Source organism: Hypanus sabinus, chromosome 31, assembly GCF_030144855.1.
Source record: "Hypanus sabinus isolate sHypSab1 chromosome 31, sHypSab1.hap1, whole genome shotgun sequence".
NCBI lineage: Eukaryota > Metazoa > Chordata > Chondrichthyes > Myliobatiformes > Dasyatidae > Hypanus > Hypanus sabinus.
In genome coordinates, this window is record NC_082736.1 from 39,474,095 (window position 1) to 39,758,012 (window position 283,918).

The 283,918-nt window shown below is 43.8% G+C and overlaps 3 protein-coding genes across 8 annotated transcripts in view; 2 read left to right on the forward strand and 1 right to left on the reverse strand.

Moving 5' to 3' along the window:
* LOC132384107 (neurexin-1-like) overlaps positions 1-19,223 on the forward strand; it is a 1,241,271-nt gene extending 1,222,048 nt beyond the window's left edge. For all 4 annotated transcript variants that reach the window (XM_059955449.1, XM_059955450.1, XM_059955451.1 and 1 more), the window contains one exon: positions 16,843-19,223. In XM_059955449.1, coding sequence (XP_059811432.1) covers positions 16,843-17,729 — 887 coding nt within the window. In that variant the 3' untranslated portion in view covers positions 17,730-19,223. The remainder of the gene's footprint in view (positions 1-16,842) is intronic.
* A 91,541-nt stretch (positions 19,224-110,764) lies between these two features.
* LOC132384108 (RAS guanyl-releasing protein 2) lies at positions 110,765-243,562 on the forward strand. Of its 3 annotated transcripts, XM_059955454.1 has the most exons (18): positions 110,765-110,927; positions 120,974-121,052; positions 188,118-188,313; positions 190,507-190,609; positions 198,833-198,895; positions 202,471-202,602; positions 203,346-203,496; positions 213,469-213,642; positions 217,424-217,540; positions 217,644-217,919; positions 219,072-219,152; positions 221,832-221,942; positions 223,275-223,390; positions 229,429-229,570; positions 229,973-230,009; positions 231,887-232,036; positions 234,314-234,386; positions 243,086-243,562. In XM_059955454.1, the coding sequence occupies exons 3-17, from the start codon at positions 188,220-188,222 to the stop codon at positions 234,367-234,369; spliced, it is 1,803 nt and encodes a 600-aa protein (XP_059811437.1). In that variant the 5' UTR covers positions 110,765-110,927; positions 120,974-121,052; positions 188,118-188,219; the 3' UTR covers positions 234,370-234,386; positions 243,086-243,562. The 3 variants fall into 3 exon arrangements, with proteins under 3 accessions (XP_059811437.1, XP_059811436.1, XP_059811438.1); XM_059955453.1 differs by lacking the exon at positions 120,974-121,052; XM_059955455.1 differs by lacking the exons at positions 110,765-110,927; positions 120,974-121,052 and adding an exon at positions 178,167-178,242.
* Positions 243,563-268,483: 24,921 nt separating this feature from the next.
* On the reverse strand, positions 268,484-276,679 carry LOC132384110 (gastrula zinc finger protein XlCGF26.1-like). Its single transcript, XM_059955456.1, has 2 exons — positions 276,417-276,679; positions 268,484-275,362 (listed from the first exon to the last, which is right to left on the reverse strand). Exon 2 carries the CDS (start codon positions 274,630-274,632, stop codon positions 272,920-272,922), a length of 1,713 nt encoding a protein of 570 aa, XP_059811439.1. The 5' UTR covers positions 274,633-275,362; positions 276,417-276,679; the 3' UTR covers positions 268,484-272,919.
* Positions 276,680-283,918: the final 7,239 nt, after the last annotated feature.

Consider the following 283,918-nt stretch of genomic DNA (forward strand, 5'->3'; position numbering starts at 1 on the left):
ACACAAGGACACGAAGCAATGCTATTTAAAAACTGTTCATTCTAAACATGGTGCACTGTCTAACAGCAACACAAGTGCACATGACTGACACTAGTTACAAACTGTTCATTGACAGTCTCCTGCCCCAATTAAGCAGCATAGAGTCCCAGATAAACAAAGGAAATTCTCATCATTTTCTTGATTTTTTTTTTGTTCTTTAAGAGTTGTACCAAATAAGCAGCTGCCCCGTTTAACCAAAAAGTATACTGCAGATGCTGTGGTCAAATCAACACATACAAACTAGCTGGATGAATTCAGCAGGTCGGGCAGCATATGTTGCCCGACCTACTGAATTCATCCAGCTTGTTTGTATGTGCCCCATTTAACCAATGGTCCAATTATAAAATCCACTATATTTATAACACATTTGATTATATAAAACACAGTATCTATTTCATTATTTAATACCCACCACATTGAGTCCCCTTGGCACAGTCTCAGATCAATCAAACCAGATAACACCTTTTCCTAGTGACCGTAACCATGTGGGATTCTCATGGGTTCTGTCATTACCTCCCACATGTCAGTTGGTTGGCTTATTTGCCGCTGTGAACATGCAGGTGACTTGTCAGATCATGAGAGAAAGGTTAGTAATGTGACAAGGAAGAAATGACATTATTGTAGGATTGGTATAAATTGGACATTTGGTGGTGAACACAGTGACAAACTTTAGGCCGTTTCCATTGTGTGAGATGATATAACCTCCATGTAACTGTGAAATCCATATTCCCTGTGATACAGAATACACAAAGGGCATTTTATTCATAATCAATCCATTACACTATAATATCCATTGGAAAATATTTCCTTTTGAATATCTGGGCGGTATGGTAGCATAGAGATTAGCACAGTGTTTTACAGTACAGGCAACTTGGGTTTAATTGTCACCATTGCCTTTAAGGAGTTTGTACGTTCTCCCTGTGACCAGTCACAAACAAGAGAAAAATTGCAGATGTTGGAAATCCAAGCAACGCACATAAATTCTTTGGAGGAATTCAGCAGGCCAGGTATCATCTAAGGAAAAGAGTACAGTCAACGTATCAGGCCGAGACCCTTCATCATGATTCGTAAATTACGATAAGAAATGTATATAAAATTTAAAATTCAGCAAGTTTTGCAAAAAGAGAGAAAAATAAAATATTGAGGTAGTGTGCATGGGTGCATTGTCCATTCAGAAATCTGACAGCAGAGGGGAAAAGCCTATTCCTAAAATATTGAATGTGGGTCTTCAGGTTCCTGTACCTCCTCCCTCATTAAGAAGAGGACATAGTTACCAATTGGCATGTATGTACTGTACACAGTGCCAGCTGAATGTAACCTGCAAAACTGCATGTATACATGTGCAAAGTACACTAGATAGTAAACACAATGTCACCTAATGACTTGTAAATTGTAAAATATGTACTGATCAACTTCTAATATTCATTCAGCAATCCTCAGCAAGGAAGTAACCCAACACCCCAAGGCCTTTCCACGATCTACAAGGTACTTAAGAAGAGTGAGCAAGCACTCTCCACTTACCTGTCTGAGTGCAACTTCGCAAGGTGTTATACTTGACAGACCCCCATTTGCCAATCTAAAGCCCCACTAGAAAGCTCTTTACTCGGGCAATTCCAAGTGCAGCCCCTACCACAGGACCCCACTAGGAGATATATCGCTGGTCTTGCATCGTTGCCAGGTTTGAATCTGGGACTCCCCCCGTCAAGGCGGCATGGTAGCGTACTGGTTAGCACAATGCTTTACGGTACCAGCAACCCAGATACATTTCCCGCCATTGTTTGTACGTTGTCATTGTGACTGTGTGGGTTTCCTCCAGGTGCTCAGGTTTCCTCCCACAGTCCAAAAATATACAGATTGGTAGGTTAATTGTAAATTGTCCCATGATTAGTCTAGGATTACATTGGGGGACTGCTGGGTGAGACGGCTCAAAGGATTGGAAGATCCTATTCTGCGCTGTATCTCAATAAATCAATAAACAAATATAGGAGGAAGAAGAGTTCTTTAAATTAACTTTTGGGTAGAAAGAGCCTCCCAACCTGAGAGGAAAAATATGGGAGCTGATTGAGAGATTCTGAAAGATTCTTTTCCCTTAGTTCTAAGCCACAGTCTCAGGGTGGGAAGTTGACCATTTGGGACAGACAGGAAAAGTCATCTCTTCATTCACAGAGCACAGGCCTCTGGAACTTTCTACTCTGCTCACTGAATGTGCATAAAGACAGGCATTGATCATTTTCTGAGAGATACACAGATGAGTTGCAAAGGAGGGAGCCAAGAAAAAGAGCTAGTTTAGGGGTCTGACGACACTTATGTGACCTCAGTATGCACTGCTCCCCAAATCCCTCAGTCTTTCCATATGCTTTCAGCCCACTGCTGCCAGATTGAAAACCACCAAAGCCACTGTTCCAGATCTGTTGCACCATTTATCATCAGCTATTATATCCAATGATCATATTCAACTATGTAACAAAGATTTCTAAGCCAATTTAATAAAGTTCTCAATCACAAAAGTAATAAAGCCCTAGTGTAGTGTATTCCCAGCCACAAATCTAATAAAGCTGTCTGTGTAATGTAATAATTCTGAGCTCCCAGCATGTAATTCAATGGTTTCCATTTAATATCAGCTGCTGTCTTAAGTAGTTTAATAACAGCACCATGAATATTGATCTTTTCAAAAGATTTCTCAATTGGACAGCATGGGAAATCTACGTGGAGGCCTTACCCATGTGGTGCACCCTTTGATATGAACTTGTATTGTGGAAGATGTACCGCTGGAATGTTTTCCAAACCCTACTTGATATCTGCAGCCAATGAAATAATTGGTCTGAAGATTTAAGATTATCTTTGTCACATGAGAATTGAAACATACAGTGAAATGCATCGTTTGCTTATGACGTTTGTGCTTGGAAGTGTCTCCATGTTTCCAGCATCAACATTGCATGCTCGCAACTTCCTAACCCTGACCCATATGTCTTTGAATTTGGGAGGTAATAGGAGAACCCAGGAAACCCATGTGGTCATGGGGAGAATGTACAAAGACTCTACAGACAGCAGTGGGAGTTGAACCCCAATCACCGGCGCTGTAAAGCGAAATACTGACCTTTATGCTTCTGGGCTGTGATCCTAAATGCTAATAACATGCAGATGCTGAAAACCTGAAATAAAATAGGAAGTGCTGTCAGCATTGAGCATCTGAGAAGAGAAGAGAAAACACCCTAACCCCTAATATTGCTCATATGATGCTAGAGTTGGTTTGGAGAGCCCGTTTTCAGTATCAGAATCAGGTTTATTATCACTAGCATGTGACGTGAAATGTGTTAACTTAGCAGCAGTTCAATACAATACATAATCCAGCAGAGAGAAAAAAAACAAGTAAATCAATTACGTATATTGAATAGATTTTAAAAAACGTGCAAAAACAGAAATACTGTAATTTTTTTTTTAAGTGATGTAGCGTTCAAAGATTCAATGTCCATTTAGGAATCAGATGGCAGAGGGGAAGAAGCTATTTCTGAATTGCTGAGTGTGTGCCTTCAGGCTTATGTATCTCCTGCCTGATGGTAACAGTGAGAAAAGGGCATGCCCTGGGTGCTGGAGGTCCTTAATAATGGACACTGTCTTTCTGAGACATTGCTCCCTAAAGGTGTCCTGGGTACTTTGTAGGCTAGTGCACAAGATGGAATTGACTAGATTTACAACCTTTTGTAGCTTCTTTTGGTCCTGTGCAGTAGCCCGTCTGTTGTGTATGTGGCTGTTTACACAACAATACCATTAATAAAAACGCCGAAGACAGGAGCTACATTAACAGATTTCTTTACTAATTGAAACCGAACTGAACACATATATACAGATCAATATGCGCCCAATAGTGCATGCACAATAACGTGTTACTATGACATAAAATAGTCCCATAGTATACAGTAGGCTATATGGTACACTCTCCATACCAGACAGTGATGTAGCCTGTCAGATTGCTCTCCACGGTACAACTATAGAAGTTTTTGAGAGTATTTGTTGACATGCAAAATCTCTTCAAACTCCTAATAAAGTATAGCCATTTTCTTGCCTTCTTTATAACTACTTCGATATGTTGGGACCAGGTTAGGTCCTCAGAAATCTGGACAACCAGGAAGTTGAAGCTGCTCACTCTCTCCACTTCTGATCCCTCTATGAGGATTGGTATGTGTTCCTTTTCGTCTTACCCTTCCTGAAGTCCACAGTCAGCTCTTTCGCCTTACTGACGCTGAGTGCCAGGTTGTTGCTGTGGCACCATTCCACTAATTGGCATATCTCACTCCTGTACGCCCTCTCATCACCACCTGAGATTCTACCAACAACGGTTGTATCATTAGCAAATTTATAGATGGCATTTGAGCTATGCCTAGCCACACAGTCATGTGTATACAGAGAGTAAAACAGTGGGCTAAGCACACATACCTGAGGTGCACCGGTGTTGATTGTCAGCGAAGAGGATATGTTATTACCAATCCGCATAGATTGTGGTCTTCCAGTTAGGAAGTCGAGGTAGTGGGAGAGTCCAGGACCAGATGGCACTGCCTGATTGCAAAAGGATGTCACTTTAGAAGAGAGATGAGGAGGAATTTCTCTAGCCAGAGGGTGGTGAACCTGTGGAATTCATTGCCACCGATGGCTGATGGCTTCTTGATTAGTAATGGTGTCAAAAGTTATTGGGGTGAAGACAGAAGAATGAATGGATTGAGAGGGAAAATCAGTCAGTGAGGGTAGTAGGGTGTGGGGTGTGTCGGTGTTAGAGTGAGGGGCGTGTGGTGTGTCGGAGTCATAGTGAGAGGTTGTGGGATGTATTGGTGTCACAATCAGGGTTGTGGGGTGTGTCAGTATTACAGTGTGGGGTGCGGGGTGTGTTGGTGTTACAGTGAGGGATGTGGGGTGTGTCAATGTTACAGTGACAGGTGTGGAGTGTGTCAGTGTTACCGCGAGGGGTGTGGTGTGTGTCAGTGTCACAGTGAGGAGTGTGGGGTGTGTTGGTGTTAAAGTGATGGTGTGGGGTGTGGCAGTGTCACAGTGAGGGGTGTTGGTTTTGTCGGTGTCACAGTGAGGGGTGTGGGATATATCAGTGCCACAGTGAGGGGTGTAGTGTGTGTAATTAAAATGAGTGTAATTAATTCAACTAGTAATTTTTTTTATTTTTGAGCGAGGTTATTTTGTCTTCCATCCAAATAGATCGATTTATTCATTTAAGACACTTTAGGTAAAACATTAGGATATCATGAAATATAGAGTGTAACAGTTAAGGAGAGAGTGCAGAGCAAGCTGATAGTCACAACAGATAGATTGTGAGATCCAAGAGTCCACCTTATTGTATCAGGAAAACATTCTATCATCTTGTAACAGCAGGGTAGAAGCTGCTGTATCACATTCATGTAAATTCTGTTCAAAGGGAGGGTTGAGATGAGGGAATGTCCAGGCTACGTAGTGATTGCTTTACCAAGACAGGGAGAAGTGTAGACAGACTCCATGGAAGGGAAGCTGGTTTCCATGATGTGCTTAGCTCTGTCTACCGCTGTCTGCAGTTTCTTGTAGTCATGGTAAGAGCAGTTGCTGTTACAAGCTGAGAGGTATCAGGCACATCAATAAAAACTGGTGGGAGTCAAAGGGGACACCGAATTTCTTTAATCCTCTGAAGTGTGGTAACCTTTCTTGGCCGTGACATCAGTAGGGTTGGACCAGGACGGGCTGTTTGTGATGTTTACTCCTTTGAAGTTGAACCTCTCAGAAGAGAATACATGTGAGTGAATATTTTGTTGTTGGTGTGAAGTTGTTATGGTGTAGATTTGGGGATATTTCTGTGTTGTAATGGTATATATTGGAGAGTTTGCAGAGCGCATGGTACATGTTACATTGAGAGTTAAAGTTCCCAGATCACAGTGTTTTGACAAGGGGTCTGGACAGTGATAACTTCAATCTCTCAGAAGAGTTGAATATCTCTCAGGGGTAAGTTCTTTTACACAGAGTGGTGGGTGTATAGAATCCACTGCTGACGATGGTGGTAGAGGCAGATACAATAGGGTCTTTTAAGAGACTCTTAGACAGGCACATGGAGTTTAGAAAAATAGAGGGCTATGTGGTAGGGAAATTCCAGGCAGTTTCCAGAGTAGGTTACATGGCCGGCTGAATGGCCTGTAATGTGCTGTGGATTTCAATGTTCTATATGTGTACAAAAGTGTGGACAGTATCAGAGAGTTATACTGATGGAGTGATGTATCTGTCGGAGAAAGTTACTCTGGGAGATTAGGGTACATGAGGGAATGTGGTCTATGTATGGGGAAATGTCAAAATGTCTTTAGTGTGTTATCAGAAGAATGGGAATATGTATTTCAGACTAGTGTTGTAACAGACATTTTTTCTGAGCCTAAGGGGTATATCAAACAATGCAGTGCATTAGAAAATGTGGCTCTGAGAATCATGATTATATCAGAATTATAATGGCAGTGATCCTGTGAGTTTCAGGGGAGTGACAGGTGTGGAGCTTACCAGACAGACATAGTCATTGCAATGTGGCAGGTATGGTTGTGGGGTATATCTGTGTGTGACAGTAAAGACTGCAGCACAGAGCAGAGATGAGAGTATGATGTAGTGAGGGGTGCAGTGTATATGAGAGTAAGTTGTTTGAATCAGAAACTGTATTATGTAAGAAAATGTTTCACTATTAGCTAGTCAGTAACACTGGTGTATCAGTTGTGATATGCCTCACACAGGAGTATATTCAAGTGATATAGTGAGCTCAGGATGTGTTAGAGAAAAATATAAGTAAATCAGAAGATATAGTTAGCAGTGTACCAGACATATTTACAAGCAACAGATTGGCCTATGTTAGAGAGCATTGCAAGAGCAACTCAGCATTATGTGAGGATTATATAAAGTCCATGTGCTTGGGTAAGTTCTGCCATAAACTTTGCCCCAAAGGATGAACATCCTGTTTGATTGGAGAAAGAGTGAAAGACTGAGGGAGTGGAGATAAGCAGACAGAATGAGGAACTGGAAAAAGAAGAGGACTAAGGGAAACACAGACTGAAGGATTTGGGTTGAATGGACTGAGAGGTCAATGGACCAGAGATGAAGATGTGAATGGAGAGACCGAGTATCATAAAACACAGTGCTGACACTGGGATTGAAGATTTTAGCAGAAGGTGGGAAACTTACCACTGACCAGCTTCCTGAGCCATTTACATTTTAAGAAGTTTGGTGTAGTTGTAATCATGAACTCAAAAGTGCATTAAGTTCAGGAAATGTTGTGGTGTGAGGAAGTTCTCCAGTTTAGTGGACAGGTGAAATTACCCAGTTAAACTGATTAGAGCTTTTAAACGAATTAATTATGAATCTCCAGGAGAGAAAAACAAGCAACTGGGCTTTAAAACATTATGCAGCGTGCTGCTTTGTCATGGGTGATCACTGGTGCATAACCAATATTCAAATTTCCAGTTAATCCCTATTCTTTAATAAAATATTTTATTGTCATATAGATCTGCAATGTGCTATAAACCTCATCAACAAACAAAGATGGCTGATAATTCAAATATGGTGTGAAAATTTTGGAATAATCCACAGGTCCTGTGTTCATTCCCATTCTAAAATGTTTAAGTCCTCGAGTTTCTGGTAAGTGTCCCCACAAAGGCAGGATTCACAAACATGAACAATAGTTACTCAGTGGTTAAGCTGTCACCACATATTCCCAGCAAAGCTGGAACCCCATTCAGGGGAGAACATTCTTCTTCTCCCTAATTTGTCCATTGAAACATTCCTTTCATTTTCTAATCCATTCATTGAAGCCAAGACTCAAGTCGCACATCCACACTCATAAACTGGATATTAAAGTGGTGTAATAGAGAAAACTTAGGTCAGGCCAGAAGATCATTTATAGAGGAGGTGGCCAGAGAGACAGATGGCCTCCTAGACTTCATTATACTTTCTTATCAAAGCCTTTCCATTGAGGATCAGTCCAGCTGACACTCTCATCTCTCCAACTGATGTCAATTGTTCACCTTTTTACTCCCTCTCAGATGACAAAAACTTTGGATCCCATACAACCCATTAAAACCCAATTGTTTGATCCCAATTACTATACAAAGTTGACCTCTCTAATCCACACTCCATCCAGTTGACTGAGTCAAATTTGAAAGTCCATTCCTTGAGTTCCTCATATCTCTTACAAAAGCCTATTATTTCATTCCATAATCTCTCACAGTGCATTCACTCCAGTATTCCCACTCAATAACATGCCCATTCCTACCGAATCCACATTGTTCTATTATCATCCTAACTGAATCCACTTTAAATTCCATGAACATCCCTACTGAAACTAATTTAATTCTATAGTTATCACTACTGAATCCAAATTAAATTCCATGGCCATCCCTCGTGACGTCACTCTAAGTTCCATGATCATCATCAATGAATCCACATTAAATTCCATGGCCATTCCTCTGAATTCACATTAAAGCCATCCATACTGAATTACCACTATATTCCATGGCCATTCCTACCAAATCCACATTAAATTCCATGGCCATTCCTCTGAATTCACATTAAAGCCATCCATACTGAATTACCACTATATTCCATGGCCATTCCTACCAAATCCACATTAAATTCCATGGCCATTCCTCTGAATTCACATTAAAGCCATCCATACTGAATTACCACTATATTCCATGGCCATTCCTACCAAATCCACATTAAGTTCCATGGCCGTTCCTACTGAATCCTCTTAGAATAGCATAGCCATCTTTATTGCATCCACATTAAATATCATGTCTATTCTGACTGAATCGACATTAAATTCTATAGCCATTCTTACTGAATTGACACTATATCCCATGGTCATCCTAGTTAAATCCACATTAAGCTCTATGGTCATTCCCTATTGAATACACATTACATTCCATGGTTATCACTACTGAATCCCAATTTAAATTCCATGGCTATACCTAGTGAATGCACATTAAATTGCATGGTCAACCCTATTAAATTCTCATTAAATTCCATGGACATTCCTATTGAATCCACATTAAATTCCAAGACCATCACTTTTCAATCTACATTAAATTCCATGGTGTATCAAACTTAATCCACAACAAATTCCTTGGTTATTCACACTGAATACATTTTAAATTCCATGGTCGTCCCTACTGAATCCACATTAAACTCAATGGCCATCCAACTGAATCCAAAACAAATTCCATGGTCATCCCAACTAAATCCACATTAACAACTGTGGTCATCTAACTGAATCCAAATTAAATTCCATGACCAGTCATTTGAATCCACATTAAATTCTACGGTCCTCCCTACTGAATCCTCATTAAATTCCATGTCTATTCTGACAGAATCCATATTAAACTCCATGGTCATCCCTCCTGTATCCACAGGAAATTCCATGATTATAGCTACTAAATCCACATTAAATTCCATGGACATCCCTACTAAATCCATATTAAATTCCATGGTTATCGCTATCGAATCCAAATTAAATTCCATGGTTTTCTGTACTAAATCGATTTTAAATTTCATGAACATCCCTACCAAATCCACATTAAATACCTTGACCTTGCCTACTTAATTCATGGTTATCTTTACTGAATTGACATTAAATTCCATGGCTATTCCGACTGAATCCACATTAAATTCTATGCTCATTAGTACTGATACCTCATTAAATTCCATCAACATCCCTACTGAATCCACAACATTCCGTGGACATCGAACATGAATCTACATTAAATGTCATACCAAATCCACATGAAATACCTTGACCTTGCCCACTGAATTCATGGTTATCTTTACTGAATTGACATTAAATTCCATGGCTATTCCGACTGAATCCACATTAAATTCTATGCTCATTAGTACTGATACCTCATTAAATTCCATCAACATCCCTACTGAATCCACAACATTCCGTGGACATCGAACATGAATCTACATTAAATGTCATACCAAATCCACATGAAATACCTTGACCTTGCCCACTGAATTCATGGTTATCTTTACTGAATTGACATTAAATTCCATGACCATTTGTACTGAATCAACATTAACATAGAAACTCAGAAAACCTACAGCAAAATACGGGCCCTTTGGTCCACAATGCTGTGCTGAACATGTACTTACTTTAGAAATTACCTAGGATTATCCATAGCCCCCCCTCCCCCATCTTTCTAAGCTCCATATACTGATCCAGGAGTCTCTTAAAAAAACCCTATTGTATCCATCTCCACCACAGTCGCTGGGAGCCCATTCCATGCACTCAGCACTGTAAGCATAAAAAACACCCCTGACATCCCCTCTGTACCTGCTTCTAAGCACCTTAAAACTGTGGCCTCTCATGTTTGCCATTTCAGCCCTGGGAAAAAGCCTCTGACTATCCGCATGATTGATGTCTCTCATCATCTTATACACCACTATCCTCCGTCACTCCAAGGAGAAGAGGCCAAGTTCACTCAACCTTTTCTCGTAATGCATTCTCCCCAATTCAGGCAACATCCTTGTAAATCTCCTCTGCACCTTTTCTATAGTTTCCACATCCTTCCTGTAGTGAGATGTCTAGAGCTAAGCACAGTACTCCTATACAGCTGTAACATTACCTCTTGGCTCTTGAACTCAAACCCATGGTTGAAGAAGGCCAATGCACTGTATGCCTTCTTAATCACACAGTCAACCTACACAGCAGTTTTGAGTGTCCTATGGAAACAGACCTCAAGATCCCGCTGATCCTCCACACTGCCAAGAGTCTTACCATTAATACTATATTCTGTCATCATATTTGACCTATCAAAATGAACCACCTCACACTTATCTGGGTTGAATTCCATCTGCCACTTCTCAGCCCAGTTTTGTATCCTATCAATGTCCCGCTGTAACCTCTGACAGCCCTCCACACTACCCACAACACCCCCAACCTTTGTGTCATCAGCATATCTACTAACCCATCCCTCCACTTCCTCATCCAGGTCATTTATAAAAATCTTGAAGAGAAGGGGTCCCAGAACAGATCCCTGAGGCACACCACTGATGACCGACCTCCATGCAGAATATGACCCATCTACAGCCACTCTTTGCCTTTTGTGGGCAAGCCAATTGTGGATCCACAGAGCAATTTTCCCTTGGATCCCATGCCTCCTTACTTTCCCAATAAGCCTTGCATGGGGTACCTTATCAAATGCCTTGCTGAAATCCATATACACTACATCTACTGCTCTACCTTTTTCAATATGTTTAGTCACATCCTCAAAAAATTCACTCAAACTTTTAAGGCACGACCTGCCTTTCACAAAGCCATGCTGACTAATCCTAAACATATTATGCCTCTCCAAATGTTCATAAATCCTGCCTCTCAGGATCTTTTCCATCAACGTACCATCCACTGAAGTAAACTCACTGGTCTAGAATTTCCTGGGCTATCTCTACTCCCTTTCTTGAATAAAGGAACAAGATCTGCAACCCTTCAATCCTCTGGAACCTCTCCTGTCTCTATTGATTATGCAAAGATCATTGCCAGAGGTTTAGCTATCTCCTCCCTCGCCTCCCACAGTAGCCTGGAGTATATCTCATCCATTCCTGGTGACTTATCCAACTTGATGCTTTCCAAAAACTCCAGCACATCCTCTTTCTTAATGTCTATATGCTTAAGCTTTTCAGTCCACTAAGTCATCCCTACTATCACCAAGGTTCTTTTCCGCAGTGAATACTGAAGCAAAGTATTAATTAAGCACATTAAGTTCCATGGCCATTTGTAATTAATCAAAAACAAAATTTCATGGCCATCCAACTAAATCGAAATTAATTTCCATGGGCTTCTGCATGGACTGCTGTGTAGGGAGTTTCTTCACAGTTTCTAGAGTAGGTTATATGGTTGCTACAACACTGTGCTGCAGAATATCTATGTTCTATATTCCCTATTGAATCCACATTAAATTCCATGGCCATTCCAATAGAATCAACATTAAAATCCATGGAAATCCCTATAGAATCCATAATAAATTCCATAGTCATTCCTACTGAATCAGCATTAAATTCCACAGTCATTGCAACTGAACTATACAAAATTCATTGGCCATCCCAACTGAATCCACATGAAATTCCATGGTCATTCCAAATGAATCCACATGAAATATCTGAGGCCATTCCAACTCAACCCTCGTGGAATTCCATTGCCACCTCTACTGCAACCACATTAAATTCCATGCTCTTTCATTCTCATGGAATTCCATGGCCATATGTTCTGCATCCATATTAGCTGCCATGGCTATTCCGACTGAATCAACATAAAATTCCATGGTCATCCTTAATGAATCAATGTTCATCTTTCCTTAATTCCATGCTCCTCCCTACTGAATCCTTATTAAATTCCATGTCCATTCTGACTGAATCCACATTAAATACCACGGTCATTACAACAAAATCCACTTTAAATTCCATGGTCGTCCCTCCTGTAAGCACATGAAATTCCATGGTTATCGCTACTATATCCACAGCAAATTCCATGGATGCCCCTACTGAATCCACATTAAATTCCATGGCCACCTCTACTGAATCCTCATTAAATTCCATAACTATTCCCTCTGAATCCATGTTCATCTTTACAAAATCAACATTAAATTCCATGAAAATTGACATTAAATCCCTTTGTCCTCCTTTCACATTAAATTCCTTGGCATTTCTGCTGAATTCACATTAACTTTCATGGTTATCCCTATTGAACCAATAGGGATCAACACCCATGAATCCATATTAGATTCCATGGTTATCCCAACTGAATCTCATTGTATTCCATGGCCATTCCTACTGAATCCACATTAAATGTCATGGCTATTCCTACAGAATCGACATTAAGTTCCATGGTAATCGGACTGAATCCTCATGAAACTCCATAGTCTCCCCTGCTTAATCCGCATAAATTCCATGGTTATCCATACTGAATCCATATTTAATTCCAGAGCCATTACTTCCGTAGGCACATTAAATGCCTTGTTCATTATCGTTCATATCCTTTGACAGAGAAATTGACAAAGACTGCTGAACCTCTGTAAACCAAATGCAATGTACCCTAATCTGTGGCAACTAACAGTGAAACTGGAACTGCAATAGGCATGCAATACCAAGCAAATGTAGGTACCAGACTAGATGGCAGACACTCTGTTATTGACACAATATGAACACAGTGATTGACAAAAACCAGTGGATATTGTTGTCACTTCCTGCAGTCTGTGTAGAAAGTTACTTGAGTGGATTTCAAGCAACACGCTGTGTCCCTGTCCCTCTGAGCACTCTGTCAGGGATTAAATTGCTCCCGTCCAGCTCTCTCTAGAAGGTACCACTACTCCATTAATCCTTATCCATCCTGCATTGCTACTATCACAACTCTGCACTCCCCATTGTCCCCATTCCCCAGCCCTATTGTCCTAACAGCTTCTCTGCTACCACTAACCTTCAGGTTGTTTCAGTTCAACCTGTATGTGTCAGCATTTACATGACCCCTATCCTCCTCTCGGGCCCCTCATCTTTCACCCAGCTGGTCAAGTATGTAATGCAAGTAACTGGCCACTTTGAAAGGCCAGACTAGCTCAGTGGAGCTCGCTGCCAGCAGGTGGACAGTGGGAGGGTGTTGGACAGGTCAGAGGTGATGCTGGAAACAAAGTGTGAACCACCCATAATGTTGCATCATTCAGCCCTCTTCTCCATTCTACCATTCTGAACAGTCTCAGAGCCTTCCTGGGGAGTGAGTTTCCCTTCTCCCCAACCATCTCCAGAGTTTTCTACATTGCCACCAACACATTCTCCAAATAAACCAACGTTAATATTACTTGGCAAAAAAAAAGCCTTATAAAGCCACAGCATGACAGATCACACTGCCGGCAGCTCAAACCTCCTCAGTTCTTACATTGGATGTGAGGGGTTCAGTAATATTGCCAATTCTGTGCTTTTTTTGATAACTGATGGGGAATGGGGACAGGTCATGTGGATTGGATTTTGGAATCCAACGTACTGACATTGACAGTGGTGCCTAATCTTACACCGCTCATCGATATTGACTGTAAATATGTGTGCTCTGAAAATGAATTTTCGTCCTTTTTTTTGTGGGGAGGATGTTTTTTTTTAAATTCCAAGCTCAACCTTAGCCGGGGGTTAAGAGATTTGGGGTATTAGCACTGGTACAAGTTGGGGCTTCTTGCATATTATTGTTGCAGTTTTTATTTTCTTTGATGAAAGGTGTAGGTAGCTGTGTGTGTGTGTGTGTGTGTGTGTGTGTGTGTGTGTGTATATACAGTGCAGAAACAGATCCTTTGGCCCATCTAGTTAATGCTGAACCATTTAAGCTGCCTACTCCTGTCAACCTGCACCAGGAACATTGCCCTCTGTACCTATCCAAACCTCTCTTAAACGTTGAAATCAAGCTCACATGTACCACTTGTGCTGGCAGCTTGTTCCTCACTCTCATAGCCCTCTGAGTGAAGAAGTTTCCCCTCATGTTCCCCTTAAACTTTTCAACTTTCATCCTTAACCCATCACCTCTAGTTGTAGTCCTCAGTGGAAAAAGCCTGCTTGCATTTACCCTATCTATACCCCTCATATTTTTGTACACCTCTATCAAATCTCCTTTCAATCTTCTACATTCCAAAGGTAGAAAGTCCTAACCTATTCAATCTTTCCATACAACTCAGGTCTTCCAGACCCAACAACATCCTTGTAAATTTTTTCTGTACATTTCAACCTTATTTACATCTTTCCTTTAGGTAGCTACCAAAACTGTGCACAATACTCCAAATTCAGCCTCAATGTCTTATACACCTTCAACATAACATCACTTCTCCTGTACTCACCACATTGATTTATGAAGGCCAATATGCTAAAAGCTTTCTTTACAACCCTATTTACCTGTGACGCCATTACAATGAATTATGGACCTTTCTTCCTCAAATCCCTTTGTTCCACCACACTCCTCAGCGCCCTACCGTCCACTGTGCAAGATCTACCCTGGTTGATCCTACCAAAGTGCAATGCCTCACACTTGTTTGCAGTAAATTCCATCTGCTATTTTTCCAGCAGAAGCAGATCCCACTGCAAGCCGCCATCGTCTTCCTCACTGTTCACTACACCCCAATCCTGGTGTCATCCTCAAATTTTCTCATCAAATTAACCACATTATCATCCAGATCATTGATATAGAAGACAAACAATGAACCCAGCATCTATCTCTGCAGCACTCCACTAGTCATAGGCCTCAAGTCAGAGAGGCAATCATCTATGACCACTCTCTGGCCTCTCCCACAAAGCCAATGTCTAATGCAGTTTACCTCATTCTGACAGCTGAGCGTCTGAACCTTCTTGACCAACCTCCCATGCAGGAATGTGTGTGTGTGCGGGGTTTCACATTTATACCAGAACTGTGCAATTGGAGTGCAGTGTATGTGTGAATGGTTTTCCATTTTTTCAATACGGCACAGGAGGCCAGTCGGCACACAGAATAATCTCATTCTGCCACAAATTGTCCCTGTAATCCAGTCTCCTCATATTAGATATAACTTCTCCCAGATTAAACACACAGATTTACAGTTTACAATGGGCACTTAATTGGGATGTGGGAGAAAACCGGAGCAGCAGGGGAAATCCCAGTCAAAGGGATAACTACAAACTGCACACGGTCATTACTGAAGGCCATAGGTGTATGGAACTGGGGAACAGATGCGACGCTCCCCACAATATTATCTGCCTGGGGTGAGGGAGCAGTGATTAATTTGCTGGTGTAGCCAACCTGGCATCTTCACCAAAGCAGGAAGTAGTGAGGCCCTTGGTACACATACCCCCCCCCCCAGAGAGTTAGGGCAATTGCTTTAGGAATACTTCCCATCCCCCATTTATAATCCAACCGAGTGAGCAGCCATGACGTTCCCTGGCACCCTGGCCTCTGAAGGCGCAATCCCAGCAACTCAAACCAAACCCGAGGTCAATCACCTTCAATCCAAACCGGCGCAAATTCAAACCAATGTTTTGCCCCATATAGAGGCACACCACCCGGAAAACGGCCCCCCTCCAACACACACAGGACCAGCCTAGGACCCCGTATGCTACTGAACACCATTGATCTCCTGCAGTGCGGGAAAGTTGGGGTTAACGTCGCTGTGGGCGGAGGGGTGAGCGAACGGCGCAGGCGGGGGGGGGGGGGGGGGGGAGCGAAATAGACCCCCCGGCTAAAGTGTGTATGGTGTTCCGACCTGCGGTGGTGGGGAGGGGCAAGGGGTTTAAAAAAAAGGATGAAAATTGAACTGTGAAACTTTCATTTCAACATCAAGCATTGTTTTTTCTTTAAAAAGAAAACGAGAGAATTAGTTTCAGAATCTGTAGCTAAAAAGAGTTGATCTTGTCCCAGGAAATTCTTATGCAACTTTCTTTTTGTAATTTTGTTTTCCTTCATGCAATAATCATGCGGCCAATTTGTTGATGTAAGTTGCCTGTATTCCGTGATCTGTTATTTTCTTTCTAAAAGACATATTTAGGCGTCTATTTGTAAGAGAGAGCGAAAAAAAATCAAAAAAAAAACATCTTTTAAATCCTATTTTTTTAAAAAGTTGATAAGATTTTTTCTGTAATCGTGGAAACTTGATGTGTATGTTAAAAGTAAAACAACGAGACAGATATTGTAGTGTAACATCGCTGCAGCGAGTAGTGTTAAAATGAAGAGTAATTTGTTCTTGCAGTTGGTAAATGTTCTGTTGCTCCCTCCCCACTTCGCGTCGCTGACTTGCTCTCCGCTTTTCTTTTCTGTTGTAGGAGGCGAGCTTATTTTGCCCATAATCACGGAGGATGCGCTGGAAATGCCGGCGATTGTCACCCGCTCTCCCTTCGTGCCCCCGCCCCCGACCTACCGGCCCTTGCTCACGGCCGTGGAGGCCACCAGAGAGTCACTGACCCTGACCTCCAAGCTTGGCTCTCCCTGCCTCTTGGAGCAGGACGATGACTGCGACGAGGTGATGGTGGTGTCCGGCTACGGCTCCGGCGAGGTTTTTGACTCCAGCTTCCCTCCGACCGACGACGAGGACTTTTACGCCACCTTCCCCCTGGTCACCGACCGCACCCTCCTAGCCGGCGCCGACCCCTCTGGACCCAAATCCAAAGGCTTCCGTCCCAGCAAAGGGCCGAAGGGCCCCGACGGCGCCAGCGCGTCCCCCGACGGCCCGCTGTCCACCTCCTCTTCCTCCCCTGACATGATCCGAAAGCTGCCCGCCGGCAAGCTGAACCCCAAACCAAACCCGGACCTGGCGCACCCGCCTCTACCCACTGAGCACCTCAGCAAGAAGCAAGCCTGGCGGCCACCAGTAACCTCCGGCCACGGTTTTCACCATCTGCCCACAGCCAACCCCAGCGGGCCGGGCGCGGCGGGACCCCCGGGCGCCGTGGAGGTGATCCGCGAGTCCAGCAGCACCACCGGCATGGTAGTGGGCATCGTGGCGGCAGCCGCACTCTGCATCCTAATCCTGCTCTACGCCATGTACAAGTACCGCAACCGCGACGAGGGCTCCTACCAGGTGGACCAGAGCCGCAACTACATCAGTAACTCGGCGCAGAGCAACGGCGCCCTAGTCAAGGAGAAGCCGCCGCCTGCCGCCAAGGCCGCGGGCAAGAGCAAGCGGAACAAGGACAAGGAATACTACGTGTGAAGCGGCGCCGGGGCGGGGTGACGGCTGGACTTTGGCCGTGAGGAGCCCCGTCCCCGGAGCTCAGGTTGGGGCAGGGTGTGGGGGGTGTTGGTTGCCCGCTCCCCACCCCAGCCCCAGGTCTGTGGAGGGGGAAGCCAGCTCACCCCCAATCACCTCCAGTCGCAGGGACGTCCTACTGAGGAGAGCAACCGGAGTCCGACCCCCAGAGAGGACGGGGCCGCTGTGAACTACTGGCCATGGCACTGCTCTGTCCCCAATAACCTCTCCAGTCCCTGCTATCCTCTCTCCCTCGGTGGCCCGGGACCAGACCCTGTGGCTTCTTCACACTTTCTCCTCCCCCCCCCCCCCCCCTCCACCCCGGTTCCTCTCCTCCTGGACACGGGCCCTTCTGGATTCTCTTTCCCGTGTACAAGTGTGTGCCGATTCTATGTTTGTTCAATTCCTGGGATCTCCGAGACGGACCTTGATGCGGGCGGTGCGAGCGGGGAGCGGCGGATTCCGGCTCTCCCGGAGAAAAGCCCACCCGAGAGCGGTTCACAGCTGGCGGCAACGCGGGGCGTCAGAACTTTGCTAAGGTCGTCCCTTCAGAGAACGCTCCTGCCTCAGGCGCTCGTCCCGTGGGACTCCGCGACAGACTGCCTGTGGGTGGGGATGTGACCCTTCACAGCGTGATCTGTCCGTCAGGAACTTCGTCAACTTGGAGACGCGCCCTCTCCTCGGAATCACACGAAAATGCTGGCTCTGGGCACTAGTGGTTTCTGAACTGTGAAGGAATTCTAATGTTTACCGAGTGATGAACGTTTCAGCGTTACTTCCTTTCCACCGGTGTGCTCAGTCTGGGCGGGTGGAGGGAACACTGTGGAAGACCCAGTGTATGTAACATTGTCTGACTGTATAGTATTGTCACTTGAACCATTTTCAGTTCTTTGTTGAGATAACAGAATCGTTCAGCCCCACCACAACCTCTCCCGTCCCTCACCCAGCTCCCCTACCCACCGACTTTATATACAGTATGTGTATTGCATTTAGCCGCGGCTGTTCGACCGGAACCTTCGCGCGGACCGAAACCATTTCAGGAGGTAATGACGAGCCACCGAGTACACTAAATTTGCATCCACGAGGAGGCCCTCCTGCCCCATTTTCAAAGCACCAACAATCTGACAACCGAGTAGCCAAACAAAAAAAAAGACGAATAAAGTTTGTGTGTCATTCTCCTCCCACACCTTGTGCTTTGTACACTTTGATCATTGATATTAAGGCTCGTTTAATGACGACTAGGTATTTGTCTTTTGCCCAGACGGGCCACAGGATTGGAAGGATATCGTTTTCTATCATACTCTGCCCTCGGTTATGAAATGATTGGTTCAGCTGTTGATAATGTGTGATATCATATATCTTCATGTACTCAATGTTATTGTAAAGTGTTACTAGTGACTGCCTCCCATGAGTGTAAATCTACCAGAGGGAAATACAATTGATTATATACTTCTTACAGCCTGGGACTTATTATTTGCTGTTATTTACCATCTACTGGGCTGATTGTCAGTGTCAGGACAAAGTGATGGGTGTCCGAGATGACCCCGCAGTGTCCGTGTTTCCCTCTGCAATGTCTCTGATTTCCCCCCACAGTATCTGTGATGTCCTTTAGGGTGTCTGTGATTGCCCACTCCCCCCCCCATGCAATGTCTGTGATTCCCCCTCCCCTCCAGTGTCTGCGATTCTCCCCATGCAGTGTCTGTGTTGACCCTCGCAGTGTCTGTGGTTTCCCCCTCATCCTCGCAGTGCCTGTGCTGTCCTTTAGGGAGTCTGTGATTCCCCCCCCCCCCCCCCCGCAGTGTTGGAACGATCAAATGTTAAGACTAGCTGTTGTTAAATCCCAATATTGAATATGGCAGTCTAACTGAAATGGATGATCTCTGGTAAAGGCAAGTCGACAAGGATCTGAAAACTGCTACTGTAAAGCTGCTAATCTGTGCACAGTAAGCTCCCACAAAGAGCAGATGATGTTGGTCATAGGATATTTAATTGTCTCGGGGAGACAAATGGGACTGAGCAAGGCCTGCTGTGCTGCACCAGATAATGGCCAGGTGGTGTTGCTTGTGGGATCTTTAATTACCACTTTGGGATACATGGGACTGAACAAGGCCTGCTGTACTGCAGATTAAGTTCACTTGTTGAGGCGAGAAGAGGGGCCATTCAATTGGGGTGAACAGGATCCCTAAGGGAGTAAAAACTAAACGGTAGTGGGAAGAGGACAAGGCATGAAACCAACCGCATTGCTCTTGCAGAGAGTCTGAATGGGCTCAATGGGCCAAGGGGCCTTCCATACAGTAACTCCTGTATGATATTAGAGACCCTCAGTCCACAGAGCCTGGCACTTAATGACTTTTATAGAGTTATAAATTACATAGAACAGTACAGCACAGAAACATGCCTTTCAGCCCACCTTGTCCATGCCAAATGGTTATCCTCCTTAGTCACATAAACCTGTATCTGAACCATAGTCCTCCGTACCCCACCCATCCATGTATCTCACCAAGTTTCTCTTAAATGTTACAATCAAACCCGCATCCTCCACTTCCAAAGGCAGTTCATTCCACTCTCACCATTCTCTGAGTGAAGAAATTCCCCCTCATGTTGCCTTTAAACATTTCACCTTTCTCCGTTAACCATTACCTCTAGTTCTAGTCTCACCCAACATAAGGGGAAAAGCCTGTTATACCTTTCATAATTCACTTTTTGAACAATGTGTGAAGGGAATGTTTAATATCTAAATGAGGAGTCTGAGCCTCAGCTCATAGTCCCACCTAATTCCCCCACTCATTCACTGGGAGCATTGTCCACAACACCACAATGAATCTCAAAGCAACAACCTTCTCTCTCAGATGGAAAGGTCATGCAGAATTCCACTAACATTGCTCATTGAGAGAGAGGAACACATTCACCCCTTCAATCGCTTTATTATGAGTGATTCTCATGTGTGTCCACTTCCCCAATAGTTCCCTTAATTTCTAATTCCTTTGTGTCTGAAATTTCTAGTCTCAGTCATGGTTATCCTTGGCTGAGTTTGGACACTGTACATGGATACTAAGGAATTAGTTACCATAGGTACATTAGGGACTGTTAAGAAATTCTTCAGTAGGTATTTGGATGATAGCAAAATGGAGGATTATGCAGGCAGAAACAACACACACAAAATACTGAGGAACTCAGCAGACCAGGCAGCATCTGTGGCAAAGAGTAAACAGTTGACGGTTTGAGCCAAGACCCTTCATCAGGACTAGAAAGGAAAGGGGAAGAAATCAGAGTAAGAAGGTGAGAGGATGGGAGGAAGAAGAACAAGATGGTAGGTGATAGATGAAACTGGGGAGGGGAGGAGTAAGTAAAGAGTTGGAAGAAATAAAGGGCTGGTGGAAGGTAGAAGACCATGGAAGAAAGGGAAGGGGGAGGAGCACCAGAGGAAAGTTATCTCCTTACCTGCCCATCACCTTACTCTGCTCCCCTTTCTTCATGGTCTTCTACCCTCTCCTATCAGATTTCCCCCTTCTCCAGCTCTTTATCACTTTCACCAATCAGCTTCCCAGCTCTTTACTTCATCTCCCCTCCTGGTTTCTCCTATCACCTTGTCCTTCTTCCTCCCCTCATCACCACTTTCTTGCTGTAACTTTTCATCTTTTTGTTTCCAGTCCTAATTAAGGGTCCGGGCCAAAACATTGACTGTACTCTTTTCCATTGATGCTGCCTGGTCTGCTGAGTTCCTTCACCATTTTGTGTTGCTTGGATTTCCAGCATCTGGAGATTTTCTCATCTTTATGCAGGATGAAGAGTTAGATTGATTTTAGAGTAGGTTAAAAGGTTGGCAAAATATTGTTGGCTGACTGGCCTGTACTGTTCAATGTTTTGTGTTTCTTTGGTGACTGAGCGACAACAGTCGAAGAGAGAATTCCAACTATCTGAAGAAATTATGGTGCACTGCTCACTATGGTAAAGGCAGTGTTGTTCGAGGTTACAGAACCACTCTGGTTTTTTCTCTTTGCATGCTGGGACCACCTCGAGCTCAGTTTGGAATCAGTGGATGGAGATCTGGGACAATCTGGATAGAGCCATCTGGGTATCTGTGCTGTGGATAATAAGGACCAAAAACTTGGTGTCATTATTGTGGGGGGACTGGGGTCACAGTTGGTATGGAAAGCCACATTACTGATCCCTTTGTCAGGGATCATTATTACCCACTTTATGGTGGTCCTGTTAGTAACTAGCCTTCTCATGTGCATGCATTGTTAAGGGTGTTAACTCCCATCAGCGGGTTTCTGCTCTGGGTATTTGATTCACTGATTCAGAAGTTCTGGATTCAAGTCCTGCTTGAGAGGTTTGAACAGGAAGTCCCAGCCAGTACGGTATTGAGGAAAAATTCAAGTGTCAGCTGCATCATTTTGCAGGTAAGATTCTAAACTCCACATGCCCTCACATAACTGTGAAGGATCCTGTGGGTGAGGGATGGTAGGACAGGACATGTGTCTTCATCCAGTCAACATTTTTAAAACTAAGATCAAGTAGAGGTGATCACATTGCAGTTCATTAAATTAATTATTTGGATGAAAATGCAGGAGACATGATTAGTAAGTTTACCCTCACAGCAAAATTGGCGGTATAGCGGACAGTGAAGGTGGTTACAAAAATACCGAGATGAAATGTGAAACGGGCCAAGGAATAGCAGGTGGAATCTAACCTGGACAGTGACATTTTTTGGGAAGTTAAACCAGAGCTGGGCTTGGATAGTGAATGGCAGATCCTGGCAAGTATTGAAGAAAAGAGAAACCTAGGGGCACAGGTGCACTGTTTCCTGAAAGTGCTGACACAAGTAGCTAGGGTGGGGAAGAAGGAGTTTGGCACTCTCCCCTTAATTAGTCAGGACACTGAATACAGGACCTGGGAACTCATGCAAACACAATTGGAGTTTTGTGTGTAGTTCCAGCTAGAGAAAGGATGTTGTAAAGCTGGGGAGAGGGCTGAACAAATCATGAGTATATTACTAGGGCAGGAGGGCTTGAGTTATAATGAGAGGCTGGATAGGCTAGCGGTTTTTACCACAGTCGTGTAGGAGGCTCAGGGAGGTTTATAAAATCATGAGGCATTCAGTAAGGTCCCAGGGCAGGGGTGTCTAAAACAACGAGAATGTTTTTAAAGCATCTGAGGGGCAACTTCTTCATCAAGAACACTAGGTACTGTATATGGAATGACTTGCCAGAGGCAGATACAATTAAAATGGTTTACGTCCATGGATAACAATGGTTTATAAGGATTGTGTTAAACTTGGCTAAAGGGACTAGTTCAGGTAACTTGGTCAACATAGATAAGCTGGGCCAAAGGGTCTGCCTTTAAGCTGTTTTCTATACTGTACTCTGAAACGTTCCCTTTTATTAGACATGTGCATCTCTGTAGCCACAACTCAAATCCTTAGCCAGAATCATGATCACACCCTTTGCCTTCTGCATTCTGAACCCATTATTGGAATATATGGAGAACCAAAGTACTCAAGACAGCAGGGATAGAAAATGTTGGAATCAAGAGGTAAAAAAATCAATCTGCTGGAAGAACTCAGCAGGTCTCTGGGGGAGATGGCTAGTGTTTTGGGACAAGACCTTCATTCAGGACTGAGAGTGAGGGGGAAGACAGCCATTACAAACAGGTGAGGGAGAGGGAGGGAAGAGCTGGGAAGTGAGAGGTGGATCCAGGTGAAGGGGCAGATGGAGTTGGGTGTAGGAGGGAGGGGTAGATATAGCAACAAAGGCTGAGCGATGACAGGAGGGGACTGAAGATGTCAGTAGTGCTGGGGAAGATATACGGAAGCTGAGCAGTCATCAGTTGTTCTACCAGAGGACTACAAATGTCATTAGAGCTGGAGATAACAGTAGCACCAGTGATGATGTAGAGACGTTGAGGTGTGACACGTGTTGGTACCAGAGGACTGCACTAGCGCTTGGGGTGTCACTAGTGTGGGGGATGATACAGAGGGGCTGAAGAGTGACAGGTGCTGGTACTGGAGGACTGTACTAGAGCAGAGAATGTCACTAGTGCTGGAGGTGTCACTAGCACTAGGGGTGTCACTAGTTTGGGGGATGTCACAAGCGTGGAGGTTGTCACTAGTGCGGGGGATGATACAGAGGGGCTGAAGGGTGACGGGTGCTGGTACTAAAGGGCTGTACTAGAGCAGAGAATGTCATTAGTGCTGGAGATGTCACTAGCACTAGGGGTGTCACTAGTTTGGGGGTTGTCACTAGTGGGGGAGATGCCACTAGTGCGGAGGATGATACAGAGGGGCTGAAGGGTGACAGGTGCTGGTACTAGAGGACTGTACTAGTGCAGAGAATGTCACTGGCACTGGGAATGATATAGAGAGGCTGAAGGTGAGTGATGTTACCAGAGGATTGCAGAGATCCCTCTAGTCTCTGCAAAAACCATTTAAACTGCCTACTCCCATCAACCCGCACTGGGACCATAGCTTTCCACACCTCTGCCATGCATGTGCCGATGCAAACTTCTCTTAAACATTGAAATCAATCCCACAGCACCACTTATGATGGCAGCTTGTTCCATGCTCTCACGACCCTCTGAGTGAAGACACTTCCCTCATATTCCCCTTAAACTTTTCACCTTTCATCCTTAACACATGTAATCCCACCCAACCTCAGTGGGAAAAGCCTGCATGCATTAACCCAATCAATACCTCTCATAATTTTGTATACCTCCATTAAATCTCATCTCAATCGTCTATGTTCTAAGGAATAAAGTCTAACCCAACAGACATGGGCAAAACCCTTGTAAATTGTCTCTATACTCTTTCACTCTTGTTTACGTATAAACTGTAGGTAGGTGATGAAAACCGCACACAGTACTCCAAATTAAGCCTCACCAACATCTTATACGACTTCAACATAACATCCCATCTCCTGTACTCAATACATTGAGCTATGAAGGGCAATGTGCCAAAAGCTTTCTTTATGACCCTATCTAACTGTGACATCAATTTCAATGATATATGAACCTGTATTCCTGGATATCTTTGTTCTACCACATTCTTCAGTGTCCTATCATTCAGTGTAAGACCTACCCTAGTTGGTCCTGCCAAAGTGCAAAACCTCGCACTTGTCTACATTAAATTCCATCTGCTCCCCCCCCCACCTCCCCTCCTTCACCATTTTCCATACCCTCTTCCCTCTCTCGCCTTATCTCCTTGCCTACCCATCGCCTCCCTCTGGTGCTCCTTTCCACACCCACCCCCCCCTCACTTTTTCTTTCTTCCATGGCCTTCTGTCTCTTTTAATCAACTTCCCTGCTGTTTACCCCTCCCCTCCAGGTTTCACCTATCACCTGATGTTTCTCTCTCCTCTCCCCCCACCTTTTAAATCTACTCCTCAGCTTTGTTTCTCCAGTCCTGTTGAAGGGTTTCAGCCCGAAACATCGACTGTACTTTTTTCCATGGATGCTGCCTGGTCTGCTGATTTCCTCCAGCATCTTGTGTGTGTTGCTCGGATTTCCAGCTTCTGCAAATTTTCTCTTCTGTGTGACTTATATATCTGGTCTCTTAGAATACATTCCACTAGCTTTCCCACAACTGGTGGGAGACTCACTGGCCTATAATTTCCTGATTTATGTTTAGAGCCTTTCTTAAACAGTGGAACAACATTGGCCATCCTCCAATCCTCTGGCACCTCTCCTGTCATGAATGATGATTTAAATACCTCTGCTCGGGTCTCAGCAAATTCTGCAGTTGCCTCCCGTAGGGTCCAAAGGAATGCCTTGTCAGGCCCTGGGGATTTATCCACCTTGATTTGCCTCCGGGTAACAAATACTCCCTCCTCTGTAACCTGTATTGTGTCCATGAAGTTGATGCCACCTTGCCTCACTTCTATAGACTCTGCGTCCATCTCCTGAGTAAATACAGATGATAATAATTCATTTAGGATCTCCCCCATCGGTTTTTGCTCCACCATTCTGGTGTTCCAGAGGACCAGTTTTGTCCCTTGCAATCCTTTTGCTCTAAAATATCTGTAGAATCTCTTAGGATTCTCCTTGACCTTATCTGCTAGAGCAACTTCAGCCCTTTTTTCATCTCTCCTGATTTCTTTTTTTAAGTGTTCTCTTGCAATTTAAGCACCTCCTTTGCTCCTACCTGTTAAACTCGATACCTGTACCAGCTGGAAGCCTGAGAATAGTTTATTCAAGGAATGTACAAGCATTGTACTCCCAAAATTTCACTTTTAAAGGCCTCCCTTTACCAGGTAAGAGCAAAGGAGACAGGAAACAGCATGTCCCAATCCACACTTACCAGGTCATTTCTGATACCATCAAAATTGTCCTTACTCCAAATTAGAATCTCAACCTGCACACGAGACCTATCTTTTTGCATTTTTACTTTGAAACTCATGGCATTATGGTTATGAGATGCAAAGTGTTTCCCTACACAAACTTCTGTCACCTGCCCTGTCTCATTTCCTGGTAGCAGATCAAGTATTGCTCACTCTCTCAGTATGACTTCTACATACTGATGAAGGAAACTTTCCTGAACACACTTGACACGCTCTGTCCCATCTAGTCCTTTTATGGTATGGGATTCCAGTCAATATGTGGAAAGTTAAAATCACCTACTATAACAACCTTGCATTTCTTACAACAGTCTGCGATCTCTTTACAAATTTGTTCCTCTAAATCCCTAGGACGGTTGAGTGGTCTGTAATATAGCCCCATTTTCATGGTCATTCCTTTCTTATTTTTACAGTTCGACCCATAACGCCTCACTAGATGAGTTCTCCAGTCTGTCCTGACTGAGCACTGCCATAACATTTTCCCTGACTGGTAACACCACCCCTCCTCCTTCAATCCCTCCCGCTCTGTCTCATCTAAAACAACAGAACCTTGGAATATTGAGCTGCCAGTTCTGCCTCTCCTGCAACCAGCTCTCACTAATGGCTACAATATCATAACTCCAGGTGTTCAACCAGGCCCTGGGCTCACCAGCCTTTACTAGGATATTTCCTGCACTGAAGCTGAGGGTGACAGGTGGTTCTTAGATTGCTGAGGTTACCAAGGCCAAGGATGTCACTAGCATTTAGTATTTCATTAGCACCCTGGATCTCACTAGTGCTGGGGATATCACTGGAGCTGGGGTTGATATAGAGAGGCTGAGGGGTGACAGGTGGAGGTAGCAGAGGACTGGGATGTCATGAGGATTGGGGATGATTATAGAGAGGCTGAGGGGTGACAAGTGGAGGTAGCAGAGGACTGGGATGTCAGTAGCGGTGGGGGTGATATTGAGAGGGTGGGGGATGACAGGTGATGATACCAGAGGACTGAGATGTCACTATTGCCTAGGGATGCCATTCATTCAGCATGGACCAAGTAACAATTTCAATACATTGAAATCAGCTCTAAAACGTTTAAACAGGATGATGAGAAAGATTGCATTCTCTTGCCCAGAGAGGACTTTAGCAAGAGGGGAATTAATGTAAACAGAACTTTGAAAAACTGCATATGTTGGAAATCTGAAATAAAGGTAATGAAGAGCATTAAGGTCCTTGGTAGAAAAGGGGATGTGAGGATAATCTTTAGCTGAGCAGTGGGGATTTGGAGAAAAAATGTTCATCACATTAGGAAGATATCTGCATCTTCATGAACTTAGACTCCATAATCAACACAAAACTGCCCAAGAGGAGGGATAGAGGAGGCTTTAGAATATTGAACAGTGAAGCAATGGACAGGCCCTTTGGCCCATTGAGAACAAACAGTACAGCATAGCCTTTGGTCCATAATATTGTACCGAATAAATTAAATTAGTAATCGAATGGACAGCTGAACTAATCATCTCTGCCAACACATTGTCCGTGCCTTTCAATTTTCCTCACATCTAAACTTTTCTCAAACTTTCTCTTTTATAATCGTGGATACAATGGTGTGAATGGCCTCAGCTGTAAATTCCAGCTGAGATTGTCCAAGTTCATCATAAGCTTTTGAGTACTGTACTCTGCTAAATCCCATTTTTAACCTCAGCTATCACTCACAGACAGTCTCTTCTTGGAAGGTGCACGAAGAGGGAACTGCCTGAATCTTTCTGTTGGTAAATATAACCACCTGGAGGGGCAAGCTTTACCTTGGCGTCAGGCTACCTTACCAACCAAAACGTCTGGGGAGATTTACAATGGACTAATAACTGACCATCCTACATGTCTGGTTGATTTATAGTGGGCAAATACCTCACCAACACACGTCTGGGAGATCTACAGCGGACAAATACCTCACCAACTCACTCAAAAGACCATAAGACATAGGAGCATAATTGGACCATTTGACCCATTGAGTCTGCTCTGTCATTCAATCATGGCTGATCTTTTTTCTCCCTCCTCAGCCCCATTCCCCGGCATTCACCCCATATCCTTTATGCTGTCCAATCTACAACATACCAAGCTCTGCCTTAAATACAGCCAACAACCTGGCCTCCACACCAGCCTAAGGTAACAAATTCCACAAATTTGCCCTCTTCTGGCTAAAGAATTTTTTCTGCAACTCTATTTTAAATGTACACCGCTCTATCCTGAGGCTGTGCCCTCTTGTCCTAGGGTTCACCAACATGGGAACATCCTTTTTACATCCACTCAATCCACTCCTTTCAATATTCGAAAGGTTTCAATTAGATCCCCCTCATCCTTCTAAATTCCAACAAGACCCAGAGCTATCAAATATTCCTCATATGATAACCCTTTTATTCCCGGAATCATCCTTGTGAACCTCCTCTGAACCTTCTCCAGTGCCAGAAATCTTTCCTCAGATGAGGATCTTAAAACTGTCATAATACTCAAGGTGAGGCCTCAACAGTACCTTTAAAGCCTCAAAATCACATCCCTCCTCTTGTATTTAAGACCTCTTGAAATGAATGCTAACATTGTATTTGCCTTCTTCACCACCAAATCTACCTGCAAGTTAATGTTTAAGGTGATCTACACAAGGACTCCTAAGTCCCTTTGCATCTCAGATTTTTGGATTTTTTTCCCCATTGAGAGAATAGTCTGTAAACTGCCAAAGTACATGATCATGCATTTTCCAACATTGTATTTCATTTGCCACTCTCTTGCCCATTCTCGTAATCTAAGTCCTTCTGTAGCCTACCTGCTTCCTCAACACTACCTGCCCCTCCACCAATCTTCATATCATCTGCAAACTTGGCAACAAAGCTATCTGTTTCATCATCTACAGCATAAAAAGAAATGGTCCCAATACCAACCCCTGCAGAAATCCTCTAGTCACTGGCAGGCAACCAGAAAAGGATTCTTTTATTCCCACTCGCTGCCTCCTATCAATCAGCCAATGCTTGAACCATGCCAGCAACTTTCCTTAACTTGTTAAGCAGCACCTTGTCAAAGGCCTTCTGAAAGTCCAAATATACAACATCCACTGCATCCCCTTTATCTAACCTATGTGTAATCTCCTCAAAGAATTTCAACAAGTTTGCCAGGCAAGGCCTTTAAGGAAACCATGCTGACTTTGTCCTATCTTGTCCTGTGTCACCAAGTACTCCATAACCTCATCCTTAACAACGGACTCCAATACCTTTCCTGCCACTGAGGTCAGGCTAACTGATCTACCATTCCCTTTTTGCTGCCTTCCTCTTTTCCAGTTCTCTGGCAACATGCCAGAATCCAATAATTTTTGAAAGATCATTACTAATGCCTCCACAATCTCTACCGCTACCTCTTTCAGAACCCTAGGTTGCAGTTCATCTGGTCCGGGTGACTTATGTTCCGTTAAGTCTTTCAGCTTTTTGAGCACATTCTCCCTTGTAATAGTAACTGCATTCACTTCTCTTCCCTCACACCCTTCAACATCTGGCAGACTGCTAGTGTCTTCCACAGTGAAGGCTAATGCAAAGTACTCATTTAGTTCATCTGCCATTTCCTTGTCCTCTGTTATTATTTCTCCGGCTCATTTTCTAGTGGTCCTATATCCACTCTCATCTCTCTTTTATTTTGCATACTTGAAAAAGCTTGTACTATCCACTTTGATATTGTTTGCACGATTGCTTTCATATTTCATCTTTTCCCTTTCTGTAGGTTTTTAAAAGTTTCCCAATCCTCTATCTTCCTGTTAACTTTTTCTTTGTTCTATGTCCCCTCTATTGTTTTTACATTAGCTTTGACTTCCCTTGTCAGCCACAAATGTACTATTTTGCCATTTGAGTATTTCTTCGTTTTTGGAACACATCTATCCTGCACCTTCCTCATTTTCCCATAAATATGCCATTACTGCTCTGCTGTCATCCCTGCTAGCATCTCCTTCAAATTTACTTTGGTCAACTCCTCTCTCATACCGTTGTAATTTCCTTTACTCCACTGAAATACTGCTACATCAGACTTTAATTTCTCCCAGCCAAATTTCAAGTTGAATTCAATCATATTGTGATCACTTCCTCCTAAGGGTTCTTTTATCTTAAGATCCCTAATCGTATCTGGTTCATTACAACACACAATCCAGTATAGCTGATCCCCTAGTAGGCTCAATGACAAACTGTTCTGAAAAACCATCTTGAAGACATCCAACAAATTTACTCGCTTGATTTTTCCAAACAATCTGCATGCTAAAATCTCCCGTGACTACCATAACATTGCCCTTTTGACATGCCTTATCCTATTCCTGTTGTAATCTGTGGTCCACATCCCAACTACTGTTAGGAGGCCTGTATATAACTGCCATAAGGGTTCTTTTACCATATTAGTTTCTCAACTCAACACACATTCAACATCTTCTGATCCTATGTCACCTCTTCCTACTGATTTAATGACATTCTTTACCAGCAGAGCCACACCACCCCCTCTGCCTACCTTCCTATATCTCCAATATATTGTGTAATCTTGGACATACAGCTCCCAACCAACCATCCTTCAGCCACAATTCAGTGATGGCCACACCATTATGCTGATAATTTGTAATAGTGCAATAAGATCATTCACTATATTTCTTATACTCTGCATATTGAGATATAACACTTTGAGTACAGTATTTGCTACCCTTTTTGATTCTGCATCCCTAATGCACTGATACCCCACTGGCTGCAATTCTGTTCTATCATCTGCCTGTCCTTTCTAACAGTCTGTATGCTATCTTTGCTTTTTGACAATCTAAGCTAATCTAATCACTTATCCTGAATTCCTTCACTCCACCCTCCCCACCCACCCATAAAATTAGTCTAAACACTCCCCTAAACCCTCTGACAAACTTGCCCATATTGGTTCCCCTTGAGTTCTTGTGCAACCCATCACTTATGAGCAGGTCATACCTCCCCCAGAAGAGATCCCAGTGATCCAAGAACCTGAAGCTTTTTCCCTTCACCAGCTTCTCAGACACACATTAATCTTCCAAATCATCCTGTTTCTACCCTCACTGACACGTAGTACAAGCAACAATCCAGAAATTACTACCCCAGATGTCCTGCTTCTCAGATTTCTGCTCAGCTCTCTAAATTCTCTCTTCAGGACCTTTTAACTTTACCTTCCTATATCACTGGTAACAATCTATACCAAGACATCTGGCTGCTCTCCCACCTCTCCAAAATGTTGTGGATGTGATCCAAGTGTCCCTGACCCTGGCACCTGGGAGGCAAAATACCATCCGGGTGTTCCATTCACATCCACAGAATCTCCTATCTATTCCCTTAACTACTGAGCCTGCTATCACTGCCACTCTCCTCTTCTCCCTTTTTCCCTTCTGCAACACCACAGACCTATGCCCGGTGCCAGTAACCCAGTTTCCGTGGTGTGATTAACAACAGACAAATACCTGACCAATCCACTCATCTGGGTGATGAACAACAGGCAAATACCTTACTGACCCACACATCTGGGGTGATTTACAGCAGACAAATACTTGACCGACCCACACATCTGGGTGATTTATAACAGACAAATACCTGACCGACCCACAGTTCTGGGTGATTTATAACAGACAAACTGTAAATCACTCACTAACCCACACACCTAGGAAGATTTACAGCAGACAAATATCTGACTAACCCACACATCTGGGAGATTTAAAACAGACAAATACCTCACTAATCCACACATCTGGGGTGATTTACAACAGGCAAATGAGTAAAAAACTTATCCCTGACATCACCTCTGTACCTACTCTATAGTCAGGGGATAAATAGGTGATTCTGTAAACACGGATAGTAGTTTACGGAAGCACAGATAGTAGTTTACCTCCCAGGTGCCAAGGTACGCGATGTTTCTGAATGTGTCCACAATATCCTAAAAGGGAGGGTGAACAGCCAGAAGTCATGGTACATATTGGTACCAACAACATAGGTAGAAAAAGGGACAAGATCCTGACAGAAGAATATAGGGAGTTAGGAAGGACGCTGAGAAGCAGGACCTCAAGGGATTGCTGCCTGTGCCACACGACAGTGAGGATAGAACGAGAATGAGGTTGCAGATAAACGCATGGCTGAAGAATTGGAGCAGAGGGCAGGTATTCAGATTGCTTGATAACTGGGAACTCTCTGGGGCAGACAGAATAAAAAATTGTACCACAATTAAAATCCAAAATCCAAAGGACGAAGAATGCGACTGAAGGTGCTATATTTAGATGTTTGTTGCATTTGGAAAAAGGTGGACAAACTTGAGGCACAATAGAGATTGGTCAATATGACGTTGTGGGAATCGTTGAGTTGTGGCTGAAACAAAGCCATAGTTAGGAGCTCAACATCAAAGGATATGCTTTGTATCAAAAAGACAAGCAGGAAGGCATAGGTGGTGGTGTGGCTCTGTTGGTAAGAGATGGAATTACTTCTTTAGAAAGAGGTTACATGGGGTCAGAGAATGTTGAACCTTTGTGGATGGAGTTAAGAAACTGCAAGGGTGAAAAAGCCATTATGGGGTCATATGTCGGCTTCCAAATAGTAGCCGAGGTGTAGGGTTGAGATTGCAAAGGGAGCTGGAAGAGGCATGTAATAAGGGTAATGACACAATTATAATGGGGGACTTCAACATGCAAGGGAATTGGGAAAATCAGGTTGGTATCAGATCGCAAGATGGGGAATTAGTTGAATGTATATGAGATGGCTTTTTAGGGCAGCTTGTGGTGTGTAATAACCCAGATCTCATTAGGGAGCTTAATGAAAAGGAACCCTTAGGAGGCAATGATCAAAGGGAATTACAGAGGGATGAGAGAGGTGCTTGTCCATGTGGATTGGAGGAGGATACTGTCTGGCAGGATGGCAGTGCTGAGCTGGCTGAAGTTTCTGGGATAGTTCATAAGACATGGGATAGGTATGTCTCACAGAAGACGTAGTTCTCAAAAGGCAAGGGTGACAAAAACCATGGCTGACAATGGAAATTAAGGACTGCATATAAGCCACAGAAAGGGCATATAAGGTAGCAAAAATGAGTGGAGAGTTGGATAATTAAAAACCAACAAAAGGCAATGAAAAAGGCTATAAGGCAAAAAATGAAATATGCGGGCAATATAAAGCAGGATACAAAAAGATTTTTCAGTTATATAAAGAGTAAAAGGGTGGTAAGAGTTGATATGGGACCACAGGAAAATGATGCTGGTGAAGTAGCAATGGCAGACAAAGAAATAGTAAATGAACCTAATGGGTACTTTGCATCTGCCTTCACGGTGGAAGACACTAGCAGTGTGCCTGAGGTCCGTGGTGTCAGGGAGCAGGAGTGAGTGCCATTGCTATTCCAAAGGAAAAAGTGCTCAGCAAACTCAAAGGTCTTACGGTGGATAAGTCACCTGGACCAGACGGACTATATCCCAGAGTCCCGAGAGAGGTTGCTGAAGAGATAACAGAAGCATTGGTCATGCTTTTTCAACAATCACTTAATTCTGGCATGGTCTTGGAGGACTGGAAAATTGCAAATGTTGCCCAAGAAGAGAAGAAGGCAAAAGAAAGGAAATTATGGGCCAGTTAGCCTAACCTCAGTGGTTGGGAAATTATAAGTCTATTATTAAGGATGAGTTTTCAGGGTACTTGGATACTAATGATATAATAAGTCAAAGCCAGCGTAGTTTCTGTCAGGGGAATTCTTGCCTGACAAATCTGTAAGAGTTCTTCAAGGAAGTAATAAGCAGAGTAGACAAAAGAGAGTCAGTGGATGTCATTTACTTGGATTTTCAGAAGGCATTTGATAAGGTGCCACACACAAGGCTGCTTAATAAGATAAAATCCTATGGCATTGCAGTAAAGATACTGTACTGGCATAGGTAGCGGAATGGATGACAGGCAGCAGGCAGTGAATGGGAATAAAAGGGGCCTTTTCTGGTTGGCTGCCAGTGACCAGTGGTGTTCCTCAGGGGTCAGTATTGGGACCGCTACTTTTCACAATGTTTGTCAATGATTGGATAATGTAATTGATGGCTTTCTGGCAAAATTTTTCAGATGATGTGAAGATAGGTGGAGGGGTAGGCAGTGCTGAGGAAGCAATGTGATTGCAGCAATTAGACAATTTGGAAGAATGGGCAAAAAGTGGCAGATCGAGGACAGAGTTGGGAAATATATGATAATACATTTTGGTAAAAGGAACAATATTATCTAAATGGGGAGGTTAAAAAAAAGGAGGTACAGAGGGACTTAGGAGACCTCATGCAAGACTCCCAGAAGGTTCATTTACAGGTTGAGTCTACGGTAAAGAAGGCACATGCAATGTTGGCATTTATTTCAAGGGGAATAGAATATAAAAGCAAGGAGTTAATGCTGAGCCACTAGTCAGGCCACACTTGGAGTAGTGTTAACAGATTTGATCCCATATGTCAGAAAGGATGTGTTGTCATTGAAGAGTGGCCAGAGGAGGTTCACAAGGATGATTTCAGGATGAATGGGGTTAACATATGAGGTGTGTTTGGCAGCTTTGCTCCTGGACTTACTGAGGGAATGCAGGGGAATCTCATTGAAACCTACTGAATGTTGAAAGGACTAGATAGGGTGAATGTGGAGAGGATGTTTCCTATGGTGGGGGCATCCAGGACTAAAGGGCACAGCCTCAAAATTGAGGGGTGACCCTTTAGAACAGAAATAAGGAGGAATATTTTCAGCCAGAGAGTAGTAAATTTGTGGAATGCTCTGCCACTGACTGTGGTGGAGGCCAAGTATATTTAAGGCGTAAGTTAATCATTTCCTGATCGGTCAAAGGTTATGGTGAGAAAGCAGGAGTGTGGGGTTGAGCCAGGATGGATGGGCTGAATGGCCTAATTCTGCTCCTATGTCTTATGGGATTATGGACAAATACTTTACCAACCCACATGTCTGGGTGATTTACAACAGACAACTGTCTCACCAACCCACACATCTGGGGAGATTTACAGTGGGAAGCACCTGACCAACCCAATCTCTGCCGTGATTTACAGTGGACAAATACCTCACAAACTGACACATCTGAAGTGATTTAAAGCAGACATATAGCTTACCAACAAACACGCCTACAGTAGTTTACAGTGGACAAATAAGTCAAGTCAAGACACTTTTTATTGTCATTTTGACCATTACTGCTGGTACAGCACACAGTAAAAAATGAGACAACGTTTTTCAGGACCATGGTGCTACATGAAACAGTACAAAAACTACACTGAACTACGTAAAAACAACACGAGACTACAGACCTACCCAGGACTACATAAAGTGCACAAAACAGTGCAGGCATTACAATAAATAAGAAGCAAGACAATAGGCCCAGTAGAGGGCAGTAAGTTGGTGTCAGTCCAGGCTCTGGGTATTGAAGAGTCTGACAGCTTGGGGCAAGAAACTGTTACATAGTCTGGTCGTGAGAGCCTGAATACTTTGGTGCCTTTTCCCAGATGGCAGGAGGGAGAAGAGTTTGCATGAGGGGTGCGTGGGGTCCTTTATAATGCTGTTTGCCTTGTGGATGCAGCGTGTAATGTAAATGTCCGTGATGGCAGGAGGAGAGACTCCGATGGTCTTCTCAACTGACCTCTCTATCTGCTGCAGGGTCTTGTGATCCGATCTGATGAAATTTCCGAACCAGGCAGTGATGCAGCTGCTCAGGATGCTCTCAATACAACCCCTGTAGAATGTGATGAGGACGGGGGGGTGGGAGATGGACTTACCTCAGCCTTCGCAGTAAGTAGAGATGCTGCTGGGCTTTCTTTGCTATGGAGCTGGTGCTGAGGGACCAAGTGAGATTCTCCACCAGGTGAACACCAAGAAAGTTGGTGCTCTTAACAATCTCTACCGAGGAACCGTCGATGTTCAGCGGGGAGTGGTCGCTCTGTGCCCTCCTGAAGTCAACAACCATCTCTTTTGTTTTGTTCACATTCAGAGACAGGTTGTTGGCTCTGCACCAGCCCATTAGCCACTGCACCTCCTCTCTGTAAGCTGACTCGTCATTCTTGCTGATGAGACCCACCACTGTCATGTCATCGGCGAACTTGATGATGTGGTTCGAGCTGTGTGTTGCAGCACAGTCATGAGTCAGCTGAATGAACAGCAGTGGACTCAGCACACAGCCCTGGGGGGCCCCTGTGCTCAGTGTGACGGTGTTGGAGATGCTGCTCCCGATCCGGACTGACTGAGGTCTCCCAGTCAGGAACTCTTGGATCCAGTTGCAATGAGAGGTGTTCAGGCCCAGTAGGCTCAGCTTTCCATTCAGTTTCTGAGGGATGATTGTGTTGAATGCTGAACTGAAGTCTATGAACAGCATTCGAACGTACGTGTCTTTTTTGCCCAGGTGGGTTAGGGCCAGGTGGTGGGTGATGGCAATGGCATCATCTGTTGAATGGTTAAGATGGCACGTGAACTGCGGGGGGTCCAATGAGGGGGGCAGCAGGGTCTTGATGTGCCTCATGACGAGTCTCTCGAAACACTTCATTATGATGGATGTGAGTGCAACGGGACAGTAGTCATTGAGGCAGGACACTGAAGATTTCTTCGGCATGGGGAAGATGGTGGCGGCCTTGAAGCACGTTGGAACAGTGGTGCTGCTCAGGGAGATGTTGAAGATGTCAGTGAGAACATCTGCTAGCTGGTCTGCACATCCTCTGAGCACTCTACCAGGGATGTTGTCTGGTCCAGCATCCTTCCGTGGGTTGACCCTGCACAGGTAAGACCACAGTGAGACACAGCACCTGGTCATTTAGAGGAGGGGTGGACTTCCCCACTGCCACATCATTTTCCGCCTCAAAACAAGCGTAGAAGTTATTCAGCGTATCTGGGAGGAAGGCATCTCCCGCACAGTCAGGTGATGTTGTCCTGTAGCAGGTGAAGTCCTAAATGCCCATCCACATACGCCACGTGTCGCCGCTGTCCTGGAAGTGGCTGTGGATTCACTGGGCGTGTGCACGCTTTGCCTCTCTGATGGCCCGGCACAGTTTGGCCCTCGCTGTTGTTAGAGCTGCCTTGTCTCCTGCTCTGAAGGCAGAGTCACAGGTCCTCAGCAGCGCACGCACCTCCGCGGTCATCCATGGCTTCTGGTTAGCGCATGTTGGCGCATCTTGGACCATCACCTCACCAACCCACGTGTCTGGGGAGATTTACAGTGAACAAATACCTCACTGTAGTGTTCTTGCACAGGTGTAAAAGAACTCTGAACTAAACACCAAGCTTAAACCAGTCAATGAGGCAGTCCCAGTAAGATTAACCATTTACTGTTCACTCTTCCACATTAACGTATGGTGAAAACTGTTGATAAAACAATACAAAATATATACAGTATTTGTTTCCTTCTTGACATCACATTTACATCATAAATACTTGCAAAAGTAAAACTACAATAACTATATTACATTAAAGTGCAACATGCAGTCAGAATCTACCTACGCCATCGACTGGCTTTAAATACACTTCAACACAAACTATCCGCAACTCTTTAAATAACAAAAAACATAAACTTTATCAACCATCATTACTTTTAACAGAATCAATGTTAACATTTTTAATTCAACATATCGATTATCTTATGAACTTACGGCATTGCTTCTCTGATGTTTCTAGTGCGTAGAAAGAAAACTTTTCTCACGTTGATCCTGCACACACAAGCCCGCCCCTTCCCATTTCTCCAAACCGGTATTTTCCCACAGGACGCGGTGAAACCGGGTGTGACGTCATCGCATGCCGCGATATATCACAGACAACGAATTTACTTTAAACAACCTTAACTTTAACTAGAAAAGAATAACAAACAAATTACTAAAGCGAAAATATAATAAACTAAACAAATGCCTTAAAGGCAACACACTCCCTGCCTGACCTTCGTAAGGTCACTATGAACATAATACAAAACTTCAGTCTCTAAATCAGTCCTTAGCTAGAAGTAGAATGACTTCTGCAACTGGCTTTTGGTAAATTTTCACATCACCTTGGTCAGAAGTTTTCAACTCAACCTTCCTGACATGTCCATCCCTACTAGGGAATGTGGCAGTGATTCTGGCCATTGGCCAACAGTTGCGGGCAATTTGCTTGTCCCTGAGCAGGACTAAATCTCCAACTTGAAGATTCCTGCAGGGTTCTGTCCACTTTTGTCTGTGTTGTAACAAAGGTAGATATTCATGTCTCCAACAAGACCAGAACTGATTTGCAAAAGCTTGAACCTGTCTCCATTGCTTTGTGTACAAATCCTTATCAGAGAAGTCCCCAGGTGGAGGTGGAGCTCCTGCCTTCTGCATAAGGAGCATTGATGGCGAGAGTATGAAGGGGTTTTCCAGGTCAGAAGGCACAGGTAGGTGTGGTCGTGCATTTATAATGGCTGTGACCTCTCCCATTAGCGTACACAGTACCTCGTTGGTCAGTTGGGTGCGTTGCTGCAGAAACATTGAATCAAGAATTCTTCTGGCGATACCAATCATCCGCTCCCATGTGAGAGGCATGTGGTGTGTTAAACTCCCAGTTGCATCCCTGCTGACTGAGGTACCTTTGCACTGTTTTGTCCATCCCCAGCTCCTTGGACGCTCCAACAAAGTTTGTGCCGCAATCAGACCTTAACTGTTTTGTAGGGCCTCTTAGCGCAAAGAAGCGCCTGACAGTGTTAGTGCAGCTGGATGTATCCAAAGATTCGATGACCTCAATGTGTACCGCTCTTCAACTCATGCAGCTAAACGTGATGGCCCACCACTTGCTCTCTGCTTGTTCTCCTCTGGTGCGTCTTGTAGTGATAGTCCAGGGACCAAATACATCGAGCCCCACAAATGTAAACAGGAGAGCAGGCTTCGAGGCATTCTGGTGGGAGGTCCGCCATACGTTGAGCTTCCAACTTGCCTCACAGTTTCCTGCAGGTTACACATCTGTGGAGTACTGAATTAATCAGTGTTTTACCTCCCAAGATCCACAGACCCACTGCCCTTATTGCTCCTTCCGTCAGGTGACGGCCCTGATGCTTTACCTGTTCATGGTGATGGCGTGTGAGCAGTAAGGACACATGGCTATCTTTGGGCAGGATTACTGGGCTCTTTTCTGCAGCTGGAAGATGGGAGTGTATTAACCAGCCTCCAATGCAAATGATATCGTTCTTCAGGATCAGGTTGAACTTCCTCAAGAGGCTGTCCTTTGGTATTGGTTTATTAGCTTGGAGAGCGGAAAACTCCCTTGCAAAAGCTGCTCTGAGTTGCTTTAAAGATGATGTTCTTTGCCTGGGCCAATTCGTCCGCAGTGCGAGGTAAGTTACATTTGTGCCATAAGAAACGGAGGAAATTGCGATGGTCCTCCTATACTAAGAAGCAATGGAACATCTGCTGGATGTCCGCTAAGATTGCGACCTTCTCCTTCCGGAAGCGCATCAGGACCCCGAGAAGGGTATTGTTAAGGTCGGGGCCTGTAAGGAGCACGTCTTTAAGGGAGATACCAGCGTACTGAGCACTGGAGTCAAAGACCACCCTGATCTGATTGGGCTTTTGTGGGTGGTAAACCCCAAAAGTTGGGAGGTACCAGCACTCCTCGCCTTCTCTCCGTGGCGGTGCTACTTCAGCATGTCCATTAGCGAAGATCTTCTCCATAAATGCTACGTATTGTTGCTTCATCTCAGGTTTCCTTTTCAGGGTTTTTTGCAAGGACGTGAACCACTTGACTGCCTGCTCTTTGGTGTTTGGCAAGCGCTGGCATGGTTCTCTGAAAGGTAGTGGGGCGACCCAATTATTTGCTTCGTCTCTGAAGACTTTGGTGTCCATTATTTTTAAGAAAATGGCGTCTTGTGCTGAGGAGCAAGTTTATTATCATGCTCAGTTTGCGTGAAGACTGACTGTCCCAGCATCTTGTCAGTTACTTTACATTTGTTAAAGCCTTGTCGTGCTTCCTTGATACACATGAAACTCGTGCAAGGTTGAAAAATTGAATGGCAGCCACTCTCTAGCACATTAGTCTTGAGTGTGTTAACTGTCGGTTTGTGTACATTGCCAGGGCACACCTCTCCTATTACCACCCTGCCCAGATCCAAGTGTTGGACAAAGGGGGCGTCGTGTGGTCCATTGACCTTGTGCAATGCAATTGCCTAACCTTGTGTACCTGGAAAACATCTCTTCTTAATAGCAGGAGTATTTTTGCTTTTGGATCCAGTTCTGGGATGTGCTTGGCAATGTGGTGGAGATGTGGCTGGTGCAGCACTGCACTTGGTGTCGGGATCTCAGTGCGGTTATTCAAAATTTCATTGCACTCTAAGAGTGGAGGGAGACAGATGACAACTTTACCATCCAGGGACTCGAGCTGGAAGCCTTCTACCTTCCTTCCATAAGTTTCCACGCTGCCTGTGCAAGTTCTAAGGTAGTATGGGAACTGATTACTCTCAATGTTGAACAAGTCAAAGAACTCTGGTCTGACTAGTGAGCGATTGTTTTGATTGTCCAAGATTACATAGGCTTTGATGGCCTTGTCTTTGGCTCCCTTGGGGTACACCTTAGTGAGGCAGATCTTTGAACAAGAACGGCTTGACTGAGATTGACCACAAACTTCTGTGCAGCTTGAGCTGACAACAGTTGTCCTGGAGTGAGCCTCTCCCTCCCCACCGTCCTGTTGTGGGGGTGAAGGAGCATTGTTGGTTTGCGGTAACGGGCCGGGGTGCATGGCCCCATCGTGATTAGTGCTATTACATTCCGGGCACTTCACGGAGATCGTACACTCTCTGGCGAGGTGAGAGGTCGAGGAACAGCATTTAAAACGTATTTTCTCCTTGAGAAGGGCCATCCTCTCTTCAAGGGGTTTTTCCTAAACGTTCTGCATTTTTGAGGGGGTGGGGTTTGTTGTGCAATGGACAATTCTTGCTAGGGTCATTGTTAGTTGTAAAGACTTCAGTTTTACACATTGAGACAGGTTTATTAATGTTAAAATTACTCGAAGTGGATTTAACTGGCTTGGTGTAAATTGTACAGCTACCTGGACTCATGAAGCTAGGATCGTTTCGCTTCTTCGCCTCCTTGCACACAAACCTAGTGAAATACTCAAAGGGAGGAAATCGACCATCGTTCTCTTCCTTGCCAACAGACACCCACCTTTCCTGTAGCCCAAATGGAAGTTTGACCATGATTGGTCTAATCCCGTATGAAGTATCTAGGTATGGCAGACCAGTTAAATAGCCATCTTCTTTGGCGCCTTGAATCTCCATGAATAAATCTCCGAGCTCTTTTAACTTAGTGTGGTCCTTGGTTGACACCTTAGGAAAATTTTCCAGATGTCGAAATAGTGCCGTCTCAATAATTTCAGGGGATGCATAGCCTTTGCGAAGTCTCTCCCATGCTTTGCATAAGGGTAGTTTGGGATTGTTGATGTACACTGAACATATGTGTCTCACCTGTTCGCATGATTCTTTCCCAGCCATTTTGTCATAAGATCCAACTCTTGGGTTGCTCCAAGCTGGACTCCGTGGATAGCGTTGGCGAATGAGGAGTACCATGCACTGTAATTTTCAGGTTTATCATCAAACTGGTATAGTCCTGAAGTGACGAGATCTCGTCGTGCTAAATACTGTGCAATGGGTTCAACTGCAAGTGGCATGCTGGCTGGGGGAATATGTCGGCGGGTATATGACTGAGGGTGTACATTTGTTATGGAATTTGCTGTTCTGAATTCAGCCTTTGCCTCTCCTCTCGCCAAATCTGGTAAGTTTGATGTCGAGAAGTATTTGTCATCAGCCCTTTCATTCTTGAATTCGACGTGGAGTTGCAAGGGTAAATTGTCTTCCTCAGATGGATGTGATGCAATTGGACCTCTCTGAGACTCCTCATGAGGTGGGATGTTAGCATATAAGTATGGAGAGGAAGAACGAATCTTCAAGTCCATTTGAGATTGGATATAGTCGCTTGTGCGTTCCAATCTGGTCCTTCCTGAAGTAGATCTTACTTCATGAATTTCTTCAGCACTTTCTATTATCTCTGCTTCCACCCTGGCAGCTTCTGCTTCTCGGTGTAGCGTCAGCACTTCTAACTCTGACTCTATCCTTACCCTTTCCAACTGGTTTTCGGCTTCTCTGGCAGCCGCTTCCTTTTCTCTGGCAGCCTTTTCCATTTTCAATTTTGCTTCTTGTTCGGCGTACAACGCTCGCACCTTGGCAGCTTCTACCTTAGCTCTTGCATGGGCAGCCTTACTTGTTGATGCCCTACTGGTCCTGGCGCTGGATGGCAACGACTTGATGCTGGATCGTGATGCCATTGAGGCACTTGAAACACCTGTTAATGCTGCCTTTTCACTGTAGTGTAAAATAACTCTGAACTAAACACCAAGCTTAAACCAGTCAATGAGGCAGTCCCAATAAGATTAACCGTTTACTGTTCACTCTTCCACATTAATGTATGGTGAAAACTGTTGATAAAACAATATAAAATATATACAGTATTTGTTTCCTTCTTGACATCACATTTACATCATAAATACTTGCAAAAGTAAAACTACAACAACTATATTACATTAATGTGCAACATACAGTCAGAATCTACCTACCATCGACTGGCTTTAAATACACTTCAACACAAACTATCCGCAACTCTTTAAATAACAAAAAACATAAACTTTATCAACCATCATTACTTTTAACAGAATCAGCATTAACATTTTTAATTCAACATATCGATTACCTTACAGCGTTGCTTCTCTGATGTTTCTAGTGCGTAGAAAGAAAACTTTTCTCGCGCTGATCCTGCACACACAAGCTCCCCCCCCCCCCCTTCCCGTTTCTCCAAACTGGTATTTTTCCACAGGACACGGCGAAACCGGGTGTGATGTCATCGCATGCCGCGATATATCACAGACAACGAATCTACTTTAAACAACCTTAACTTTAACTAGAAAATGATAACAAACAAATTACTCAAGCAAAAATATAATAAACTAAACAAATGCCTTAAAGGCAACACACTCATGAACCCATGTGTCTGGGAAGATTTACAGTGAACAAATACCTCACCAACCCATGCATCTGAGGGATGTACCATGGGCAAATTCGTCAGCAACCCACAAATTTGGGGAGACTTACAGTGGACAAGTACCTTACCAACCCAACATCTGGCGAGATTTACAGTGAACAAATACCTCACCAACCCGCGTGTCTGGGGAGATTTATAATGGGCAAAAATCTCACCAATCTGCACATCTGGGGTGACTTACAGCAGACAAATACCTCACCAACCCACGTGTCTGGAGAGATTTACAGTGGGCAAATACCTCACCAACCCACACAGCTGGAGAGATTTACAGAGTCAAATACCTCAGCACTACATACATCTGTGGAGGTTTACAAGGACAAATACCTTACCAACCCACACATCTTTGGGATGTTGAATTATGCTGGAGTACCTTGGGAAATCCTGCACAGTCACCGTGGGGAACATGAAAATTCCACATGGGCAGCAGAAGGTGTCTTGATGGAGCCCTGATATTGTGAGGAGATGGTTCCAGAGCTGCCATTCTCTTTTGTTTTAGATGATGTATAAGATGATGAGAGGCATTGATCTTGTGGATAGTCAGAGGCCTTTTCCCAGTGCTGAAATGGCTAACATGAGAGGGCACAGTTTTAAGGTGCTTCAAAGTAGGTACAGAGATGTCAGCTGTAAGTTTTTCACAGAGAGTGGTAGTGTGTGGAATGGGCTGCCATCAACAGTGGTGGAGGTAGATACAATACGATCTTTTAAGAGACTCCTGGATAGGTACACGGAGCTTAGAAAAATAGAGGACTATGGGTAACTAGGGAATTTCTAAGGTAAAGGCATGTTCGGCACAACTTTGTGGGCCGAAGGGCCTATATTGTGCTGTAGGTTTTCTATGTTTCTATATTTTCATCTTTAGACTATCTTTATTCTCAGTATATCCCGACTAGAATACTTTTCGAGCAATCTCATATGTGTCTTGTTACAGAACCAGACTGCAAACATTATTTGATACATGAACTGTTTATCAGAAATTAATTCTTATGAACAATCCAACACATAGATTTTCCAATTAATTTGCATCTCAAGGCAGTAAAATGAACAAAGACTCTCAACCAAACTTGGGACCTTAGTTTGCCTAATGTACACAATAATGTAACTTGCTGTTGAGTCCTTTTGCTGGAAAGTCACCAAGCATGACATTATATGTGCCAACTACTTCACCAATTATTTTGCATAATGTTGGCTACAATTAGACAACAAATGCTTTCATCCAGCCTCATCCATGTAAAAACATATATGTTGTCTTTTTATCACTAACGCTGACATGATTCAAATAATAAAGGCACTCTACCCTACTTCTCTAACGTCTTTCCTGAGACTCTTGCTGTGTGGCATGAAATCTATGTCCATTATTTGTGCACGTTTATAAAGGTGGAAACCTTCGTAAAGGTTTATAAAGGTGGAAAACAGCAATAAGATGTGGGGTTTCAGAGGGTGATTTTTGGATCAATTAAAATTTGAAGATCAATTTGAAGTCTCTCCTTTAGCAACAGTAAAATATTCACTTTATCACTCACTGAGGGTGTTGAAGATCAGCTTGAGGAACTGTTAGGACAGGAAATCAGAGTGCAAAATATTCTTCAGATGCCGTGAGATTATTGAATGCTGGTGTACAGGGAGATCTAAGCATTGTTACTCAATGGTTCCACTGCATACACACATGTAACCAACCCAGTAATTAAACTTTTTGATGTCGACTGCAGGTAGGACAGAGTAAGACTTGCTGTAGCTGTGACTTCATCCCTTTTTCTCACCAACCCAGAAGATCCAGTGCCGTAAAAGACTATATGACCATAAGACATAGGAGCAGAATTAGGCCATTTGGCCCATTGAGTCTGCTCCACCATTCAATCATGGCTGATCATTTTATCCCCTCCTCAACCCCATTATCTGAACTTCTCCCCGTAACCTTCGATGCCATGTCCAAACAAGAACCTATTAAGCTCTGCCTTAAATACACACAACGACCGGGCCTCCACAGCTGCCTATGGTAACAAATTCACCTCCCTCTGGCTAAAGAAACTTCTCCACATCTCTGTTTTAAATGAACACCCCTTTATCCTGAGGATGTGCCATCTTTCCCACATCTACTCTGACTAGGTCTTTCAACATTTAGAAGGTTTGGCGAGTCCAGACCCAGAGCCATCAAACATTCCTCATATAATAACCCTTTCATTCCTGGAAACATCCTTGTGAACCGCCTCTGGACTCTCTCCCCCAATGTCAGTATATTTTTTTTAAGATGAGGGGCCAAAAACTGTTCTAGGTGAGGTCTCACCAGTGCTTTATAAAGCCTCAGCATCACATCCCTGCTTTTGCATTCAAGACTTCTTGAAATGCATGCAAACATTGCATTTGCCTTCCTCAACACTAACTCATCCTGCAAGTTAACCTTTAGGGTGTTCTGCACAAGGATTCCCAAGACCCCTTGCATCTCAGATTTTCGGATTTTCTCCCTGTTTAGAAACATAGAAAATAGGGGCAGGAGTAGGCCATTCGGCCTTTTGAGCCTGCACCACCATTCAGTATGATCATGGCTGATCATCCAACTCAGAACCCTGTACCTGCTTTCTCTCCATACCCCCGATCCCTTTAGCCACAAGGGCCATATTTAACTTAGATATAACTTAAAATAGTCTACACATTTATTTCTTCTACCAAAGTGCATGACCATGCATTTTCCAACATTGTGTTTCACTTGACACTTTCTTGCCTATTCTCCTATTCTCCTGATCTGTCTAAGTCCTTCTGCAGCCTACCCATTTCCTCAACACTACCTGCCCCTCCTCTAATCTTCGTATCATCTCCAAACTTGGTAACAAAGCCATCATCTAAATCATTAATATACAGAATAAAGTGGTCACAATACCGACCCCTGAAGAACACCACTTGTCACCCGATTCGGATATAGCCCAAGTGTGGAGTGAGAGACACTGAAGTGGGTCGATAGTTCACAGACTTTAATGAGAACAATGTTAAAGGGAAAAGAAAACAATGAACTCTAGGCCAAACAGGGCCGTTAACTAAAACTCTCAAATAGAAAATGAAGCCTACACTGCAGCTGCAGAGAACAACTCAATATAAAACGAATGCCGCTAGTCTTCAGAGTCAGTTGACCGATAGTCCAATTTCTCAGGCAAGACCAAGTGCAAACAGGCAGCGAAGTGTTGTTGTGTTGTATCCAAGTCTTGACAAGCACTACGACAGAATGAATGGAGTTAAATACTGTCACAATGAAATAATAATTAGCTGACATGTGCATATTCATGAATGTAATTGCCATATCTGCTGCGCTGCTGAATCCACTAGTCACTGGCAGCCAACCAGAAAAGGATCCTTTTATTCCCATTCACTGCCTCCTACCAATCAACCAATGCTCTAACTATGCCAGTAACTTTCCTGTAAGTAGGTACAGAGGAGATGGCAGGGGTAAGTTTTTTACGCTGAGAGTGGTGAGTGCATAGAATGGGCTGCCAGTGACAGTGGTGGAGGCGGACACAATAGGGTCTTTTAAGAGACTCCTGGATTGGTACATGAAGCTTAGAAAAATAGAGGGCTATGGGTAACCCTAGGTAATTTCTGAGGTAGGGACACATTTGGCACAGCTTTGTGTGCTGAAGGGCCTGTATTGTGCTGTAGGTTTTCTAATATCATGGGCTCTTAACTTGCTAAGCAGCCTCATGTGTGGCACCTTGTCAAAGGCCTTCTGAAAATCTAAATAAACCATGTCCACTGACTCTCCTTTGTCTGCTTGTTAATTCCTCAAAAATTCTAACTGATTTGTCAGGCAAGATTTTCCCTTAAGGAAACTATGCTGACTTTGCCTTAACCTCAGCCTTAATAATTGACTCCAATATTTTCCCAACCACTGAGGTCAGGCTAACTAGTCTATAACTTCCTGCCCTCCTTATAGAGTGGAGTGACATATTCAATTTTCCATTCCTCTGGAACAATGCCCAAATCCATTGACTCTTGGAAGATCATTATTAATACATCCACATTCACTTCAGCCGCATCTTTCAGAATCTTAGGGTGTACACCATCCGGACAAGGTGACTTATTTACCTTAACTCCTTTCAGTTTCCCAAGAACCATTGTAATGGCAGCTTCACACACTTCTGACCCCTGGCACTCTTGAACTTCCACCATACTGCTAGTGTCTTCCACAGTGAAGAATGATGCAAAATACTTGTTCTGTTCATCCTCCATTTCTTTTTCCATTACTACTTCTTCAGCATCATTTACCAGTGTTCAATATCCACTCTAATCTCTCTTTTACTCTTTATATATCTGAAAAAACACTTTTTATATACTCTTTTGGCTAGCCTAACTTCATATTTTATCTTTTCTCTCTTTATGGCTTATTAGATGCCTTTTGTTGGTTTTTAGAACCTTTTTCCAATCCTCTAACTTCCCACTGATTTTTTTCTCTGTTGTATGCCCTGTCTTTTCCTTTAATGCTGTCCTTGACATCCATGGCTATGTTGTTCTGCCTTTAGAATACTTCATCTTTAGGATGTATCTTTTCTGTGCCTTCTGAATTTTCCCTAGAAACACCAATCACTGCTATACTCCATCATCCCTGCTAGAAATTACCTAGGGTTACCCATAGCCCTTGATTTTTCTAAGCTTCATGTACTTATCCAGAAGTCTCTTAAGAGACCCTATCGCATCTGCCTCTATCACCATCGCCAACAGTACATTTCACACACTCACCACCCTCTGTGTAAATAAACTTGCTCCTGGCATCTCCTCTGTATCTATTTAAAACTGTGCACTTTTATGTTAGCCATTTTAGCCCTGGGAAAAAGCCTCTGACTATCCACGTGGAATGGGCTGCCAGTGACAGTGGTGGAGACAGACACAATAGGGTCTCTTAAGAGACTCCTGGACAGGTACATGGAGCTCAGAAAAATAGAGGGCTATGGGTAACCCTAGGTAATTTCTCAGGTAAGTACATGTTCAGCACAGCTTTGAGGGCTGAAGGGCCTGTATTGTGCTGTAGGTTTTCTATGTTTCTATACCCACACGATCAATGCCTCTTATCATCTTATACACCTCTGTCAGGTCACCTCTCATCCTCTGTTGCTCCAAGAAGAAAAGACCAAGTTCACTCAACCTATTCTCATAAGGCATGCTCCCCAATCCAGGCAACATCCTTGTAAATCTCCTCTGCAACCTTTCTATGATTTCCACTTCCTTCCTGTAGTGAGGTGACCAGAACTGAGCACAGTGCTCTAACTGGGGTCTGACCAGGATCCAATAAAGCTGAAATACTACCTCTCTGCATTTAAACTTAATCCCATGGTTGATGAAGGCCAATGCACCCATATGCCTTCTTAGCCACAGAGTCAACCTGCATAGCTTTGACTCGGATCCCAAAATCCCTCTGATTCTCCACACTGCCAAGAGTCTTATTTGACCTACCAAACTGAACCACCTCACACTTATCTGGGTTGAACACCATCTGCCACTTCTCAGCCCAGTTTTGCATCCTTTCGAGGTCCCGTTGTAACCTTTGACAGCCCTCCACACAATCCACAACACCCCCAACCTTTGTGTCATTCAACCTTGTGTTGAGTCATTGTGGGTAGAGCAAAGGAACTGTAAGAGTAAAAAGACCCTGATGGGAATTATATACAGACCTCCAAAGAGTAGTAAGGATGTGGTTTACAAATTAAAGTGGGAGATAGAAATTATATGCAAAAATGGCAATGTTACAATAGTCATGGGAGATTTCAATACACAGGTAGATTGGGAAGATCATGTTGGTGCTGGATCACAAGAAGAGGAGTTTCTAGAATGCCCATGAGATGCCATTTTCGAGCAGTTCATGGCTGAGCCATGTAGGAATCAGGTACCCTGGACTGGGCGTTTGGAGTTGATTAGAGATCTTAAGGTAAAAGAATGCTTAGGGGAGAGTGAGCATAATATGAGAGAATTCAGCCTGCAATTTTGAGCAAGATGTAACAGTATTAGAGTGGAGCACTGGGAAATATAGAGACATGAGAGAAGATTGGCCAAAATTGATCGGAAAAGAACACTGGCAGGGATGGCGACAAAGCAGCAAAGGCTGGAATTTTTAGAAGAAATTCGGAAGATACAGGATATATACATCCCCAAAACAAGGAAGTATTCTAAAGGCAAGATGACACACTGTGGCTAACAAGAAAAGTCAAAGGACTTCATAGAATGCATCTGTGATGGCTTTCTTGAACAGCATGTTAGTGAACCTACAAGGGAAAATACTATCTTAGATCTAGTCTTGTGCAATGAGACAGGTAAGATTAACGATCTTGTAGTCAGGGGATCCTCTTGGAAAGAGTGATCATAGTATGATTGTATTTCGCATACAGATGGAGGGTGAAATTGTTAGATCTAAAACTAGTTATTATGCTTGAACAAGGGAGACTACAACAGGATGAGGGAGGAGATGGCTAATGTGGTTTGGGAGACCAGACTATTTGGTAGGACAGCTGGTATCCCAGTGGAATACTTTCAAAGAGATTTTTCACAGTGCCCAACGATAGTATATTCCAGTCAAAAGTAAGGACAGTAAGTGTGGGGAGAGCCAGCCTTGAAAACAAAAGACAGTATCGAATTAAAAGCTCATGTGTACAAAGTTGCAAAGAATAGTGAGAGACTGGAGGATTGGTAAAACTTTAAAAAGCAACAAAGAACAACTAAACAAGAAATAAGGGAAGATAGAGTATGAAAGTAAATTAGCACAAAATATAAAAACAGATAGCAAACGTTTTTATAAATATGTAACCCCCTGAGTCGCCTCAGGCTCGCTCAGCTCGTTCTCGTCTAGGGGAAGCAGCCTTCAGCCCCGCCAAACTGGGGAATCAGCTGGTGTGGATGCTGTGTGATGTCCCCGCCTCGCCAAATAACAGACAGTACACCATATGCGATTAAATGAGTACAATTTATAAAGATTACTACAACTAAGTAATTAATAATGATACAGTATACATGAAGGAAAAGAAAATAAAGAAAAGACACCAAACTTATCAAAGTCCAAACCACTTCGTGCACAACCGATGGAGCTAAATTACTGAAGTCTTCTGGCCACCATTCGATCCCCTCGGAACTCCTCGACTAGCAGCTCAGGACCATCCGAAGTGGTCAACCAAGCACATCTATCTTCGTCTCCTCTCCTCGGGGTACCTCCTGGCCTTGGACCCCTGCTTGGGGTCCGTTCCTCGCCCAGTTTACAGCAACGCATCCTCTCTCTCTCACCCCCTCACGCCGATCTCCCCAAAAGCCCGCCAACAATAGTTTACAGACTCAGAAGAAAGAACAACATTAATCCCAATTAGTTAACAAAGGAATACAATTCTCGTTATCAGTAAATTTTAACCCAAACAAGCTTCCAGCACTCTCTCGCAACAAAGAAGCATTCCTACTTTTAACAAAACAAAGAAGCCATTTTGATTAACATAGGCAGTAACAAAGAAAAAGAAGAAATCCCCCCTTTACAAATATATAAAGCAGAAGAGGGTGGCTCAAGTCACCCTCTGACTTTAGTGTGAAGGGCAGATCATGTCTAACAACCCTGTTAGAGTTCCTTGAGGAGGTTACCAGGCATATGCATGAGGGTAGTGCAGTGTATGTGATCTACATGGATTTTAGTAAGGCATTTGATAAGGTTCCACACGGTAGGCTTATTCAGAAAGTCAGAATGCATGGGATCCAGGGAAGTTTGGCCAGGTGGATTTAGAATTGGCTTGCTTGCAGAAGGCAGAGGGTCGTGGTGGAGGGAGTACATTCATATTGGAGGGTTGTGACTAGTGGTGTCCCACAAGGATCAGTTCTGGGACCTCTACTTTTCATGATCTTTTATTAACGACCTGAATGTGGGGGTAGAAGGGTGGGTTGGCAAGTTTGCAGACAACACAAAGGTTGGTGGTGTTGTAGATAGTGTAGAGGATTGTCGAAGATTGCAGAGAGACATTGATAGGATGCAGAAGTGGGCTGAGAGTTCAACCCAGAGAAGTGTGAGGTGGTACACCTTGGAAGGACAAACTCCACCGCAGGATACTTGATAGTGTGGAGGAGCAGAAGGATCTGGGGGTACATGCCCATAGATCCCTGAAAGTTTCCTCACAGGTAGATAGGGTAGTTAGGAAAGCTAATGGGGTGTTAGCTTTCATAAGTCGAAGGATAGAGTTTAAGAGTCGCTAGGTAATGATGCAGCTCTATAAAACTCTGGTTAGGCCACACTTGGAGCACTGTGTGCGGTTCTGGTCGCCTCACTATAGGAAGGATGTGGAAGCATTGGAAAGGGTACAGAGGAGATTTACCAGGATGCTGCCTGGTTTAGAGAGTAAGGATTATGATCAGAGATTAAGGGAGCTAGGGTTTTACTCTCTGGAGAGAAAGAGGATGAAAGGAGACATGATAGAGGTGTACAAGATATTAAGAGTGGACAGCCAGCGCCTCTTTCCCAGGGCACCACTGCACAATACAAGAGGACGTGGCTTTAAGGTAAGGGGTGGGAAGTTCAAGAGGGATATTAGAGGAAGGTTATTTACTCAGAGAGTGGTTGGTGCATGGAATGCACTGCCTGGGTCTGTGGTGGAGGCAGATACATTAGTGAAATTTAAGAGACTACTAGACAGGTATATGGAGGAATTTAAGGTGGGAGGATATATGGGAGGCAGAGTTTTAGTGTCGGCACAACATTGTGGGCCAAAGGGCTTTGTACTGTGCTGTACTATTCTATGTTCTATGTTCTGTGTTCTAAGATGAGAAGGGGAAATTGATATTGGTGCTAAGGAAATGGCTGAGGCATTGAATGACTATTTTGTGTCAGTCCACGGTGGGGGACACGTCTAATATGCCAAAGAATGATGTTATGGACGAAATTGGAGGTAAGGACCTTCATATAATCAGTGTCACTAAAGAGATAGCGATGAGCAAACCAGAGGGCCTGAAGGTAGATAAGTGCCCTGGTCCTGATGGGATGCATCCCAGGGTGCTGAGGGAATTGGCAGGGGTTATAGTAGACACGTTGGTAATCATTTACCAAAATTCTCTAGACTCTGAGCAGGTCCTAGGGGACTGGAAGACAGCAAATATCATGCCACTTTTAAAAAAAAAGATGTAGGCAAAAGATGGGCAACTATAGGCCAGTTAGCTTAACATCTGAGTCGGGAAAATGATTGAAGCTGTCATTAAGGAAAAAATTGCAAAACATTTAGAAAGGAGTGGTTCCATTAGACAGATGCAGCATGGATTCAGAAAGGGAAGGTCCTGTATGACAAACTTATTGAACTTTTTGAAGACATAATGAGTTCAGTGGATAGAGGGGAACAGGTGGATGTCATATACTTGGATTTCCAGAAGACGTTTGATATTGTGCCGCACAAGAGACTGATAAATAAGATACGGATGCATGGAGTCAGAGGAAGTGTATTGGCATGGATAGTGGATTGGTTAACCAATAGAAGGCAGAGAGTTGGTTTAAAAGGGTGTTTCTCCGGTTGGCAGTCAGTGGTGAGTGGGGTGCCGCAGGGGTCGGTGCTGTTTACCACTTACATTGATGATTTGGAAGAGGGAACTGAGTGTAGTGTCGCAAACTTTGCTGATGACATTAAACTGAGTGGAAAAGCAAATTCTACAGAGGATGTGGAGAGTCTGCTGAGGGATATAGATAGGTTAAGTGAGTGGGCCAAGGTCTGGCAGATGGAATACAACATTGGTAAATGTGAGATCATCCACTTTGGAAGGAACAATAGAAAAGCAGATTATTATTGTTATTTAAACATTTAAATGGTTAAATGTTGTGCAGAGGGACTTGGGAGTGCTTGTTCATGAATCTCAAAAAGTTGGCTTGCAGGTACAATAGACTATTAAGAAAGCAAATGGAACATTGGCCTTCATTGTTAGAGGGATTGAATTCAAGAGCAGGGAGGTCATGCTGAAACTATACAGGGTGATGGTGAGACCGCACCTGGAGTACTGTGTGCAGTTCTAGTCTCCATAATTGAGGAAGGATATACTGGCTTTGGAGGCAGTGCAGAGGAGGTTCACCAGATTGATTCCAGAGATGAAGGGGTTAACCTAAGAGGAGAGATTGAGTCGCCTGGGACTATACTCTATGGAGTTCAGAAGAATGAGAGAGGATTTTATAGAAACATACAAATTTCTGAAAGGGATAAATAGAAGTAGGAAAGTTGTTTCCATTGGTAGGTGAGACTAGAACTAGAGGACATTGCGTCAAGATTCAGGGGAGAAGATTTAGGGCAGAGATGAGGAGAAACTGTTTTTCCCAGTGAGTAGTGAATCTGTGGAATTCTCTGCCCAGGGAAGCAGTTGAGGCTTCTTCACTCAGTATATTTAAGATACAGTTAGATAGGTTTTTACGTAGTAAGGGAATTAGGGGTTGTGGGGAAAAGACAGGTAGATGGAGCTGAGTTTATGGACAGATCAGCCATGTTCTTTTTGAATGGCAGAGCAGGTTTGATGAGCTGAATGGCCTACTCCTGCTCCTATTTCTCATGTTCTTCTGTTCAAAGACAACACAAAAGCCAAAGAGAGGGTATATAATAGAGCAAAAATTAGTGGTAAGTTTGAGGATGGGGAAGCTTTTAAAAACCAACAGAAGGCAATTAAAAATGTCATTAAGAAGGAAAGGATGGAATACAAAGATAAGCTAGATAATAATTTTAAAGAGGCTATCAAAAGATCCTTCGGATGCATAAAGTGTAAAAGAGGAGCAAGAGTGGATATCCAACCGAAAGTGATGCTGGACAGGTAATAATGGGTGATAAAGAAATGACAGATGAATTGAATAAGTATTTTGCATCAGTCTTCACTGTGGAAGACACTAGCAGTATGTCAGAAATTCGAGACTGTCTGGTGCAGAAGTATGTGAAGTTGGCATTACTAGGGCGAAGGTTCTTGGGAAACTGAAAGGTCCAAAGGTAGATAAGTCACCTGGACCAGATGGTATACACTCCAGGGTTCTGAAAGAGGTGCTGAAGAGATTGTGAAGTCATTAGTAATGATCATTCTGGAATCACTAGATTCTGGCATTGTTCTCAGTAGACTGGAAGATTGCAAATGTCACTCCAATCTTCAAGAAGGCAGAGAGGCAGAAGAAGGAAAATTATAGGCCAGTTGGTCTGACCTCAGAGGTTAGGAAGATTTTGGAGTCGCTTGTTAAGGATGAAGTCTCAGGGTACTTGGACGCACATGATAAAATATGCCATTGTTTCCTCAAGAGAAGATCTTACCTAACTCTGTTGGAATTATTTGAAGAAATATCAAGCAGGATAGACAAAGAAGAATCATTGTATACTTGGATTTTCAGAAGGCCTAGAAGGTGCCACTATGCAAGCAAAAAGCCCATGGTAGTACTGGAAAGATACTAGCATGGTAAAGCAGCAGCTGATTAGCAGGAAGCAAAGAGTGAGAAAACAGGGAGCCTTTCCTGGTTAGCTGGCAGTGACTAGTGGTGTTTTACATGCGTCTGTGTTGGAACTGATTCTTTTATGCTATTCATCGGTGACTTGGATGATGGAATTGATAGCTTTATGGTGAAGTTTGTGGATGTTATGAAGACAAGTGGGAGAGCAGGTAGTTTTGAGGAATTAGAGAGGCTACAAAAGGACAGACAGATTAGAATAGGCAAAGAAAATGCAGCTGGAATACTGTGTCATGAAGTGTATGGTCTTTGTTAGAAGAAATAAAAGGGTAGACTATTTTTAAATGGGAAGAAAATTCAAAAATTTGAGGCTCAAAGAGACTGAGGAGTCTTTGTGCAGGATTTCCTAAAGGTTGATTTGTAGGTTGTGTTGGTGGTGATGAAGGCAAATACGATGTTAGCATTCATTTCGATAAAATTAGAACATAAAAGCAAGGATGTAAGATTGAGACTTTATAAAGCACTGGTGAGGCCTCTGTTGGAGTATTGTGAGCAGTTTTGGGTCCTTATCATGGAAAGGATGTACTGAAACTGGAGAGGGTTCAAAGGAGGTCCAGAATTAAACAACTTATCATATAGTATAAAGAACGATTGATGGCTCTGGGCCAGTATTCACCTGAACTCAGAAGAATGAGGGGTGACCTCATTGAAGATAGAACATAGAACATAGAATAGTGCAGCACATTACAGGCCTTTCGGCCCACAATGTTGTGCTGACACTCAAACCCTGCTCCCATATAACCCCTGTCTAGTAGTCTCTTAAACTTCACTAGTGTATCTGCCTTCACCACTGATGCAGGCAGTGCATTCCACGCACCAACCACTCTCTGAGTGAAAAACCTTCCTCCAATATCCCCCTTAAAGCCATGTCCTCTTGTACTGAGCAGTGGTGCCCTGGGGAAGAGGCGCTGGCTGTCCACTCTATTCCTCTTAATATCTTGTACACCTCTATCATGTCTCCTCTCAACCTCCTTCTCTCCAAAGAGTAAAGCCCTAGCTCCCTTAATCTCTGATCATAATGCATACTCTCTAAACCAGGCAACCTGGTAAATCTCCTCTGTACCCTTTCCAATGCTTCTACATCCTTCCTATAGTGAGGCAACCAGAACTGGACACAGTACTCCAAGTGTGGCCTAACTAGAGTTTTATAGAGATGTGTCATTACATTGCATCTCTTAAACTCTGGCCCTTGACTTCTGAAAGCTAACACCCCATAAGCTTTCTTAACTACCCTATCTACCTGTAAGGCAACTTTCAGGGATCTGTGGACATGTACCCCCAGATCCTTCTGCTCCTCCACACTACCTGCATATATAACATATAACCATATAACAATTACAGCACGGAAACAGGCCATCTCAGCCCTTCTAGTCCATGCCAAACGCTTACACTCACCTAGTCCCACTGGCCCGCACTCAGCCCATAACCCTCCAATCCTTTCCAGTCCATATACCTATCCAATTTTACTTTAAACGACAAATACTTTGCCTTGGAGTTTGTCCTTCCAAAGTGTACCACCTCACACTTCTCTGAGTCGAACTCCATTTGCCACTTCTCAGCCCACTTCTGCATCCTATCAATGTCTCTCTGCAATCTTTGACAATCCTCTACACTATCTACAACACCATCAACCTTTGTGTCATCTGCAAACTTGCCAACCCACCCTTCTACCCCCATATCCAGGTTGTTAATAAAAAATCACGAAAAGTAGGGGTCCCAGAACTGATCCTTGTGGGACACCATTAGTCACAACCCTCCAATCTGAACGTACTCCCTCCACCATGACCTTCTGCCTTCTGCAGGCAAGCTAATTCTGAATCCACCTGGCCAAACTTCCCTGGATCCCATGCCTTCTGACTTTCTGAATAAGCCTACCATGTGGAACCTTGTCAAATACTTTACTAAAATCCATGTAGATCACATCCACTGCACTACCCTCATCTATATGCCTGGTCACCTCCTCAAAGAACTCTATCAAGCTTGTTAGACACGATCTGCCCTTCACAAAGCCATGCTGACTGTCCCTGATCAGACCATGATTCTCTAAATGCTCATAGATTCTATCTCTGAATCTTTTCCAACAGCTTTCCCACCACAGACGTAAGGTTCACTGGTCTGTAATTAGCCAGATTATCCCTACTACCTTTTTTGAACAAGGGGACAACATTTGCCTCCCTCCAATCCTCCGGTACCATTCCCGTGGACAACGAGGACATAAAGATCCTAGCCAGAGGCTCAGCAATCTCTTCCCTCGCCTAGCGGAGCAGCCTGGGGAATATTCTGTCAGGCCCTGGGGATTTATCCGTCCTAATGTATTTTAACAAATCCAGCAACTCATCTTCCTTAATATCAACATGCTCCAGAACATCGACCCACTCATATTTCTCACTCTTTGGAGCGTAGAAGGTTGAGGGGGGACTTGATAGAGGCATTTAAAATTATGAGGGGGATAGATAGAGTTGACGTGGATAGGCTTTTTCCATTGAGAGTAGGGGAGATTCAAACAAAAGGACTTGAGTTGAGAGTTAGGGGACAAAAGTTTAAGGGTAACACGAGGGGGAATTTCTTTACTCAGAGAGTGGTAACTGTGTGGAACGAGCTTCCAGTAGAAGTGGTAGAGGCAGGTTCAGTATTGTCATTTAAAGTAAAATTGGATAGGTATATGGACAGGAAAGGAATGGAGGGTTATGGGCTGAGTGTGGATCAGTGGGACTAGGTGAGAATAAGCGTTCGGCACAAACTAGAAGGGCTGAGATGGCCTGTTTCCGTGCTGTAATTGTTATATGGTTATATTGTCCTCACCATCATCAAGTTCCCTCTCATTGGTGAACACTGAAGAGAAGTATTCATTGAGGACCTCACTCATTTCCACAGCCTCCAGGCACATCTTCCCACCTTTATCTCTAATCAGTCCTACCTTCACACCTGTCATCCTTTTGTTCTTCACATAATTGAAGAATGCCTTGGGGGTTTCCCTTACCCTACTCGCCAAGGCCTTCTCATGCCCCCTTCTTGCTCTTCTCAGCCCCTTCTTAAGCTCCTTTCTTGCTACCCTATATTCCTCAATAGACCCATCTGATCCTTGCTTCCTAAACCTCATGTATGCTGCCTTCTTCCACCTGACTAGATTTTTAACCTCACGTCACCCATGGTTCCTTCACCCTACCATTCTTTATCTTCCTCACTGGGACAAATTTATCCCTAACATCCTGCAAGAGATCCTTAAATATCGACCACATGTCCATAGTACATTTCAACAATGCAAAAACATCATCCCAATTCACATCCACAAGTTCTAGACTTATAGCCTCATAATTTGCCCTTCCCCAATTAAAAATTTTCCTGTCCTCTCTGATTCTATCCTTTTCAATGATAATGCTAAAGGTCAGGGAGTGGTGATCACTGTCCCCCAAATGCTCACCCACTGACAGATCTGTGACCTGACTCGGTTTGTTACCTAGTATGGCATTTCCCCTAGTCGGCTTGTCAGGACACAGGAATCCATCCTGGACACACTTAACAAACTCTGCCCCATATAAACCCTTGGAACTAATCAGGTGCTAATCAACATTAGGGAAGTTAAAGTCACCCATGATAACAACCTTGTTATTTGAAACCCATTGAACGTTCAAAGGCCTCGATAAAGTTCATGCGGAGAGGATGTTCCTATGGTAAGACCAGAGCACAGAGCCTCAGAATTGAGAGACATTCTTTTAGAACGGAGATGAGGAGGAATTTACTTAGCCAGAGAGTACAGAATCTGTGGAATTCATTGCCACAGGCGGATGTGGAGGCCAAGTCATTGGGCATATTTAAGGCAGAGGTTTATAGATTCCTGGTTAGCCAGGGCATGAAGGGATATGGGGAGAAGACAGGAGATTGGAGCTGAGAGGAGAATGAATCAGTCACAATGAAATGGTGAGGCAGACTCTATGGGTCAAATGGCTTAGTTCTGCTCTTATATGTTATGGTCTTATTGACTTATTTAGGCTTGAGATGAAGTGAAACTTCTTTCAAATCAAGTCAAGCTTATTGTCATTTAACTATATACGTACATGTATATGACCATATAATGAGACAATGTTTCTTCGAACCAGGGTGTAAAACACTTACAATAATTTATGAAGGTAAGGATAAAATCTAAAGATGAATCACACATAAACCACAAACTAAAGTGCATTAACATTAAATATTGTAAGGTACAGAACAAATTAACCAATGCCTCTTTGAATACGATGTGGCAGAGAGTTCAAAAGCCTAATATTCTGCGGGAAGAAACTGTTTCTCATCCTGGCCATTCCTGCTTTTATGTTTTTGTGTGTGTTGTTTGAATTTCCAGCATCTGCAAATTTCCTCATGTTTGCTTGTTGTTAGGCATTGGACTCTCCTGCCTGATGGTAGGAAGTTAAAGAGGATGCTGGATGGATGGGTGGGATCCTTAATACTACTAAGGGCCCTGCATACACAGAATTACTGATAAATGTCCCTCATAGATGGTAGAGAGACCCTTATGATCTTTTCAGCTATTCTCACAGTCTTTTGTAGGGATTTTGGGTCCGATGCTTGACTGGTCCCATATCAGATGGAGATGCAACTTGTAAGACGCACTCCATGATGCACCTGTAAAACACGGTTAAGATGGGGGTTTGGATCTTTGCTTGCCTCAATCTTCTCAGGAAATGGAGGCATTGCTGTGCCTTCTTGTTCAGGGAGGTGATACTATCCATGTCGTGAACTCCCAGGAACTTGGTGCACTTAACTCTCTCTATGTATTTGCAAGGGGAATGGTACATCTGCACTTCCTGATGTCCACAATGATTTCATTTGTCTTCTCCATGTTCAGGTTTAGGGTGTTCTTCTCGTACCAATCCACCAGCCATTCCACGTCCTCTCTATACTCCGTATTGTCATTGCATCTTACACTCTTGTTTCTTATCTATCTCCTTATCCTTCTCATATCTTCACTATCTCTTCAACCTTCTTTTCTCTCTTAACTAAGTCTAATCATTTCTCCTCTCCACCTTTGTTCTCTCCCCGAAAAATTTATCAGTCTCAATTCCTCCCTCTCTTCTTGCTTTCTGTTTCTTTCACTCTCCCCCTATATCCTTGCTCTCTATAGCCTTTCACAACCATTTTTTTTTTCATTTCCAGTTTTCTCCTGCCAGTAGACCTTCCCAATTTCCCATCACTTTGTTCTTTACCTTTGATGACTCTGCAATCCCTGCAGAACAGGTAAGGTCCAGCAGATGGCGATACTGTGCCACCTACTGAGTTACGGCCACCAGGTGGCGGCATTGTCCACCCATTCGATAGGTGAGCTCGCACAACCTTGGGCATCTGGACTGAGGAACTTTCCAATGTTTGCAGAGACCAGCACTGATCACATGGACAAATTTATTGAGACTTTTCTTTTTCCAGATATGCTCACACTGATTTGAATAGGTTAGGTCTTGGTACGTTCTACACTATCTAAAATGATTCTCTGCTGCAGCTTTTACCTCCAGCACCTCTCCCGCCCTGTCAGTGTGACCGAACCTAATGTGATCTATGATTGGCAACTTCACAGGACCAATCAAAACATTCCCCTAGGGCACAAGAGAAGAAGAGCATAGATTAGGAGAATGCATGCAGCGTCTGGCGAGACTTGAATTATAAATCAGAGGATAAGGGTGAAAGGTAAAATCTTTAAGGGATCCAAAGGAGGGAGGGGAACTTCTTCACTCAGAGGATGGTGAGAGTGTGGGACAAATTACGTGTGGATTGGAACATTTATCAGGTTTGGGTAAGCACATGGCTGGGAGTTGTCTGGAAGACAACATGTGCAGGTTGATGGGATTAGCAGTTTGGCATGGACTACACTGTGGTGCTGTAAGACTAATGGACCAATGAGCCTAACTCAGTGCTGTAGTGTTATATGTCTAAAGGACTAGGTCGAACAAAGAGCCAGTCTCTGTCTGTTATATTCTATCACTGCGACTCTAGATGGGCCAAAGGGCCTGTGTCTGTCTGTTCTATCACAATGACTCTAGATGTGCAGGGGGGCCTGTGTCTGTCTGTTCTGTTCTATCACTGTGACTCTAGATGGGCCAAAGGGCCTGTGTTTGTCTGTTATGTTCTATGCTCTCACATTAAACTCTCAGATCATTATCTGTGATGTTAATTCCAACATACAAACCAGTGATCAAACAGGTCAAACCAGTTCTAAAGGTGGAGAAAGCCTGCTTTTGTAATATGATCTGGAGAATGTTTAGGAAGGCTGCTGCCGATGGGAAAATCAAGAGCCATGGATTATCGCTGTGGTATGGGTATGGGTGAGAGATTGTAATGAAGCCATAAACAGATTAGCATAATTAGGCTAGTTGGCCCATCAAGCCTGCTCCTATCCCCAGCCTCACACCCCGACCTTCTCTCTGTAACCTTTGATACTGTGACCAATCAGGAACACAACAAGCTCTACCTTAAATGCACCCAATGTTCTTGGCTCTAGAGCTGCCTCTGGTATCAACTTCAACAAATTCACCACCCTCTGCTAACATTGTATTTGCCTTCCTCCCACCAACTCTACCTGCAAGTTTACCTTAAGGGTGTTCTGCACAAGATTTCTGCATTTCAGATTTTTGGAATTTCTCCCTGTTTAGAAAATAAACTCCACATTTATTTCTACTACCAAAGTGCATGACCATGCATTTTCCAACATTGCATTTCATTTGCCACTTTCTTGCCCATTCTCCTAATCTGTCTAAGTCCTTCTGCATTGATGAAGGAAGAGATGTAGTGTATATGGATTTCAGCAAGGCATTTGATAAGGTACCCCATGCAAGGCTTATTGAGAAAGTAAGGGGGCATGGGATCCAAGGGGACATTGCTTTGTGGATCCAGAACTGGCTTGTTCACAGAAGGCAAAGAGTGGTTGTAGATGGGTCATATTCTGCATGCAGGTCAGTCCCCAGTGGAGTGCCTCAGGGATCTGTTCTGGGACCCTTACTCTTCGGGATTTTTATAAATGACCCAGATGAGGAAGTGAAGAGATGGTTTAGTAAATTTGCTGATGATACAAAGGTTGGAGGTGTTGTGGATAGTGTGGAGGGCTGTCAGAGGTTACAGCGGGAAAGTGATAGGATGCAGAACTGGGCTGAGAAGTGGCAGATGGAGTTTAACCCAGATAAGTGTGAAGTGTTTCATTTTGGTAGATCAAATATGATGGCGGAATATAGTATTAATGGTAAGTCTCTTGGCGGTGTAAAGGATCAGAGGGGTCCTGGGATCTGAGTCCATAGGACACTCAAAGCAGCCATGCAGGTTGACTCTCTGGTTAAGGCATATGGTGTATTGGCTTTCATTAATCGTGCAATTGAATTTAGGAGCTGAAAGGTAATGTTGCAGCTATATAGGACTCTGGTCAGACTCCACTTGGAGTACTGTGCTCAGTTCTGGTTGCCTCACTACAGGAAGGATGTGGAAGCCATAGAAAGGGTGCGGAGGAGATTTACAAGGATGTTGCCTGGATTGGAGAGCATGCCTTATGAGAATAGGTTGAGTGAACTCGGCCTTTTCTCCTTGGAACGACGGAAGATGAGAGGTGACCTGACAGAGATATATAAGATGATGAGGGGCATTGACTCTGTGGATAGTCAGAGGCTTTTTCCCAGGGCTGAAATGGTTGCCACAAGAGGACACAGGTTTAAGGAGCTGGGGGGTAGGTACAGAGGAGATGTCAGGGGTAGGTTTTTTACGCAGAGAGTGGTGAATGCGTGGAATGGGCTGCCGGCAACGGTGGTGGAGGCGGATACGATAGGGTCTTTTAAGAGACTTTTGGATAGGTACGTGGAGTTTAGAAAAATAGAGAGCTTATAGGGCAGGCTAGTAATTTCTAAGGTAGAGACGTATTCACACAACTTTGTGGGCCGAAGGGCCTGTATTGTGCTGTAGGTTTTCTGTGTTTTCTATCCTACCTGTTTCCTCAACACTACCTGTCCCTCCACCAATTTTCGTATCATCTGCAAACCTGGCAACAAAGTCATCTATTCCATCATCTAATTCATTTAAATACAGCATAAGAAGAAGTGGTCACAACACCAACCCCTATGGAACACTACTAGTCACTGGCAGCCAACCAGAAAAGGGTCCTTTCATTCCCACTCGCTGCCTCCTACCAATCAGCCGATGTTCTAACCATGTTAGTAACTTTCCTGTAATACCATTGGCTCTTAACTTGGTAAGTAGCCTCATGTGTGGCACCTTGTCAAAGGCCTTCTGAAAGTCCAAATATACAAAAACTACTGCATCCCCTTTATCTATCCTACTTGTAATTTCTTCAAAGAATTCCAACAGGTTCCTCAGGCAAGATTTTCCCTAAAGGAAACCATGCTGATTTTCTACTATCTTCATCACCTCATCCTTAATAATTGACTCCAACACCTTCCCAACCACTGAAGTCAGGCTAATTGGTCTATAATTTCCTTCCTTCCTTTCTTAAAGAGTGAAGTAAGATTTGCAATTTTCCAGTCCTCTGGCACCATGCCAGAATCCAATGATTTTTGAAAGATCATCACTAATGCCTCCACAATCTCTACTGTTACCACTTTCAGAACCCTAGAGTTCAGTTCTGGTCCAGGTGACTTATGTACCCTTCAGCCTTTCAGCTTTTTGAGCACTTTCTCCATTGTAATATTAACTACATTCACTTCTCTTCCCTCATACCCTTCAACATCTGGCAGACTGCTATTGTCTTCCATAGTGAAGACTGATGCAAAATACTCATTTAGTTCATCTGCCATCTCCTTGTCCCCTGTTATTATTTCTCTGTCCTCATTTTCTAGCTGTCCTATATCCACTCTCAACTTACTTTTAATTTTTACTTTCTTGATAAAGCTTTTACTATCCACTTTGATATTGTTTGCTGGCTCACTTTCATATTTCAGCTTTTCCCTCTGAATGACTCTTTTAGTTGCTCTCTGTAGGGTTTTAAAAGCTTCCCAGTCCTCTGTCTTCCCACTAACTTTTGCTTTGTTGCCTCTCGTTTGCTTTTACATTGGCTTTGACTTCCCTTGTCGGCCACGGTTGTACTATTTTACTACTTGAGTATCTGCACCTTCGTCATTTTTCCCAGATACTCAATCTTTGCTGCTCTGCTGTCATCCCTGACAGTATCTTCCAGTTGACTTTGGCCAATTCCTCTCTCATACCACTGTAATTTCCTTTACTCCACTGAAATACTGCTACGTTAGACTTTACTTTCTCCCTATCAAACTTAAAGTTGTAGTCAATCATACTGTGATCACTGCCTCTGAAGGGTTCTTTTACCTACAGTTCATTACGGAGGATTACTTGCTACAAGTCTACCCAGCACATCAGTGACCAGGATGCTTCACTCCTGCTTGTGAAGAAGGCAACCCTCCTCTCAGGAGCAGACATTCTGTCTGGCTGAAGCTGAGGGAAGGAAGACTATGACCAGAGTCAACCAAAGCTTAGGGGCCCAATAATATACCAAGCTGGGTTCTGAAAGACTGCACAGCCCAGCTGACGGAGACGCTGGTTGATATATTCAACGTGGCTCTGGATTTTCCAGCACCAAAGGAGGCACAGTAACCTGCCTAAATGACTATCGTCTGGTGGCATTAATGGCAACCATTATGAAATGTTTTGAGCGTCTGGCCATAGAGCACATGAATGCCTTTCTCCCGACTACTGGACCCTCTCCAGTTCACTAATCACTCAGATCAATCCTCTGATGATACAATTGCCTCTACCCTCCACTCTGTCCTGTTCCACATGGAAAATGGAAAATGCGAGACCTCTGTTTATAGACTTCGGATTGGCGTTCAGGACCATCATACCCCAGAAACTGGAGGGGAAACTGTCCTAGCTGGGTCTCAACACCTCTCTCTGAAATTGGATACGGGACTTCTTAACAGTAAGACCATAGTCAGTCTATATGGGCAGCAAAGTGTCTTGTCCCATTACACTGGCACTCCCCAAGGTTGTGTGCTCAGCCTGCTGCCAATCACACTGCTGATGTATGACTGTATCACAGGATCCAGCTCAAACCATATCATCAGTGGCTGGTCTCATCAAGAACGATGATAAGACTGAGTACAGAGAGGACGTGGAGCAGCTGGGGGATTGGTGTGAGAAGAACACCCTGAGCCTGAATATGGAGAAGACAAAGGTGCAGACAAACCATCCCCCTCCGCAAATGCATGCTACCTCCATAGAGAGAGTTAAGTGCACAATGTTCCTGGAAGTTCACATCACGGATGACCTCACCTGCTCCATTGATTTCACCTCCCTGAACAAGCAGTGCCTCCATTTACTAAGAAGATTGAAGCAAGCAAGTCTCCCATCCCTCGTCTTAACCACATTTCACAGGAGCAGCATTTAGAGCGTCTTCTTAAGTTGCATCTCTGTGTGCTAAAAGGGAGATAAAATCCTATGGGGTTACAGGAAAGATAGTGGTATGGGTAGAGGAATGACTGACAGGTAGGAGACAACAAGTAGGAATAAAAGGGGCCTTTTCTGGTTTGCTGCCGGTGACTAGTGGTGTTACTTTTCACATTGTTTATCAATGAATTAGATAATGGAATTAATGGCTTTGTGGCAAAGTTTGCATATGATATGAAGATAGGAGGAGGGGTGGGTAGTGCTGAGGAAGGAATGCGATTGCAGCAGGACTTTGACTAATTGGACACATGGGGAAGAAGTGGCAGATGGAATACAGTGTTGGTAAATGTATGATAATGCATGTTGGTAAAATGCAATTTGGTATAATGCAATTTCCAAACCAGGCAGTGATACAGTGATAGAATATAAAAGCAAACAGATCATGCTGAGCCTTTATAAGACACTAGTCAGGGCACACTTGGAGTATTGGAGTATTCCTAGCAGGTAGGAGTTTAAGAATGAAATCAGGAAAGTCAGAAGGGGCCATGAGAAGGCCTTGGTGAGCAGGATTAAGGAAAACTCCAAGGCATTCTACAAGTATGTGAAGAACAAAATGATAAGACATGGGAGAATAGGACCAATCAAGTGTGACAGTGGAAAAGTGTGTATGGAACTGGAGGAGATAGCAAAGATACTTAATGAATACTTTGCTTCAGTATTCACTATAGAAAAGGACATTGGCAATTGTAGGGCTGACTTACAGTGGACTGAAAAGCTTGAGCATGTACTGTAGACATTAAGAAAGAGGATATGCTGGAACTTTTGGATAGCATTAAGTTGGATAAGTCACGGGGACCGGATGAGATGTACCCCAGGCTACTGTGGGAGGTGAGGGAGGAGATTGCTGAGCCTCTGGCGATGATCTTTGCATCACCAATGGGGACGGGAGAGGTTCCGGAAGATTGGAGGGTTGCAGGTGTTGTTCCCTTATTTAAGAAAGGGAGTAGAGATAGCCCAGGAAATTATAGACTAGCGAATCTTACTTCAGTAGTTGGTAAGTTGATGGAGAATATCCTGAGAGGCAGGATTTATGAACATTTGGAGAGGCATAATATGATTAGGAATAGTCAGCATGGCTTTGTCAAAAGCAGGTTGTGCCTTACAAGCCTGAATGAATTTTTTGAGGATGTGACTAAACACATTGATGAGTTTGAGCTGAGAGGTATTGTTACAGCTTTATAGGACCCTGGTCAGACCACACATGCAGTATTGTGCTCATTTCTGGTCACCTCACTACAGGAAGAATGTGGAAACTATAGAAAGGGTGCAGAGGAAATCTACAAGGATGTTTAAAAAGCAAACAATAGGAAATCTGCAGATGCTGGAAATTCAAGCAACACACACAAAATGCTGGTGGAACGCAGCAGGCCAGGCAGCATCTATAGGAAGAAGCACTGTCGACGTTTCAGGCCGAGACCCTTTGTCAGGACACCAAAACGTCTCGGTCCGAAACGTCGACAGTGCTTCTTCCTATAGATGCTGCCTGGCCTGCTGTGTTCCACCAGCATTTTGTGTGTGTTGGTACAAAGATGTTGCCTGGATTGGGGAGCATGCCCTTTGAGAATAGGTTAATTAAACTTGGCCTTTTCTCCTTGGAGCAACAGAGGATAAGGGGTGGCCTGATAGTGGTGTATAAGATAATGAGAGGCATTGATCATGTGAATAGTCAGAGACTTTTTTCCAGAGCTGAAATGGCAAACACAAGAGGGCACAGTTTTAAGGTGCTTTGAAGTCGGTGCAGAGGAGATGCCAGGGTAGGTTTTTACACGGAGGACGGTGGGTGCGTGAAATGGGCTGCCGGTGACGGTGACGGTGGTGGAGGCAGATACGATAGGGTCTTTTAAGAGATTCCTGGATCGGTACACGGAGCTTAGAAAAATAAAGGGCTGTGGGTAACCCTAGGTAATTTCTAAGGTAAGGACATGTTCGGCACAGCTTTGTGGGCTGAAGGGCTTTCTCTGTGTTTCTAAGAATGGGGAAAAATTGCAGTGTCCAGATGTGCAAAGCTGAGTCTATCCACACAGACTCAAGGCTGTAATTACTGTCAAAGATGTATCTACTAAATACTGACTTGCAAGGGGTGTGTACTTATGCAATCAATTGTTTTGTGTTTCATGTTTGTAATTAATTTAGACCAATTTGTAGAAATTTGATTTCACTTTGTTATGAAAGTCTTTTTCTGTTCATCAGTGTCAAAAAAGCCAAATTAAATCCACCATAATTCAATGTTATAAAACAATAAAACATGAAAATTTCCAAGGTGGGGTTACTACTTTTTATGGCACTGTATGTTAATTTATTATATGGTTACAGACATTATATACATCTATGTAGTTAAATGACTCTAAACTTCACTTGACAACTTGTCTAGACAGGCCAACGAGCCAGTTTTTGTGCTGTCATGCTCTATGACTCTAGATGGGCTGAAAGGCCTGTTTCTGTGCTGTACATTTCTGAGTCTAGATGGCCTGTTTCTGTGTTGTAATGCTCTGTGACTCTAGATGGGCTGAATGGCCTGTATCTGCTCAGTACATCTCTTTGACTGGTACCCTATGAAGAAGTCTCCTTCAATGGCTCAGTTTAACACAAGTGGACCATTTATTTTGTGAATCTTAAGCTGGATCAGGGCTGCCAAGAAGATATCCTCACATGCCCTCTGTTTAACCAATTTTTATAAATGGCCTATTATTATTTGCAGTTTTGCTCCTGAAACCAGGGTTGTGATGGAGAGAAGATATCTGCAATAAAAGGGAGCAAAAGTGGAACCAAGAAGTGATGAACAGAGTCTGTTTGACAGTTTCCGAACAATTCCTAATGCAATTCCTTGCCTTGCTTTTTCCATGGAGAGTGGTTAATCTTTGGGATTGTCTGCCCAAGAGGCTGAAGAACCTCAGTTAGGGAGTCCATTTTAAACAGACATTGAAAGAACGTTAGATAGCAAGGGAAATTAGATTTGTGCAGAAGAGCAAAATGCCATCTGTGATCTTGGTGAGTGGGATAGCAGGCATGAGGGATTGAAAGGACTCCCCTGCTCCAATATCTGATGCCCCTATCTTTGCTAACAGGAAAAATCTATTGTGAGGATAAATATATGACAAATCTGGGGATTGTTTGGCACATCAGGTCACTAGTGTTCTCCTCCCTGACTGGTTCTTCAGAAGTTATTGAAATCTACATGGTGTCTCCCTCTGTCCCACCCTTTCAGGATGTGAGTCTCTCTCATTGAATGAAATACATTTTCAATGATATTTTATGCACTTCACCTAATGTCCTCAGATCCAAAGAAAATGATTTCAACCTGTCTGGTCATTGTTCAAAGTTAAAAGTATTCCAGCCTGGTAAGATCCACACCAGTCCCCACCAGTGCTCCTGTATCAGCAGACAGCTCTCCTGTAATGTGCTAACTGGAACTCTCTGCAGTGGCTTAAGTGTGGTTTAACTTGTGTTACAGTCCCAACACAATCTCTCTGCTCCCATCAAGTGAAGGAAATTACCCCATCTGCATTGTGAAGCACCTTATCAATGTCTTCAGATACTTTGAAATCTCTCCACACCGCTTTCTGGTCTCATTCTCTCAAGTGAGCAAAACTTCCATCAATGTAGAAGATATTGTCTGTTCACTGTTAGATAGAGATGCTGTCTCAGGGAATGAAGTGAGGCAGATGATTGGAGAATCAGTGACCATAAAGTTTCACAGTAGATCATAACACCATAGACTTCAGAGCAGAATTAGGCCATTCAACCCAATTCTGCAAGTCTACTCTGCCATTTCATTGTGGCTGATTTATTATCAATTGATGGAGCGGGGAGGGGTGGGGGGGGGGAGGATTGGTGGGGTGGTTGAGTTAAACAGACAAAATGTAATCGGCAACTGATTGTATTGAATGTAATTTGTTGGTGTTGTAATAAAATAGTGATTTTAAAAAAAGATTAGTCAGACGTGATCACCAAAACCACACTGACTATTCCTGAACAGGCCTAGATGATCCAAGTGATGGCAGATCTTGTCTCTCAGAATTCCCTACAGAGTCACTGGCCTGTAGCTCCATGGCCTGTTCTTGCTACCCTTCTTGAACAAAGGAATAAGATCAGCCTTCTGGAACTTCTCCAATGGCTAGAAATGATGCAAGAGATGGTTGTTGACTTCAGGAGGGCACGGAGCGACCACTCCCTGCTGAACATCGACCGTTCCTCGGTAGAGATCGTAAAGAGCACCAAATTTCTCACCTGGTCCCTCATCACCAGCTCCATAGCAAAGAAAGCCCAGCAGCGTCTCTACTTTTTGCGAAGGCTGAGTAAAGTCCATCTCCCACCACCCCATCCTCATCACATTCTACAGTGGTTGCATCCTGAACAGCTGCATCACTGCCTGGTTCGAAAATTGCACCATCTCGGATCGCAAGACCCTGCAGCGGATAGTGAGGTCAGCTGAGAAGATCATCGGGGTCTCTCTTCCTGCCATCACAGACATTTACACTACACGCTGCATCCGCAAAGGAAACAGCATTATGAAGGACCCCATGCACCCCTCATACAGTCTCTTCTCCCTCCTGCTGTCTGGGAAAAGGCATTCGGGCTCTCACGACCAGACTATATAACAGTTTCTTCCCCCAAGCTATCAGACTCCTTAATACCGGAAACCTGGACTGACACCTTGCCCTACTGTCCTGTTTATTATTTATTGTAATGCCTGCACTGTTTTTGTGCGCTTTTTGCAGTCCAGTCCAGATCTGTAGTCTAGTGTAGCTTTCTCTGTGTTGTTTTTTTTTTACTATGTAGTTCAGTCTAGTTTTTTGTACTGTATCATGTAAAGCATGGTCCTGAAAAACGTTGTCTCATTTTTATTATGCACTGTACCAGCAGTTATGATCAAAATGACAATAAAAGTTGACTTGACTTGACTTGAATTATCTCTACAAGGGCATCTGCGATTTTCTTTCCTGGCCTCCCATAACGTCTGGAGGTGCACTAGGTCAGGCCATGGGGATTTTCCAACCTCCTTCCTTGTATTACGTATCCAAGACCTCACTATTTATTCCCTCATTTCTTTGGCATTAATGATATTCTCCTTAGCAAACATTAAGAAACAGCGATTAAAAGTCTTAGCCATCTCCTGAGGTTCCCTGACAGTCTTTTAAAGAACCTAGTATCTCCCAGGTTACTGTTAATGTATATGAAGAGCCTTTTTATTAGGATTATCTTTAACTCTGCCTGCCAAACCCATCTCATACTCCCATTTTGCCCTCCTGATTTCCCTCTTAAGTCTGCCTTTTAATGTTTTATTTTCATTAAGGGACTCTTTCATAGCCAGCTGCCTAAAGGTGGTATACCTGTACACTTCCATAGAACCATACACCATAGAACAACTCAGCACAGAAAACAGGCCATTTGGCCCTTCTAGTCTGTGCCAAAACTTTATTCCACTAGTCCTATTGACCTGCACCCAGTCCATAACCCTCCAGATCTGTCCCTTCCACGTATCTATCCAATTTATTCTTAAAACTTAAGCGTGAGCCGGCATTTACCACGTCAGATGGCAGCTCATTCCTCACTTCCACCACTCTCTGAGTGAAACAGTTCCCCCTAAACCTTTCCCCTTTCACCCTAAAGCCATGTCCTCTCGTATTTATCTCTCCTAGTCTGTGAAAAGAGCCTACTCACATTTACTCTGTCTATACCCCTCATAATTTTGTAAACCTCTAGCAAATTCCCCCTCATTCTTCTACGCTCCAAGGAATAAAGTCCTAACCTGTTCAATCTTTCCCTGTAACTCCTGAAGACCCGGCAACATTCTAGTTAATCTTCTCTGCACTCTTTCAATCTTACTGATATCCTTCCTATAGTTAGGTGACCAGAACTGCACACAATACTCCACATTTTGCCTCACTAATGCCTTATACAACCTCATCATAACATCCCAACTCCTATACTCAATGAATGCCAGGGCACCTTCTTTACAACCCTATCTACCTGTGATGCCACTTTCAGGGAATTATGTATCTGAACTCCCAGATACCTTTGTTCCTCCACACTCCTCAGTGCCCTACCATTTACTATGTATGCCCTACCTTGATCTGTCCTTCCAAAATGCAACACGTCACACTTGCTTGCGTTAAATTCCATCTGCCATTTTCTGGCCCATTTTTCCAGTTAGTCCAGATCCCTCTGCATGCTTTGAAAGCCTTCCTTGCTGTCCACAATGTCTCCAATCTTAGTGTCATCAGCAAACTTGCTGATCCAATTTATCACATTATCATCTAGATCATTGATATAGACAACAAACAGCAATGGTCCCAGCACAGATCCCTGAGGCACACCACCAGTCACAGGCCTCCAGTCTGGGAAGCAACTATCCACTACCACTCTCTGTCTTCTCCCGCACAGTCAATTTCAAATCCAGTTTACAACCACTCCATGGAAACCTAGTGTCTGAACCTTCTGAACTAATCTCCCATGTGTGACCTTGTCAAAGGCCTTATTAAAGTCCATGTAGACAACATCCACAGCCTTTCCTTCATCTATTTTCTTGGTAACCTCCTCAAAAAACTCTACAAGATTTGTTAAACATGATCTACTATGCACAAACTACCCTTAATCCAAATTGGCTGTCCAAATACTTGTACATCCGATCTCTCAGAACACCTTCCAATAACGTACCTACTACTGACGTCAGGCTTACCGGCCTGTAATTACCTGGTTTACTTTTGGAGCCTTTTTTAAACAATGGAACAGCATGAGCTACCCTCCAATCCTCTGGCACCACACCTGTGGCTAAGGACATTTTAAACATTTCTGCCAGGGCCCCTGCAATGTCTACACTAGTCTCGCTCAAGGTCCGAGGAATTACCATGTCAGGCCTGGGGGATTTATCTACCTTTATTCTCTGTAAGGCAGCAAGCACCTCCTCCTCTTTAATCTCTATATGTTCCATGACAGTTTCTTGAGTAAATACTGATGCAAAAAAACTGTTTAAGATCTCCCCTATCTCATGAGGTTCCACACATAGACAACCACTCTGATCTTCCAATTGACCAATTTTGTTCCCTACTAACCTTTTACTCTTAATACACCGTAGAAGCCCTTCGGGTTTACCTTCACTTTATCTGCCAAAGCAACCTCATGTCTTCTTTTTGCCTTCCTGATTTCCTTCTTTAGTATTTTCTTACATTTTCTAAACTCTTCAAGTACCTAATTTGTTCCTCATTTGACCAGAGTTTCTCCGTCTCTCATCAGCCAGGGTTCCCTGAATTGGTATGTCTACCCTTCACCCTGCTGCTGGATTCTCGACCTGCCACTTTTCAAACCCTCCCGCTTTTAACTGTTCCTTTGCTTTTACGTATAGTCATACAGTGGACCTTGGCTAGATCCTGTCTCAAATACTCAGTGATCTTCTTCCATAACTATTTTAAAACTAGTAAAAATTGGGGCCACTGGAGCCAAAGTGCTCCCCAGCTGCCACTTCAGTTACTTTGCCTACCTTGATCCCCAAGAGGAGATCAGAATTGCTCTTTCCTGACCAGATTCCTCTACATAAATACATCACAAGCTGTTTTGGATGTACGGCACAAATTCTACCTCATCCATACCCTTTGCTCTCCGGGTACCCCAGTCGATTAAAATCTCCCCAGAACCATCCCACTATTCCCACAACTACCTACAATCACTTGACACATCTGCTGCTCAAGTTCCCACTGACTATTGGGGGGAGGTCTATTACACAACTTTATTAAGGTGGCAGGGTGCAGCTATGTCTCGACCAAAGACCCTCCTTCCCTCCACTAACCATCATCCCACCCCTGGGCAAGGTGCAGCATCTGCTTAGCCCCCCTGATCAGAGTTACGTGAAGCTATGGAAGCAGGTGATGGATAGTCGTATGAGCAGCCGGTGCATATCACAATTCCTGGTTATGTGACCACTGTCTTCAGGCAGACAATCTCTGATGAGTTTTGGTAATGACTGGAGTCCCCCGTCATGCAAAGACCCTGCCCAGAAGAAGGCAGTGGCAAACCACTTCTGTAGAAAAATTTGCTAAGAACAATCATGGTCATGAGACCATGATCGCCCACGTCATACAACGACACATAATAATGATGCCATACAATGACACATAATGATGTCATACAATGACTCATAATAATAATGACCAAAGTGGCCATTCCCACCTCATTTCTAAGTTCTACCAAATAGATGATTCCTCTTAGATGATTCCTCAAGAACATGGTTTCTAAGCACTGCTGTTATTTACTTTTGTATTTAATAGGGCAGCAACCCCACCACTCCATAGATTTGTGTTAAGGGGAGATTTATGTTAAGAGTATAAAGGAAATATATTAGATGAGTTTTTACAGAGAGGATTCCTGCAACATCCTGCCAGGGGTTGTGGTAGACATAGATGCAAAAACAATGTTTAAGAGATATTTAGTCAAATGCATGGAATGGATGGATATGGATGATGAACAGGAAGATGAGATTAGTTAGATTATCACCATGGAAGGATTGGACCTTGACCTGAAATGCTACATTTCCTTTCCCTCACAGATGTTCAGATTGCTGTGTTCCTCCAGCAAGATTGCTTGGTGCTTGGATAATGGAGAACTTGGTGACCTGGCTGTAATATCCTGCTTTTATGCACATTGATATCAATGTCTTTTCTGCATGTCCTGAAATGATTTCCTGGTTGATTGTACTGGGAAACATAGTTAGGGCATTGGAAGATGCTAGTGCTGTTACTCAGTATGCAGTAAACACCCCCATTCCCCAGTGTGAGCAGATGGTTTGTGGTTTAATGAGCAAAGTCTTGCCAAACCCTCCGTCAATTGTAACAATGAGATCTACAATCAAAAAGCTGTTACCACAGCTTGGTGGATCTTCAGCTTAGTCGTCCCATGGCTGCAAGTGTTACTCTCAAGTCACAGAGAAATTTAGAACAGTACAGCACAGGCCCTTTGGCCACAATGTTGTGCTGACCTTATAAACTACTCTAAGATCAATCGAACCCTTCCCTCCCACATAGCCCACCAATTTTCTATCATCTATTAAAGTCTAATAGTCTATTAAATGTCCCTACTTTACTGCCTCAATCTTTATCACTAACCCTAGGCAGGGTATTCTACGCACCCTCTAATCTGTGCTTATATATAAAAAAAAACTACCTGTGACATAACCCCACCCATATTTTCCTACATTCATCTTAAAGTTATACCCCTCATATTAGACCTTAAGACATTGAATCAGAATTAGGCCATTCAGTCCATCGAGTCAGCTCTGTCATTCCATCATGGGTAATCCCAGATCCCACTCAATCCCATACACCTCCCTTTTGCCATATCCATTGATGCCCTGACTGATCAGGAAACGATCAACTTCTACCTTAAATATATGCACAGGCTTGGCCTCCACTGCAGTCTGTGGCAGAGCGTTCTACAGATTTACTACCCTCTGGCTAAAAAAAAACCTCCTTACCTCTGTTCTAAAAGGTCGTCTCTCTATTTTGAGGCTGAGTCCTCTATTTCTGTATACTCCCACCATAGGAAACATCCTCTCCACATCCACCCTATCTAGTCCTTTCAAACATTTGGTAAGTTTGAATGAGATCACCACGAATTCTTCTAAATTCCAGTGAGTACAGGCTCAAAGCTGCCAAACACTCCTCACATGTTAACCCCTTCATTCCTGGAAGCATCCTCATGACCCTACTCCGACTCTCTCCAAAGACATGTTGTTTCTGAGATATGGGTCGCAAACATTTTGACAATACTCCAAGTGTGGCCTGACTCATGTCTTATAAAGGCTCAGAACGATCTCCTTGCTTTTATATTCTAGTCCCCTTAAAATAAATGCCAACATTGCATTTTTTCTCTTTACCACAGACTCAACCTGTAAATTAACCTTCTGGGAGTCTGCCTCTCCTCATTTAGATAATAGTCCACACTATTGATCCTTTTACCAAAATGCATTATCATACATTTCCCAACACTGTATTCCATCTGCCACTTTTTTGCCTATTCTTCAAATCTGTCTAATTTCATTGCTTCCTCAGCAATATCTATCCCTCCACCTATCTTTGTATCATCCTCAAACTTCGCCACAAAACCATCAATTCCATTATCTAAATCATTGGTAAACAATGTGAAAATCGGCGGTCCCAATATTGATTCCTGAGGAACAAGACGAGTCTCTGGCAGCAACCAGAAAAAACCTCCTTTTTATTTCCACTCACTGCCTCCTGCCAGTCAGCCATTCTTATATCTATGCCAGTATCTTTCCTGGAATGCCATAGGATTTTATCTTGTTAAGCAGCCTCTTGTGTGGCACCTTATCAAATGCCTTCTGAAAATCCAATCCAAATGACATCCACTGCCACCTCCTTTGTCCACCCTAGTTGTTATTTCCTTGAAGAACTCGAACAGATTTGTCTAGAAACCATGCTGACTTTGACTTATTTTATCATTAGTCTCCAAGTACCTCAAAACTTCATCCTTAATAATAGACTCCAACACTTTCTCACCCTCTGAGTTTAGGCTAACTGGCCATGATAGAATCAAGTAATTCTTGAAAGATCATAACCAATGCATCTGCTATCTCTTCAGCAACCTCTCTCGGGACTCTGGGATGTAGTCCGTCTGGCCCTGGTGACTTATCCACCGTAAGACCTTTCAGTTTGCTGAGCACTTTTTCCTTTGGAATAGCAATGGCACTCACTCCTGCTCCCTGAAACTCAGGGGACACTGGCACACTGCTAGTGTCTTCCACAGTGAAGACTGATGCAAAGTACTCATTAAGTTCATCTGCCATTAATTTGCCCCCAATTACTACCTCACCAGCATCATTTTCCAGTGGTTGAATATCAACTCTCACTTCCCTTTTACTCTCTATAGAACTGAAAAACTTTTCATATCCTTCATATATTGTTAGTTACTTGGCCCTCATATTTTATCATTTCCCTTCTTATAGCTTTTTTAGTTGGCTTTTGTTGGATTTTAAAAGCTTCCCAATCATTCAAATTCCCTCTCACTTTTGCAATCTTATGTGAGCTTTCCATGGGCTTTAGACCATAAGACATAGGAGTAGAATTATGCCATTTGGCCCATTGAGTCAGCTCGATTGATCATAGCTGATCCTTTTTTTTTCTATCCTCAGTCCCAATCCCCGGCCTTCTCCCCATAACCTTTGATGCCATGTCCAATCAGGAACCTGTCAATCTCTGCCTTAAATACACCCATCAACCTGGCCACCACAGCTGCCTATGGTAATAAATTGCACAAGTTCACCACCCTCTAGTGAAAGAAATTTCTCTGCATCACTGTTTCAAAAGGACGCCCCGCTTTCCTGAGACTGTGCCTTCTTGTCCTAAACTCTCCCACCATGGGAAACATTCTTTCCACATCTACCATGTCTAGGCCTTTCAACATTTGAAAGGTTTCAATGAGATCCCCCTCATTCTTCTAAATTCAAGTGAGTACAGACACAGAACTATCAAACATTCCTCGTGTAACTCTTTCATTCCTGGAATCATCCTTATAAACCTCCTCTGAACTCTCTCCAAAGCTAGTTCATCTTTTCTTTGATGAGGAGCCCAAAATTGTTCACAATACTCAAGGTGAGGCCTCACCAGTGCCTTATAAAGCCTCAGCATCACACTCCTGCTCTTGTATTCTAGATCTCTTGAAATGAATGCTAACACTGAATCTGTCTTCCTCACCACTGATTCTACCTGCAAGTTAGGCTTCAGAGTTTTCTGCACAAGGGCTCCCAAGTCCCTCTGCATCAGATTTTTGGATTTTTCTCTCTATTTAAAAAATAGTTTACAAAATTATTTCTGCTACCAAAGTGTTTGGCCATGCATTTACCAACATTGTATTTCATTTGCCACTCCTTTGTCCATTCTCCTAATCTATCTAAGTCCTTCTGCAGCCTACCTAGTTCCTCAACACTACCTGCCCCTCGACCAATGCTTGGATCATCTGCAAACTTGGCACCAAAGCCATCTAACAACACAACAAAATGCTGGTGGAACATAGCAGGCCAGGCAGCATCTATAGGAAAAACACTGTTGTCGTTTTGGGCCGAGACCCTTTGTCAGGACTAACTGTAAGGAAAGATAGTAAGAGATTTGAAGGGGGGAGAGGGAAATGTGAAATGATAGAAGACCAGAGGGGGTGGGATGAAGCTAAGAGCTGGAAAGGTGATTGGCGAAAGTGATACAGAGCTGGAGAAGGGAAAGGATCATGGGACGGGAGGCCTCAGGAGAAAGAAGTGGGGGGGGGGGGCACCAGAGGGAGATGGAGAACAGGCAAACAACTAAATATGTCAGGGATGGGGTAAGAAGGGGAGGTGGGGCATTAACAGAAGTTAAAGTCAATGTTCATGCCATCAGGTTGGAGGCTACCCAGCCAGTATATAAGGTGTTGCTCCTCCAAGCTGAGTTTGGATTCATTGACAGTAGAGGAGGCATATTGGAATGGGAATGGGACGTGGCATTAAAATGTGTGGCCACTGGGAGATCCTGCTTTCATTTTGACAGTAGAGGATAGACATATCGGAATGGGAATGGGATGTGGAATTAAAATGTGTGGCCACTGGGAGATCCTGCTTTCTCTGACAGACCGAGCATAGATGTTCAGTGAAACAGTCTCCCAGTCTGCGTCGGGTCCCACCAATATATAAAAGACCACACCGGGAGCACCGGACGTAGTATACCACACCAGCCGACTCACAGGTGAAGTGTTGCCTCACCTGGAAGGACTGTCTGGGGCCCTGAATGGTGGTGAGGGAGGAAATGTAAGGACAGGTGTAGCACTTGTTCCGCTTACAAGGATAAGTGCCAGGAGGGAGATCGGTGGGAAGGGATGGGGGGGGGGGAATGAGTGGACAAGGGAGTCGTGTAGGGAGCGATCCCTGCGGAAAGCAGAAAGAGGGGGAGGGAAAGATGTGCTTGGTAGTAGGATCCCGTTGGAGGTGGCGGAAGTTACAGAGAATTATACATTGGACCTGGAGGCTGGTGGGGTGGTAGATGAGCAGAAGGGGAATCCTATCCCGAGTGGGATGGCCAGCGGATGGGGTGAGGGCAGATGTGCGGGCATGGGAGAGTTGCGTTTGAGAGTAGAGTTGATGGTGGAAGAAGGGAAGCCCCTTTGTTTAAAAAAGGAAAACATCTCCTTCGTCCTGGAATGAAAAGCCTCATCCTGAGAGCAGATGCGGTGGAGACGGAGGAATTGTGAGAAGTGGATAGCATTTTTGGAAGAGACAGGGTGGGAAGAGGAATAATCCAGGTAGCTCTGAGAGTCTGTAGGCTTATAGTAGATATCAGTAGATAAGCTGTCTCCAGAGATGGAGACAGAAAGATCAAGAAAGAGGAGGGAGGTGTCGGAAATGGACCAGGTAAATTTGAGGGCAGGGTGAAAGTTGGAGGCAAAGTTAATGAAGTCAACGAGCTCAGCATGCGTGCAGGAGGCAGCGCCAATGCAGTCGTCGATGTAGCGAAGGAAAAGAGGGGGACGGATACCAGTATAGACTTGGTACATGGACTGTTCCACAAAGCCAACAAAAAGGCAGGCCTAACTGGGACCCATGTAGGTGCCCATGGCTACATCCTTGGTTTGGAGGAAGTGGGAGCAGCCAAAGGAGAAATTATTGAGAGTAAGAACTAATTCCGCTAGACAGAGGAGAGTGGTGGTAGAGGGGAATTGGTTAGGTCTGGAATCCAAAAAGAAGCGAAGAGCTTCGAGACCGTCCGGGTGGGGGATGGAGGTATATAGGGACTGGACGTCCATGGTGAAAATAAGGCAGTGGGGGCCTGGGAACTTAAAATCATTGAAAAAATTCAAAGCATGAGAAGTGTCACGAACATAGGTGGGAAGAGATTGAACAAGGGGGGATAAGACAGTCAAGGTATGCAGAAATGAGTTCGGTGGGGCAGGAGCAAGCTGAGACAGTAGGTCTACCTGGACAGGCAGGTTTGTGGATCTTGGGTAGGAGGTAGAAACAGGAAGTGCATAGTGTGGGAACTATGAGCTTGGTAGCAGTGGATGGGAGATCCCCAGAGCTGATATGGTTGGTGATGGTATAGGAGACAGTGGCCTGGTGCTCCTTAGTGGGGTCATGATCAAGGGGTAAATAAGAGGAGGTATCAGAGAGTTGTCATTGTGCCTTGGCCAGGTAGAGGTCGGTACACCAGACAACAACAGCTCCTCCCTTATCAGCGGGTTTTATAGCGAGGTTGGGACTAGTGCGGAGGGAGCGGAGAGCAGAGTGTTCAGAAGGAGTGAGGTTGGAATTGGAACAGGGTGTGGTGAAGTCAAGACGGTTGATGTCCCATCAGCAACTAGCAATAAAGAGATCCAGAGCAGGCAGAAGACCAGAGTGGGGTGAAGAGGAGGAGGGTTGAAGACGGGAGAAGGGGTCATCGGTGGGTTTAGGAGAGTCCTTGTCAAAGAAGTAAGCTCGGAGACGGAGCCGGTGGAAGAAGAGTTCAGCGTCATGGTGTACGCGGAACTCGCTGAGGTGTGGGCGAAGGGGGACAAAGCTGAGGCCCTTACTGAGGACAGAGTGCTCTGCCTCAGAGAGTTGAAGGTGAGAGGGAATGGTAAAGACCCGGCACGGATGAGAGATGGGATCGGTGGGGGGGTGGGGAGGCTGGTAGTGTCAATGGAGAGGGAAGGGTTGGGGTGAGAGGAAGATGGAGCCTCTGAGGGCCCAGGAGCTGACAATGGGATCTGAGGGAGAGGGGACTGCAGAGTGGTGGTGGGGGAAGGGGAGACGTGAGTCACAATCGCAGCACATGAAGACCCGGCCTGGAGTTCAAGGCTGGAGTCGCAGTCGGTGGTTGCGCAATCACTCTGAAGCTGTCCCTGGTCGTTGGAACCCGCGTTGATGGTGCTGGAGTCCGGGTTTTCAATATGCCGTTGGTTGCCATTGATGGTGCTGGAGTCCGGGTTTTCAATATGCCCTGGGTTGTTGGGGAAGGCGAGATCGACGGCCGAGGCCAATCCATGGTCGTTGGAACACGCGGTGATGGTGCTGGAGTCCGGGTTTTCAATATGCCCTGGGTTGCCATTGATGGTGCTGGAGTCCGGGTTTTCAATATGCCCTGGGTTGCTGGGGCAGCCGAGATCGACAGCCGAGGCCAATCCATGGCCACTGGAACACGCAGTGATGGTGCTGGAATCCGGGTTTTCAATATGCCCTGGGTAGCTGGGGCAGCCGAGATCGACGGCCGGGCCGGGGGACGCGATACGAAGTCCATGCTCTGGGGTCTGCAGATGGAAGATCTTGCGATCCTTGCAGGACGTGATGAAGTCAAAGAAGTGGTGATTGCACGCATGGATCCGACAGAGGATGAAATAACGGACAGGTCCATTGCAAACGGAGAAAAAGGTGTCCCGGAGGCGTGGAAGGGATTGTGATAGGGACGCCAGGTACCTTCTCATGGCAGAGAGTCATCTATTCCATCATCTAAATCATTGATATACAACATAAAAAGAAAAGGTCCCAACACCGACCCCTGCAGAACACTACTAGTCACTGGTAGCCAACCAGAAATGTATCTTTTTTTACTCAATCGCTGCCTCCTAACAATCAACCAATGCTCTAACCATGCTAGTAACTTTCCTGTAATATTTGGCAAGCAGCCTCATGTGTGGCACCTTGTCAAAGGCCTATTGAAAGTCCAAATATACAAGATCTGCTGCATCCATTTTATCTGTCCTACTTGCAATCCTCAAAGAATTCCAACAGTTTCTTCAGGGATGATTTTGTCCTGTGTCACCAAGTATTCCATCACCTCATTCTTAACAATTGACTCCAACATCTTCCCAACCACTGAGGCCAGGCTAACCAGTCTATAATTTCCTTTCTGCAGTGGAATGACATTTCCAATTTTCCAGTCCTCTGGCACCATGCCAGGATCCAATGATTTTTGAAAGATCATTACTCATGCCTCCACAATCTCTACTGCTACCTCTTTCAGAAACCTAGGGTGCAATTCATGTGGCCTGGGTGACTTGTATACCCTTCAGTCTTTCAGCTTTTTGAGCACCTTCTCACTTGTAATAGTAACTGTACTCACTTTTCTTCCCTTACACCATTCAACATGTGGCATACTTCTTGTGTCTTCCACAGTGAAAATTGATGCAAAATACTCACTTTGTTCATCTGCCATCTCCTTATCCCCCATTATTATTTCTCCAGCCTCATTTTCTCACAGTCCTATATCCATTCTTTTCTCTCTGTTATTTTTTGCATTCTTGGAAAAAGCTTTTACTATCCACTTTGATATTGTTTGCTAGCTTGCTTTCATATTTCACTTTTTCCCTCCTAATGATTGTTTTAGTTGTTCTTTGTAGGTTGTTGAAAGCTTCCCAATCCCACTGTGTCTTCCCACTAACTTTTGCTTTGTTGTATGTCCTCTCGTTTGCTTTTACATTGGCTTTGACTTCCTTTGTCAGCCATGGTTGTACTATTTTGCTATTTGAGTATTTCTTTGTTTTTGGAATACATCTATGCTGCACCTTCCTCATTTTTCCCAGAAATTTGCGCTTTTGCTGATCTGCTGTCATCCCTGCCAGCGTCTACTTCCAATTTACTCTGGCCAACTCCTCTCTCATACTGCTGTAATTTCCTTTACTGCACTGAAATACTGCTATGTCAGACTTTACTTTCTCTCTATCTAAAATTTCAGGTTAAACTAAATCGTATTGTGATCACTGGTTCCTAAGGCTTCTTTTACCATAAGCTCCCTAATCATCTCCAGTTCATTACATAACACCCAATCTGGTATAGCTGATCTCCTAGTAGGTTTAACAACAAACTGTTCTAAAAAGCCATCTCATAGGCATTCAACAAACTCACTCTCTTGAGGTGTATTACCAACCTGTTTTTCCCAATCGATGTGCATGTTGAAATCTCACATGACTATCATAACATTGCCCTTTTGACGCGCCTTTTCTGCTTCCTGTTGTAATCTGTGGTCCACATCCAGCTACTGTTGGGAGGCCTATACTGTACTGTATATAACAGTCATTAGGGTTCTTTTCCCATTGCAGTTTCTTAACTCAACCAACAATGATTCAACATCTTCTGATCTAATGTCACATCTTTCTACTGATATGATGCAGAGCCTGCAGAGCCACGCCACCCACTCTGCCTGGCTTCCTATACATCTGATACAGCGTGTAACCTTGGACATTCAGCTGCTAACTACAACCATCTTTCAGTCATGATTCAGTGATGGCCACAACATCATACCCGACAATCTGTAAAAGTGCAACAAGACCATCTACCTTATCTCTTGTACTCCGTGCATTCAGATATGACACTTTATTTGCTACCCTTTTTGATTCTGCATCCCTAATGCACTGAAACTCACCCTGCAGGCTGCAATTTTGTCCTATCTTTTACCTGCCTTTCCTGATAATCTGATTGCACATTATCTTTGCTTTTTTACCATCTGTCCTATCCTGAGTCCCTTCGCTCAGTTCCCACACCCCTGCCAAATTAGTTTAAGCCCTCCCCAACAGCTCTAACAAACCTGCCCACAAAAATATCTTTTGAATAGGTCATACCTCCCCAAGAAGAGATCTCAATGATCCAAGAACCTGAAGCCCTGCCTCCTGCACTCGGTCACTCATTAATCTGCCAAAATCATCCTGTTTCTACCCTCACTGACACGTGGCACTAGAAAGTATTACCCTGGAGGTCCTGCTTCTTAGCTTTCTACCTGGCTCTCTAAATTCTCTTTTCAGGACCTTTTTGCTTTTCCTTCCTATATCCGTCCAATTTCCTTCTAAGGTCAGTACAGTCAACGAAGATGCATTATGCATTTAAATGAACCATCACTGCCTAGAACCATGAAAAAAACACCGATTGTGGTCAGAAGTGCCCATAGAGGACACTGCGAGGAAGCACGGGTGTAGATCAGAGTTACAAGTGCATTGAAGGAAATGGGGTTTTAAATCCCCTATACCAACTATCTTGCTGGCGCACGTGCATTCTCTGGTGAATAAAATCGATGATCTCAGAGCCAGGGTGCTGAATCAGATGGACATTAGGACCACGTGTGTCCTTTGTTTCATGGAATCCTGGTTAACTCTTTCCATACCAAGTGCAGCGATCCAGATTGATGGGTTTACTATACACTGTCAGGATAGATCTATAGAGTATCTCAGAACCAGAGGTAGAGGAGTATGCCTCATGATCTTGGTACACAAATATATCAATGCTATCCCAATTCTGCTCACCAGACCTGGAATATCTAGCAGTAAAATACCGTCCTTTTTACCTTCCATGGGAGTTCTCTGGGATCATTTTGGTAGCAGTTTACATTCCACCTCAGGCCAATGTCAAGCAGGCTTTAGATAATCTGAGTAATGGGATCCACATGCACAAAACAGCACACCCTAACACCTTCACCATTGTTTTGGGAGATTTTAACCAGGCCAGTCTGAAAAAAATCACTAAGCAAATACCATCAATAGATCACTTGCAATACCATAGCCTGCTGTGCTATTCCACACCCTCACCTCGGGAAGACTAATCACGTGGCTGTACTTCTACTCCCTGAGTATAGGCAGAAACTGAAGACTGCAGCACCAGTAGCGAGGACCAAGAAGGTATGGACAAGGAAAGCACAGGAGCACCTACAGGAGTGCTTTGAATTGGTGGACTGGACTGTATTCAGGATTCATCTTCAAATCTGGATGAGTATGCTGCAGTTGTTACGGACTGCATTGAAACCTGTGTCGATGAGTGTGTGCCTACAAAGATTTGCTGTACAGTCCCAAAACAAAAGCCATGGATGAACCAGGAGGTATGTCATCTGCTGAAAGCTAGATCTGTGTCATTCAAGTATGGCAATCCAAACCAGATATGATTTGTGGAGGGCTATTTCAAGGGTGAAGAGACAATCTCGAATGAGATTGGAGGTGACATCAGATGCATAGCAACTCTGGCAGGGTCTGCAAGACATTACTTCCTGCAAAGCAAAACCCAATAGCATGAATGGCAGCAATGCTTCACTACCAGATGAACTCAATGCCTTCTATGCACACTTTGAAAGGGAGACCACAACTACAGCTGTGAAGATCCCTGCTGCACCTGGTGACCCTGTGATCTCCGTCTCAGAAGCTGATGTTACACCGTCTTTAAAGAGAGTGAACCCTCGCAAGGCAGAAGGTCCAATGAAGTACCTGGTAAGGCTCTGAAAACCTGTGCCAACCAATTAGTGGGAGTATTCAAGAACATTTTCAACCTCTCACTGCTACAGTCGGAAGTTCTCACTTGCTTCAAAAAGGCAACAATTATACCAGTGCCTAAGAAGAATAATGTGGGCTGCCTTGATGACTATCACCTAGTAGCATTCACATCGACAGTGATAAAATGCTTTGAGAGGTTTGTCATGACTCGACTGAACTCCTACCTCAGCAAAGACCTGGACCCATTGCAATTTGTCTATCATCACAATAGGTCAATGGTAGGTGCAATCTTAATGGCTCTCCACACGGCTTTAGACATTCTGGACAACATAAGCATCTACATCAGGATGCTGTTCATCAACTAAAGCTCACCATTTAATACCATCATTCCCACAATCCTGATTGAGGAATTGCAGAACCTGGGCTTCTGTACCTCCCTCTGCAATTGGATCCTCAACTTCCTAGCCAGAATTGGTGATAGCATGTCCTACTCAACCCAATCAACACTGGCGCACCTCAGGGGTGTGTGCTTAGCCCACTGCTCTACTCAAGTCAAGTCAAATCACTTTTATTGTCATTTTGACCATAACTGCTTGTACAGTACATTGTAAAAATGAGACAACATTTTTCAGGACCATGGTGTTACATGACACAGTACAAAAACTAGACTATATACACATGGTTGTGTGGCTACACATAGCTCAAATACCATCTATAAATCTGCTGACGATACAACCATTGTTGGTAGATTCTCAGGTGGTGACGAGAGGGCGTACAGGAGTGAGATATGCCAACTAGTGAAGTGGTGCCGCAGCAACAACGTGGTACTCAACATCAGTAAGACTGATTGTGGACTTCAGGAAGGGTAAGATGAAGGAACACATACCATTCCTCACAGAGGGATCAAAAGTGGAGAGAGCAAGCAGCTTCAAGTTCCTGGGTGTCAAGATCTCTGAGGATCTAACCTGGTCCCAACATATTGATGCAGTTATAAAGAAGGCAAGACAGTGACTATAATTTATTAGAAATTTGTAAATCTAGTCAGCTCCATCTTGGGTACTAGTCTGCAAAGTACCCAGGACATCTTTAGGGAGCAGTGTCTCAGAAAGGCAGTGTCCATTATTAAGGACCTGCAGCACCCAGGTAGGAGGTACAGAAGCCTGAAGGCACACACTCAGTGATTCAGGAACAGTTTCTTCTCCTCTGCCATCTGATTCCATTGAATCCTTGGACAATACCCCACTTTTTTTTAATATACAATATTTCTGTTTTTGCACATTTTTAAAATCTATTCAATATAGGTAATTGATTTATTTGTTTATTTATTATTATTATTATTTTTTCTCTGCTAGACTATGTATTGCATTGAGCTGTTGCTGCTAAGTTAACAAATATCATGTCACATGCCGGAGATAATAAACCTGATTCTGATTCACTGGTACCAATATGTACCAAAACATCTGGTTGCTCTCCCTCCCTCTCCAAAATGCTGTGGATGCGATCTGAGACATCCCTGACCCTGGTACCAGGGAGGGAAAATACCATTTGGGTGTCCCATTCATGTCCACAGAATCTCATGTCTGTTCCCCTGACTGTTGAGTCCCCTATCACTGCCACACCCCTCTTCATCTTCTTCCTTTTCTGCACCACAGACCTACGTAGGTGGGGATGACAGCAAAGCAGAGATGGCTGAAGTTTCAGGGAATAATTATCAAGGCACAGGATAGATACTTACCACAGAACTTGCTCTCAACTGGCAAGGGTGAGCAACCGTGACTGACAAAGGAAGTTAAGGACAGTATAAAAGCAAAAGAAAGAGCATATGGTATATATAACAAAAGTGAGCGTGAAGTTGGATGAATGGGAAGCTTTTAAAATCCAACAAAAGGCAACAAAAAAAAGCTATACAATGAAAAATGAGGGCAGACTAGCCAATGGTATAAACTAGGATACCAAAAGTTTTTTTCAGTTATATAAAGAGTAAATGAGAGGTGAGAGTTAAACTTGGTCCACTGAAAAATGATGCTGGTGAGGTAGTAATGGGGGACAAAGAAATCGCAGATGAACTTAATGGGTACTTTGCATCTGTCTTTACTGTGGAAGATAAAAGCAGTGTGCCAGAGGTCCGTGAGTGTTAGAAACATAGAAACATAGAAAGTAGGTACAGGAGTAGGCCATTCGGCCCTACAAGCTTGCACCAACATTCAGTATGATCATGGCTGATCATCCAACTCAGAACCCTGTACCTGCTTTCTCTCCATACCCCCCGATCCCTTTAGCCACAAGGGCCATATCTAACTTCCTCTTAAATATAGCCAATGAACCGGCCTCAACTGTTTCCTGTGGCAGAGAATTCCACAGATTCACCACTCTCTGTGTGAAGAAGTTTTTCCTCATCTCAGTCCTAAAAGGCTTCCCCTTTATCCTTAAACTGTGACCCCTTCTTCTGGACTTCCCCAACATCGGAAACAATCTTCCTGCATCTAGCCTGTCCAATCCCTTTAGAGTCAAAGTAGTTATTCAATTGGTCTGCCATGTCTTTGTTCCCTATGATCAATTCACCTGTTTCTGACTGTAAGGGACCTATATTTGTCTTGACCAGTCTTTTTCTTTTCACATATCTATAAAAGCTTTTTCAATCAGTTTTTATGTTCCCTGCTAGCCTTCTCTCATAATCTTTTTTCCCTTTCCTATCCCACCTCCTTTTCTTTCCTGTCTATCCCTCCTGAATATTGAATATCCCTGGATGTTGAGCTCTCATCCTTGGTCACCCTGGAGCCATATCTCTGTGATCCCAACTATATCATATTCATTAATAACTATCTGCACATTCAATTCATCCACCTTGTTACGAATGCTCCTCGCATTGACACACAAAGCCTTCAGGCTTGTTTTTACAATTATTTTGAAAAGTGGCCCTTTTTGATTTTTGCCCTGGATTTGCCTGCCTGCCACTTTTACTTTTCACCTTACTACTTTTTGCTTCTACCCTCATTTTACACCCCTCTGTCTCTGCACTTGTTCCCATCCCCCTGCCACATTAGTTTAAATCCTCCTGAACAGCAGTAGCAAACGCACCCCCTAGGACATTGGTTCCAGTCCATCCCAGGTGCAGACCGTCCTTTTTATACCGGTTCCACCTCCCCCAGAACTGGTTCCAATGCCCCAGAAATTTGAATCCCTCCCCCTTGCACTATTTTTCAAGCCACGTATTCATCTGAAATATCCTCCTATTTCTACTCTGACTAGCAAGTGGCACTGGTAGTAATCCAGAGATTATTACCTTTGTGGTCCTACTTTTTAGTTATACCCTAACTTCCTAAATTCACCTTGTAAGACCTCATCCCATTTTGTACCTATATTGTTGGTACCTATGTGCACCACAACCACTGGCTGTTCACCCTCCCATTCCAGAATGTCCTGCAGCCACTCAGAGACATCCTTGACTCTTGCACCAGGGAGGCAACATACCATCCTGGAGTATCGTTTGCGGCCGCAGAAACGTCTACCTATTCCTCTTACAATCGAATCCCCTATCACTATAGTTCTGCCACTCTTTTTCCTTCCCTCCTGTGCCGCAGAGCCACCCATGGTGCAATGAACTCAGCTGCTGCTGCCTTCCCCTGATGAGATATCTCCCCCAACAGTACCCAAAACAGTATATCTGTTTAGGAGGGAGATGACCTCAGGGGACTCCTGCACTACCTGCCTGCTGCTACGCTGTCTAGTGGCCACCCATTCCCTTTCTGCCTGTGTAGCCTTTACCTGTGGTGTGGCCTACTCAGTGAACGTGCTATTCACGACTTTCTCAGCATCGCAGATGCTCCAGTATGAATCCACTCGCAGCTCCAGATGCTCAATGCGGTCTGCCAGAAGCTGCAGTTGGACACACTTCCTGCACACATAGTCGTCAGGGACACTGGAAGCATCCCTGATTTCCCACATGCTGCAGGATGAACAAACCATGGGGCCGATCTCAGCTGCCATGACCTACCCAATACTTGCCTCAACCTTTGAAACTTTCTCCTTTGAAAGGAACTTCCCCGGCCTTACCTCACTTTGAGTGAAGCTCGTCCTCAGCCTCTGCTCGCCGAAGCCTTTCGAGATAAAGCCTTCCTACTCTGTCCCCCTCTACTCCATTGCCCGCTACAATGTCGCCCGCTCCGTCTACTCCAACCTCCATCTTTAAATACTCCCTCTGCCTCACAGTCCAACTTACACACACTTGCACAGTTGTGAGTGCAGTTAGGGAGCAGGAGTGAGTGCCATTACTATTACAAAGGGAAAAGTGCTAAGCAAACTCAAAGGTTTTAAGGTGGAAAGGTCACCTGGACCAGATGGACTACATTCCTATAGGTAATGATAGAGATCTAGAAGATTATAAGGCTGGCAGAAAGGAGCTTAAGAATGAAATTAGGAGAGCTAGAAGGGGCCATGAGAAGGCCTTGGCAAGCAGTATTAAAGGAAACTCCAAGACGTTCTAAGAGCATGTGAAGAGCAAGAGGATAAGATGTGAGAGAATAGGACCAATCAAGTGTGACAGTGGAAAAGTGTGTATGGAACCGGAGGAGATAACAGAGGTACTTAATGAATACTTTGCTTCAGTATTCAGGATCTTGGTGATTGTAGGGATGATTTACAGCCGATTGAAAAGCTTAGACATTAAGAAACAGGATGTGTTGAAACTTTTGGAAACCATCAAGTTGGATAAGACACCGGAACTGGATGAGATGTACCTTAGTTCACTGTGGGGAGGAGATTGCTGAGCCTCTGGTGATGATCTTTGCATCGTCAACCAAGATGGGAGAAGTTCTGAAGGATTGGAGGGTTGCAGGTGTTGTTCCCTTATTCAAGAAAGGGAGTAGAAATAGCCCAGGAAGTTATAGACCATTGAGTCTTACTTCAGTGTTTGGTAAGTTAGACCATTAGACCATAAGATATAAGAGCAGGTAGGCCATTCAGCCCATCAATTCTGCTCTGCCATTCAATCATGGGCTGATCCAATTCTTCCAGTCATCCCCACTCCCCTGCTTTCACCTCCATACCCTTTGATGCTCTGGCTAATCAAGAACCTGTCTATCTCTGCCTTAGATACACCTAATGACTTGGCCTCCACAGCCGCTCATGGCAACAATTCCACAGATTTACCACCTTCCGACTAAAGTAATTTCTCTACATCTCAGTTCTAAAAGGACATCCTTTAATCCTGAAGTCATGCCCTCTTGTCCTAGAATCCCTTACCATGGGAAATAACTTTGCCGTATCTAATCTGTTCAGACCTTTTAACATTCGGAATGCTTCCATGAAATACCCTTTCAGTGTCCTGAACTCCAGGGAATACAGCCCAAGAGTTGCCAGACGTTCCTCATGCGGTAACCCTTTCATTCCTGGAATTATTCTCCTGAAACTTCTCTGAAACCTCCCCAATGTCAGTATATCCTTTCTAAAATAAGGAGCCCAAAACTGCACACAGTACTCCGTGTGGTCTCACGAGTGCCTTATAGAGCCTCAACATCACATCCCTGCTCTTATATTTTATACCTCTAAAAATGAATGCCAACTTTGCATTCTCATTCTTCACAACAAGGACTCCCAAGTCCCTTTGCAAATCTGCATTTTGAATTCTCTCCCTATCTAAATAATAGTCTGCCTGTTTATTTCTTCCACCAAAGTGCATGACCATACACTTTCCAACATTGTAAGTTGAAGGAAAAGATCCTGAAAGGTAGAATTTATGAACTTTTGGAGAAGCATAATATGATTAGGAATAGTCAGCATGGCTTTATCAAAGGCAGGTCGTGCCTTACAAGCCTGATTGGATTTTTTTTTAAGGTTGTGACTAAACAAGTTGATGAAGACAGAGTAGTATGTTGTGTGTGTGGATTTCAGCAAGACATTTGATAAGGTATCCCATGCAAGTCTTATTGAGAAAGTAAGGAGGCATGGGATCCAAGGGGAAATTGCTTTGTGGATCTACAATTGGCTTGCATATAGAAGGCAAAGAGTGGATCTAGAGGGGTCATATTCTTCATGGAGGTTGATTACCAGTGGTGTAATCAAGGATTACTCAGGGATCTGTTCTGGGACCCCTCCTCTTCATGATTTTTATAAATGACCTGGATGAGGAAGTGGAGGGATGGGTTAATAAATTTGCTGATCACACAAAGGTTGGGGGCATTGTGGATAGTGTAGAGGGCTATCAGAGGTTACAGCTGGATGCCAATATGATGGAAAACTGGGCTGGCTGAGAAGTAGCAAATAGAGTTCAACCAAGATAAATGTGAGATGGTTCATTTTGGCAGGTCAAATATGATGACAGAATATAGTGTTAATGGTAAGACTCTTGGCAGTGTGGAGGATCAGTGGGATCTTGGGGTCCAAGTACATAGGACACTCAAAGCTGCTGTGTAGGTTGACTGTGTGGTTAAGAAGGCATACAGTTCATTGGCCTTCTTCAACCATGGGACTGAGTTCAAGAGCCAAGAGGTAATGTTACAGCTGGTCAGACCCCACGGAGTACTGTACTCAACTCTGGTCACCTCACTACAGGAAGGATGTGGAAACTATAGAAAGGGTGCAGAGGAAATTTACAAGTATGTTGCCTGGATTGGGAAGCATGCCCTATGAGAACAGGTTGAGTGAACACAACCTTTTTACCTTGGAGCGGCAGAGGATGAGAGGTGACCTGATAGAGATGTATAAGATGATGAGAGGCATTGATCATGTGGATAGTTAGAGACTTTTGCCCAGAACTGAAATGGCTAACTTGAGATGGTACAGTTTTAAGGTGCTTGGAAGTAGGTACAGAGGAAATGTCAGGGGTAAATTTTTTACACAGAGAGTGATGGAATGGAATGGAATGGAATGGGCTGCCAGCAATGGTGGTGAAGGTGGATGTGATTGCGTCTTTTAGGAGACTCCTGGATAGGTACATGGAGCTTAGAAAAATAGAGGGCTATGTGTAACCCTAGGTAAATTCTAAAGTAAGTACATATTTGACACAGCATTGTGGGCTGAAGGGTCTGTATTGAGCAATAGAGTTTCTATGTTTCTATGATGAGGTTTCAACGTACTTGCAGACTAATGTTAAAATAAGTCAAATTTAGCTTGGTTTTTGTCAGGGGAAATCTTGCCTGACAGGTCTGTTAGCATTCTTTTAGGAAATAACCAGCAGGATAGAGAGGTAGTGAATATAATCTAGTTGGATTATCAGAAGGCATTTGATAAGGTGCCGCACATGAAGTTGCTTATCAAGATAAAGTCTAATGGTGTTACAGGAAAGATAATGGCATAGATTACAAAATGACTGACGAGCAGGAGGCAGCGAGTGGGAATAAAAGGAGCCTTTTCTGGTTGGCTGCCAGCAACTAATGGTGTTCCTCAGGGGTCAGTATTGGGACCACTACCTTTCATACTTTGTCAATGATTTAGATAACGGAATCAATGTCATTGTGGCAAAGTTTTCAGATGATATGAAGCTAGGTGGAGAAGTAGGTAGTGCTGAGGAAGGAACGTGATTGCAGCCTTTGAAGAAAGCCACCATTACAACCGGAAAACCTGGTCATCTCTGAGGCTGAGGAACGCAGATGTTTCCAACAAGTGGACAGTCGCAAGGCTGTGGGACTGGATGACACCCCAGGGGTGAGTGCAGACATGTTAATCTCTCCCTCTCCCAGTGTAGAGTGCCCTCCTACTTCAAATTATCCACCATTTCCCCAATTTCCCTCGGCATCAATAAAGTATGTCTGTCTGTCTGTCATTGTCCCTGTACCAAAAAGTCCAAGGTAACATGCTGAACGACTGGTGTCCTGTTGCACTCACCTCAATAATCAGCAAAGGCTTTGAGAGGCTGGTCAAGGATTACATCTGCAGCTTGTTACCACCCAGACTGGACCCCCTACAATTCACCTACTTAACACAATTGATCGACAGATGACACAATAGCCACTACTCTACACACCATCCTTACACATCTGGAGAAGAATAATGCTTATGTGAGAATGCTGTTCTTAGACTACAGTTCAGCATTCAACACCACAGTTCCATCCAGGCTCGACAGGAGCTCAGAAAATTCAGCCTTTGCCCTGCCTTGTGCAGCTGAATCCTGGGACTTCCTGTCAGATTGTCAGCGGGTTGTAAGAGTGGGCTTCCTCACCTCCAACACAGGAGCCCCTCAGGGCTGTGTACTGAGTCCCTTCCTTGACTCCCTGTATATCCATGACTGTATTGCCACCCACAGCTCCAATCTGCTGATTAATAGATTGGCCTTATCTCAGACAATAACGAGGTGGCCTACAGGGAAGAAGTCATCTCTCTGACACATTGGTGTCAAGCAATCAACCTCTTCCTCAATGTTGCAAAAACAAAGGAGCTGGTTGTGGATTACAGGAGGAATGGAGTCAGGCTAACCCCTATTGACATCAATGGATCTGGGGTTGAGAGGGTAAACATCTTCAAGTTCCTTGGCATCCACATCACCGAGGACCTCATGTGGTCTGTACACACCAGCTGCATGGTGAAAAAGGCACAACAGTGCCTCTTTCACCTCAAACAGTTGAGGAGGATTGGTATGGGCCCCCAAATCCTAAGAACATTCTACAGGGGCAGTTTAGTATGGGAACTGTACCTCCCTTAATTGTAGGACTCTGCAGAGAGTGGTGCGGACAGCCCAGCGCATCTGTAGTTGTGAACTTCCCATGATTCAGGATTTTTACAAGGACCAGTGTGTAAAAAGGGCCTGTAGGATCATTGGGGACCCAAGCCATCCCATCCACAATCTATTCCAGCTGCTACCATTCCAGAAGCAGTACCACAGCATAAAAACCAGGACCAACAGGCTCCAGGACAGCTTCTTCCACTAGGCCATCAGACTGATGAACTCACGCTGACTCTATATTACAGTGACTGTTCTATTTATTATAACTATTATAAATTACTATGATTGCACATTTCGATGGAGACATAACGTAAAGATTTTTACTCCTCATGTATGTGAAGGATGTAAGAAATAAAGTCAATTAATTACAGACAAATTGGTCGGATAGGCAAAAAAGTGGCAAATGGAATAGTGTTGGGAAATGTATGATAATACATTTTGGTAAAAGCGACAATTGTGTGAACTATTATCAAAATGGGGAGTAGGTCCAAACATCAGAGATGCAGAGGGTCTTGGGATTCCTCATGCAAGACTCCCAAAAGGTTAATTTACAGGTTGAGTCTGTGGTAAAGAAGGTAAATGCAATGTTGGCTTTTATTTCAAGGAGAATAAAATATAAAAGCAAGGAGATAATGCTTTTAGATTTTATAAGACACTAGACAGTCTGCACATGGAGTATTGTCAACAACTTTGAACTCCATATGTCAGAAAGGATGTGTTGACATTGGAGAGAGTTCAGAAGAGTTCACAAGGATGATTCCAGGAATAAGGGGCTAACATATGAGAAGCACATGGTAGCTTTGGGCCGGGACTCACTGGAATTCAGATCTCATGGGGATCTAAATAGGGATCTCATTGAAACCTACCAGAAGTTGAAAAGACAGAGGTAAGGAGGAATTTTTTTAGCCAGAGAGTAGTAAATCTGTGGGTTGCTCTACCACAGGTGGTGGTGGAGGCCAAGTCCATGCATATATTTAATCAGAAGTTAATCGTTTCCTGATTAGTCAGGGCATCTCAGGATATGGGATATGGGGTTGAGTGGGATTCGGCATCAGCTCTGATGGAATGGCAGAGCAGACTCAATGGGCTGAATGATCTAATACCTCTCCTATGTCTTGTGGTCTTATGCGATTCAAATCAGTGACAATCTGGTTAAGATGATGAGTTGTTATGTACCTACAAGTGAATAGAGGGAGAGATGAGTGAAGAACTGATTGTCTGGTATTTAGCTTGTCACTGAACTCTGTAACAATCTCCTACAGATGTACTGTTGAAAGTATCCTGACTGGTTGCATCTCCTTTCAGTATATATTCAAATGAACAGGAACGTAAGAAGCTGTGGAGAGTAGTGAACTCAGTTCAGTACTTCACAGACACATCCCTCCCCACCATCGGTGGTATCTACAGGAGGGGCTGCCTCAAGAAGGTAACATCCATCATCAAAGATCCCCCTCCAGCTGGACCTTGCCATCTTCCCAATGCTCCAATCGTGTAGGAGGTACAGAAGCCTGAAGTCTCACACCACCAAGTTCAGGAACAGTTACTTCCCTTCAAAGCATCGGTTTTTAGACGGACCAGTACAACCCAATATAGGCCACCCAATAGTAACAGGGGCATCGAGGAGCAGATAGGGAGACAGATTCTGGAAAGGAGTAATAATTACAGGGTTGTTGTGGTGGGAGATTTTAATTCCCCAAATATTGATTAGCATCTCACCAGAGCAAGGGGTTTAGATGGGGTGGAGTTTGTTAGGAGTGTTTAGGAAGGTTTCTTGACACAATATGTAGATAAGTCTATAAGAGGAGAGGCTGTACTTGATCTGGTATTGGGAAATGAACCTTGTCAAGTGTCAGATCTCTCAGTGGGAGAGCATTTTGGAGATAGTGATCACAATTCTATCTCCTTTACCATCGCATTGGGGAAGGATAGGAACAGACAAGTTAGGGAAACGTTTAATTGGAGTAAGGGAAGCTATGAGGCTATCAGGCAGGAACTTGAAGCATAAACTGGAAATAGATGTTCTCAGGGAAACATACCGAAAAAATGTGGCAAACGTTCAGGGGATATTTGTGTGGGGTTCTGAGTCGGTACATTCTAATGAGATGTGGAAAGGATGGTAGGCTACAAGACCTGTGGTGCACAAAGGCTGCTGTAAATCTAGTCAAGAAGAAATGAAGAGCTTACAAAAGGTTCAAAAAACTAGGTTAATGGAGCTTAGAAAAATAGAGGGCTGTGGGTAAGCCTAGTTTCTAAGGTAGGGACATGTTTGGCACAACTTTGTAGGCAGAAGGGCCTGTATGGTATGACATTGTGGCTATCACCGAGTCATGGCTAAATGATGGATGTGATTAGGAGCTGAATGTCCAAGGATACACAGTGTATAGGAAAGATAGGAAGGTAGGTAAAGGGGGTGGCATGGCCCTGATGGTTAGCAACTATATCAAATCACTAGAAAAAAGGGACATAGGACATAGGATCCTTATGGGTCGAGTTAAGAAACGGCAAGGGTAAAAAGACACTAATAGCTGTTATATACAGGCCTCCAAACAGCAGCCGGGATGTGGACTACAAGTTACAGCTGGAAATAGAAAAAGAGTGTCAGAAGGACAATGTCAAGATGATTATGGGGGATTTTAATATTAAAGTGGATTGGGAAAGTTAGAAAAGTATTGAATCTCAGGAGAGGGAGTTTGCAGAATGCCTACAGGATGGCTTTTTAGTGCAGCTTGTCCATAAGCCCACCAGGGGATCGACTGTTTTGGATTGGGTGCTGTGTAATGAACCTGAGGTGATTAGGGAGCTAGAAGTAATGGAACCCCTTGGAAGTAGTGATCATAATATGATTGAGTTCAGTGTCAAATTTGAAAAGGAGAAGCTGGTATCAGGTGTATTGATATTTCAATGGAACAAAGGAAATTACAGAGGCATGAGAGAGGAACTGGCCCAAGTTAATTGGAAAAGTAAGCTAGATGGAGGGACAGTAGAGCAGAATTGGATGAAATTCCTACAAGAAATAAGGAAAGTGCGGGAAAAATATATTCCAAGAAAAAAAGAAATTCATGAATGGAAAAATGGCACAAATGTCTCTAACGAGAGAAGTTAAGGTTAAAATAAAAGCAAAAGAGTACAAGGAAGCAAAAATTAGTGGGAAAACTGAGGACTGGATTACTTTTTTAAAATTACAGAAGGAAACTAAGAAAGTCATTAGGAAAGAAAAGATGAATTATGAAAGGAAGTTGGCAATTAACATAAAAGGATACTAAGAGTTCTTTAAATATATGAAGAGTAAAAGAGTGACACGGGTAGATATAGGACCGATTGAAAAAGTTGCTGGAGAAATTATAATGGGTAACAAAGAGATGGCAGAGGAACTAAATGAGTATTTTGCATCAGTCTTCACAGTGGAAGACATTAGCAACATACCTGATAGCCAGGGGTCTCGGAATAGAAATAGGTACAGTCAAGATTACTGGAGAGAAAGTGCTTGGGAAGCTAAATGGACTAAGGACAGATAAGTCTCCCGGACTGGATGACGTGCGCCCACGGGTTCTGAAGGAGGTGGCTTTGGAGATTGTGGAGGCATTGGAAATGCTCTTCCAGAAATCAATAGACTCTGGCATGGTTCCAGAGGACTGTAAGATTGCAAATGTAGTTCTGTTGTTTAAGAAAGGAGGGAGGCAGCAAAAATAAAATTACAGACCTATTAGTCTGACATCAGTAGATGGAAAGTTATTGGAGTCGATCCTCAAGGACAAGGTTATGAAATACCTCAAAGTGCATGATAAGATAAGCCCAAGCCAGCATGGTTTCATGAAGGGAAGATCCTGCCTCACCAATCAATTGGAATTTTTTGAGAAAATCTCAAATAAGATTGAAAAGGGAAAGGTTGTGGATGTTGTGTATTTGGATTTTCAAAAGGCTTTCGATAAGGTGCTGCATAAGAGATTGCTTAATAAGATGAGAGCCCATGGAATTATAGGAAAGGTATTGGAATGGGTGGAGCATTGGCTGATAGGCAGAAAGCAAAGGGTGAGAATAAAGGGATCCTATTCTGTTTGGTTGCCGGTTACTAGTGGTATTCTGCAGGGGTCGATGTTGGGGCCACTTCTTTTTACACTGTATATCGATGATTTAGATTGTGGATTAAATGGTTTTGTGGCTAAGTTTGCAGATGACAGCAAGATAGGTGGAGGAGCAGGAAGTGTTGAAGAAACGGAAAGGTTGCAGAGAGTCTTAGCCAGTTTAGGAGAGTGGGCAAAGAAATGGCAGATGAGATACAATGTTGAGAAATGTACAGTTGTACATTTTGGAAGAATAAATAATTGGGCAGATTATTATTTAGATGGGGAGAAAATTCAAAAATCAGAAGTGCAAAGGGACTTGGGAGTCCTCGTACAGGATACCCTAAAGGTTAGCCATCAGGTTGGATCGGCAGTAAGGAAAGCGAATGCTATGTAGACATTCATTTCAAGAGGAATAGTGTATAAGAGTAAGGAGGTATTGATGAGGCTCTATGGGGCACTGGTGAGACCTCATTTGGAATACTGTGTGCAGTTTTGGGCCCCCTATCTTAGAAGGGATATACTGATGTTGGAGAGAGTTCAGAGAGGATTTACGAGGATGATTCATGGAATGCAGGGGCTAACATATGAGGAGCGTTTGTCGGCTCTTGGACTGTATTCATCAGAGTGTAAAAGAATGAGAGGGGATCGCATAGAAATATTTCAAATGTTGAAAGGGTTGGACAGAGTAGATGTGGAAAGGCTGTTTCCTTTGGTGGGTGAGTCCAGGACAAGAGGCCACAGTCTTAGAATTAGAGGTTACCCATTTAAAACAGAGATGAGAGGAATTTTTTTTAGCCAAAGGATCGTGGATTTATGAAATTCATTGCCACATACAGCTGTGGAGGCCAGACCATTGAGGGTGTTTAAGGAGGAGATTGATAGGTATCTAATTAGTCAGGGTATCAAGGGATATGGGGAAAAAGCTGGAAGTTGGAACTAGATGGGAGAACAGTTTAGCTCATGGTGGAGTGGTGGAGCAGACTTGATCGGCCAAATGGCCTACTTCTGCTCCTTTGTCTTGTGATCTTGTATTGTGCTGTAGGTTTTCTATGTTTCTATGTAACTAGGTAATGATATGAATCCAGAAGATTATAAGGCTAGCAGGAATGAAATTAGGAGAGCCAGAGGGGCCATGAGAAGGCCTTGGCAGACAGAATTAAGGAAAACCTCAGGACATTCTACAAGCATGTGAAGAGCAAGTGGATAAGATGTGAGAGAATAGGATCAATCAAGTGTGACAATGGAAAAGTGTGTATGGAACCGGGGGAAATACGGAGGTACTTAATGAATACTTTGCTTCAGTATTCACTACGGAAAAGGATCTTGGCGATTGTAGGGATGACTTGCAGTCGACTGAAAAGTTGAGAATGTAGATATTAAGAAAGAGAATGTGCTGGAGCTTTTGGAAAGCATCAAGTTGGATATATCACTGGGACCAGACAGGATGTACCCCAGGCTACTGTGGGAAGCGAGGGAGGAGATTGCTGAGCCTCTGGCAATGACCTTTGCATCATCAATGAGGACGGGAGAGGTTCCAGAGGATTGGAGGGTTGCGGATGTTAGTCAAGAAAGTGAGTAGGGATAGGTCAGTGAGTCTTACTTCAGTGGTTGGTAAGTTGATGCAGAAGATCCTGAGAGGCAGGATTTATGAACATTTGGAGAGGCATAATATGATTAGGAATAGTCAGCATGGCTTTGTCAAAGGCAAAATTAGTGTCTTTTTTTTATTAAGTGCAATCGTGAACAATAGCAGATCAGAAATGCTGATCAAGTCAACTAGTTCGCAAAGAGAACTCTGATAGGCCAAACAGATGGTTCACTGCTGCTCAGCGATAGAACATTTAAAAAGTCATATGTACAATTAAGAAACATTAAAAAATAGTAGAAATGATGATCATGATGAAGTATGCTGGAGAGACGTGCTGTCCTCCATAATTCAGAGAGATTGAAGCCTAACATCAGTAGTGGGGAAGATGCTAGAGTCCATTATTAAAGATGAAATAGTGGCATATCTAAATAGCAGTGACAGGATTGGGCTGAGCCAGCATGGATTTACCAAGGGTAAATCATGCTTGACTAATCTGTTGGAGTTTTTCGAGGATGTAACCAGGAAGTTAGATGGGGGAGATCCAGTGGATGTAGTATACCTTGATTTTCAGAAGGCATTTGATAAGGTCCCACATAGGAGATTGGTGGGTAAAATCAAAGCTCATGGCATCGGGGGGAAGACATTGACATGCATAGAAAACTGGTTGGCAGATAGAAAGCAAAGGGTAGCTGTGAATGGATGTTTCTCAGAATGGCAGGTGGTGACTAAGTGGGGTGCCTTAGGGCTCGGTATTGGGACCACAGCTGTTTACAATTTACATAAACGATTTAGATGAAGGCATTGAGAATAACATCAGCAAATAAGCTGGGTACTAAGCTGGGTGGCAGTGTGACATGTGATGAGGATGTTAGGAGAATTCAGGGTGACTTGGATAGGCTGGGTGAGTGGGCAGATACTTGGCAGATGACGTTTAATGTGAAAGTGTGAGGTTATCCACTTTGGGAGTAAGAACAGGAAGGCAGATTATTATCTGAATGGGTAAATTTAGGTAAGGGAGAAATACAAAGAGATCTAGGAGTCCTTGTTCATCAGTCACTGAAGGTGAATGAGCAAGTGCTGCAGGCAGTGAAGAAGGCTAATGGAATGTTGGCCTTTACTACAAAGGGAATTGAGTACAAGAGCAAGGAAATCCTCTTGCATTTGTACAGGGCCCTGGTGAGACCACACCTGGAGTATTGTGTACAGTTTTGGTCTCCAGGGTTAAGGAAGGACATCCTGGCTGTAGAGGAAGTGCAGCGTAGATTCACAAGGTTAATTCCTGAGATGTCAGGACTGTCTTACGCAGAGAGCTTAGAGAGACTGGGCTTGTACACGCTGGAATTGAGATTGAGAGGGGATCTGATTGCAACATATAAGATTATTAAGGGATTGGACAAGATAGAGGCAGGAAATATGTTCCAGATGCTGGGAGAGTCCAGTACTAGAGGGCATGGTTTGAGAATAAGGGGTAGGTCATTTAGTACAGAGTTAAGGAAAAACTTCTTCTCCCAGAGAGTTGTGGGGGTCTGGAATGCACTGCCTCGGAAGGTAGTGGAGGCCAATTCTCTGGACGCTTTCAAGAAGGAGCTAGATAGGTATCTTATGGATAGGGGAATCAAGGGATATGGGGACAAGGCTCTATTCATTGGAGCGTAGAAGGTAGAGGGGGGATTTGATCGAGGTATTTAAAATTTTGAGAGGGATAGATAGAGTTGACGTGAATAGGCTGTTTCCATTGAGTGTAGGGGAGTTTCAAACGAGAGGACATGATTTGAGAGTTAGGGGGCAAAAGTTTAAGGGAAACACGAGGGGGTATTTCTTTACTCAGAGAGTGATAGCTGTGTGGAATAAGCTTCCTGTAGAAGTAGTAGAGGCCAGTTCAGTTGTGTCATTTAAGGTAAAATTGGATAGGTATATGGACAGGAAAGGAGTGGAGGATTATGGGCTGAGTGCGGGTAGATGGGACTAGGTGAGATTAAGAGTTCGGCACAGACTACGAGGGCCGAGGAGGCTGGTTTCCGTGCTGTGATTGTTATATGGTTTATATTGTTAATTCTGGTCACCTCACTACAGGAAGGATGTGGAAACCACAGAAAGGGTGCAGAGGTGATTTACAAGGATGTTGCCTGGATTGGGGAGCATGTCTTATTAAAATAGCTTGAGTGAACTTGGCCTTTTCTCCTTGGAGCGGCGGAGGATAAGAAGTGACCTGATAGAGGTGTACAAGATAATAAGAGGCATCGATCGTGTGAATAGTCAGAGGCTTTTTCCCAGGGCTGAAATGGCTAGCATGAAAGAGCATAGTTTTAAGGTGCTTGGAAGTAAGTACAGAAGAGATGTCAGGGCTACATTTTTTATGTAGAGAGTGGTGAGTTCGTGCAATGGGCTGCCGGTGGCAGTGGTGGAGATGGAAATGATCTTTTAAGAGATTCCTGGATGGCTACATGGAGCTTAGAAAAGTAGAGGGCTATAGGTAAGGCCTAGGTAGTTCTAAGGTAGGGACATGTTCCGCACAGCTTTGTGGGCCAAAGGGCTTGTATTGTGCTGTATGTTTTCTATGTTTCTATGAATCTCCTCTGAACCCTCTCCAATGCCAGCACATCCTTTCTTCAATGAGGAACCCATATCTGTTCACAATACTCAAAGTGAGGCCTCACCAGTGCCTTATAAAGTCTCAATGTCACATCCCTACTCTTGTATTCTACACTTCTTGAAATATATGCTAACATTGTATTTGCCTTCCTCACCATGGACTCTACAATCAAGTTAACCTTTGGGGTGTTCTGCACGAGGTCTCCCAAGTTCCTCTGTATCTCAGATTTTTGGATTTTCTCACTGTTTAGAAAATAGTCTGCACAATTATTTCTAATACCAAAGTGCATGGCCATGCGTTTTCTAAAATTGTATTTACTTGCCACTTACATGCCCATTCTCCTAATCTGTCTAAGTCCTTCTGCAACCTACTTGTTTCCTCAACACTACCAATCTTCATATCATCTGCAAACTTGGGAATAAAGCCATCTATTCCGCTGATGGGTGAGTCCAGAACTAGAGGCCACAGTTTAAGAATAAGGGGTAGGCCATTTAGAACAGAGATGCGGAAAAACATTTTCACCCAGAGAGTGGTGGATATGTGGAATGCTCTGCCCCAGAAGGCAGTGGAGGCCAAGTCTCTGGATGCTTTCAAGAAAGAGTTAGATAGAGCTCTTATAGATAGCGGGGTCAAGGGATATGGGGAGAGGGCAGGAACGGGGTACTGATTGTGTATGATCAGCCATGATCACAGTGAATGGCGGTGCTGGCTAGAAGGGCCAAATGGCCTACTCCTGCACCTACTGTCTATTGTCTATTGTCTATTATTCCATTGTGGTGACCCACTTTCTGCGCGGGCGAACCGGCTCACAAATAGCTCGCACACGGGGAGAGACTTTGGTAACGCACCTCTGATGTCATTTCTGCCTGGAGAGGGCGGGAACTAGGGATTAAAAGCCAGCGCTGCCAAGTTTGTCGTCGTTTCTAGCTCTGTATGTAGTACATCGCTACACCATCATCTAAGTCATTGATAAACAACAAAAAAAGAAGTGGTTCCAACACCGACCCCTGTTGAACACCACTAGTTAACTTGAAAAAGATACTTTTATTCCCACTCATTACCTCCTAACAATCTGCTAATGCTCTAACCATAGCTTTCCTATAATACTTGGCAAGCCGCCTCATGTGTGGCACTTTGTCAAAGGCCTTCTGAAAGCCCAAATATACAACATCCACTGCATCATCTTTATCTATCCTACTTGTCGTTTCCTCAAAGAATTTCAACAGGTTCATCATATGGAAACAGGTTCCCTTAAGGAAACCATGCTGTCTTTGTCCTACCTTGTCCTGTGTCACCAAGTACTGTATAACTTCATCCTTAACAATGGATTCCAACATCTTCCCAACCACTGAGGTCAGGCAAACTGGTCTAATTCCCTTTCTGCTGCCTTCCTCCTTTCTTAAAGAGCGGAGGGACATTTGCAATTTTCCAGTCCTCTGGCACAATGCTAGAGTCCAATGAGTTTTGAAAGATTATTACTAATGCCACCACAATCTCTACCATTACCTCTTTCAAAACCTCAGGCTGCAGTTCATCTGGTCCATATGGTTTATGTGCCCTTTGGACTGTCAGACTTTTGAGCACCTTCTCCATCGCAATAGTAACTGCACTCGCTTAGAGGACTGCAGATCCTATGCAGGACTGCAGACCTATGCTTGAGGGGAGCACAGGAGCGATCATGCAGAATTGGAATACACATGTGTGAATTTTACACTGTGATAGTGTTTCTGCAGCAGCCACAAATTTCAAGGACAGACAAAGTAGAATATATGAATCCAGACAAAGTAAACCAAGCTGGTAAATTTGACCCAGAAACTTCAAGCCATAGACTGAAGACCCTTTCATTTGATTTAACGAAGTTATGTTAGTTATCAGAGAAAAGTGATTTTCAACACTTACTCATAGACAGATTCAGGGGATTCAAGGAATTCAACTACTCACATTATTTGCAGAATGTTCCTTTTTGTAATGTGTAGACAAAATATGAACATGTTATCAGGACACAAAAGGATATTATTGGCAAAGACACAAACTGCAAGATAAGCTTAGTTGCAGTGGGAAAAAAGCGTTTGGGGAAAAAGGCAGAGGTACATAGCCATTTGTTCTGTATTTCTCCTGGCTAACCCTCTTCAGAGGTAACAGGTGTCAAGTAAAGGAAAAATTTACTCCTATCCCTTTATGTCAAGCCCATGTCTGTCTCAGAAATGTTTGGGAATCCTCTTCGTGTCATAAAAGAGATAGCTCATAGGTCAGTTGCTGCAATGGTGAGGTAGGTTCAGAGTTCAAGGAGACCCATGATAATATTGACCAGTGTTGTCCCTCCTCTTGGCCTATTTAATGGGGCAACGAAGATGGAGCTTTTCTCTGAGTCTAAGCCATTTCTAAAATGGCTGCTTCTCCTATCCTCTTGGAGCTGAGTCACACCCAGCAGAACCACAGAGTTACTCACACCACATTTCATGAGACGTCTCTATTTATAATTCAGATCAAGTTGACAAGAACAATGTCTTTGGTGAACTCTCTGAAGAATTGACAGAAAGTCAGTTCAGCCCAACGAGTCTGTGCTAACTTCAACCATCCACTTATATTAATCCAATGTTTTAAAAATATGGCCTCCAACTCCTCCAAAATCTGACATTCGCACTCACCTGAAGCCAGTTGACCTTTTGGTGATATTACCAATCTATTAAGTAGTATTTCTGTGCTATCATTCCCTCAAAACTGATCAATAAGCTTCAAGATTTTGGCCTCCTTGTACAACTGGATCCTCGATTTCCTCACTTGCAGACCCTAGTCAGTTTGGATTGGCAACAATATCTCCTCCACAATAACATATCCAGCTCTCTGACAATCAACACTGGCGCACCTCAGGGGTGTGTGCTTAGCCCACCGCTCTACTCTCTGTACACACATGACTGTCTGGCTGGGCATTGCTCAATTTTTTTTGTGTGTGCCATACTCTGCCAGAGCCTTGGCACCCACTTTTTTTTTCAAGTGGTTGTCTTGGAAGAAAGATTCTGTGAGTGGTCCCCCACCTCCTTCTCACAGTGTTTTTTTTAATGAGGCTGAGTTGCAAGCTCGACACTCAACCCGGCATGGATGGAAAGCAGTGTCCAGGAGCAGCCCAACTGAATTCAAACTCGGGAACCTTCGCTCCGGAGTCCAGCGCTGATGTTACTGCACCACCAGCCAGCCAATAGCTCAAATACCATCTATAAATTTGCTGACGATACAACCATTGTTGGCAGAATCTCAGGTGGTGACGAGAGTGCGTTCAGGAGTGAGATATGCCAACTAGTGGAATGGTGCTACAGTAACATCCTGGCACTCAATGTCAGTAAGACAAAGGAGCTGATAGTGGACTTCAGGAAGGGTAAGACGAAGGAGCACATACCAATCTGGAGTTCATTAAACAAGTGGATGTCGTATACTTCGATATCCAGAAGGCATTTGATAAGGTGCCACACAAGATATGGATGCATGGAGTCAAAGGAAGTGTATTGGCATGGATAGTGGATTGGTTAACCAACAGAAGGTTGGTATAAATGGATGTTTCTCGGGTTGGCAGTCAGTGGTGAGTGGGGTGCCACAGGGGTCGGTGCTGGGCCTGCAGCTGTTTAGCATTTACACTGATGATTTGGAAGAGGGGACTGAGTGTAGTGTAGCAAAACTGGTTGATGACACTAAACTGAGTGGAAAAGCAAATTGTACAGTGGACGTGGAGAGTCTGCAGAGGGATGTAGATAGGTTAAGTGAGTGGGCCAAGGTCAGGCAGATGGAATACAATGTTGGTAAATGCAAGATCATCCACTTTGAAAGGAATAATAGAAGAGCAGATTATTATTTAAATGATGAAAGATTGCAGCATGCTGTTGTGCAGAGGGACTTGGGAGTGCTTGTTCATGAATCTCAAAAAGTTGGCTTGCAGGTACAACAGGTTATTAAGAAGGCAAACAGAATGTTGGCTTTCATTGCAAGAGGGATTGAATTCAAGAGCAGGGAGGTCATGCTGCAACTGTACAGGTTACTGGTGAGGCCGCACCTGGAGTGCTGCGTGCAATTCTGGTCTCCATACTTAAGGAAAGATATATTGGCTTTGGAGGCAGTGGAGTGGAGGTTCACCAGGTTGATTCCAGGGATGAAGGAGTTAACCTATGAGGAGACATTGAGTCACCTGGGACTATATTCTCTGGAATTCAGAAGAATGCGAGGGGATCTTATAGAAACATACAAAATTTTGAAAGGGATAGGTAAGCTAGAAGTAGGTGAGACTAGAACTAGGGGCCATTGCCTCAAGATTCAGGGAGAAGGTTTAGGACGGAGATGAGGAGAAACTGTTTTTCCCAGAGAATGGTGAATCTGTGGAATTCTCTGCCCATGGAAGCAGTTGAGGCTTCTTCACTAAATATATTTAAGATACAGTTAGATACATAGTAATGGAATTAAGAGTCATGGAGCAGGTAGATGGAGCTGAGCTTACAGACAGATCAGCCATGATCTTATTGAATGGCGGGGCAGGCTCGATGGGCTGGATGGCCTACTCCTGCTCTTATTTCTTATGTTCTTATGTAATCCTTATAGAGGGATCAGAAGTGGAGAGAGTGAGCAGCTTCAAGTTCCTGGGTGTCAAGATCTCTAAGAATCTAACCTGGCCCCAACATATCGATGTAGTTATAAAGAAGGCAAGACAGCAGCTATACTTTATTAGGAGTTTGAAGAGATTTAGCATGTCAACAAACACCCTCAAAAACTTCTATAGATGGAGAGCATTCTGACAGGCTGCATCACTGTCTGGTATGGAGGAATCACTGCAAAGGACCGAAGGAAGCTATAAAAGGATGTCAGTCTAGTCAGCTCCATCTTAGGCACTAGCTTACAAAGTACCCAGGACATCTTTTGGGAGCGGTGTCTCAGAAAGGCAGCATCCATTATTAAGGACCCCACACCTAGAGAGTCTGCAGAGGAACTTGGATAGATTGGGGGAATGGGCAAAGAAGTGGCAAATGAATTACAATGTCGGAAATTGTACAGTTGTGCACTTTGGAAATAAACGGACAGACTATTATTTAAATAGGGAGAGAATTAAAAGTTCTGAGATGCAACGAGACTTGGGAGTCCTCGTGCAGGATACCCTTAAGGTTAACCTCCAGGTTGAGTCAGTGGTGAAGAAGACGAATGCAATGTTGGCATTCATTTCTAGAGGAATAGAGTATAGGAGCAGGGATGTGATGTTGAGGCTCTATAAGGCGCTGGTAAGACCTCACTTGGAATACTGTGTGTAGTTTTGGGCTCCTTATTTAAGAAAGGATGTGCTGACATTGGAGAGGGTTCAGAGAAGATTCACTACAATGATTCTGGGAGTGAGAGGGTTAACATATGAGGAACGTTTGTCTGCCCTTGGACTGTATTCCTTGGAGTTTAGACGAATGAGGGGGGACCTCATAGAAACATTTCGAATGTTGAAAGGCATGGTCAGAGTGGATGTGGCAAAGTTGTTTCCCATGGTGGGAGAGTCTAGTACGAGAGGACATGATTTGAGGATTGCAGGGCGCCCATTCAAAACAGAGATGCGAAAAATTGTTTTTATCCGGAGGGTGGTGAATCTATGGAATTTGTTGCCACGGGTGGCAGCGGAGGCCAAGTCATTGGGTGTATTTAAGGCAGAGATTGATAGGCATCTGAGTAGTCAGGGCATCAAAGGTTATGGTGAGAAGGCGGGGAATGAGACTAAAGGGGAGATTGGACCAGCTCATAATGAAATGGCGGAGCCGTCTCAATGGGCTCAATGGTCTGTTCCTTTGTCTTATGGTCTTATGGTCTTCATCTCATATCCTCTATTTATTGCTTATTTACTATGTTTTTCTCAGCTCAAGCTTGTAGGCATTAATTTCTCAGCTATTAGGAACTTCTAGACTATTCTAGTGGTGTATACTATTGTGCCTTCCTGGAATTTACATAAATATTGCAGAGTAAGCATAATTATTTAATGCTATTGTGCAATGACCTTGGGACAATACCAGTTTTAGATATTACTGTTGGGATAGGCTCTCTTCATGTTTTATAGTCTTTCAGTTTTCTCTGTTAATTCAGCATATTTCTGGTGTTTTCACGTATCAATTTCTGTAAGTTATGTGTGCTTGGAATGGCTATACTTGGCAAGTGAGTGGCTCTTGCTTTTATTTTATCCTGCATTATTATATCTGGATGGTTATTCTGGATTGTCCCATCTGTAATAACGGATTGGTAGAAACATAGAAACATAGAAAACCTACAGCACAAAACAGGCCCTTCGGCCCACACTGCTGTGCCGAACATGTACTTACTTTAGAAAATACCCATAGCCCTCTAAGCTCCATGTATCTATCCAGGAGCCTCTTAAAAGGTATCTGCCTCCAGCAGCCCATTCCACACACTCACCACACTCTGCGTAAAAAAAACTTACCCCTGACATCTCCTCTGTACCTACTTCCAAGCTCCTTAAAACTGTGCCCTCTCATATTAGCCATTTCAGCCCTGGGAAAAAGCCTCTGACTATTCACACGATCAATGCCTCTCATCATCTTATCTGGTCATCTCTCATCCATCACTCCAAGGAGAAAAGGCCAAATTCACTCAACCTATTCTCATAAGGCATGCTCTCAATCCAGACAACATCCTTGTAAATCTCCTCTGTACCCTTTCTGTGGTTTCCATGTCCTTCCTGTAGTGAGGCAACCAGAATTGATCACAGTACTCCAAGTGGGGTCTGACCAGGGACCTATATAGCTGCAACATTACCTCTCGGCTTCCACGATTGATGAAGGCCAATGCACCATATGCTTTCTTGGCCACAGAGTCAACCTGCGCAGCAGCTTTGACTGTCCTATGGACTCGGACCCCAAGATCCCTCTGATCATTACATCATTTGTGGCTCTGACTCTAAAATTGGATTAGGATTGTACTTGTAGTAAAATATGGTTTCCTTTATTAGTTTGTATATATTAAAGCAAGATTTTGGTGAATGATATTTGCCTTTTGATTCTCCCAGTGTAAGTGATCAGATAGAATTAAATTGCTGCTGTAATGTGCTGGATTGTTTCTGGTTTTTCTTGGCATTTTCTGCATTTATCACCTTGAATTTGTTGGTCTTATATTATGAATTTCAGTTATTTTTGCACTAAAAGCCTGATCCTGTATTGCCACAAGGGACCTTTCTGTTTCTGGGGTGTGGTCTCCAACTGCTCAGATCGTGGGTTTTTTCCCATGGACGGTCCAGTTCTTCCATTGGTTAACTTTTTCTTCAATAGTGACAATTTCTACGTTTTTCTGGGTTGTGCTTTCATTTTAAGTTTAGTGGTGTGTACCTCTTCTCAGAATTGCACATGCTCCCATGAAGTGCTGAGTCCTGTTTTTGTTGATGAAAATATATCCAGAGAAGTTTTATCTGACTATTGTGTACATTTTTTTATGTCTGTTATTTCTCTTCCTCCTTCTATCCTAGGTAGCGTTAAACTCAGTGTATTTAAGTGTACATAGTGTTTTCTAAAATTTGTCATTACAATTCTTATTTTTCTTTGTAAATTTTCTAGATTGGTTTCAGACCAAGATTTATGCCAAAAGATATATGTGTTAATATGTGTTTATTGCCTTTGTTACACATACAATACACTGGAGGAACTCAACAGGCCAGGCAGCAACCATGGAAAAGAGTATGGTCGACATTTCCTTTGTTATATTTTTACTACTGAGCAATTTAGCAGATTTCCTTAAGCTTTGAAGTAAATACTGTTGAAAGTTTTCCCTTTATTCTTCATAAAATATTTGTAATTAAAAATAAATAATATTATTGTTGTATTATTTTTCTCGGCTCAAGCTGGTAAAATCTGAGGTATAGCCAAACCACTGATTTCTCAATTGCTACGAACTTTTCTAGTGGTGTTCAGTACTGTGGCTCCCTGGAGGTTTACATAGATATTGCTAGGTAAGTCTAATAGTTTAATGCTGTTTTGTACTGACTTTGGGATGATACCAAATGTATACATTGCAATTGGTCTACGATTATTATTTATTTTTCATAGCTCAAGCTGGTAAAACCTGAGATACAGGCATAGCCAGAGCACTCATTAGTGATTTGCTGAGAACAATGATAATAATAATATTATTTCTTCTTTCGTTTTGTATTTGCACAGTTTGGTCCCCTTTGCTCTCTGATTGACCACCTTGTTGGTGTAGTCTTTTATTGATTGCATTCAGTTTATTGGATTTATAGTGTATACCTACAGCAAAAAGAATCTCAGGATTGTACATGGTGACATAAATGAACAGAAAAAATAAATTTACTTTGAACTTTGAACTTTGAACTTACCAATCTGGATGTGTTTGGGGTATGCAGGAAACAAGAGCATTCAGGGCAAAATCTTCAGGATCACAGGGAGAACGTGTAAAATCCAGAACGTCAACTAATTGTCATTCACTGTAACAATGACACACCCCACACCTTTCACTGTGACAATGACACATCCCACACCCCTCACTGTAACAGCGACACACCCCAAACCCATCACCATAACACTGACACCCCCCACCCCTCACTGTGACACAGACACACCAAAACACCCCCCAATGTAACATTGACACACCCCACACCCTCACTGTAGCACTGGCACACCCCTTACTGTAAAACTGACATACCCCTCACTATAAACCTGACATGCCCCTCACAGTAACACAGACGCAGCCCCACTGTAACACTGACAAGCCTCCCACTGTAATTGACATGACTCCACTGAAACTCCCACACACCCCTCACTGTAACACCGACATGCCCCCCCCCCAGTGTAACTCTGACGTGGCCTCCTCTCTTCACAGTAACACCAACACGACTCCACTGTAGCACCGACATAGGCCCACATCCCACACTTTTACACCAACACCCCCCCATTGTAACTCCAACACCCCCTACTGTAATCGACACGCCCCCCACCGTAACTCTGACACACCCCTCACTGTAACACCAACATGCCCCCACTGTAACTCCGACACCTCCCCCACTGTAATTGACACGCCCCTCTATTGTAGTACCAGCACGCCCCCCCACTGTAACTCCAACACGTCACCCATTGTAATACCGACACGTTCCTAATGTAATACCAACATGCCCCCCCCAATGTAACTCCGACACGACCTCCACTCCTCACTGTAACACCGACACGGCCCACATCCCATACTGTAACACCAACAACCCCCCCCCCCACTGTAACTCCGACTCGCCCCCCACTGTAACTCCAACACCCCCCCCACTGTAACACTCACCCCCACCCCTCACTATAACACTCTGATACATGCCACTCCATAATGCAGTAGTGATAAATCTGCACACCTCACTTTAATATTTCCTCAGCTTCTGTTTAACAAAAGTCACCCAGTTTTTCAGTATTGTGTTCTGCTGCTGAAGTGGGTTTCAGTTATTTTTTTATAAAATTTATGTATGTCCTTATGTACAAAATGAGACTTGACGTGTTATCTGCAATAAAAGTTGTTGTGAACTAGAGACGAGACGGCGTTTGGAGTGGAGCCAGTTCCATAACCGGCCCCACAACTTTAACTGACATTGCCCTTTTAAGAGGCTGTACAAAGACCGGGGATGATGAAGTGTTTTTTTGGAACGATTTGAGTTGACAGAAGCCATCACCGAGAGTGCCGTGGAATTAGCAAGGGCTTGGATATATCACCACAAGTCAACGATACTGAGCTGGATTCAAATTTATCAAGTAGCAGTTTCTGTCGGAAAACTTTTACTGAGGTTATGGGAAGCTCTCATGCCTGGAATCAATCAATTTTACTCTTAGGGTAAGACTGTTCTGCGTCTGCTTACAATCCAACCAATGTTACTGCATTGCGTTTTGTTTAACTGGTGGATCCTGGGTTACTGTTTTTTCAATATTTTATTTAAAAATATTCCTGACAGTTTTGTGTAAGGTTTTCATCTTTCGGGACATTTCGTGTTGGGATGTTACGCTGCAGTGAGACCACGCTGAGAGTACCGGTTTGGTTGTCCAGTTATAGGAAGGACACCATTTAGATTTAGAAAGGTGCTGACAGGACTAAGTTGTAGGGAGAGCTTAAGCAGGCTAGGACATTATTCTTTTGAATGCCGGTGACCTTACAGAAATGCACGAAACCATAAGATAATGCTGTCCATAAGATGAATGCACTCAGTCTTTTCCCAGGGAAGGTGAGCAAAAACTAGCGAGCACAAGTTTAAGGTGAGAAGGGTAAGAGTTAGACAGGGACCCGTGATGCAACTTCTTCCCCCAGAGGGTGGTCGGTATATGGAAGGAGCTGTCAGAGGAAGTGGTTAAGGCAGGTGTATTAACATTTTAAAAACATTTTGATAATTACAGTACGTGGAGAGCAAAGATTGAGAGGGGTAGGAATAGGGCTATCTGGGTGGGCGTTCTGGTCGGTGTGGACCAGTTGGCATAAGGTCTGACTCTGTGACTTGTGTTTCTGTAATGTAATTCAGCATCTCGGGAAATTACAAAGAAATCCATTTCTCAGTGATTTATGTAGTGAGGTTACTGTTGTAATGAAGAGCTGGTGATAGCCAGTTCTTGAACAGAAAACTCCCATAACAGAGTACCTGTCCACCACACAGCAATAACTGATGTCTCTTTCCTCTCGCCACACTCATGGGCAACAAATCAGTGGTCTAGCAAGAGATTCAGTGATGCTCTGGGCTCAAACAGCTCATATCAAAAGAAAGTATAAAAGTATTTGTTAATCAGGATGTGGTTATTCAGTGTGAGGGAACTAAGACCTTGCATTTGCAAAGCAATATGATTGTTCTGTGAAGAGAGCATTATTTAAAAAGGGCTGAATAGTCTCTCCATTCATTATGTCTCCAAGCTAATGAAAGCATTCAGAAGCTCCACACACTTGTCCATCCTTCCCATAGCCCTGCACTGGGATTTCACAGGAAACAACCCAGCCACAGGTATGCTGTACTGACTGAAAGATGCACTGAAAGAGGGTCAGATGAGATGTAAACTGAGGACCTCTGCACATTGATCTAGTGACAGCATTATTGAATTTTCCCTAGTATAGGACATAGAAGTGCTGACTGTGGTGTGCTACCCATGACACTCTACTGGCTGGTGTTCAGAAGAATGATGGGTAAAATCTCATTGAAGCCTATCAAATATTGAAAGGACTAGATAGAGTGAAGGTTGGAGAGGATGCTTCCTATGGTGCTGGAGTCTGGGACCAGAGTAGAAGGAAGCCAATTTAAAATGGAGATAAGAAGGAATTTCTTTGGTAAATGGTAAATCTGTGGAATTGGTTGCCATGGACAGCTGTGAAGGCCAAGTGCAAAAGACCATAAGACAAAGGAACAGAAATAGGCCATTGAGTCTGCTCCACCATTCAATCATGGCTCATCCTTTTTTCCCCCATCATCTCTACACCCTGGCCTCTTCCCTGTAAGCTTTGATGCCATGGCCAATCAAGAACCTGTCAATCTCCACTTTAAATACACTCAACAGCCTGCCTGTGGTAAAAAATTCCACAAATTCACCACCCTCTGGCTAAAGAAATTTCTCTGCATTTCTGTTTAAAATGGATGCCCCTCTATCTTGAGGCTGTGCCCTCTTTTCCTAGACTCCCCCACCATGGGAAACATCCTTTCCACACTTTACTATGCCTTTCAATATTAGAAAGGTTTCAATGCGATTCCCCAGCCTCATCATTCTAAATTCCAGCAAATGCAGGCCCAAAGCATTCAAATATTCCTCATATGATAAGCCTTTCATTCCCAGAATCATCCTTGTGAACCTCCTCTGGACCCTCCCCAATGCTAGCAGATCTTTTCTTAGATGAGGAACCCATAACTGTTCACAATACCCAAGGTAAGGCCCTACCAGTACCTTATAAAGCTCCAACATCACATCCCCGCTTTTGTATTCTAGACCTCTTGAAATAAATGCTAACATTGCATTTGCCTTCCTCACCACCAACTCAACCTGCAAGCTAAGCTTTAGGGTGTTCTGCACAAGGAGTTCCAAGTCCGTTTGCATCTCAGATTTTTGGATTTTCTCTCTGTTTAGAAAGTAATGGGGAATTCAATAATGGACCAAATGATGTACTTCTGCTCCTATGTGTTATAGACAATAGACAATAGACAATAGGTGCAGAAGTAGACCATTCGGCCCCTCGAGTCTGCACCGCCATTCTGAGATCATGGCTGATCATTCACTATCAATACCCAGTCCCTGCCTTGTCCCCATATCCCTTGATTCCCCTATCCATCAGATATCTATCTAGCTCCTTCTTGAAAGCATCCAGAGAATTGGCCTCCACCGTCTTCCGAGGTAGTGCATTCCACACCTGCACAACTCTCTGGGAGAAGAAGCTCTTCCTCAACTCTGTTTTAAATAACTGACCTCTTATTCTCAATCCATGCCCTCTGGTACTGGACTCTCCCAACATCTGGAACATATTTCCTGCCTCAATCCTATCAAATCCTTTAATTATCTTAAACGTTTCAATCAGATCCCCTCTCAATCTCCTCAATTCCAGCGTGTACAAGCCCAATCTCTCCACGTAAGACAGCCCTGCCATCCCAGGAATCAACCTAGTGAATCTACGCTGCACTTCCTCAACTGCCAGAATGTCCCTCCTTAAACCTGGAGACCAAAGCTGTACACAATATTCCAGGTGTGGTCTCACCAGGGCCCTGTACAAATGCAAGGACATCCTTGCTCTTGTATTCAATTCCCCTTGTAACAAAGGCCAACATTCCATTTGCCCTCTTTACTGCCTGTTGCACTTGCTCCTTCACCTTCATTGACTGGTGAACTAGGACTCCTAGGTCTCTTTGCATTTCTCCCTTACCTAACTCTACACCATTTAGACAATACTCTGCCCTCTTGTTCCTGCTTCCAAAGTGGATAACTTCACATTTATTCACATTGAATGACATCTGCCAAGTATCTGCCCACTCACCCAGCCTATCCAAGTCTCCCTGTATTCTCCTAACGTCCTCTTCACATGTCACACTGCCACCCAGTTTAGTATCGTCAGCAAACTTGCTGATATAGTTTTCAATGCCCTCATCTAAATCATTGACATAAATCGTAAAGAGCTGTGGTCCCAATACAGAGCCCTGTGGTACCCCACTAGTCACCTCCAGCCAGTCCGAGAAACACCCATTCACTGCTACCCTTTGCTTTCTATCTGCCAACCAGTTTTCTATCCATGTTGAAACCCTGCCCCCAATGCCATGAGCTCTGATTTTACTCACCAATCTCCTATGTGGCACCTTATCGAATGCCTTCTGAAAATCTAGGTATACAACATCCACTGGCTTACCCTCGTCTAACATCCTTGTTACACCCTCAAAAAACTCCAACAGATTAGTCAAGCATGATTTGCCCTTGGTAAATCCATGCTGGCTCAGTCTAATCCTATTTCTGCCATCTAGATGTGCCACTATTTCGTCCTTAATAATGGACTCAAGCATCTTCCCCACGACTGACGTTAGGCTAACAGGGCGATAGTTCTCCGTTTTCTCCTTCCCTCCCTTCTTGAAAAGTGGGATAACATTAGCCACTCTCCAACCTTCAGGAACTGATCCTGAATCTAAGGAACATTGGAAAATGATTACCAATGCATCCGCAATTTCCTGAGCCACCTCTTTTAGAACCCTCGGATGCAGACCATCTGGACCCGGGGATTTATTAGCCTTCAGTCCTACCAGTCTACTCATCACAGTTTCTTTCCTAATGTCAATCTGTCTCAATTCCTCTGATATCTTATGACCCTGGCCCATCCATACATCTGGGAGATTGCTTGTGTCCTCCCTGGTTATGGTCATATAGTCTTCCTCTATTCACTGCCTGAGCACGTATTTGTCCAACTGCTTCTTAAGTGCTGTTATCAGATCTGCTTTCTACACTTTCCCTGACAGCGAGGTTCAAGTACCCATGAACATGTGCGTGTATATAAAAACTTGCCATGTTCATATTCTTTAAACTTTCCCCCTGATAAATTTGTTATTTCCATCCTAGGAATAAGACTCTACTCCATCATACTTCAATAAGGTCACTCCAGAGAATCTGGGCAGTACCCTAATGAACCTCTTCTGTGCCCTCTCCAGAGCTTCCATAATGGGGCGGCCAGAATTACACAAATGCCCTCTATCCAGTCATTTGTAAGGCTGCAACAGGACTTGTTGACTTTTATACACAGCAACCCAGCTGCTGAAGGGTGACTTGCCAAATTTTTCACTATCACCCTATCCACTTTCACAAACCCTCTTCCACCCTAGCCTCTTTTACAACGTTGCCGACCTACACACCAATGTCCCTCTTATATCAGTGTTCCCAAGCATCCAGCCATGTACTGTTAACTTTCCTTTTCTATTTAACTTCCCAAAGTGATCTCAGATGCCTCTTCAGAGTGAAGGAGGATGAGAGGGGACTTAATAGAGCTGTACAAGATGATAAGAGGCATTAGATCAAATGGACAACCGGAGACTCATTCCTCAGGGTGGAAATGGCTGACAGGAAAGGGAATAATTTTAAGGTGATTGGGAGAAAGTATGGCGGGTGGTGGTGTCAGAGGTAGGTTTTTACACAGAGTGTGATGTGTGTGTGTGGAATGTACTGCCAGGGCGGTGGTAGAGGCAAATACATTGGGGACATTTAAAAGACTCTTTTAAATGACAGGTACATGGATGATAGAAAATAGATAATTGTGTGGGAGAGAAAGGTTAGATTGATTGGGGGTAGGTGAAAAGGCATGGAATAGGCAGCATGGTAGCATAGTGGTTAGCATAACACTTCACAATACCTGCGACAGGGGTTCAGAATCAAAATCAGAATCAAGTTTATTATCACCGGCAGAGACAGAAAAATAATAAATAAAATAAAGCATTATAATTAATAAACAAGTAAATCAATTACATATATTGAATAAATTTTTTTTATATGTGCAAAAACAGAAATACTCTATATATAAAAAAGTGAGGTAGTGTCCAAAGCTTCAATGTACATTCAGGAATTGGAAAGCAGAGGGGAAGAAGCTGTTCCTGAATCGCTGAGTGTGAGCCTTCAGGCTTCTGTACCTCCTACCTGATGGTAACAGTGAGAAAAGGGCTTGCCTTGAGTGCTGGAGGTTCTTAATAGTGGACTTTGCCTTTCTCAGACACCACTCCCTAAAGGTGTCCTGGGTACTTTGTAGGCTAGTGCCCAAGATGGAGCTGACTAGACTTACAACCCTCTGCAGCTTCTTTTGGTCCTGCACAGTAGCCCCTCCATACCAGTCGAACTTATCAATCACCCCTGATGAGTTATTAACTGATGTTATTAACTTCAAACTTTCTGCCTAATCACTCAAAGAGTTGAACTATATGTGCATGTAACGAAAGCTGTATAACTCATCTCCTTCTACTTTAGGTAGCCTGTCAGAATGCTGTCCATGGTACAACTGTAGAAATTTTGGAGCATATTTGTTGACATGCCAAATTACCATCGCTGTCTGTAAGGAGCATGCAAGTGCTCCCCGTGACTGCACGGGTTTCCTTCAGATGCTCTGTTTCCTCCCACAGTCCAAAGTACAGGTTGGCATGTTAACCGGTCATTGTAAATTGTCAGTGATTAGGCTAAGGTTAAATCAGGGTACTGCTGAGCGGCATGGGTCAAAGGACCAGGAGGGACTATTCCACACAAATGAAAAAAAAATAGAACTGTTGAGCTGAAACGCTTGTACTGGTCTACAATGGGTGATTGATAAGTTCATGGCCTAAGGTAGAAGGAGTCAATTTTAAAAAAACCTAGCTCATTTATTTTTCAACCTAGTCCCCTCCTACATTTACACACTCAGTCCTGCGGTCTTGGAGCATATGGATCTTGGACCTCCAAAAAGAGTCCACAGCATGGGTGATTGATAAGTTCGTGGCCTAAGGTAGAAGGAGATGAGTTATACAGCTCTCATTACATGCACATATAGTTCAACTCTTTGAGTGATTATGCAGAAAGTTTGAAGTTAGTAACATGTTAATAACTCATCGAGGTGTTTGATAAATTCGTGGCCTAAGCTAGAAGGAGATAAGTTACTAACTTCTACATAATCACTCAAAGAGTATGCACCACGACCACTGGACTAAGTGTGTAAGTGTAGGAGGGGACTATGTTGAAAAATAAATGTGCTAGGTTTTCTAAAAGTGACTCCTTCTACCTTAGGCCACAAACTTATCAATCACTCCTCGTATGTTCTAAACCCAATCTGCCATCTGTCTGCTCCGATCCAGCTGGTCCATGATCTGCTCCGATTTCCAGTTTCTCCGTGTCCTACTCCAATTTCCAGCTGGTTCATATCCTGCTGTATTCGTCTGCTCTGATACAGCTGGTTCATGCCCTGTTCTGATTTCCAGCTGGTCCGTGTCCTACTCCAATTTCCATCTAGTCCATATCCTGCTGTATTCGTCTGCTTCAATCCAGCTAGCCCATCCATGCCCTGTTCCGATTCCCAGCTGGTCCATATCCTGCTGTATTCGTCTGCTCTAATCCAGCTGGTTCATGCCCTGTTCCGATCTCCAGTTGGTCCGTATCCTAGTCCGATTACCAGCTGGTCCATATCCTGCTGTATTCGTCTGCTTCAATCCAGCTGGTCCGTGCCCTGTTCCGATTTCCAGCTGGTCCGTGTCCTACTCCAATTTCCATCTAGTCCATATCCTGCTGTATTCGTCTGCTTCAATCCAGCTAGCCCATCCATGCCCTGTTCCGATTCCCAGCTGGTCCATATCCTGCTGTATTCGTCTGCTCTAATCCAGCTGGTTCATGCCCTGTTCCGATCTCCAGTTGGTCCGTATCCTAGTCCGATTACCAGCTGGTCCATATCCTGCTGTATTCGTCTGCTTCAATCCAGCTGGTCCGTGCCCTGTTCCGATTTCCAGCTGGTCCGTGTCCTACTCCAATTTCCATCTAGTCCATATCCTGCTGTATTCGTCTGCTTCAATCCAGCTAGCCCATCCATGCCCTGTTCCGATTCCCAGCTGGTCCATATCCTGCTGTATTCGTCTGCTCTAATCCAGCTGGTTCATGCCCTGTTCCGATCTCCAGTTGGTCCGTATCCTAGTCCGATTACCAGCTGGTCCATATCCTGCTGTATTTGTCTGCTTCAATCCAGCTGGTCCATGCCCTGTTCCGATTCCCAGCTGGTCCGTGTCCTACTCCAATTTCCATCTAGTCCATATCCTGCTGTATTCGTCTGCTTCAATCCAGCTGGTCCATGTCCTGGTCCGATTGCCAGCAGGTCTGCATCTTGCTGTATACCTTCACATCCTTCTTTGCTGCTCATAATTCTGCCAATGTTGGTGAAGACATGGAGTCAGAGAGTGACTCTGGTGGTCATTGTCCATTTGGTACAGCCAACCCAGTTTGTCTCGATTTATTGTGTTCAGTCCATACCTCTCTTACACTTAAGGACATTCATCATCATTGTTTGCTGTGCCATATGACATGAGCGATTATGGTCTTCACCAAGATTGTTTTTGACAAATATTTCTACAGAAGTGGTTTGCCATTGCCGCCTTCTAGGCAGTATCTTTACAAGATGGGTGACCCCAGCCATTATCAATACTCTTCAGAGATTGTCTGCCTGGTGTCAGTGGTCACATAACCAAGACTTGTGATACGACCATCCATCACTTGATCCCACGGCTTCATGTGACCGTAACCAGAATGCTGTGGAGGGCCAAGGGTAACCTAAAGGCTAGTGGAGGGAAGGAGTACCTTACACCTCCTTTTGTAGAGACGTATCTCCATCCCACCAATCAAAGACAGACCAGCTAATTCGGCCACCTATATTTCCATCCAACATATTCAAATAACAGAGGTCCAGCACTGTTATCACCGAAGGTCACGGATGTGCAGTCACAATATTACCTGTCTCCTATGACCAAGCCAGCTGCCAAAAGTCACAAAGGTTCTGTTACAATAACACCTCTCTATCCTCCTATGACAAAGCCAGCTCATAGTGGATCCTGTGTCTCAATCTTTTGGATCAGTCTAGCATGAGGGACTTCAAAATATGCTTTACTCTGATCAATATCCACTCTTCAGTTAATGTCACTGTAACAGTCTACTGTAACATTGTGATGCTGTCACACAGATGTTGGCTAATGTCACTGTAACACTGTGACACTGTCACACAGGTGTTGGTTATGTCACTGTAACAGTCTACTGTAACATTGTGATGCTGTCACACAGGTGTTGGTTAGTATCACTGTAACAGTCTACTGTAACATTGTAATGCTGTCACACAGGTGTTGGTTAGTGTCACTGTAACAGTCTACTGTAACATTGTGATGCTGTCACATTGGTGTTGGTTAGTGTCACTGTAACACTGTGACACTGTCACACAGGTGTTGGTTATGTCACTGTAACAGTCTACTGTAACATTGTGATGCTGTCACACAGGTGTTGGTTATGTGACTGTAACACTGTGACATATGTATTGGTCGAATTAGCCCTATTTACCCACTATAATCAAGGCTGTTCTTCAAGAAATACAAATGGGTTGAAAAATGACAGGTGGAATTTAATGCATACAAGTGCAAGGTGTTACACTTCGGTAGGGTCAACCAGTGCTGGTCTTACACAGTGAATGGCAGGGCACTGAGGCCTGCAGTGGAACAAAGGGACCTGGGAACATAGGTCCATGATTCATTGGAAGTGGCATCACAGGTGGATAAGATCATAAGAAAACTTTTGCATGCCAAGTACAGGAGATGGGATGTTATGGAAGCTGTATAAGACATTGGTGAGGCCTATTTTGGAGTATTGTGTGCAGTTTTGGTCACCTACCTACAAGAAAGATGTAAACAAGGTTGAAAGAGTACAGAGAAAGTTTACAAGGATGTTGCTGAGTCTGGAGAACCTGAGTTATAAGGAAAGATTGAATAGGTTAGGACTATATTCCTTAGAACATAGAAGATTGAGAGGAGATTTAATAGAGGTATGCAACAAACATAATTCCCTGTTCCGCAGGTACTGGGACATTTTCTCCACTGAAAAGTGATAGGTAAAGGAATTAGAGAATTGTCTCTCATATGACCTTCGCGTTATCTGGAGAACTTTCCTGCATCCCGCTGCAGACATCTCTCTAGTTGGCAGCATCTTCCATTTAGTTAAGGGCAGCCATTCCCCCTTAAGGCTGAGATATGTAGTTACAATTTTTCCATGCTTTGTCACTGATGGCAGAACTTGCTTCAAAGTTCTGTCAGGATCATGATAGACTTTCAACACAGGAGAGATTTCATAGAACATAGAAATCTCTATTTTTCTAATCTCCATTCACCTATCTAAGAGTCTCTTAAAAGACCCAATTGTATCCGCCTCCACCACTGTCACTGGTAGTGCATTCCACACATCAACCACTCTCTGTGTGAAAAACTTGCCCTTCTTACCTACTTCCAAGCACCTTAAAACTATGTCCCCTTGTGTTAGCGATTTTAGCCCTGGGAAAGCCTCTGACTATCCGCACAATCAATGCCTCCCATCACCTTATGTACCTCTATTAGGTCACCTCTCATCCTCTGTCACTCCAAGGAGAAAAGGCCAAGTTTACTTAACCTATTCTCATAAGGCATGCTCTCCAGTCCAGACAACATCCTTGTAAATCTCCTCTGCACTCTGTCTATAGTATCCATATCTTTCCTGTAGTGAGGTGACTGGAGCTGAACACAGTACTCCAAGTGGGGTCTGACCAATTTCAAACCATCATGTTCACACTGCCTTTAACTGACTCTCATGTTTCTCTGCCATTATTCTCAATGGCAGCCACCTATTGCCTTAACATCTCCCCAACTCTCCCTACCCTTCACCACATCACAGGCATTAAGGGAAGCAAGGGAGGAGCTGACGAGGCAGTGGTCAGTCCGCAACATCTACAGGAAGGGTGCCAGACGTCTGGGTGAGTGCAATTTATAATTATTTAGCAAAGGAGACAAGAAAATACAGTGGAGTTAATTTCACTGTGGTGAGCGGTAAATATAGCAGGGCAGTGTAAACCTTCAGGAAAAAGCAGCAGTTAATCAGGGGCACTCAACTTCATTTGCCCCATCACTGAACAAATTATGGACTCACTTTCAAGAACTCTTCATCTCATGTTCTCGATATTTATTACTCATTTGTTGTTATTCTTACTTTTTTCTTTTTGTATTTGCACAGTTTGTTGCCTTTTACACACTGGTTGATTCTGCTGTGGTTATTATTCTATTATGGATTTATTGAGTTTGCCCACAAGAAAATGAATCTCAGGGTTGCATATGGTGACATATTTGTAATTTGATAATAAATTAATCAAACTTTGACACTTAACATGGACCTTACATGGGAAAGTCATATTTGACAAACTTAGCTTAATATTCCGGGGTGGTATCCAGGACCGATGAGGACAGAGCAATATATTTGATGTGACGTTTGACAAAGTCCCACATGATTTTAGGTCACAGAAGTAAACCCCTAGCATCCAAGTGAGTGTGGCAAATTGTCTATAAGCTTGGCTCAGTGCAGAAGACACACAGGATAATGAGTGTTAGGTGTGTTAGTGACCCTCAGGTTATTCCACCTTTGGGTTCCATAGAACTCGATTCTTTACTGTTTGCAGAATGTTTCCAACAAAGACTTGAATGTAGGGGCACAGTGAAGAAGCTTAAAAGTAATACAGTGATCACGTCACTGTTCATGAAAGGAGATGCTGAGACTTCTGAGAGATAATGATGGTCTGGTCAGCTGTGTGGAAAAGTGGCAAATGGAATTTAATCCAGGGAAGATGAGTGAACATAACTGAGGATATAAGACCATAAGACATAGGAGCAGAATTTGGCCATTTATCCCATTGAGTCCGCTTCACCATTCAATCATGGCTGATCCTTTTTTCCACTCCTCAACCCCATTTCACGGACTTCTCCCCATAACCTTTGATACCATGTCCAATCAAGTATCTATCAATCTCTGCCTTAAATACACTCAACGACCTGGCCTCCACAGCTGCATGTGGTAACAAATTCCACAAATTCTCCACCCTCTGGCTAAAGAAATTTCTCTGCATCTTTGTTTTAAATGGATGCCCCTCTATCCTGAGCACTAGTATCTCCCACCAAGGGAAATATCCTTTCCACATACTCTGCCTCAGCCTTTCACCATTCAAAAGGTTTCAATGAAATCCCCCTTCATCCTTCTAAATTCCAGGGAGTACAGACCCAGAGTCATCAAACATTCCTTGTATGATAACCCTTTAATTCCTGGAATCATCCTTGTCAACCTCTGAAATCTCTCCAACATCAGCAGATCTTTTCTTAGTTGAGGGGCCCAAAACTGTTCATAATACTCAAGGTGAGGTCTCACCAGTGCCTTATAAAGCCCAGTATCACATCCTTGCTCTTGTATTCAAGCCCTTTTGAAATGAATGTTACATTGCATTTGCCTTCCTCACCACTGACTCAACCTGCAGGTTAACCTTTAGGGTGTTCTGCACAAGGACACCCAAGTCCCTTTGCATCTCCTAATCTGTCTAAATCCTTCTGTAGTTGACCTGTTTCCTCAACACTAAAAGCCCCTCCAACAATCTTTGGATCATTTGCAAACTTGGCAAAATTCCATCATCTAAGTCATTGATATACAGCATAAAAAGAAGCAGTCCCAACACCGACCCTTATGGAACACCAATAGTCACTAGCAGCCAACCAGAAAATGATCCATTTATTCCCACTCGCTGCCTCCTACCAATCAGCCAATGCTCTAACCATGTTAATACCATGTAAAACCATGGGCTCACAACTTAGTAAGTAGCCTCATGTGTGACACCTTGTTAAAGTCCAAATATACAACATTCACTGCATCCCCTTTATCTATCCTACTTGTAATCTCCTCAAAGAATTCCAACAGGTTCCTCAGGCAAAGTTTTTCCTTAAGGAAACCATGCTGATTTTGTCCTATCTTGTCCTGTGTTACCAAGTACTCCATAACCTCATCCTTAATTCCAACATCTTCCTAACCACTGAGGTCAGGCTAACTGATCTATAACTTCCTTTCTGCTGCCTTCCTTCTTTCTTTAAGAGTGGAGTGACATTTTCAATTTCCTAGTCCTCTGGCACCATGTCAGAGTCCGATGATTTTTTGAAAGATCATTTCTAATGCCTCCACAGTCTCTAACGCTACCTCTTTCAGAACCCTATGGTGCAGCTCATCTTATCCAGTGACTTATATTCCTTTAGATCTTTCAGCTTTTTGAGCACCTTCTCCCATGTAATAGTAACTGCATCCACTTCTTTTCCTTCACACACGACAACATCAGGCATACTGCTAGTGTCTTCCACAGCGAAGACTGGTGCATAATACTCATTTAGTTCATCAGCCATCTTCTTGTCCCCCATTATTATTTCTCTGGCCTAATTTTCTGGTGGATTTCTGCTAATTTTTGTTTTGTTGTGTGCTGTCTCTTTTGTTTTTACATAGCTTTGATTTCCATTGTCAGCCACAGTTATACTCTTTTACTATTTTAGTATTTCTTTGCTTTTAGAATACATCTATCCTACACCTTTCTCATTTTCCTCAGAAACTCATGCATTGCTGCTCTCCTGTCATCTCCTTCCAATTCACTTTGGCCAACTCCTCTCTCATACCACTGTAATTTCTTTTACCCCACTGAAATACTGCTATGTCAGACTTTACTTTCTCCCTATCAAATTTCAAGTTGAACTCAATCATGTTGTGATCTCTGGATTCTAAGGGTTCTTTTGCCTTAAGCTCCCTAATTGCTTCCGGTTTGTTACATAACACCCAACCCAGTGTTGCTGATCCCCTAGTAGTTTCAACAACAAACTTCTCTAAAAAGCCATCTCTTAGGCATTCAACAAACTCTCTCTCTTGAGATCTATTGCCAATCTGATTTTCCCAATCAAACTATGACTTTATATATATAGCTAGGGTGCCTAAGACTTTTGCACAATACTGCATTAGTCAACATGGAGTGGAGTGCGAGTTTATAAATCTGGCCGGTGCAAAGGATGTTGGGAATAGCAATGGTGGAGCGCTGCGGGAGGTGTAGGAGATGTGGCAGAAAAGGAGATCCAGGGTCAAGAGGTGCTATGGGTGCAGGTACATCCAGTCCTGAGACACCAAGCAACATCATTTTATTCTAAACAATTAGTTACTCACTCCCCTCTCCCTTTCCCTTTTCACAGCCATGATTCCTGTCTCCCTGCCCCCTTCCCACTCTCAGTCCACAATAGAGACCCATGTCAGAATCAGGCTGATCATCACTCATATCTATCATGAATCTTTTTTGTGGCAGAAGTACAGTAGAATAAAATTACTACAGTAAAAGTCAAGCACCTTTATAAATCAAGCTTAGAAAGTTTTTGGAGAAAGTTAGCAGGTAAGTGGATGAAGGTAAGGAAGTAGATGTTGTCTACATGGACTTTAGTAAGGTACTCTATAGAAAGGGTGCAGAGGAGATTTACAAGGATGTTGCCTGTATTAGGGAGCATGCCTTACATGAATAGGTTGAGTGAACTGGGCCTTTTCTCCTTGGAGCGGCAGAGAATGAGAGGTGACTTGATAGAGGTGCATAAGATGATGAGAGGCATTGATTGTGTGGATAGTCAGAGGCTTTTCCCAGGGCTGAAATGACTAGCATGAAAGGACACAGTTTTAAGGTGCTTGGGGGCGACAGTGGTGGAGGTGGATGTGGTAGGGTCTTTTAAGAGACTCCAGGATAGGTACATAAAGCTTAGAAAAATAGAGGGCTATGGGTAACCCTAGGTAATTTCTAAAGTAAGTACATGTTCGGCACAGCATTGTGGGCCAAAGGGCCTGCATTGTGCTGTAGTTTTTCTATGTTTTGTTGTTTCTATTTGATAAGGTCCCGCATGGGAGGTTGGTCAAGAAGGTTTACTCACTCAGCACTCAGGATGAAGTTGTAAATTGGATCAGACATTGGCTTTGTGGGAGAAAACAGAGAAGGTCGTAGATGGTTGCCTCTCTGACAGGAGGACTGTGACTAGTGGGGTCCTGCAGGGATCGGTGCTGGGTCCTTTGTTGTTTGTCATCTATATCAATGATCTGGATGATAATGTGTTTAACTGGATCAGCAAAAAGTGGATGACACCAGGATTGGGGGTTAAGTGGACAGTGAGGAAGGCTATCATGGCTTGCAGTAGGATCTGCATCAACTGGATTGAGGAATGTGGTAGAACACAGGGATTTGGGAATACTGGTACATAACTTGTTGAAAGTAGTGTCACTGGTAGGGTCATAAAGAAAGCTTTTGGCACATTGGCCTTCTTAAATCAATGTATTGAGTATAGAAGATGGGATGAATGTTGGAGTAGTATAAGCCATTGGTGAGACATAATTTGGGTATTTAATACTGTGAACAAGAGGAAATCTGCAGATGTTGGAAAACCAAGCAATACACACAAAATGCTGGAGGAACTCAGCAGGCCAGGCAGCATCTGTGAAGAAGAGTAAACTGTCCATGCTTTGGGCTGAGACCCTTCATCAGGGCTGGAGAAAAAGGATGAGAAGTCAGAGTAAGAAGGTGGAGAGAGGGGAGGGAAAAACAAGGTAGTAGGTGACAGGTGAAACTGGGAGGGAGGAGAGGTGAAATAAAGTGCTGGGGTTGATTGGTGAAAGAGAAAGAGAAGAAGGGGGAATCTGATAGGAGAGGACAGAAGACCGTGGAGGCAAGGGAAGGTAGAGGAGCACCAGAGGGAGATGATGGGCAGGTAAGTATATAAGGTGAGAGAGGGAAATGAGAATGGGGAATGATGAAGAGAGGGATGCATTACTGAAGATTAGAGAAATCAATGTTCGTGTCATCAGGTTGGAGGTTACCCAGATGGAATCTAAGGTGTTGCTCTTCCAATTTGAGTGTGGCCCCATTGGGGCAGTAGAGGAAGCCACAGACTGACATGTTGGAATGGGAATGGAAAGTGGAATTAAAATGGGTGGCCACTGGGAGATCCTGCTCATTCTGGTGGATGAAGCATAGCTGCTCAGCAAAGTGGTCTCCCAAACTACATTAGGCCACACAGGGAGCACTGGATTCTATCGGTGACCCTACCAGACTCACAGATGAAGTGTAACCTCACCTTGAAGGACTGTTTGGGGCCCTGAATGGCAGTGAGGCAGGAAATGTATAGGCAGGTGTAGGGCTTGTTCTGCTTGCAATGGTAAGTGCCAGGAGGGAGATCAGTGAGGAGGGACAAATGGACAAGGGAGTTGTGTAGAGAGTGATCCCTGTATAAAGAAGAATGTGGGCAGGAGGGAAAGATGTGCTTGGTGGCGTGATCCCATTGGAGATGGCAAAAGTTACAGAGGATTGTGTGCAGGACTTGAAGACTGGTGGGATGGTAGGTGAAGATAAGAGAAATCTTATCCCTGGAGGGGTAACAGGAAGATAGCGTGAGGGCAGATCTGTGTGAAATAGAGGAGATAAGGTTGAGGGCAGCATTGATGGTGGAAGGGAAGCCCCTTTCTTTGAAGGAGGAGGACATCTACTTAATTCTTAGTATTGTGTACAGTTTTAGTTACCCACCTACAAGAAAGATATAACCAAGGTTAAATGAGTGCAGAGAAAATAAACAAGGACATTGCTGGGTCTGGAGGAAAGATTGCATAAGTCAGGACTGTATTTTTTCAAACACAGAAGATTGAGAGAAGTTTTGATAGAGATATACAAAATTATGAGGGGTATAGATAGAATAAATACAAACAGGCTTTATCCTCTGATGTTGGGTGGAACTACAACCAGTGGTCATGAATTAAGGGTGAAAGATGAAAATCTTAAGGGAAATATGTGGTGAAACTTCTTCAGTCAGAGGGTTGTGAGAGTATGGAATGATCTGCCAGCACAAATGGTACAGATGAGTTCATTTTCAATGGTTAAGAGCAGTTTCGATAGGTACATGGATTTTAGGGATATGGTGGCTATGGTCCCATTGCAGGTCGATGGGAGTAGGCAGTTTAAATGGTTCAGCACAGACTAGATGGTCCAAAGGGCCTAATCTTGTGCTGTACTTCTGAGTCTATGACTCTATGACACCCTAGTATGTATATGTGCTCAAGATTTTTACACAGTTCATTCATTTGTCATGTGCCATGTTGTATGATGAAGGCAATCGTGGATATTCCACACCTATGACTGCCCTTGACAAATTTTTCTGCAGAAGTGTTATGCTATTGCCACCTTCTGGGCAGTGTCTTTACAAGAAGAGTGACCCCAGCCATTATCAATACTCTTCCAATATTGTCTGCCTGGCAATATCTTGGCAGTACCTGGCAATACCTGGCAATACATGGCAATAATATCTTCCAATATTGTCTGTGTTCACATAACCAGGACTTTTGATATGTACCAGCTGCTCATACATCCATTCACCACCTGCTTGGATGGCTTCACGTGGCCCTGATCGGTGGTGGTGGGGGAGTGGGGGTGGAACTAAGCAGAAGGAAGAAACCTTGCCCCTCCTTTAGTAAAGGCATTTCTCCACCCTGCCACCTTTTACACAACACTGTCTACTAAACAGAAGGGAGAGCAGAGAGATCTTAGAATGTACACCCACAGATTTTTAAGTGACAGGACTTATCAAACATGTGGTTAAAAATCAGAGGGTGTTTTTATTTATTAGCCAAGGCAGAGTATTTAAAAGCAGGAGATTACATTCAAACTGTAAATAACATTAATTTAACCACAGAGGAGGTTACAGTCACCACAGTAGAGAAGAGATGTCGTTCTCCTGGAGAGAATGCGGGGAAGTTATGAGGATTTGCCTGGACTGGAAAATTGAAGCAATGCAGAAAAATTGGATGTTGGAATTGTTTTCCTATAAACAGAGGAGGTCGAGGGGAGACTTAATACAAGTGATGAGAGTCTGGAGAGAAGAGTTGTATCCCTGAGCAGTGGAGTTAAAACCAAGCTGTTCTGGTTAAATGTGTAGAGTGGAGCTGAGAAAGATGCGTATTTCACACAAACAGTGGGTTTTGGGAGCTGGGATCTGAAACTTGCTGCCTGAGAGGGTGATGGAGACGGAAAGTTGTTACATTGAAAGAAGTGCATTTGAAGGCCGTAGGTCTACGGGGGAGATTGGGAAGTAGGAATTAAGCTGCGTGGGATGAATATCATGCTACGACTTTGTTAATATTTAATGATACTGTTTCCAGGAGCTGAGAGTGCAGACGAAACCAGTTTAATGTCTTATCTCAGTGTCCTGTTCCTATGGTACAACCACTGGTCTATTAGTCTTTAAAGCCAAGACACTGTGAGCAGTCTCACAACCGTGATCATTGGAGGAAAAGGAGTATGATGCCTACTGAGCTGCTATGCCCAAGGCAGCTGGCAAATCCCTGTGGCAACACAACAGATCTTTACGCAATGTCCTTTACTATATGGTGCACAGATTGAATCCTCAGTCTGTACTTGGATAAAGGAGAGAGTGCAGTAGTGCCAGTGAATTCCATCATTAAAGCTGCAAATCTCAATCTCAGTTGGAATCATGAAAGTCCACATGGGGGGATCAAAGGTCATGGGCAAAAATCCATTAACATTTAGGCTGAGGTATGCTCCCCATGCTACAAAATTTAGAACCAGTGATATATCCATAGTGTAACAGTTCACATGGGCTAGATGGGCCAAATGGCCTGTTTCTGTGTGGCAATACTCTGTGTAGATAAGCCAAGTAGCCTGGTTCTGTACTGTAGTACGCTATGACTCTAGGTGGGTCAAAGGGCCTGTTTCTATGCTGCAGAGCTCTGCGTCTATGACTATCTCTAGGTGGGCTGAATGGACGGTTTCTGTGCTCTGCTGTTCTATGAGTCTATGACTCCCATTGAGCCATTAGTACTCTGTCTAGATGTGCTGTAGGGCCTGTTTCTGTGCTATACTTTTATATGGCTCAAGACTAGATGGGCTGAATGGCCTATTTCTTTGCCGCAGTTCTCTGTGACTATGTCTGTATGAACAGATATCAGAGAGGTTGAGGTATTTTCTCAGCCTGACAGCTGGGTCGCTTTGATTTCTCCCTCACAGTTCGAGTGGGCCACTGACTAAACACAGGCAAATGGGACCTGTGTTTGACACCTTGACACCTTGGTCAGCATTGATGAGTTGAGCTGAAAGGCCTATTTCAGAGCTGTATAAATCTTTGAATCTATAAATTAACATTCAAATCTGTTTACTTAGTCCCATCAAACAGATCCCTTGCCTTTGTGTCAGCATGCTTGTACACCAGGCAATTTGTTGTCTTCCCCTTTTGGCTTCCGTTTTAAGCCCGTCTTCCCATAAGTATTGCAAGAATCTGCTCTTGCAAAAGACTGCCTCTTGACTCAGCTGTATTAGCCAGTTTCCGGAGGCTGCAATTATAAATAGATGAACAGAGCGAGTGAGGAAAGGGGACTGCAGCTATGGGTGAACTGTATATCAGAGGAATATCCTTGATTACCACCAAATGCCAAGAATCGCTCCCTGTGCCTAGTGCACAAGTCCCTGCACTCCCATCAGTTAGTCTAGCTCAATTATTTATAAATGATGCCACTGTTGACCCTGTTCCGGATGTTAATATTCAAATTTAGAATGGGAATATCCTTTGTGTAATTGCAGGGTGATGAGCTTTGCATTGTGAATTTCCATAACTGTGGAGGTAGGAATTCCTGATGGGACTGTTCAAGTCAGATTTAACCCTCAGGTCATGAATGACTTTAGCTCATTAACTCTGTAAAAAAGGAAAATTGTTTACTCAATAGTACTGCCATAAGATAGGTTAAGACTTTTTTAAAAGATTGTATGTCAAAATATCGAAACGTACAGTGAAATGCATCATTTGTATCAACTACAAATGCAGTCCGAGGATGTGCTGGGACAGCCTGTAAATGCCACTTCACTTCTGGCACTAATATGGCATGCCTACAGCTTCCTAACCCTTTAGAATGGGGGAGAATATACAAACTCCTTACAGGCAAAAGGGGAAATCGAACTCCAAACAGTGGTCACTGCCACTATGAAGAGATCACGCTCGCCATTAAGCTGCCTTTGGTCCGTGTAATTCATTCTCCCCCTTGCCTTGACTAAATGTGTCCTCCAGCTCGCCTGCCTTATCAACCTGAGGGCTCTGTCCTTTATCCTAGGGAACTGTACCCTGCTTACATGAGGGTGAGACTCCTAGCAGCCGTGGGAATTTGTGCTGACTGTGCAAAAGTATTCTTGCAATAATAAGGAGTGAAAGTACAATGTTAGAGAGAGTTATAGAATCAGAGAGCTGTGGAGCACATTAACAGGCCTTTCAACCATCATGTTTTCTGTGAAAGGTTTAATCAAAAATCCCTGTTCTCATTTAACCCTTCTCACACGTCCCCACTGACTTTGATCTTTCTTTGCTCTTGACCTACACTAGAGAATTTTCTACCTGTTAAACTACCATCACATCTTTGGGATGTGGGAGGAACACCCTGGGGAGATCCTGCACAGTCCCTGATCCTCACCCAAGGTCAGGTTGAAACCCACAACAGCAGCACCTACATCTGCATTGTACCAGCCAGTCTTCGGTGGAGTAACATTTTTGCTGTAATGTTGTGAACAGAACTGTACACCACAGGGAAGCTGTGGCCTGCTTTTTAAGGTTAGATGGTAGGCAGGCAACATTGATCCTCAGGCGGTCGGTCAGGCAGCACCTGTGGAGGGAGAAAATGAGTTGTCATTTCAAGGCATTTGCCTTTCATGAGAACAAAACAAAGTTAGAAAGGAAGTGTGTTTTAAAGGGTGAGAAGTGGCAGAACAGAGGGAGCACCTGATGATACAATGCAGACCAGCTCGTATTAGTGCTCTATAGAGCACTCTATTCAGAATCTAATCACACAGCTCTGCACTCTATGCATTGGCTAATGAAGGGTCTGTCCTGCTAGTGGGATCTGCAGGTAGCTTAACCAGGAGGTCAGAGATGTTAACGTGCCATGGTTTTCACAGAAAACTTCATCACGTGAATTTTTTCAACTGCAGTGTTGACATTAACGGTAGTTACTGTTAGGCTAATCGAGATAACTGAGCAGGTGCCTGAGGTTGAAGCTGGGGGCCCACCTCCCAGTGCTGACAGCACACTGGGCGTTGCCTTTTGTAATTAAGCCACAAAGTGCAACAGAGCCCGCAACTGGTTTCCTGCTTATGCACACCCCCTCACGCCATGCTCTGTCTCTCCAACAACACCAGCAAGGTCAGGCTGTTGCTAAGGAAACAAAAGTTGAATGGCCTTGCCCTTCCTGCTCTGTTTCCTTCCCCACCCTTCCTTGTCAACCTGTTGGCTAGCCTGTCTTATGACAGCCAGACAGAATCTTGCAGATGGATTTCCCCACGTCTCCAAAGCTCAGAAGTTGAAATACTCAGCCCTAGGCCTGTGAATTTTTGGTGAAGGTCCAGACTCCACTGCTTCCTCCCCTTTGTCTAGGAAATGCCCGGGGAAGGGAGTCAGGGAGATGCTGGTGTGAGTGTTGGGGAGTGCTTGATGAACAGTGGCATCAGTCAGATGGCAGTGTGATGCCTGTGCAAGAGAATGGGTAGTTGTATATCAAGTATGGCAGTTCAGTCAGTCGTGTCTGTCAGTTTGAGTGTGCTTGGGTCCTGGTCTATGTGTTCTGGGAACAAAGCAAGACAATAAAGATATGAACTGTTGAGGCAGTGATGCAGACGTTAGACTGAGCCAACAGAAATGTACACTTATCAGTACAGAAATGTCACTCAGTGAAATAACAACGGCAGGAGTACAGGAACTGAAAAAACACTACACTCCTGATAAGGCTTGAATCGAAATCTGCTGCTGGGACTTTCAGAACAAAAAACAGGAAAGAGCCCTGTTGTTGATCAATCTTGTGTCATAGTATTTCAAACTCTCTTTACACTGTCTCCTCACACACTCCCAGGGTTAGACAGCGTGAAACCTCATCTAAACTGTCTAATCCTGGGAGTGTGTTTATTTAAGGCAGTGGTTGATAGATTCTTGATTGGTCAGGGCATGAAGGGATGCATGGAGAAGGCAGGAGAAAATTGGATCAGCCATAATGAAATGGTGGAGTAGACTCCATGCTGTTCCTATATCTTATGGTCTTATTATCATACGCTAAGGCAGGAACAGGAACAGAGTGAAGATCCTTTAATTTTGTCCAATCAAAGACTCTCAGGAGAGGCACAGCATATGTTCACATTTGCTCAAACCCTCATTTATTTGAAAAATGTGATGGTGAGTTTGGACAGGACAAAGATGGGCCAGGAATTTGAAAAGGTCACATTTAAAATTTGGGCTCCTACAAGACAGATGTTCATGTCAAGTGTGGTTGAGGAAAGGATTATCATGGTCCCAGGGGATGGTAGAGACACTGACATTTTGAGTGCAGCTGTGAGGCGTGGGAGAAGACTTTCTCACAGAAGAACAATGCTACTGTCTTGTTAACATTAGATCCTGGTTGTTTTAATTTCTATGATGATTAAACTTACTTACTTTTTTATTCCAATGACTTTTGATTGAACATGTGTCCTGGCCTTCAAGTGCACTGTCTAGCTGTACTAAATTCAGCTCTGGGCTCTGAGACGTATAAAATTCTAAAGGGATTGGACAGGCTAGATGCAGGAAGATTGTTTCCAATGTTGGGCAAGTCCAGAACGAGGGGTCACAGTTTAAGGATAAAGGGGAAGCCTTTTAGGACCAAGATGAGGAAAAACTTCTTCACACAGAGAGTGGTGAATCTGTGGAATTCTCTGCCACAGGAAACAGTTGAGGCCGGTTCATTGGCTATATTTAAGAGGAAGTTAGATATGGCCCTTGTGGCTAAAGGGATCAGGGGTATGGAGAGAAAGTAGGTACAAGGTTCTGAGTTGGATGATCAGCCATGATCATGCTGAATGGTGGTGCAGGCTCGAAGGGCTGAATGGCCTACTCCTGCACCTGTTTTCTATGTTTCTATGAGACACCCCAGAACTGATGCAACTGACTGATGAAACCCTATGGCCTTTCTCTGATTGAGTTCCCTCAGACTTCAAAGTTCAAAGTGAATTTATTGTCGAAGTACATATATGTCACCATATATCACTCTGAGATTCATTTTCTTGTGGGCATAGGCAGTAAATCCAAGAAACACAATAGAATCAATGAAAGACCACACTCAACAGGATAGACAAACAATTAATGTGCAAAAGACAACAAACTCGGCAAATGCAAAAGGAAAATAGAAATAATAATAGATAAATATTGACAACATCAACCCAGATAAGTGCGAGCTGGTTCCTTTTAGTAGGTCAAATATAATGGCAGAATATAGTATTAATGGTAAGACTCTTAGCGATGTGGCGGATCAGAGGGATCTTGGGGTCCGAGTCCATAGGACAGCAAAAGCTGCTGTGCAGGTTGACTCTGTGGTTAAGAAGGCATACTTAAGAAGGTTAAGAAGGTGCATTGGCCTTCATCAATCATGGGATTGAGTTTAAGAGCTGAGAGGTAATGTTGCAGCTATATAAGAGCATGGTCAGACCCACTTGGAGTACTGTGCTCAGTTCTGGTCGCCTCACTATAGGAAGGGTGCAGAGGAGATTTACAAGGACGTTGCCTGGATTGGGGAGCATGCCTTATGAGGTTGAGTGAACTAAGCCTTCTTTTCCTTGGAGCAACAAAGGATGAGAGGTGACGTGATAGAGGTGTATAAGATGATGAGAGGCATTGATCATGTGGATAGTAATTGGCTTTTTCCCAGGGTTGGAATGGCTAGCACAAGAGGGCACAGTTTTAAGGTGCTTGGAGGAGATGTCAGGGATAAGTTTTTTATGCAGAGAGTGGTGAGGGCACTTGTAGGGATGCTGGCAAAGGTGGTGGAGGTGGATATGATAGGGTCTTTTAAGAGACTCCTGGACATGTACATGGAGCTCAGAAAAATAGAGGGCTATTGGTAACCTTAGGTAAGGACATGTTCGGCACAGCTCTGTGGGCCAAAGGGCATGTATTGTGCTATAAGTTTTCTATGTTTCTATGTTTCTAACATGAGATGAAGAGTACTTGAAAGTCAGTCCATAGGTTGTGGTAACAGTTCTCCACTCTTTCAACAGCCTAATGGTTGAGGAGTAATAACTGTTCCTGAACCTAATGGTGTGGATCCTGAGGCTCCTGTATCTTCAGCAGCAAGAGTATAGCTTGGGTGGTGGGGGTCCATGATAATGGATGCTGCTTTCCTGCTTCGGTGTTCAATGTAGATGTGCTCAGTAATGGAGAGTGCATTATCCATGATGGACTGGGCTGTATCCACAACCTTTTGTATTGTTTTCCATTCAAGGAGATAAGTGAAACATATCAGCCCATGATGCAACCCATCAATATGCTCTCCAGCACAAATCTATAGAAGTATGTCAAAATTGTATTTTAGCACAGACCCTATAAGTAAATGAGAAGCTAGAATTGAACAGTATTTATAACCATTTCAGACATGCCAGTGACCTACACCTGACATCTCCTCTGTACCTACTCCCCAGCACCTTAAACCTGTGTCCTCTTGTGGCAACCATTTCAGCTCTGGGAAAAAGCCTCTGACTATCCATACGATCAATGCCTCTCATCATCTTGTACACCTCTATCAGTCACCCCTCATCCTCCTTCGCTTCAAGGAGAAAAGGCCAAGTTCACTCAACCCATTCTCATAAGGTTTGCTCCCAAGTCCAGGCAACATCCTTGTAAGTCTCCTCTGCACCCTTTCTATGGCTTTCACATCCTTCCTGTAGAGAGGTGACCAGAACTGACCACAGTACACCAAGTGGGGTCTCACCAGGGTCCTATATAGCTGCAACATTACCTCTTGGCTCCTAAATTCAATTCCATGATTGATGAAGACCAATACACCGTATGCCTTCTTAACCACAGAGTCAACCCGCGCAGCTGCTTTGAGTGTCCTGTGGACTCGGACCCCAAGATCCCTCTGATTCTCCACACTGCCAAGAGTCTTACCAGTAATACTATATTCTGCCAACATATTTGACCTACCAAAATGAACCACTTCACACTTATCTAGGTTGAATTCCCATCTGCCACTTCTCAGCCCAGTTTTGCTTCCTATCAATGTCCCGCTGTAACCTCTGACAGCCCTCCGCACTATCCACAAAACCTCCAACCTTTGTGTCATCAGCAAACTTACTAACCCATCCCTCCACTTCCTCATCCAGGTCATTTATAAAAATCATGAAGAGTAAGGGTTCTAGAACAGATCCCTGAGGCACTCCACTGGTGACGAATCTCCATGCAGAATATGACCCATCTACAACCACTCTTTGCCTTCTGTGGGCAAGCCAATTCTGGATCCCCTTGGATCCCATGACTCCTTACTTTCTCAATAAGCCTTGCATGGGGTACCTTATTAAATGCCTTGCTGAAATCCATATACACTACATCTACTGCTCTTCCTTCATCAATGTGTTTAGTCACATCCTCAAAAATTTCAATCAGGCTCATAAGGCACAACCTGCCCTTTACAAAGCCATGCTGACTACTCCTTATCATATTATACCTCTCCAAATGTTCATAACTCCTGCCTCTCAGGATCTTCTCCATCAACTTACGAACCACTGTGGTAAGACTCACTGGTCTATAATTTCCTGGGCTATCTCTACTCCCTTTCTTGAATAAAGGAACAGCATCTGCAACCCTCCAATCTTCATGAACCTCTCCAGTCCCCATTGATGATGCAAAGATCATTGCTAGAGGCTCAGCAATCTCCTCCCTCACCTGCCATAGTAGCCTGGGGTACATTTTATCCGATCCCAGCAACTTATCCAACTTGATGCTTTCCAAAAGCTCCAGCACATCCTCTTTCTTAATATCTACATGCTCTAGCTTTTCAGTCTGCTGCAAGTCATCACTAAGATCCTTTTCTATAGTGAATACTGAAATATTCATTAAGTACCTCTGCTATTTCCTCTGGTTCCATACACACTTTCCTACTGTCACACTTGATAGGTTCTATTCTTTCTTATCTTATCCTCTTGCTCTTGTAGAATGCCTTGGGGTTTTCCTTCATTCTGTCTGCCAAGGCCTTCTCATGGCCCTTTCTGGCTCTCCTAATATCCTTGTTAAGCTCCTTATAATCTTCTAGATCTCTAACATTACCTAGCTCTCTAAACCTTTTGTAAGCTTTTCTTTTCTTCTTGACTAGATTTATTACAGTCTTTGTACACCAGGGTTCCTGTACCCTACCATAACTTCCCTGTCTCATTGGAACGTACCTATACAGAGCTCTACACAAATATCCCCTGAATATTTGCCACACTTCTTCCGTACTTTTCCCTGAGAATATCTGTTTCCAATTTAAGTCTCCAATTTCTTGCCTGATAGCCTCATAATTCCCCTTACTCCAATTAAACGCTTTTCTAACTTGTCTGTTCCTATCTCTCTCATATGCTATAGTAAAGGAGATAGAATTATGATCACTATCTCTAAAATGCTTTCCCACTGAGAGATCTGTCACCTGACCAGGTTCATTTCCCAATACCAAATCAAGTACAGCCTCTCCTCATGTAGGCTTATCTACATACTATGTCAAGAAACCTTCCTGAACAAACTCCACCCCATCTAAACCACCAGCTCTAGAGAGATGTCAATCGATATTTGGGAAATTAAAATCTCCCATCATGACAACCCTGTTATTATTACACCTTTCCAGGCTCTGTTTCCCTATCTGCTCCTCAATATCTCTGTTACTATTAGGCAGCCTATAAAAAACATCCAGTAAAGTTATTGACCCCTTCATGTTCTTAACCTCCACCTACAGAGGTTCCGTAGACAATCCCTCGATGGCATCCACTTTTTCTGCAGCCGTGACACTATCTCTGATCAACAGTGCCACACCCCCACCTCTTTTGCCTCCTTCCCTGTCCTTTCTGAAACATCTAACCCGGCACTTGAAGTAACCATTCCTGTCCCTGAGCCTTCCAAGTCTCTGTAATGGCCAGCACATCATATCTCCACATACTGATCCACACTCTAAGCTCATCCGCTTTGTTCACAACACTCCTTGCATTAAAATAGACACATCTCAAGCTTTTGGTCTGAGTGTGTCCCTTCTCTATCACCCGCCTATCCTCTATCTCGCACTGTCTACAAGCTTTCTCTATTTGTGAGTTAACCTCCTCTACCCCAGTCTCTTAAGTTTGGTTCCCACCCCCCCCCCCCGAAACATTGGACATGTTGTCCCAATGTAGTCACTGTAGTAATATAGGGACTTCTGTTGCATGAATGAAGCCACCAGATAAAAGTACTGGTAGTTACAAAGCAGCTTCTTTATTCGACAGAATAAGGCGCAGCAGGCATCATATGGAAAGGCCTCGCTGGCTCAAGGGCGAGCTCGGTATTTTATGTGCTAAACATCAAAGGACAGTTCCATATTAACAAAGTATGGACTTGTTTTCTTTGAAACTACACAGAAACTTCATACCTCCATTTTCGCACACATACCACAGACATCCAAATGAATTTTAATCTGCATTTTCTGATCTGAGATTCAAGGCTTTTAGCAAACTCATTGTTCAAAGCTGCACTCCAAATCAAATCCACAATACATAGCAACACACAGAAAATGCTGGAGGAACTCAGTAGGCCAGGCAGCATCTCTGAAAAAAGTAGTCGATGTTTTGAGCCGAGACCCTTCGGCAGGGGTCTTGGCCTGCAACGTCAACATACTTCCCAGCATCTCCAGGTTTTTTCTTGTCCACAATACAAATTTGGAGTTGAAGACTGGTAGCCAAATTCACTTACTAAATGTAAATGTGCTAAACCCCAAAATTGGTTTAACATATATCCTCCTCTTGACCCTCCTGGACAAAAATAAATTTGCACCAGGAAAGGCTAACCACAAGGAGGATCTACTCAAATAGGACAGCAGGAATGCCCTGCCTCAGAATTCTCCCCCCCCCCATTACCTTATGTGCATTTGCATCTACCCTATCATCCCTAATTGCTACCTACAAAATGCTAAGCAGAGAGATTATACCAAAAGCTTGAACAAGTCTTTAGAAATGCAGCTTCTTTTGTACACCTGTTGTCTCTTCCCCTGCTGGCCGAATGCAGTTTAATCATATTCCTCATCTTTACCCCTTCATTCTCAGGTAGCTAAAACTCTCTCTTTGCAGGGGCACCAGCATAGTAAATGTAACAGGCTACAGGCCCTCTCATCGATGCACAGGAAGGGGTTGTGGGTGGTCTTTATTTTATTCTATGCTACTCACCCACCTGGAGAAGAGGGCTACATACATTAGAATGCTATTCCTGGACTACAGTTCGGCATTCATAATTCCCTTCAGACTTGAGAATCAGAATCAGGTTTATTATCATTGGCATCTGTCATAAAATTTGTTAACTTAGCAGCAGCAGTTCAATGCATTACATAACATAGAAGAAGAAGAAGAAGAAGAAAATAATAAAACAATAATATTAAATAAATAATAAATCAATTACAGTATATGTATATTGAAAAGATTAAACTTCGTGCAAAAAATTAGAAATAAGAGATATTAAAAAAGTGAGGTAGCATTCACAGGTTCAATGTCCATTTAAGAATCCGATGGCAGTGAGAAAAGGGCAAGTAACACACACAAAATGCTGGTGGAATGCAGCAGGCCGGGCAGAAGCACTGTAGGGAGAAGCACTGTCAATGTTTCGGGCCGAGACCCTTCAGAGACCATACTATCCTGACAAAGGATCCTGTGTGCCCTCTCATCACCACCTGAGATTCTACCAACAATAGTTGTATCATCAGATGGTATTTGAGCTATGCCTAGCCAAACAGTCATGTATATATAGACAGTATAGCAGTGGGCTAAGCACATACCCCTGAAGTGCACTAGTGTTGATCGTCAGTGAAGAGGAGATGTTATCACTAATCAACAAAGATTGTGGTCTTCCAGTTAGAAAGGCGAGGATCCAATTGCAGAGGGAGGCACAGAGGCCCAGGTTCTGTAACTTCTCAATCAGGTTTGTGGGAATGATGGTATTAAATTAGATTAGATTAGATTCAACTTTATTGTCATTCTGACGAGTATAGATACCAAAACCAAATGAAATGCAGTTAGCATCTAACCAGAAATGCAAAGAATAGTGTTATTTACAAAATAACTGTGAATAAAAGTAAGTGCTACAGTATGCAAATATAAAAGTACTGAGACAGTACAATATGGGTACAATACTGCTTAGCGCTGTGATGTGAAGTTCAGCAGGGTCACAGCCTCAAGGAAGAAGCTCTTCCTGTGCCTGCTGGTGCGGGATCGGAGGCTCCTGTAGCGCCTACTGGAGGAGAGTAAAATGTCCATGGTTAGGGTGAGATGCATCCTTGATAATTCTTTTCGCCCTGCCCAGGCAGCGTTTATGGTAGATGTTCTCAATGGTAGGCAATTGGGTGCCAATAATCTGCTGGGTAGTTTTCACCACATGCTGGAGTGCTTTGTGGTCCGATACGGGACAATTGCCATACCACACTGAGATGCAGTTGGTGAGTATGCTCTCAATGGTACAGCGGTAAAAGTCCGTTAGTATTCTGGGACAGAGGTGAGCATTCTTGATGCCCCACAGGAAATAAAGGCGCTACTGCGCCTTTTTGATCAGGATGGAGGAGTTCAGGGACCAGGTGAGATCCTGAGAAATGTGGACACCAAGGAATCTGAAGCTTGATACACACTCCACTACAGCTCCGTTGATGTAGATGGGGATGTGAGTGTGGCTCCTAGCATACCTAAAGTCCACAATGATCTCCTTGGTCTTCTGGGTGTTAAGGGCCAGGTACTGGACCCTAATGCTGAGCTATAGTCCATGAACAGCATTCTGACTTAAGTGTTCGTTAACAAGAAGTTCAGAGACCTTGGCCTGCACCCCATCTTGTGCAGCTGGATTCTAGACTTCCTATCAGTTTGCCAACAGGTGGTAAGGATGGGCTCCCTCACATGTGCCCCTCTGACCCTCAACACAAGTGCCCCCCCACCCCCAAGGTTGTTTCCTGAGTTCCTTCCTCCTTCCTTTACACCCACGAAGATGCCGTCAAACACAGCCTCAATCTGCTGGTCAAATTTGCAGATGACACTATGTTGATTAGCCTTATTTCTAGCAGTGATGAGACAGCCTACAGAGGAGAAGTTAGCACCCTGACACAATGGTGCCAAGATAAAAATCTCTCCCTTAATGTTCAAAAAAAAATCTGATTGTGGATTAGAGGACCAAAGACAGACTAGCCCCAATCAACATCAATGGGTCTGCAGTGAAGAGGGTGAGTAATTTCAAGTTCTTCGGTATACACATCAAGAAAGATCTCACCTGGACTGTACACACCAGCTCTGTGACAAAATAAAAAGCACCACAGCATCTCCTCCACCTCAGGCAATTTAAGAAGCTCGAACAAGCCTCCTCATCCTCAAGACTTTCTACAGGGGAACCATTGAAAGCATCCTGACTGGCTGTATCACTGCCGACTATGAGAACTACACCAACCTTGATTGCTGGGCATTGCAGAAAATGACACAGACAGCCCCATCTCATCTGTGGACATGTAATTCAACTCCATTGAGGACATTTATAGCAGCAGGTGCACAAAGAAGGCCTGGAAGATCATCGGGGACACAAGTCACTCCGACCATAAACTGTTTCAGCTGCTTCTGTCTGGCAAATGGTACCACAGCATACAAACTTGGACTGACAGGCTACAGGGCAGTTTCTTTCTACAAGCCATTAGACTTATAACTTCACATGTCTGTACATTGCGATGGAGTCATAACGCAAAGACTCTTACTCCCTCGTGTTGTGGAATGGATTTAAGATTTAAATAAATTCAATTCGATACTCAACTAATATCAACATTCAGCAACCAGTCACATACCATCACCATCACACGTTAGCCTGCTATTCACGGGTTTCTGTCACGCTCTTGGTGTCTTCTGCTTTCGCCTTTCCTGCGGGTATGTTTTCATCAGCTATGGTCAGGTTTGGTGTGGCCAGCTGGTGTTCATCTCTTAAGTTCTCTATAGTTACAGGGTTACTGGATCCCCCTGCTGTCATGGTCTGGTCCGTGAAGTCTACATTCCGGTTCACGGTCCAGTCCATTGATCCTTATTCTGGGTTTTCCTGTTTTCCCTGGTTCTTTTGGGTGCCTTAATTGAGGCACCTGATTCTCATTTTGGGCTGGCTCCATAAGTAGCTTTGGGATTCAGCTTCAGGCAGCTGGACTGTTCCTTTCCCTTTGATCTGAAGCCTTGCCTGCCCAGTTGGTCTGTGCCCAATCTGGTGTGGAGATTCCATGTCCTGTGCTGGATCATCCCCATCCAAATCATTCTGGCCTTGTGTCCTAGGAAGCGTCTTGGCCCTGCATCCAAGAAAGGGTCCCGGCCCTGTGTCCTAGGAAGGGTCTTGGCCCTGCACTCATAGGAGGAGTCCAGGCTCCATACCCAAGAGCCTAACCAAGCTGAGTCCAAGAGCTGAGCTAAATCTAGTTCAGGAGCCTCGTCCTGTGCTAGGGATTCCTCGCCCAGCCCGGTGCTGGAGTTCCCTCACCCTGTCCAAGCCAAGTCTTTGAACCTTGTCCTGTCCAAGGCATGGCTTTGTATTCTGGTCCTGTACCGTGGCCATGCCACAACCTGTAGCCATGTCTTGTCCTAGCCTAGACCTGGGGTCTGGTTCTGAGTCAAGACCCAAGTTCCTAGTTCCAACCAAGACTTAGGTTCTGTGTCCTGGTCCAGGTTCTGTTCCATAGTCCCATGTTCCCTGTCCAAGTCTAAGCTTTGTGTCCTCATCCAATTCTGGTGCCTCTTCCAGTCCATGTGCCTCACCCAGCTCAGGAATACCTCACCCAGCCCGGTGCTGGAGATTCCTTGTCCTGTCCAAGCCATGTCCAAGAACCTCATCCCGTCCAAGTCATTGCTTTGTGTTCCACATCCAGTCCTGTAGCCCCATCTAGTCCTGTAGTCATGTCTCATCCTTGGCTAGATCCGGGGTCCAACCCCGAGTCAAGACCCAGGTTCTAGGTCCCTGTTCAGTCTCTGGCTCAGAGTCCTAGCTCGGGCTCCTAGTTCCAAGTTCCTTGTCCTGGTCCCGCTTTCCTAGTCTTAGTCCTAGCCCTGGCCCGGTGTCCTTGTCTCATCCAGTGCCTGTGTATCAATGTCCAGTGTCGTTTCTTCCTTACTCACCTTGCTACTTCAATAAACCTAGTCCTGTTCCTAGTACTTCAGTGCCTGTGCCTTGCAGTAGGGTCTGCCATCAATGCCCACCTTGTAACACCCGCTCTGTCTGCGGGAGCAACACTAAAATGAGTCGTACAACCGTACACAGATACATATGTCACATGGTCCTATCCATCTGGGAGCAACCGCTGCCCTTTCAGGCAACTCACTCACCATGACTTAGTCACTGGGCTTTGGGATGACTCTCTCCTTTTCCCCCAGCTCTCTCTGACCAGCAATGTGATGCTGTTGTTTTGCCCAGTCCTTCAATACTTTAAGTTGGTTACAAAAGTCTTTCACAAACTGTGTCATTCTATCTCTGTAAGTCCCAGGCTCACTGCAACCCATAATTACCCCATAATACCCCATATGCTGGCCCCATCAATAATTCATAGGAGCTGAGACTCCACATGTAGCTTGGCATTGTTTGTAATCTCATCAGGATTCCTGGTAATACATCATTCCATGTCCTTCCCATCTCAGCTATAGCTTTGGCTAAGATATATTTGATTGTTCAGTTCATTCTTTCTACCATTCCTGAACTCTGAGAGTGTGTGGAGCCATTGTGGAATCCCTAATAGTCAGCACATTTCCTTCATCATTTTCCCTGTGAAATGTGCTCCATGATCTGAGTCGACTGGAACTGGGTTCCCCACCTTGGGAGGGGATTTCCTGAACTAGAATCTACACACTGATGCGGACAAAGCAGTCCTTGTTGGGAAAGCCTCTACCCACCAGGTGAAGTGATCCATAACTTCCCCCTGCTTTTGTGTAGGGTCCTCGAGGTCCATCTGGATGTTTTCCCCAGGGTCCCCTTGGGCCCTACCAGCTGTAGCTTTATGCCTTTACCAGGGTTCTGGGCACTGAATTTCTCAACATCCCCACCCATCCCTGGCCATCACCAGTCCTGCCAGAGGGTTGTGACCATGCTCCGTCTTCCTTGATGCATCACCCTGCAATATAACTCTATCAATGTCTTCCTAATACATGGCGGTGCTGTGACTCTTTCCTTCCTGTGTATCCAGCTCCCATCTGGTCTCTCCTTAGCTCCCTTTCTCCTCCATTTCTCCTCTTCTGCCTTTATGTAATTGTATATTATTTTACTAATTTCTGTTGTTTCTTCCTGCACACTTGCAATTTCAGTTGCCTCTTGTTTTTTTGCTGCCTGCTTTGCGGTAATGTCTGCCCACTCATTTCCTTTCTGCGCCTTACTCTCCCCTTTCTGGTAAGCTTTAATTCTAACTGCCACCACCTCTGATGGCAGACTCACTGCTTTCAGCATTTGTTGTGTTAGGTGCCTGTGCTGAATGCCTGCCCTTCTGCTGTCAGTAACTGCTCTCTGCCTCCCTGTATTCAGAAGCTCTACAATGGTATGGGGTGTGTGTAGTATGTGTTGTCCCATCATTACAACTCATTCATTTACTCACACTGCCCATGGAACACAGTCTAAAGCTGCTACCCAGCGGCGAAGTCTTACTGCAAATGGTGTCTGTTTCCTTGAATAATATGTGTCTCCACAGACCCACACCACTACTGAGTTGTAGTGCCTTCCTTCATTGCTGCAGTATAAGTGAAAGGGGCGAGTGGCATCCGTAATCCAAGTGCAGGTGCAGAGACCAGTGCTTTCTTAATTTTGTAAAAACCTTTTTCTCATCTGCCACCCCATCTTACTTCTTCAGAGGAGGCTTCCTTCCTTTAATCAAGGCTTTTAGCAGGGCCACTCATGAAGAGAACCCAGGTATGAAACTGCCTCAGTAATTAAATGGACCCATTACTTTCCTCACCATCCTATACGTTTATTGGATAGGGCATGAAGCTGACTGTCGAACGTCTGTCATCTGACATGCCCTTCCTTCCCCTGGGAAGAACTCAATGCCTTGTCATAGAATTCAACACCTTCTATGCCCACTTCGAAAGGGAGAATATAACTATAGCTGTTAAGATCCCTGCTTCACCCAGTGACCCTGTGATTTCTGTCTTGGCGGCTGATGTGCCTAAGAAGAATAATGCGAGCTGCCTTAATGACTATCGCCCTGTAGAACACACATGATGAAATGCTTTGAACAGTTGGTCATGAATTCCTGCCTCAGCCAGGACCTCGACCCATTGCAATTTGCCTATTGCCACAATAGGTCAACAGCAGACACAATCTCAATGGCTCTTCACACGGCTTTAGACCACCTGGACAATACAAATACCTATGTCAGAATGCTGTTCATTGACTATAGCTCAGCATTTAATACCATCATTCCCACAATCCTGATTGATAAGTTACAGAACCTGGGCCTCTGTACCTCTCTCTGCAATTGGATCCTCGACTTCCTAACTGGAAGATCATGATCAGTGCGGATTGGTGATGATATCTCCTCTTCACTGATGATCAACTCTGGTGCACCTCAATGGTGAGTGATTAGTCCACGGCTCTACTTTCTCTATATCCATGACTTTGTAGCTAGGCATAGCTCAAATACCATCTATAAATTTTCTGATGATACAACCACTGTTAGTAGAATTTCAGATGGAGACGAAAGGAAATGCAGGAGTGAAATATGCCAACTAGTGGAATCGTGTTGCAGCAAGAACCTGGAACTCATTGTCAGTAAGACGAAAGAGCTAGTTGTGGACTTCAGGAAGGGTAAGACGAAGGAACACACACCAATCCTCACAGAGAGATCAGAAGTGGAGAGAGTGAGCAGTTTCAAGTTCCTGGATGTCAAGATCTCTGAGGACCTAACCTGGTCCCAACATATCGATGAACACTTCATTAAGAGTTTGAAGTGATTTTGTATGTCAACAAAAACACTCAAAAACTTCTATAGATTTTGGAGCATTCTGGAGGAGAGCATTCTGACAGGCTGCATCGCTTTCTGGTATGGTAGGGGAGGTGCTACTGCACAGGACTGAAAAAAGCTACAGAAGATTGTAAATTTAGTCGGCTCCATCTTGGGTTCTAGCCTAGAAAGCGCCCAGGACACCTTCAGCGAGCGTCTCAGAAGGCAGTGTCCATTATTAAGGACACCCGGCACCCAGGGCATGCCCTTTTCTCACTGTTACCATCAGGTAGGAGGTACAGAAGCCTGAAGGCACACACTCAGCAACTCACGAACAGCGTCATCCTCTCTGCCATCCAATTCTTAAATGGATATTGAACCCGTGAACACTACCTCACTTTTTAAATCCATATTATTTCTGTTTTAGCACAATTTTTAATTTATTCAATATATGCATACTGCAATTGATTTACCTTTTTATTTATTTATTTTTCTATATTATGTGTTGCATTGAACTGCTGCTGCTAAGTGACAAATCTCATGATACATGTCGTTTTTGGGACTCAGGTGCTAAGGGCAGCTCCCGAAATGCATTAGCGATATCCGGGACTGAAAAGAGCCTTTATTTTCTGGAGACCGGCCATTCAGTATTGTTGCAGAGCTGGCCACGGTGGGTGCAATATTGGCATGGTCTTACTAAGGGTGGTATAGTCTATTGTTAACCGATACAATCCATCTTTACTGGCCATATAGGCGAGTTAGTAGTTGCTGCAGTATATTCCCTAGTTTCTTCACTATACCCTGGACAACAGTCAGTGCGTCAGTTTTTATAGGGTACTGTTTATTGAGATTATACAGGCCCCCTCTATTTTAACTGAGTTTATCTTTACTCGACTATAATCTTGCATGTGTGTAGCTGACACTGCTGGGATCTGCTGGCTGATCGGGGCAGCTGCGACTATGCTAGCCAGATTGTGTATTCTGTTGGTTGTACATGTTCCTTGCCCCTGACTTATCCAGATTATTTCTCCCGAATCTAGAACAGCCCCTGCTTCCCTTAGAATGTCTTTTCCTCATTATTTGGACATACCCAGAAATACACTGGAAGCTACACTCCTCTGAGTTTGAGTATTTGTGACTCGCTTCTTTCTGCTTTCACTTTTTTCCCTTCTGCACCCCTAATATAAACAGCCTGTCTGGTTGTTGTCAAGGGTAGGTCTGTTATCGATACCGATGCCCCTATGTCCACTAATATATCACGTTGCTGGTCCCCTAACAATGCTGTTGTGTCCATCCGTCGGTCACCAGCACTGGCAGTGGGGCCCGCCGCCACATCTTTTTCTGACCTAGCAGCCGTCTTTTCTAGCTCTATAGTCTGATCGACTGTCAGATTGGTCAGACTGAGCACAGATGGGGTGAGAGATTTTGTGTCTGCTGTGACGTTCACTGTTTTTTCCCTTTTTTGAACACTGCCCCCAATCATGTCCTAATAGGCTGTGCCTGTAGCATATCAACTCCTTTACCCTCCCACGTCTATTCCAGCAATTCCTTGCTTCATGTCCTAGCCACCAGCGAACAAAACAAACGCTCTGGAACATCAGAGCAGCTGCATCCACTATTGTCACTTTACGATTTCTCTTACACTTTTTTTGGTCTATCTCAATGACCCACGAAACGATCGCAGAGTAGGTCGACCCCACCGCTATCCCTAAATCTAAAACTTCCTGGTGGGCTGAGCTCAGGCCTTCCTTCATCATTTTCAGGAAGACTTGGTCATCCCTCCCAGGATTATTCAACATGGAATGCTCCTCATACATTCGATATTTACGTTCTGCATAATCCATGCCTGTCTCATCAGCGCTTTGCATCACAGCTGTTATCATTCCCCAGTTGCTCTCTCTCTCACCTCCCCCAGTTGCAGCCTCATTTCTCCTTAAAAAGAGCAATATTTTTCTTCATTGCTGGCATTCCCGGTAGTTGCCAAGGTACCATCCCGCAGCCCCTGGGCCATCCTGTCCCACATATTCCTCAGGCACTTCACCATTACCAAGACGTGTATATCTTTAGGGTGCACCTGATGAAATTCAACCATTTCCACAAGCTTGCACAGTAACTCTGAATTCCAACATGTGACTTTGAGGGCAACTCAGACAAAATGCTTTGTTTCTCCTCGGGGTGAAGGGCTTATGAATGGTCGTAATCAAGGTCAAGGCTGGCTTGGATCATCAAGGTTTTTGACTTGAGGTTACCAGACCTCAATAGTTGCCATCCTGACATATATCTGGGTAAATCTCTCTCTCTGAACTATCTCCACACTAATTCCCTCACTACACAAAATCTTAAAGACGGGTACCAGTTAAACAGCACAACTGTACTTGAAACTGCAGAGAATGTGCTCTGCGATCTGCCATTTTTGAACATCTGAACTCATGATGCCTGCTGCATTCCTTTGTATCACACTCGCAAAACGTGCACGCTAAAATGCAGCTCCCCGAACAAGTATTCACGCCCCCACTCTGGTGTCCAGATCCTTCGGTAACCACCCTTACAACTGGTGGCTCCGTCTCACCAAATTAACACACAAGATTCCAGCTCTTGCACAGACACACCACTTTTATATCTACCAGTTCAGCTTTCCGTGTTCATGATGTGTCGTGTTCCCGTGTACCACCAACCCAAACAGAAGCTAATGTTTAAAAATACTCACCCACTTAGACTACTAAGTTCACTGGCCACACAATGGGCCACAAAGTATCCCACTTCTGACACCAAATGCTGCATGAATGAAATCACCGGAGAAAATTACTGGTAGATACAAAGCAGCTTCTTTATTGGACAAACCAAGGTACAGCAGGCATCATATGGTCGAAAGGTCTCGCTGGCCCAATATGGAGCTTGGTACTTTATGTGCTAAATTCCAAATTTACAAAGATGGACAATGCTTTCCTTGAAGCTACACAGAAACATCACACCTCCATATTCACAGACACACCACAGACATCCAAATGAGTTTTAATCAGCATTACCTGGTCTGAGATTCAAGGCTTTAGGAACCCATTGTTCGGAGCAACACTTCCAAATGAAAACAACAATACATATTCAGATGTGAAGACTGATAGCCAAAGTCATTTGCTAAATGTAAATATGCTAAACCCAAATTTTGTTCTAACAGGGATGCTGGACATATCACTGTCCCAATGTAGTCACTGTAATGATGGAAAGATGTTGGACATGCTGCCCCTGTGTAGTCACTGTGATGATGGAAAGATGTTGGACATGCTGCCCCTGTGTAGTCACTGTGATGATGGAAAGATGTTGGACATGCTGCCCCTGTGTAGTCACTGTGATGATGGAAAGATGTTGGACATGCTGCCCCTGTGTAGTCACTGTGATGATGGAAAGATGTTGGACATGCTGCCCCTGTGTAGTCACTGTGATGATGGAAAGATGTTGGACATGCTGCCCCTGTGTAGTCACTGTGATGATGGAAAGATGTTGGACATGCTGCCCCTGTGTAGTCACTGTGATGATGGAAAAATGTTGGACATGCTGCCCCTGTGTAGTCACTGTAATGATGTACATAGCAGCCATCCACTGGTGAAGGTGGAACTTTTTAACCCACAGCTGACATGACCAAACACCTGTTAATTTAGTGTTGCAGACTTGTGTCTGAGGGCACAGAGCACCCACAGGGTGTGTGTGAACCTGGGGCACATGGTCCTGGAAGAATTCAGCAGGTAGGCAGTATCCATGGAAATGAACAGTCAACATTTTGGGTGGAGATCCTTCATCAGGAGCAGAAAGGAAGCGGGCAGAAGCCAGAGTAAGAAGATGGGGGACTTAAAGGACTACAATCTGACAGGTGATAGGTGAGATCAGGTAAGGGGACCATATGTGGGTGGGGAAAGGGTGATGGTAGGGAATAATGCAAGATAACAGGTGGAAAAGGCTGAGGACTGAAGTAGATGGCATCTGATAGTTGAGGAGAGTGGACCGTGGAATATCGGGGCAAAGGAGGGGCACCAGAGAGAGGGAGGTTTTGGTGTTGGTGATGGTGATGATGGTAAGGAAGAGAGAAAAATGGTTGAGGAGCAACTGGAATGAGAGGAAAAGCAGGGCGAAGGGAAAGGAAAACAGAGAGGAGTGGAATTGGAATGGGTGACCACTGGGAGCTCCTGATTGTTGAAGATGACTTAGCAAAGCTTTATTTTCTTTAGACCATAAGACCATAACACATAGGAGCAGAATTAGACCATTCACCCCATCAAGTCTTCACTGCTCAACATGGGTCCCACTCAACCCCATACACCTACCTTCCAGCCATACCCTTCAATGCTCTGACTGACCAGGGAACCATCAATTCCACCTTAAGTACACCCACAGAAAAATTCTGCTTACCTCTGTTCTAAAAAGTCACTCCTCAATTTGAGGCTATGCCATCTAGTTCTGGTTATCCCCAAGATAGAAAATATCCTCTCCACAACCACTCTATCTAGTCCTTTCAACACTCACTATTTTTCAATGAGATCCCCACACATTCATCTAGATTCCAGTAAATACAGGTCCAAAACGGCCAAATGCACCTAATATATTAACCCCTTCATTCCCAGAATAATCCTCGTGAACCTCCTCTGGACTCTCTCCAAAGCCAACACATTACTTCTGAGATATGGGGCCCAAAACTGTTGACAATACTCCACGTTGGGTCTGATTATTATCTTATGGTCATGCACTTTGGTGGAAGAAATAACAGCCAATATTATTTAGATGAAGGGAGAATTAAAATTGCAGAGAGGCAAAGGGACTTGGGAGTCCTTGTGCAGGACACCCTAAAGGTTAACCTCCAGGTTGAGTTGGTTGTGAAGAAGGTGAATGCAACGTTGGCGTTCATTTCTAGAAATATAGAATATAAGAGCAGAGATATGATGTTAAGGCATCAAAGGGTATGGGGTGAAAGCAGGGGAGTGGGGATGACTGGAAGAATTGAATCAGCCCATGATTGAATGACTTGATGGACTGAATGGGCTACCTGCTCTTATATCTTATGGTCTTATGGTCTAACTTATCAACCACTGAAGTAAGACTCACTGGTCTATAATTTCCTGGGCTCTCTCTACTCCCTTTTTTGAATAAGGGAACAACATCTGCAACCTTCCAATCCTCCGGAACCTCTCCCATCCCCATTGATGATGCAAAGATCATTGCCAGAGGCTCAGCAATCTCCTCCCTTGCCTCCCACAGTAGCCTTGGGTACATCTCGTCCAGTCCCAACTTGATGCTTTCCAAAATTTCCAGCACATCTTCTTTCTTAATGTATATATGCTCAAGCTTTTCAATCCATTGTAAATCATCCCTACAATTGCCAAGATCATTTTCCTTAGTGAATACTGAATACTGAAGCAAAGTACTCATTAAATACCTCTGCTACCTCTTCTGGCACCATATACACTTTTTCACTGTCACACTTGATTGGTTCTATTCTCTCATGTCTTATCCTCTTGCTCTTCACATACTTGTAGAATGCCTTGGGGTTTTCTTTAATCCTGCTCACCAAGGCCTTCTCATGGTCCCTTCCTGCTCTTCTAATTTCATTCTTAAGCTCCTTCCTGCTAGCCTTATAATCGTCTAGATCTCCATCATTACCTATAGGAATGTAATCCATCTGGTCCAGGTGACCTTTCCATCTTAAGACCTTTGAGTTAGCACTTTTTCCTTTGTAATAGTAATGGCACTCACTCCTGCTCCCTGACACTCACAGACCTCTGGCACACTGCTATTATCTTCCACAGTGAAGACAGATACAAAGTACCCATTACACACTACATCTATTATTATTATTAGGCAGACTATTATTTAGATAGGGAGATACTGACATTGGAGAGGGTTCAGAGAAGATTCACAAGAATGATTCCGGGAGTGAAAGGGTTACTGTATGAGGAAGGTCTGGCAGCTCTTGGGCTGTATTCCCTGGAGTTCAGGAGAATGAGGGGGGATCTCATAGAAACATTCCGAATTTTAAAAGGCCTGAACAGGTTAGATATGGCAAAGTTATTTCCCATGGTAGGGGAGTTTAAGACAGTGAGATAAAAGGGAGTGTGGGGATGGGATCCAGTGAGATGAAATGGAATGAGGGGACGGGCCACGGTGAGATAAAAGGGACTGTGGGGATGCTGCCTGACTTTCCTCCAACATTTGTGTTTGTTGCTTGGATTTCCAGCATCTGCATATTTTCTCTTGTTTGAGTTCAAAAAGAGTATGAGAATGGGACATTGTATGTTCAGGCTTAAGTGAGATCAAAAGGATTCTGAGATGTTCCCTGGTGGGTTTAGAGGGAGGGAGGAAAGCTGGTAAGTCAGATATTGATGCACAAGGATTTAGAGCTTAATATAGAGGGGCATTGGGTCCTCTCCGCCATTTCATCATGATCCATTTTCCCTTTCAATCACAATCTCCTGACTTCTCTGTATCCCTTTGTGCCCTGACTGATCAAGACTCCCCCATCATAGGAAACATCCTCTGCACTCTATTGAGACCTTTCAACATTCAATATGTTTCAAAGCTGTCAGCTCTCATTTTTCTGAATTCCAGTGAGTAGACACCTGGAGCAATCAAGGTGTCCATATGATATTTGGTATGATATGATATGATATTTTTGTGAACCTCCTTTGAACACTCTCCAATGCCTGCTCATCCTTTTCAGATAAGGGGCCCAAAACTGTTCACAATACTTCAAGTGAGGCTTTATAAACAATAGTATAGCAAATTATCAAGTATTACTACACTGGGATGGGTGACCAAATTCTTGGTAAAAACTTGTTTTAAGGAATGTCTAAGAAGTTTGGGGAGGAAAATTCTGAGTTCAACAGGCTGAACTCATGGTGGAGCATTTGGAATTTAAGAGGGGAGAACAAGAAGAGCATTTTAGGGCTGGAGGAGGTCACAAAGATGGAAATTGGTGGGACAATAGAAAGATTTGAAATAAGAGTGAGAGTTTTAAAGTCAGGGTGCTGCTTAAGCAGAAACCAAAATGGAAGGGGTAGTGGGTGAAAGGTTTTTGGATGACCTCAAGTTTCTGGGTTGTAGAACAATGGAATCTGTCCAGGAAATCATGGGGTGTTCAGTGTGAAGATAACTAAGGATGTTAGAGATAGATGAGCTAAGCAGGGGAAAGAATTGACTGATGTATAGATGCGGAAAGGTGTGGTGGATAGTTGGTATAAAATGTCCATAGATTGTGGATAGTTTTACCAGTGTAGAGTGAGACCCTGTAAGTTCCATGCAGATCTGATATTGGTGATTAGTTCACGATTCACATTTGGCCCATCATTTAATGCTGTCTACTGAGCACCCATCTGCATTAATCTAATCTTCCAGCACTTGGTCCATACCCTCTAGGATTCAAGTACTCATCTGGACACCTCTTAAATACTGTCAACAACTCTGCTTCCGCCACTCTCCCGCAATGTATGTTCAAGATACTGGCCTCTCTCTGAATGGAGAAGGTGTCCTTTAGGCCCCATCTAAATTTTTACACTTTATCTTAAATCTGTGTTCTCTAGTCTTATTAACCTCAGATATCCAGGAAATATTCTTCTGGTCCACATTATCTATATTTATCATAATTTTATGTACTTCAACCATAGCATCTTAATCTTGTCCACTCCAGTAAAAACTGACATGGACTTTCCAATCGTTCCTCATAAACGAAAGAGTCCATCCCAGGCAACTTCCTGGTGAATCACCTCTGCACCCGACTACACTATTACATCCTTCCTATAATGACATGAATATACCTCCAACTGAGTTAGAGCTCTGACCAACATTTTTTATAGCTGGAACATGGCCTCTTGTCCTCAGTTCCCTGATTAAAGGCTACCATCCCATTGCCTTCTTAGCTATATTAACCATGTGAAGATGAGGTAGCTGGTTTACAAACAGAGGCAACGTGTAGTGAGGAGAGGCTATTAGTAGGGAAAAATTGCAGTCAGTAGGATGAGTTGAAACATAAAAGGCCGACAAAACCGAAAAGGGTGAATATAGGACAGAAGGTGTAATATTTGAATACACAAGTATTCAAGAATAAAGTAGATGAACTTGCAGAACTGTTACAGGTTGTCATGTATGATGTTGTAGGCATCACCGAATCATGGCTAAAAGAAAATTATAGCTGGGAGCTTAATGTCCAAGGACATGCTCTGGACAGGCAAGTAGTCAGTGGGGGGGGGGGGCGGGGGGGCATGGTTCTGTTGGTGAAAATAAAATAAAATCACTGGAAAGAGGTGACATAGGGTGTTCAATCATTGTGAATAGAGTTAAGGAACTGCAAAAGATAGTTGTATACAGATCACCAACAGTAGTAAAGATATAGTCTACAAATTACAATGGGAGATAGAAAATGCATGTCAAAAGGACAATGTTACAATAGTCATGGGGTCTTCCAATTGCAGGTAGATTGGGAAAATCAGGTTCATGCTGGATTCCAAAAGGGGGAATTTCTGGATTGACTATGAGAGGTTTTTAGAGCAGCTCATTCATGGTTAGGCCTACTAGGGGATCAGTTATTCTGGGCTGGATGTTGTGCAATGAACCGGAATTGATTAGAGAGCTTAAGGTAAAAGAACTCTTAAGGGAAAGTGATCATAAATTCACCCTGCAATTTGAGAAGGAGAAACTAAAGTCAAATGTAACAGTATTACAGTGGAGTAAAGGGAATTACAGAGGCATGAGAGAAGAGCTAGCCAGAATTGATTGGAAAAGAACACTAGCAGGGATACAGTACAGCAGCAATGGCTGGAATTTCTGGAAGCAATTCGGAAGGCACAGGATTTATACATCTCAAAGAGGAAGAAGTATTCCAAAGGAAAGATAACACAACTGTGGCAAATAAAAGAAATCAAAGTCAACATAAAAGCAAAAGAGAGAGCATAAAATAGAGCAAAAATTAGTGGGAAGTTAAAGGATTGAGAAACTATTAAAAACCAACAGAAGGCAACTAAAAAGTAATTAAGAAGGTAAATATGAAATACAAAAATGTTGAATTAAATTGACCATTACTTGCATCCTTCATATACATGGGAAGTAAAAATCTTTACATTACATCACTGTCTAAATGTGCAATGTGCAATTTATAGTAATTTATAATAAACAGTATGTACAACAGGATTGTCAGTATAACATAGAAATACAGCTGTGTCAGCATGAATTGAGCAGTCTGATGGCCTGGTGGAAGAAGCTGTCATGGAGCCTGTTGGTCCTGACTTTAATGCTGTGGTACCATTTCCCAAAAGGTAGCAGCTGGAACAGTTTGTGGTTGGAGTGGTCAGGTCCCCAATGATCCTTCAGGCCCTTTTTACACACCTGCCATTGTAAATGTCCTGAATGGTGGGAAGTTCACATCTACAGATGCACTGGGCTGCCCACAATCAGAGTCCTGCGATTGAAAGAAGTACAGTTCCCATACTAGACAGTGATACAGCCAGCCAGCATGTCCTCAATTGTGCCCCTATAGAAAGTTCCTGGGATTTGGGGGCCCACTCCAAATTTCTTCAACCATCTGAGGAAAAAGAGGCGCTGTTGTGCCTTTTTCACCACACAATCTGTATGTACAGACCACGTGAGATCCTCGGTGATGTGGATGCCAAGGAACTTAAAGCTGTTCATCCTCTCAACCCCAGATCCATTGATGTCAATGGGTATTAGCCTAGTTCCATTCCTCCTGTAATCCACAACCAGCTCCTTTGTTTTTGTGACATGAGGGAGAGGTTGTTTTCTTGACACCACTGTGCCAAGGTGATGACTTCTGTGTAGGCTGCCTCATTATTATTTGAGATTAGGCCAATTAGTGTAGTGTTGTCAGCAAATTTAATTAGCAGATTGAAGCTGTGGGTGGTGATGCAGTCATGGGTACAGAGAGTAAAAGAAGGGCCTCAGTACACAGCCCTGAGGGGCACCTGTGTTGAGGGTCAGAGGGGCAGAGGTGAGGGAGTTCACTCTTACCACCAGCTGGCAATCTAACAGAAAGTCTAGGAGTCTAGGATCCAGCTACACAAGGCAAGGTGAAGGCTGAGGTCTCAGAGCTGTTTGTCGGGCCTGGAGGGAATTATGGTGTTGAATGCTGAACTGTAGTCCAAGAACAGCATTCTCACAAAAGCATCCTTCTTCTCCAGATCTGTAAGGATGGTGTGCAGAGCTAGACAATAATATTAATTCCCTAAATGTTAATTTGCAGGTTACATCTGAGGAGAGGAAGGCAAATGCAATGTTAGCATTCATTGTAAGAGGACTAGAATAGGTGGTATGGTAGTGTAGTGGTTAGTACAACATTTGACCGTGCAGGCAGCCCAGCTTTGGTTTTCACCACTGCCTGTAAGGAGTTCGTAGATTCTCCCTGTGATCATGTGGGTTTCCTCCTGGTGCTTTGCTTTCCTCCCACTCCCCAGAGATTGGTCATTGTAAATTGTCCTGTGATTAGTCTCAGATTAAATCAGGCGTGCATCAAAGGGACAGAAAGGCCTATTTTGCACTGTATCTCAATAAATAAATAAATGGATAGATAAATAAAAGCAAGGATGTAATATTGAGACTTTATAAAGCACTGGTGAAGCTTCACTCAGAGTATTGTGAGCAAGTTTGTGCCCTTTATCTTAGAAAGGTTGTGTTGAAACTGGAGAGGGTTCAAAGGAGGTTAACGAAAATTATTCCAGGATTAAACAGCTTGTCATATGAAGAGCATTTGATGCTGTGGGCCTATATTCACCAGAATTCAGAAGAATGAGGGGTAAGTTCACTGAAACCTAATGAATGGTGAAATGCCATGATGGAGTGGATGTGGTGGGAGAGTCTACAATCAGAAGACACAGTCTCAGAATAGAGGGGCTTTCTATTAGAACAGAGATGAGGAGGAATACCTTTAGCTAGAGAGTGGTGAATCTATTATGGAATTCTTTGCCACAGGTGGTTGTGGAGGCCAAGTTAAGGCAGAGGTTGATAGATTCTTGATTGGTCAGAAGATGAAGGGATATGGGAAAAAGCAGGAGATTGGGGCTGAGAGGAAAATTGGATCAGCCATGATGAAATGGCAGAGAAGATGGTGGGCCAAATGGCTTAATTCTGCTCCCACACCTTATGGTCTTATGGCCTTATATTGTCTATCTGTGCTGCCACCAAAAAGATGTTTGGACTTGCACACCGGCCTCCCCCTGTAGCTGAAGTCTCCCCAGGATCTTAGTCCTAACCCCATTTATGCTCCCCAGCACACCAATAGAAATTGAAATTGAAATATCTTTATTGCCATTGCATAGTACAATTTGTCATGCACCAATACAACGAAAATGAGTTGCAACTCTTGTACTCAATGTTATAAAACAAGAAATAAAATTAATAAACAAAAAATAAAATCAAGTAACCAGCCAGTACAAGCAATGTCCAGCAGCACAAAAGTGCAACTCAGATGCATGACAGCCAGTATTAAAAGTGGCAATACAACAAATTTATGGATGATGCTTGATCAATTGGTTCAGAGCAATTATAGCTCTGGGGAAAAAGCTATTGTTCAGTCTGGAAGTGCAGGCATAGAAAATCTTATAATGTCTGCCAGATGGAAGAAGTTCAAACAGTTGATTGCATGGGTGTATATTGTCCTGACAGATGATTGTAGCTTTCCTTAGGCAGCGTGAGCTGTAGGTGTCCTCCAGGGCTGGGAGCTGTGTCCCGATGATCTTCTGTGCGCTAGAGATGACCCGCTGAAGTGCTTTCCTATCGCTGCTGTACAACTGAGATACCACACAGAGATGCAGTATGTTAAGATGCTCTTTATGGTGCAGTGGTAAAAGGTCACCAGCATCTGTTCAGGTTGACCAGCTTTCTTCAGCGTCCTGAGAAAAAAACAAGTGTTGCTGTGCTTTCTCAACTATTGTTGTGGTATTAGTGGACCATGTAAGGTCATCTGAGATGTGTATTCCCAGAAACCTGAAACTGGACACTCTCTCCGCTATGTCTCCGTTAATGTAGACTGGAGCCTGTATGTAGACAATAGCCTAAGTCTACCCTCCACTTTGTCAACAATTCCAGTCATCTGCATATTTACTGATCGTAAACACAAGAGATTCATCAGATGCTAGAAATCCTGCATAACACACACAAAATGCTAGAGGAACGCAGCAGATGAGACAACATCTATGGAAATGTTATGACATTCTGGGATGAATCTCATCTTCAGGACTTATGAAGTGTGCCTCCTACATCCACATTTGAGAATATTACAATCAGCAGGGGTACCTGTATCAATCCCTGTGGAACACCACTAGTCACGGGTATCTAATCACATAGCCCATCAACATCTGCCTCTGATTGTGGTGTGTATATCAAATTCATGTCCTTGTGATATCTATAGACTCTATTGTCTCACTGCTTACATAAGCAAATAAATAAAAGAGGAACTATGAACAGGGAGGAAGGTCCCCTATAGAAAGCTGTAACTCTCAAATGAACACAGTATCTTGTTACACAGCACATTGCATTCCCTTTAAAAAGGAATTAAGTTAATATATTCAGCTAAACCTTTTGCACCAAGGGTGCTGTTCTGATGGAGAGTCTATACAGAGATGCAGCCTGACCTGTTGACTATTTCCAGCTTTTATGTTTTTACTCTATATATTCTGCAGCTATATTTGATTTTCATTATAAACTATAAATTGTGCAGTGGTGATACTTACAGTTATAAGTTCAATGAACCATCAGTTTGATTCATTCCTTAGTCCCCTTCAGTTTCCCCATGTCCTTCCCTGTTTAAATACACAACGAACCAATAATAACTGTAGTTAAATTTGTCGTTCAATGATTCAAAGATTCAAAGCACATTAATTGTCAAAGTATATATGCAGTATACAACCCTGAGAATTGTCTTCCTGCAGACAGCCACAAAGCAAAGAAACACCTGTTCAAAGAAAACATCAAACACCCAAAACGTGGAAAAAAACAAATCACGCAAACAGCAGAAAATAGCAAATAACACATAGAATGTTCAACATCAAACCACAGAATCATTGGAACAGTCTAGGAATGTTCAGTTTAGTTCAGTTCAGTTCAATTTAGCACTGTGTCATTTGCTGACTGCAGGCCGCTCAGCCAGTCCACCCTGATGAAAATCACACAAAATAGCAATAAAAAAGTAGAAACATGGATAACATGAACTGCAGAATCCTTTAAAAATGAGTCCAATTCACAAACCACAATGATGAAACATTGCCCAACTCCTGCTCCTTTCTCCAGCAGCAATGAGTGAGAGTGAGAGGGAGACTGGATCAAATGCACCAACTCACCTTCTGATCTCAAAACACAAAAATACAACTGCAGATGCTGTGGATCAAAGAATACATACACAACGCTGGAAGAACTCAGCAGGTCAGGCAGCATCCATGAGAAAAGAGTAGCCAACGTTTCGGGCCGAGACACTTCATCAGGAATGGGCGGGAAGAGAGGGCCAAAGCCCAGTAATAGAGATGGGGGGGGGGGTAGGGCCTAGAGGCGCCAGGTGGAAAACCAATCAGAGGAAAGATAAAGGGGGGAAGGGGAGGGGATAAGCATGAAACATGAAAGCATAGAGATAAAGAAGCAGAAAGTTGAAAGGGGAGGGAGGCAGAGAGGGACCTGGAATAGGGGGAGGGGGAGGGAATTACCGGAAATTGGAGAATTCAATGTTTATACCACCAAGCTGGAGGCTACCCAGACGGTAGATGCTCCAACCTGCTCCTCCAACCTGAGTTTGGCCTCATCATGGCAGTAGAGGAGGCTATGTATGGACATATCTAGATGGGAATGAGAGGCAGAATTGAAGTGGGTGGCAACCAGGAGATCCTGTCTATTGTGATGGGTTGTGTACGTATTCTTCACCTTCTGTTCTCATTCTTATTGATTTCAATCTTGCTCAATGCTTTAACTGGTGAATCAATGGAGAATTGGATCCAGTCATGGGTTGGTGCTTTGCCATTAGGCCATGCACACGAATTTCAACCACACTTCCAACCATATGGAATTCCTTCGGAGACAGCAAAAGCACCTGATTGCTCAATCGTCCCTAAGACACATGATTAAAATATAATTACAGGCACAGATTAGTAATAAGAGTATATTGAAAAGAAAAAGGAGAAGCAGAAGTAATTTCATGAACTGTCTGCAGGATGTCATTGCAAGGATGCTAGTCTATTAACACAGGCATCCACATATAGGGTAAACAGAGCCTATAAAAAAAGTATTCATCCCCCCTACCACCACCCCAGAAGCTTTCACCTCTTATTGTTTTACAACATTGAATCACAGTAGACTTAATTTGGATTTTTTTGACACTGATCAACAGAAAAAGACTCTTTCATGTCAAAGTGAAGACAGATCTCTATAAAAGTGATCTAAATTAATTACAAATATAAAACACAAAATAATTGATTGCATAAGTATTAACCCCAAATCATCACTGGTGCAGCCAATTGGTTTTAAAGTCATATGATTAGTTAAACTGAGATCTGTTTATGGAGACCTGTGTGCAGTCAAGGTATTTCAATTTAATGTGGTAAAAATACACCTCTTTCTGGAAGGTCTAACTGATGGTAAGTCAGTATCCTGGCAAAAGCTACATCTTGAAGACAAAAGAACACTTCGAGCAGCTCTGTGGAAAGGTTATTGAGAAGCACAAGTCAGAAAAAGTTAGCATTGATTTCAAAAAGTTTAGAATACAAGAGCAGGGATGTGATGCACTGGTGGGCTCTCACCTCGCGTACTCTGAAGAGTTTTGAGCTCCTCATCTAAGGAAAGATGTGCTGGTATTGGAGACTGTTTAGAGGAGGTTCACAAGGATATTCCAGGAATGAAAGGGTTATCATATGAGGAACATTTGATGGCTTTGGGTATGTACAGAATTCAGGTCATTCTGAAAGGGGAGGGTGAGCAGCCAGCTGTCGTGGTGCATGTAGGTACTAACAATATAGGAAGAAAGCAGGATGAGGTCTTACAAGCTGAAGTTCGGGAGCTAGGAGATAAATTAAAGAGTAGGACCTCAAAAGTAAAATCATTTCAGGCTATTACTGGTGCCACGTGCTAGCCAGAGTTGGAATAGCAAGATAGCTAGAATGAATATGTGGCTTGAGCAGTGGTGCAGGAAGGAGGGTTTCAGATACTTGGGGCATTGGAACCGCTCCTGGGGGAGGTGGGATCAGTACTGTCCAGACAGTCTACATCTGGGCAGGGCCCGGATCAATGTCCTAGGGAAATTGTTTGCTAGTGCTGTTGGGGAAGCTTTAAACTAATATGGCAGGGGGAGGGGAACCCACACAGAAAAGAAGAGGGAAGTGATGCAGAGACCAAAGCTAGAGTTAGTGAAGAAAAAAGTAAGAGTAGAGTGCATAAAAGTAAAAAGCAAAAATCATATAGGTCACCAGATTCTAAAAGTATAAGGCACTTTATCTAAGTGCCTGTAGTATTGGAAGCAAGGTTAGTGAATTTGTGGCACAGATCAGTACCAAGGCATATGATTTAATGGCCATTACGAAAACCTGGGTTCAAGATGGTGATGACTGGGAATTAAATATCCAAGAGTATAAGGTAATAGGGACAGATAGGCAGGAAGGCAGAGGAGGTGGAGTGACGCTCTTGATTAGGGATGAGATCAGGTCAATTGTGAGAGATGATATAAGATCTACAGAGCAGAATGTTGAGTCCATCTGGGTAGAGATTAAGAATAGTAAAGGGAAAAAAAATCACTTAGTGGGTGTTTTTATAGGCCACCTAATAAAAATATTGCAGTGGCAGAGAAGATTAACCAAGAAATAACTGAGGCTTGCAAGAACTGAACAGCAGTTGTCATGGGAGATTTTAACTTCCACATAGATTGGGTGAATCAGGTTGGTCAAGGAAGTCCTGAGGAAGACTGCATAGAATGCATCCGTGATGGCTTTCTTGAGCAGCATGTTAGTGAACCTACAAGGGAAAATACTATCTTAGATCCAGTCCTGTGCAATGAGACAGGTAAGATTAACGATTTTGTAGTCAGGGATCCTCTGGGGAAAGAGTGATCATAGTATGATTGAATTTCGCATTCAGATGGAGGATGAAATAGTTAGATCTAAAACTAGTATATTATGCTTGAGCAAACATGAGGAAATCTGCAGATGCTGGGAATTCAAACAACAACACACACAAAATGCTGGTAGAACACAGCAGGCCAGGCAGCATCTATAGGGAGAAGAACTGTCGACGTCTTGGCCCGAAACGTCGACAGCGCTTCTCCCTATAGATGCTGCCTGGCCTGCTGTGTTCTACCAGCATTTTGTGTGTGTTGTTGTTTAAACAAGGGAGACTACAATGGGATGAGGGCGGAGGTTATAGTAGATGCTTTGGTAGTCATTTATTTAAACTCTCTATACTCTGGGCCGGTCCCGGCAGATTGGAAGACAGCAAATGTCACACCACTTTTTAAAAAAGGATGTAGGGAAGAGACTAGTTAAGATCAAGAGGATAAAACATGAGAGAATAATCAAGCGTGACAGTGGAAAAATGTGTATGGAACCAGAGGAGGTAGCAGAGGTACTTAATGAATACTTTGCTTCGGTATTCACTACAGAAAAGGATCTTGGCGATTGTAGGAATGACTTACAGCAGATTGAAAAGCTTGAGCATATAGACATTAAGAAAGAGTATGTTCTGGAGCTTTTAGAGAGCATCAACTTGGATAATTATCTGGGACTGTACAAGATGTACCCCAGGCTACTGTGGGAGGCAAGGGAGGAGATTGCTGAGGCTCTAGCAATGATCTTTACATCATCAATGAGAAGGGGAGAGGTTCTGGAGGATTGGAGGGTTGCAGATGTTGTTCCCTTGTTCAAGAAAGGGAGTAGAGATAGCCCAGGAAATTATAGACCAATGAGTATTACTTCAGTGATTGGTCAGTTGATGGAAAAGATCTTGAGAGGCAGGATTTATGAACATTTGGAGATGCATAATATGATTAGGAACAGTCCACCTAGATTTGTCAAAGGCAGGTCGTGCCTTATAACCTCATTAAATTTTGAGGATTTTTACGGTAATCTCTTTGTGACTTTTATAAGTAACTTGGATGAGGAATTGAAGGGATGGGTTAGTAAATCCAGAGGTTGTGGGTGTCATGGATAGTGTGGAGGGCTGTCAGAGGTTACAGCGAGACATTGATAGGATGCAAAAATGGGCTGAGAAGTAGTAGATGGAGTTCAACCCAGATAAGTGTGATGTTGTTCATTTTGGTTGGATAGGTTAAGTATGATAGCAAAATATAGTATTAATGGAAAGACTCTTGACAGTATGGAGGATCAGAGGGACATTAGAGGCTGAGTCCATAGGACACTCAAAAATGCTGCGCAGGTTGACTCTGTGGTTAAGAAGACATACGGTGCATTGTCCTTCATCAACCGTGGGGTTGAGTTTAAGAGCTGAGAGGTAATGTTACAGGTATATGGGACCCTGGTCAGACCCCACTTGGAGTACTGTGCTCAGTTCTGGTCACCTCACTACAGGAACAATGTGGAAACTATAGAAAGGGTGCAAAGGAGATTTACAAAGATGTTGCCTGGATTGGGGAGCATGCATTATGAGTATAAATTGAGTGAAATTGGCCTTCTCTCCTTGCAGTAATGGAGGATGAGAGGTGACCTGATAGAAGTAAATAAGATGATGAGAGGCATTGATCGTGTGGATAGTCAGAGGCTTTTTCCCAGGGCTGAAATGACTATCATGAAAGGGCGCAGTTTTAAGGTGCTTGGAAGTATATACAAAGATCTCAGGGGTAAATTTTTCACACAGGGAGTGGTGAGTCATGGAATGGGCTGCCAGTGATGGTGGTAGAGGAAGATACGATCGGGTCTTTTAAGAAACTCTTGGATTGATACATGAAGCTTAGAAAAATAGAGAGCTATGGGTAACCTTAGGTAATTTCCCAGGTAAGTACATGTTAGGCACAGTATTGTGGGCCGAAGGGCCTGTATTATGCTGTAATTTTTCTATGTTTCTATATTTCTATGGATGCTAGGGGTATGGAGGGCTATGGTATGGGTTCAGATCAATGGGAGTAGGCAGCTTAAAAGTTTCTGACATGGACTAGATGGACTGAAGAGCCTGTTTCTTCCCTGCACTTTTCTATGACCCTATGATCTTTTACACTTAACCCATGACCTCTAAAATGTAACACCCCCAACCTCAGTGGTAATAGCATGCTTGCATTTATCCTGTCTATACCCCTCATAATTTTGTATACCTTTAACAAATCATCTCTCAATCTTCTGTCTTACAAGGCATAAAGTCCTACCCCTTTCAGTCTTTCCTTATAACTCAGGCTCTTGTTCTAAACAGTCCTAGCCTCTCTAATCCACCATTGTATCTACAGTCCAAGAACAATTTTTATAAATCTTTCCTGGGCCTTCTCAAACATCCTTACATTCTTCCTGCAAAATGGTGACCAGAAACAAACACAAAACCTCATCTGTGACTGGACCAGTATTCTACAAAATTTCGGCACAGCTTCCATCTTTTACACTTGTGTTTGCCTGATTAACCCTAATTGCAGGAAGAGCAATTCTGGCAGCACAATATTCAGGGGTTCTGTTGATTCAGACGTGACAGAGTGGGAGAGATTAAAGGAGGAGGGGTTAATAGTTAAGGAAAATTTCACAACAGTGCTCCATCAGGATAGACTGGAAAACTCGTCAGGTGAAATATTATTGATGGAACTGAGTTATGAGGAAGTATGACCACATTATGTGGCTATATTACAGACCATCCTACAAACCTAGGGATTTAGAGGAGCAAGTTTGTAGAGATCGCTGACTGTTGGAAGAAATATAAGGTTGTCAGAGTATATGATTTTAAAATTCCACAGATTGACTGGGACTCCAATACTGTGAAAGGATTAAATAGAACAGAGTTTGTCAAATATGTTCATTGAAAGTGGGTTACAGGTTAATAGGGTGTAAAGAAAGCTTTTGGCACATTCGCCTTCATAAATCAATGTATTCAGTACAGAAGCGGATGTTATGTTGAAGTTGTATTAGACATTGGTGAGGCCTAATTTGGAGTATTGTGTGAAGTTTTGGTCACCTACCTACAGGAAAGATGTAAATAAGATTGTAAGAGTACAGAGAAAATTTACAAAAATGCTGCTGAATCTTGAAGCCCCGGTTCATAGTGAAAGGTTGAACAGGTTAGGCAGTTTAAATGGTTTCAGCATAGACTGGATGGGTCAAAGTGCCTTTTTTCTGTGCGGTACTTCTCTATGACACAATGACAATTTTCTCAACATGTGCTGATCTGTCACTGAATAATGCACCCATACACCACCTATACTCTGACATTCCCCTGCATCTCCATTACCCATACTGTGACATTCCCCTCCTCCACCACCCATAATATGACATTCCCCTCCTCCATTATCCATGCTGTGACATTCCTCTCCTCCAGCACCCATAATGCAGCATTCCCCTCCTACACCACCCATACTGTGACATTCCCCTCCTACACCACCCATAATATGACAATCCCCTGCTCCTACACCACCCATGCTGTGACATTCCCCTCCTACACCACCCATAATGCGACATTCTCCTCCTACACCACCCATGCTGTGACATTCCTCTCCTTCAGCACCCATAATGCAGCATTCCCCTCCTACACCACCCATACTGTGACAATCCCCTGCTCCTACACCACCCATGCTGTGACATTCCCCTCCTACACCACCCATAATGCAACATTCCCCTCCTACACCACCCATACTGTGACAATCCCCTCCTACACCACCCATAATGCAACATTCCCCTCCTACACCACCCATGCTGTGACATTCCCCTCCTACACCACCCATACTATGACATTCACCTGCTCCTACACCACTCATAATGCAACATTCCCCTGCTCCTACACCATCTATACTGTGTTGCCTCTCCTTATTCTTCCTGCCAAACCATCATCTCATATAGTTTAGCATTATACCATATGAAACAGGGATCTGCCATCTCCACCAGCCTATTTATATCTACTACAATTTATTAGCACTTTCACATTCCCTGTCATCTTCAAAATTAGAAATTGTGGCTCACGAACTCCCAAGTCATTAAAGTAGAGCAAAGAAGCAAGGAGCCAAGCACTGATCTCTGGGCTCTTTTCACCTTCCTCCAGTCCAAGAAAAAACTTTTCACAGTGCTTTTATTTAACTGCAAACAAAAGAAAATCTGCAGATGCTGGAATTCAGAGTAACACTTATAGAATGCTAGAGCAACTAAGTTTTTCCAGTATTTTGTGTGTATTGCATTTATTTAACTATCCTCTTTCCATGCCAAAATTGCCCTTTATATGACATGAGCTTCAAACTGGTAGGTAACTGGGTGATAATTTGTCAAAAACCTTTTGCAATTCTTTTACTTCATCAACTCTGCCCACTGCCTCATCAAAGAAATAATCTATTGTGTTGGGTAAACTTGTTTTGCCCTTTAGCAACTCAAGGCTGGAATGCTCTAAGTGATCTATTTTCCTCTAGGTTACTCTGATATTTCTAAAACTTTCCCATCATTTGTTAAGCTGACTGATGTGTTGTCACTGTACTTATCCTTTCTCCCCCATTTTTAAGCATGAAGTAAAATTTGTTACTATATACTACTGGGGGTGATGCACCATCAATAACTCACACTGAAACGTAAGGCGAGATATCGGCTTTTATTGACTGGAAGAAGGAACCAGGAGTGAGTGTCCATCATACTATGTCCTGGAGACTGAGGCCGAGCGTCAGGCCTCAGATCGCCTTTATACAGGGGCCTGTGGGAGGAGCCACAGGAGCAGTCAGCAGGGGGCGTGTCCAGACAGGCACATAGTTCACCACATTCACCCTCCCCCTTTGTTTGAAAGAGTCCCCATGTGGCGAAGTTTCTTACAAGTCAAGTCTATCAGGTGGTCGAATCTGTCGCTGCGATCTACGTAGCACCGGCTGTGATCGCATGGATGCCGGCGACATTGGTGATTGCACAGGGGACGGAGGTTGCGCTTGTTCCTGCCCACTAGGCGCCGGTGATCCCTCACGCATGTGCGAGGCGCCTGGTATAAATGCGTATGAAACGCCCGGTATACAAGTGTCGTGAGGAGTCTGTGTAGGGCCTGGTGAGTATGGTGTCACCTCTGGTGCAGGGTTCATAGTTACCGGAGAGCCTTCAGGGTAGTGGTCTGCTGCACCTGCGGGTGCCAGGTCGCGGATGGAGACCGTGTCCTCCCGCCCATCAGGTAAGACCACGTAAGCATACTGGGGGTTCGCATGTAGAAGGTGAACCCTCTCTACCAGCGGGGAGTATTTATTGCTCCTCACATGTTTCCGGAGCAGCACTGGCCCCGGGGACGTCAGCCAAGCTGGTAGGGTGGTCCCAGTGACAGACTTCCTGGGAAAAGAGAATAGGTGTTCGTGAGGGGTGGCATTGGTGGACGTACATAACAGAGAGCGGATAGAGTGCAGTGCCTCAGGGAGGACCTCCTGCCATCGAGAGACCGGCAACCCTTTTGACTTAAGGGCTAAAAGTGTGGCCTTCCACACTGTGGCATTCTCCCGCTCCACCTGGCCATTACCCCGGGGATTATAACTCGTGGTCCGACTGGTAGCAATGCCCCTAGCTAGCAAGTACTGGCGCAGCTCCTCACTCATAAAGGAGGACCCTCTATCGCTGTGGATATAGCAGGGATACCCGAACAGAGTGAAGAGCTGGCGCAGGGCTTTTATGATGGACGTGGCAGTGGTGTCGGGGCAGAGGATGGCAAAGGGGAACCGTGAGTACTTGTCGATAACACTGAGAAAATAGACGTTGCGGTCAGTGGAGGGAAGGGGGCCCTTAAAGTCAACACTCAGTCGTTCAAAAGGGCGGGTGGCCTTGACAAGTTGTGCCGTGTCAGGACGGTAGAAGTGCGGTTTGCACTCAGCGCAAATTTGGCAGTCCCTGGTCATCGTCCTGATGTCCTCCAGGGAGTATGGCAGGTTCCGAGCTTTCACAAAATGATAAAATCGGGTGACCCCCGGATGGCAAAGTTGTGCATGAAGGGTGTACAGCTGGTCGAGCTGTGTGCTAGCACATGTTCCCCGGGATAGGGCATCAGGGGGCTCATTGAGTCTGCCAGGCCGGTACAGGATATCATAGGTGTAGGTGGAGAGTTCTATTCTCCACCGCAAAATCTTAACATTTTTGATTTTGCCCCGCTGTTGGTTGCTGAACAGGAACGCAACCGAGCGCTGGTCGGTCAGAAAGGTGAACCTTTTGCCAGCAAGATAGTGCTTCCAGTGCCTAACAGCCTCCACTATGGCCTGGGCTTCTTTCTCCACCGCGGAGTGCCGAATTTCGGAGCCTTGGAGGGTGCGAGAAAAGAATGCTACTGGTCTGCCTTCCTGATTGAGGGTAGCAGCCAGAGCAAAATCGGAGGGAGCGGTCTCGTCCACGGCATGCATCGTAGCTTTGGCAATGTCCTCTTTAATGCAGCTGAAGGCCGCGCGGGCCTCAGCAGAGAGGGGAAACGAGGTAGACTTGACCAGGGGGCGTGCCTTGTCTGCGTAATGGGGGACCCATTGGGCGTAATAGGAAAAAAAACCCAGGCACCGTCTGAGGTCCTTGAGAGTGGTGGGAAGAGGGAGTTCTAACAGGGGGCGCATTCGTTCGGGATCAGGGCCAATAACCCCGTTTTCCACGACATACCCAAGTATAGCAAGGCGGGTGGTTCCAAACACACACTTGTCCCTGTTATAAGTAAGGTTCAGAGCTGCCGCCACTTGGAGAAATCGTTGGAGGTTGGCGTTGTGATCTGGCCTGTCGTGACCACAGATGGTGATGTTATCCAGTTAGGGAAATGTGGCCTGCAGTTGGTACTGGTCCACCATCCGGTCCATTTCCCTCTGGAAGACAGAGACACCATTCGTGACACTGAAAGGGACGCGCAGGAAGTGATAGAGCCTGCCGCCCACCTCGAAGGCGGTGTAGGGGCGGTCCTCTGGGCAGATGGGGAGCTGGTGATAAGTGGATTTCAGATCTATTGTCGAGTACACCTTGTACTGAGCTATCTGGTTGACCATATCCGTGATGTGGGGTAGGGGGTACGCGTCAAGCTGCGTAAACCTATTGATGGTTTAACTATAGTCCACCACCATCCTATTTTTCTGCCCAGTCCGAACAACAACCACCTGGGCCCTCCAAGGGCTTGAGCTTGGCTCAATGATCCCCTCCCCGAGCAGCCGCTGCACCTCCGACTGAATGAAGGCCCTGTCCCCCGCGCTGTACCTCCTGCTTTTAGTTGCCACAGGCTTACAGTCAGGGGTCAGGTTGGCGAGGGGGAGGGACCTTGAGAGTGGAGAGGCTGCAAGTGGTGTCGGTAGCGCAGCTGTCGGCCTGGTTCTGGATGGGATGTGTGTGCCCGTGTGTGTGTGTGGTCAGTAGCGGGGTATGTGAAGAAGTCCCACAAAACTGAGGATTCCTGACAGTGAGTGGTGGGAGGGGCCCGTCGTATACCATAGTCACACTTTCGAGATGGCTCTGGAAGTCCAGCCCCAATAGCACAGGTGCGCACAGATTAGGCATGACCAGTAGCTCAAAGTTCCAATATTCTGTGCCTTGCACCACCAAAGTCGCTACACAACCCGCCCGGATGTCTGTGGACTGCGACCCAGAAGCCAAATGGAACCTCCGACTTACCGGCCGCGTTGCAAGTCCGCAGCGTTGCACTGTGTCCGGGTGAATAAAACTCCCAGTGCTGCCCGTGTCAAACAGGCATCTAGTCCTGTGCCCCTCCACCCGGATGTCCATCATGGACCTTGCAAGCTGGTGTGGGGCGCTTTGGTCGAGAGTTACAGTGGCCAGAGTTGAATCGCCGTCTTGGTGCCCGGTAAGCATCGGAGGGCCGGGGGCGGGGCATGCTGACGTCGACAAAGATGGCCGCTCACATCCGGGGTACCCGGTAAGCATCGGAGGGTCGGGGGCGGGGCGTGCTGACGCCAACAAAGATGGCCGCCCACATCCGGGCATGCAAGATGGCGGCCCCCACGTTTCACCCGCAGCGCTGCACTCCGCTCGAGGTTGAGACTTACAGACCTTGGCGAAATGGCCCCGCTTTCCGCAGCTGGAGCAGGTCGCTTCTCGCGCTGGACAGCGTTGTCGAGGGTGTTTTTTATGGCCGCAGAAATAACACACGGGCTTCTGACGGGCCACAGCCGTGGTCTGGGTCGGGGAGCTCGTGGAATCGCGATTGGCGGCGGCGTTGGCGAATTCGCTCCCGGGAGCCGGCGGTGGCGGGGTCTGAGGTGTCCACGGAACCGGCGGGGAATCGCGCGACTGGACAGCGTCAGCATTGTGCAGAGCAGCTTCCAGAGCGTTGGCCTTCTCGATCGCCGAGCGTAAGGTAAGGTCGGCATTTTCCAGCAGCCGCTGGCGCATGTACACTGACCTCAGTCCCGTCACAAAGGCGTCTCGCACCAGCAGCTCCGCATGCTGTTCTGCCGTGAGCGTCTTGCAGTCACAAGCTCGGACGAGCATCTGTAGTGCTCAGCGCACGATTCGCCAGGCCGCTGTTGCCAGGTAACTAAACGATGTCTTGCGTAGACGGTGTTCACCGGCCGCAGGTACTGTCTTTTGAGGGCGTCCAGTGCCCCATCGTAGGTCGGCAGGTCCCGGATAATGGAGTAAACTTTGGGGGTGACCCTCAAGAGTAGGATTCTGTGCATAACGGCGGGTTCAGTTGCACGAACCTCCTCCAAGTACGATTGGAAGCATGCAAGCCAGTGTTCAAAAGCGAGAGCTGCGTCAGGGTCTTGAGGGTCCAAATCCAACCTTTCCGGATGCAAAATGGTTTCCATGTTTTAAAACTTCCAGTCAATAAAATTGATGCACCATCAATAACTCACACTGAGACGTAAGGCGAGATATCGGCTTTTATTGACTGGAAGAAGGAACCAGGAGTGAGTGTCCATCATACTATGTCCTGGAGACTGAGGCCGAGCGTCAGGCCTCAGATCGCCTTTATACAGGGACCTGTGGGAGGAGCCACAGGAGCAGTCAGCAGGGGATGTGTCCAGACAGGCACATAGGGGGTATTCTATAGGCCCCCTGGTAGCAGCAGAGATATCGAGGAGCAGATTGGGAGGCAGATTTTGGAAAGGTGCAAAAATAACAGGGCTGTTATCATGGGTGACTTTAACTTCCCTAATATTGATTGGCACTTGATTAGTTCCAAGGGTTTAGATGGGGCAGAGTTTGTTAAGTGTGTACAGGATGGATTCCTGTCACAGTATGTTTACAGACCGACTAGGGGGAATGCCATACTGGATCTAGTATTAGGTAACGAACCGGGTCAAGTCACAGATCTGTCAGTGGGTGAGCATCTGGGGGACAGTGATCACCGCTCCCTGACCTTTAGCATTATCATGGAAAAGGATAGAATCAGAGAGGACAGGAAAATTTTTAATTGGGAAAGGGCAAATTATGAGGCTATAAGTCTAGAACTTGCGGGTGTGAATTAAGATGATGTTTTTTCAGGGAAATGTACTATGGACATGTGGTCGATGTTTAAGGATCTCTTGCAGGATGTTAGGGATAAATTTGTCCCGGTGAGGAAGATAAAGAATGGTAGGGTGAAGGAACCATGGGTGACAAGTGAAGTGGAAAATCTAGTCAGCTGGAAGAAGGCAGCATACATGAGGTTTAGGAAGCAAGGATCAGATGGGGCTATTGAGGAATATAGGGTAGCAAGAAAGGAGCTTAAGAAGGGGCTGAGAAGAGCAAGAAGGGGGCATGAGAAGGCCTTGGCAAGTAGGGTGGAAAACCCCAATGCATTCTTCAATTATGTGAAGAACAATCGGATGACAGGAGTGAAGGTAGGACTGATTAGAGATAAAGGTGGGAAGATGTGCCTGGAGGCTGTGGAAGTGAGTGAGGTCCTCAATGAATACTTCTCTTCAGTATTCACCACTGAGAGGAAACTTGATGATGGTGAGGACAATACGAGTGAGGTTGATGTACTGGAGCATGTTGATATTAAGGGAGAGGAGGTGCTGGAGTTGTTAAAATACATTAGGACGGATAAGTCCCCGGGGCCTGATGGAATATTCCCCAGGCTGCTCCACGAGTCAAGGGAAGAGATTGCTGAACCTCTGGCTAGGATCTTTATGTCCTCGTTGTCCACGGGAATGGTACCGGAGGATTGGAGGAAGGCGAATGTTGTCCCCTTGTTCAAAAAAGGTAGTAAGGATAGTCCAGGTAATTACAGACCAGTGAGCCTTACGTCTGTGGTGGGAAAGCTGTTGGAAAAGATTCTTAGAGATTGGATCTATAGGCATTTAGAGAATCATGGTCTGATCAGGGACAGTCAGCATGGCTTTGTGAAGGGCAGATCGTGCCTAACAGGCCTGATAGAGTTCTTTGAGGAGGTGACCAGGCATATAGATGAGAGTAGTGCAGTGGATGTGATCTACATGGATTTTAGTGAGGCATTTGACAAGGTTCCACATGGTAGGCTTATTCAGAAAGTCAGAAGGCATGGGATCCAGGGAAGTTTGGCCAGGTGGATTCAGAATTGGCTTGCCTGCTGAAGGCAAAGGGTCGTGGTGGAGGGAGTACATTCAGAATGGAGGGTTGTGACTACTGCTGTCCCACAAGGATCTGTGCTGGGACCTCTACTTTTTGTGATTTTTATTAACGACCTGGATGTGGGGGTAGAAGGGTGGGTTGGCAAGTTTGCAGATGACACAAAGGTTGATGGTGTTGTAGATAGTATAGAAGATTGTCAAAGATTGCAGAGAGACATTGATAGGATGCAGAAGTGGGCTGAGAAGTGACAGATGGAGTTCAACCTGGAGAAGTGTGAGGTGGTACACTTTGGAAGGACAAACTCCAAGGCAGAGTATAAAGTAAATGGCAGGATACTTGGTAGTGTGGAGGAGCAGAGGGATCTGGGGGTACATGTCCGCAGATCCCTGAAAGTTGCCTCACAGGTAGACAGGGTAGTTAAAAAAGCTTATGGGGTAATAGCTTTCATAAGTCGAGGGATAGAGTTTAAGAGATGCGATGTAATGATGCAGCTCTATAAAACTCTAGCTAGGCCACACTTGGAGTACTGTGTCCAGTTCTGGTCGCCTCAGTATGGGAAGGATGTGGAAGCATTGGAAAGGGTACAGAGGAGATTTACCAAGATGCTGCCTGGTTTAGAGAGTATGAATTATGATCAGAGATTAAGGGAGCTAGGGCTTTACTCTTTGGAGAGAAGGAGGATGAGAGGAGACATGATAGAGGTGTACAAGATATTAAGAGGAATAGACAGAGTGGACAGCCAGCACCTCTTCTCCAGGGCACCACTGCTCAGTACAAGAGGACATGGCTTTAAGGTAAGGGGTGGGAAGTTCATGGGGGATATTAGAGGAAGGTTTTTCACTCAGAGAGTGGTTGGTGCGTGGAATGCACTGCCTGAGTCAGTGGTGGAGGCAGATACACTAGTGAAGTTTAAGAGACTACTAGAGAGGTATATGGAGGAATTTAAGATGGGGGGCTATATGGGAGGCAGGGTTTAAGGATCGGCACAACATTGTGGGCCGAAGGGCCTGTACTGTGCTGTACTATTCTATGTTCTATATTCTATAAATGTTCTGAAAAATATGCTCAGTTCCTCCACAATTTTGACCCATATTTCTCTCAAAATCCAAGGATGAAAGGCCTGAGATAGGTAAGTCACCTGGAACAGATGGTGTACACCCCAGAATTCTGAAAGTCACCTGGAACAGATGGTGTACACCCCAGAATTCTGAAAGTCACCTGGAATAGATGGTGTACACCCCAGAATTCTGAAAGAGGTAGCTGAAGAGATCATGGAGGCATTAATAATGATCTTTAAAGAATTGCTAGATTCTGAAATGGTTCCAGAAGACTGGAAGATTGAAAATGTTACTCCACTCTTCAAAAAGGGAGAGAGGCAGAAGAAAGGAAACTATAGGCCAGTTAGTCTGACCTCAGTGGCTGGGAAAATGTCGGAATTGATGAGGTATCGGAATACTTGTAGGTATATGATAAAATAGGCCATAGTCAGCATGGTTTCCTCAAGGAAATCTGTTGGGAATACTTTGAAGAAATAACAAGCAGGATAGACAAAGGAGAATCAGTTAATTTTGTGTACTTGGATTTTCAGAAGGCTTTTGACAAGGTGCCATAGATGAGGCTGTTTAACAAGCTCATGGAAGATTTTAACATGGATAGAGCATTGGCTAATTGGCAGGAGGCAAAGATTGGAAATACAGGGAGCCTTTTAAATAAATAAAGTGTTAGATTTTTGCATAGTAAGGAAATTAAGTGTTAAGGGGAGAAGGCAGGTAGGTGGAGATGAGTTCATGGTCAGATCAGCTATGATCTTATTGAATGGTGGAGCAGGTTCAACGGGCCAGATGATGATGTTTCTTACGTTCATATGTTGTGTTATGTTCTTTTCTGGCTGATTGCCAGTGACCACTGGTGTTCCACAGGGGTTTGTGTTGGGACCAATTCTTTTTACTTTATATGTCTGTTATTGTCCAGTCCTGAGCCGCATTCCGGGTCTTGATCCAGTCCGCGGACTCCAGACTCCGGATATTGCAGCCGTCCCTCCCATCACCCTTAAGCCAAATAGGATAATCTTGGCTTAAGAAGGTGCACCTGTTGCCTATCAGCTGGCAGGTGGATATAAGGGACTCTGGGATGGAACCTAGTTGGGGGTTGTCTTGCATGAGTTGGTCTGTCTGATTGGCTCTGTTTGTTCTAGTTGTCCCAGCTGGGAGGGCCCATGGCTTTACCCTCAAGTTCTGTGAGTCAGTCCTTGGAGTTACCCTGGACCAAGTCCCCTTCTGATCCCTTGCCTCTGTTGGGTAGCAGGCTGGACTGCCATTGCCTGGTGGGGGACTCTGTCCCCTTCCTACCTCTCACCTCTGATGGGTTGTGCCCACTACCTGCCCACGTGTCCTGTGTCTTGCCTGGGCCTCTGTGTTCCTGCCTGGGGGGTGGCCCTACCCAGGAGTATATGGCACACCCCCTTCCTACTCCTTGCTCCCTATGGGTTGTGCCTGCACCTGCCCAGGTGTTCCCTGTCTTGCCTGGGCCTCTTGTGTTCCTGCCTGGGAGGTGCTGCCCAGGAGTTATGTGGCTGCCCAGGGCACTCTCCTGCCTAGCCATGGACTCTCTCTGAACCCCAGGATTACCTAGTATGCCCCATCTCTTTTGCATGCCCTGGTCTCCCCATCTGGTTCTATCCTTTAGTTATTTCTGTCCTGCTCCTAGTACTTCAGTGCCTGCATCCTGCACTTGGGTCCAGCCTCCTGTCCCCATGTGACAATGTCAATGAATTGGATGAAGGAATTGATGGCTCAATTGTAAAGTTTACATATGATATGAAGATAAGTGGAGAGGCAAGTTGTTTTGGGGAAGTAGAGAGGCTACAGAAGGACTTATAAAGATTAGGAGAATTGGCAAAGAAATGGCAGATAGAACACAGCATCAGGAAGTGCATGGTCATGCACTTTGGTGGAAGAAATGAAATAGTTGACTATTTTCTAAATAGAGAAAATGCTTAAAAAAAAAGCTGAAATGCAAAGGGACTTGGGAACCCTTGTGCAGAATTCCTAAAGGTTAATTTGCAGGTTGAGTCTGGTGAGGAAGGTGAAGGCAAATGCAATGTTAGCATTCATTTCAAGAGGTCTAGAATATAAAAGCAAAAATATAATGTTGAGACTTTATAAAACACTGATGAGGCCTCTTTTGAATATTGTGAGAAGTTTTGGGCCTCTTATCTTAGAAAGGATGTGCTGAAACTGGAGAGGGTTCAAATGAGGTTCACAAAATTGAACCCAGGAATAAATAGCTTGTTGTATGAAGAGCATTTGGTGGCTTTGGGTCTGTATTCACTAGAATTCAGAAGAACGAGGGGTGGCCTCATTGAAAGCTATCAAACAGTGCAAGGCCTTGATGGAGTAGATGTGAAGAGGATGTTTCCTATGGTGTAAGAGTCTAAGACCAGAGCTGACAGCCTCAGAATAAAGGTTGTCCTATAGAATAGAGATTAGGAGGAATATCTTTAGCCAGAAATTGGTGAATCTTTTGCCAAAATCAGGTATGGAGGCCAAATCTTTATGTATATTTAAAGCAGACTTTTATAGATTCTTGAATGGCCAGGGCATAAAGGGATACAGAGAAAAAAGGAGATTGGGGCTGAGAGGGCAATTGGATCAGCCATGATGAAATCTCCAAGATCTTATCGTCTATTTTCACAGTAAGTGGTTTATTTAAGTCAGCAGCAAAAAAAAAAAAAATCTTTTTGCTCTGTTCTCTCTTCCTCTCCTATTTTCTTCATCTTTCTGACTGAATCAGCCTGGTTCTTATTAGTATCTCCAACCAAATGTAATCAATCTGGTTCTCACTAGAATCTCTAACCCAGTGTAATCAGCTTGGTTCTTGTTAGTATCTCTAACCCAGTGTAATAAGCCTGGTTCTCATTTGTATCCCCACCCCACTGTAATCAGCTGTGTTCTCATTACTATCTCCAACCCAATGTAATCAGCCTGGTTCTCACTAGAATTTCTAACCCAATGTAATTAGCTTAGTTCTCGTTAGTATCCCCAACCCATTATATTCAGCCTCATTCCCACTGGTATCTTCAACCCAACTCACTGCATGAGCAGTCTTGCATTGCCTTAGAAATTACTAGACTTCCCCATAGCCCTCTATTTTTCTAAGCTCCATGTACATATCCAAAAGTCTCTTAAAAGACCCTATCGTATCCACCTCCATCACTGTTGTCGGCAGCCCATTCCATACACACACCACTCCCTGAGTAAAAAAACTTACCCCTGACGTCTCCTCTGTACCTACTCCTCAGCACCTTAGACCTGTGTCCTCTTGTGGCAACCATTTCAGCCCTGGGGAAAAACCTCTGACAATCCACATGATCAATGCCTCTCATCATCTTGTACACCTCTATCAGGTCACCTCTCATCCTCCGTTGCTCCAAGGAGAAAAGGCCAAGTTCACTCAACCTGTTTTCATAAGGCATGCTCCCCAATCCAGAAAACATCCTTGTACATCTCCTCTGCACCCTTTCTGTGGCTTCCACAGAGACCAAGTTTAAATTGAATTGAATTCACAAGATCACAAGAGAAAGGGCAGAAGTAGGCCATTGAGTCTGCTCCACCACTCCATGAGCTAAACTATACTCCCATCCAGTTACAGTTTCCAGATTTTTCACCATATCCCTTGATACCCTGACTAATTAGATACCTATCAATCTCCTCCTTAAACAACCTCAATGATCTGGCTTCCAGAGCTGTATGTGGCAATGAATTTCATAAATCCATAACCCTCTGGCTAAAAAAAATTCTCCTCATCTCTGTTTTAAATGGGTAACCTCTAATTCTAAGACTGTGGCCTCTTGTCCTGGACTCACCCACCAAAGGAAACAGCCTTTCTACATCTCCTCTGTTCAACCCTTTCAACATTCAAAATGTTTCTATGAGATTCCCTCTCATTCTTCTACACTCTGATGAATACAGTCCAAGAGCCGACAAACGCTCCTCGTATGTTAGACCCTGCATTCCAGGAATCATCCTCATAAAGCTTCTCTGAACTCTCTCCAACATCAGCATATCCCTTCTAAAATAGGGGGCCCAAAACTGCACACAGTATTCCAAATGAGGCCTCACCAGTGCCCCATAGAGCCTCGTCAACACTTCCTTACTCTTATATACTATTCCTCTTGAAATGAATGCCAACATAGCATTCGCTTTTCTTACTACTGATCCAACCTGGTGGTTAACCTTTAGGGTATCCTGCATGAGGACCCCCAAGTCCTTTTGCACTTCTGATTTTTGAATTTTCTCCCCATCTAAATAATCTGCCCAATTATTTATTCTTCCAAAATGTACAACTGTACATTTCTCAACATTGTATCTCATCCACCATTTCTTTGCCCACTCTCCTAAACTGACCAAGTATCTCTACAACCTTTCTGTTTCTTCAACAATTCCTGCTCCTCCACCTACCTTGGTGTCATCCGCAAACTTCGCCACAAAACCATTTAATCCATAATCTAAATCATTGATATACAGTGTAAAAAGAAGCGATTCCAACACCGACCCCTGTGGAACACCACTAGTAACCAGCAACCAACCAGAATAGGATCCCTTTATTCCCACCCTTTGCTTTCTGCTTATCAGCCAATACTCCACCAATTCCAATATCTTTCCTTGCGTTTAGCTTTTAAGTCTGTGAGGGTGTGCATTCATCGTCCAGAATATGCCATTTTCTCATTGCTACCATCAGGGTGGAGATACAGGAGCCTGAAGACCCACACTCAACAATTCAGAAACAGCTTCTTCACCTCTACCATCAAATTTCTGAATGATTCATGAACCCATAAGTGCTATCTTATGATTCCTTTTGTTGCCAATATTTATTTTGTAAGTTATAGTAATTTTTTAACTGATTTATACTGCTATTATAAAACAGTAAGTTTCACATCACATGAGACAGTGATATTAGAAATGATTCTGAATGTGGCAGCAAAGTGACGAGGAAGGAACTACAGAAAATTGCCTCCATTGGAGAGGATATCGAGTACAAGAGCTGGCATGTCGTGTTATTGTTGTACTAGACATTGCTGAGACCATGAGCATTATGTGCAGATCTGAACACATATTGTAGGAAGGATGTGACTAAACTAAAGAGGGGGAAGAAAAAATTCACAAGGATGTTGCCGGGGTGGAGAGCATGATGTATAAGGAGAGACTGGATAGGCTGGGACTGTTTTCCATGAAATTAATTTATTTATAAAAGTTAGGATATAGTGGATGGTCATATTCTTTTTCCCAGTCGGAAACTGGAGGGCCTCTGGAGGCAAGGGAGTGAACGGAGGAGAAAAGTGAAGAAACCTGGATTCTAGGGCCCAGGTCTGGTTCAACAGCCTTGCTGACAGTTTCTGTTTGCAGTTAAGTGGGACACGGTTCCCAGGTGGTCTGGGTGTGTGTGCGAGGATTGAGACGAACTAAGCTTGTTTGATCAGAAGGAAACTGCACATCAGGAGTCAGATATTCAACTATTTTCAAGGTCTTCACCTTTTACTGTGACTTGCAGCGGTAAACGTTGTGAAATTCCTACATCCTGATGTAACCTTTCGATGTTTTTTGTGGGGTATGGAAAGATTCCACCTGTCAAGATTGTATATCTGTGTGTGTATGTGTGTGAGTGTGACAGTGTGTGATTGGATGTGTGTGTGTGTGTGAGTGAGAGAGTGGATGTGTGTGTGCATATGTGTGTGAGTGGATGTGTGTTTGTGTGTGAGTGAGTGTAAAAAAGTGTGTGTGAGTAGATGTGTTTATGCGAGTGTGAGAGTGTAAGAGAGTGTGTGAGTGGGTATGTTTGCATGTGTGAGTGTAAGAGTGTCTGTGAATGTGTATGTGAGTGTGAGTGTGTGAGTACATGTGTGTCTGTGTGCGAGTGGATGTGTATGTGTGAGAATGTGTTAGTGGATGTGTGTGTCTGTATGTGTGAGTGTGAGAGTGTTTGAGAGTTTCTGTGAGTGTTTGTGACTGGAAGAGTTTCTGTTAGAGTGTGTGTGTTTGACAGTGTATGTGAATGTGTATGAGTGAGATTTTCTGTGAGCATACGTGAATGTGAGTGTGTGTGTGTGTGCGCGCGACAGTACATGTGAATGTGAGAGTTTCTGTGAATGTGTCTGACAGTGTACGTGAATGTGTATGAGTGTGAGAGTTTCTGTGAGTGTGTGTGTGTCTGGCAATGTATGTGAATGTGTGTGTGTGAGTACAATGATAGATTGTGCACTGCCCCTGACTTTTCATGAATGGCAGCTTGGGCCTTGCCCCAGCAATCAGAGGATTTGCAATTATTTGATTGCATCCATCAGAAGTATGTCACTGTGCCTGGTGTTCACAGATATTCGTTTTCAGAAACAACCAGTATCTGTGACACTTCCTCGCTTTGGATCTTGCTGTGAGGCCTTGAAATCCCTGAAGTCGCTGCACACCTGCAATTGGCAGCATCTGAGAAAGCCTCTCGGTCCTGCGCTCGACCCCGGGGACTCGGTCCTGCGCTCGACCCCAGGGACTCGGTCCTGCGCTCAGCCCCTGGGTCACGATAGCAATGTGCCGTTTGTTACCTCCATTTGCTTTTTTGCTTTCTCGAGGTTGTATTATTGCAGAACCTTTCATACCATCTGAAATTGTTTTTACCAATGTGATGCTATGTTGAGGTTTCATGGTTGTGGAAATAGAGCAGCCAGTCTGTGTACATCGGAGGTGCAGGTGGTGCAGCTGGTAAGCTGTTTGCTTCACTGTGCCATTGACCTGAGTTGAATGCTGACCTCTGGTCCTATCTAAGATTGCACACATTTCTCCGTTTCCTCTCAAGTCCCAACGACTAGCAGGTCAGGCTGCCCCGAATATGCAGTGAGGTGTCGAATCTGGGGAGAGTAACTGAGAATGTGAGAAGAATAGAAAATATTTGAATATTGTAAATGGTCCATAGATGTTCAGCACAGATACTGTGGGATGAAGAGTGTGTTGCACCTTTAGAAGCAGGAGGATAACCAGGAGAAGAGTAAGTGTATTCAAGGAGCAAAAGGGAATCTGTGTGGGGCCGAGCAATAGAAGGAGAATGCGAAGTGATTAAATCTGATGGCTGCTCACCAAGGAGAAGGGTGTGTTGGATGGAGAGTTAGGGGATGCAGATATTCTGAATCATGTCTGTGCAGGTGTCAGAAAGGAGGAAATGTAAAAGGCATTAAGGAGGTTAAATCCATAGGGCCAATGAGCTGGCATCAGTGGTAGGGAAATTATTGGGAAAAATATTCTGTTCATTGTGAAAGGATTTCTGTGTATATAGGAAGATGGGGAATGACTCGAAGGAGACAACATGGTTTTGTGCAGGGAAAATTGTGTACCACAAATCTGATTCTGTTTTCTTAAGGTAACTAAGAAAAATGATGAAGCCAGGAGACTAGACAAAGTTTACTTAAAGTTTAGCAAAGCTTTTAATAATGTCCCATATAGTAAGCTTGTCTAAAAGGTTACATTACCTGGGATTCAACATTGGAGGCAAATGGACTGGTTCATAGAGGGAGAGGCCAGTAGTTGAGAGGTGCTTTTTGACTAGAAGTCACAGTGATCACAGTTGCTAGGACTTTTGTTGCTTGTCATGTTTATGAATGATTGGAAGAGAATTTAAATGCACCGAAGAGTATTTTTGCAAATGATTCAAAAATTGGTGGAGTAGTAGAAGTTTGAAGTGTGTGGATGAGAGGGGTATGGAGGGCGATGGTCCAGCTGTTTTTGGTGGGACAAGACAAAATAACAATTCAGCACAGACTAGATGGGCTAAAAGGCCTGTTCTTGTGCTGTGGTGCTCTCTGACTCGACTCAGAAACATGGTTTTGGAAGGATACAGAGGCAGAAATTTGCTGGGAAGTTGGACAGAGAGGTGACAGCTGGAATTGAATTTGTACAGAGTGAGGTGATGCATTTTGGAGCATCAGAGACTAACTGGATCAGTACAGTAATAGCAGGAATCTCAGGACTGTTGACTTCAAGAGGAATATTCAAGTACAAGCTTATAGCCTCTTGACAATTGAGTAACAAGCAATTAGATAGGTCATGGGGATCAGAAGAGATATATCCCAGGCTACTGCAGGAAGCGAGGGAGGAGATTGCTGAGCTTCTGGCGATGATCTTTGCATCATTAATAGGGAGAGGAGAAGTACCAGAGAATTGGAAGGTTGCAAATGTTGTTCCCCTCTCAAGAAAGAGAGTAGCGATAACCCAGAAAATTATAGACCAGTGGGTCTGACTTCAGTGGTGGGCAAGTTGTTGGAGAAGATCCTGAGAGGTAGGATTTTTGAGCATTTGGAGAGACATAATCTGATTAGGGATAGTCAGCATGGCTTTGTCAAGGGAAGGTCATGCCTTACAAGCCAGATTGAATTCTTTGAGGATGTAATAAAACACATTGAAGGTCAAGTAGTGAATGTAGTGTAAATGGATTTCAGTAAGGCATTGCATAAGGCTCCCCATGCAAGGCTCATTCAGAAAGTAAGAAGGCATGGAATCCAAGGAGACCTTGCTTTGTGGATCCAGAATTGGCTTGCCCATAAGAGGCAAAAGGTGGTAGTAGATGGTTAGTATTCTGCATTGAGGACAGTGACCAATGGGGATCCAGTTCTAAGAACACTCATCTTGGTGATTTTTATAAATGATCTGGATGAAGAAGTAGAAGGGTAGGTTAGTAAGTTGGCTAATGACACAAAAATTTGGGGGTGCTGTGGATAGTCTGGAGGGTTAACAGAGGTTACAGAGATGGAATTCAACAAAGATAAGTGTGGAGTGGTTCATTTCAGTAGGTCAAATTTGAAGACACCATATAATATTAATGGTAAGACTCTTAGCAGTGTGGAGGATCAGTGAGATCTTGGAGTATGTGTCCATCGGACACTCAAAGCTGCTGCATGATTTGACAGTGTTAAGAAGGCGTGTGGTGTAATGACCTTCATCAACCATGGGACTGAGTTCAACAGCCGTGATGTAATGTTAAAGCTACATAAGAGTACTATATTTGAGTACTATATTCAGTTCTGGTCACCACACTACAGGAATTATGTGGATACTATAGAGAGGGTACAGAGGAGATTTACAAGGATGTTGCCTGGATTAGAGAGCATGCCCTATGAGAACAGGTTGAATGAATTTGGCCTTTTTGTCCTTGGAGTGACAGAGGAGAGAGGTGACCTGATAGAGGTGTACAAGAAAATGAGAGCCATTAGTAGTGTGGATAGCCAAAGGCTTTTTCCTAAGGCTGAAATGGCTAACATGATGGGACATAGTTTTAAGGTGTTTAGAAGTAGATGCAAGAGGGATGTCAGAGGTAAGTTTTCACACAGAGTGGTGAGCGCATGGAATGCACGACCAGTGACGGTGATAGAGGCAGATACGTAGGAAACTCTTAGATAGGTCCATGGAGCTTTGTAAAATAGAGGGCAATGTGATAGGGATATTCTAGGAAGTTTCTGGAGTGGGTTACATGGTTGGTACAACATTGTATGTCAAAGGGCCCGTAATGTGCTGTAAATTTCTATGTTCTATGTTCTAGTCTAGTGAACAAAACTGTTGAAAATTGTGACAAATTATTAGTGTAGTGAAGGAGCTATTGAAAATGGAGTCACAAATGATTAGTCTAGTGAATCAGGCTGTTGAAAATTGTGACACAAATGATTCATCTAATGAACAAGGCTTTTGAAAATTGTGACATAAGTGATTAGTCTAGTGAATGAGGTGTTGAAAGTGTTGTCACATGATTAGTCTCGTGAAGGAGCTGTTGAAAATTGTGACAAGTCTAGTGAACAAGGCTGTTGAAAATTGTGACACAAGTGATTAGTCTGGTGAATGAGGTGTTGAAAGTGGTGTCACAAGTGATTAGTCTAGTGAGCGAGGCTATTGGCATGTTGCTCCTTCTAGGCAAATACATTGAATGTAAATGGTTAGATGTCATGGAACAGCTGTAGAGGTCATTGATCGAGCTGCACTTAGAGCATTATGTGTAGTTTTGGCTGTCATTTTGCAGGAAAGAGTAGAAACAGAGGAGATTCACCAGGTTATCATCTGGAATGGAGGACTGTAGTTATAATGAGAGATTGAGCAGGCTGATCCTGTTCCATCTGTAGCTGAGGACTGATGTCATTGAGGTTCATAAAATTATTAGATAGGGGATATAATCAGGATCTTTTTCAAAAACCTGAAACTGCAGGCTGGAGGTTTAAGATTTTGAGGGGTGGGGGAGCTGAGGGGATGTTTGTCACAGAGGATAGTGGTTGTAATGAACGAGCTACTTGAGGTAATGGTGGACAAAGATACAATGACACTGTGTAAAATGTTTTTGGACAGGTACTTGAATGGGCAAGCAATGTAGAAATACAGGTCCAATAGGATTAGCATTGATTGGCTTTGTGGTTGGCATGGTTAAGATGTGCTGAAGGACCTTTTCTGGTGCTCTATAACTCAATAACTCTAACAGAGCATTCAGTTCCAGAGTTGGGAAGTTATGTTACAGCTTTACAAAACAGTTCACCTCCATCTGGAATATTGCATCTAAGTCAGCCCCATTATAGGAAGCATGTTAGGGCTTTGGAGATGGTGCAGAAGACGTTTATCTGGGTTAGAGGACATGAGCTCTAAGGGTGACCAAACCTGGGTTATTTTCACAGGAAGCCAGAGGTTGATTGGATAGAGGTTTGTAAGTTTATGAGAAGCACAGAAAGACAGACGATATCTTTTTTTCCAGGGTTGAAATGTCTAAAGGGGGCATGCACTTGTGTGAAGGAGAAAATTCAAAGGAGATGGTTAGGCAAAGGGCAAGTTTATTACATTGAGAGTGATAGGTACATGGAGTATACTACCAAGGGAAGAACTGGAGGCAAATATTAGGGAGGCATTTAAAATGGTTCAGGTACTTGGATGTAGTATACGACTATAACTGTATCTCTGAATACCTCTGCAACTGATCTCACACAAACATTAATGTCACAATGGATAGCAAAAGTGATGTTGTTTGTGGAAATCTATTAAGACAAGACACTTCTTTGAATAAGGATAGTGAGATATTTATATTCAATTGAAAGACTTCTATTCCTGCTCTGGGAGCGTATGGCCTCAATTTGACTCAAACTCATGGCATTTTGACTCAAAGGTGCAGGAGGGTCCTCACTGAGCCATCACAGTGTGTCTGACGGTTGTGGGAAATTCAGTTTTTGGATAAGGCTTCTGATACAAAAGCCTAGGACTACCATTTCATCCATACATTAAGGTGCAGGAGAGTCTTCACTGAGAATTGTGGGGAATTTGGTTTTCTGATACACTTATCACCATAAGTTACACCGACATTCATTTTCATGCTGCATTCACAGTAACTACAAAGAATACAGTAGACTCAATTAAAAATACACAGAAACATAGACTGGCAAACAACCAATTGTAAAAGAAGACACATTGTGCAAATAAACAAATAAATAATACAGAGAACATGGGTTGTAGGTGCCTTAAATCTGAATCCATAGGTTGTGGAATCAGTTCAGAATTAAGGTGTTTGAAGTCATCCACACTGGTCAGGAGACTGATGGGTGAGAGTAATAACTGTTCCTGAACCTGGTGGTATGGAACCTATGTCTCTTGTACCTCCTTGTTGGAGTTCCTTGATGATGGATGCTGCTTTCTCGTGGCAGTGTTTCTTGTAGATGTGCTCAATGATAGAGAGGGGGGGGGGTGAATCCACCATTTTCTGTTGACTTCTCTGTTCTTGGGCATTGGTGTCTACATACCAGGTCATGATGCAACTAGTCAGGATACTCTCCATTGTGCATCTATAGAAGTTTGTCAAAGTTTTAGATGACATGCTGAATCTACACAAACTTCTAATAAAGTAGAGGCGCTGTTGTGTCTTCTTTGTGATGGCACTTGCATGCTGATTCCCAGACAGATCCTCTGATATGATAGTACCATAGAATTTGGAGTTACTGACCCTCTCCACCTCTGATCCCCTAATGAGGACTGGCTCATGGACCTCTGATTTCCTCCTCCTGAAGTCAGTAATCAGCTCTTTGATTTTGCTGATCTTTATTGAAAGATTGTTGTTGTGGCACCATTCAACCAGATTTTCAACCTCTCTCCTCTATGCCGATCTATCACCACCTTTGATTCAGCCAACAGCAGCAAACTAAAATATGACATTGGAGTTGTACTTGGCCATACAGACCTAGGCATAAAGTGAGTAGAACGGGGGTAAGCACCCATTCTTGTGGTGCATGTGTGCTGATGGTGATCATGGAGAAGCTGTTGTTGCCAATCTGTACTGAGGTCTGTAAGTAAGGAAATCGAGGATCTAGTTGTACAGAGGTATTGAGGGCTTAGTTTAGAGGGTATAATAGTTTTGAAAACTGAGTTGTAGTCAATGAAGAGCATCCTAATGTATGCATCTTCATTGTTTAGACCGGGATCCTTAGCTTTTTTTATGCCATAGACCCCATGATGTGAACCCATAAGTCTAGATGTTCCAGAGCTGTGAACAGTCAGTGAAGTGGTATCTACTATTGACCTTCGATGGTAGCAAGCAAATTGGATTGGATCCAACTCACTCCTCAGGCGGAGGTTGATGTGCTTCGTGACCAACCTCTCAAACCACTTTATCCCAGTGGATATAAGTACAACTGGATGATAATCATTGAGGGAGGTTGTCACATTCTTTTTGTGCCTCCTCATGCCCCTCCTGCTCACATGGACTCTTAGTCACTGGACTTTGAGTGCAAAGTGAAGCCTGGATTATGGATGTCCTTCACCACCCCACCACATCACTGGACTTCAAACTCGGAGCACGGAGCTGAAGTCTGATGTGTAACTCCTCTACACCCATCCCTAACCCCTAATCAGACCTCTGGCATCCCACATCACTATCTCTAATCACTATCTTGACCTCTAAGTCCCCTCTCTGTCCCCAAAACCCATCTCTATGATCAAGTCTGAGCCACTATCTCAATGGAGACCACAGCTCAGCACTATCTTGATAGAAAAAGAGCAGCTATTCCACTTTTGTCTCCATATGAGCACTTCAAAATAGATCAGTATGATTAACACGCATTTCTGAGACATCAGCAAACAAGCTTCCTGCTGGAACCTGAAGCAGCAAGCAGTCTGGAAAAACTCAGCAGGTCAAGCAGCATCTGTGAGCACGATGGTGGAGAGTGAAAGGACCTATCGATACTTTGTTTCAAAACACTCATTCACTGGCTCTGATTGTTCTAATCCTGGCTTCTGGACCAAAGGGTTGAGAATTCCTTTCTCCCCCAGGAATGCTACTTGATCTGCTGAGATCCTCCAGAAGATTGCCTGTTGCTCCAGATTCCAGCATCTGCCATCTCTTATGGTTAGCACTTTCAGACTGATGGGGAGATAGTGGAAGCTGTTGGAGGAGAATGGTTCTCCATAAGAAGGTACTTCTCAGATGGTGACAGTGACAAAGCATTGGAGAATGTGAGAACTCAGTAACCCCAAACTGCGTGCAACAATGAGATTTTTAATGTGTTAACATGACTGGAGGGGAATTTGTAAAGCATAGAGCAAAACCCCAGAAAGCAGGATTCATTGTGTAAGGTGAATCTCTGCATCTACAAACACGAGGAAATCTGCAGATGCTGGAAAATCAAGCAACACTCAAAATGCTGGTGGAACGCAGCAGGCCAGGCAGTCCTGACGAAGGGTTTCAGCCCAAAACGTCGACTGTACTTCTTCCTATAGATGCTGCCTGGCCTGCTGCGTTCCAGCAGCATTTTGTGTGTGTTGCTTCACCGCACCTGCAGTCTGTTTTACTGAGAGTTTATCTGACTCTGGTTTCCATCAGTGGGTAATTAATAGTTGCCCATATGGTGGTGGTGTATGCACCAAGTACAAGAGAGTTGTTGCCAGTATTGGGGTCATTCATAGTCAGCAGTTCCTGACAGGTCTATTCAGCAAGAATTGGGTTCAGATGCTTGACACGAAGTGGGAAATGCTGTTAATGTATGAGGTATGGATAAAATACAGGATGCACAAGGGCTTTACCTAATGATAGAGGAATTTGATCAAGCAGTTTGAGTTAGAAAGAGTTGTGAAGGTGCTTTTAGTTGAGCAGGTAATGGTAAAATGTTATTAGCACTGATCCTGAACGTATTTGGTTACCAAGCAATCTCTACCAACTAAAAAAGGAATGATAATGTTATGAGGCCAATAGCAAAGAGAAGAACAACAACTCATATTCCACTGGGATTAGACTACAATCCAATGGTATGAACACAGTTTTCCAGGTTCAGGTCCACATACCTGTAGGATCATTTTCTACTCCCATCAATCAATCGGGTTCTCTCCCACAGAAATCCTGAAGAAGGGTCTTGGCCTGAGACTTCAATAGTTTATTCACTTTGGTAGATGCTGCCTGACCTGCAGAGTTCCTCCAGCATTTTATGTGTGTTGCATTCTCACTTTGTTCACCTTTCCATTTCTCCCTTGCATATTACCTTGAGTTCATCAGCCTATCTATCCACCTGGACTTCTTCTCCCTTAGTTCAACTTTCTTATCCACTCTCCCAACCTGCATTCATTGTCCATTAAGCCCTGCTTACCTGGTTCTACCTATCAACTGCCAGTCTCTGTCTCTATGCCTCCTCATTTGGCTCCATCCTCATAATATTTTGCCTCTGTGTATAGATGCCATTACTTAAATTGACATCATGGCTGCTGTTGACATGGTGGGCCATAGTGCTTGTTCCTCATAATTATAGAGTTATGCATTATTGAAACAGGACTTTTGGCCCATGCTGACGACGTTGCTCAACAACCTGGTCTCATCTGCTCACGTTTGGCCTACAGTCCTCAAAACTTCTCCTATCCATGTACTTATCTGATAACTTCTAAATCTTAATAATGTGCCCACCTCAACTACTATTTCTGGTAGTTCATTTCAAATACAGCTACCAGCCTCTATCTCATCCATCCTTTTCACTTTGATTTCCAAAAATCAAAGGAGCAGAATTAGATCATTCAGTCCATCAACACTCTTGCTATACTCTCAGTCCTGATGCATGATTTTGACCCCACACTTTGGCCACTCCTTTGCCCCCATAGATGTTCTTTGACCCCTTAAGTTCTTCTAGATATTCCAGAACATCTATCTCTCCAGGATTCTGGAGTCATGTCCATTCCATTCCAACTCACTTCTTGGTGTAAGAATGGATTAGTTACAACATTGATCTACCATCAAGCTCTGGAGCCTCATTTCCAGTTTGTGAGGAATGAAGAGGTAAATGTCAGCTAAGCTCATATCAGAAGGGATTCCCTTCTAGTTTGCATTTTTTGTGTTCCTTTGTTTAAATTTGGTTAAAAAAACTTTTTTTGCAGGACTTTAAACCTGAAGTGAAGGAACATTGAACCTGGTCCCACCTTCCAACTGTCTGGATTCCACACTTCTGGCTTCTGACACTTTTGAGATAAACAGCTGAGATGTCTGGGAAAGAGGAGAAGCTGCCAGAGTTCCTGAAGACCGTAAAGTCAGCCACTATTGATGAGTTGATTGAGGAGTGCATCAAAGAGTTTGGTAAGCTGGAGGAATGATTAAAACATCCACCTCTTTGACATCATGTCTTCTGATCACTTTCTCTCTACGTCCCTCCAGTTCTCTAGTGTGTTACCCCTCCTGTCCAGTAGAGGGTAAATGTCCAGTTCCTTAGTCTGTTACTCAACCTTTCCACTAATGTGTTATCCCTCCAGTTCAATTGTGTGTTATCCCTCCTGTTCACAACCGTGCTACTCCTCCAGTTCCATACTGTGTTACACCTCCTTTACTCTAGAAAGTTACCCCTCCTGTCCACTAGTGTGCTACCCCTCCTGTCCACTAGTGTGCTACCCTTCCAGTTCCCTAGTGTGTCACCCCTCTGTTTCTATAGAATACCCTTCCCGTCCACTAGTATTACTCCTACAATTCTCTACTGTTACTCCTCCAGTTCCCTAGTGTGTTACTCCTCCTGTTCACTAGTGCGCTATTCATCCAGTTCCCTAGTGTTACTCCTCCAGTTCTCTACAATGTTACACATTCTGTTCCCTTGTGTGTTACTCCTCCAGTGCCCTCGTGTGTTTGCCCTCCAGTTCCCAATTGAGTCACTCCTCATGCCCTAGTGTGTCATTCTCCAGTTCCCTAGTGTGTTACGCATCCAGTTCTCTAGAATGTTACCCCTCCTGTCCACTAGTGAGTTACTCCTCTAGTTCCCTGTTGTGTCACTCCTCCACTTCTCTTGTTCCTCCAGTTCCCCAGTGTGTTTTCCTTCCACCTACTCTTTAAGGGCACCTAAATCAGCAAAGAGCCAATCTGATTTCAGTGAGTGGTTCTGGATTAAATATTGGCCCTTAGACAAAATTTCTAACAGATGCTGCAGAACATTTTGTAGCAGAGAATTATTGTCAGATGTCAGTTTAGTATTGAGAAGGAGTGCTAGAGTGTTGTGATGGGTGATGTAGTGACAGGGTGGTGTAGTGTAGTGACGGGTGATGCAGTGTAGCAATCGGGCAACTTAGTATACATGTGGTGAATGGGTGATGTATTGTGGTTTTGGGGTGATTTAGTACAGGTGTTGTGATGAATGAGGTGATGTAGTGTGATTTAGTACGGGTGGTGTGATGATGGGGCAATGTAGAGTAGTTTGTGGTGATTTGGTACAGGTGGTGTGATGAATAAGGGTGATGTACTGTAGTGATGAGGGATCCCTGATAAAATGTCCTAGTTTGTCATTGAAATGTCAGCTATAGTCAATACCCAGCTGAAAGTCTGAGAAGATTTTATTAGCCTGTGTAGACTTGATAAACTGAAATGATCTCCTCTGGGTTATATAAAGAGATGTGACTTGCCTTGTCCTGCATCATAGTGCCAATCAGGAGTGGAGCCTAATCCCACAGTTTAGTGGCTGAGAATTTGAATGGAGCATCTGGTTCACACCAGGTCTCAGGTGCAAAGCAATATGTCAGGGTACTGGAGTAGGGATCCAATCACAGACCCAGTACTGTATACACAGTGATATTAATTGAGTAACAATTAAAGGTGCAAACAAAGTCAGCATCAAAGTCAGACAGACTGTACAGATATGAATGCTGGAAAGGGTCAGGAAAATTCACTGACACAATCTGGCAACACACAGGACTGAAAAATACACTGAGCAATAAACAGGGAGGCAGATGATAGGTGGAGCACAATGAGATAAGGTGGCAGCAATACATGTAGTAATGAGAAACGGATGAGAGACACTGTACTCAGTAATACAGGGGCCGGAGTAGAGCAGGGGCAGGAACAGGAGCACATGGAATATAAAACCACAGACTGACAGCTAGGGGGAAAACACACAGAGTTCAACTGGAGGTACTGACACATTATCTGAGTGAGCGAGAGAGCTGGATTTCCATAATGGAAGCCAACACATGGCTGTGGGACGAACACATTAACTCTATAAGGAATATCATGTGTAATTGTGTTGCTGGGTCAGAGAATGGCTTGGAAGTTGAGTAGGGAAGTTGCAATCAACATTCCCTCTTCAACCAGGACAGACTATGCCAAATAAACCAATGGTTCATTTGTGCCTATGTCTGAGATTAGGCAATGTTTGAATGAGCACCACCTTTGTCAAATTATCAAGAGGTACAATGTTGTGAAATAGAAGAAATCTGGAGACAAGAGAACATTCTCCTTGATGGTTCAAGAGGTAGGCTCACTTGCTTAATTATTTCTATTTCTCTTTCCCTCAAGATGACCACGGGAAACTGAAGAATGCAGCCTTACCACACATGTTCTTGTTGATGCACCAGTGGTATCTGCCATCTGCTGAACTGGTGGGAAAACTCCTCAAGTTATATCCTTTTCTGAGGGTAAATGGACTCCAGCTGACTCCCAATCCCAGCCCTGTTTTTTTTTAAAAATTTATTCATTCACAAGATATGGAAGTTGTGGATTTGTTGGCATTTTTTTCCATTCCCTATTGATTCTGAACGGAAAAGGAATTAGAGTGTTAACCACATTGGTGGGTGAAGCCAAAAATAATGTAGATTTCTTTCCCTGAATGTTCTTATGTAACAGGTGACTTTTCAGTAGTTCCATAGCCACCATGACTGGGTGTATGACCTAGAAGGGCACAAAAGAACATTCTGTAGGTGGCACACCTGTAGCCACGATGCGCTGGTAGCAAAGCTTTCAGTGACTAGGTCTTTAGGGCAATTTAGGTGAGTAGGTAACATGGTCCTTTGTACCTGATTTCTCATTTATGAAGGAAAGCCTGCTGTTATTGTGCCAATATCAATGCACCAACAACCAGCATTTTGTCAATCCATCCACCCAGGAAAACAAGTCCTTGTTTGCTGTGATCAGGCTTCACAGTTCACACCTTGGTTAAATCCCTCCTTAGTCCAAAGAAAACAAACCTACCTTAGACCTTCTCCACTTCTTAACTATAACTATCATTCACCAACATTAATGAGTTTTCTCCATGTTTCTCTGGTAATGTGGTGACCAGAGCTGTTTGAGGACTCCATTGGTCAGAGTTTAAGATCAGAAGTTTCCTTCTTCTGGATGAGCTGCCAACCATGGCTGATGAGCCCCATCTGCCCGAAGTGACTGGTTTTAAGGTTTTAAGTAACCCACCTTTGCTTCTTCTACTTGCTGCACCATTGTGTAAATTAATTACCTCAAATTTTTCTACATTCACTTTCATCTGTCCATATACTCCCTGATCAGACCAGCTGACAAATCCTGAGATTAACATTCCTCGCTCATAAATACACATGGAGATAGGAATACTCACACCCTCGCTTCACCCTCAGTAACTCCCTTTCCCTTCTGCTGCTTATCTGCTGCTCTGTGCCTGTGATGCTGCTGCAAGTTTTTCATTGCACCTGTGCACACGTGTACTTGTACAGATGACAATGAACACGGCATTGACTTTGACTTTCTGAACTTAACTCCTCTAGCCTATTCACTCATTCTCACATTTCTTTCCCTCTTGTTCTCTCACTCGCTTTCTCTTTTCTGCACACAATTTGTCCCTCTCTTTCAAATCCCACCCTCTCTACCTCACACTCTAGTATTGCACACTCTTACTCTTTCTGCCTTTGTCCACGTCTATGACAGATAAAGACATATGCGTTTTATTTTAAGTGCAAACAAAAACGCCATCAGCAAGGTACTAAATCAAGAATCTGAAACCACAGCTGCACGTAGCAGACAGAGCTGGTTTCACCCGTGTCCTCCTTCCCAGCATGGGCTATGGTGTCTCACTGTGAAACTTGCATTAACAAGAAAACTGGGCTGGATTTGGGTTTCACTCTCTGCTCTGGAGAAAGAGTGATGACCACTTCCAGCATGCTAGAATCTCCAGATGTCCCATCAGGGCAAAGATCCTTCAGGAATAGGTGAACAAAGGTGTCAGCTGTGCTCACCATAATCAGAAGCAGGGGAGGAACCCTCCATGGATGGAGAAGGCAACATGCATGAATATGCAGACAGTCTGGGAGAAACCTTACCCTATCTATCTCTTATTTCACAACTCTAGGCTTGCACTTACTGATGGTTTTGTTATATTACTTGAGTTTTTAAATTTATTAAAAACTAAAAGAATCAAACTGTCATTCTCAGTGCAGAAATAGGGGGAAATGATGTGGGTAGGTGAACCCTTAAAGAGTATGTTTCTAGGATCTGTAACTGGCAATTTTGTAACTTCAAAAACAATAAACGTTCTTGGCAATTGTAGAAATGACTTGCAGTGGACTGAAAAGCTTGAGAATGTAGATATTAGAAAGAGGATGTGCTGAAGCTTTTGGAAAGTATCAAGTTGCACAAGTCACCAGGACCAGACAGGATGTACCCCAGTCTACTGAGGTGAGGGAGGATATTGCTGAGCCTCTGGTGATGATCTTTGCTTCGTCAATGAGGATGGAAGAGGTTCCGGAGGATTGGAGGGTTGCGGATGTTGTTCCCTTATTCAAGAAAGGGAGTAGGAATAGCCCAGGAAATTATAGACCAGTGAGTCTTACTTCAGTGGTTGGTAAGTTGATGGAGAAGATCCTGAGAGGCAGGATTTATGAACATTTGGAGAAGCATAATATGGTTAGGAATAGTCAGCATGGCTTTGTCAAGGGCAGGTCGTGCCTTACAAGCCTGATTGAATTTTCTGAGGATGAAAAAATTCATCTACCACATTGATGAAGGTAGAGCCATAGATGTAGTGTATATGGATTTTAGCAAGGCATTTGATATGGCACCCCATGCAAAGCTTATTGAGAAAGTAAGGAGGCATAAGATCCAAGAGGACATTGCTTTGTGGATCCAGAACTGGCTTGCCCACAGCAAGTAAAGAGTGGTTGTAGATGAGTCATATTTTGCATAGAGGCTGGTGACCAGTGGTGTGCCTCAGAGATCTGTTCTGGGACCCCTACTCTTTGTGATTTTTATAAATGACCTGGATGAGGAAGTGAAGGGATGGGTTAGTAAATTTGCTGATGACACAAAGGTTGGGGGTGTTGTGGATAGTATGGAGGGCCGTCAGAGGTTACAATAGGACAATGATAGGATGCAGTACTGGGCTGAGAGGTAGCAGATGGAGTTCAACCCAGATAAGTGTGAGCTGGTCCATTTTGGTAGGTCAAATATGATGGCAGAATATAGTATTAATTGTAAGACTCTTGGCAGTGTGGAGGATCAGAGGGATCCTGGGGTCTCAGTCCATAGTACACTCAAAGCTGCTACGCAGGTTGACTCTGTGGTTAAGAAGGCATACGGTGCATTGGCCTTCATCAGTTGTGGGATTGAGTTTAAGAGCTGAGAGGTAATGTTGCAGCTATATAGGACCCTGGTCAGACCCCACTTGGATTACTGTGCTCAATTCTGGTTGCCTCACTGTAGTAAGGATGTGGAAACCATAGAAAGGTGGCAGAAGAGATTTACAATGATGTTGCCTGAATTGGGGAGCATGCCTTATGAGAATAGGTTGAGCGAACTTGTCCTTTTCTCCTTGGAGCGACAGAGGATGAGAGGTGACTTAATAAAGATGTACAAGATAATGAAAGGCATTGATAATGTGGATAGTCAGAGACTATCCCCCAGGGCTGAAATGACTAGCATGAGAGGACATAGTTTTAAGGTGCTTGGAAGTAGGTACAGAGGAGATGTCAGGGGCAAGTTTTTTTATGCAGAGAGAGGTGAGTGCGTGGAATGGGCTGCTGGTAGCAGCGGTGGAGGTGGAAACAATAGGATCTTTTAAGAGATTCCTGGATGGCTACATGGAGCTTAGAAAAATAGAAGGGCTATGTGTAAAGCCTAGGTAGTTCTAAGGTAGGGACATGTTCGGCACAGCTTTGTGGGCCAAAGGGCCTGTATTGTGCTGTATGTTTTCTATGTTTCTAAACTAATTGAAAGGAAGAAACAAGAGTCCGGGAATGCAGTTTACTTTAAGTGAGGCAAGCATGCATCACATGATAGCGATTTGAATGCACGTAGTATTCAGAATAATTTGAATTTTATTGGAATGCATGTAGTATTAGGAATAAAATTGATGAGTTGTCAGTACAAATAATTACATATGGTTATGATATTGTGTCAATTATGGAAACATGGCTGCAGGGTGACCAGGACTGGGAATTAAACATATAAGGGTATTCGACAATTAGGAGAGACAGGCAAGAAGGAAAAGGAGGTGGGGTGGCTATGTTAATAAAGCAAGAAATCACTGCAATAAAGCAAAATGATATTGGCTCAAAGGATCAGGATAACGAAACAATTTAGGTAGAAATAAGAAATAGTAAAGGGAAAAAAGCAGTGGTGGGAGTAGTCTATAGGCCTCCAAACAGCTGTAACTCAGTTGGTCGGAGCATAAATCAGGAAATATTTGGGGCTTGTAATAAGGGAACAGCTATAATTATGGGGGATTTTAACTTTCATATTGACTGGACTAATCAAGTCGGACACGGCAGCCTTGAAGAAGAGTTTATTGAGTGTATTCGGGATGGGTTCCTTGAACAATACATTACTGAGCCGACAAGGGGGCAAGCAGTCTTAGATCTGGTCCTGTGTAATGAGACAGGACTAATAAAAAATGTCCTAGTAAAGGATCCCCTTGGAATGAGTGACCATAACATGGTCGAATTCCATATTCAATTAGAGGATGAGAGGGTTGGATCTCAAACAAGCGTACTGAGCTTAAATAAAGGAGACTATAATGGTATGAGAGCGGAATTGCTTAAGATGGATTGGGAAAATCGATTAAAGGGTAGATCGGTACTTGATCAGTGGTGTATATTTAAGGAGTTATTTTACAACTATCAAGAAAAATATATTCCACTGAAGAAAAAAGAGTGTAAAAGAAAAAATAGTTATCCGTGGCTAAGTAAAGAAATAAAGCAAAGTATACGACTAAAAAGAAAGTTATATAAGGTAGCTAAATCTAGTGGGAAGATTGAAGATCGAGAAGCTTTTAAAGATCAGCAGCAAATAACAAAAAGATTGATTAAGAAGGAGAAGATAGATTGTGAAAGTAAATTGGCAAAAAACATAAAAGCAGATAGTAAGAGTTTTTATTGTTACATAAAAAGAAAAAGGGTGGCTAAAGTAAATGTTGATCCCCTAGAAGATGAGACCGGAAAATTAATGGTAGGGGACATGGAGATGGCAGAAACGCTGAACAAATATTTTGTATCAGTTTTTACAGTGGAGGACTCTCAAAATATCCCAACACTGGATAAACAGGGGGCTCTAGGGGGAGAGAAGCTAACTACGATTCAAATCACCAAGGAAATGGTACTTGATAAATTAATGGGACTGAAGGTGGATAAATCCCCTGGACCGGATGGCTTGCATCCTAGGGTCTTAAGGGAAGTGGCGGTCGGGATTGTGGATGCATTAGTGATAATTTTTCAAAACTCGCTGGACTCGGTAATGGTCCCGGCAAATTGGAAAAATGCTAATGTAACTCCTTTATTTAAAAAGGGCAATAGACAGAAGGCTGGGAATTATAGGCCAGTTAGCCTAACATCTGTGGTTGGCAAAATGTTGGAATCGATAATTAAGGAAACAGTAACGGCATTTGGATAAACATAGCTTAATAGGACAAAGTCAGCATGGCTTTACAAAAGGGAAGTCATGTTTAACAAGTTTGTTGGAGTTCTTTGAGGACATAACATATAGGGTAGATAAAGGGGAACCAGCGGATGTGGTGTATTTGGACTTCTAAAAGGCATTTGACAAGGTGCCACACCAAAGATTATTACTTAAAGTAAAAAATCATGGGATTGGGGATAATATTCTGGCATGGGTGGAGGATTGGCTTTCTAACAGAAAACAGAGAGTTGGGATAAATGGTTTATTCTCAGACTGGCAGTTGGTGACTAGTGGTGTTCCGCAGGGGTCGGTGTTGGGACCCCAACTCTTTACAATCTATATTAATGATTTGGAGAAAGGGACTAAGTGCAACATATCGAAGTTTGCTGATGACACAAAGATGGGAGGGAGTGTAATGAGTGCGGAGGACATTGAAACCCTGCATGGGGACATAGATAGACTGAGTGATTGGGTAGACATTTGGCAGATGAAATATAATACTGACAAGTGTGAGGTCTTGCACTTTGGCAGGAAAAATAATAGAGCAAGTTATTATCTAAATGGAGAGAAACTGGAAAGTGCTTCTGTGCAAAGGGATCTGGGGGTCCTGGTGCAGGAAACACAAAAAGTTAGTATGCAAGTGCAGCAGGTGGTCAAGAAGGCCAATGGAATGTTGGCTTTTATTGCTAGGGGGATAGAGTATAAGAACAGGGAGGTCTTACTGCAGTTGTACCGGGTATTGGTGAGACCATACCTGGAGTACTGCGTGCAGTTCTGGTGTCCATATTTAAGAAAGGACATACTGGCTCTCGAGGCAGTGCAGAGAAGGTTCACTAAGTTAATTCCGGGGATCAGTGGGTTGATGTATGATGAGAGGTTGAGTAGATTGGGACTCTACTCATTGGAGTTCCGAAGAATGAGAGGCGATCTTATTGAAACATATAAGATTGTGAAGGGGCTTGATCGGGTGGATGCGGGGAGAATGTTCCCAATGATGGGTGAAACTAGGACTAAGGGGCATAATCTTAAAATAAGGGGATGCCGTTCCAGGACTGAGATGAGGAGAAATTTCTTCACTCAGAGGGTAGTGGAGCTGTGGAATTTACTGCCCCAGAGAGCTGTGGAAGCTACTACACTCAATAAATTCAAAACGGAGATAGACATTTTCCTGGATAAAAATGGCATTAGGGGATACGGTGAGCAAGCAGGTAAGTGGACATGAGGCTAGGTTCAGATCAGCCATGTGATCTCCTGGGCCAGTTTTCGATAGCCTGGATGGGTCCAGAATTTTCCAGATTTTTTTTCTTCAATTGGCAAATCGTTTTTTTTTTCCCAGGTGATCACATGGGTTTGGGCGGGATGAATAATAAAATAAAATGGGCGGCATGGTGCCCTGTTGGTTGGCACTGTTGCCTTGTGAGCTTCGGTGAAAACTAGAGTTAAGATTGGATCAGCCATGATCTTGTTGAATGGTGGAGCAGGCTTGAGGGGCCGATTGGCCTACTCCTGCTCCTATCTCTTATGTTCTTATGTTTATGTTCTTATGATATATAACTTCACATATTTGTACATACAAACCATAATGAATTATTTAAATGAATGAATGCTTAATGAAATTATACACACACATTTATATATACACACAAGAATATTCAAATAATACCTAAATATTAAGTACACAGCAGCCACCTAGAGCAGGCCCAGATGCAGAGTGATTTGGGGGAGAAAGAAGCACTTGAACTAATCCCCTCACCTTTGCATTGGCACCAGAACATGGGAAGCTAGGAGTGACAACCTTACATTTTCCATAAGTAACACATACAAAATACAGGGGGAATTTATCAAGTCAAGCAGCATCTATAGAGGGGAAAAAACAGTCAACAGCATCTGCAGAATCCCGTGTTTATGCTTTTCTATACATGCAAGGAATAGGCCATGAGATGGTTTCCGGGTGCGAACTTAACATCAAAAACTACTGGAAATCTTGAGCTGGTCAAATAGCATCACTGGAAGCACTCCTAGCAGGACATTCCACATACCCAACACCCTCTGCATAAAAATAACCGACCTCTGATATCCCCCCCCCCCCATACTTTCCTCCAATAACTTTAAAATTACGTCATCTTCTGTTAGCCATTTATGCCCTGGGGAAAATGGAAAAAAAAAATAATGAGGTAACGTTCATGGGTTCAGTGTCCATTCAGGAATCTGATAGCAGAGGGTAAGAAGCTGTTCCTAAAATGTTGAATGTCTGTCTTCAGACTTCTGTACCTCCACCCTGATGGTGGGTTCCTTAACGATGTATGCCACATTTTTTGAGGCATCACCTTTTAACGATGGCCTCCATACTGGGGAATATTTTGTCCATGATGGAGCTGGCTAAATTTATAACTCTGCTGCTTTTTCCAATCCTATGCATTGGTTCTGCCATACCATGTCATACTACACTATATCAAGAATTTGGGTATATTTAAAGCAGAAGTTGATAGGTTGTTGATTAGTTAGGATGGCAAAGGTTACAGGTAGAAAGCAGGAGAATGGGGTTAAGAGGGATATTAAATCTCCCATGAGGGATTGTGGAGCAGACTCGATGGGTTGAGTGGCTTAATTCTGCTCTTATGTCTTGTGGTCAATTCTGACATAAACAAAAGGGAAATATTTGTTGAAAAATTTTGCCTGAAACTGTTGAACTAAACAGTAAGTTGAGAAGGATGATGAGAGAGCTTGGTACAGTATTGAGACTCGGTATAACAGTACACGAGACTACAGACAGGTAGTCTGCAGGAGAGAAATGAGGATTTAAAACAGCTGAACTCATTTGTGTCAACAAATGATATGATATCCTCTCCAACGAAGCAAGCCAATATGGACTGAGTAGCCTTGTGGAGTAGGTCCACAGGAACCTTGAATAGGCTCTGTCCTTGTCCAGGAAGTGTAACAAGACAACGACAGAACCAGATTTACTAACTCTACTGTTCCTTAACTGTAGCACGTATCGTGATGCTGGCAGTTCACAATCAAAGATCCTTCAGCTTAAAATATGTCAGCTGGTCAGGTAAGATTGACAATAAATCACAGTAGAACGGTAAGCATGAGTGTATGTCGGAATCTCTGCAAGGACAACGCAATAATGGGAGTGAGGGAGGAGCAACAGTACTCCAACATACACCAACATACCACATTCCCTAACACACAGACATACACACACACTCACAAACAGAACTGTGCAAAAGTCTTAGGCATATATAAAAAAACATTCTATGAAGGGAAACATGTCATCAAAATCCTTGCCAAACTTCTATAGATGTGTGGTGGAAAGTGTGCTGACTGGCTGCATTATGGCGTGGTATGGAACATCACTGCTTTTGAGTGGAAAATCCTACAAAAGTAGTGGATTCGGCCCAGTACATCATGGATAAAAGTCTCCCAATCATTGAGCACATCTACATGAAACATTGTCATAGAAAAGCAGCATCCATTATCAAAGATCCTCACCACCCAGGCCATGCTCTATTCTCGCTACTGTCACCAGGGAGGAGTTACAGAAGCCTCAAAACTCACACCACCAGATTCAAGAACAGTTACGACCCCTGAATCGTCAGGCTTTGTACAAAAGGGGATAATTACCCTCATTTATGGACTCTTTTACCTTGTCATTTTACACACGGTAGGCTTATTCAGAAAGTCAGATGGCATGGGATCCAGGGAAGTTTGGCCAGATAGATTCAGAAATGGCTTGCCTGCAGAAAACAGAGGGTCGTGGTGGAGGGATTACATTCAGATTGGAGGGTTGTGACTAGTGGTGTCCCACAAGGTTCTGAGACCTCTAATTTTTGTGATTTTTTTTTAAATTAACGACCTGGATGTGGGGGTAGAGGGGTGGGTTGGCAAGTTTGCAAATGACACAAAGGTTGGTGGTGTTGTGGATAGCGTGGCGGATTGTCGAAGATTGCAGAGAGACATTAATAGGATGCAGAAGTGGGCTGAGGAGTGGCAGATGGAGTTCAACCCGGAGAAGTGTGAGGTGGTACACTTTGGAAGGACAAGCTCCATTTACAAAGTAAATGGCAGGATACTTAGTAGAGTGGAGGAGCAGAGGGATCTGGGGGTACATGCCCACAGATCCCTGAAAGTTGCCTCACAGGTAGATAGGGTAGTTGAGAAGCTATATGGGTGTTAGCTTTCATAAGTTGAGGGATAGAGTTTAAGAGTTGTGAGGTAATGATGCAGCTCTATAAAACTCTCGTCAAGTCAAGTCACTTTTATTGTCATTTCGACCATAACTACTGGTACAGTACATAGTAAAAGTGAGACAACATTTTTCAGGACCATGGTGTTACATGATACAGTACAAAAACTAGACTGAACTGCGTTTAAAAAAAAATAAAAATAAAAAAAATAACACAGAAAGCTACACTAGACTACAGACCTACACAGGACTGCATAAAGTGCACAAAAACAGTGCAGGTATTACAATAAATAATAAACAGGACAATAGGGCAAGGTGTCAGTCCAGGCTTCAGGTATTAAAGAGTCTGATAGCTTGGGAGAAGAAACTGTTACATAGCCTGGTTGTAAGAGCCCGAATGCTTTGGAGCCTTTTCCCAGACGGCAGGAGGGAGAAGAGATTGTATGAGGGGTGCATGGGGTCCTTCATAATGCTGTTTCCTTTGCGGACGCAGCGTGTAGTGTAAATGTCTGTGATGGTGGGAAGAGAGACCTCGATGATCTTCTCAGCTGACCTCACTATCCACTGCAGGGTCTTGTGATCCTAGATGGTGCCATTTCTGAACCAGGCAGTGATGTAGCTGCTTAGGGTGCTCTCAATACAACCCCTGTAGAATGTGATGAGGATGGGGGGTGGGAGATGGACTTTCCTCAGCCTTCACAGAAAGTAGAGACGCTGCTAGGCTTTCTTTGCTATGGAGCTGGTGTTAAGGGACCCTAATGCGTCAGGCCACAATTGGAGAAATGTGTCCAGTTCTGTTTGCCTCACTATAGGAATGATGTGGAAGCATTGGAAAGGGTACAGAGGAGATTTACCAGGATGCTGCCTGTTTTTGAGAGTATGGATTATGATCAGAGATTAAGGGAGCTAGAGCATTACTCTTTGAAGAGAAGGAGGATGAGAGGAGACATGATAGAGGTATGCAAGATATTAAGAGGAATAAATAGCGTGGGCAGCCAGCGCCTCTTCCCCAGGGCACCACTGCTCAGTATAAGAGGACATGGCTTGAAAGGTAAGGGGAGGGAGGTTCAAGGGGGATATTAGAGGAAGGTTTTTTACTCAGAGTCATCGTTACGTGGAATGCACTGCCTAAGTCTGTGGCGGAGGCAGATACAATAGTGAAATTTAAGAGACTACTAGACAGGTATATGGAAGAATTTAAGGTGGGGGGTTATATGGGAGACAGGGTTTAAGGGTTGGCACAACATTGCGGTCTGAAGGACCTGTACTGTGCTGTACTATTCTATGTTCTATTATAATTTATTGTTATTTATTTATATTTGCATTTGCTCAGTTTGGTGTCCTTTGATCCTGTTTACAGTTACTGTTCTATAGATTTGCTGAGTATGCCCACAGAAAAAGAATCTCAGAGTCGTATGTGGTGACATGTATGTCTGATAATAAATTTTACTTTGAATTTTGATGCTTTCAAAAATATTGGAATTAAAAGTTTCTAAATATCAAAATAATTTACTATGAAGAGCAGGAAATGCTAAAATAAATCAAATCAATATTTAATGTGACCACTCTTTGCCCTTAAAATTGCACCAATTCTCTTGGGTACACTGTTGTGCAGTTTTAAAAGAAACTCATTGAAACATTCCAAATGTTAAAAGGCCTGAACAGATTAGATAGAGCAAGGTTATTTCCCATGGTAGGGGATTCTAGGATAAGAGGGCACAACTTCAAGATTTTAGAACTGAGATGCGGAAAAATTACTTTAGTCAGACGGTGATAAATCTGTGGGATATGTTGCCACGAGCAGCTATGGAGGCCAAGTCATTGGGTGTATTTAAGGCAGAGATAGATAGGTTCTTGATTAACCAGGGCATCAAAGTGTATGGGGTGAAAGCAGGGGAGTGGGGATGACTGGATGAAGTGGATCAGCACATGATTGAATGGTGGAGCAGAATCAATAGGCCGAATGGCCTTCTCTGCTCCTAAATTTTATGGTCTTATAAAATAGGCTGGGTAGTTGTTCAAAGCATCTTGGAGAATTTGCCACAGTTCTTCTGCAGACTTTGGCTGTCTTACTTGCTTCTGTCTCTCCAGGTAATCCCAGACAGCCTCGATGATGTTGAGATCAGGCCTCTGTGGGGGCATACTATCTGAAACCATATAAAAGATCTAAGGTGCCAAAGATGTTTGCACAGTACTGTACAGATTTTGGTGGGACTATATCTATGACCCTCCTACACTGTGACAGGATAGTGACCATGGCCCCTACAACAAAACACACACTGACACTCGATTTGGATTATCACCGTATTCTTTGCGGGTCTGGGCTGGGATAATGGGATCAGTTTGCATCTCAAGACATGTATTTTCTCACTGTTGTCTCACTGCCTTTTTCTCTTCTGCCCCTTTTCCCTCTTTTTCCCTTCACTCTCCCTCCCTCATAGTTTCTGGATTTCTGAGTTCCCAGCAGAGTTTAACCTGGACAGTGGCCTGGCAGAGCAGGTTAAAGAGCTCCAGGAAACAGCGAGCCGGGAGGGACACCGGAGACACAGCCAGTTGGTGGACATCTCCCAGGTGTAAGCAAAAATGGGGCAGGTTGTGTTCTGGGAGGTCACTGGAAATGGGTGTTTGGGAAATCTTTGTTAGTAGATGAAAATATGTTTAACTGGACTAATGGAAGTTTGCTTAAGAGGGGGCAATGCAGAAATTGATTCTTATTTAGAGATCAAGCGCGGAATTGGCCCTTCTAGCCCCTTTGAGCCACTCCGCCCAGCAACCCCCAATGACCCCAATTTAACCTTAAACTAATCACAGGACAATTTACAATGACCAATTAACCTGTCCAGTATGACTTTGGACTGTGGGAGGAAACCAGATTACCTTGAGAAAACCCACATATTTCATGAGGAAGACATGGGGAAGTCCTTACTGAGGATATCGGGAGAGAACTCCAAACTCCAGCACCCCAAACTGTGATAACATCGCACTAACTGTCACGCTACCATGGTGCCCAAAAAATTGGGGAAAAAAGTTTCTGGGATTCATGAGGGAATGAAATTAGGGAGAACGTTTTCAGCTGGGAGGTGCAGAATCTAGGGAGAATACTTTTGGGGGTTAGGTACTAAAGAAATTGGTGGAAGTGCATTTATTCAGAAGCAAATGCTGAGGAAATGGGGAGAATATTTCCAGTGTGTGGAGTCTGATAAATCTGGTTGTTAGTGGATCTCTGTAAGGTGAGCTACTGATATGGTTGTCTCTTGTTCTGCAGTCTATATGGCTGATTTCACCACATTCAATCTCTTTGGTTGTTCTGTTACAGACCTTCATATGAGTGGAAGAGGCAGATCACACAACGCAACCATGTGACACAGAAGAAGAGGAAAATGTCCCTGTTTTTTGACCACCTGGGACCTTTGGAGTTGGCCGAACACTTGACCTATCTGGAATACAGATCATTCTGTCGGATCCTGGTGAGAATCCATCTCTTTTCCAGGTTTGGAAATATTTTTTACCTGGAACAGCACATCCTGAGTGGATATGGAGGAAGTGCCATCACTTAACAGGTTACCAAGGCAAATATCATTGAGTGGTTTCATGCCACATCAATCAGTTTAACATCTCATCTGAAACACAATATTTCAGTCAGCGCAGGAGTACTTGTACTAGAAGCTTTTAAAATATCGCAGCATGGTGACAGGCTCTTCCAGTTACACTCCTGGGACCCAATTACACTCCTGGGACCAATTACCTATTAACCAGTGGAACATGGGAGGAAACGGAGCACCCGGAGGCTACCCATGCAGTCACAAGGAGAATGTACAAACTTCTTACAAACAGCAGCAGGAATTAACCCAGGTTGGGCCAACTGTGGACACCTTCGTCCTGACGAAGGGTCTCGGCCTGAAACGTTGATGGCTCATTTCAACGGATGCTGCCCGACCTGCTGAGTTCATCCAGCTTGTTTGTACGTTTATTTGACCACAGCATCTGCAGTATACTTTGTGTTTACTACGGACACCACCATAGCATAGCGGTTAGCATGATGCTAGTACAGTTCAGGCTGTCAGAATTCAGAGTTCAATTCTGGTATCCTCTGCAAGGAGTCCTTGTGCAATGCATAGGTTTTCTGTTTTCTCCCACAGTCCAAAAACATGCCAAGTAGATTAATTGTCCTGTGATTAAGTTTAGGGGTTAAATTGGGATTATTGGGAGTTGCTAGGCAGTGTGGATTGAAGAGCTGAAATAATCTATTCTGCACTGAATCTCTAAGTGAATCTATAAAATGTGGCTGACCTGTACTTTCACATACAAGTCTCTGGAGTGGGATTTTAACCAATAACTGGAATTAGATTTAAATGTATCCTGACACTGAGCCTCAGCTGAACTTGAGAAAGAAACTCCTTCTGCTCAGTTGCTTTGTTATAATTTCCCAGCATCTATAAAAGCATCGGGGAATACAAGTCCATAATTCATCTGGGTATCTGGGAATGCAGAGGCATCTGGGAATACAGGTCCATAATTCATTGAATGTAGTGTCACAGGTGATCAGATTCAGAATCAAGTTTATTATCACCAGCATGTGTCGTGAAATTTGTAAACTTAGCAGCAGCAGTTCAATGCAGTACATAGTATAAATAAATAAATTGCCATTTACATATATTGAATAACTAAAAATTGTGCAAAAAACAGAAATAATATATACTGTATTAAAGAAGTGAGGTCGTGTTCAAGAGTTCAATACCCACTTAGGAATTGGATGGCAAAGGGGGAGAAGGTGTTCCTGAATTGCTGAGTCTGTGCCTTCAGGCTTCTGTACCTCCTACCTGATGGTAACAGTGAGAAAAGAGCATACCCTGGGTGCTGGAAGTTTATAATAATGGGCACTGCCTTTCTGAGACTCCACTCCTTGAAGATGTTCTGGGTACTTTGTAGACTAGTACCCAAGGTGGAGCTGACTAAATTAACAACCCTCTGCAGCTTCTTTTGGTCCTGTACAGTAGCCCACCCTATACCAGACAGTGATGCAGCCTGTCAGAATGCTCTCCACGGTACATCTATAGAAGCTTTTCAGTGTATTTGTTGACATACCAAATCTCTTCAAACTCCTAATGAAGTATTGTTGCTGTGTTGCATGGATAGGGTTGTAAAGAAAGCTTTTGGCACAGTGGCCTTCATAAATCAAAGTACTGAGTACAAGAGACGGGATGTTATGGTGAAGTGGGATAAGGCATTGGTGAGACCTAATTTGGAGTATTGTGTGGAGTTTTGGTCACCTAGTTACAGGAAAGATGTAATTAAGATTGAAAGAGTACAGAGAAAATTTATAAGGATGCTGCCGGAACTGAAGGACTTGAGTTATAAGGAAAGATTGAATAGGTCAGGACTTTATTCCTTGAAGTGTAGAAGATTGAGAGGAGATTTGTTAGAGGCATACGAAATTATGAGGGCTATAGATAGGGTAAATGTAGACAGGCTTTTTCTGATGTTGGGTGGGACTACAACAAGAGATTATGTGTTAAGGGTGAAAGGACAAAAGTTTAAGGGGAACATGAGGTGAAAGTTCTTCAGAGGATTGTGAGAGTGTGGAAACATTGCCAGTGCAAGTGCTGAATACAAGCTCAAATTCAACATTTAAGGGAAGTTTGGATAGGTACACAAATGGCAGGGATATGGAAGGCCATGGACGCGGTGCAGGTGAATGGGAGTAGGCAGTTTAAATGGTTTGGTGTAGACTAGATAGGCTGAAGGGCCTGTTTCTGTCCTGTACTTCTCTATAACATCTCCTTCAGTATAACAGTAGCAGATTTGCTCTCTAGACAGACTCCTTTGGTCCAGTGATTCCAATAAAACAAGATAAGACCAAAAGTCCATAAGATATAGGAGCAGAAATAGGCAATTTGGCCAATTGAGTCTGCTCCGCAATTTCAACATGGCTGATCCAATTTTCCTCTCAGCCCCAATCTCCTGCCTTCTCCCCATATCCTTTCATGCCCTGACTATTCCAGAATCTATCAAGCTCTGTCTTAAATATCCATATACAGCTACCTGTGGCAAAGGATTCCACAGATTCACCACTCTCTGGCTAAAGAAATTCCTCCATTTCAGTTCTAAAAGGACTCCCCTCTATTTTGAGGCTATGTCCTCTAGTCTTAGACTCTGTCACCATAGGAAATCCTCCACATCCACCCCATCAAGGCCTTTCACCATTCAATAGGTTTCAATGAGGTCACCCTTTATTCTTCTAAATTCTAATGAATACAGGCCCAGAACCATCAAACACTCTTCATATGACAAGCCATTAATCCTGGAATCATTATCGTGAACCTCTTTTGAACTCTTGCCAATTCCACTATATCCTTTCAAAGCTAAGAGGCCCATACCTGCTCACAATACTCCAAGTGAGGCCTCACCAGTGCTTTATAAAGTTTCGTCCTTGCTTTTATATTCTTGTCTATTTGAGACAAGACCAAAAGACTTAGAAGCAGAATTATGCAAGTCAGCCCATTGATTCTGCTCTGCCATTCCTTCATGGCTGATCCTGGATCCCACTCAATCCCACACATCTGCTTTCTCGCCATATCCTTTGATGCACTGACCAATCAGGAAGTGATTAACTTCCGCCTTAAGTATACACATTGATTTGGCCTCCAGTTCAGTCTGTGGTAGAGAATTCCACAGATTTACTACTCGTTGGCTAAAAAAAAATCCTCCTTACCTCTGTTCTAAAGTGTGCCCCCAATCTAGTTCTGGACACCCCCCCCCCCACCACCATAGGAGACATCCTTTCCACATCCACCTTATTTAGTCCTTTAAGCATTCAGTAGGTTCCAATGAGAACTCTACATATTCTTCTAAATTCCAGTGAGTACAGGCCCAAAGTTGCCAAACATTCTTTATATATCCGGAAACATCCTCGTGAACCTCCTCTGAACTCTCTCCAATGACAACACATCCTTTCTGACATATGGAGCCCAAAACTGTTGACAATACTCCAAGTGTGGCCTGACTAGTGTCTACTCATAAAGGATCAGCATTATCTCTTATATTTTGTATTCTATTCCCCTTGAAATAAATGCCAAAATTGCCTCCTTTACCACAGACTCAACCTGTAAATTAGCCAGTTGGAAATCTTGCATGAGGACTCCTAAGTCCCTCTGTACCTCTAATGTTTGAACATTCTCCCCATTTAGATGACAGTCCGCACTATTGTTCCTTTTACCAAAATACATCATCATACATTTCCCAACACTGTATTCCATCTGCCACTTTTTTGTCCGTTCTTCCAATTTGTCTAAGTCCTGCTGCAATCACATTGCTACCTATCCCTCCACCTATCTTTACATCATTAATAACTTTGCAACAAAGCCATCAATTTCATTATCTAAATCATTGACATACAATGTGAAAAGTGGTCCCAATTCTGACCCCAGAGGAACACCACTAGTTTCCAGCAAACAGCCAGAAAATGCCCCTTTTATCCCCACAGCTCAAGAATAAAATTAAGATCTTTCCTGTAGTACCATAGTATTTTATCTGGTTATGCAGCCTCATGTGTGGCAACATCAAATGCCTTCTGAAAATCCAAGTAAATGACATCCATTGTCTTTCCTCTGACCACCCTACTTGTTACTTCCTCAAAAAAATCTTAACAGATTTGTCAGGCGAGATTTCCCTTTACAGAAACCACTCTGACTCTGACTTATTTTATCATTACTGTCCAAATACCTCGAAACCTCATCCTTAATATTAGACTCCAACACGTTCCCAACTACTGAGGTTAAGCTAACTGGCCTTCCTCCCTCCTTAAAGAGTGGAGTGACATTTGCAAGCTTCCAATCCTCCAAGACCATGCCAGAATCAAATGATTCTTGAAAGATCATGACCAATGCATCCAGTATCTCTTCAGCAACCTCTCTCAGGACCCTGGGATGTAATCCATCTGATTCAGGTGACTTAGCCACCTTAAGATGTTTGAGTTTGCCTAGCATTTTTTCCCTTGCAACGGCACTCACATCTGTTCCCTGACACTCACAGACCCCTGGCACACTGCTTGTGTCTTCCACAGTGAAGCCAGATGCAAAGTACCTATTAAGTTCATCTGCCATTTCTTTGTCCCCCATTACTACTTCACCAGTATCATTTTCCAGTGGTCAATATCAACTCTTACCTCAGTTTTACTCTTTCCAAAATGAAAAAAACTTTTGGTTTCCTGCTTTTTATTATTGGCTAGTCTGCCCTCATAATTCTTTTCACTTCTTACAGTTATTTTAGTTACCTTTTGTTGGATTTTAAAAACTTCACAATCATCTAACTTCCTACTCACCTTTTCTGCCTTATATGCCCTTTCCTTGGCTTCTATGCAGTCCTCAATTTCTTTTGTTGACCACAGTTGCCTACCCCTGCCATTTCTTGTGCTGAACATGTTGTAGTAATAATAATAATAGGCATCCGTTAGTCTCGCGAGACCATGGATTTGCAACTTGGAAAGTTTCCAGGGCGCAGGCCTGGGCAGGGTTGTATGGGAGGCCGGCAGTTGCCCATGCTGCAAGTCTCCCCTCTCCACACCAAGGGCCGATACAGCTTGGCACCAGTGTCATCGCAGAGCAATGTGTAGTGAAGTGCCTTGCTCAAGGACACAAGATGCTACTTTAGCTGAGGCTCAAACAAGCGACCAACAAGCGATCACTAGACCAACGCCTTAACCACTTGACCACATGCCAACTGAATATGTAACCTACTCTAGAAACTGTCTAAAATTTCCCTACTGCATAGCCCCTATTTTTCTAAGTTTCATGTACCTATCTAAGAGTCTCTTAAAAGGCCCTATAGTATCCCGTTGTGTTAGTCATTTCAGTCCTGGGAAAATGCCTCTGGCTATCCACATAATCAATGCCTGTCATCATCTTATACACCTCTATCAGGTCACCTCTCATCCTCTGTCACTCCAAGAAGAAAAGGCCAAGTTCACTCAACCTATTCTCATAAGGCATGCTCTCAATCCAGACAACATCCTTGTATATCCTCTCTGCACTTTCTCTATAGTATCCACATCCTTCCTGTAGTGAAGTGACCAGAACTGAACATAATACTCCAAGTGGGGTCTAACTAAGGTCTTCTATAGCTTTAATATTGCCTCTTGGCTCTTGAACTCAATCCCATGGTTGATGAAGGCCACCACACCATATGGCTTCTTAACAATACTCTCAAACTATGCAGCAATTTTGATTGTCCTATGAACAAGAATTGCAAGATCTTGCTGATCCTCCACACTGCCAAGAATCTTACCATTAATATTATGTTATTCTTATATTCTTCAATTAATATTCACTGTCCTCCATGCAGAATATGAATCATCTACAACCACCCCTCTGTGGGCAAGCCAATTCTGGATCCACAAAGCAAGGTCTCCTTGGATCCCATGCCTCCTTACTTTCCGAATGAACCTTGCATGGGGAAACCTTATCAAATGCCTTACTGAAATCCATATACAGTACATTCCCTGCTCTACCTTCATAAATGTGTTTTGTTACATCCTCAAAGAATTCAATCAGGCTCATAAGGCATGACCTGTCCTTGACAAAGCCATGCTGACTATCCATAATCAGATTATCTCTCTAAATTCTCATAGATTCTACCTGTACCTCCTACCTGATGGTAACAGTAAGAAAAGACCAGTCTTAGATGCTGGAGGTCCTTAATAATGGACGCTGCCTCACTGAGACACCGCTCCCTGAAGATGTCCTGGGTACTTTGTAGGTTAGTACCCAAGATGGAACTGACTAGATTTACAACCCTCTGCAGCTTGTTTCAGTCCTGTACAGTAGTTTCCCCCCGCATACCATACAGTGATTCAGCCTGTCAGTATGTATACTATATACAACTTCGAGATTTGTCTCCTTACAGGCAGCCACAAAACAATTGAACCCATTAAAAAATGACCATCAAACACCAAACACAGAAAAAATCAAACTGGCCAAACGGTAGGTCATTCTTCGCTCTTGGACCCAGGTCCAGCTGTTCAAAAAGCTCTCAGCACTGGGCTGTGCTGGCTCAATTTGGCCCTTTCCAGTTCTACCAGTGCTTAAATCTGTCAAACCTTGCTTGGCCCTCAGCCACTCGACTGCCTCGGCTCAGTTCTGTCACTTCAAATTGCCTCCAAGTCTGCTCCAGCGGACAAACGTGGGTTCATACCTAACTCTTAGACCCAGGCCCTGTCACCTTGATTTGGACCATAAATGCCATGCTGCAACCATCAAGACTTCAATTCACACCGAGCATCTTCTTGTGGAGGGTGTAAATTGTTCCTTAAATATATTGGTGAATTCTCACAGGGGCCAATATTTTACTCCCAAACCAACATTTTATTTTGAGGAGTACAGTTGCTAAGTCTTCAAGAGTGACCCAGAGCTTTTGGTTGGCTGCCCACTGTAATTCCCCACCCCATTCCCACTCTGACCAAATGGGTCTGTGGCCTCCTGAACTCTTACAGTGTGGTCCACATTTGCCAGAGCATGTTGCAGTCTGCAGGGCTCAATGCTAAATTCTCCAACTTGAGGTCACTTTCTGTTTCTCTCTGTTTTTATCAGCATTGACCATTCAGTTTTGCTATTCGATCTGCATATTCTTATCCACTGGTATTGCCCCCTGGGTTAGATGAGCCATCATTACCCAGACTTCACAATATCATACTCTGTCTATTTAATGGTTTTGTTATTTCACCCTGCGGCAGACATTCTCTGTGTTCCGCCCATTGCCCTCCCACAACATGCCTGCTACCTTGCCTTCTGACCTCAATTCTGATGGGCCTTCCACTTGAAAAGCTGACTGTAGTTTTTCACAAATACTGCCTGACCTACTGAGTTTCCTGGCACTTTCTGTTCTCCTGACAAAAGCAGATATCGGTATCTGGTCATGAGCACACTGCTATCTATGGTAAGTTACTGTGGCCGATTTCTTTTGTTGACTTCCTGCAGTGTACAGAGAGCATATTTCACAGATGTACTTACTTTGTTGTGAAGTGTTTGTAAGTTGGTGCACCTGGACAAGCAAGTCAGCTATTTGCAAGTTACCTGGTGTTCTATATTCAAACACCATTTACAATCTGAAAGTTGTCAATTCACTCCTGGAAATGAGGCCAGAAGAGGTAAAATAAACCAAAAGCTGTTTCAATACCAATGAGCATTATCAATTTGAGCTGCTCCCTCGTTATCTCTGTACCAAACAAAATCCTGTTTCCTATTTTAGAAGGCATGATGAGAAAACAGTTGGACAATATTTTCTGCTTTTCCATAAGAAGTATTTTCATTTTGCCAGTTAAAAGGGACAGCCTGGACCTGTCACTGAATTTCAAGGGCCAAACTATGAGTTAACTTTGACTTCTTCCAAAATATTAATTCAATATTAAAAGTTTGTTGCTTTACAAATAGATTTTGGAGTTTTTCTACTCTACCTAACCCAGAGGTCGGCAACCTGCCACATGCGGCTCTTTGATCTCTGTGATGCGGCTCCCCGTGGTTTGTTAGCTTTTGAAATGTAATTCGAAATTTGAAGATTATGGTGATCTTGTACAATCTGAAAACTTTGCGGAGACACCGTTTCCTGGCACATCCGAACCGGCTCACAATTAGCCACCGTTCCGGCTAAGGAAGATAGCGGGGGTTTGTGAGTACGTGTCTTTTGGAGCATCCACGCCCACGGGGACGGGTTGAGGGAGGCTTTAAAGCAAGGCTGTTTAGTTCGAATAAAGTTACCTTTGACTGCAGTCTTTATTTTAGTGCTGCGTGTAGCACACCGCTACAACGTGTTTTTTTATCGCTATTAATATACATCACCACTGCCAATGCCTGACACCCGCCAGTGCGCGCTTTCTTTTAATTCTTCGATCCAAGGTAGGCTAACTATGGAGTAACCTTCAACCCAACGTCTTTTTTTTCGGAGTTCAAAATGTTTTTGTTGCATGCAGAAATGTAATTTTGTTTTCTCTGCAGGAGTTCATCAATTTCATAAATGCAACACATTATAGTTTGTTTATACATAGCATAAAGGCAAAAAAAAAACCCGATGTATGCAGTGTTATTTCATTTTGTGGCTCCCAGTGTTTTCTTTTCTGTGGGAAATGGGTCCATATTGGCTCTTTCAGTGATAAACGTTGCCGACCCCTGATCCTAACCGCTTCACTGCCATGGTGAATACCTAAAAGAAAGGTAATCACAAGGTGGTCTGTGGTACCATATACATACTTTGATCATTTTACTTTGAACTTGATCTTTGAACTTTGAGCTCTGAACTTTCAATTTGCTGTATTCTGACTCTGGATTGCTGAGACCAGTCAACCTTAAAACAGACTGGATGAGCTGGAGGAGCAGTTGCTGGCAAATCGAAGGGAGCTGAGGAGGGACGGGGAATATATTCAGCATGTGGTCCAAAGTCCTGTCTTTAGCTTGGGGCAAGGGAGTTGCATCAGCACAACCTTCAGTTTTCTGGACTCCAAGCGGACAAGGAGCATCAGCTCTTCACTTGCTGCACTCTGTATCAGGCAATTTGAAGCTGCCCAGAATACTCAAGAAATTCCAAGGTCGCTGATACAACAAAGATTTGTTTTGAGGAGGACATGAAAGAAATGAAAATAGGTTAAGTCACAGGACTTACAAAGAACAGACAGATTATGATATGATGGATCCACTTTGTAGGAGGAATAGGAAATCAAAAAAATACTTTGGGTGTTGGAGATCTAAAATAGAAATGGAAAATGCCAGGATGAACAGGTTAAGCAACCTCTGTGGACAGAGAAATTGTTCATTTTGCAGAAACAAAATGTCTAAAATGTCAAAAAATAAGTAACTGACACCCTTTTGGTGAATCTGTCAAAAGATAAATATCTAAGACCCCTTTGGTGAATCTGTTGAAAGTTAAATATCTGGGGCCCTTTCAGTAAAATTATCACAAGATAAATATCTGGTACCCTTTTGGTGAATCTGTCATAAGATAAATGTCTGAAATCGTTTTAGTGAAGTTATCACAAGGTAAAAATCTGGTATCCTTTTGGTGAATCAGTTGAAAGTTAAATATCTGGGAGCCTTTTGGTGAATGCACCTCTGCACTAAAACCAGCCAAAGTTGAAGATTGCATTGATAACAGTCGTGCAAAGGAGCATGAGAAAGTTAATTATATTCAAGACATCAGATTAACACCTTGATATGTATATTTTAACCAGTACTTGTCATCTTAATAACCTCAACTCACTAATTGATATTCCACAATGTCATAAATTAACTTCGACACATTATTTCCAGTAAATTCATGAGGAAAAGTAAAATTTTAATCTGTACAATATATTCCCCTTTCCTGACTCTCTACTCTCTCTCCATCCCCTATATCTGTATTGGCATAATGTATTCTTCTCATTCCTGACTGACTCTGTACTCTCTCCATCCCCTGCACAGTTCCAGGATTATCACAGTTTTGCAAAGCACGGCTGTACCAAGGACAATCCCATCCTTGAACGGTTCATCAGTCTCTTTAACAGTGTCTCCCAGTGGGTGCAAATGATGGTTCTGAGCATGCACACTCCACAGCAGAGAGCTGAGGTCATCACCAAGTTTGTCCACATGGCCCAGGTAGGTGATGTAGGTAGGTGATGTTGGGAGGGGGTGGTCCAGCCTCACCACTATGCCCAGACTGAAGCTGCAGAGGTTCAGAGTGGATTTGTGTGACTCTACTGCAGGGAACATCTGTGATGTGAGAGTTTGAGTAATTTTTATCTTTGAATTCACAAAGATAAGATCCATTTGTACTGGGAAATAGGTTCTAAAGAAATACTGAAAAATACGACGTGTGAATATGGTGGCCAGTTTCTGTGGCGTACGACTCTGTGTAAGCCATTCATTTCCATAGCTATTATGTAATGCAAAAGATAATAGATAAAGAAAGATAAACTTTATTTTTCACATTACATCAAAACTTTGAAATATACAGTGAGATATGCTGACTCCTGTTGACAGTCCTTATGCTCTTATTGAACTGTGGAGCAGGCTCAACTGGCCAGATGCAGGTTTCTGCGCAGAGCCTTCCTTTTTCATTGGGACCTTACCCACATCTGCCATCTGGTGGAGAAGCGAAGTGAGCACCCACTTGGAGATCTCTCTGTGTAGGACACCCTTTCCATTGTGACCTGGGGTGGAGGGTGCCACACAGAGCAGCGTGAACAACAGGTTTATAAGTGGTCCATGGTCTCCAGGGCCATCTCCCATTTTTATGGCCTGGAGGAATCTGTGTTCTATGTGCTGAAAACAAGAGAGATTTCAGCCCTTCTTCAAGTGTTTGGCAAGCTGTTAAATTCATACATTGATGTTTCAGGAGATGAGAACTTTGGCTGGAGACAGACATATTGTAGAACATAGACAGAAAGAGGCTTTTTGGCTCATGATATCTGTGCTGACCAGAATGCTAATTTAAACTGCACATCCTGCCTGCACCTGGTGAATATCCCTTTATTCCATCCTGTTCATGTGTCGTCTAAGTACCTCTTAAACATTGCTATCAAATCTGCTTACACCACCTCCCTGTCAGCACATTTCAGACACCTACCACCTGTCTGTGAAACAAGAAATTACCATGTAGATCTCCACCCCAGACGTAAAAGCTATGCCCTCTGGTATTTGACATTTCCACCCATAGAACATAGAATAGTACAGCACTTTACAGGCCCTTCGGCCCACAATGTTGTGCCAACCCTCAAACCCTGCCTCCCATATAACCCCCCACCTCAAATTCCTCCATACACCTGTCTAGTAGTCTCTTGAACTTCACGAGTGTATCTGCCTCCACCACTGACTCAGGCAGTGCATTCCACGCACCAACCACTCTCTGAGTGAAAAACCCTCCCTTAATATCCCCCTTGAACCTCCCTCCCCTTACCTTTCAAGCCATGTCCTCTTGTACTGAGCAGTGGTGCCCTGGGGAAGAGGCGCTGGCTGTCCACTCTGTCTATTCGTCTTAATATCTTGTACACCTCTATCATGTCTCCTCTCATCCTCCTTCTCTCTAAAGAATAAAGCCCTAGCCCATCATTTTATATCCATATCATATCATTTCTCAGCTTCTTGACACTCCAGAGAAAACAACCCCTCTTAATAGTTAATAACCTTTTATCAAGGCAACCTTTCCTTCACCCTCACCAAAGCCTCCACATCATTCCAATGTCATGGTAACCAGAACACGTATACAATACTCCAAATGCTTCTAGGGTTGGGTGCATTTCAGAAAATGTCTGTGAAATGCATTCATTTTAAAACAAACAAAAAGACACAGAGTGAATCATGAATGAATGAGAGCTGGAGAAATTTTCCCAGGATGGAAATAGTTGATACCAGGGGGCATCATTTTAATGCGAAAGGAAAAAAAGTATGGAGGAGGCATGTCAAAGATAATTTTTTTACAGAGTGGTGGGTGTGTAGAATGCCCCCTGCCAGGGGTGGTGGTAGAGGCAGGTAGATTAGGGACCATGAGACATAGGGCCATCTGGCCCATCAAGCCTGTTCCACCATTCAATCTTGGCTGATTCTTTTTTTTCCCTCCTCCTCAATGCCAGTTCCCGGCCTTCTCCCCGTAACCTTTGATGCCATGTCCAGTCAAGAACCTATCCATTTTTGCCTTAAATACATCCACCAACCTGGCCTCCACAGCTGCACATGGCAACAAATTCCACAAATTCATCATCCTTTGGCTAAAGAAATTTCTCCGCATCTCTGATTTGAAAGGGAGCCCCTCTATACTGAGGCTGTGTCCTATTGTCTTAAAGTCTAGACTCTCCTACCATGGGAAACATCCTTCCCAAATCTACTCTGTCTAGGCCTTTCAATACTCAAAAGTTTTCAATGAGATCCCCCTTCATCATTTCTGAATTCCAGTGAGTACAGACCCAGAGCCATCAAACATTCCTCATATGATAAGACTTTCATTGCTGGAATCATTCTTGCGAACCTCCGCTGGACCCTTTCCAATACCAGCACATTTTTTCTAAGATGAGGGGCCCAAAACTGCTCACAATACTCAATACCCTAGTCCTGACGAAGGGTCTCGGCCCGAAACGTCGACAGTGCTTCTCCCTAACCCTGCCTAGCCTGCTGTGTTCTACCAACATTTTGTGTGTGTTGTTGTTTGAATTTCCAGCATCTGCAGATTTCCTCGTGTTTGCACAATACTCAAGGTGAGTCCTCAACAATGTCTTATAAAGCCTTAGCATCACATTCTTGCTCCTGGATTAGAGGGCATGTCTAGAGGAGACATGGCAGAGGAGAGGTTGGACAAACTAAGGCTTTTCTCTGTGACATTTCAAAGAGCATGAGAGATGTCTTAACAGAGATGTACAAGATGATATGAGGCATCAATAGAGTGGACAGCCAGAAATTTTTCCCCCGGGGTGGAAATGGCTAATATGAGAGGGCATAATTTTCAGGTGATTAGAGGAAAGTATAAGGGTGGGATTTCAGGGGTATGTTCTTTACACAGAGTGTGGTGGGTGCATAGAACACCCTGCCAGGGGTGTTGGTAGAGCCAGATACATTAGGGACATTTAATTCTCTTAGATAGGCTCATGGATGATAGAAAAATAGAGAAATATGTGGGAGGGAAGGGTTAGATTGATCTTAGAGTGGTTTAAAAAGTCAGCACAGCATTGTGGCCTGAAAGGACTGTACTGGGCTGTGGTGTTCAGTGTTCTATTTGCTATGAAAATTAAAAGAAAATACACATACAAGAGATTCTGCAGATGCTGGAAATCAGAGCAACACACACAAAATGCTGGAGGAACTCAGCAAGCCAGGCAGCATCGACAGAGAGGAATAAACAGTCAGCATTTTGGGCTGAGACTCTCATTGGGACTGGAAAGGAAGGGGAAAGAAGCCAGAATAAGAAGGTCAGTGAAGGGGGAAGGAGTACAAGCTGGCAGGTGATAGGTAAGACTAGGTGAAGAGGAAGCCGGGTGAGGGGGTGCAGGGAGAAGCTGGGAGGTGATGGGTGGAAGAGGAAAAGTGCTGAAGAAAAAGGATTTTGATAGAAGAGGACACAGGATCATAGGAAAAAGGAAAGGATGACAGGAAACAAAAGGCAGTGATAGGTGAGGAGAAGGGAAGGGATGAGGGTAACCAGAATGGGGAATGCATAATGAAAAAAGGGGAAGGGAGAGAAATTACAGATAGTTAGAGGGAGATTGATGTTCATGCCATCAGGTTGGAGGCTACCCATACAGAATATGAGGTGAGCTGAGATTAGCCTCATTATGGCAGTAGAGGCAGCCATGTTGGAATGAGAGTGGGAAATAGAATTGAAATGGGTGGCCTGTTCTGCCTGTTGTGATACGGGGGTGTTGATGAGTTTTTTGCTCCTCCCTCCCTGCAGAGACTCCTCCAACTGCAGAATTACAACACGTTGATGGCAGTCGTCGGCGGTTTGAGTCACAGCGCGATCTCCCGTCTGAAAGAGACGTACCATTATATCAGTGCTGATGTTATAAAGGTGAAAGGCAGAATTACCTACAGAACCACCACCTACATGAACAGCAGCGACCTCTCTCTAGCTTTAGTTTCAGTGTTATCGACCTCTTTGTTTGTGATTCCAGATTTCAGATGAGCTGACTGAGCTAGTCACCACCTGTGGCAATTATGGGAATTACCGGAAGCATTTTGCAGAAGGGTCTGGTTTCAAATTTCCCATCCTTGGCGTGCACCTGAAGGATCTGCTGGCCGTTCACCTGGCTCTCTCTGACTGGTCCGAGGAGGGCAGGGTCAACGTAGTCAAGATGCAGCAGCTCTATGCGATTCTGAATGAGTTGGTCCGGGTGCAGGCCACGGCTCCACCCATCGAGCCAAACAAGGACCTCGTCAACCTTCTGACGGTGAGTGAGTAGTCAACACGGATCCAACGGCAGTAATGTTTACACGAGAGGAAAGGAAAGTGAGTTTTCCTGTGCTCAGTGTCCAAGCACCAGAGTACAGAGCATCAGCAATAGGGTATGCAAGATAAGATAGGATAAAACTTTATTTTTCCCACAGGAAATTATAGCTGCAAGGTTGCTCAGTCAGAAATAAATTCTTTAAAATATAAAATGTAAGCATTGAGGTACGAAAAAATACAAAATGTGCATTAAAAATAATAGTGCAAAATACAGAACTGCAATGAAACCATTTACTTATACTGTATACTTAAGGGGGAAGAGTTGTAGAGTCTTATAGCCACAGGGAGAAAGGATCTCCTTGGGTGTTCAGCGGTGCACCTTGGTAGAATCAGTCTGTGACTAACGGTGCTCCTCTGTTGGTCCAGTATGTCGTGGAGGGGTTGAAGGGGATTGTCCATAATTCTCTGTAACCTCTGCAGCATCCTCCTGTCAGACACAACCACCAGGGAATTCAGTTCCACCCCCAGAATAGAATCAGTCTTCCTGACGAGCTTATCAATCTTCTTGGTGTTAACTGCTCTCACCTTGGTGCTCCAGCAGACTACAGTGTAGAACAGAATGCTGGCCACCACTGAGTCATAGAACGTCTGCAGCAGAGTACTGCAGATGTTGAATGACCGGAGCCTCCTCAGGAAGTTAGGTCGGCTCAGTCCCTTCTTACGCAGAGCCTCTGTATATTAGTCCAGTCCAGTTTATTGTCCAGGTGAGTTCCCAGGTATTTGTAGTCCCAGACGACTTCCACATCCGTTACCTGGATGGAAGTGGGAATGCATGGTGGTTTCACCTTCCTGAAGTCAAGATCGCAGGTGGGGGTTGGGGGGGTGGAATCAGGATCACAGAGGTATCAGTGATATTAAACGGGTTCACAATGATTTCCTTCACTTTGCACTCCTGTCCACTTCAGTAATTTTGCACGCTCCCTCTCAATTAGTTCAATGTGTAGAGATGAGTGAAGTTGACCACTCTGAAAGAGTGATGCATTCTTTATCTACACTCCTCACTACTGTGTTAAATTATAGCTGAACCTTCACGCAACCAGAGGTTATCAATGCCAATACTTCTGACAAACAGTGCATTGCATTGTCTTTACAGGTCTCCCTTGATCAATACCACACAGATGACGAGATCTACAAACTTTCTCTGCTGAGGGAACCTCGCACTTCAAAGTCCACAGTGAGTATTGACTAAAATGCATATAACCATTTAACCATATAACAATTACAGCATGGAAACAGGCCATCTCGGCCCTTCTAGTCCGTGTCGAACGCTTATTCTCACCTAGTCCCACTGACCTGCACTCAGCCCATAACCCTCCATTCCTTTCCTGTCCATATATCTATACAATTTTTTTAAATGACAAAATCAAACCTGCCTCTACCACTTCTACTGGAAGCTTGTTCCACTCTTTGAATATTGGAATCTGTCTCCTCAATCAATATGCCCTGCAAAATCAGTAACAATGGATAATAAATTTCACATCACATGCCGGTGATAACAAACCTGATTCTCATTCTGATTCTGATACAAATCATCACAACAACCTTTGGAAGAAAGTAGTTTCTGGAGATTTTAATGGTCCTCTTCCATTTCAACAACTAGGTAGACCCCATGAGGATTCAGTAACACCTGGGCAATGTTCCACCCAGTGTGGATACAGCAACACCTGGGCAATGTTCCACCCCGTGCTCACCAATGATATAAACAATATTTGGGCAGGAAATGTACAATGTGAGAGAGCCTAACTACTTCCCCTTGTCATTCCATTAGCTAGATCGCTACCAAGTGCCCATCACTGGAAATGTGGACAGTCACGATTAGAGTCACTAAGTAACACAGAACCAAAACATGCCCTTTCGCCCAACTCAACCATGCCAACCAAGTCTGATCTAAGCTAGAGCATGGAACAGAACAGGAACTGGCCCCTCAGCCCACAATTTTTATGGCAACCCAAATAAGTTAGTAATCAAATGGCCATGTAAACTAATCCCTCCTTCTTGCACTTTGTCCAGATCCTTCTATTTTCCTCATATTCATGTGCCTATCTAAGCATCACTTACATGCCCCTAATGTATCTACAGCACCTGTACCACCACCCCAAGCAGCACATTCCAGGCACCCACCATTCACTGTATGTACAACAAAAAACCTTTCCCCTCACATCTCCTCTGAAATTACCTCCTCTCACCTTAAATGCATGCCTCTGTTATTAGACATTTCAACCCCTGGAAAGAGGCTTCTTTATCAGTGCCTCTCATAATCTTATAAACCCCTACCCCCATCAGCCTCTGCTGCTCCAGAGGAAACAACCTGATAGCACATCTCATGTAGCGCGTTCCCTCTAACCCAGGCAACATTGTGGTAAACCTCTTCTGCACCCTCTCCAAAGCCACAACATCCTTCCATCCTTCCTATAGTGGGGTGACCAGAACTGTACGCAATACTCCTAATGTGGCCAAAACAGAGTTTTATAAAGTTGCAACATAACTTCCTGACTTTTGAACCCAATGCCTCACCAAATAAAGGAATTCATCTGCCCTCTTAACCACTCCATCAGCCTCTGTACTCACAGGGAGCTATGAATTTGGACCCCAAGATCCCTCTGCTCGTCATCACTGTTAAGGGTCTTGCCTTTAACAGCATACTTCTCTTTACATTTTTCCGAATTTGGCCATGTCTATGGACCCCTACCATTAGCTGGACCCCAGGCTGGGATCCCCTGCTGAACCTTTAATATCTTGTGAATAACATTAACGTACCTGCCTCACCACTCATCATGCACCATCCTCTGCATGAAGTAGTTGCCCCTCAGGTCTCTTTAAAATATTTTTCCCTCATCTTCAAGCCATGCCCTCTAGATTTTAGATCCCTTTCCCTGAGAAAAGACTGTGTGCATTGTGCCTGTCCACACCCCTCATGATTTTGTACACCTTTGTAATGCAACCCCTACACTCTGAAGTCCTAGCCTGCCCAACCTTTCCCTATAACTCAGGCCCATGAGTCCTGGCAGCATTCTCAAAAAGTTTCCTTGCACTTTTCCCAGCTTAATGACATGTTTCCTTTAACAAGATGGCCAAAACTCCACAATGTTACCGTGAGAGCACCTTCACCACACAGACCACTATGGTTCAAGCAGCTAGCTCAGCCCCCATGAAGGGGTGATTAGAGAGGGACAATAACTTCCAGCCATACCCACATCAGTGAATGAGAAACTAGAGAAACCATGCCACCCTCTGGGGTGAGCAAAACAGCAGGATTTCACTGCAGAGATAAAATGTTCATCTCTGGGGAAAACAAACAGATTCATTTTCCAGAAAGTTGTGCTTATTTCCCTTCATATGCCTTTGTTTCTAAATTATAAAATATTGGAGGGTGGAATTAAAGACACATCACTGGTAGTTCCGAATCATCCGTGGGTTTCTATAAGCTCTAGGGTATGGCTTTAGTGGTGGGACTGATGTTGGAGGCTAGAAGCAGTGACAAAGTTGGCAAATCAGCATGGAGTCCAGGATAGTTCATGAATTCTAGAATGATTTGGTCACCATGAACTTCTGGATGGGTGGCAAATCAGCATAGATTAGTTTAATCATTCTATCACCACAAACTACATTTTTTGATGGAACACTTTTCAATCAATGCCTGTAAAAGGCATGGTTACACTCGCCACCTGCTGACCTGCAGGAAACATTTTTAACTCACTGTAACATCAACAGCAAGAATCAACAATGAGCCACATCAAAAGAGCGAGAGAGAGAATTCAATATGACTGAAGGAATAACAATTTGGCCAGACTTTGATTCAGGTGGTTATCAGAATCATAGGTACCTGAGCTAACCCTGCAATTCTCTGTCCCAGCCATCCAGTCCGACTCCACCCAAACCCTCAGTGATCGATGAGTGGGCATCATCTGTCAAACCAAAAACTGACCCTGAATTAATTAATAAGCACATCTACAAGATGGTTGAGGTAAGAACACCTTCATACCAAGCCCGCACAATAACATTAACTGAATGTGGGAGCAGGGGTTCAAATGTTCAAGGCACAGGATTCTGGGTGATGAATTTCTTTTGCTTCCAAGGGAGGTGAGTATTGGGATTCAGAGGTAACAATTTTGAAGAGATTAAGAAGCAATTTGTGAAAATGGATGATAGACTTCTGTTATGTGGAGAAAGTTGAGAAGCAGAGAAAATTGAGGGGTGATCGAGAGCCCAAAATGGAAGAATTCAGAAATGTTGAAGGAGGGTGTAGAGGCCAGAGGGGCTTACAGAGACAGGGAGAGGTGCAGGGGCTAAGCAGGGTTACAGAGACAGGGAGAGTGCAGGGGCCAAGGGGACATACAGAGACAGGGAGGGGTGTAGGGGCCAGAGGGGGTTACAGACACAGGAATGGGTCTTGGGGCCAGAGGGGTTTACAGAGACAGGGAGGGGTGTAGGGGTAGGAGGGGTTACAGGGACAGGGAGGGATGTAGGGGCCAGATGAGGTTATGGAGATGAGAAGTATAGGAACTGGAGCGGATTCCAAGGCAGGGAGGAGTGTAGGGGCTGGAGGTGGTTACAGAGACAGAAAGAGCGTAGCAGCCAGAGGGTAGTTACAGGGATGTGGGGAATATAAGGGCTGGAGGGATGGGGAGGGATAAAGGGGCAGGAGGGGGGGTTACAAAAACAGACAGGGGTGTAGGGACTGGAGGAAGGTTACTGTGACATGGATGTGTATAGGGACCAGAGGGGTTACAGAGACAGGGAGAGGTGTAGGGGCTGGAGAGGGTTACAGGGACAGGGGAGTGGTATGAGGACAGAGCAATTTATAGATATAAAATGGTTTGTAGGTGATAGGGAGAGAAGTGATTACAGAAATTGGAACAGGTATTGGGGATGGAAGTGATTCCAGGGATAGTGAGGGAGATAGGAAAGAATTACAGGTACAGAGAGTGTTGGAATGCTTCTTGTTTTCAGGTTGAAGGAGGTTACAAAGGGATGTAGCTGAGGGGTAATTACAAAGGGTTGTATCTGAGAGGTGGTGTTAAAGGAAGGTATCTGAGGGATGGTTACAAAGGGATGTAGCTGAGGAGTGATTACAAAGGGTTGTATATGATGGGTAGTGACAAATGGATGTGCCTAAGGATTGATTACAAAGGGATGTGTCTGAAGGTTGATTACAAAGGGATGTATATGACGGGTAGTGACAAATGGATGTATCTGAGGGTTGGTTACATTTCAAAGTGTTCTTATCCAGTTTCCATTTGGTATTGTCTGATATTGTCTCTCTTTTTATCTCCTCATTTCTGTTTACTGGCTCCAGTCTGTCTTCAGGAACTTTGACGTTGACCAAGATGGCTACATCTCACAGAAAGAATTTAACATTATATCTTCTAATTTCCCCTATCTGGACAGGTTCAGTGTTCTAGATGAGAACAAGTGAGTCCTGGTTAATCTCTGTCTCAGATTTGATAAGATAAATCTCCCTGCATTTTGCATTCTGTTAAGCAAAAGCATTTGGTCAAGTACATTGTTAAAATTTTTCTGAAGTATATGGAGCCAAATGCAAGCAAAGTCCTAGTAGTCAACTAGGTCGACATGAGTGAGTTGGGCTTAGGGCCTGTTTCCACACTGAATAACTCTTATTACTAGACTCAGTGACTGGCATATCATCACTGATAAATCTCACTGGGAATTCAGGAAAAGCCCATTTCCCTAAAGAGTGAAGTAGGGAGGGAAAAATAAGGAACTCACCCCCAGAGACAAGATAGGTTCAATAGAAAGCTGAATACAGCAGAGGGAGAGAGAAATTGAGGGAGAGGAAGAAAGAGAGAAATTCGAGTGACTCCAACATAATGGAAGAGTTGTGTTCCTAGAAAACTGTGTGTAACATGAAGCCATGACATATGTGGATTGTCAAGAAATCTAGGGTGGAAAATGTGTTTATTTATTAGCTATTTTTCTCAGTAATCCCATGAACGTTATTTTTTCTCAAACTTTTGGATAGTAAATTATGAAGTGTATAAACGTGAATTTCCATTTCCTGAATGGCCATAACACAAGGTTCACCTTTATTCTCTTTGGGTGGAGGTTTGTGTAAAATGACTTGATTGATTTTCGTTCTAGGGAACATACTTAGGCCAAAAACTTTTCTGGAGACCATCCTCCCATCAGCATGAGGAAATACAGTGATGTGAAGGAGAGTCTCTAAGGCTCCAAAGGACATAAGGGGCAAGTTGCTTGCAGAGTGGGATCCCTACTTCCTGCTGATCTGAGAACAGTGCAGAGAGAACAGGACACAGTTGACAGAAAGCTTGATTCACCCCATAACTGAGTGGAAAGTCATCTCTCAAACCTACAAAGGCTCCAACTACAATTTCATTAAATGTGTAAAGCATCTGCACAGTTGCTTATTGCCCTTTCCTTGTCACAACAGGTCTGAGACAAGTCTGAGGCAGGAAGTTAAATGTTAAATAAGTACATCGGGGATGGGTAAAGAAAAGGAGTTTCCCTCATTCCCCTAAAGAGGTAACGGAATAAAATGCACAAGAAGAAGGAGGTCATTGAGGTAGTGCAACATCATTGAGGTAGTATAAAAGTGAAACATATAGCAGAATACAGAATATCAAGTCAAGTCAACTTTTATTGTCATTTTGACCATAACTGCTGGTACAGTGCATAGTAAAAATTAGAACATTTTTCAGGACCATGGTGTTACATGACACAGTACAAAAAACTAGACTGAAGTACGTAACAAAAAAAAAGCACAGAGAAGGCTACACTAAACTACAGACCTACACTGGACTGCATAAAGTGCACAAAAACATTGCAGGCATTACAATAAATAATAAACAGGACAGTAGGTGTCAGTCCAGGCTTTGGGTATTGAGGAGTCTGATAGCTTGGGGGAAGAAACTGTTACACAGGCTGGTCGTGAGAGCCCCAATGCTTCAGAGCCTTGTCCCAGATGGCAGAAGGGAGAATGCAAATATAGACTCATAGTTACAGAGAAAGTAAATTGCAGGCAGAAAATAAGGTGCAAGGGTCATTATAAAGTGGATTGAGAGATCAAGAGTTCTCCTTTATTATTCATGAGATCCATTCAAGAGTCTGATAAGAGCAGGACAGAAGCTGTCCTTGAACCTATTGGTACATGTTCTCAAGTTTTTGAATCTTCTGCCTGGCGGGAGGGAGAGGGAATGACTGAGGTGGGAAAAATCTTTGATTATGCTTGCTCCTTTCCCGAGGCAGCAGGAAGTGTAGACAGAGTTCATGGTGGAGAGGATGGGTTATGTGATGGACTCAGCTCTCTGCAGTTTCTAGCAGTCTTGGGCAGAGCATTTGCAAACCCAGTTTTGTGGACTGGTGCATTAATGATTCAGCTTGATTGGAGGTCACTCAGTCTATTGAGCTTGGGCTTGCTTCACTATGGATTCACAGTGACCTGACACTGTTAATGCTGTAGTTCAAAGAGTAGAACTGGAATAGATTTCATCTTGCTGATATAATATACACTTCAAAGATAGAAAAACGAATGCATTTTTGTAAAACATAAGAAGTATCATTTTGCGACGTTCTCCTAATTATCATAAATGCAAGAGATTCTTCAGAGATTAGAAATCCAGAGCAACATACAGAAAATGTTGGAGAAACTCAGCAAGTTAGGCAGTGTCTGTGGAGGAGAATAAGCAAGCAATATTTTGGGTCAAAGCCCTTCATCATGACTCTAATTATCATTGTGGCATTCTGAATCTCATTACTTAAACCAGAGACAAATTACAAATAGCTGAAAACTGAAGTCAGGGAGTTAAGTGGACAAGGAGCGACAAGGGAGCATCTGAATTAGCCAGTTTCATTTGTTCCAGGAAATACCTAGATCCATTTCTTCCAGGCCTTGACACTCAGGAGAGGTTAATTGGATAGAGGAGGACTTATAGTTATGGCTCCATTCAGCCTTTTGAATAGGTCTTGGTAGAGCAATTTTGTCAGTCCAGTTCCTTACAGACCACTACTTTTCTCTCAGTTAAAAACAAAACAGAAACAAAATACAAACAACCTAAGACAAACTCAGCAGGTTGGGCAGCATCCATTGAAAGAAGTAGTCAATGGATGCTGCCCAACCTGCTGAGTACATCCAGCTTTTTTGTACATCTTGATTTGACCACAGCAACTGCAGTGTACTTTGTGTATATAAACAACCTACCTTGTTTTTACCAGGAGTGGGAAATTAAGAACTGGAAGACAGAGATCTAGAGTGAGAGTGAGAAATTTAATAGGATCTTGAGCGGCAAGTTTTTCACCCAGAGGGCAGTGAGCTGCCAGAGGAACTGGTTGAGGCAGGTACAATTAACAACATTTTAATGGCACATGGACCAGAAAGGTTTAGAGGATATGGACAGGAAAGGTTTAGAGGGATATGGGGCAACCACAGGCAAATGAGGCTGGCTGAAGGATCTGTTTCTGTGTTGTACGACTCTATGACACATAGGCGAGAGTTTGGAGCTAAGACCAGCCAGGATCTCATGCGATAGACAAAGCAGCTTGAAGGGCAGAACAAACAGTAGATGTCAATAGACAATAGATGCATAAGTAGACCATTCGGCCCTTCAAGCCTGCACCGCCATTTTGAGATCATGGCTGATCATCTACTATCAATATCCGGTTCCTGCCTTGTCCCCATATCCCTTGATTCCCCTATCCATAAGATACCTATCTAGCTCCTTCTTGAAAGCGTCCAGAGAATTGGCCTCCACTACCTTCCGAGGCAGTGCATTCCAGACCCCCACAACTCTCTGGGAGAAGAAGTTTTTCCTTAACTCTGTCCTAAATGACCTACCCCTTATTCTCAAACCATGCCCTCTGGTACTGGACTCACCCAGCATCTGGAACATATTTCCTGCCTCTATCTTGTCCAATCCCTTAATAATCTTATATGTTGCAATCAGATCCCCTCTCAATCTCCTTAATTCCAGTGTGTACAAGCCCAGTCTCTCCAACCTCTCTGCGTAAGACAGTCCTGACATCCCAGGAATTAACCTTGTGAATCTACGCTGCCCTTCCTCTACAGCGTGTACACAATACTCCAGGTGTGGTCTCACCAGGGCCTTGGACAAATGCAAGAGGATTTCTTTGCTCTTGTACTCAATTCCCTTTGTAGTAAAGGCCAACATTCCATTAGCCTTTTTCACTGCCTGCTGCACTTGCTCATTCACCTTCAGTGACTGATGAACAAGGACTCTTTGTATTTCTCCCTTACCTAAATTTACACCATTCAGATAATAATCTGCCTTCCTGTTCTTACTCCCAAAGTGGATAACCTCACACTTATTCACATTAAACGTCATCTGCCAAGTATCTGCCCACTCACCCAGCCTATCCAAGTCACCCTGAATTTTCCTAACATCCTCATCACACGTCACACTGCCACCCAGCTTAGTATCATCAGGAAATTTGCTGATGTTATTCTCAATGCCTTCATCTAAATCGTTGACATAAATTGTAAACAGCTGTGGTCCCATTACCGAGCCCTGTGGCACCCCACTAGTCACCACCTGCCATTCCAAGAAACACCCATTCACAGCTACCCTTTGCTTTCTATCTGCCAAACAGTTTTCTATCCATGTCAATGTCTTCCCCCGATGCCATGAGCTTTGATTTTACCCACCAATCTCCTATGCGGGACCTTATCAAATGCCTTCTGAAAATCGAGGTACACTACATCCACTGGATCTCCCCCATCTAACTTCCTGGTTACATCCTCGAAAAACTCCAACAGATTAGTCAAGCATGATTTACCCTTGGTAAATCCATGCTGGCTCGGCTCAATCCTATCACTGCTATCTAGATATGCCACTATTTCATCCTTAATAATGGACTCTAGCATCTTCCCCACCACCGATGTCAGGCTGACAGGTCTATAGTTCTCTGTTTTCTCCCTCCCTCCTTTCTTAAAAAGTGGGATAACATTAGCTATTCTCCAATCCTCAGGAACTGATCCTGAATCTAAGGAACATTGGAAAATGATTACCAATGCATCCGCAGTTTCCAGGGCCACCTCCTTTAGTACTCTAGGATGCAGACCATCTGGACCTGGGGATTTGTCAGCCTTCAGTCCCATCAGTCTACTCATCACCGTTTCCTTCCTAACGTCAATCTGTTTCATTTCCTCTGTTACCCTATGTCCTTGGCCCATCCATAAATCTGCGAGATTGCTTGTGTCTTCCTTAGTGAAGATAGATCTAAAGTACTTATTAAATTCTTCTGCCATTTCTCTGTATCCCATAACAATTTCACCCAATTCATTCTTCAAGGGCCCAACATTGTTCTTAACTATCTTCTTTCTCTTCACATACCTAAAAAAGCTTTTGCTATCCTCCTTTATATTCCTGGCTAGCTTGCGTTCGTACCTCATTTTTTCTCCCCTTATTGCCTTTTTAGTTAAGTTCTGTTTTTCCTTTAAAAATTTCCCAATCATCTGTCCTCCAACTCACCTTAGCTCTGTCATACTTCCTTTTTTTTTAATGCTATGCCATCTCTGACTTCCTTTGTCAACCACTGTGGCCCCTTCCCCCCCCCCCTTTTGAATCCTTCCTTCTCTGGGGGATGAACTGATTTTGCACTTTGTGCTTTATTCCCAAGAATACCTGCCTTTGCTGTTCCGCTGTCTTTTCTGCTAGGATATCCGTCCAGTCAACTTTGGCCAGCTCCTCCCTCATGCCTCCATAGTTTCCCCTGTTCAACTGCAACACTGACACCTCCGAGCTGCCCTTATCCTTCTCAAATTGCAGATAAAAACGTATCATATTATGATCACTACCTCCTAATGGCTCCTTTACTGCAAGATCGCTTATCAAATCCTGTTCATTACATAACACTAAATCTAGAATAGTCTTGTCCCTGGTTGGCTCTCATACAAGCTGTTCCAAGAATGCATCCCGTAGGCACTCTACAAACTCCCTATCCTGGGGTCCAGCACCAACCTGATTCTTCCAGTTCACCTGCATGTTGAAATCCCCCATAACTACTACAACATTACCTTTGCCACATGCCAATGTTAACTCCCTATTCAACTTTCACCCAATATCCATGCTACTGTTTGGTGGCCTGTAGACAACGCCCATTAGGGTCCTTTTGCCCTTACTGTTCCTCAGTTCTATCCACACAGACTCTACTTCTCCTGACCCTATGTCCCCCCTTGCAAAGGACTGAATCTCATTCCTCACCAACAGGCCCACCCCACCCCCCTGCCCACATTTCTGTCCCTATTATAGCACATATACCCTTGTACATTAATTTCCCAGGTCTGATCTCCCTGCAGCCATGTCACCGTTATCCCAACAACATCATAGTTACCCATTCGCACCTGCTGTTCTAGTGATGGGAGGGTAGTTCATGAGAAACTGACAGCCTTGTTAATAATCTTGTGTCTATTGCAACTCTTCTCTAATGATTCTCAGATTTCTCTGTTTGTTTTCCAGAGATGGTCAGATCAGCAGAGATGAAATGATTACGTACTTCAAGCAAGCTAACTCACTTCTCAACTGCAAGATGGGATTCATTCATAACTTCATGGAGACCACGTACTTGAAACCCACCTTCTGTGATCACTGCAAGAGCTTTGTATGTGTAGCTGCATTGCATGAGTTTTAGGGCGTTTTGCAATGTGTTGAGGGAGCTGAGGGAGGAGAGCATGAGTTTCTCAGGGTTGGGGAAACGCTGCTCTTTGTACTAAAGGTGAAGTTCCAGAGTGAGAGATGGGAGTCATGGTTAACTCCATCTAACCCTGAGGAGTGATCCTCAGCAACCGTCCTTCTTTCTTAACCAGTGGTTACTTTTTCTTGATGTCATTAAGCTGAGACTGTGCTGCGGGTACCACACTGTACAGACTCAGGTGCACATTACACAATGGCGCCTTGAGTCATGCTGAATTGAAGCTACCAGTAACCCATGCTGTACAGACCTGGCTGTACATTACACAGAGTGCCCTCTGTCACACTGATACACTCTCATTTCCTCCCACAGATCTGGGGTTTATACAAACAAGGCTACAAGTGTAAAGGTGAGTAGATCCCCAGGACAGATTAATCGAGCCAAGCCAAAGGTATTATCTGATACAATGATCTGGGCCCTCACCTCTTCTGGCATTATTTACCCCAATTCATCAGTCTCCTGGTCTCAGGTTTAAAGTTTCTCCTTTGCTGTCTATAAGGGTTTGTACTTCTCACCTTGACCACATGAGTTTCCTCCAGGTGCTTCAGTTTCCTCTCTTGGTCCAAAGGTATACCAGCTGATAGGTTAATTGGTCATTGTAAATTATCCCGTGATTAGGCTAGTGTTAAAACAAGGGAAGCTGGACTGTACATCTCGAAGGGCCGAAAGGTTCTGTTCTGTGCTGTATCTCAATAAATAAATTAATAAAGAAAAAATAACAGAAACATAGAAAACCTACAGCACAATACAAACCCTTCAGCCCACAAAGTTGTGCCAAACATGTCTTTACCTTGCCTCGGCTTACCCATAGCCCTCTATTTTTCTAAGCTCAATGTAGCCATCTAGGAGTCTCTTAAAAGACCCTATTGTATCCACCTCCACCACCGCCACCGGCAGCCCATTCCATGCACTCACCACTCTCTGTGTTTATATTTAAAAAAAACTTACCCCTGACATCTCCTCTGTACTTACTTCCAAGAACCTTAAAACTGTGCCCCCTTGTGCTAGCCATTTCAGCCCTGAGAAAAAGCCTCTGACTATCCACACGATTAATGCCTCTCATCAACTTATACACCTCTATCAAGTCACCTTTCATCCTCCTTCGCTCCAAGGAGAAAAGGCCAAGTTCACTCAACTTATTCTTATAAAGCATGCTTCCCAATCCAGGCAACATCCTTGTAAATCTCCTCTGCACACTTTCTATGGTTTCCACATTCTTCCTGTAGTGAGGCAACCAGAATGGAGCACAGTACTCCAAGTGGGGTCCTGTACAGCTGTAACATTATATCTCGGCTCTTAAACTCAATTGGTTGATGAAGGCCAATGCTCCGTATGCCTTCCTAACCACAGAGTCAACCTGCATAGCAGCTTTGAGTGCCCTATGGACTCAGACCCCAAGATCCCACTGATCCTCCAACACTGCCAAGAGTCTTACCATTAATACTATATTCTGCCATCATATTTGACCTACCAAAATGAACCATCTCACACATCTGGGTTGAACTCCATCTACCACTTCTCAGACCAGTTTTACGTCCTATCAAAATCCCGCTGTAATTTCTGACAGCCTCCACACTATCCATAACACTCCCAACCTTTGTGTCATCAGCAAATTTACTAACCCATCCTTCTACTTCCTCATCCAGGTCATTTATAAAAATCACAAAGAGTAGGGGTTCCCAGAACAGATCACTGGGGTACACCACTAGTCACCGGCCTCAATGCAGAATATGACCCACCTACAACCACACTTTGCCTTCTATGGGCAAGCCAGTTCTGGATCCAGAAAGCAATGTTCCCTTGGATCCCATGCCTCCTTACTTTCTCAATAATCACTGAGATGGTTTGATGGCCCTTAGCAGGAGCGATTCCAGCTCTCACCCATGCTCGGTGTTGAGCAGTAGTTCCCAGCTTCACTCATGGAAACCCATCCCTAATTCCCAGACACTCTCTCCTGTTCCCAGCCTTCCTGACCAAATTTTTCTCCATCCACCCTGTCAGCTTTCTTTAATATTCCAGAAGCTCCCATTTAATTACCCCTAACCTTTGAAATTCCAGTGAATGGTATCTCTATTTGTAAGTGAACCCAAGCCTCTACCTTCAAGAACAATCTCTCCTGCCTACGATGTGGGGCCAGAGCTGTTCTCAGTTTTTTTGAACATAGTTTGATGTAGTGAGGAGAATTTATTCTCTTTGATATTTTGTCTTCATCATTTTCATTCACAGCCTGTGGAATCAGCTGTCACAAACAGTGTAAGAGCCTCCTGGTGAAGGAGTGTCGTAAACGCACCAAGAGTATTAGCCTGGACAGTCCGGGTCCCACACTCAGGAGATCTTTCAGCGTTCCTGCCACAACCTCAGCTCCTAATTCTGAAGGTGAGGCAGCCTTTGGTTGGCCATGCATCGATGGGAGCTCAAACAGTAAATGAAAAGTTTTTAAAAATGCAGACACTAGACATCTGAAAAAGTATAAAATGTTGGAAACTTTTAACAGTCTGGTACAATCTGTGAAAAGGGAAAGTGTATACAATTCTTCCAGGTGATGCAACACTTCGCCTGCGAATCTGCTGGGGTTATCTATTGTGTTTAGTGCTTCCTCTGCATTAGTGAGACCCATCATGAATTGGGGGAACATTTTGTCTTGCACCTCTGTTCCATCTGTCAAAAGTTGAACTTTCTGGTGGCCAAACATTTTAATTCTGATTCTCATTCCTGTAATGACATATTAGTCAATGGCTTCCTCTTGTGCTGAGATGAGGCCATCCTCAGGGTGGTGGAGCAACACCTTGTATTCCATCTGGGCTGGGCAGCCTCCAACTGCTGATGGTATGACTCATTTTTTCCTTCTGGTTAAAAAAAAATCCTTTCCCCACTCTCTTCTTCTACTCTCAAATCTGGCCTTTTGCCTCTTACCTACCTATCACCAGCCCCAGGTACCCCTCCTCCTTCCCTTTCTCCTAAGTTTTCCCTCATGCTCCCCTTAAATATTTTCACCTTTCCCCCTTAATTCTCGTTTCACCCAACCTTAGTGGAAAAAGTCTGCTTCCGTTTACCCTATCTATACTCCTCAAATACTTCTATCAAATCTCCCCTCAACCTAAGCTCCAAGGAATAAAGTCCTAGACTATTCAGTTTTTCCCTATAACTCGGGTTCTCAAGTAACATCCTTGTAAACTTTCCCTGCACTTTTTTAATATTATCGATATCTTTCCTGTAGGTAGGTGACCAGAACTGTATGCAGTACTCCAAACTGGCTTCACCAAAGTCTTATGGGCTAGTCATCACCTTGGGTCAATGGAGTTGCTGACTGAAGAGTGACCCTCCCCATCTTACTTCACCAGCCCAACCCCCCCCCCCCACAATGGATCCTGGAATGGAGTCAGAACACAGAACAGTACAAGTCCAGATACCCCACACTATTTGACCTACTGCTCTTCACTTGCCCTGATACTGGAAGTATGATGACATGTAAAGGAAGAACAGATTTACATTTAAGTACCAGTTCTCTTTTCCTCAAGTGATCCAAAAGCACTCTGCAGTCAACAAAATATACACAACACAAGAAAATAGCAGAAACGTAGGCCACTCGGCCACACTAACCTGTCCCACCATCCTATGTGATCATTGCTGTTCTGTCTTGTGCATCATTCCCTTCTCTGTTCCAGTTCTCTAACTCTCAGAAATCCCTCATGGTGTTTCCCATAGTGGGAGAGTATAGGACAAGAGGGCACAGCCTCAGGATAGGGGGACGCCCTTTCAAAACAGAGATGCGGAGTAATTTCTTTAGCCAGAGGGTGGTGAATTTGTGGGATTTATTGCCACATGCAGCTGTGGAGGCCAACTCATTGGGTATATTTAAGGCAGAGATTGATAGGTTCTTGATTAGACATGGCATCAAAGATTATGGGGAGAAGGCCAGGAAATAGGGTTGAGGAGGAGAAAAAAAAAAGGACAGCCATGATTGAATGGCGGAGCAGACTCAATGGGTCAGATGGACTAATTCTGCTCTTATGTCTTATGGTCTCATGGTTGAAAAATGCATCAAACTCCTTATTAAACATCTTATGACTGAGCTTGTACATTCCTTGAGTTAAGGAATTCCAGAGATTCACCACCTGCCACATAACAAAATTCCTAAGAACCTCAGTTTGAAATGACCATCCCCTAATCTTGTCCTTTGCCCCTTGTTTAAGCTCTCCCACTACTGGAAACATCTCACCCTCTATCCTGCCCATGACCCTCAGTACACCCCCAGAACACCCCCCATTCTTTTCACTTCAAAGAATATTAGTAGAATTTCTCATGGGGCAGCACAGCAATGTATAAGTCAGATAAGACTTTACATTGCCATCTGTAAGACTGGGGTTCAATTCCTGCTGCCAACTGTAAGGATTTTGTACATTCTCCCCTTGACTGCATGGGTTTCCTTCCTGGGAGTCCTGATGAAGGTCAAGGTCCAAAACATCGACTCGTTATTCTTCTCCATACATGCTGTCTGATCTGCTGAGTTCCTCCAGCATTTTGCATGTCTTGCTCTGAATTTCCGGCATTTGCAAGATCTTTTGTGTTAATAGCAACACTGTAGCTAGGAAGGAGGTATAAAACAAGCTGGATTAAAGAAAGATAACAGGCGGTGTCTAATGTTTTTTGCAGTCCTTCAGGAAGAGGTTGAGAGTCTGGAAGACGATGTACAGGACATCCATCTGTGAACAACACCCAATATCTGGTAGGTGCTCTGTTACATTAGACATCAACAAATTACGAACAGTGGTAAGGAAAGATAAACATCTTTATGTAATACGCCATCTGTTAAAGGAACACAGTGAGTCTAGCAGCTCCAGAAATTCCTCCAGTAGATTGTTTGCTGCTCCAGATTCCAGCATCTGCAATTTCTTGTGTCTACATCCCCAATTATCTTTTCACTAATTTCAGATATCTCAAAATGCAGCCAATTGCTTTAACACAGGGGATCCCAACCTTTTTTAGGACTGTTGCATTGGTCTGAGCACTTGGCGAGTGAGACAGGACACAATTCCGTCTGTCTAACCCAGCCCCACAGAGTATGTGATGAGATAATGTAGACAAGGGGTTCTCAACCTGTAGTCTACAGACACTTTGCTTAATGGTATTGATCCAGAGTATAAAAATGGTGGGAACACTTGTTGTAAAGGGAGTTCCCTCTGTCCAATCTTTGGCACGGAGTATGTGACAGGATAGTGTAGAGGGAGTTCCCTCTGTCTAATCCTTGCCCACAGTGTATGTGACAGGATAGTGTAGAGGAAATTCCCTCTGTTTAATCTTTGCCATGGAGTATGTGACAGGATAGTTTAGGGGGAATTCCCAACCTATTCCATGCCCACAGATTAGGTGGCAGAACAGAGTAGATGAAGTTCCCTCTGTTTAATTCTCCTTGGAGCGACAGAGGATGAGAGGTGACCTGATAGCGGTGTATAAGACGATGAGAGGCATTGATCATGTGGATAGGCAGAGGCTTTTTCCCCAGGGCTGAAATGGCTGTCACAAGAGGGCACAAGTTTAAGGTGCTTGGGAGTAGGTGCAGAGGAGATGTCAGGGGTAAGTTTTTTTTTATGCAGAGAGTGGTGAGTGTATGAAATGGGCTGCCAGCAATGGTGGTGGAGACGGATACGATAGGGTCGTTTAAGAATCTTTTAGATAGGTACATGGAGCTTAGAAAAATAGAGGGCTAGTAATTTCTAAGGTAGGGACATATCAGCACAACTTTGTGGGCCGAAGGGCCTGTATTGTGCTGTAGGTTTTCTATGTTTCTAATCCATACCCATGGAGTAAGTGACAGGATAGTGTAAAGGGAATTCCCTCAATTTATTCCGTTCCCACGTAATATGTGACGTTGTAGGTTTTTGCAGATAAAATGATGTGAGACGTTGTGCATTTAAGAAAAACTCAATTAATGCACTCCAAACACTGAACACAAACTGCGGTAAAAGTAATATATGTAATTATGTCATCACGTTGGACCATCCCTTAAAGTGAGATCTAACTCAATGTCAGTGGTTGTGAATTATGTGCATTTACACCAATTACATTACTAAAATCGGCATTGTGAGCCTGTCCGGCCACCGGGCTCAGGTCCTACGTTCCATGCGTAAAGGAATAGCAGAGCCCTCTGGCTTGTGTAGAGGTCATGTTGTGATGGCAGGGGGGTCATGGTAGCAGAATCCTCTAAAACTTGATAGGCCAGTTTAATGCTATCTACCAAAATACATTAGGGTTACCCTTCTTATCTATGATAGAAAGACTTTTCTCTCCATTACAAAATGCAGAATGGACCTTCATTAGGGGATCTAAGGGGATGTAGGTGTACATCATGGCAGACAAAAACAAATGAGGTGGAATGTGGTCAACAGGAGCTCAAGAATGCTGTAGGTCCTGATGAAAAGTGGGAATAGGTGCATCAGTTGCAATGGCGCGGTAGGGTCGCGCTGGAAAGTGCTTGTTTGGTATCATCACATGCCCTGGTCATCTCCACTGACCAGTCAAGCACATGATTAGGGATATTGTCTTCAAATGCACTATACAGTGGGGAGCATGTTTAGCAGCTCACAGAATGAAGCAGTGATAGAAATTCACCATGCCTAAGAACTCCTGTAATTTTTTAGTAGTGCAGGGCAATGGGAAATTCATAACAGCAGCTACTTTTGTTGGGGAGGGGTTTTGCACCTACTGCAAGATGTGGTGGCCAAGAAAGTTAGTGGCTAACTGGTACTTAGCAGGGTTAATAATCAACCTATGTTGGCTTGAAAAGTGTATTCAGGGGTGAGATACATATTCGGATCTGGACCCACTGGCAGCAAGTATGTCGTCCAGGTAAACAGAAAGAAATTCTAAGTCTTAATACAGAGTCCGTCAGCCGCTATGAAGTTTGTGCTACACTCTTCAGCTGAACCAGCATGTGCAGAAAATTAAAGAAGCCACAGTCATTTTGGGAATGTCTGCCAATCACCAAGGCACCTGATGGTAGGCCTTAACTAGATTAACTTGGAATAATTAACTTATTGGCTAAACATGCCGAAAAATCTTGAATGTGTGGGACTAAGTAACAATCGGTGATAGTGACCTCATTAAGGCATTAGTAATTGCCACGGGGAGCAACTACCATCAAACTTAAGGACTATATGGAGGCCCAAAATCTAGGGACTATTCAACTGACTATGCAATGTCAAGACTTTCCATGTTGGCAAATTTAGCCTTCAAGGTTGCCAGCTTTTCTGGGTCCAGTCTATGTGTGTGGGCATGGACTTATAGGCCAGTTGTAGAAATGTGGTGCTTGACCCTATGTTTTGTGACTGTAGTGGAGAATGTGGGTTTGATGACTACCGGCATGCACCCAGCAGTCGAGTAAACTCACATGCAGTGGTGCATGCGCTTGAAAGAGTTGTTATGAGGAACTTACTAGGGAAGCAGGGTAGAAGGCCCACCAGTGCCTTTACTTCCTGAGAAAGCTGAAGAAATTTGGCCTGTCCCCTAAAACCCTCAAGAATTTTTATAGGTGCACCGTAGAAAGCATTCTTCTAGGGTGCATCACAACCTGGTATGGAAGTTGTCCTGTCCAAGACCGGAAGAAGCTGCAGAAGATCGTGAACACAACCCAGCACATCACACAAACCAATCTTCCATCCTTGGACTCACTTTACACCACATGCAGTCAGAGCAGTGCTGCCAGGATAATCGAGGACAAGACCCATCCAGCCAACACACTTTCTGTTCCACTTCCCTCTGGGAGAAAGTTCAGGAGCATGAAGATTCGTACGGCCAGATTTGGGAACAGCTTCCTTCCAACTGTGATAAGACTGCTGAACAGATCCTGACCCGGATCTGGTCCGTACCTACCAAATATCTGGACTTGACTTGCACTACCTTACTTTCCCTTTTCTATTTTCTAATTAAGATTTATAATTTAGATTTTTATATATTTACTTCAATTTGTACTTCGGGGAGCGCGAAGCACAGAAACAAATATCACTGTGATGATTGTACACTCTAGTATCAAATGTTTGGTGACAAGGTAAAGTAATGACCCAAAATCCTTGACATCCACTATCAGGCATTTCTTAAAATCAACTAATAGTCCTTGGGGACATAGGAAATCTGCACCGAGCAGAGGTCATTAGAAAATAGGTGCAGGAGTAGGCCATTTGGCCCTTCGAGCTAGCACCACCATTCACTGTGATCATGGCTGATCATCCACAATCAGTACCCCGTTCCTGCCTTCTCCCCATATCTCTTGACTCCGCAACTTTAGCAACTCTATCTAGCTCTTTCGTGAAAGCATCCAGAGAATTGGCTTCCACTGCTTCCTGAAGCAGAGCATTCCACAGATCCACAACTCTCTGGGTGAAAAAGTTTTTCCTCAACTCCATTCTAAATGGTCATTCTTAAACTGGCCTCCGGTTCTGGACTCCCCCAACGTTGGGAATATGTTTTCTCCCTTAATAATCTTATGTTTCAATTAGATGCGCTCTCATCCTTCTAAATTCCAGTGTATACAAGCCCAGTCGCTCCAACCTTTCAACATATGACAGTCTCACCATCCCGGGAATTAACTTCATGAACCTACGCTGCACTCCTTCAATAGCAAGAATGTCCTTACTCAAATTTGGAGACCAAAACTGAACACAATACTGCAGGTGTGGTCTCACCAGGGCCCTGTACAACTGCAGAAGGACCTCTACTCCTATACTCAACTCCCCTTGTTATGAAGGCCAACATGCCATTAGCTTTCTTCACAGCCTGCTATACCTGCATGCTTACTTTCAGTGACTGATGAACAAGGACACCTGGATCTCATTGTACTTCCCCTTTTCCTAACTTGACACCATTCAAATAGTAATCTGCCTTCCTGTTCTTGCCACCAAAGTGGATAACCTCACACATATTCAAATTAAACTGCATCTGCCATGCATCTGCCCACTCACCCAACCTGTTCAAGTCGCCCTGCATTCTCATAACATCCTCCTCACATTTCACATTGCCACCCAGCTTTGTGTCATCTGCAAATTTGCTAATGTTACTTTTAATCCCTTCATCTAAATCATTAATGTATATTGTAAGTAGCTGCGGTCCCAGCACCGAGCCTTGCAGTACCCCACTAGTCACTGCCTGCCATTCTGAAAGGGACCCGTTAATCCCTACTCTTTGGTTCCTGTCTGCCAACCAATTTTCTATCCATGTCAGTACCCTACCCCCAATACCATGTGTTCTAATTTTGCTCAGTAGTCTCCTATGTGGGACCTTATCAAAGGCTTTCTGAAAGTCTAGGTACACTACATCCACTGGCACTCCCTTGTCCATTTTCATAGTTGCATCCTCAAAAAATTCCAGAAGATTAGTCAAGCATGATTTCCCCTTCGTAAATCAATGATTACCAAGCATCCACAATTTATAGAGCCACTTCCTTAAGTACCCTGGGATGCAGACCATCAGGCCCTGGGGATTATCAGCCTTCAGTCCGATCAGTCTACTCAACACCATTTGCTGCCTAATGTGAATTTCTTTCAGTTCCTCTGTTATCCTAGGTCCTCTGGCCACTATTACATCTGGGAGATTGTTTGTGTTTTCCCTAGTGAAGACAGATCCAAAGTACCTGTTCAACCTGTCTGCCATTTCCTTGTTCCCCATAATAAATTCACCCGTTTCTTTCTTCAAGGGCCCAACTTTGGTCTTAACTTATTTTTTGCTCTTCACATACCTAAAGATGCTTTTACAATCCTCCTTTTTATTCTTGGCTAGCTTACCTTTGTACTTCATCTTTTCTCCCTGTATTGCCTTTTTAGTTATGTTCTGTTGCTCTTTACAAGTTTGCCAATCCTCTGGCTTCCTGCTCACCTTTGCTATGTTATACTTCTCTTTTATTTTTAAACTAATCTTGACTTCCCTTGTTAGACACAGTCGTCCCTTACTCCCCTTAGAATCCTTCTTCCTCTTTGGAATCAACTGATCCTGCACCTTCTGTATCACCAAGAAATATCTGCCATTGTTGTTCCGCTGTTATCCCTGCTATGGGATCCTACCAGTCAACTTTGGCCAGCTCCTCCCTCATGGCTCCATAGTCCCCTTTGTTCAACTGTAATACTGACACTTCAGATTTTCCCTTCTCCCTTTCAAATTTTAGATTCAAAGTTATCATATTATGGTCACTACCTCCAAATGGCTCCTTTACCTCGAGTTCCCTTATCATTCTCTCTGGTTGCCTTCTCCCTGGTAGGCTCCCTCTGCATTCATGACTCTATTCATGACCCTATTCATGACTCTACATCTCCTGATTCTATGTCACCCCTCGCAAGGGACCGAATTTCATTCCTTACTAGCAGAGCTACCCCACTCCCTCTACCCACCTGTCTGTCCTTTCGATGGGACGTATATCCTTGAATATTCATTTCCTAGCCCTGGTCCTCTTGCAGCCATGTCTCTGTTATTCCTACAACATCATACTTGCCAATTTCCAACTGAGTCACAAGCTCATCCATTTTATTTCTTATACTTCTGCATTCATATATAAGACTTTTAATCCATTATTCCCCTTACCTTTCACATCGATTCCTATTGCACTTTGCCATACTCTCCGATCCCTCCCTGAGCTTTCTGCCCCACTTGTCTTTCTTCTTATTCTCTCTTTCCTTTTAACTCCATCCTTATATTTTCAGTTCGTTTCCTACTCCTCCTCCCCCCCACACCCCTCTAGTTCAAAAACACCCATGTAGCAGTGACAAACCTGCCTGCCAGAATGCTGGTCCCCTGCCTGTTAAGGTGCAACCTGTCCCTTTCGTACAGTTCATCCTTACCCCAAAACAGATCCCAGTGGTGTAAGAATGCTTCCCGCACCAGCTCCTCAGCCACACATTCAGATCCCCTATCTCCCTGTTCCTGCCCTCACCAGCACGAGGAACTGGAAGCAAACTGGAGATAACCACTCTGGAGGTCCTGCTTTTCAGCCTTCTTCAGAGTTCTCTGAAGTCATGCTGCAGTCTTCTTCCCAACATCATTTGTGCCGACGTGCACTACCACTCCCGGCGGTCTACCTTCACTCTTGAGGATGCTCTGCAATTGGTCCATGACATCTTGGATCCTGGCTCCAGGGAGGCAACACACCATCCTTAAATCCCGCCTTTTGCCCCTTTCTGTACCTCTCACTATGGAGTCCCCTACTACCACGGCTTTGCCTGACATCTGTCTCCTCGGCTCTGCTTCAGTGCCAATTTTTGACTCTCAGACCTGTCTACTCAGGGTAAACCTGTTTTCAAGAGGTACATTCCCCAGGATCTCCTGTACTCCAAGTATCCATCCCTTCCTCATCATCGCCCCCCCCCCTTTTCTCTTCTGGTATCTTTGGTGTAATAATATCCCTGTAGGTCCTGTCCAGAAAACTCTCATTTTCTTGAATGAACCTGAGGTCATCCAGTTGCTTCTCCAGTGCCCCAGCATGGTCCTTCAGGAGCTGGATCTGGACACACTTTACACAGTTGTAGCAGCCAGAGGCACCATCAGTGTCCCTGACCTCCCACATCAGGCAAGCATCACACTGAATCAGTTTACCTGTTATTTCTTCACCACTTCTCACCCTCTCCAACTGTGGCGTAGTCTCCTCCCTCAGCCTCCTCGCTGAAGAGTCCCGAGCCAAAGACTCACACTTTTCTCACAAAGCACTTCCCTCGACAAGGCCGGTCCCCTAGAGCAAACCTTGCTTATATTGGCTGATAAATTGACTATGTAATTCGGTTCACATGCCGCACCTCTGCCAACCTTGAAGGTATGTGTTGCAGGCTGGTCCCGACCAGTTTTTAAATCAACCGCTCCTTCTCAGCCAATCCCCGCACTCACTCCTTCACTTGCTGCATCTCTTTCAACCTTGAAGGTCTAGGTAATCTAGCCAGGATGAAGTCCCACATGTAACATTGTCCACTGAAGCAGAGCATCAACCATCATGTCCCTCAGGTCTGAATCCTACTGTTGCTGGCGGTCTCCAGCAAAGTTTCATCACTCTTTGCCTTCTCAGCAATTGGCAATGCTGGCAGCACACTCACTTGAGCACCTGTATCACACTGGAAGTGTCACCCTGAAAGGGTGTCCATAATGAATAGTAGACATCCCTGGCAGCTGGAACCCACAGTGTTCACAGACCTCTGATGTCCCAATGCACAGGCATTTTCGAAGATTCCTGCATTGGTACCAAAGTGAGTTTAGTAAAAACACAGGCCTGGCATCATTTATTTCGTAGCCGTAGTGTCCTTATGTTGGGCTCTTTGCTGAGTTGGTTTATTGAGGCAGGGAAAGGGGCAAGAATGATGCACTGCCTCCTAACTGAGTGTAGACTATCAGCCATTTTAGCAAGCTCCCTATTGACCATTACGGGTGCATTAGTGAAGGCTATGCAAACCTGATCAGGTATTCACTACATGAAAATTTCTTTAATAAAACAAGGTTAGAGATTTCCCAGCAATGCACACAAAATGCAGCAGACCAGGCAGCATCTATAGGAAGAAGTACAGTTGGTGTTTCAGGCTGAGACACTTCATCAGGACTAACTGAAAGAAAAGATAGTAAGAGATATGTAAGTGGGAGGGGGAAAGGGGAAATCTGAAATCTGGGAGGGGATAAAGCTAAGAGCTGGAAAGTTGATTGGCAAAAGGGATACACAGCTGGAGAAGGGAAAGGATCATGGGAGAAGAGAGACAGATAAATAAATAAATAAATAGATCGATAAATAAATAAATAAATAAATAAATAGATAGATAAATAAATAAATAAATAAATAGATAAATAGATAATAAACAAGCAAGCAAATAAATAAATAAATAAATTGAATGCGGTAAGAAGGGGAGGAGGGTGATTAACGGAAGTTAGAGAAATCAATGTTCATGTCATCAGGTTGGAGGCTACCCAGACAGGTTCCTCCAACCTCAGTGTGGCTTCATCTTGAGGAGGCCATAGATAGACATATCAGAATGGGAATGGGACGTGAAATTAAAATGTGTGGCCACTAGGAAGTCCTGCTCTCTCTGGCAGACAGAACATAGGTGTTCAGCGAAATGGTCTCCCAGTTGCAGACACTATCCTGTCACATATATTCCACGGATGTGGATTAGGCAGGGAACTCTCTATATACTACCCCATCACATTCTCCAAGGATGTGGATTAGACAGAGGGAATTCCCTCTATCTAATCCACAGCCATGGAGTATCTGATGGGATAGTATAGAGAGAGTTCCCTCTGTCTAATCCATGTCCATGGAATATATGACAAGGTAGTGTAGAGGGAGTTCCCATGCTGATTGTGCACTGGAAATGTTTCATGGACACTACAGACAGTGTGACGAGATGGTGCTTCTTCATATTTCCCCAGATATTTTTTTCTCAGATCTCACCTCATGTCTTTTACTTCTTTTTGTAGGCTCAAACCATCATCCCAGCTGCAAGGTGTGACACTGTTGAATGGAACCAATGACTGTTCCACATATTTGACTCAGATGTGAATGACCACATGGCCTGCTTCTGTCTTTATAACCTGCAAGCACATTTTGTACATCTCCCTTCAACGTGTCTCCATTGGCTTTTACTTACTTGATCAATCACCATGCATCAAATGCTGTTGTTATTGGCCGACCTCAGAGGCAGTGGCCAGCAGTTGCCTGATCGATTACCATTGGAACCACACATGATGGAAACTGCTTTAGAACGGGGTATGGGGTTAACTGGACTCTCAACAAAGACCCCGTTCACCATTGCTATTTATTCTATGTAACTCCCACAAATTGCTCATCTGTTTTGGTAGTTTGTCTTCACATTTGTATAACAGTCCAAATAAAATGGCAGCCGTTACCATAGTGATGAGCTTTGCTTTGTGTGGCTGCTGTATTTCTGTCTGTTGGCAGAGTGTCTGTGGAGTGCATTTTGTGCCCAGTGACCATAACTAGAGCATAACTGCACAGTACAGGCCCTTCAGCCCACAATGTTGTGCTGACCTTTTAACCAGTATCAATCTAAACCTTCAATTTTCTATCATCTACAGTATGTGCTTATCAAAGAGTTCTTAAACGTCCCTAATGTATCTGCCTCTACCACCATCCCTGGCAGGACACTCTACACACCTACCACTCTGTTTAAAGAATTTAACTATGTCATCTTCCCTATACTTTCCTCTAATCACCTTAAAATTATGCCCCCTTGTATTAGCCATTTTGCCCCTGGGAAAAAGTCATAGTCATAGAATATTACTGCAAAGAAATAGGCCCTTCAGCCCATCTAGTCCATGCCAAACTGTTATTCCACCTAGTCCCATCGACTTGCACCTGGACCATAGCCCTCCATATCTACTAGTCAACAACTCCAAGCAGAATATTCTATAACTAACTCTACCTTCTATGGGAAAACCATTTCTGAATCAACGTAGCCAAATTTCCCAGGATCCCATGTCTCCTGACCTTCTGAATACCATGTGGAGCCTTATCAAATACCTTACTAAAATCCATTGCAATATGATTTGTCACATCCTCAAAAAATTCAGTCAGGCTCATGAGGCATGAGTATGCCCACAAAGCCATGCTGACTATCCCTAATCAGACTATGCTTCTCCGAATATTTGTAAATTCTGTCACTAAGAACCCACTCTAATAATTTCCCCCCACTATAATCCCCAGGGTTAGCCAGTCTGCCTTTCTTGAACAAAGTAATCGCATTTGCCACCCTCCAATCATCTGGTACTACTCCCATAGCCAATAAGGATGCAAAGATCATTGCCAAAGGTGCCGCAATCTCTTCTCTTGCTTCCCATACCAAGCTGGGCTATATCCCATCTAGCCCTGGGGACTTACCTATCCTAATGTTATTCAAAAGTTATAGAACATTCTCTTTCTTAACATCAACATATTTCAGCATATCTGCCAATTTCACATTGCCCTCACTGGTGAATAAATAAGAACATAAGACATACGAGCAGAATTAGCCCATTTGGCCCATTGAGCCTGCTCCACCATTCAACCATGGGCTTATCCAATTCTTCCAGTTATCCCCACTCCCCTGCTTTCATCCCATACCCTTTGATGGCCTGGCTAATACTGAAGCAAAGTATTCATTGAGGGTCTCCCCATTCAACTGGAAAAAGTGCAGAGCAGATTTACAAGGATGTTGTCAGGATGGAAGCTATGGAGCAAGACTGAAGAGGTTTGGGTCAATCTCATTTGAACATCAGAGATTGAGGAATGACCTTATGGTCGACAAAATCCTTTTCCCAGGATTGGGGAATCAAGAATTTGGGGGCATGTGTTTAGATCATAAGTCGTAGGAGCAGAAGTAGGCCATCTGACCCATCACATCTTCTCCACCATTCAAACATTCATTATTTTTCTATCTCCTCCTCAACCCCTGTTCCTGGCCTTCTCCCTGTAACCTTTGATGCCATGTCCAATCAAGAACCTACCAATCTCTGTCTTAAATACACCCAATAACCTAACCCCCACTGCTACATGTGGCAACAAATTCCATAAATTCAACACCATTGGACTAAAGATGAGAGGGGAAAGAGTTAATACAGAGGGACAACTTCTTCACCCACCCTGAGGGAACGAGCTGCCAGAGGAAGTGATTGAGGTAAGTACATTAACAACATTTAAAAGATTCTTGGACAGGTACATGGATAGGAAATGTTCAGAGGGATATAGATAGGTACATGGATAGGAAAGGCTTAGAGGGATATGGACAGGTACATGGATAGGAAAGGTTCAGAGGGATATGGACAGGTACATGGATAGGAAAGGTTCAGAGGGATATGGACAGGTACATGGATAGGAAAGGTTCAGAGGGATATGGACAGGTACATGGATAGGAAAGGTTTAGAGAAGGGGCTCCCAACCTTTTTTATGCCGTGAACCAATGCCATTAACTGAGGGGTCAGTGAACCCCATGTTGGGAACCCCTGATTTTGAGGGCCATGGGCCAAACAGGGGCAAATGGGACTAACTATAGGAAAGATTATAGGAATTACAGGAAGGACGCGGAAGCTATGAAGAGGGTGCAGAGGAAATTTACCAGGATGTTGCCTGGATTGGAGAACAAGCCATATGAAGCAAGGTTAGCAGAGCTGGGACTTTTCCCTTTGGAGCGTAGAAGAATGAGAGGGGACTTGATAAGAGGTCTACAAGATTATGAGAGGCATAAATAGGGTGGATAGTCAGTACCTGTTTCCCAGGACACCAACAGCAAACACCAGAGGGCATATGTACAAAATTAAGGGTGGGAAATTTAGGGGACCCATCAGGGGTAAGTTTTTTTTACACAGAGGGTTGTGAGTGCCTGGAATGACTTGCCAGGGATGGTGGTGGAGGCTAAAACATTAGGGGCATTTAAGAGCCTCTTGGACAGGCACAAGGATGAAAGAAAAATAGAGGGTTATTAAGGATTATATGGGTCAGCACAACATGGAGCCTGTACTGTGCTGTAGTGTTGTATGTTCTAACTCAGATGGGAATCAGTTGGACCAAGGTGCATGGTTTCAAGCTGTGTAACTTGATCATATAGGTGGTGAAGAAGGCTGGTGATAAACATCTCCAGTTGGGCAGCAACTTTAAAAAAAAGTGTGCATTTTTGTTCAAAACCTGGATGTGTCTTTAGGTATTAAATAGATGATGATACCTTGATGTTAGTGGCGAATGAGTACATTTTGAATTCACACCGTCCATAAGTCCAAATAACTATGCTAATAAACACTGAATAACTTTTAATTTGCAGTGATAATGAACACCTGAAATTTCTATGGGGCTTCACAATATTATCTTCCTGCATCATTGAAATGGATCATGAAATGTGATCCACAATGCTAATGTGGGAACTGAGTTGTCAACCAACACAACTCTGCACAGAGGAGATATAGCAGAAGCTTCAATTGTTGTCAGCCACGGTTTACATTGCTGCCACCAGAATGGAAAATGCCAAGTGAGTCTGCTCAGTAAATAGAGCAGCGACTGGATGAAACTGTGCTCAGTGCTCAGATAGAGAGTGCCACTGCCCTGAGCTATTGTTGAAGGCAGCTTCACATCGAGGAAGGTGCAAGAGCTCCTGTTAATGGACTGGGCATCACCAAAAGTCTCAGGTAAGGTTATCGCTCCAGGAAGCAAATGCAAAGTGTAGGCACCACTCATCCCACCCCCACCCTTGGGCATCTTATATGACATCAAGTTAATAAATTTCACATCACATGCTGGTGATAATAAAACTGATTCTGATTCTGACGTCCTACTGCCATTTTGAAACTTGTCCTGTTGGTCCCTTCCTCAGCATCTCTATTTGAGCAGTGACTCCTGTTATGAATGTACCACGGCTCTGAGGGGCCAAAGGGTGCGGGGTAGCCCCCTCCTTTGTGAGAATCGCAAGATCACTATTGATTTGGGACAGGAGACCCAGGAAATGAGAGAGAGAGAGACGTGCTGAATGTCTTGTTCCCCCCCCCCCCCCGACGATATAAAGCTACGGGAAACGGTCATTGTCTCTTGGAGACAAAATTGTGTATTACAATACTGTGCTACGTGGAAGCCCTCAGGCAAAGTGGGCTGGTTGAGGGAGGGATTGCATCACCACCAACCTGATTGACATCTGAGACCCTGTGAGTCAGGATAAAAGAGGGTCTGTGGGAACAGCCCCTCAGACGCACCAGAAGAAACGCTAGCGATCCCGTAATAGTGGAAGCCGGTGGGGAGGCCACATGCTTTCGGTTCCATTTGCCCCGGAACCAGTGCCCTTTACCATGGAAAAATGGCTTTTAGCTAACAACGGGGAAACCAACTCCCAATGACTCGAAGGATTAACATCATAAAAGGACTGGGCAAGTTTTAAACCAGTCTTTCTCTCAAACCAAAACGCTGCAGCGTGAACGAACTAACAGTGACTTTTATATTTCCATTGGACAATACATTATCCCCCAGACAACGATAGAGCTATTTCTTATTGATTATTATTATACCCGCGCGTTTAGATTTAGTATTGACGACGTATATTATCTGTATGGTTGCATTGATATTATTTTGTGTATCTTTATCAATACTGTTAAAAATAGTATCATCAGACGTCAATGGACCTCTCTATCTTTGCTGGTAAGTGACCCAGTTACGGGGTTCGTAACAACTTGGGATTCTCATCTCGGGATTTGATACCAAATTGGGAGGCCAGTGAATCGGGCTTGTAAGTCCAAACTTGGATCTGGTTACACGGGTAGCCAGACGGGAAACCAGCAAAGATGGAAGTGGGTGAATTTATAGAAAACACAACTCTGGAGGCGCTAGAGGCGGCCACCAAATCAGACTTGATAAATTTGGCGAAGGGGTTAAACCTCGCAGAGGTGAGGTTGTCAATGAAAAAGTGGGAGGTGCGAAGGGCGATAACTCAGTATTATATTGGGAAGAATATGTTTGCAGCTGAGGTAATGGAAAATATTCCTGAAAAGCTACCAGCTAGTGGGACGACTCAATTAGAGTTGGAGAAATTAAGGTTGGAACATGCAATTAAGGTAAAACAGCTGGAAGCAGCTGAGAAAGACAGAGTATGGGGAGGCAGAGAAACAAAGGAAACATGACTTGGAGATGGAGAAGTTAAGACAAGGGTGAAGAGATCAAGGGTCAGACCGAGAGGAGCGGTTTAATGTTAGTCTAGAGTTGAAGTTAGTACCTCCATTCGAGGAGATGGATGTTGATAGTTATTTCTTGCTGTTTGAAAAGGTGGCAGTGAATCAGAAGTGGCCCAGAGATCAGTGGGTGGCGCTGTTACAAAGTGTGTTAAAAGGGAAGGCACAGCGGGCATATACGGCGTTGGCCATGAAGGAGGAAGAGGAGAGTTATGACAAAGTCAAGGCAGCCATTCTCCGGAGATATGAGCTAGTACCTGAAGCGTATAGACAAAAGTTCAGAACTTTAAAGAAAGGGTGGAATCAGATGTATACCGACTTTGCCTATGAGAAGGATGTGCTCTTGGACCGTTGGTGAACAGCAGAGATAGTGGAGGAGGATTATTGGCGTCTCGGAGTTAATTCTGATTGAGGAATTTAAAGGTTGTGTTTCAGAGGATATCCGGATGTATTTGAATGAGAAGCCGAATAAGTCCATCTCAGAATTTGCGAGGTTCGCAGATGAATATGCCCTAACCCACAAGAGAAAGTTTTCCTCGAATAGAAGTTCCCAGAGAGACCATGGGAACGATCGAGAAAGCCCGCCAGCTGAGGCAGAGGTCCCGCCGGGAACTAGTGGTAAGGTTGAGGGGGAAAGGCCAGACGGCCAGAGATTTCCAGGCCTGACCTGTTTTAAATGTGGAATGGGGGGGCATATTGCATCTAGGTGTTTTGCTCCGAGGAAAGAGGCAGGAAAAGGGAAAGCAGCAATCCCTATCGGATGTGCCGTGGTAATCAGTAAATCGACAAGAAAGCCCCGGGTAGACAGAGTACGAGAAGGGTCTGAGACTTGTTTGTCAAACAGAACCGTGTCTGTGAGGGAGGGAGACACACCAGTTCCAGTACGGATCTGGAGAGATACGGGGGCTGAGCTACCGTTGATCAGCAGTAAGGTACTAGGTTTTGGTCACAAGACGGGAATGGTAGCTGTGAAAGGAATAAGCAAAGGGACAGAAATGGTTCCCTTACATAAGGTCATTATGGATTGTGAGCTGGTGTCTGGACCAGTTGAAATAGGGGTGCGATCAGAATTCCCGAGAACTTCTTGGTAATGATTTAGCAGGTGGTAAGGTTTGGGCAGCAATGACGATGACAAGCCGGCCGATGAGTGTTGCGGCCCCGCCCCTAGATTCCAAGATCTATCCCGCATGCGCGATCACTCGCAGCATGTCGAGAGAGGCAGCTGAGAAAGGGAGCAGTTTAAATCCGGCCAGTTCCGATTTGGCCGAGACGTTTTTACCAACCCTGTACCACGAGGGTTTAGAGGGTGGTAAAACGAAGAGTAGTAAAGTGAAAGAGGGTAAGGGAGAGGAGGTAGACCTGCCCTTAGCGAGGAGTTTTAGAAAAGTTTAGAAACTTTAGAAAAGTTTTAGAGGCAGAAGATAAAGATGAGAAACAGCAAGAGCTGTTAAAAGGTCCAGGGTTGGACCTGGATGATCTGTCTGGGTTGGCAGAACTGTTTGAAGAAGTTGAAAATGCTAGAGGTGTTCCCGATAATGAAATGAGGGCAGTCCTAGATGAAAAGGGTGCCCTTACCTTGAAGAGGTCTGCTGGGTTGGCAGATGAGGTTGTTTCAGCCCGCGGGGTTGAGTTTACTCTGGAAGGGAGTTGCCCAAAGAGTAGCTGGGAGAGTCGGGAAATTAGAATTTGGACCGGGTACGGGTATGGAAAGCCTGAAAGAGGCAAATGTCCCATTTGAGTGTATCCAAGATGTGGATGCACGTGGTACTGAACCTAGTACTGGAGCTCAGAAAAAGTCTGAGGTATTTGATTCCGTTGAAAGGGAAGGCCATCCTTGTGGGTCAGGTAGACGTGGTTCAGTGAAGACAGGGTTAACCTTGGTAATAGTGGGAAGTGAGAGTTCCCAGGTGTTTGTGCTCGACGGTGTGTTAAAAGTTAATGCGGAGACCAAAAGTGGGGAGATAAATATTATTATTGAAGGAAACGGGAAATATGTAGTTCCCACATCGAATGAAGAAAATTTAAAGCCTGCGGATCGCTTACAGATTCAGTTGGAAGATGGTGGGGCCCCCCATTCTATTGTTATTCCAGAGTGTGGTGTGAAAAGGCAGAGTTTGAAATGCTGCTTGAACAAAGAGTTCGAACTGAAAACTAATAGCCTGAAGGGTCCTGAAGAGAGGGCTAGCAACCTGGGTAAAATTAAAGAATTGGGTGGAAATTCAGAAGATGGTCTAAGTTTGGGACACGGTGTTGATAAAATAACTCCTATGAAAGAAGCGAGCGAGAGCCTATTTCACCAGGGTACCCAAGCTCCCCACATGGGAACTAACCGGAAAAGAGGCAACGGTTAATGGGGACACCATTTTTAAATAGCAAAAGCCGGTTTTATGGGATTTCGACAAAGCATGTGAATAATAAAGACAACCCCATGGAAGCCTGCCTGTTAACTTTGAAAGCAACAGAAAGATTAGTATGTGCATGAACTTTTGTAGATACATGTAAGCTAAGATCACCACTCCTTAGTTTTGTTTGCTGAAGGAAAGAAATAAAAATAGGCGGATATTAAATTGAAGTCTGATGCTACAAGACTTTAGTAAGGTACAAGATGTTAAGATATTAAAGGAAGTGACACTGTAATCATTAACTGTTTAGATGCTGAATTGAATGTATAACTGTATTTCTCTGTAGTGAAAAGGAAAAGCTTTTGTATTGTGTTAGATTCTAAAATCCTGTAAGACTCTGTACTACTTCGTTTTCACCGCTGGTGAAAACGCTTTGAAGAAAGGGGGTGTTATGAATGTACCACGGCTCTGAGGGGTGAGCCCTCCTTTGTGAGAATCGCAAGATCACTATTGATTTGCGTCAGGAGACCCAGGAAATGAGAGAGAGACATGCTGAATGTCTTGTCCCCCCCCCCCCCCCCAGCGATATAAAGCTACGGGAAACAGCCATTGTCTCTTGGAGAGGAACTTGTGTATTACAATACTGTGCTACGTGGAAGCCCTCAGGCAAAGTGGGCTGGTTGAGGGAGGGATTGCATCACCCCCAACCTGATTGACATCTGAGACCCTGTGAGTCAGGATAAAAGAGGGTCTGTGGGAACAGTCCCTCAGATGCACCAGAAGAAACGCTAGCGATCCCGTAATAGCGGAAGCCGGTGGGGAGGCCACGTGCGTTCGGTTCCATTTGTCCCGGAACCAGTGCCCTTTACCACGGAAAAACAGCTTTTAGCTAACAACGGGGAAACCAACTCCCAACGACTCGAAGGATTAGCATCATAAAAGGACTGGGCAAGTTTTAAACCAGTCTTTCTCTCAAACCAAAACGCTGCAGCATGAACGAACTAGCAGTGACTTTTATATTTCCATTGGACAATACATTATCCCCTAGACAACGATAGAGCTATTTCTTATTATTATTATACCCGCGTGTTTAGATTTAGTATTGATGACATATATTATCTGTATGGTTGCATTGATATTTTGTGTATTTTTATCAATAAATAGTTAAAAATAGTACCATCAGACTTCAACGGACCTCTCTATCTTTATTGGTAAGTGACCCAGTTACGGGGTTCGTAACATTCCCAATAAGAGAAATGATTTGAGGGGCCCCTGCCTAGAAAAGTATTAACACCTGTATATTCTTCTTGCATGCTTCTTCTGTTTTGGATCAAAACACTTCACCTGGATCTGCCTTTTGATATCAAGCAGTAGTAAATCAAGGCAACTGGACTTGCTGTGTTGTCTGGAAGACATTTTGCTACTCACTCAAGAGGTTTCTTCAGTTCTGATCCATGGAGGGTAGCTTATAAACTCTGCATTGTTAAAAGGTATAGCACTCACATGAGTGTCGTAGAGGTAATAAGAGGGTCATTATTCTTATCTTTGCATGAATGGAGGTGTTAACTAGTGTATGAGATGGAGATGTTAGGACTGCATAATAAGAAGCTAATTGGTGGTTTTGTACCCTACCCCGTCTGTCCAGATTGACAGAGATGGCTTCTTTAACCACTCTTTCAAACCACCTGTCCAAAATGTTATCATCAAAGGAGGGTCCCTTGTCCTTTAGGTACAGATATACAGCCAAGTCTTCAGCTGAGGTGTAAGCCCTCCTATGTTGGGCCATCCTTTTGTTAAGTGGTTGTTTTGTCTCACTGATAAACAGATCTGTAGAGTTCTCATTGCATTGGATAGCATATACAATTTTGCTCTGTTTACGTTTGTGTGTAGAATCCTTGGGGTGAACGAGTTTCCATAGGTTTCAATGAAACTCCCCCCTCATTCTTCTGAATTCCAGCGAGTAATGCCCAGAGCCATCAAATGAACCTCGTATGATAAGCCTTTCAATCCCAGAGTCATTTTCATGAACCTTCTTTGAACCCTCTCGGCACATCCTTTTGTAGATAAAGGGCCCAAAACTGCTCACAATCCCCTATGTGAGGTCTCACCAGAGGTTATAAAGCCTTAACATTATATCCTTGCTTTTATATTCTAACCCTCTCGAAATGACTGCTAAAATAGCCTTTGCCTTCCTCACCACCTAATCAATCTGCAAATCAACCCTTGGGGAATCCTGCATAGAAACATAGAAACCCTACAGCACAATACAGAAACTTCAGCCTGTGGTGACCCATTTCCTGGCGCATCCGAACCGACTCACAATTAGATAGCCTACGGGGGTTTGCGAGCACAGAGCTTTGGAGCCTCTGCGCCATGGGGGGCCGGTTGAGGGAGGCTTAAAAGTGAGGCTGAAGTTTTCGAATAAAGTTTTCCTTCGACTGCAGTTACCGACTCCGTGTCGTAATTTTAGCGCTGCGTGTAGCACACCGCTACAAGCCCACAAAGCTGTGCCGAACATGTCCTTAAATTAGAACTACCCAGGCTTACCCACAGCTCTCTATTTTTCTAAGCTCAACATATCCATCCAGGAGTCTCTTACCACTGCTGCTGGCAGCCCATTCCAGGCACTCACCACTCTCTGTGTAAAAAACTTACTCCTGACATCTCCTCTGTACCTACTTCCAAACACCTTAAAACTATGCCCTCTCATGCTAGCCATTTCAGCCCTAGGAATAAGCCTCTGACTATCCACATGATCAATGCCTCTCATTATCTTGTACACCTCTATGAGGTCACCTCTCATCCTCCGTCGCTCCAAGGAGAGAAGGCTGAGTTCACTCAACGTATTCTCATAAGGCATACTCTCCAGTCCAGACAACATCCTTGTATATCTCCTCTGCTCCCTTTCTATGGTTTCCACATCCTTTCTGTAGTGAGGTGACCAGAACTGAGCACAGTACTCCAAGTGGGGTCTGACCAGGGTCCTATATAGCTGCAACATTACCTCTTGGCTCTTCAAGTCAAGTCAGGTCAAGTCACTTTTTATTGTCAGTTCGACCATAAATTGTTGACATAGAACACAGGTAAAACGAAACAATGTTCCTCCAGGACCATGGTGCTACATGAAACAACACAAAGTTACACTAGACTATGTGAGACAACTCAAGGCGACACTAGACTATATAAAACAACACAAAAACCACACCAGAGATCTACACAGGACTACATAAATCACACAATAATAAATAAATAAACAAACAAACAATAGGCACAGTAGAGGACAAATTTCAATATAATAATAATAATGCGTGGGGTCCTTCTCAATGCTGTTAGCTTTGTAGGTGCAGCGTTGGTGTAAATGTCTGTAATGGCGGGAAGAGAGACCCCAATGATCTTCTCAGCTGACCTCACTATCCGCTGCAGAGTCTTGCAATCTGGGACAGTGCAATTCCTGAACCGGACAGTGATGGCCGGCGTCCAAGATGGCGGCGCGATGCAGTTTGCAGCGGCCACTCTGGAGCTGATATCTGTTATTTGTTATGCGGAATGTCATGCACAATCCTAATCTGATGAAAACTGGACGTGGGAGCACGGAGGAACATCTGGAAATTTCCAGGAAGGCCTTCTTCATTGCTGCTGCTGCTGTGAGGTCCGGGTCTCTGCTGAGAAGACCAGGCCCCCAGTCCTCGGGGTCGCGTAGCTGGTGGTGGTGGTGCACTCGGCAGAGGATGGTGCTCAGAGAAGCTGTGCCAGAGGGGATGGTTGGAGGCTCAGAGGTTCGATGAACTCAGAATCTGCTGTGGACGGGGTGCTTTCATTGTGTGCTGCATCTGTGATGCAGATTCCAGCAGCGCCGTGGAAGCCCATAGCAAGGGTATTCCCTTCTGCTGCCTGAGTGGGATGACAAGTCTATTGGGACCCTGAGGACTTGTGGAAACTGTGTGGTGGTTTCTTTCGAACTTTTAGGGTCCTTTAACATTTTTGGACTATTTTTACTGTGCCCATGGTCTGTTTTTTTTTCAATTATGCTATTATTTGCACCGTTGTAACTATGTGGTTTTGTGTAGGTCTTGTAGCTTTAGTTTTTGGTTTGTTTGGTGCTAGAGTTGGTCTCCTGACATGATGTGTCAGGATAGTCTTGTTTTGTCTGGTGGATTTGGAGCTCCTTTCCAGGAAACGCATTAAGATGGTAGCGCAATATTAATACGCAGCAGCCTCTGTGGACTCTGGTTTGGGGATTGCTAAACATTATATGGATTTTCTGGTGTAGTCTATTTTGTCACGTGCTTTTGTGATATCATTCTGGAGGAACGTTGTCTCATTTTTTAACTGCATTGCATTTGTGGTTTCTAAATGACAATAAAGTGAAACTGAACTGAACTGATGCAGCTACTCAGGATGCTCTCGATACATCCTCTGTAGAATGTGGTGAGGATGGGGGAAGGGAGATGGACTTTTCTCAGCCTTCACAGAAAGCAGAGACGCTGCTGGGCTTTCTTGCCTATGCAGCTGCTGTTGAGGGACCAGGTGAGATTCTCCACCAGGTGAACACAAAGAAATTTGGTGCTCTTAAACTCAATACCACAATTGATGAAGACCAATGCACCATATGACTTCTTAAACACAAAGTCAACCTACATAGCAGCTTTGAGTGTCTTATGGACTTGGACCCCAAGATCCCTCTGATTCTCCACACTGCCAAGAGTCTTGCGATTAATGCTATATTCTGCCATCATATTTGACCTACCAAAATGAACCACATCACACTTCTCTGGGTTGAACTCCATTTGCAACTTCTCAGCCCAGTTTTGCATTCTATCAATGTCCTGCTGTACCTCTGACAGCCCTCCACACTATCCACAACAACTCAACATTTGTGTTATCAGCAAATTTACTAACCCACCCACCCCCACTTCCTCATCCAGGTCATTTATAAAAATCACAAAGAGTAGAGGTCCCAGAATAGATCCCTGAGGTCACCAGCCTCCATGCAGAATATGACTTGTCTACAACCACTCTTTACCTTCTGTGGGCAAGCCAGTCTGGATCCACAAAGCAATGTCCCCTTGGATCCCATGTCTCCTTACTTTCCCAATAAGCCTTGCATGTGGTACCTTATCAAATGCCTTGCTAAAATCCATATACATATCTATGGCTCTACCTTCATCAATGTGTTTAGTTACATCCTCAAAAAATTCAATCAGGTTCATTACGCATGACCTGCCTTCAACAAAGCCATGCAGACTATTCCTAATCACATTATCCCTCTCCAAATGTTCATAAATCCTGCCTCCCAGGATCTTCTCCATTAGCTTACCAACTACTGAAGTAAGACTCACTGGTCTATAATTTCCTGGGCTATCCCTACTCCCTTTCTTGAATAAGGGAACATCATCCGCAACCCTCTAATCCTCTGGAACCTTTCCTGTCCCCATTGATGATGCGAAGATCATTGCCAGAGGCTCAACAATCTCCTCCTCCACTTCCCACAGTAACCTGGGGTATATCCCGTCCAGTCACGGTGACTTATCCAACTTGATGCTTTCCAAAAGCTTCAGCTCATCCTCTTCCTTAATATCTAAATTCTCAAGCTTTTCAGTCAACTGCAAGTCATCCTTACAATCGCCAAGATCCTTTTCTGTAGTGAATACTGAAGCATTCATTAAGCATGTCTGCTATCTCCTCCGGTCCCATACACACTTTTCCACTGTCACACTTGATTGGTCCTATTCTGTCACACTTATCCTTTTGTTTTTCACATACTTGTACAATACCTTGGGGTTTTCCTTAATCCTGTCCATCAAGACTTTCTCATGGCCTCTTCTGGCTCTCCTAATTTCATTCTTAAGCTCCTTCCTGCTAGCCTTATAATTGTCTAGATTCATAACATTACCTAGTTTTTTGAACCTTTCATAAGCTTTTCTTTTCTTCTTGAAGGTATGGAATCTTTATGTTCCTGTTAGGTTGAAAGGAAAGGTTAAAAATTTGAGAGAGCCATGGTTTTCAAGGTGTATTAGAAACTTGGTTCAGAAAAAGAGAGAGAGACCTACTATAAATATAGGCAGCACGGAGTAAATGAGGTGCTCGAGCAATATAAAGAATGTAAAAAGAATCTTAAAAAATAAAATAGAAAAGCTAAAAGATATGAGGTTGCTTTGGCAAGTAAGGTGAAAATAAATCCAAAAGGGTTTCTACAGTTGTATTAATACCAAAAGGATAGTGAGGGATAAAAGTGGTCCCTTAGAAAATCAGAGTGGACAGCTATGTGTGGAGCCAAAAGAAATGGGGGAGATTTTGAACAATTTCTTTTCTTCGGTATTCACTAAGAAGGATATTGAATTGTGTAAGGTAAGGGAAACAAGTAGGGTAGTTATGGAAACTATGATAATTAAAGAAGAAGTAGTACTGGAGCTTTTAAAGAATATAAAAGTGGATAAGTCTCCAGATCCTGACAGGATATTCCCTAGGACCTTGAGGGAAGTTAGTGTAGAAATAGCAGGAGCTCTGACAGAAACATTTCAAATGTCATTAGAAACAGGGATGGTGCCAGAGGATTGGTGTATTGCTCATGTGGTTCCATTGTTTAAAAAGGGTTCTGAGTAAACCTAGCAATTATCGACCTTTAAGTTTGACGTCAGTGGTGGGTAAATTAATGGAAAGTATTCTTAGAGATGTTATATATAATCATCTGGATAGACAGGGTCTGATTAGGAACAGTCAACATGGATTTGTGTGTGGAAGGTCATGTTTGACAAATCTTATTGAATTTTTTTGAACAGGTTACTAGGAAAGTTGTTGAGGGTAAAGTAGTGGATGTTGTCTATATGGACTTCAGTAAGGCCTTTGACAAGGTTAGTTGGAAGGTTAGTTAGGAAGGTTCAATCATTAGTTATTAATATTGAAGTAGTAAAATGAATTCAACAGTGGCTGGATGGGAGATGCCAGAGTGTAGTGGTGGATAACTGTTAGGTTGGAGGCTAGAGACGAGTGGTGTGCCTCAGGGATCTGTACTGGGTCCAATGTTGTTTGTCATATACATTAATGATCTGGATGATGGGGTGGTAAATTGGATTAGTAAAAATGCAGATGATACTAAGATAGGTGGTGTTGTGGATAATGAAGTAAGTTTTCAAAGCTTGCAGTAAGATTTAGTCCAGCTAGAAGAGTGGGCTGAAAGATAGCAGATGGAGTTTAATGCTGATAAGTGTGAGGTGCCTCATTTTGGTAGGACTAATCAAAATAGGACATACATGGTAAATGGTAGGGCATTGAGATGCAGTACAAGAGTGATCTAGGAATAATGGTGCATAATTCCCTGAAGGTGGAATCTCATGTGGATAGGGTGAAGAAAGATTTTGGTATGCTGGCCTTTATAAATCAGAGCATTGAGTATAGGGGTTGGGATGTAATGTTAAAATTGTACAAGGCATTGGTGAGGCCAATTTTGGAGTATTGTGTACAGTTCTGGTCACCGAATTATAGGTAAGCTGTCAACAAAATAGAGTATAAAGGAGATTTACTAGAATGTTACCTGTGTTTCAGCACCCAAGTTACAGAGAAAGGTTGAATAAGTTAGGTCTTTATTCTTTGGAGCATAGAAGGTTGAGGGGGGACTTGATAGAGGTATTTAAAATTATGAGGGGGATAGACAGAGTTGATGTGAATAGGCTTTTTTCCATTGAGAGTAGGGGAGATTCAAACAAGAGGACATGAGCTGAGAGTTAGTGGGCAAAAGTTTAGGGGTAACACGAGGGGAAACTTCTTTACTCAGGGAGAGTGGTAGCTTTGTGGAACAAGCTTCCAGTTGAAGTGGTAGAGGCAGGTTCAATATTGTCATTTAAAGTAATATTAGACAGGTATATGGACAGGAAAGGAATGGAGGGTTATGGGCTGAGTGCAGGTCGGTGGGACTAGGTGAGAGTAAGCATTTGACACGGACTAGAAGGGCCGAGATGGCCTGCTCCATGCTGTAGTTGTTATTTGGTTATAAGGCAGTAGCATAATTAACACCCAGATCAGCTCTTCTGAACTCAATCCTTTTCCTCCTGCTACCTGATGGCCCAACACAAATCCCCCAGCCCAACGGCATGGCTTTAATCTCCAGGCCCGAAAACCCATCTTGAGATTCCCAGCCCACCAGCTTGATTGAACATCACTGCCCAATGGCCCAATTTGACAACCCTGGCCTGTGAGCCTGATTCGACCTCCCTGGCCCAATCAGCTGAATCACTTTCTCCAAACCGCCAGTGGCTCTTACCACCCAGCAGGGTACTCCAAACAATGAGTAGATTGATGGTTTGGTAGCCCTGCTGAACAGGTAGTTATTGGAGTCAAGAATACTATCACTATGTATAAAAACATATTTAACAAGGAAAAAAACACCTTCGGTTGGCCCCTGAGAAGAGGCTGTGTGTAAATACACCACCATTTTACCAGAAGGGTATAATTGTTCTTTGTTATAAGATATAGCAAATAGGTGCTTAAACCCACCTCCTCACCAACACCCAATCTTACCTGCACCCATAACTATTTCCCCACCACTTTGCCCTCCCACAATACCATAATAGGAGTAGAATTGGGTATTCGGTCCATAGGGTCTGCTTCACTATTCGATTGTGGCTAATGAAATTTCACTACCAACCTCATTCTGCTGCCTTTTAACTGTAACCTTTGATATCCTGATCAATCAATAACATAACTTACTTACTTACAGCACAGCCTGCCAAAGGCATTTCAGGGAGCAATGGAGGTCTTCCATCTCCTGTCCTTGGTTAACTAGTCTATCCTGCCCCAGATGTTGCTCAGGGTCCTCATTTCTGCATTTGTAGTACAGCGCCAAGTTGTTTTTAGTCTCCCATGTTTCCACTGCCCTTCAGTGGTCACAAGACCACAAGACATAGGAGCAGATTTAGCCATTTAGCCATCAAGTCTGCTCTGGCATTCAGTCATGCCTGATCCATTTTTCCCCATTCCCCAGCCTCCTCCACGTAACCTTTGATATAGGTTTTTAAAAGCTACCCAAATCTCCTTCTTCCTGCTAATTTTTGATATGTTGTATGCCCTCTCTTTTACTTTTATATTAGCTCTGACTTTCCTTGGCAGACACGGTTTCACTATTTTGCCATTTGAGTATTTCTTTGATTTGGGAATAGATCTGTCCTGTACTTTCCCAGAAACTCATGCCATTGCTGCCCTGCTGTGATCCCTGCCAGCAGCTCCTTCTGATTTACTTTGGACAACTCCTCTCTCATATAAGCTAAAGAGTGGGCATACAAGAGAGCCAGAGCTAGTGGGAAGATAGAGGATTGGGGAGCTTTCATCAACTTGCAGAAGGAAACTAAGGAGGTCATTCAGAAGGAAAAGAAGAATTATGAGAGGAAGCTGACAACTAATATCAAAGAAGATACTAAAAGTTTCATTAAGTATATAATGAAACTTACTTAAAAGAGTTGAGGGTAGATATAGGACTAATACTAAATGACACTGGAGATAATGTAATGAGAGATGCAGAGATGGCAGAGGAACTGAATGCGTGTTTTGCATCAGTCTTCACAGTGGAAGATGTGTGCAGGATACCGGACATTCAAGAGTGTCAGGGAAGTTAAATTTGTGCAGTGAAAATTATGACTGAGAAGGTTCCCAGGAAACTTAATGGTCTGAGGATGGATAAATCTCCTGAACCAGGTGGAAGTAGCTGGAGAGAATACAGAGGCCTTTACGATGATATTTCAAGAATCAATAGATTCTGGCATTGTACCAGATGACTTGAAAATTGCAAATGTTACTCTGCTATTTAAGAAGGGTGGGAGGCAGCAGAAAGGAAACTGACATCAGTGGTTGGGAAGTTGTTGGAATTGATTGTTAGGGATAAGATTATGGAATACCTGGAGGCATTTGACAATATAGGCCAAAGCCAGCATGGTTTCCTGAAATCCTGCCTGACAAACCTACTGCAATTCTTTGAGGAAGTTACAAGCAGGGTAGACAAAAGAGATGCAGTAGACATAGTGTATTGGATTTTCAGAAGGCTTTTGACAAGGTGCTAGACATGAGGCTGCTAAGCAAGATAAGAGCCTATGGAATTACAGGGAAGTTACTAGCATGGGTAGAGCATGTACTGGTTGGCAGAAAACAGAGAGTGGGAATAATAGGATCTTATGCTGGCTGGCTGCCAGCTACCAGTGGATTTCCACAGGGGTCAGTATTGGGACCGCTGCTTTATATGATGTATGTCAACAGTATTAATAGGTTTGTGGCTAAATTTGCCGATGATACAAAGACAGGTGGAAGAGCAGGTGGTGTTGAAGAAACACAGAGCCTGCAGAGAGACTTAGTTTAGGGGAATGGGCAAAGAAGTGGCAAATGAAATATAATGTTATAAAGTGTATGGTCATGTATTTTGGTGAAAGAAATAAATGGGCAGACTATTATTTAGATGGGGAGAGAATTCAAAATGCAGAGGCGCAAAGGGACTTGGGAGTCCTTGTGCAAGAAACCCTAAAGGTTAACTTCCAGGTGGAGTCAGTTGTGAAGAAGGTGAATGCAATGTTGACATTCATTTCTACAGGTATAAAATATGAGAGCAGGGATGTGATGTTGAGGCACTATAAGGCACTCGTGAGACCACATGGAGTATTGTGTGCAGCTTTGGGCTCCTTATTTTAGAAATGATATACTGACATTGGAGAGGGTTCAGAGAAGATTCACAAGAATGATTCCAGGAATGAAAGGGTTACTGTATGAGGAATGTCTGGCAGCTCTAGGGCTGTATTCCCTGGAGTTCAGGAGAAGTGGGGGTGGGGGGGGATCTCATAGAAACATTCCCAGTGTTGAAGGGCCTGAACAGATTAGATATGGCAAAGTTATTTCAAAGTTATTTCCCATGGTAGAGGAGTCTAGGACAAGTGTACGACTTCAGGATTGAAGGACATCCTTTTAGATCTGAGATACAGAGAAATTACTTCAGTCAAGGGTGGTAAATCTGTGGAATTTGTTGCCACAAGCAGCTGTGGAGGCCATCATTGAGTGTATTTAAGGCAGAGATAGATAGATTCTTGATTAGCCAGGGCATCAAAGGGTATGGGGTGAAAGCAGGGGAGTGGGAATAACTGAAAGAATTGGATCAGCCCATGATTGAACAGCAGAGCAGAATTAAATGGCCTACTTCTAATCTTATGACTGTAATTATCTTTACTCCACTGAAATATTGCTATGTCAGACATTCCCTATATTGCTTTCTCCCCATCAAATTTCAAGTTGAACTCAATTATATCATGATCTGTCTCCTTAGGGTTTTTTTACCTTATGGTTCCTAATCACCTCCAGTTCATTACATAATGCCCAGTATAGCTGATCCCCAGTAGGCTCAAAGACAAACTACTCAAAAAAGTCATCTAGTCAGCATTCAACATACTCGCCCTCATGAGATCCATTTCCAACCTGATCTTCCCAATTGATCTGCATATTGAAATCTCCCTTGACTATCATAACATTGCTCTTTTGACGTCTTTTCTATTTCCTGTTGTAACCTGTGGTCCACATTCCAGTTACTGTTGGGAGGCCCACATATAACGGCCATCACAATACTTTTACCCTTGCAGTTTCTTAATTCAAACCACAAGGATTCATCATCTTCCAGTCCTATGTCACATCTTTCAACTGATTTAATGCCATTCTTTATCAGCAGAACCACGCCACCGTCTGCCTGCCTACCTTCCTATCCCTCTGATACAACGCGCGACTTTGGACTTTCAACTTCCAACTACAGCCATCCTTCAGCCACAACTCAGTGATGGTCATTAATAATATTGCACACAATTATACAAGTAATCTTCATTGCTGTTTCCATAACAATTTTGCTTTGACCAATCAGGGTTGATAGAATTCATACCTCAGGCTACTTGGAGGCATGGGATTAAATAGTATTTTAAGAAAATATCTTGCCAGACAAAATCTGTTGCAATTCTCTGAATAATAAGCTGGATAGACAAAGGAGAATCAGTAAATGTTGCTGTTTTTAAAGAGCAAACACGAGGAAATCTGCAGATGCTGGAAATTCAAACAACAGACACAAAGTGCTAGTGGAACACAGCAGGCCAGGCAGCATCTATAAGGAGAAGCACTGTCGACGTTTCGGGCCTAGATGAAGGGCCATGGACAAAGTACTGGCTGATTGGCAGGATGCAAAGTGTGGGAATAAAGTGAGCCTTTTATGGTTTGCTGCCAGTGATGTTCCACAGCAGTCTGTGTTGGGACCTCTTCTTTTTATGTTATATGTCAATTATTTGGATGCTGGCATTGATGGTCAATATGAAGACAGGTGGAGGGATAGTTAGTTTTAAAGAAGCGGGGAGGCTACAGATGGATTTACAGATTAGTAGAATGGGCAAAGAAGTAGCAGCTAGAATTAATTGTTGAGAAGTGTATGGTCACACACTTTGGTAGAAATAAAAGGGTAGACTATTTGCTAAATCAAGAGAAAATTCAAAAATCTGAAGTCCAAAGGCACTCGCAGGCCTCATGAGAATTCCTTCAAGGTTAATTTGCAGGCTGAGTTGGTGGTGAGGTGGTAGTATGATATTCACAAGAATGAGGGGTGATCTCATTGAAGCCTATTGAATGGTAAAAGACCTCAATAGAGTAGATGTGGAGAGGATGTTTCCTCTGGTGGGGGAGTCTAAGAGAAGAGGGCACAGCCTCAAAATAGAGGGACATTCTTTTAGAACAGAGATAAGGAGGGATTTCTTTAGCTGGAGAGTGGCGAATCTGTGGAATTCATTGCCACAGGCAGCTGTGGAGGCCAAGTCATTTGATTACATTTAAGTAATAGATTTTCAACTATTCAGAGCATGATGGGATACAGGGAGAAAGCAGGAGATTGCAACTGAGAGGGAGAATGGATCAGCCATGATTAAATGGCAGAGCAGACTCGATGGGCCAAATATTGGATGTTCCTATATTAGATGGTTTGATGGTCTTTTGCCCCTATACCCAAGTCAGACAACAAATTTGTACATCAGAACCACTCCAGGCCTCCACCAGTTTCCTATAGACATGTATCCTATGGTCTATTTCACTCTGGCTTTCCTTTGTATTTCATCTTTTCTCTACTTATTGCTTTTTTTTGGTTGGCATATGCTTGTTTGTAAAGCTACAGATTCCCACTAATTTTTGCTATATTGTACACCTTCACTGTTGTTTTTATGCTGTCTTTGACATCCTTTGTCAGCCACGATTGCCTCATCCTCCCTTTAGAATACTTCTTCACTTTTGGGATGTATCTATCCTGTGCCTTCTACATTGACCCCAGAAACTCGAGCAATTGCTGGTGTGGTGTCATCCTGCTACTGTCCCAATCCAATCAACTTTGACCAGTTCCTCTCTCCTGCCTCTGTCATTCCTTTTTTTCCACTGTAATACTGATACATTGGAGATGGTACAGAAAATGTTCACCAGGATGTTGGCTGGATTAGAAGCATGAACTACTGTGCAAGGAGTGGTCAGACAAACTTTGGTTGTTTTCTCTGGAGTGGAGGAGGCTGAGGGGAGATTGAGAGGTAAATATAGAGTAGACAGCACATATCTTTATCCCCAGGGTCAAAATATCTAATACCACATATCATGCATTTAGAGATGAGGAACCTGCGGAATTCATTGGCACAGCTGGCTCAGAGGCCAAGCCATTGAATATTTAAAACAAAGTTTGATCTGTGCTAGATTAGGAGGGGTATCAAAGGTTATGGGGAGAAAGCAGATGTATGGGGTCGAAAGGGAAAAGTCACTGGAATGGGTACACAAAGAGGAAACTTTAGAGGGAGAGGGTCAAATTGGACCATAAAACCACAAGACGTAAGAGCAGAATTAGGCCATTCACCCCATCAAGTTCACTCTGCCATTTCATCATGGCTGATCCCAGATCCCATTTAACCCCATACATTTGCGTTTTCACTATATCCCTTGACGCCCCGGCCAATCTATCAACCTCCGCAGTCTGTGGAACAGCATTCCACAGATTCACCACTCTATGGCTAAACAAGTTCCTCCATATTTCTGTTCTAAAAGGTGTGCGCTCAATTTTGAAACTGTACCCTCTAGCTCTGGATACCCCCTTCAGAGAAAACATCCTCTCCACATCTATCTTATCTAGTCATTTCAACATTGGGTAGGTTTCATTGACATCCCCACACATTCTTCTAAATGCCAGTGAGTACATTCCCAAAGCTGGAAAACACTCCTCATATGGTAACCCCTTCATTCCCTAAATTATCCTTGTGAACCTCCCTCTGGATTCTCTCCAATGACAATGCATCCTTTCTGAGATAAGCGGCCCAAAACTGTTGACAATATGCCAAGTGCAGTCTGACTAGTGTCTTATAATGCTTCAGCATTATCCCCTTTTTATATTCTGTTCCCCTTGAAATAAATGCCAACATTTGCCTTTGACTCAACCTGTAAATTAACCTTCTCTGAGTCTTACAAGAAGATTCCTGACCCTTTGTACCTCAGATGTTTAAAGTTTCTTCCCATTTAGGTAATATTCTGCACTATTGTTCCTTTTACCAAAATGCATTATCATACATTTCCCAACAATGTATTTCATCTTCCACATTTTTGTCCATACTTCCAATTTGTCTAAGTCCGGCTGCAATCGCATTGCTTCTTCAGCACCACCTACCCCTCCACCTATCTTCGTACCATTTGCAAACTTTGTGACAAAGCCATCAATTACATTATCTAAATCATTAACATACAATTATGTGAGAAGTAGCAGTACTTATACTGACAACTGAGGAACACTACTAATCACCGCAGCCGATCAGAAAAAGCCCCCTTTATTCCCACTTGCTGCCTCCTGCCTGTTAACCATTCCTCAATCCATGCCAGAATGTTTCCTGTAATGCCATAGGATTTTATCTTGTTAAGCAGCCTCATGTAAGGCACCTTAGCAAATACCTTCTGAAAATCTAAGCAAGTGGCATCCACTGCCACTCCTTTGTCCACCTTCCTTGTTACTTCCTCAAAGATTTGTCAGGCAAGATTTCCGTTCATAGAAACCATGCTGACTTACTAGTCTCCAATTACCCTGAATCCTCATCCTTAATAATAGATTCCAACACTGTCCCAAGCACTGAGGTAATGCAAACCAGCCTATAATTTTCTCTCTTTTGTCTTCCTTCCTTCTTTAAGAGCAGAGTGACATTTGCTATTTTCCAGTCCCCCAGAACCATGCCAAAATCAAGTGCTTCCTGAAAGATCATGACAAATGCATCCTTTATCTCTTCAGCAAATCTTTTCAGGACTTTGGGATGGGGACCATCTAGTCCTGGTGACTTAACCACCTTAAGACCTTTGAGTTTGCTAAGAACTTTTTCTTTGTATTAACAATGGCATTTGCTCCTGCTCCCTGAAACTTGGACCTTTAGCGTACAGCTAATGTATTCCACAGTAAAGACTGAAGCAAAGTACTTATTCAGTTCATCTACCATTTCTTTGTACCTCATTACTGCCTAACCGGCATCATTTTCCAGTTGTCCAATATTAACTCTCATCTCCCTTTTAGTATCCTGCTTTATATTTACTAGTTTACCCTCATATTTTGTTTTTTCCCCTTCTTATAGCTTTTTTAGTTGCCTTTTGTTGGATTTTAAGTTTCCCAATCACCCAACTTCCCAGTCACTTTTGCTACATTTTGCTACTTTTGCCTTTTCTTGGCTTTTATGCACCTAACTTCCTTCGTCAGCCACAGTTGCCCAGCCTTGCCATTTGAGAACAACTCCTTCTATGGGACTTATCTATCCTGCACCTTGTGAGCGATTCCCAGAAACTACAGCCATCTCTGCTCTGCTGTCATCCCCACCTGTATTCCCACCCCCACTTCCACCCAACGGGACAAGCTCCCCTCTCATACTGCTACAATTCCGTTTATTCCACTGCAAACCTGATACACGTGTGTTATGCTTCTCACTCTCAAATTGTATAATATAATCACTGCCTAAGGGTTCCTTTACGTTAAGCTCCCGAATATGATCTGGTTTATTACGCAACACCTATTCTAAGATAGTTTTTCCCCTAGTAGGCTCAAGCACAAGCCACTCTAAAAAGCCATCTTCTAGGCATTCAACAAATTCCCTATCTTGCGATCCGACACCAACCTGATTTTCCCAATCCCTTTGCATATTGAAGCTCTGCATTACTCTTGTTAATTGCCCATTCTAGCAATGTTTGTTAAGTTGATGGAGATCCTGAGAAACAGGATTTATGAACATTTGGAGAGGTATTATATGATTAGGAATAGTCAGCATGGCTTTGTCAAGGGCAGGTCGTGCCTTACAAGCCAGACTGAATTTTCTGAGGATGTGACTAAACACATTGATGAAAGAAGAGCAGTAGATGAAGTGTATATGGATTTCAGCAAGGCATTTGACAAGATACCCCATTAAAGGCATATTGAGAAAGTAAGGAGACATGGGATCCAAGGGGATATTGCTTTGTGGATCCAGAACTGGCTTGCCCACAGAAGGCAAAGAGGGGTTGTAGACAGGTCATATTCTGCATGGAGGTCGGTCACCAGTGGTGTGCCTCAGGGATCTGTTCTGGGATCCCTAATCTTTGTAATTTTTATAAATGACCTGGATGAAGAAGTGGAAGGATGGGTTAGTACATTTGCTGATGACACGAAGGTTGGGGGTGTTGTGGATAATGTGCAAGGCTGTCAGAGCCTTGACATTGATAGGATGCAAAAGTGGGCTGAGAATTGGCAGATGGAGTTCAACCCAGATTAGTGTGAAGTGGTTCATTTTGGTAGGTCAAATATGATGGCAGAATATCGCATTAATGGTAAGACTCTTGGCAGTGTGGAGGATCAGAGGGATCTTGCCATCCAAGTCCATAGGGCACTCAAAGCTGCTGCGTAGGTTGACTCTACAGTTAAGAAAGCATTGCCTTCAGCAATCATGGGATTAAGTTTAGGAGCCAAGAGGTAATGTTGCAGCTATATTGGACCCCAGTTAGACCCCACTTCAAGTACTATGCTCAGTTCTGGTCACCTCACGAGAGGAAGGATATGGAAACAATAGAAGGGGTGCAGAGGACATGTACAAGGATGTAGCCTGGATTGGGGAGCATGCCTTATGAAAACAGGTTGAGTGAATCGCGGCCTTTTTTCCTTGGAGCGACAGAAGATGAGGTGACTTGATAGAGGTGTATAAGATGATGAGAGGCATTGATTGTGTGGATACTCAGAGGTTTTTTCCCAGGGCTGAAATGGCGAGCACAAGAGGGCAATTAAGGTTCTTGGAAGTAGGTACAGAGGAGATGTCAGGGGTAAGTTTTTTTTTAAAACGCAGAGAGTGGTAAGTGCATGGAATGGGCTGCCGGCAACGGTGGTGGAGACGGATACATAAGGTATCTTAAGAGACTCCTGGACAGATACATGGAGCTCAGAAAAATAAGAGGGCTATGGGTAGCCCTAGGTAATTTCTAAGGTAAGGATGTGTTCAGCACTGCTTTGTAGGCCGAAGAGCCTGTATTGTGCTGGAGGTTTTCTATGTTTCCCTTTGCAATCTCAACTCCATCTTCGCTATTATTTGGAGGCCTATAGATGATTGCCATGACTGCCTTCCTGCATGTCCTTTTGATACAAACTATGTCCATTGAAATTAAACTCCTAACTCTGACCTTCTTACAACCCAACTGATGCCCATGTCAGATAGGACAAAATCAAGAGAGGGCAATTGGCTGGCACAGAGTAGTAGGGCTGAACACCAGTTTCATTTTGCACACCTGGATGGAACTTCATTGAGTACATCATTACATGTTTTATAAACAATACATTACAAAGTTCAAGCTCAAATTTAATTTATTATCAAAGTATGTTAACCATATACTATCTAACAATTTATTGTTTGCATGCACAGCAAATCAATGCTCAGAGTCAATTCCAGAGGGGGTGGGGGTAGAGGGGGACTCTGAGACCTTAGTGGGAGGAGAGTGGGAAATGAAATGGGAATTGGGTGGATGGGAAGGAGGAGGAAGCCCTATCTCCATCCTCCTCCTCTTGCCCATCTTCCAGACGCCCTTTCATTTCCCACTCCCCAACTCAATCTCCCTCTCCCACCACCTCCATCCATCCCCACAGCTGCATGTGTTTTTGTGTGTGAGAGTGAGAGATACATGCATGCCCCCTCCACCATCAATGCCCCCTCCCCAATGCACTTGCACTCCTGCACACACAGCCACCCTCGAAGACTCAATTGATCCAAAACTCTTCTGCCCTTCCTCCAACACCAAATCCTTAGCCACGTATTAAAACTGGATAATTTTCCCAGCTCTAACCTCACTAGCATGTGACACAGGTAGCAATCCTGAGATCACAACCCTAGAACCCTAGCCCTTCAATTTTGCAGAACCTCAGCACTCTTCCTACCTATGTCCTTGGTACCTAAATGGATCATGACCTCTGGTTGTTCACCCTCCCTGTTAAGAATGCTGAGGACTCAATCTGAGGTGCCCAGACCCTGGCATCTAGAAGGCAACATATCATCAAGGAATCTTGTTCTCACCCACAGAACATCCTTTCTGTTCCCCTAACTAATGAATCACCTGTCACCACAGCTCGCATAAGATCACAAGACCATAAGATATTGGAGCAAAATTAGGACAGCTGGCCCCTTGAGTCTGCTGCGCCAATTCAATTATGGCTGACCGTTGATTCCCCTCCTCAACCCCACTCCTGAGTCTTCTCCCTTTGTTGCCGTGTCCAAAATTGAACCTATCAAACTCTGTCTTAAATACACACAATAACCTGGTCTCCACAGCTGCCTGTGGTAACAAAATCTACAAATTCACAACCCTCTGGCTAAAGAAATTTCTCAGCATCTCTGTTTTGACACCCCTCTATCCTAAGACTATGCAATCTTGACCTAGATTCACCCTCCATGGGAAACATCCTTTCCACATCTACTCTGTCTAGGCCTTTCATTCAATAGGTTACAATGAGATCCACCATTCATCCTTCTAAATCCAGTGAGTACAAACCAAGAACCATCAAATATTCCTTGTATGATAACCCTTCCATTCCTGGAATCATCCTTGTGAACCTTCTCTTAACCCTCACCACTGCCAGCACATCTTTTCTGAGATGAAGAGCCCAAAACTGTTCACAATACTCAAAGTGAGGCCTCACCAGTGCCTTAAAGAGCCTCAGCATCACATCATTGCTCTTGCATTCTGGATCTCTCAAAATGAATGCTAAGATTGCATTTACCTTCCTCACCATCAACTCCACCTGCAAGTTCATCTTCAGGGTGTTCTGCACAGGGACGCATGAGGGTTAGGGTTAGTCTAAGACCTTTTGCATCTTAGATTTTTAGATTTTCTGAACCTTTAGAAAATAGTCTGTACTTTTACTTCTACTACCAAAATGAATTTTCCAACATTGTATTTCATTTGCCACTTCCTTGTCAATTCTCCAAATTTGTCTAAGTTCTTCTGCAGCCTACCTGTTTCCTCAACATTACCTGCCCCTCCACCAATCTTCATATCATCTGCAAACTTGGAAACAATGCCATCTATTTCACATTCTCAATCACTGACATACAGCATAAAATGCAGCAGTCTCAACATCGACCCCTGTGAACCACCACTAGTCACTGGCAGCAAATAAGAAAAGGATCCCTTTATCTACCCTACTTGTAATCTCCTTAAAGAATTCCAACAGACTTTTCAGGCAAGATTTTTCCTGAAGGAAACCATGCTAACTTCGTCCTATTTTGTCCAATGTCACCACGTACTCCATAACCGCACCCTTAACAATTGACTCCAACATCTTTCCAACTACCGAGGTCAGGCTAACTGGTCTATTGGTTCCTTTCTGCTGCCTTCCTCCTTTCTTAAAAAACTGGAGTGACATTTGCAATTTTCCTTTTCTTTGGCACCATGCAAGACCCCAATAATTTTTGAAAGATTATTAATAATGCTTCCACAACCTCTAATGCTACCTCTTTCAGAACCCTAGGGTGCAGTTCATCTGGTCTGGGTGAGTTATGTACCCTTAGGTCTTTCAGCTTTTGAGCACCTTCTCTTATTTCATAGTAACTGCATTCACTTCTCTTTCCTCACACCCTTCAACATCTGGTGCACTGCTAGTGTCTTCCACAGTGAAGACTGATGCAAAATACTCACTTAGTTCATCTGTCATCTCCTTGTCCCCCATTATTATTTCTCTGGCATCATTTTCTAGCAGACCTATATCCACTCACTTCTCTTTTTTATTTTTTACATATTTGAAAAAGCTTTAACTATCCACTTAGATATTGTTTGCATGCTTGATTTCATATTTCATCTTTTCCCTTTCTGTAGGTTTTTAAAAGCTTCCCAATCCTGTCTTCCCACTAATTTTTGCTTTGTTGTATGCCCTCACTTTTGCTTTTACATTAGCCACGTCTTCCCTTGTTAGCCACGGTTGCACTATTTTGCCATTTGAGTATCTCTTTCTTTTTTGGAATACATCTAGTGTGCACCTTCCTCATTTTTCCCAGAAACTCACGCCATTGCTGCTCTGCTGTCATCCCTACCAGCATCTCCTTCCAATTTACTTTGGCCAACTCCTCTCTCACACCACTGTAATTTCCTTCAGTTCACAGAAATACTGCTAAATCAGACTTTACTTTCTCCCTATCAAATTTCAAGTTGAACTCAATTATATTGTGATCAACGTCTCCCAAGGGTTCCTTTACCTTAAACTTCCTGATAACCTCCAGTTTATTACACAACACCCAATCCAGTATAACTGATCCCCTAGTAGGCTCAATGACAAACTGCTCTAAAAAGTCATTTCGCTGACATTCAACAAATTCACTATCTTGTGATCCACATCCAGCTACTGTTGGGAGACCTACATATAACTGCCATCCAGGTCCTTTTACCCTTGCAGCTTCTTAACTCAATCACCAAGATTCAATGTCATAACCTTCTACTAATTTGTTGCCATTCTTTACCAGCAGAGCCATGCCACCCCCTCTACCTTCCTATCCCTCCAATACAATGTGTAACCTTAGATATTCAGCTCCTAACTACAACCATTCTTCAGCCACGATTCAATGATGGCCACAAGATCAACAAGATCATCCACCCTATTTCTTACTCTCCCTGCATTGAGATATAACACTGAGTACTGTATTGGCTACCCTTTTTGATTCTGCATCCCTAATGCACTGATACTCACCCTGCTGGCTGTTTTGTTCTATCACCTGCATGCCCTTCCTGACATTTTGACTGCGTGCTACCTTTTTTTTTACTATTCATCCTATCCTGAATCTCTAGAGTCCGGTTCCCACCCCGCCAAATTAGTTTAAACCCTCTCCAGCAGCACTAACAAACCTGTCCACAATAATATTGGTCCCCCTTGGGTTCAAGTGCAACCCATCAGTTTTGTACAGGTTATACTTACCTCAGAAGAGAACCCAATGATCCAAGAACCTGAAGCCCTACTGCCTGCATCATCTTCTCAGCCACACATTTACCTGCCAAATTATACTGCTTCTACCCTCACTGGCGTGTGGCACAAGTAGCAATCCAAAAATTTAGTTTCTTTCCCTCTCCCTCCAAAATACTGTGGATGGGATCTGAGATGTCCCTGACCCTGGCATCTTTTCGCTCCTTTATGAGTCACAGAGCCAGACAAAGTACCAGAGATCTGACTGCTGTGACTTTCCTCTGCTAAATCATCCCTCATTCCCAACAATATCCTTTTGTTGAGTGGGATGGCCACAGGAGTACTTTAATCTCTTTCCCATTGCTGTCTGTCACTCAGTTTCCTGTGTCCTTTATACCTCTCTATAAGTCCTATCTATCAGACCCTCAGCCTCCCGGTTGATCTAGAGTTCATCCAGTTCCAGCTCCAACCCCACAATGCAAACTGGTGGAAGCTGCAGCTGGATGCACTTTTCGCAACTGTAGTCGTCAGGGATACCGGAGAACTCCCTGTCTTCCCAAATCCCGCAAGAGGATCATTCCACTATCCTGCCTGACATCTCTACTGCTGTAAACAAGCAAATATAAAGGGGCAAAAAATTCTACAGCTTTCTTTGCCTTCTCTAAGAGCTAAAGCCTCAAAATCCCCACCAACACAGGTCACTACAATGCTGGCTGCCCTGCTTGCCCCTGCCTTGTTCTTGCTAATCAATCCAGAATGCTGATCGACCGCTGCTCTAAGCTTCAAAAAAAAAAACCGCCGCAGGTCACTGCCTTTAATAAAAATCAGTGAACCTGAGTGAATTACATCCTCTCAAGCTTCTGATCACTCTGATCACCTCTGGTCAAAGCTTGGTAATGCAACACAAGGTTGGATGATTGAGTGAATTCCTTCTCACATTCAAAGCAGGTAAACGACCTCATCCCAGTGTGAACTTGGTACAGTGATACAAGGGTAGATGACTGACTGAATCTGTTCCCACATTCAGAGCAGGTGAATAGCCTCTCCCCAGTATGAACCCGGTAGTGTGACACAAGAGTAGATGACTGAGCAAATCCCTTCCCACATTCAGAGCAGGTGAATGGCCTCTCCCCAGTGTGAATCCTCCGGTGTCTCTGTAACGTGGATGAGTGTGTGAATGCCTTCCCACAGTCGGAGCACGTGAATGGTTTCTCCCCAGTGTGGACTCGCTGATGTACTTTCAAGTCAGATGACCGAGTGAATCCCTTCTCACAGTCCAAGCAGGTGAATGGCCTCTCTCCAGTGTGAACTCGCTGATGTTCATTTAGCTGAGATGACCGAGTGAATTCTTTCCCACAGTCTGTGCAGGTGAATGGTTTCTCCCCAGTGTGAATTCGCTGATGTTCCTTCAGTTGACTTGACCAAGTGAAACCCTTCCCACAGTCTGAGCAGATGAATGGCTTCTCCCCAGTATGTACTCGCTGATGGTCATTCAGCTGAGCTGACCGAGTAAATTCCTTCCCACAGTCTGAGCAGGTGAATGGTTTCTTCCCAGTGTGAACTTGCTGATGTTCCTTCAGTTGAGATGACCGAGTGAAACCCTTCCCACAGTCTGAGCAGATGAACGGCCTCTCTCCGGTGTGAACTCGCTGGTGTCTCTGTCGTGTAGATGAGTGAGTAAATGCTTTCCCACAGTCTGAACAGGTGAATGGCCTCTCCCCAGTGTGAACTCGCTGATGTTTCAGTAATTGAGATGATTGAGTGAATCCCTTCCCACATTCAGAGCATGTGAACGGCCTCTCTCCAGTGTGAACTCGCTGATGTTCATTCAGTTGAGATGACCGATTGAATTCTTTCCCACAGTCTGCGCAGGTGAATGGTTTCTCCCCAGTGTGAACTCGCTGATGTTCCTTCAGTTGAAAAGACTGAGTGAATCCCTTTCCACATTCAAAGCAGGTGAACGGCCTCTCCCCAGTGTGAATTCGGTAGTGCTTCACAAGGGTGGATGACTGAGTGAATTCCTTCCCACATTCAGAGCAGGTGAATGGCCTTTCTCCAGTGTGAACTCGCTGGTGTCTCTGCAGTGTGGAAGAGTGTGTGAATCCCTTCCCACATTCACAGCAGGTGAATGGCCTCTCCCCAGTGTGAACTCGTTGATGTGCATTCAGTTGGGATGACTGAGTGAATCCCTTCCCACAGTCTGAACAGGTGAACGGTTTCTCCCCAGTGTGAACTCGTTGATGTACTTTCAATTCAGATGACCGAGTGAATTCCTTTCCACATTCTGAGCAGGAGAATGGTTTCTCCCCAGTGTGAACTCGCTGATGTACTTTCAAGTTAGATGACTGAGTGAATTCCTTTCCACATTCTGAGCAGGTGAACGGTTTCTCCCCAGTGTGAACTCGTTGGTGTCTCTGTAGTGTGGATGATCGAGTGAATGCCTTCCCACAGTCTGAACAGATGTATGGCCTCTCCCCAGTGTGAACTAACTGGTGTACCAATAATTGAGAAGACCAAGTATATCCCTTCCCACAGTCTGAACAGGTGAATGGCATCTTCTCAGTGAGAACAGCCTCTCTCCAGGGTGTATTCACTGATGTTCCTTCAGTTAAAATGATCAAGTGAATCCCTTCCCACAGTCTGAGCAGGTCAATGTTCTCTCCTTAATGTGAGCTGAGGTGGTGTCTCTGCAGCATTGAGGAGTGTGTGAATGCCTTCACACAGTCTAAATGAATTGACAGAATGAACTGCTTCCTGCAGACAGAAGAGGTGGAGTGTCTCACTATGGTGTGAACTTGATGTATCTTCAGGCTGGATGTCTGAGTCGATCCTGTACCATACACATAACAGGTGAATGGCCCTTCCTTATGGAGAACTCACTGGTTTGCGGGTGGGTTGAGAGTAAATCTCTTCACACACTGAGAGAAGGAGAATTATATCTCACTGTGATCAATTCTCTAGCAATTCAGAAATTCAGATGTCAGAAAATTTGAATCCCTCGCACAATCAATGCAGTTGAAGAACTGATCTCTAGTGATTAAATGCTGGTGTGTTCTCAGCTCCCTGGTTTCAGTAGATTTTACTGAGTTACAACAGAACATTTCAGACACAAAGCACGTTTCCAGCTGGGGTGAGGTACTTCTTCATCTCCAAGGATCGACAACAGATATATTGATATTACAAAGGAAATATGAGGTGACTCCTTAAATATCCACACAAAGACAGCAAAACTGAAGTGTTGTTGCATCTGAGTTTCTCATACACCAATTTTCTGCCATTTCTAACCTGTAAAAATATTTACAAAAGACATCAGTGAACGAAAGACAATATTTTAGGTGAGATTTTAGTCTGTTGGAGAGCTCTGACATCACTGTTACAAAGTTCAATTCAAGTTGGAACTCATCTTCTGAGCATGGATCAGGCATCCTGACTGACCATCAAATTCTCTGACTGTATCAGAATGGGCCATCCTGCCCATCAGTCTGTCTCTCTCCATTAATGTTATTACAAGTTCTGGTCAAGGCCCAAAGCACTACAAAAACCACTTGCTATTACATGTCTGATCCTGGAGATATTCTAATTACTCTGACCACCCCTCCCCCCAGGTGATTGGCAGTGGTGAGCTCACCAATGGCAATGCAAATGAATATGATGGGGTGGGCAGTCGTCTTTCTCATTGTAGTCTGGCACTTCGGTGATGTGAAAACTACAGGACACTTGTTACAGAGGACACAGGTGTTTGATATCAGAAACAATGGTACAAAACAAGTTCTCACGGGTTGAAAGGTCCAGAACAAGTGGAGGGAGAACAAAGGTGATTTTCTCAGGAACTAACTCTGGACAGAAGGATTTTGTTCTCTTTTTTTCATGCAGCACTAACTGTCATTTTCACCGACTGGAAGGTAGACTCTTCATCCAAGATTAATTGGGAACTATTTTTTCCGACTTCTTAATATTTGAATTTAGATAACTGGAGCTCTGCAGTATTTGGGCGATCCATCTGCTCCCGTTTCCTCCGCCTGTGTTTCCAAACGCCCCAAGAACTGGCGGGGAAAACACTGGTAGTGTCACCCATGGCTGTCTCTTTACCTAGAAACCCCACGATTTGGAAACCCATCTATCCATTACGGTCCCAGCGATGCGCATGCGCCGCCGAAATGGCGACGGCACCTTGGCTCATCAGCCGAAAGCTCCCCGGGACCCGGGTACGGATCGTGCGAAAGAACCGGCATTGTCCCGGGGTGCAAGACCACAATGTACCTACAACTCACAGTAATTTTTGTTTAGTCGCGGTTCGGACGCCGGTGCCCTGGATCCCTGCCCAGAGCCCCACTCCTACCTGTGGCCGATCGTTCGGAGCCTCTCGTCCAACGGGCGCATGCGCGATATCCGGGAACCAGCTGCGACCCGTACACATGCGCATTTGATCAAACTGGAGAAAAACTTTAGATGCCGGAAATCCAGAGTAAAACACACAAAATGCTAGAAGAACTCTGCACACCAGGCAGCATTTATGGTAAAGAGGAAACAGTCGACGTTTCGGGGCGAGATCCTTAATCAGGACTGGAAAGATAGGGTGGAATTTAGGGTAAGAAGATGGAGGGAGTGGAGAAAGAAGCATACGGTGATAGGTGAAGCTGGGAGAGGGGGGCGGGGTCAAATAAAAAGCTGAGAAGTTGATTGGTGAAAGAGTTAAAGGGCTAGAGAAGGGGGATTCTGAGTAGAGAGGACAGAAGACCATAGAAGGGGAAGGAGGAGGTGTGCCAGAGGGAGATGTTCGGCAGGTAAGGGGATAGAGAGAAATGGGAATGGGGAATAGTGAAGGAGGGGTACAGTATTACCATAAGTTCAAGAATTTGGTGCTCATGCCACCAGGGTGGAGGCTACCCAAATGGAATATGAAGTGTTCCTCTTCCAGCCTGAGTGTGAACTGACATGTCACATTGGAAATGGGAAGTAGAACTGAAATGGGTGGCCTCTAGGAAATCACTCTTGGTGGTATGGCAGATGGAGCAAAGGTGCTTGGCAATGTGGTCAACTGATCCATCCCCACTAATCTCCCTGCTGGAACTTATCCTTGCAAACAGAACAAGTACCACACCTGCACCTACTGCTCCTCCCTCACTACCATTCAGGGGCCCAAACAGTTCTTCCAGATGAGGCCACACTTAATTTGTCAGTCTGTTTGTGCTCCTGATGTGGCCTTCTGTATATCAGTGAGTCAACGAAGATTGAGAAACTGCTTCACCAAGCACCCACACTCTGTCAGTGGGATATACCACATTTGAAAGTTTTTCTACATGTGATTGGTAAAATATGCTTTTGGCATCCATGAGACAGCCTTTACAATGAACACTCTGATGACAAAATTTGAGGAATGAAAACATTTCATTTGAGGGATATAATTTTTTTCATCTGTGCCCAATACTCAACTGAGCTTCGCACACTGAGAGTCCTGTAAGTGTGGAGATTTCAGAGACTCCACACTTACACTCACTAGTCAGAGACAAAATAGTTTGTGGAGTCCCAGATAATGGGTTCAGAGAAATATTGCTCTCTGAAAAGTATCTGAAATTGACAAAGGCTGTGGATATGTGTAGGACAGCAGAGACCACACAAGCACAAGCTAGGAAGCTGCACAGGCCAATGTAAGAGTGCATGCTATGAAAACAGAGATGCAAAGCACAAGCAACACATACAGGATGCTGGAGGAACTGAGCAGGCCAGGCAGCATCTATGGAAAAGAATACAGTTGACATTTTATGCCAAGACCCTTCATCAGGACTGGGGAAAAAGATGAGATAGAGTAAGAAAATGGGGGAGAGGGGATCCATCAAGAGAGAACATTTTAAACTGCCAACACAGGAGGGAGACCATGTCCCAGTTTGCAGGTGCTAAGTGGTTTAGCTTACTCGACATGTCATTTGGGTTTTGGCAGATGAAGATTGAATGATGCAAGTTCAAGACTGTGTACTTCTAACACACCACAGGGAGAAATTGCTTCCTTTGGCTAATATAAACAAGAGAAAATCTGCAGCTGCTGGAAATCCAAGCAACACACAAAATGCTGGAGGAACTTTGGGGGCCAGGCAGCATCTATGGAAAAGAATACAGTTGCACTTCCATTTAGCAGCCACATGGAGTAGTCACAAAGAACAGGCACTCCATTCTACTTTTTATCCCCACACTCCTTCCCCCTTTTCTCACACCAAACTGTTGGACTTTTTGCTCTTCCCCCTGCCTGCGACTACGTTCGCTTCACAATGACCTCAAAGAGTACAAAATCCGGGAAAAAAGACAATTCAGCAGCTGGCTTGACAGTAGAGGCTATCTCCATGCTACTAGATCAACACCATAATTGCTGGAAATGAAATTCAACCAAGTTCAATGCAAAGTGGAGGACCATGGCCAATGCCTACCCTCTCTCGAGCTCGCTACAGACGGCCTGAGCCAGCGCATCAGTGAGCTTGAGAACATCTGTTTCAGTGTACGTGAAAACGATATCAAGCTAATGGCTAAAGTTACTGACCTGGAGGGCTGGAGCAGACAGCAGAACCTACGCATCCTGGGCCTGTCGGAATCTATTGTAGGCGGGCGTCCTACTGAATTTTTTTCCAGTCTGCTTTGTGAGATCTTCGGAAGGAAGACGTTCCCATGCCCGCCGGAGACTGACAGAGCCCACCGTTCACTAGCAGCTAAACTAGCCCTAGGACAGAGACCGCACCTGGTCATTCTTTGCCTGCACCGCTGCCAGATCAAAGATCTCCTGGTTAGAGAGGCCCAGTGGACAGGGAAACTAGAATACTGTGGCCAGCAGATTTGGGTTGTGGAGGACTACTCTCCTGAAGTTTTGAGCCTGCGAGCCAAGTACAGAGAAGTAATGATGGAGCTATCCAACCAAGGACTCAGGCCTTCCCTACTATATCCTGCACGGCTCCACATCACACTTTCCAGCGGTGACAAGAAGTGGCTACGGTCGGTAGACGAAGCATGGAAATGAATCAACAGTCTCCCCACTACACCAAATACTTCATAAAATACTTTTCTCCCATACCCTCTACCAGGTACCATTAGTAGTGCTTGGATAGCGAGGTCTGGTCTGACTTGGACAGGTTAGGTACTGACTACCACATCAGGTAAAATAATATCCACTCAGACTGCTCAAGAGAGAGAGTATTTCCTTTTACCTCCAATTCAATGAACTTTACAACCTTTCGTGGGAAGAGCACTGGGTAAAGTCTGTTTTTTTTCAAATATCAGTTTGTATTTTTGTTTCAGGGTTAATTTTTCACAGCCATGTTTAATAAATCTTGGGGGAATTGCTTTATTTCTCACTAAGCACAATATCAGCTTAGGAGTGTTGAATGCTTGCTGTTTCCTTTAAATGACAATAACAGAGTTGAAGATGACACTACAAGTGACAGGAAGTTGTACTGTTGCATAATCATTGTTCTTAAGAGCTTGCTGCTATGTCCTCTGGCAGCTGTCTTGTGAGTTGGAGGGTGGGCGGAGGGTACTCCAATGCTGGTACTGTTTTAAGAACCCTTAGAAGTCCTTGTTATACAGGGTTTATTTCTGCCGTTTCTCTTTGTTTTATACTTTTGCCTCAGAGCTTATACCCGAAATCTTGACACCACTTATGCCTATCAACCTGTATCTCTTTTAAAGGAGAATGGTTAGTCTGTTAAATTTTCTGAGCTGAAATGTCAAGAGGCTGAATCACCTGTTAAAAGAAGGAAGGAGTTTTCACATCTCAAACAGTTTAATACAGCAACTGCATTTCTACAAGAAACACACATTTGCAGTTCTGATAGTTCCCGTCATAAGTCACGATGGGCTGGGCAGCACTTCCACTCCACTTTTCAGGCTGAAACCAGGAGAGTCTCAATTCTCATAAATCAAAACATTCCCTTTGAGCTCCACAACACAATATCAGATACAAAAGGCCATTTTGTCATTGTCTCGGGGAAATTATATAATACATTGGTAGTGTTGGCTAACATACATGCTCTGAACCTGGATGTTGTGGACTTCTTTGAACATTTGTTTTCTGCACTGCTGGATCTGAGTTCATACTCTCTCATACTAGGTGGAAACTTCAACTGTTGGATAGATCCAGTGCTGGATCAATCGTCTCCTATTCCCAGAGTACAAAGCAAATCTGCCTCATTAATTCAGTCCTTCCTCTCCAACTATGGCATCTCTGATACTGCATATGGCACCTTCGCCACCCAAATAAGAGAGAATATTCTTTCTTCTCACACCTCTATCACACCTTCTCCAGAATTGACTACTTTCTAATCAATAATTAGCTGATTCCATCAAAAATAAACAAGCATTGGCATTTTAACTCAACCTTACCATCAGATAATGATTTGTAAAATTTATGGAGGACCAGACAATCTTTTTCCTTAATACCATTACATCACCTGAAACCTCAAGCCTGGTTGTTTGGGACGCTTTGGAAGCATACCACAGGGGACAAATAATTTCCTACACTGCGAATATGAAAAGAAAGACCCATAAAGAACGACTAGTTCTGGCCAACCAAATTAAAGAAATAGACCAACAATATGCTCAAATTAAAAATCCAGAGTTGTACAAAAAATGAGTGGAACTTCAAACTAAATTTGACCTTATTTCCACTCACCCAATTTAATGCCAACTTTTGAAGAGTGTTACGTACCCCGTAACAGCAAAGATAGAGAGGTCCGTTGAAGTCTGATGGTACTATTTTTAACAGTTTTTATTGATAAAAATACACAAAAATAATATCAATGCAAACATACAGATAATATACATCATCAATACTAAATCTGAAAGCGCGGGTATAATAATGATCAATAAGAAATAGCTCCATCGTTGTCTAGGGGATTAATGTATTGTCCGATGGAAATATAAAAGTCACTCAAGTTCATTCAAGCTGCAGCTTTTGGTTGGAGAGAAAGACGGATGTTTAACTTGCCCATTCCTTTTATGATGTCAATCCTTCGAGAGTCGTTGGGGGCTGATTTCCCCTTTGTTGTCGGCTAAAGCCGTTCTCCTGTGGCAAGGCCCACCAATTCCGAGGCAAATGGAAAAGGACGCACGTGGCTTTCCACCGGCTTTCGCTATTACGCTGTTACAGGATTTTGAGCATTTCTTCTGGTTCCCACAGACCCTCTTTTATCCCCACTCACAGGGTCTCAGATGTCAATCAGCTTAGGGAGGATGCCATCCCCCAACCAGCCCACCTTGCCTGATTCCTTGAGGGCATCGATGAATAGCACAGCGCTCAATACACAATTCCCTCTCCAAGAGACAATAGCCGTTATAAATGGTTCCGCCTTTCGGAGGCCAGGACACATTCCAAACTCTTTGTGGATTCTGCATGTCTTTCTCTCATTTCTTGGGTCTCCTGACCTGACTTAATAGCGATCTTGCGATTCTCAAAAAGGAGGGGGGGAGCACAAGCATAACACCCCCTTTCTTCAACGCGTTTTTTTTACCATCGGAAAAAAAAACAAAGTAATACAGAGTCTTACAGGATTTTAGAATCTAACACCATACAAAAGTTTTTTTTAAACAGGGTAATACAGTTATACATTCAATTCAGTATCTAGATGGTTATCGATTACATTGTCACTTCCTTTAATATCTTAACATTTTTTTACCTTACTAAAGTCTTGTAGCATCAGACTCCAATTTAATAACCACCTATTGTTAGGTCTTATTTTTCTTTAGCCAACAAAAACTAAAGAGTTGTGATCTTAGCTTACGGGTATACTACAAAAGTTCATGCAAATACTAATCTTTATGTTGCTTTCAAACTTATCAGGTAGGCTTCCATGTGGTTGTCTTTATTATTCACATGCTTTGTTGAAATCCCATAAAACCAGCTTTTGCTATTTAAAAATGGCGTCCCCATTAACCTTCGCCTCTTTTCTGGTTAATTCCCACTTGGGAAGCTTGTGCACCCTGACGAAATAGGCTTTCGTCTGCTCCTTCCATAGGAGTTATTTTATCAACAATGTATCCCAAACTTAGACCATCTTCTGAATTTCCACCCAATTCTTTAATTTTACGCAAGTTGCTAGTTTTCTCTTCAGGACCCTTCAGGCTATTAGTTTTCAGTTCAAACTCTTTGTTCAAACAGCATGTCAAATTCTGCCTTTTCACACCACACTCTGGAATAACAATTGCGTGTGGGGCCCCGTTACCTTCCAACTCAACCTGTAATTGATTCACAGGCTTTGTGGTACCACGCCATTGTCTCTGTAGCCTGGTTGCTGCCTTTGATATCAGTCCAGCCTTTAAATTTTCTTCATTCAATTTGGGATCTACATATTTCCCTTTTCCTTCAATAATAATATTCATCTCCCCACTAACTTTTAACACACCTTCGAGCACAAACGCCTGGGAACTCTCACTTCCCACTATTACCAAGGTTAACCCTTTCTTCACTGAACCAAGTCTATCTGACCCACAAGGACTGCATTCCTTTTCAACTGAATCAAATACCTCAGACTTTTTCTGAGCTCCATTACTAGGTTCAGTACCATGTGCATCCACATCTTGGACACACTCAAATGGGACATTTGTCTCTTCCAGGCTTTCAATACCCGTACCCGGTCCAAATTCTAAATTCCCCTGATTCTCCCAGCTACTCTCTGGGCAACTCCCTTCCGGAGTAAACTCAACCCCGCGGGCTGAAACAACCTCATCTGCCAACCCAGCAGACTTCTTCAAGGTAATGGCATCCTTTTCATCTAGGACTGCCCTCATTTCATTATCGGGAACACCTTTAGAATTTTCAACTTCTTCAAACAGTTCTGCCAAACCAGACAGATCATCCATATCCAACTCTGGACCTTTTAACAGCTCTATCTGTTTCTCATCTTTAGTTCGTGCCTCTAGAACATTTCTCCTCGCTAAGGGCAGGTCTACCCCCTCTCCCTTACTCTCTTTCACTTTCCAATTCTCCGTTTTCCCCACCCTCGTGGTAAAAACGTCTCGGCCAAATCGATACTGGCCGGATTTAAACTGCTCTCTGTCTCAGCTGCCTTTCTCGACATGCTGCAAGTGACCGCGCATGCGGGATAGATCTTGGAATCTAGGGGCGGAGCCTCAACACTCACAGGCTGTCTTGTCAGCGTCATTGCTGCATAAAACCTTACAACCGGCTAAATCATTACCCAGAAGGACGTCCGCGTCAGTTCTCGGGAATTCTGATCGCACCCCTATTTCAACTGGTCCAGAGACGAGCTCACAATTCATAATAACCCTATGCAAGGGCACCATTTCCGTCCCTTTTCCTATTCCTTTCACAGCTACCATTCTGTCTTGCGACCAAAATCTAGTACCTTACTGCTAATCAACGACAGTTCAGCGCCCGTGTCTCTCCAGATCCGCACGGGAACTGGTGGGTCTCCCTCCCTCACAGACACGGTTCCGTTTAACATACAGGTCTCAGATCCTTCTCGTACTCTGTCTACCTGGGGATCTCTTGTCGATTTACTGATTACCACGGCACATCCGATAGGGACCGCTTCTTTCCCTTTTCCTGTCTCCTTCCTCAGAGCAAAGCATCTAGATGCAATATGTCCCCCCCTTTCCACAATTAAAACAGGTCAAGCCTGGAAATCTCTGGCCATCTTGCCTCTCCTCCCCACTCTTACCACTAGCTCCCAGCGGGACCTCTGCCTCAGCCGGCGGGCTTTCTCTACCGTTCCCACGGTCTCTCTGGGAACCTTTATTCGAGGAAAACTTTCTCTTGTGGGTTAGGGCATATTCATCTGCGAACCTCGCAAATTCTGAGATGGACTTATTCGGCTTCTCATTCAAATACATCCGGATATCTTC

Coding starts and splice junctions, on each gene's coding strand:
- LOC132384110 (XM_059955456.1), bottom strand. CDS start 274,632: ATGCCATTCACCTGTTCAGACTGTGGGAAGGGATATACTTGGTCTTCT.
- LOC132384108 (XM_059955454.1), top strand. CDS start 188,220: ATGTCTGGGAAAGAGGAGAAGCTGCCAGAGTTCCTGAAGACCGTAAAG. Junction 190,610..198,832: donor GTGGGAAAACTCCTCAAGTT/ATATCCTTTTCT, acceptor TAACTGTAGCAC/GTATCGTGATGCTGGCAGTT. Junction 219,153..221,831: donor CTCGCACTTCAAAGTCCACA/GTGAGTATTGAC, acceptor TCTCTGTCCCAG/CCATCCAGTCCGACTCCACC.